General features: G+C 44.9%; 1 protein-coding gene across 4 annotated transcripts; it reads right to left on the bottom strand.

Moving 5' to 3' along the window:
- Positions 1–51,608: 51,608 nt before the first annotated feature.
- On the bottom strand, positions 51,609–268,192 carry LOC308676213 (dnaJ homolog subfamily B member 6-like). 4 transcript variants are annotated; one of them, XM_081341998.1, is made up of 10 exons: positions 268,057–268,192; positions 233,422–233,499; positions 226,437–226,546; positions 143,935–143,991; positions 139,563–139,673; positions 97,955–98,086; positions 95,267–95,408; positions 94,750–94,820; positions 82,455–82,612; positions 81,675–81,690 (listed from the first exon to the last, which is right to left on the bottom strand). In XM_081341998.1, exons 2-10 carry the CDS (start codon positions 233,484–233,486, stop codon positions 81,685–81,687), a joined length of 852 nt encoding a protein of 283 aa, XP_081198124.1. In that variant the 5' UTR covers positions 233,487–233,499; positions 268,057–268,192; the 3' UTR covers positions 81,675–81,684. The 4 variants fall into 4 exon arrangements, with proteins under 4 accessions (XP_081198126.1, XP_081198127.1, XP_081198124.1 ...); XM_081342000.1 differs by lacking the exons at positions 81,675–81,690; positions 82,455–82,612 and adding an exon at positions 51,609–51,787; XM_081342001.1 differs by lacking the exons at positions 81,675–81,690; positions 82,455–82,612 and adding an exon at positions 56,226–56,348.
- Positions 268,193–288,358: the final 20,166 nt, after the last annotated feature.

The following is a 288,358-nucleotide window of genomic DNA, read 5'->3' as shown; positions in this document are numbered from 1 at the left end:
CCCTTGCCTCTCCCTCGTTCCCACCGGGCTCCTCTCGCCAGGTACGTACTCACCCAGCCCTGAGCTCGCGGCCCCACACCCCACCACCACTGGCCACAATAACCACCTCCCTCCCAAGAACCATCCCTTCGCGACCCCGAACCCCAGACTCCTCGCCAACCCCCATAGTCTTCGGCACCGCCACAGTCCCGGCCCAGCAGGCCTGCTCCAACCGTCCGGGCTCCAGCCACACGTCACGAGGCACAGGGACCGGCAGCCGGTCCTCAGGACCGCCGGCAAAGCGTCCATGAGCCGCACTTCCCTGCCTCGGGCGAGGCCTCTCGCACGGGCTCCGAGCAGGCGCGCCCTCCGCCGAGGAGGGGTCTTCGGGGCAGGCCAGGGACAGGCGAGGGCCTGCGTGGTGGCGTCGCGCAGGCGCGCCTCTCCCGGTCCGCCGGGAGCCCGTGGAACAAGCTGGCGGCAAGCGGGGGCCTGCCCAGCAGTTCTGCGCAAGCACGCTGTCTTCAGCCTGCAGGGAGCGCACAGGATGGTCCGGCACAGGCACGGCTGCGCGGAGAGAAGCCGGACGTTTGGGCGGTGCTGCTCACATGGAAACGGTGAGGCCCGCACTCGCCGGCTGTGAGTCCCCTGCCGGGGCCGTGGGATGGGCGGAGAAAGCCTGTGGGTGGGGCATCCCCCTGCCAAATGTTGGGCCTGCGGGGCTCGACATGCCTCCCCCCTTACCAAGGCTCCTCCTGCAAGGGAAGAAGGAAAGGGTAAACAGTCATCACCCCAACCCGCCGCCTCGGACCATCCCCCACCCGGTTTGCTGGGGTGTTTACGATGGAAGGCCCGGACCAAGCAAGGAGCATGGACATCCCCTCCCGGCACCCACGAGGTCTCCTCCACAGGGTACCCCTTCCACAAAACAAAATACTGCACGTTACCCCTCCGCAGCCTCGAGTCTAGGACTTCTTGTACCTCGAACTGTTCGCCGTAAACCGGCCCAGGACCCCCCTCCCCCGCTGCTGTGTCAGCCGCTGCGGCGGGCTTCAACAGACTGCTATGGAAAACCGGGTGGATTTTACCCAGTAGCTTCGGCAGCCGGAGCTGCATCGTCACAGGATTGATCACCTGTATCACACGGAACAGCCCAAGGTATTTGGGGCCCAGTTTCTTACAGGGCACCTGCAGACGAAGGTACTTGGTCGACAAGTACACAAGGTCCCCCACTTTCGGGGTGTCAAACGGCCTTTGTTTTTTGTCCGCCTGCCCCTTATTCGTTGCCGTAGCCCGTTCCAACGCCTTCTTCGTTGCGCCCCAGGCTTCCTCTATTTGTCTCATCCATTCCTGGGGCTCACACGAAGGCCCATCACCCTGCTCACATTCAGTGATGGGGACGAAATCACACCCGGAGACCACTCTGAAGGGAGTGAACCCGGTGCTGCTGTGGACGGCGTTGTTGTACGCCACCTCGGCAAACGCCAGTAGATCCACCCAGTTCGTCTGCTGGTAGGACACGTAGCTCCTTAGGTACCGTTCGACAGCGGCGTTGGTGCGTTCCGCTGCTCCATTGGTGCTTGGATGATAGGCCGAGCTAAGGCCCTGGGACGATCCGATATAGCGGACGAACTCCCGCCAGAAACGGGCTGTGAACTGCACCCCTCGGTCCGATATTATGTGCCGGGGCACACCGTGCAAACGGTAGACATGCGTGACAAACAGCCAGGCCAACCGCCGGGCCGATAGTAACCCTTTGCAGGGAACGAAATGCGCCTGTTTTGAGAACAAGTCAACGACCGTCCAGATGACATTGTACCCCTTGCTCTCAGGCAGCTCAACGATGAAATCCATGGCTATGTCCTGCCAGGGCCGGGAGGGGTCGGCTACTTGCTGGAGAAGTCCCAACGGCTTCCCAACAAAGGCACAGACGTGGCACTTCCCCACATAGTCTTCGACAGCGCCCTTCATGTGCGGCCACCAAAACTGGCGGCGCACCAGATGCAGGGTCTTCACAAATACAAAATGTCCTGCCTGTTTGGCATCATGGCAATGATATAGTATCCACCCTCGCATGGACGAGGGCACGTACAGCTATGTCCCGTGCCAGGCTAGTCCGTCCCGTACTGTCAGGAGGTTTGGGTGGGCCCGAAACCACTCGTCCTCCTGGAGAGCATCCTGGAGGTCGTGACGCAGACTCTCCTCTGCCGCCTGGGCCATCTCCCCTCCACAGGCTTGCGCTCCCGCCGCCGCTGGCACGAGCGCCTGTACTACCTCCTCCCTCGTACTGTTGTATTGCGGCATGTGGGACAAAGCGTCCACCAGAAAGTTCCTTCCACCCGGGACATACCTCAACGTGAAACGAAAACGGCGGAAATACAGCGCCCAGCGGATGTGCTTGGGCGACAATCGACGGGGCGTTTGTAGGGCCTCCAGATTCATATGGTCCGTCCATACTTCAAACGGGTGGGTGGCCCCCTCCAGGTGATGCTGCCACGTCTCCAAAGCCCAGCGAACCGCGAAGGCCTCCTTCTCCCAGATCGCCCAGGCTCGTTCAGTGGGAGTTAGCTTCTTGGAGGCGTACGCGCACGGCTGGAGCACCCCTTTACTGTTTCGCTGGAGGAGGACGGCCCCAAGAGCAACGTCGCTCGCATCTGCCTGGACTACAAAGGCCAGGTCAGGGTCCGTATGCCGCAGTACAGGTTCCTTGGCAAACAGGGCTTTAAGTGCCTCAAAAGCCCATTGGCACGTTGTGGACCATGCCAGTTTAAGCCCCGGACATGGCTGTACCTCCAGCTGTCATGTGCGTAGGAGGTCTGTGAGCGGCAAGGCAATAGCCGCAAAACACGGGATAAACTGCCGGTAGAAGTTAGTGAACCCCAAAAAGCTTTGCAACTGATGACGGGTCCGTGGGGCCTGCCATTGCTGGATGGCCTCCACTTTCTTCGGGTCCATCTCCACTCCGGCTGCAGATATCCTGTACCCCAGGTAATCCAGCTGCATCCTGTGGAATTCGCACTTGGATAACTTGACAAACAGCTGCGCCTCCCGTAACCTGGCCAACACCTGCCGCACCAGAACCACATGGTCCTCCATCCCCGTCGTGTAGATGAGGATGTCATCAAGGTAGACCAAGACCCCGCAGTACAGAAAATCATGCAGGACTTGGTTGATCAGCTGCATGAAAACGGCGGGGGCTACCTGCAGGCCAAACGGCATTACCCGAAACTGGAAACTACCGAGGGGACAGTTAAACGCCGTTTTCCACTCGTCCCCAGCCCTGATCCTGACCCGGTAATAGGCCTCCCTCAGGTCCAGCTTCGTGAACACCCGACCCTTGGCCGGGTGTGCCAGCAGGTCCTTCATTAAGGGGAGGGGGTAGAGGTGTTCGACACACACCGCGTTGACCCCCCCGGTAGTCAACACAGATGAAGGGTTCCATCCTTCTTTTCATGGAACAGAATGGGCGCCGCCATCCTGGACCGCGCGGGCTGAATGAACCCCCTTTCCAGGTTCTCGTCGATGTATCTCCGGAGCTCTTGCATCTCCCTTGGGGACATGGCATGCATGCGGGGTTTGTGCAGCCTGGCACTGGGCTCCAATTTGATAGCGCAATCCGTGGGACGGTGGGGTGGCAACGTGTTACATTCTCACTCGTTGAACACGTCCATTAGGTCGGCGTATTCCTGAGGCACCTGGACCTCCTGGCCAGAACCGACCCCACAGTCCTTCTCCATTCCCCCCACGTTATCTGGCCCCATGAAGGCATGCTTCAGAGGGGGCTGGGGCCCCAACCCCAAACAGAGGTGTCAACAGCCCCCCTCCCACCAAATCATGGGATCCCACCTGTCCAACCATGTGAGCCCTAGGATAACTGCCTCTGTCATGGAGGGCACTACGACGAACTGCAGGGTTTCCCAATGTTCCCCCATCTCTAATCTGACCGGCTCTGTAACCCAAGAGAGACCCATCCACCTGCTGAAACCGAAGGGGGGTGGCCAGCCGTTTCACCGTAAGCCCTACCTCAGCCACCGCTGCCTGGCTTATGAGGCAGCAGGTACTTCCTGAGTCGACAAGGGCCTTGTACGCCCTCTTCCGCCCCGTCCATGGACTGACTAGCAGCACCGGAAACACAAAAGGGCACACCGGAACACTCACCATCGGGTCTTCCTCCTGCTCCTGTTCCTCGGAGCTCTCATCCTGCGCGGGCTGCACGGTCGCCGGAACAACCACCCGGTGGGGCCCCATCATCCTGGGCATCTCGCTTGATAGCTGGTGTGCGGCTCGTGACCGCTCTATGGTTTTCCTGGGGGTGGACCCCCACGCCGGAGAAGGAGCCGCCCTGGGCGGAGGCAGCAGGCATTCAGCTGCACGATGTCCTGGCTGTTCGCATTTGAAGCACCAAAGTGTAGCCCATGACAGCTGAGCAGGGGGGGTCTTGGATAAGCCACCACGGGCCTTTGCTCCTCCGGCCTTGCCCTCTCAGTAGGCCACCGAACGCCGGGTGTGACCTCAGGCCTTCCTCGAACGTCCTGTAGCCCGACGTCCAGCTTCACAGCCACCCAAAAGCACTCCTGCAACCGGGCTGGGACACCGTGCACCACACACGCCCGGCGTAGTGCTCCATCGAGCCCGGCCCTGAAATGGTGCACGAGGAGACACTCCGGCCATGAGCGCAGCTTTCCGGCCACCTTACGGAACTCTCCGACGTAGTCCACCGCCGGCCTGCCCCGCTGGCGTAGGGTCAACACGTCAGCCTCAGTACGGTGCACCCGGGAAATATCTTCAAACCGGGCTCGTAGAGCCTCCAAGAAGAGACCGACGTCCCCAAGTTCACGAGCGTGGTCGCTGTACAGGTCGGCAGCCCAGGCCGCAGCCTCTCCCTGCAAACAGGCCGTACCCACCACCACCATCGCCCACTGGGACATGTAGGCCTGGGCATACTGGTCCATATGGTTGATTATCTGGCCCAGGAACATCGCCACACGGTCAGGATGGCTGTCGTATGTCACCGTTAGGGGAGGCGGCCCCCACAACACACCAGGGCCCCAAGGCCCCATCTGTGAACCCAAGGTTCTGATACTCCCAGCCGGTCGCGTCGGTTGCTGGTTAGAACCCCCATCCGTTCCTGGCCAGGAACCCGGACCGTCCCGCGTTGTGGCCGCCGGGGGTTGGTCCTCTGGGGCCCTCATGTGGGACATGCCCAGGCTGGGCGGGCCTCGGAATCTCAGACTGGCCAACCGGAAACGAGACAGCCTGGACCGCACTGACTGGGTCTCCGCGAGGGACCACCATCCCGTGTCCTGTTCAGAGTCAGTGGCCGTCCAAGGCACGGGCTCATGGCCACCAACCTCCCCGAACCAATCCCTAAGGATGTCCATGGTTTGGCTGTCTGGGGCGGTGGAGTAACTCCACTCCTCTCCGTCATCGTCCGTCAGGCGCTGCTCCCTCCACTCCAGCAGAGCCCCACTCGGCCGAGCCGCTTGTCCCCAGTCGGGCTCTCTACGCCCCAGGGTGGAGCTCAGCCACCACTCCCCTCCGCGGCTTCCGGTCTCCTGAGGATCAACCGCGGACCCCTCCAGCGGCTGGGTCCTCACCTTCGGCCTTACGGTTGGTAGTGTTGTGATTTAGGGTCAGCCTGTGGGGTTGGCAGTTGGGTCGGACAATTCAGAGGAGGAGGAGGGGGGTGTTGGAGAGGTTGCTGAGGGTGTTGGAGAGCTTGCTGATGAGAGCCCTCAGCCAGGCCCCTCCCACCTGGTTACGACACAGGCCCAGCTGTGTGAGCCTGACAGCGTGGATGAAGATGACCCACAGCTGGCCCTGTTCAAGGACGCCCGACGCAGGAGGCAGTCAATCAGGAGTAAACAGAGAAAGGCAATGGGGCACCTCGGAAGGAGGCAGAGAGAAGCCACGCCCTGAACTGTTTAAAAGGGGAATGCGTGGGAGGGCTGGTTTGCTGAAGGCAACCGTTTGAATAGCTCCTGTTTCATGGTTCGTGTCTTGTTTTTGCTCTGTTTGCTTTTGTGTCCATAAATTTGGCAGGCTTAGTTCCAGCCTCTTGCCGTTTTGTAAAGGGGTTGTCCCTGCCTTATCTGCAGGGCCGGTAGTAGGCTGGTACAGAACAGGTTGGGCCTCCTCCCGCACCTCCACCACCTCAGGAGGCTTTACTGCAGCACCAGCCGCATCCTCCGTGGCAGCCGCTGGAGCGGCCCCTTGCGGCCCCTCTGCCATGTCCGACTCACACTGGAGGGCACACAGCAAAGAGACAACGCTGCTACCCGCATCCAACGCTCCTACATAGCCGGCCAAAGCACACACCCACAGCCCCGCCCAAACAAGCCAACATCCGCCCTCCCCCTATTTACACCCCGCCCTCCCCCATCAGCTTCCTTTGGCCCTTGCCTCTCCCTCGTTCCCACCGGGCTCCTCTCACCAGGTACGTACCCATCCAGCCTTGGTGGAGCAGTGGGCTAATGCCTCCTTAAGTAACACCAGCTGCCTGCAATTAGTGCAGGTTCGCATCCCACCAGGCTCAAGGTTGACTCAGCCTTCCATCCTTCGGAGGTAGGTAAAATGAGGACCCAGATTGTTGGGGGCAATTAAGCTGACTTTGTAATAATGCCACTTGGGGGTGTGTGTGAAAGCCCTAATAAGCAGGCATATACATAGAATGAAGGCTACTGCTAAGCTTGTAAGCCGCCCTGAGTTTTCGGAGAAGGGCGGGATATAAATGGAATTAAAATAAAAATAAAAAAAATAAAATAAATCTCGCGGCCCCACACCCCACCACCACTGGCCACAATAACCACCTCCCTCCCAAGAACCATCCCTTCGCGACCCCGAACCCCAGACTCCTCGCCAACCCCCATAGTCTCCGGCACCGCCACAGTCACAGCCCAGCAGGCCTGCTCCAACTGTCCGGGCTCCAGCCACACATCATGAGGCACAGGGACTGGCAGCCATTCCTCGTGACCGCCGGCAAAGCGTCCATGAGCCGCACTTCCCTGCCTCGGGCAAGGCCTCTCGCACGGGCTCCGAGCAGGCGTGCCCTCCGCCGAGGAGGGGTCTTCGGGGCAGGCCAGGGACAGGCGAGGGCCTGCACAGTGGTGTCGCGTAGGCGTGCCTCTCCCAGTCCACCAGGAGCCCGTGGAACAAGCTGGCAGTGAGCGGGGGCCTGCCTGGCAGTTCTGCGCAGGCACGCTGTCTTCGGCCTGCAGGGAGCGCACAGGATGGTCCGGCACAGGCACGGCCACGCAGAGAGAAGCCGGACGTTTGGGCGGTGCTTCTCCCATGGAAACGGCGAGGCCTGCACTCACTGGCTGTGAGTCCCTTGCCGGGGCCGCGAGACGGGCGGAGAAAGCCTGTGGGTGGGGCGTTCTGGCCGGCCGCCGTCCCCCTGCCGAATGTTGGGCCCGCAGGGCTCGACATCTTGACTAGGATTTTTGACTATTTGAATAAAAAGTATATTGTAGTTTTTCATCTATCATATTAAAAATGTCTTAGGTAGTCTTCTTCCAGTTTTCCATTTTACTGCTTTTATAGTCAATTGTCCCATCTACTATCGCATTAAAGTCTCCTACTAAACAAATATTTTGGTACTCCATTTCTATTATTTTTCTATGGAGGCTTTGGTAAAATTCTTCCTGGTTATTATTTAGTGCATAAATTGCTACTAACAATGTTAGTTTTTGGTGTAAATATATTTCTACCATCACAATTCTTCCTTCTTTATCTGAGTAAACCATTTTAGAATCTATTGTCTCTTTAATATATACAGCAACACCTCTTTTTTTCTGATGCGCTGATGCATAATAAAGTTTCCCAATTTTGGGGTATTCCATCAGTTTATGATGTTTTTTTATATGTGTCTCTTGCAAGTTATGTCTATATTTAGTTTCTGTAGTTTGCTAAAAAATATTTCTTTTTGATGGGGAATTTAGTCCATTTACATTCACTGAAAAAATTCCATTTTCTTTCTCCATTTCTGTTATTTATATTTAGGTCTAGTTGATCTCATGGTCCTCTTTTCTCTGGCAGTTCCTTCACTCTCTTGTTCAAATTTCTCTTTCTGTTCTCCTGTTTGTGTAGTTACTTCTTCAACTGTCTCTTCCGTTTGTTTCTGTTCCTTACTCTCCTCTTGCCATTGTTGCACCCCTTCATCTAAAACTGCTCAATTTCTTACTTCGAAGTCTTCTGCTTTGCAGATTGAATCCAGTCGATATCTTGTTTTATTCCAGTTCATTATAATGCCTTCTGGCATTAACCATCTAAAATTTATGCCTTTTGCAATCAGCTTTGTAGTTAAAAAGTGCTAATGTCTTCAAGTACTGTATCTCTTACTCTCTTAGGTATCTGCTTTAAGACCACAATTTCATTTTGTATTGTAATGGCTCATCTCTCACTTTTCTCAGTACTTCATCTCTTGTTGTTTTCTTTATGAATCTCACATGTACTTTTCTAGGTAGTTTATTTTTCCTTGCGTAGCTTTAATTCAGACATGTCAAACTCGCAACGTCACATGACGTCGCGCGACGTATCGGAACGTTTTCCCATTGCTGGCAATGGGATGGGGGCGGTTTCTCTGTGATGCTCCGGCCCGCGGGCCGGCAGTTTGACACCCCTGCTTTAATTCATTAGGAATATTTTGTCTATCTCCATTTGCATCTCTGCTCTGTCTGCTTTCAAAGCTTCTGCCAGAAGCTCAATGATCACAACTGCTATGTTTTCTTCTCTGTCTTCAGGGATGTTTTGAAATCTCAAGTAGTGTTCTGCCTTCTCCATTTCCAAGATCACGACCGCTCCTTCTAAATTTTGATTTGCTTGTTCTAATTTTTCATTTTCTTGCAATAGTATTTCCATTTTTTAATCAATATCATCTGATTTATTTTCCATTTTCTAAATTCTTTGTTCATTTTTAGCAATCATTTGATGGTGAACTTCAAATTGTGCCTTTATATCCAAAATTTCTTCGCTTAATTTCTCAAAATTGCTTTTTGTCTCTTCATAATTTCTTTGCATTGATTCTTGAATCAATTTTAGTGTAGTCTGCATTTCATTTGGGGCAGTGCTTATTTTCTCACCCTGCAACATTTTTTCAATAGATCCCTGAGTTGTTGGTCTAGGTGTTCCAACAGAGGGTCCAGAAGAAGTCTTCTTCATAAGTCTGGTAATGTTTGATGTACTCATTTTTCAGCCAACAATCTTAGAGTAAAATCCAAAATGTAAAAAGGAGCCAACTACTTTAGGCCAAATACATCTCCTCCAGTCGAGTCTCAGATGTAAAGCATTCGCTGTCCCCAAATAGTTCCTGTTTAGTTCTATCCAGGGTCAACAAATATAGTTATGAGAAATCTTCTCCATTGTAGACTCACGCCAAGGCACTTTACACCAGGTGTTGTCCAAGGTCAAATACTTCCAGATTCTTTTAGTATTTATTCTGTAATTTCTTCTTTCGCCACTTTTGTTGTTAGCTGCGAAGTCGTGTCAGACCCATCGCGACCCTATGGACAACGTTCCTCCAGGCCTTCCTGTCCTCTACCATCTTCTGGAGTCCATTTAAGCTCACGCCTACTGCTTCAGTGACTCCATCCAGCCACCTCATTCTCTGTCGTCCCCTTCTTCTATTGCCCTCAATCTTTCCCAGCATTAGGCTCTTCTCCACTGAGTCCTTCCTTCTCATTAGGTGGCCAAAGTATTTGAGTTTTAGCTTCAGGATCTGGCCTTCTAAAGAGCAGTCAGGGTTGATCTCCTCTAGGACTGACCGGTTTGATCGCCTTGCAGTCCACGGGACTCGCAGGAGTCTTCTCCAGCACCACAATTCAAAGGCCTCAATTCTTTGGCGCTCAGCCTTTTTTATGGTCCAACTTTCACTGCCATACATTGCAACTGGGAAGACCATAGCCTTGACTATTACGCACTTTTGTTGACAGGGTGATATCTCTGCTTTTTAGTGTGCTGTCTAGATTTGCCATGGCTTTCTTCCCGAGGAGCAAGCGTCTTTTAATTTCTTGGCTACAGTCCCCATCTGCAGTGATCTTGGAGCCCAGGAAAATAAAATCTGTCACTACCTCCATTTCTTCCCCATCTATTTGCCAGGAATTGAGAGGGCCGGATGCCATGATCTTGGTTTTCTTAATCTTTCTAGATCTTATCTTGTGGCAATGGAGGTGGTGTGCTCACTTCGCCACCCTCATTGAATCCGCAGATAACCGCCCGGCCGCCCTGTTTAGGGTGACCCGTTCCCTTTTAAATCAGGGGACGGGAGAGGACCCCTTGCAGGGACGGGCCGAGGAGTTTAGTGTGTATCTGGTGGATAAAATCGCTCAGATTCGGGCTGGCTTCGACTCCGACTGGGCAGTATCTGAAGAGGGGGAAACGATGGGTTTGGCCGATAATATCTGGGAAGAGTTTGATCCTGTGACTCCGGATGAAGTGAACAGGATCATGGGGAAATTAAGTGCCGCCACGTGTTTGTTGGACCCGTGTCCCTCCTGGCTGGTTTATGCGGCCCAGGAGGTTACACGAGGCTGGCTCCTGGCAGTTATAAATGCTTCCTTGAGTGAGGGGTGCTTCCCTGCCGCCTTGAAGGAGGCGGTGGTAAGGCCCCTCCTCAAGAAACCTGCCTTGGATCCAGCTATTTTAAACAACTTTCGTCCTGTCTCCAACCTTCGCTTCCTTGCGAAGGTTGTTGAGAGCGTGGTGGCACGGCAGCTCCCTTTGGTCCTGGAGGAAACTGAGTATCTAGATCCGTACCAATCAGGTTTCAGGCCCGGGTACAGCACGGAGACGGCATTGGTCGCACTGGTGGATGATCTCTGGCGGGCCCGAGACAGGGGTTATTCCTCTGTCCTGGTCCTTTTAGATCTCTCAGCGGCTTTTGATACCATCGACCATGGTATCTTGCTGCGACGTCTTGCGGGGTTGGGAGTGGGAGGCACCGTTTTACGATGGTTCTCCTCCCACCTCTCGGGCCGCTCGCAGACGGTGTTGACAGGAGGGCAGAGGTCAACCCCTAGGCTCCTTAATTGTGGGGTGCCTCAGGGGTCGGTGCTCTCGCCCCTCCTGTTCAACATCTATATGAAGCCGCTGGGTAAGATCATCCGTGGTTTTGGGGTGAGGTATCATCAATATGCCGATGATACCCAGCTCTTTATCTTCACCCCGAACCAAACCAGTGATGCCCTCGACGTGATGTCCCGTTGCCTGGAAGCGGTACGGATTTGGATGGGGAAGAACAGGCTCCAGCTCAACCCGGCCAAGACTGAGTGGCTTTACGTACCGGCATCTCGACTCGTCCAAGAGGTTCCATCTTTGGTTATGGGAGGAGAGGTGTTGCCTCCCGTTGATAGGGCACGCAATTTAGGCGTCCTCCTGGACTCACGACTCAGTTTTGAAGATCATATTGGAGTCGTGGCCAGGGGGGCATTTGCCCAGGTTCGCCTGGTGCACCAGTTGCGCCCCTATCTGGACCGAGATGCCCTACGTACGGTCACCCATGCACTTTTTACCTCTCGGATAGATTACTGCAATGCTCTCTACATGGGGCTGCCCTTGAAGACCACCCGGAGGCTTCAGCTGGTGCTGAATGCGGCCGCGCGGGTAGTGATGGGAGCATCCTGATACTCCCATATTACACCCCTCCTGCGTGAGCTGCATTGGTTACCAGTTGTCTTCTGGGCGAGATTTAAGGTGCTGGTACTTACCTTTAAAGCCCTACATGGCATGGGCCCGGGATACGTGCAGGACCGTCTGCTACCAGGGACGACTTCCCATCGCCCAGTGCGCTCACACAGAGAGGGCCTCCTCAGGGTGCCGTCGGCCAGACAATGTCGGCTGGCGACCCCCAGGGGGAGGGCCTTCTCTGTGGGAGCACCAGCCCTTTGGAGCCATCTTCCCCTTGAGCTTCGGATGGCCCCGGACCTCCGGTCCTTTCGCCGCGACCTCAAAACTTTTCTCTTCCATCAGGCTGACCTGGATTGATGATGGGTTTTTAAATATGTTTTAATTTTTAACTGTAGTTAATTTATTTTGGGGCTGTTATTTAATTCTTTTTTAATTTTTGTATTGTTGTTTTTATTGTTGTAAGCCGCCCTGAGTCCTTCGGGAGATAGGGCGGCATATAAGTCCCAAAAATAAATAAATAAATAAATAAATAAGTTTCAACCCAGGTTTTGCACTCTCCTTCTTCACCTGCAACAAGAGGCTCTTTAGTTCTTCTTCACTTTCTGCCATTAGAGTGGTATCATCTGCATATCTTAGGTTGTTGATATTTCTTCCGGCAATCTTAATTCCAACTTTTGATTCATCTAGCCCTGTCTTTCTCATGATGTGCTCTGCATATAAGTTAAATAGGCAGGGTGACAGTATACAGCAGACATGTCAAACACAAGGCCCCGGGGCCGGATCCAGCCCGCGAAGTGGTTTCATGTGGCCCGCAAAGCCATCCTGGAAACAGTGAGGGAACGCCCCCCCACTGCCTTGGCCCTGGCCCAGAGACCCTCCTTCTGCCAGAGACCCTCAGATCTGTCCCACTCATGCCCAGGCCCCCATAGGCACCCTTGATGCGAATGATGTAGACCTGGCCACACCCACCCAGTAGGTCATATGCACTCTAGCCACACCCACCCAGTAGGCCACACCCACCCTGGCTAAAATGAGTTTGACAAGCCTGGTATACAGCCTTGCCGGACTCCTTTCCCAATTTTGAACCAATCAGTGGTTTCGTGTCCAGTTTGTTATGATCCACACAATCAAAGGCTTTAGCATAGTCAATGAAGCAGAAGTAGATGTTTTTCTGGAACTCTCTAGCTTTCTCCATGATCCAGTGTATGTTAGCAATTTGATCTCTAGTTCCTCTGCCTCTTCGAAATCCTGCCTGTACTTCTGGTAGTTCTCGATCCACATACTGCTGGAGTCTAGCTTGTAGGATTTTAAGCATAACTTTACTAGCATGAGAAATGAGTGCAATGGTGCGATAGTTTGAACATTCTTTGGCACTGCCTTTCTTTGGAATTGGAATGTAAACTGATCTTTTCCAATCCTGTGGCCACTGTTGAGTTTTCCAAATTTGCTGGCAAATTGAGTGTAGCACTTTTACTGCATCGTCTTTTAAGATTTTGAATAGCTCAGCTGGAATACTGTCACCTCCACTAGCTTTGTTGTTGCTCAGCTTTTCTAAGGCCCACTTCACTTCACATTCTAGGATGTCTGGCTCGAGGTCAGTGACCACCTCATTGTAATTATCAGGGACGTTAAGCTCATTCTTGTATAGTTCTTCTATGTAATTTTGCCACCTCTTCTTAATCTCTTCTGCCTCTGTTAGGTCCCTGCCATTTTGGTCTTTTATCATGCCCATTTTTGCATTAAACGTTCCCTTCATCTCTCCAATTTTCTTGAAAAGATCTCTTGTCCTCCCTATTCTATTGTTTTCTTCTATTTCTTTGCACTGTTTGCACTGTTCATTTAAGAAGGCATTCTTATCTCTTCTAGCTATTCTCTGGAATTCTGCATTCAATTGGGCGTATCTTTCTTTTTCTCCCTTGCCTTTCGCTTCCCTCCTTTCCTCAGCTATTTGCAAAGCTTCCTCAGAAAACCATTTTGCTTTCTTGCATTTCTTTTTCTTTGGGATGGTTTTGGTTGCTACCTGTTGTACAATGTTGCGAACCTCTGTCCATAGTTCTTCAGGCACTCTGTCTATCAGATCTAATTCCTTAAATCTATTTGTCACCTCTACTGTATATTCAACAGGGATATGTTTTAATTCATACCTGAGTGGCCTAGTGCTTTTCCCTACTTTCTTCAGTTTAAGCCTAAACTTTACAATGAGAAGCTCATGGTCTGAGCCACAGTCAGCTCCTGGTCTTGTTTTTACTGACTGTATAGAGCTTCTCCATCTTTGGCTGCAGAGCATATAGTCAATCTGATTTCTGTGTTGACCATCTGGTGATGTCCATGTGTAAAGCCATCTCTTGGGTTGTTGGAAAAGAGTGTTTTCTATGACCATCGTATTCTCTTGACAAAATTCTATCAGCCTGTGCCCTGCTTCATTTTGTACTCCAAGGCCAAACTTGCCTGTTATTCTGGTTATCTTTTGGCTTCCTACTTTAGCATTCCAATCCCCCATGATGATAAGGACATCATTTTTTGGTGTTAGTTCTATAAGGTGCTGTAGGGCTTCATAGAACCGGTCAATTTTATCCTCTTCAGCACCGGTGGTTGGGGCATAGACTTGGACTACTGTGATATTGGTTTGCCTTGGATTCAAACTGAGATCATTCTGTCATTTTGAGGATTGTATCCCAGTATTGCTTTTCCTACTCTTTTATTGACTATGAAGGCTACTCCATTTCTTCTGAGGGATTCTTGCCTGCAGTAGTATACCTGATGGTCATCTGAATTAAATTCACCCATTCCTGCCCATTTTAGTTCGCTGATTCCTAAGATGTCGATGTTCAGTCTTGTCATCTCTTGTTTGACCACGTCCAGCTTTCCTTGATTCATGGATCTTACATTCCAGGTTCCTATGGAGAAAAAATCTTTAAGCATCGGACTTTCCTTTCACCACTAGATGTCCTCATACACTCACTTATCAATGTCTGATTTTAGAAAATTTTTACAAAGTTTTTCTTTTAAAATTCTTTATAGGTTATTTACCCTTGAGATTGATGTCAATGCTGCAAATATTGACATGTTTTTGCACTGACAATATAAGAGGCAGCCTTTTGTTTAAACTGCTTCGCTTTGAATCACAGAAGGGAGGGAAATGTCAAACGGCTATTTTGAGAAGGTAAGAAATAGTTGCGCACAGAAAGGGAAGTGAAACTTCATATGTAAAATTGGAAAATGTGATTAATGCCGTGTAAACAAGGGTGGGAATTGTGTGCGATACGATGGGATTAGGGGAGATGTCAGATTCTGGCATCCATCCATGAGTGCCGATGCTGCGTTTCATTATTAAGACTTTTTAGATAAACAATGACTGAATTTTGTTTCAACTGTCTCATTAATCGGAACCATGACAGTTATATCTAGAATATTTTCACCTCCGTAGATTAAGTGGTCAGTCATTCTTTGAATCAATCTGAGTTCAATTTTTAAAAGGTTATTTTTGTATTCTCTCAGACTCATAATGGTGGCTAGGAGACCCCTCTTTCCCTCCTTGGAGCGGCAGCTGCGGCCGGGGGGACTGTGATGGCTGATGATGGACTTAATATCTTGAACAGTCAGTGGATCCGGTTGTGTTTGCTTTCCTTTTTTGTGGGACGGTGTCAACGGCCGAGACATTAGGGCGGCTCGGGGTTTGACCGTGGCCGCAGTTTTACACCTGGAATTGCTCATGGGCATTATTCCACGACGCGGCGGCCCTTTCCCCTCCTGAAGCATGTCCCTGGAACATCTCCGCCAATTACCATTTTACCACCTTTGGTTTGGTGTGGCCGGATATGGACATGGTTTATATGCTCCTTCTCCCATGACCTCCTTTAATCAGTCTGGAACGGACCCGAGAATTGACCGTGGTGAGAGGGCGGTTGTTTTTGACCATCAACCCACCCCACTGATGTGAGAGATCAGTTGGGGTGGGTCTATCCCGGCAGTCCACGATCACTCCACCCCGGATTTGACACCCCAACTGTTGTGAGAGGACAGTTGAAGTTCTTTTATCTGGTTGCCAGCTCGGGTGAGAGCGGGGCCGGTATGGTGGATCTGAGATATTTTCTGGACTGAATACTATTTTAACATCATTTAGTATCAATTGACCATTCTGCTGCTCAAATCTGCCCTTGCGGACATTGCTAGTACATGGTTCGGCTGTGTTATTCTAACGAGGACTTGTATTTATTTATTTTATTTATTATATTTTTATACCGCCCTTCTCCCGAAGGACTCAGGGCGGTGTACAAGGCAATAAATATAAAAACGGAATACAAAAGTTAAAAAACGATTAAATATTATGCCCAAGTTTAAAACAGTAATTAAAAACATATTAAAACCCCAACCCTAACCCATCAAACCAGGTCAGATTGCTCAAATAAATAAGTTTTTAGATCGCGCCGGAAGGAGCGAAGGTCGGGGGCCATCAGGAGCTCAACCGGCAAGCGGTTCCACAGGTCTGGCGCGCCCACAGAGAACGCCCTCCCCCTGGGGGCCACCAATCGACATTCTTTGATCGGAGCCACCCTGAGGAGGCCCTCTCTGTGGGAGCGCACTGGACGGAGGGAAGTTGACGCCGGCCGCAGGTGTTGCCATAGGTAATCCGGACCCATGCCATGTAGGGCTTTGTAAGTCATTACCAACACCTTGAATCTCACCCGGAGGACAACCAGCAGCCAATGCAGCTCGCGGAGCAGCTCCCCCTTCCTGGGTATGACCTGCCGCTCTTTCTTCTATCTCCCTTAAGGACGGGCCCAATTGTTGGGATCCCGAGAGGTGGTTGGGCATGGACAGGGACCGTTGGCTTAAACGTATTAAGAGGCCCCTGGTATGTTTTTTAGCCGATTGTTTTACGGGGTTAGGGAGGGGGCGGAATGGGAGGGTTGGGAGGGATATGGGATGTATTTTTTCAACTGGCTGTCGGTCCAGGCTGGAGATGGTTCCCGGCGAGATGGGGTTGGGGTTGGGGACCTCCGGTTTCCCCAGCAGTGGGGTGGGGTTTCAAATCCCCACGGCAATTGGGAATGGCAGCAGGTGTCTACACGGAGGGCCATATCAATTTCGGGGATCACGCCCCCGCTGTCTTCAAGCGGTGGTGTGCTCCGACCCTCCGGTTGATACCCGTTTATCCGGGGGTGAGGGGGATCAGGTCCCTGAGCTCAGGCTGGTGTACTTTAATGCCAGATCCATTGTGAACAAAGCTCTCCTCATCTGTGATTTGATCGAGGAGGAACACGCGGATCTGGCATGCATTACGGAAACCTGGTTGGGCTCGGAGGGAGGTCTCCCTCTGACTGAGCCCTGCCCTCCAGGTTTCTGTGTGCTTCACCAGCCGCGGGCTCAGGGCAGGGGCGAGGGTGTGGCGGTGGTTATTCGGGAGACCTTGTGTCCGCGGGAGACCACTGTTGTACAGGTGGGCGGGAGTGAGTCACTCCTCCTGAGGTGTGGCCCTGGGGCTCAGTTGGGCTTGTTGCTTACATACCTGGCGCCCAGCTGTGTGGCAACGGCCCTGCCCAGGCTTCTCAACGCCCTCTCAGGGTTGGTGGTTGAGTTTCCCAGACTCATGGTTCTGGGCGACTTTAACCTTCCTTCTCTGGGGGGGTCGTCAGAGTTGGCTCGGGAGTTCATGGCTTCCATGACGGCCATGGACCTGACCCAAATAATCCAGGGCCCGACTCATGGGGGGTCACACTCTCGACCTAGTTTTTCTATCTGGACAGTGGCTTGATGATCTCGGAGGGGGCTCGCCAACGATTACTCCCCTGTCATGGTCTGATCATCATCTCCTACGGTTGGTCTTTCGGTTTGTCGCACTGTTTTACAATGGTTTTCCTCCTACCTCCTGGGCCGCTCGCAGTCGGTGTTGACGGGAGGGCAGAGGTCGGCTCCGAGGTCTCTTGTTTGTGGAGCTCCTCAGGGGTCGGTCCTCTCCCCCCCGACTGTTCAACATCTATATGAAGCCGCTGGGCGAGCTCATTCGTGGTTTCGGGGTGGGGTATCATCAGTACGCTGATGATACCCAACTTTTTCTCTCCACCCCAAACCAACCCAGCGATGCCCTTTATGTGATGTCTCGTTGCCTAGAGGCGGTCCGGGTTTGGATGGGGAGAAACAGGCTTCGACTCAATCCCGCCAAGACTGAGTGGCTGTGCATACCGGCATCTCGGATGAACCAGTTTTGTCCATCTTTAACTATGGGGGATGAGGTGTTACCCCCCGTTGATAGGGCTCGCAACCTGGGCATCCTGCTGGATTCACGGCTCACTTTGGAAGATCATATAGGAGCCGTGACCAGGGGGGCTTTTGCCCAGGTTCGCCTGGTGCGCCATTTGCGGCCCTATCTGGACCGAGATGCCCTACGCACAGTCACTCATGCGCTCGTGACCTCCTGGTTAGACTACTGCAATGCTCTCTACATGGGACCACTCAGAGGCTTCAGCTGGTGCAGAATGCGGCCGCACGAGTTGTGATGGGAGTTTCCCAACACTCCCATGTAACACCTCTCCTCCACGAGCTGCATTGGCTTCCGGTTGCCCTCCGGGTGAGATTCAAGGTGCTGGTGATGACCTATAAAGCCCTAAATGGCATGGGTCCGGGTTATCTTAGGGAGCACCTGCGTGCTGTGTGCTCCCACAGGGAGGGCCTCCTTAGGGTGCCACCGGTCAGTGAGTGCCGGCGGGTTATCCCTAGGGGGAGGGCATTCTCTGTGGGCGCGCCTGCCCTGTGGAACGACCTGCCTGTGGAACTCCAGACCGCCCCCGACCTTCATTTGTTTCGCCGGGACCTAAAAACCTGGTTGTTTGATTTAGCTGGCCTGGACTGAGGGGCTTTAAATTTTTAAATTTTAAATTACATTTTAAATTTGGGCTAATGTTATTTAATTCTATTTTAATTTTAACTGTATTTTAACTTGTGTACTGTTTTAACTGTTTTTAACTTTGCCCTGTAAACCGCCCTGAGTCCTTCGGGAATAGGGTGGTATAGAAATCTAATAAATAAATAAATAAATAAATAAATAAATAAATAAATAAATAAATAAATAAATAAATAATAAATAATAAATACCTTCCCCTTTTGTAGTTGCTCACCACCTTTTCTAGACCAAGATTTATAATTATTAGAATAAAATGTATATTGAGATTTTCCTGGGTTCATTTCTCTCCAAATATCTTTTACACCAATTTCCTCTATCATATTAAAAAAAAAGTCTTAGGTAATCTTTTTCTTCCTTGTTTCCCTGATTTACTGCTTTTGTAATCTAATGTCCCATCTACTATTGCATTGAAGACCCTAATTAAGCATATATTTTGATATTCCATTTCTACTATTTTTCTGTGAAGGTTTTGATAAAATTCTTCTTGTTTGTTATTTGGTGCATATATTGTTATCAAAAGTGATTTAAAAATATTTCTACCATTAGTATTCTTCCTTCTTCATCTGCATAAATCATTTTATAATCTATTGTCTCTTTAACATATATAGCTACTCTTCTTTTTTTGTTGAGCTGATGTATAATACATTTTTCCAAGTTTTGGATTTTCCAAAAATTTATGATGTTTTTTTTATGTGTGTCTCTTGCAAACAAATTATATCAATGTTTAATTTCTGTAGTTGTTTGAAAATTATTTTTCTTTTTGATGGGGAATTCAGTCCATTTATATTCACTGAAAAGATTCCATTTTCCTTCTCCATTTTGATTTACTTATATTTAGGTCTTGTTTTTTTTCTTGTTATTTTTCCATATCTTCCACAAACAAGTCAACAAATATACCGCAATACATAGATACATACACGTACATTTGGGTGCTGCTCGTCCATTTCCCCTTTCACTGTATCCACCCTCCTTCTCTCTCTTTCCTCTTCTCTACTTTCTTTCTCCCTTTCTCCTTTCTTTCCTACTTCCCTCTTCTTCCTCTCCTCTCCTCTTTCCCTCACCACTCCCCTCCTGTTTCTCCCTTCTCCTCCTCTTTTCCTCTAACCTTCCTACTTCCTTCCCCCTCCTCTACTCTCTTCCCTCTCTCCTCTCCTTTCTTCCCATTCCTCTTCTGATACAATTCAGGGGTAATGTCCGAGCAGCTCCTCTCTTTAGATTTTCAATATCTATATTAGGTATGATAACATTAATTTTCTATTACATCAATATTTCATCCCCATACTGCTAAGCTTTTAAGCCGCCCTGAGTCTTCGGAGAAGGGCGGGATATAAATGGAATTAAAATAAAAAAAATTCTATAAATCTGACCTTCTCGGTATATACTTCTATAAATTTTTATACTACCTCCAGTTATGCAATACTGTGTCACCTGGGTCTCCCTCATCTCATTTTTCTTCCATCTAAATTAGTGTTAGCCATCTTTTAAGCATATTCTCTTTTTCACCCACTCATAAAATTTTCCCCAAATTTCATAATACTCTGACTCTGTCTTATCTTTAATTATCATTGTTAATCTATTCATTTCTGCACATTCCATTATTTTCCTGATCACCTCTTCTTCTGGAGGAGCTTTCAGTGCCTTCCAGTTTTGTGCAAACATAATCCTCGCTGCAGTGGTTATATGAATAATCAAATATGTGTTCTCTTTACTATATTTCTCTGGTAAAATACCCAACAGGAATATTTCTGGTCTTAGTTCTATACGTTGTTGTATCATCTTTTCTATCCATGATCTGATTATGTTCCAATAGGTTTTAGCTTCTGCACATGTCCACCACATATGATAGAGCCTGGTATTTGATGGCATTTCCAACATTTCATAGATCTGTCCTTAAACATTTTAGCTAGTCTTTCTGGAGACATATGCCATCTGTAGATGATCTTGTACATATTTTCTTTAGACGCTGTCGCCATTGTCAGTTTATAGTTTCTTTCCCACAATTGCTGCCATCTATCTAATTCAATTGTATATCCAAAATTTCTTGACCATTTTATCATTGACTCCTTAACTTGCTCCTCCTCTAATTCCCTATATAATAAGTAGCTATACATTTTTTAAATCCATTTTTCTTCAGTTCCCATAAGTATTTCATCTAACTCTGTTCTCCCCAAATTTGTTGTTGTTGTTAGCTGCGAAGTCGTGTCCGACTCATCGCGACCCTATGGACAACGTTCCTCCAGGCCTTCCTGTCCTCTACCATCTTCTGGAGTCCATTTAAGCTCACGCCTACTGCTTCAGTGACTCCATCCAGCTACCTCATTGTCTGTCGTCCCCTTCTTCTATTGCCCTCAATCTTTCCCAGCATTAGGCTCTTCTCCAGTGAGTCCTTCCTTCTCATTAGGTGGCCAAAGTATTTGAGTTTTAGCTTCAGGATCTGGCCTTCTAAAGAGCAGTCAGGGTTGATCTCCTCTAGGACTGACCGGTTTGATCGCCTTGCAGTCCAAGGGACTTGCAGGAGTCTTCTCCAGCACCATAGTTCAAAGGCCTCAATTCTTTGGCACTCAGCCTTTTTTATGGTCCAGCTTTCACTGCCATACATTGCAATCTCCCCAAATTAAAACCATCTATTTTAGCATCTTTTTCATATCTAGATTGTATTTGCATTCTCATGTACCAATCCATCTTTATTCCTTGTTCCTCTAATTGTTGTTTGGTTTTCAACTTCCCCATATCTGTTAGTAGGTCTTTATATCTTATAATGTTTCCCATGTTAAACATACTGGGGTGTATTAACGCTTCCATCATTGAGAGCCAATCTGGAATCCTCAAGTAATGCTTCCTCTTTATTTTCTCCCAAACCATCAATAAAGAATTCCTGATATGATGTCTTTGGAAATAGCTGTGTATTCTATTTTTCCCATACCATATGAACGCATGCCATCCCAACTGTAAATCATGTCCCTCTAATGTCAATAATCTAGTATTCCTCAGTAAAATCCATTCTCTCATCCATGACATTACTGCAGCCTGGTAATATAATTCCCAATTGGGTAAGCTAAACCCACCTCTGAGTCTTGCATCCTGTAACATTTTTAAATTAATCCTTGCCTTTTTCCCCTGCCAAATATATTTCAAAATTAGTTTATTTAGCCCCTCAAAATATTTCTTTTCCAATCTTATTGGTATTGTTGAAAACAAAAACAACAATCGTGGTAATATATTCATTTTGATTATTGTAATCCTACCCATTAATGATAGTTGTACCTTTTTCCATTTATACAAATCTACTTCAATTTGTCTTTTCAATTTATAATAGTTATCTTCTTTAATTGTTATACATCTTGCTGTCAGGTGAATCCCCAGATATTTTACCCTCTTTACAATCTGTATCTCTAACTTTCCCATCAATTGGTTTTTTTTGTTTTTCAGTAATATTTTTCACTAACATTTTTGTTTTATCTTTATTAATCTTCAAACCTGCTACCTCACCATATTTTTCTATTTGTTCTAATAATACAGGTCCTGTCTCTAGTGGCTTCTCCAAGATAAATACTAGATCATCTGCGAAAGCTTGTAGCTTATATTCTTCTCTCTTAACTTTCATACCTTTTATATCCTTATTCTGTCTTACAGTTCTAGTTAGTATCTCTAGTGTCAATACAAACAATAATGGGGATAAAGGGCATCCCTGCCTTGTTCCCTTCATAATGTTAATCTTTTCAGTCATATCTCCATTAATCATTATTTTGGCTATTTGCTTATTGTAGATTGCTTTAATTACATTTATAAATTTCTCCCCAAAATCCATAATCTGTAGTTGTCTTATCATGAATTGCCAATTCACATTATTGAATGCTTTCTGCGCATCCAAAAACATCAATGCCATCTGTTTTTCGGGATGTGTTTCATAGTATTCTAATGTGTTTAATATAATTCACATACTGTCTCTAATCTGTCCTTTGGGCAGGAACCCATTTTGATCCAAATGTATAAATTCATTTAGAAACTTTTTAAGTCTTTTGGCCTTGATTGATGCAAATATTTTATAGTCCACATTCAGCAAGGAAATCGGTCTATAGTTCTTTATTTTCTGTATTTCCGTTTCTTCCTTTGGTATCAGGTTAATAAGTGCTTCCGACCACGAATCTGGTATCCTAGCTTCAGAGAGGAGTTCATTATAGAGTTCCAGCATTACATTGCCTAACAGTTCCTGCAATGTTCTATATAGTTCTGCTGGTAGCCCATCTGGTCCTGGTGTTTTGCCATTCTTTTGTTTTTTAATTGCTTCTGTTAATTCCATCATTATTATTTTCTCTTCTAGTAGCTTTTTAAATTTCTCTGGTACTTTAGGTACCTCTGTTTTTTCCAAGAATTGTTTTATCCTATCATCTGAAACTACTTGTTGCTTATATAAATTCTCATAATATTCCCAAGCTATTTTTTTCTTTTCTTCATTCCGGTGTTGTAAAGTCCCCTCGGCATCTTCCAGTTGTTTAATTTGTTATGTACTGGGCTTTTGGAATATCACCACGTGCGTTGCTGGAGAACTAACGGTTCTCCAGCAACCCAGACAGGTCGTCTCCGGTCCTGCAATTGGTCAACTTTGGGCGGCAAACATGGGTTCAATCTGATTGGTTGCTACCAGAGGGTCTGGCTATATATTGAGGCAGGGTGACTCCAAATCTTCAGTACAGTTTCAGCTTAAATAAAGAATGAGTTTTTCTGTACTCAACTGCGTGTCTTCATTCCTGCTCATCAGAGCCCATGACATAATAGTGGTGACTTCACCGCCTAAGGGCTGAAGTCACGAGGGGACAGCATTACTCTCTGGAGGGAAGAGGCATCTTCCCCCCCCCCCCGCCGGCTAGTAAAGCTACACTAGCGGCCGAGTGCTCAGAGAACACGTTCCCTGAGCCTAAGAAGCAGGATCCAACAACGCAGGAATTGAGGAAAGATGCCGAAGGTCGGCAAACTCAGAGAGTTCAACATTAAACATCCAGAAGATTGGCCGTCTTACCTCTCACAAGTGGAGAACTATCTATGAGCAAACCAGATTGCAGAGGAAGGCCTAAATGCTGCGACGTTGCTGTGCGTGTGTGGGTTATATATTGAGGCAGGGTGACTCCAAATCCTCAGTACAGTTTCAGCTTAAATAAAGAATGAGTTTTTCTGTACTCAACTGTGTGCCTTCATTCCTGCTCATCAGAGCCCACGACATAATAGTGGCGACGAAGGTAGGATCCTGCTTCACCGCCTAAGGGCTGAAGTCACGAGGGGACGGCATTACTCGCTGGAGGGAAGAGGCATCTTCCCCCCCCCCGCCGGCTAGTAAAGCTACACTAGCGGCCGAGTGCTCAGAGAACGCGTTCCCTGAGCCTAAGAAGCAGGATCCAACAATGCAGGAATTGAGGAAAGATGCCGAAGATCGGCAAACTCAGAGAGTTCGACATTAAACATCCAGAAGATTGGCTGTCTTACCTCTCACAAGTGGAGAACTATCTACGAGCAAACCAGATTGCAGAAGAAGGCCTAAAAGCTGCAACGTTGCTGTGCGTGTGTGGGCCAGAGACTTTCGATCTAGCAGAAAATCTTTTCGCGCCAACGCCCATTGAAGCAGTATCGTTTGCTGACCTTAAGAAGAAGCTGACCGGGCATTTCCAGCCAAAAATGTCAGAGATGGCATGGCGTTTTAAATTCGACCAACGAGTGCAGCTTCTGGGTGAGACAGCATCAGAGTTTATCAAAGGCCTAAGGCAGGCCGCACGTCTCTGCAAGTTTTCAAATTTAGAGGAGCGTCCGAGAGACCAACTCATCTGTGGCCTGAGAGACAGAACCCTGCAGCAGAGATTGTTTGCCAGACCAAATCTCACATTCGTCAAAGCACAAGATGAGGTCATGGCTGACGAAGCAGCCGGAGGTGCAGTACAAACAGTGCAGCCCACCAAAACTCCAAAGATAGAAGTTTCTGTCCACCACGAGGTCGCCAAATGCAATGGAGAATCGTCAGAAGACGAAGAACCCGAAATAAACAAGCTCCAGAGACAGCAAAGTGCGCAAAACCGCGGCAACTAGCAGAGAGAGAACGATTACAAGGCAGTTCTCTTACCTAGATGTAAGGGGTGTGGAGGCAACCACTCCTGCGCAAATTGCAGATTCTGTTTGGCCATGTGTAGAGCTTGCGGAAGGACCGGCCACATCGCGGTGGTGTGCAGAGCTCGCCAGAGAGACAGGCCACCCAACCACCAGTCGGAGGAACCGACTAGGAAAGGTACTGGGGCCCTGGGTCCAGTTAGTGTGGGGTTCTTCAGGAGCCGGAGAAGCGTTTGTCGCACCGGGGCTTGTCGTCCCCTTAAGCCTAAACTTAAGCTCTTGGTAGAGCTACAAGGTTGTTGTTGTTAGCTGCGAAGTCGTGTCTGACCCATCGCGACCCTATGGACAACATTCCTCCAGGCCTTCCTGTCCTCTACCATCTTCTGGAGTCCATTTAAGCTCGCGCCTACTGCTTCAGTGACTCCATCCAGCCACCTCATTCTCTGTCGTCCCCTTCTTCTATTGCCCTCGATCTTTCCCAGCATTAGGCTCTTCTCCAGTGAGTCCTTCCTTCTCATTAGGTGGCCAAAGTACTTGAGTTTTAGCTTCAGAATCTGGCCTTCTAAAGAGCAGTCAGGATTGATATCCTCTAGGACTGACCGGTTTGATCGCCTTGCAGTCCAAGGGACTCGCAGGAGTCTTCTCCAGCACCACAGTTCAAGGCCTCAATTCTTTGGCGCTCAGCCTTTCTTATGGTCCAACTTTCACTGCCATACATTGCAACTGGGAAGACCATAGCCTTGACTATACACACTTTTGTTGACAGGGTGATGTCTCTGCTTTTTAGTGTGCTGTCTAGATTTGCCATGGCTTTCCTCTCCAGGAGCAAGCGTCTTTTAATTTCTTGGCTACAGTCCCCGTCTGCAGTGATCTTGGAGCCCAGGAAAATAAAATCTGTCACTACCTCCATTTCTTCCCCATCTATTTGCCAGGAATTGAGAGGGCCAGATGCCATGATCTTGGTTTTCTTAATGTTAAGTTTCAACCCAGTTTTTGCACTCTCCTTCTTCACCTGCAACAAGAGGCTCTTTAGTTCTTCTTCACTTTCTGCCATTAGAGTGGTATCATCTGCGTATCTTAGGTTGTTGATATTTCTTCCGGCAATCTTAATTCCAACTTTTGATTCATCTAGCCCTGCCTTTCTCATGATGTGCTCTGCATATAAGTTAAATAGGCAGGGCGACAGTATACAGCCTTGCCGGACTCCTTTCCCAATTTTGAACCAATCAGTGGTTCCGTGTCCAGTTCTCACTGTTGCTTCTTGACCCGCATATAGGTTTCTCAAGAGACAAATAAGATGGTCTGGTACTCCCATCTCTTTAAGAACTTGCCACAGTTTGTTATGATCCACACAATCAAAGGCTTTAGCATAGTCAATGAAGCAGAAGTAGATGTTTTTCTGGAACTCCCTAGCTTTCTCCATGATCCAGCGTATGTTGGCAATTTGATCTCTAGTTCCTCTGCCTCTTCGAAATCCTGCCTGTACTTCTGGTAGTTCTCGATCCACATACTGCTGAAGTCTAGCTTGTAGGATTTTAAGCATGACTTTACTAGCATGAGAAATGAGTGCAATGGTGCGATAGTTTGAACATTCTTTGGCACTGCCTTTCTTTGGAATTGGAATGTAAACTGATCTTTTCCAATCCTGTGGCCACTGTTGAGTTTTCCAAATTTGCTGGCAAATTGAGTGTAGCACTTTTACTGCATTGTCTTTTAAGATTTTGAATAGCTCAGCTGGAATACTGTCACTTCCACTAGCTTTGTTGTTGCTCAGCTTTTCTAAGGCCCACTTCACTTCACATTCTAGGATGTCTGGCTCGAGGTCAGTGACCACCTCATTGTGATTATCAGGGACGTTAAGCTCATTCTTGTATAGTTCTTCTGTGTAATTTTGCCACCTCTTCTTAATATCTTCTGCCTCTGTTAGGTCCCTGCCATTTTGGTCCTTTATCATGCCCATTTTTGCATTAAACATTCCCTTCGTTTCTCCAATTTTCTTGAAAAGATCTCTGGTCCTCCCTATTCTATTGTTTTCTTCTATTTCTTTGCACTGTTCATTTAAGAAGGCATTCTTATCTCTTCTAGCTATTCTCTGGAATTCTGCATTCAATTGGGCGTATCTTTCTTTTTCTCCCTTGCCTTTCGCTTCCCTCCTTCCCTCAGCTATTTGCAAAGCTTCCTCAGACAGCCATTTTGCTTTCTTGCATTTCTTTTTCTTTGGGATGGTTTTGGTTGCTACCTCTTGTACAATGTCGCGAACCTCTGTCCATAGTTCTTCAGGCACTCTGTCTATCAGATCTAATTCCTTAAATCTATTTGTCACCTCTACTGTATATTCAACAGGGATATGATTTAATTCATACCTGAGTGGCCTAGTGCTTTTCCCTACTTTCTTCAGTTTAAGCCTAAACTTTGCAACGAGAAGCTCATGGTCTGAGCCACAGTCAGCTCCTGGTCTTGTTTTTACTGACTGTATAGAGCTTCTCCATCTTTGGCTGCAGAGCATATAGTCAATCTGATTTCTGTGTTGACCGTCTGGTGATGTCCATGTGTAGAGCCGTCTCTTGGGTTGTTGGAAAAGAGTGTTTGCTATGACCATCGCATTCTCTTGACAGAATTCTATCAGCCTGTGCCCTGCTTCATTTTGTACTCCAAGGCCAAACTTGCCTGTTATTCCAGTTATCTTTTGGCTTCCTACTTTAGCATTCCAATCCCCCATGATGATAAGAACATCATTTTTTGGTGTTAGTTCTATAAGGTGCTGTAGGGCTTCATAGAACCGGTCAATTTTATCCTCTTCAGCACTGGTGGTTGGGGCATAGACTTGGACTACTGTGATATTGAATGGTTTGCCTTGGATTCGAACTGAGATCATTCTGTCATTTTGAGGATTGTATCCCAGTATTGCTTTTCCTACTCTTTTATTGACTATGAAGGCTACTCCATTTCTTCTGAAGGATTCTTGCCCACAGTAGTATACCTGATGGTCATCTGAATTAAATTCACCCATTCCTGTCCATTTTAGTTCTCTGATACCTAAGATGTCAATGTTCAGTCTTGTCATCTCTTGTTTGACCACGTCCAGCTTTCCTTGATTCATGGATCTTACATTCCAGGTTCCTATGGAGAAAAAATCTTTACAGCATCGGACTTTCCTTTCACCACCAGACACATCCACAGCTGAGCGTCCTTTCGGCTTTGGCCCAGTCGCTTCATTCTTTCTGGCGCTACTAGTACTAGCCCTCTGCTCTTCCCCAGTAGCATATTGGACGCCTTCCGACCTGAGGGGCTCATCTTCCAGCGTCATATCGTTTTGCCTTTTGGTACTGTCCATAGGGTTTTCATGGCAAAGATACTGGAGTGGGTTGCCATTTCCTTCTCCAGTGGATCACGTTTTGTCAGAACTCTCTGCTATGACCTGTCCGTCTTGGGTGGCCCTGCACGGCATAGCTCATAGCTTCATTGAATTACGCAAGCCCCTTCGCCACGACAAGGCAGTAATCCATGAAGCTACAAGGAATTCCATGCAAAATGGAATTGGACTCCGGCTCGGCGGTCTCAATCATCTCGCATGACACATTCAACTTTCAGGAGCCTTGGTGGAGCAGTGGGCTAATGCCTCCTTAAGTAACACCAGCTGCCTGCAATTAGTGCAGGTTCGCATCCCACCAGGCTCAAGGTTGACTCAGCCTTCCATCCTTCCGAGGTAGGTAAAATGAGGACCCAAATTGTTGGGGGCAATTAAGCTGACTTTGTAATAATGCCGCTTGGGGGTGTGTGAAAGCCCTAATAAGCAGGCATATACATAGAATGAAGGCTACTGCTAAGCTTGTAACCTGCCCTGAGTCTTCGGAGAAGGGTGGGATATAAATGGAATTAAAATAAAAAAATAAAAATAAAACTTTGTGTGTAGACGCAGCAACCAGTGGGCTAAACTAAGACCCTCAGATATTATTTTAACAGATTTTCAGAATGCTCAGGTTAAAGTTAAGGGTGAAGCCACCTTATTGTTGAAATTTAAAGGGATTTTGGGGCACCTGGATGTCAAAGTAGTAGAGGGCCAAAGAACAAGTCTTATAGGACTTGATTAGTTTGATGCTTTGGGCATTCAAATAACAGGCATTAACTGGACACAGACAGCAGACCTCATGGCTGTTTGTGAGGAATTTGTGGAAGCTTTCGAGTCAAAACTGGGAACTTATATTGGGTCACCAATTTCCTTTAAATTAGATCCTAATGTTGTACCGATTAGGGTCAAGCCTCGCATAGTTCCTTTCGCCTTAAAACACAAAATCAATTCTGAAATCGATAAGTTAGTAGAGCAGGGTGTATTACAGCCTGTTGATGGGGGGAGTGGGAAAGTCCTATTGTCACCCCACTAAAGCCCAACGGGGAGGTTTGCATTTGCGCAGACTACAAATGCACATTAAATAAAGCCTTAAATCAACATGCATACCCGGTCCCGATAGTCAGCCATATTCTAGCCTCTTTGCAAGGGGGAAGCATTTTTGCTAAACTTGATTTAGCACAGGCGTATCAGCAACTGCCGGTAGACAAGGCCACAGTCGTGGCTCAAACAATATTAATTCATAGAGGGGCATTCAAAGTCAAACGCTTGCAGTTTGGAGTCAGCGTTGCACCGGGTATTTTCCAAGGGATTATGGAACACACACTTATAGGTATACAGGGTGTCTGTCCTTATTTTGATGATGTTCTCATTGCCGGGGAATCCCCAGAAGTATTGGCCAATAGGCTCAGGGCTGTGTTACAAAGGCTCCACGATGTGGGCCTCAAGTTAAAGAAAAACAAATGTAGTATGGGGGTTTCATCAACGGAATTCTTGGGGTTCCGTATCAATGCTAGTGGGATTCACCCCGCTGAGTCAAAAGTTAAGGCCATCAAAATGGCTCCTAGGCCAAAATCAAAAGCAGAGCTGCAAGCATTTTTGGGCCTCCTGAATTTTTATCACACATTTCTACCTCATAAGGCTGCCACAGGCTACTTGATAAAAAAGCCCCTTGGAAATGGACTGACTTACATGAAAAAGGTTTCCAGGATCTTAAGGTCCTTCTTTCAGAAAAGTCCACTGTAACTCATTACATTGAGTCTAAACCTGTATGTCTTGCATGTGATGCATCTCCCTATGGGGTGGGGGCAGTCTTAAGCCACATTGAGAAGAATGGAAAACAAGTTCCTATTGCATTATATTCTAGAACCTTATCTGCTGCTGAGCGTAATTATGCACAAATTATGCACAAATTGCCATAGTGGCTGGAGTCAAAAAATTTCATGATTATTTATATGGCAGGGATTTCACTGTCTACACTGACTACAAACCCCTTTTGGGCCTATTCACAACACATAAGCAAACTCCCAACATACTATCTCCAAGAATGCTGAGATGGTCTATATTTTTGTCTGCATACAAATTTAAGTTAATTCACAAACCTGGGAAGGAAATGGGTCATGCAGATGGCCTCAGCAGACTACCCCTGCCACTAATGAGGACCCAGATTGTTGGGGACAATTAAGCTGACTTTGTAATAATGCCACTTGGGGTGTGTGTGTGAAAGCCCTAATAAGCAGGCATATACATAGAATGAAGGCTACTGCTAAGCTTGTAAGCCGCCCTGAGTCTTCGGAGAAGGGCGGGATATAAATGGAATTAAAATAATAATAATAAAAAATAATGGATTCTGATCCAGCTCCTGCTGCTAAAATATTGTCCATTCAGGACTTGCCTGAGTTTCTCCTCCATGCTGGGGATATTGCTGCTGAGACTGCCACAGATAAAATTCTGAGGAGAGTACGGATGAAAGCCTTAGCTGGAAGCTACCTTTGGTGGCCTGGCCTGGATAAGGCTGTGGAGGATCAGGTCCATGGTTGCTATACCTGCCAGAGGTCTAGGCCTGAAATGCCTCAGGCCCCAGTTCATAGGTGGGAGGAAACACATACCCCCTGGTCCAGGATTCATATAGACTATGCTGGGCCTTTTCAAGGACAGCTTTTTATGGTAGTAGTGAATAGCCACTCAAAATGGCTGGAACTAGTTCCAGTCCCTAATATGACTACTGCTAGGACCATCCAGGTGCTGAGAAAACTCTTTGCAACACATGGGTTGCCTGATGTTTTGGTTTCTGATAATGGGGCTCAATTCACTGCTGCTAAGTTTCAGGCTTTTCTCAGAGCTAACCTCATCAGACATGCTACGTCTGCACCATTTCACCCCTCTTTGAATGGACAAGCCGAATGCATGGTGAGGACAACAAAGAAGGCACTCAAGCGCATCATCACAGGTGACTGGCATCATAGACTGGCAGATTTCTTGCTCTGTCAACACTCTACACCCTGCACAGCTACAGGTAAAAGTCCTGCTGAGCTTCGTTGGGGAAGGTGCTTAATTACTAAACTGGACAGGTTGCATCCAGACAGAGTGGCATCCGAAGCCTCTAAACCAAAACCCCCGAGGGGGCTGCAAATAAGTGATTGGGTTTGGGCCAGGAACTATGGGCCTGGAAATTTGTGGGTTCCTGGTCAGGTGATCAAAGAATCCGGACCCCTATCTTGTAAAGTGGGGTTGGAGGGAGGGCGACTGGTCAGAAGACACACTGACCAACTTAGGAAAAGGTTTCCAGAACGGTCACTACATGAGGACTATGACACAAGTCCCTCCCGAGGTCCTCAAGCTGGCGCCCAAGCCAGCTCACACCAGAACCACCAGGGTTTTCCTTTCTCAGTGGAACTTGATTCCAAGGAGGAACATGGCAGCTCAGAAGTGCAACATGGGACCCCTGACCAGGCGAATCAGCCGAATCTCAGCAACCGCTGTGCCTACTCTGCTAAACAGTCTGACTCTGGGGTGGGCCAACCTGGAGAGGCCAGCCAGAGCAATTCAACTCCCCTGGACACCGGAGCACAAGGGGACATGGGTCTACCCAGCCCACCGGGTAAGCTGGTAGACCACAAAGTGACTGGAACTCCAAGGCGTTCCTCCAGACCACACAAACCCCCAGCATATCTTACAGACTATGTTGTAAAATAAAGTGATATGTAATGTTGTGACATTGTACCACTACCTACAGAGATTGGGGGTAAATTGTAACTGCTGTCAAGCATGTTTACTCAGACGTTGTTTTATCTCTTTGTAGTTATACTGCATTGACAAGCTATTTTATCTATTGTTTAATCTCATTGTAGTCCATTTTACAAGGCACGTCCGTAAAGGTCGCGTAATGTCATTCTAACTACCTTGGCTTAACAAAGTATTACATTTATTATTGTTTTATTATTATTTTAGTATTTTGGTTGTTGGGAGTGATTAATAAGCCTTTACTATTGTCAAGGGTATTATAGCCTGACCTTAGGAGGGAGGGGTGTTATGTACTGGGCTTTTGGAATATCACCATGTGCGTTGCTGGAGAACTAACGGTTCTCCAGCAACCCAGACAGGACGTCTCCGGTCCTGCAATTGGTCAACTTTGGACGGCAAACATGGGTTCAATCTGATTGGTTGCTATCAGAGGGTCTGGCTATATATTGAGGCAGGGTGACTCCAAATCCTCAGTACAGTTTCAGCTTAAATAAAGAATGAGTTTTTCTGTACTCAACTGCGTGTCTTCATTCCTGCTCATCAGAGCCCACGACATAATATAATCCATCTCTTCTCTTTCTCCTTTTTAATTTTATATGTCAACCATCTCCCTGGTTTGTTTGCATGCTCAATAAAGGTTTGTTTAGCTGCCTTTATTTTCCTTGCCACTTCTTCATTTTCTATTAAGTTCATTTTATGCTTGTTCAACTCCATTAAATTTTTTATCTTTTTGTTTTGTGTATCTTTCTGTAATTCTTTCTCAAGAGTCTTATATTCTTCCTCCAGTTTTTCCCTAATTTGTCTTTTCTGTTTATTCTTTTTCCCCATATAAGATATAGCAAGTCCTCTTATGTACGCTTTCGCCGTAAGCCAGACATTTTGAAGTGAGGTATCTTCTGTTTTGTTTTCCTTGAAGAAGAAAGTCATTTCTTTTTCCATATATTGCTGGAAGTCTTTTTCATTCAATACAGTTTGATTTAATGTCCATCTTGTTCTTGTTTTTTGTCCTTTCCATATAATTGTGACTGGGTTGTGGTCCGTCCATGTGTTTGTTTCTATGTTTATATTTTGTGTACTTGTAAATAAGTCTATTGATGTCCATATCATATCTATTCTTGACCAGGACAGGTGTCTGTTAGAATAGAATGTATATTGCTTCTTTTCCGGATATTTTTCTCTCCAAACATCTAATAAATTTAATTCGTCCACCATATTATGAAAAGATTTTGGAAGTGTTCTCCTTAGGGTCTTGGTTTTTTTTGTCGTATTATAATCCAGCACGGCCTTTATGATAGCATTGAAATCTCCAATCATACATATGCTTTCAAATTCCAATTCTATTATTTTCTGGTGTAATTTTGAATAGAAATTTTCTTGGTTTTCATTTGGGGCGTAAATCGCTACCAATAAAGTTTTTTTACAATTCATAATTACTTCCACCATTAAAATTCGCCCTTCTTCATCTGAATATATCAATGTAGTTTGTATTGTTTTTTGAATATATAATACCACACCTCTTTTACTCTGATCTGCAAATGAGGTATATAATTCTCCCAATTTTGGATATTCTAGTAGATTTTTACGTTGTTTCTTAATATGAACTTCTTGTAAGCAAATTATGTCCATTTTTAATTTCCCCAATTTATTTAGTGTTCTTTTTCTTTTTATAGCCGAATTTAGTCCATTTACGTTTATTGAAATTGCTTTTATGTCTTCTTCCATGATTATTTATTTGAAGTTTTAGTTGCTCTCGTTATTCTCATCTCTCTTTGCTCTTTTCCCTCTTTTGCTCTTGTCCCTTCTCTCAACACCCTTTCCTCCTGTTCTATGCTATACTTACTGTGTTGCTTCTCTGTCTCGTCTCCTTGCTGTCTGATTACTCTTTCCCCTCTCAGCCTTTCTTCTTCTTGCTGCACAAAGTATTGATCATAGAAAAGTTCTGCTTTCTCTAATGTGTCCAGTCTATGTCTCTGTTCTTGCCAATTTATCATTACTCCTTCTGGTATTAACCATCTAAAATTTATCCCTTTTTAATTAAGCATTTTGTCAGAAATTGATACTCCATTCTCAGGTCTCTCATTCTTCTTGGGATCTGTTTTAACATCACTATCTCTTCCTTTGTATTTTATTTTAACATTTCTCAGCTTCTGTAGTATATCTGCCCTTAATGCTTTTTTAGTAAATCTTATATGCACCTCCCCTTCATGGATTACTGCCTTGTCGTGGCGAAGGGGCTTGCGTAATTCAATGAAGCTATGAGCTATGCCATGCAGGGCCACCCAAGACGGAAAGGTCATAGCAGAGAGTTCTGACAAAACGTGATCTACTGGAGAAGGAAATGGCAACCCACTCCAGTATCTTTGCCATGAAAACCCTATGGACAGTACCAAAAGGCAAAACGATATGACGCTGGAAGATGAGCCCCTCAGGTCGGAAGGCGTCCAATATGCTACTGGGGAAGAGCAGAGGGCTAGTACTAGTAGCGCCAGAAAGAATGAAGCGACTGGGCCAAAGCTGAAAGGATGCTCAGCTGTGGATGTGTCTGGTGGTGAAAGGAAAGTCCGATGCTGTAAAGATTTTTTCTCCATAGGAACCTGGAATGTAAGATCCATGAATCAAGGAAAGCTGGACGTGGTCAAACAAGAGATGACAAGACTGCACATCGACATCTTAGGTATCAGCGAATTAAAATGGACAGGAATGGGTGAATTTAATTCAAAGGACCATCAGGTATACTACTGCGGGCAAGAATCCCTCAGAAGAAATGGAGTAGCCTTCATAGTCAATAAAAGAGTAGGAAAAGCAATACTGGGATACAATCCTCAAAATGACAGAATGATCTCAGTTCAAATCCAAGGTAAACCATTCAATATCACAGTAGTCCAAGTCTATGCCCCAACCACCAGTGCTGAAGAGGATGAAATTGACCGGTTCTATGAAGCCCTACAGCACCTTATAGAACTAACACCAAAAAATGATGTCCTTATCATCATGGGGGATTCGAATGCTAAAGTAGGAAGCCAAAAGATAACCAGAATAACAGGCAAGTTTGGCCTTGGAATACAAAATGAAGCAGGGCACAGGCTGATAGAATTTTGTCAAGAGAATACGATGGTCATAGCAAACACTCTTTTCCAACAACCCAAGAGATGGCTCTACACATGGACATCACCAGACGGTCAACACAGAAATCAGATTGACTATATGCTCTGCAGCCAAAGATGGAGAAGCTCTATACAGTCAGTAAAAACAAGACCAGGAGCTGACTGTGGCTCAGACCATGAGCTTCTCGTTGCAAAGTTTAGGCTTAAACTGAAGAAAGTAGGGAAAAGCACTAGGCCACTCAGGTATGAATTAAATCATATCCCTGTTGAATATACAGTAGAGGTGACAAATAGATTTAAGGAATTAGATCTGATAGACAGAGTGCCTGAAGAACTATGGACAGAGGTTCGCAACATTGTACAACAGGTAGCAACCAAAACCATCCCAAAGAAAAAGAAATGCAAGAAAGCAAAATGGTTGTCTGAGGAAGCTTTGCAAATAGCTGAGGAAAGGAGGGAAGTGAAAGGCAAGGGAGAAAAAGAAAGATATGCCCAATTGAATGCAGAATTCCAGAGAATAGCTAGAAGAGATAAGAATGCCTTCTTAAATGAACAGTGTAAAGAAATAGAAGAAAATAATAGAATAGGGAGGACCAGAGATCTTTTCAAGAAAATTGGAGAGATGAAGGGAACGTTTAATGCAAAAATGGGCATGATAAAGGACCAAAATGGTAGGGACCTAACAGAGGCAGAAGAGATTAAGAAGAGATGGCAAAATTACACAGAAGAACTATACAATAATGAGCTTAACATCCCTGATAATCACAATGAGGTGGTCACTGACCTCGATCCAGACATCCTAGAATTGGAAGTGAAGTTGGCCTTAGAAAAACTGAGCAACAGCAAAGCTAGTGGAGGTGACAGTATTCCAGCTGAGCTATTCAAAATCTTAAAAGATGATGCAGTAAAAGTACTACACTCAATTTGCCAGCAAATTTGGAAAACTCAACAGTAGCCACAGGATTGGAAAAGATCAGTTTACATTCCAATTCCAAAGAAAGGCAGTGCCAAAGAATCTTCAAACTATCGCACCATTGCACTCATTTCTCATGCTAGTAAAGTCATGCTTAAAATCCTACAAGCTAGACTCCAGCAGTATGTGGATCGAGAACTACCAGAAGTGCAGGCAGGATTTCGAAGAGGCAGAGGAACTAGAGATCAAATTGCCAACATACGCTGGATCATGGAGAAAGCTAGAGAGTTCCAGAAAAACATCTACTTCTGCTTCATTGACTATGCTAAAGCCTTTGATTGTGTGGATCATAACAAACTGTGGCAAGTTCTTAAAGAGATGGACGTACCAGACCATCTTATTTGTCTCTTGAGAAACCTATATGTGGGCATGGAACCACTGATTGGTTCAAAATTGGGAAAGGAGTTCGGCAAGGCTGTATACTGTCACCCTGCCTATTTAACTTATATGCAGAGCACATCATGAGAAAGGCAGGGCTAGATGAATCAAAAGTTGGAATTAAGATTGCCGGAAGAAATATCAACAACCTAAGATATGCAGATGATACCACTCTAATGGCAGAAAGTGAAGAAGAACTAAAGAGCCTCTTGTTGCGGGTGAAGAAGGAGAGTGCAAAACCTGGGTTGAACCTTAACATTAAGAAAACCAAGATCATGGCGTCCGGCCCTCTCAATTCCTGGCAAATAGATGGGGAAGAAATGGAGGTAGTGACAGATTTTATTTTCCTGGGCTCCAAGATCACTGCAGATGGGGACTGTTGCCAAGAAACTAAAAGACGCTTGCTCCTGGGGAGGAAAGCCATGGCAAATCTAGACAGCACACTAAAAAGCAGAGACATCACCCTGTCAACAAAAGTGTGTATAGTCAAGGCTATGGTCTTCCCAGTTGCAATGTATGGCAGTGAAAGCTGGACCATAAGAAAGGCTGAGCGCCAAAGAATTGAGGCCTTTGAACTCTGGTGCTGGAGAAGACTCCTGCGAGTCCCTTGGAGTGCAAGGCGATCAAACCGGTCAGTCCTAGAGGAGATCAACCCTGACTGCTCTTTAGAAGGCCAGATCCTGAAGCTAAAACTCAAATACTTTGGCCACCTAATGAGAAGGAAAGACTCAGTGGAGAAGAGCCTAATGCTGGGAAAGATTGATGGCAAAAGAAGTAGGGGACGACAGAGAATGAGGTGGCTGGATGGAGTCACTGAAGCAGTAGGCGTGAGCTTAAATGGACTCCAGAAGATGGTAGAGGACAGGAAGGCCTGGAGGAACGTTGTCCATAGGGTCGCGATGGGTCAGACATGACTTCGCAGCTAACAACAACAATATGCACCTCTCTGGGGAGAGTATTTCTCGTTGCATGTCTAGTATGTATTCTAAATATCTCATCTATATCATTAATTATCTTTTCCTTGCTTTCCTCCAATGCTTCTGCTAATATTCCCGCCATTACATCTGCTAGGTTCTCTCCCTTTTCTTCTTCAACATTTTGGAATCTTAAATAATAATCAGCTCTATCCATCTCTAAAGTGATGATTATTTTTTCCTGATTCCTGTCTGTTAATGTAAGTCGGTTATCAATCTCCTCTAGTCTCTTATCTGTTAATTCAATTCTTTCTTCAGTTTGTTGCAATCTTTGTTCATTTTTCTCCATCAGTTCTTTGACCTCTTTTAGGTCCTCTTCTAGTTTACCAATCGCTTCTTTGAAGTCTGTGTGTAGAGCCAGTATCATATTTTTCAATTCCATGTTAGATCTATCTTGCTGTGTTGTATTGTCCAGTGATTTCTGTGCCACCGGACTCTGTGATATTAGGGCAGCTGTTGCTGGGTGTGTTGTAGTCTTCTTCATTTTCTCCAGTAGTTTGTAATCCAAATGTCGATGGGGTATTATAATCCAAATGTGCTCCAAAAAAAAAAAGAATACGAAAAGTTTCAGCGACAAGAAAAGGTAAGAACAAAGGGAAAAGGAAAGAAAAAGAGCAGGAAAAAGCCAAATATCCTTATATCTAAAAAAAGAAAAAGTAAAAAAGAAATTAATCCATATAGGTTACGCTCTTTGTTCATTTCAGAATCTCCGTGCCTTAGTCCAAAAGAAGAGAAAATAAAAAATATGGAGACTTCCAGGTGGCGCTTCAGCGGTGTGGATGGTCGGGATCGACCACCAGCCTTCCGATTTTGTTAAAGCCGCGGAGCAGCCGACGATCAGCTGTTCCGCACCTCGAAAACCCTTCTCCTCGGGTGAAGAGGGGAAGGGGAGACTCTGGGTAGGGGTAGAGCTCCCCTAGAGCCCCAGAATGTTTATTCTGGGGCTTGAAGGGTGAGAGCTCCCCTGAAGCCTGGAAATACTCCGGATCGGAGGACTTTTCTGCTTTTAAGCAGAACAAGATGCTGAATCCACTCCTGCTGGATTTGATTGTTATCTTGAGTAATTGATGCAGGCGGAGCGGATGCGGGAGCAATATAAACAGCAAGTATAAGACTTTAACTCTGGAACCTCAACTTTTTTCCTGTTTGAACGATCGTTTTTAAAAAGAAGGGGAAGATGGCGCCTGAGTGATTCTTTGTAACAAGAATTGAAAGCGTCTGGCTGGTGTTTTTTTTTCTCAAAGTGAAAGTGATTGTTTGGATATTGAGGAGGAATATGCAAAGTGGATTCTCAAAACTTTAAAAGATTTTGTTAAACTTTGGAGCTGTTTAAAAGTGATTATCAGACTTCGATATTTAACAGTTAAATTACAATAGCAAGTGGGGCGGAAAAGTGAAAGTGTGTAACGAAAGTTAATTAGGTGTTAAAATGGCTTCCAAACCGCCTAGAATCCCCGTTCCTAAAAGTCCGGGGGCATCGCCTGTTCAGCAATCTGGAATTCAATCTTTGATGTTACCTTCTGCAGCTGCTGCACCTGTATTGACTTTAAAAGACCTACAAGATTCTTTAAAAGATGCTTTAAAACTTCAGTCTGAAAAAATATCTGAGCAGGTGGCAGAACTTATTGAAGAAAAAAATAAGGAAATACGGGAGGATATTTTGATGGCGTTTCAGGGGCTCTCAGGTTGTATTGAGAGTCTGGATGAACGTGTGGAAGAAGTGAAACAAAATAATCTGATGCTGGAGGCTAAAATGTGTGAAGTTGAAAATAAAATGGATAAAATTGATGATGAAGTGGTGATGACACAATATAGAGACATGGAGTTTGCCCTGAGAATAAGAGGTTTAAAAGAAAATCCACAGGAAAATCTGGAGGAGATGTTGGTGGATGCTCTGGCGCCTATTTTGGGAATTCAACCGGAAGATTTTTTTGTGGAGATAGATAAAGTATTTCGTGTTAATTCTTGGATTGCTAGGCAAAGGAAACTGCCAAGAGATGTGGTTGTATATTTTACAAATAGAAAGATCAGAAATGAGATCATTCAAGCTTTTTACAATAATAGATTTAAAGTGGCTAATCAAGAGATTTTGATTCTGAAAGAGATTCCCCCAAGAATTTTGAGAAAAAGGAAAGATTTTGTTTTTCTGGCAGATGAATTAAAAAAACAACAGCTTCAGTTCAGATGGGAGATACCAATGGGGATTGTGGTGAATTATGTTGGAGTAAGATATTGTCTTAATACAGTCCTGAAGGCATGTGATTTTTATTCTAATGTATTGAAAGCAGGTTCACTGCCATCTTCAGAAGTTAAAGAAGGGAAAGAAGAAGTTAAAGGAAAGGAAAGAAGAAGGAGAGCAACAGGTACAAGAAGTACAGCAAATTTCAGAAACTGTGCAACCCCTGGTTTTATTAGAAGAATCTAAGACTCAAAGAGTGACACAGGCTGCATCTAGACATAAGGAACAACAACAACAACAGAAACAGTCTTCTATAACTGCAAGTCAGGAATCTACTTCTAGTGAAGCAGTGGGAGGAGCTAGGCCAAAGAGGCAGATGCTTATGGATCTGCAAGAAACGCTCCGAAAGCTTCAAGTCGCAAAAGATGGCAACAAAGTTTCTAACCTGGAATGTTAATGGATTAAATTCACCACAAAAGAGAAAGAAAGTATTTCAGTATTTGAAACAATTTAAAAATGATGTTATATGTTTGCAAGAAACGCATATTTGCGCATCTGATCAAAAATATTTGATAAATTCTAGACTGGGTATACAATTTATTGCATCTGCTCAAGAGAAGAAAAATGGAGTGGTTATCTATGTAAAGAAAGACTTAACAGCTAATTTAATTGAAGCAGATAAACAAGGAAGATATATTATAATTGAACTATTAATAGAAGGGAAGAAAACACTTTTAATTGGAGTATATGCACCTAATCAACAGCAAGGAGAATTTTATAAACTGTTACATAATAAAATAATTCAATGGGATTATAAATCGTGTATTTTAATGGGAGATTGGAATGGAGTGTTGGATACTCAGAAAGATAAAAAAGGATCTTTTAAAAATACTCCAAGCCATGCTAGATTGCCAAAATCTTTTTTTGATTTTAAAGATGACTTGGAATTGCGAGATGTCTGGAGAGAACGAAATTTGGAAGAAAAGAATTTTACTTTTTTTTCTGATAGACATCAATCTTTTTCTAGGATTGATTTTATATTAACTACTAATGATTTTTTTCTAGGATTAAGAAGATTAAGATATGCCCAAGAACTCTATCAGATCATAGTCCAGTTTGGATGGAATTGGATAAGGGCATGGGGGAAAGAAGATCATGGAGATTAAATGAAAATTTGTTTAGATATGAAGAAAATGTGGTAGAATGTAAAAAGCATATGCGAGAATTTTTTATTATGAATATGCATAAGGGTACTCCCATTGAAATGGTTTGGGATGCAAGTAAAGCTTATATGAGAGGAGTACTAATATATTTGAATAATAAACATAGATATAGTTTGGAATATAAGCGTAAATAATTTACGATATGCCAAACATAATACTTTTAATAATGCTAATAAGCCGGGTAGGTGGTTAGCTTATTTATTAAGGAAAAAACAAAGATCACGTAATATTGATAAGAGGAGGAAAGAAGTAATTAACTTGCTAAGAGGACAGTTTGATATGTTAATGGCAGATCAAGTGGCAACTAATTTACGATATGCCAAACATAATACTTTTAATAATGCTAATAAGCCAGGTAGATGGTTAGCTTATTTGTTAAGGAAAAATAAAAGTCATGTTACTTAGACAAGATAGAATATAAGGGTAAAGAGGTGTTTCAGCAAAATCTTATTAAAAAAGCTTTTGTTTAATTTTATTCTAAATTATATGCTAGGAATATAAAGCAAGGTTTAGATATGAATAGTTACTTACAGGATGTGAATATCCCAATACTTACACAAGAGCAACAGGAAGGGATGAATCAATTGATAAGTGCTGAAGAAATTATTTTAGCAATTAAACAATTAAAAGTGGGTAAGGCACCCGGTACAGATGGTTTATCAGGTATTTATTTTAAAAATTTACAATCAGAAATGGTGGAGCCTTTAAAAGAATTATTTAGAACAATTCAATCTGGAGGAGAAGTGCCTCCATCGTGGAAAACAGCATTTATAACTTTGATCCCGAAGGAAGATCAAGATCTTGTTCAACTTAAAAATTATAGGCCTATATCGCTTTTAAATAATGATTATAAAATATTTGCAAAGATTTTAACAAATAGATTAATGAAGGTTATGCAGCAAATGATTCATAGTGACCAAACAGGATTTATAAGTGGTAGACAAATGAAAAATAATGTGAGACATATTGTAAATTTATTAGAATTTTTGGAAAGAAATAATCAAGTCCCCGCAGCGCTGATCTTTTTGGATGCCGAAAAGGCCTTTGATCAATTGAATTGGCAATTTTCATTTAAAGTTTTGGAGAAGATGAAGTTTGGTGATAAGTTTTTACAACCTATTAGGGCAATATATCAAAAACAAACAGCTCAAATAATAATTAATGGTAGTTTAACAGAAGCTTGTAAAATTGAAAAGGGTACAAGACAGGGTTGTCCGCTGTCACCATTATTGTTTGTTTTAACATTGGAAATATTGTTGATCAAGATACGTGATTCAAAGAAAATAAAGGGAATTAAAATTAAAGATCAAGATTATAGATTGAAAGCGTTTGCGGATGACTTGGTAATTACATTAAGTCAACCAACTCAATCGGTTATAGATTTAATGGAAATAATTTTACAATATGGACAACTTTCTGGATTTAAGGTAAATAGGCAAAAAACTAAAATATTGTCTAAAAATATGACTAAAGAACAAAAGGAAGTTTTAGGAAAACTAACGGGATTTGAAATAGTTAAGAAGATCAAATACTTGGGGGTATATCTTTCAGCTTCAAATGCGAAATTATATAAAAATAATTATGAATTGTTATGGTTAAAAATACAAAAAGAATTAGATAGTTGGAAAAAATTACAATTGTCCTTATTGGGAAGAATTGTAGCTGTGAAAATGAAAGTTTTACCTAAATTCTTATTTTTGTTTCAAATGATACCTATACTTAAAACAGACTCAAATTTGGAGGAATGGCAGAGAGGTATTAATAAATTTATTTGGGCAGGGAAGAGACCGAGAGTTAAACTTAAGATAATGCAAGATGTATGTGAAAGAGGTGGTCTTAAAATGCCCAATTTTAAATTATACTATGAGGCTGCGGCATTATCATCAATTAGTAATTGGTTTAATTTAACACAAGGGAGATTACTGAATATTGAAGGATATGATTGGTTATATGGTTGGCATGCTTATTTATTGTATGATAAAAAAGTGGATAATGTTGGGACTTCCGGTGGCTGCGCGGCGCCGGAGACAGCCTTCCCGGGCTGCCCGCGGCTCAGCTGAGTAATTTTCACCCGAAACAGCGCCGATCAGCTGTTCGGGTGAATTTGAAGCCCCCTCCTCGGGACAAGAGGAGGGGGTGAGGCCCCAGGTAGGGGTCGAGTTCTCCGGGGCCGCCTGAGCTTGTAGCTTGGGCGGCTGAAGGATTGAACTCCCCCGTAGCCTGGGTCACTCCCAGCTGGTCAGCGTCTCTGCTCCGGATTTCTTGGAGCAGAGCCAGGCGTTTGCGACCACCCCTGCCTGAAGGAAGGACTATGGAATAAAAGGAGCAGGCAGAGCGGTACAAGAGGAAAAGGTGAAGAGGATTATTATATTTTACTCTCGAGCTTGATGGACTTTTTAAACTTAAAGTGAAAGTGCGTCACAAGTGAAAGTAAAAGATGGCGGCTAAACCTCCCCCAAAAACTCTTCGGAGTGGTGGAACCTCTCCGGTGCAACAATCATCATTGCAGGCGTTGCATCCTCCTGATGTATTGACACCGAAGCATTTACAAGATGCTCTTGAAAAACATGCCCAGGTAATTTTGGAATCAATGGGTGATAAATTTGCACAGATGGAGGAGAAATTGGAGAAATTGGAGGAGAGAATGGAAGAGAGGATGGAACAGAAGTTCAGTGTGATGAAGGTAGACATTTTGTCTTCAGTGCATAAAGTGGCTGAATGTGTGGAAGATCTGGATGAAAAAGTGGAAGATTTGACTCAAAAGAATGCTATATTAGAAGCAAAAGTATTGGAGAATGAAGATTTAAGAGACAAAATGGACAGAGAATTGAGTCTTGCTCAATATTACCAGATGCAGTTTGCTGTTAGAATCAGAGGCTTAAAAGAGAATATTAAGGAAGATTTAAAGCAGCTGATTTCTGAGGCTCTGGAAGTGGTATTGAATCAGCCAGCATCTGAAATAAAGGGAGGCATGGATAAAGTGTTTCGTGTGAATTCATGGATTGCTAGACAGAGAAAGCTGCCTAGAGATGTGGTGGTTTATTTTGCAAAGAGGGAAATTAGAGATGAAGTTATACAAGCTGCCTATGATTCTAAAGTGGTGATTGCTGATCAAGAAGTTTTGGTTCTAAAAGAAATCCCTCCAAAGATTTTAAGGAGGAGGAAGGATTTTACATTTCTTGTGCAAGAGCTCAAGCAACGAGATATAAGGTTCAGATGGGAGATTCCAGTTGGGTTGATGGTGATGCATGAAGGTAAAAGGTACCGTCTGGTTACTGTGATGCAGGCGCGTGATTTTTACAATAACGTTTTAAAAGCAACCTCATTATCACTTCTGGAAGCTGCAAAGGGATCTGGAGAAGGAGAACATCAAAAGGCTGAAGATGGACAGACAGAGGAGAACGGTGCTGGAGGAGATCAAGCTACAACTTCTTTGGATGATCCTAGAGAGCAGAGGGTGACGCGTGCTGCTTTAAAACGATCAAAAAAAACAAAAGAACAAGATCAGCAGAAGTCTATGGAACTTCCACAACGTACTTACAGCCAAGCAGTGGGAGGAGCACGGCCTAAAGAAGATAGTCCTATCAAAGCAGTGCTCCAAGAGCTTTGGGATGATATGCATGGCAACTAAATTTTTAACTTGGAACGTTAATGGACTAAATTCACCACAGAAGAGGAAGAAAGTTTTTCAATATTTAAAACAATTCAAGATAGATGTTATATGTTTGCAAGAAACGCATATTAGGGTTGTGGATCAAAAGTATTTATCGAACTCAAGGCTGGGTACGCAATTTGCTGCTTCTGCAATGAATAAGAAAAATGGAGTGGTTGTTTATGTTAAAAGTGCCTTAACAGCAGACTTAATTGAAGCAGATAAGCATGGAAGATACGTTATGATAGAGCTGCTGCTAGAAGGTAAAAAGACGCTTTTAGTTGGATTATATGCTCCTAATCAACAACAAGCTGACTTTTTTAGTTTACTTCATACAAAGCTTACCCAGTTGGATTATAAATCTTTTATTTTTATGGGGGATTGGAATGGTGTTTTGGATGTACAGATGGACAAGGCTGGAGCTTTTAAGCGCGTCCCAAGTCATGCTAGACTGCCTAAATCCTTTTTTGAAATGAAGGATGACTTGGAACTGCGAGATATTTGGCGTGAGAGACATTTGCAGGAAAAGGACTATACTTTTTTTTCTGACAGACATCAATCTTTTTCTAGGATTGATTTTATTTTGTTGACTAATGATTTTTTTTTAAGGACTAAGAAGGTGAAGATTTGTGCAAGAACTATTTCTGATCACAGCCCAGTTTGGCTAGAGATTGATAAGGAGAATAGAGATAGGCGCTCGTGGCGCGTAAATGAGAATTTGTTTAGAAATCAGAGAAATGTGGAAGAATGCAAACAGCGGATGAAGGATTTTTTTGAAATTAATATGAATAAGGGCACCTCTATGGACATGGTTTGGGATGCTAGTAAGGCCTATATGAGAGGGGTGTTGATATATATGAATAATAAACATAGACGTGCTGTGGAAGCTAGGAGGAAAGAACTGGAGAATGAAATAAAGGAAAAAGAAAAGGCTTTGATTTTGAATTCAGAGGATGTGAAGATTAAGGAGGCTATTAAACTGTTAAGAGGACAATTTGATAAATTAATGGCTGACCAAGTGGCAACCAATTTGCGGTTTGCCAGGCATAATACCTTTTGCAACGCCAACAAACCAGGTAGATGGTTAGCTTATAGATTGAGGAAAAAGCAAAGGGCTTCTAATATAGACAAAATTGAGCATAAAGGAAGGGTTGTGTTTCAACAGGACCTTATTAAGGATGCTTTTGTGGATTTTTATTCTAAATTATATGCTAAGGAGAAGATTAATGAAAAAGACATTGATATATATTTGGAGAATGCTAGCATCCCGGTTCTTACGCAAGCACAAAAAGAGGGGATTAATCAATTAATTACAGAAGAAGAAATTTTTACAGCAATTAAGGAATTGAAGATGGATAAAGCACCAGGTACGGATGGTTTGTCTGCGGCTTATTATAAAAATTTACAATTGGAGATGATGAAACCGTTAAAGGAACTGTTCCAGACAATCCAGAGGGGGGGAAAGGTGCCACCGTCTTGGAGAACAGCTTTTATTTCCTTGATTCCGAAGGAAGACCAAGATGCTACTCAAGTTAAAAATTATAGACCGATATCGCTTTTAAATACAGATTACAAGATATTTGCTAAGGTGTTGGCTAATAGACTGATGAGGGTTCTGCAACAGGTGATTCATGGGGACCAAACGGGGTTTATTAGTGGTAGGCAAATGAAAAATAATGTGAGGCATATAGTTGATGTGTTAGAGTTTTTGGAAAGGAACAACCAGATCCCTGCGGCGCTAATCTTTCTAGATGCTGAAAAAGCTTTTGATCAATTGAATTGGCAGTTTTTGATGAGAGTTTTAGACAAAATGGATTTTGGGGAAAATTTTTTACAACCGATTAGGGCATTATATCAAAAACAAGCTGCCCGAATTATAGTTAATAATAGTCTGACAGAAGCATGTAATATTGAGAAGGGCACAAGGCAAGGGTGTCCGTTATCGCCCTTGTTATTTGTATTAACATTAGAGATATTATTGGTTAAAATACGGAATTCGGAAAAAATTAAGGGTATACAAATTAGAGATCAGGATTATAGATTGAGAGCATTTGCAGATGATCTGGTTGTTACAGTGACCCAGCCAGAGAACTCTGTTGTGGACCTGATGGAGATAATAACACAATACGGGAAGGTTTCTGGATTTAAAGTTAATATACAGAAAACCAAAATTCTGGCTAAAAATATGACAGTTTCGCAAAAGGCTCTCTTAGAAGGATTAACTGGATTTGAGATTGTTAAAAGGGTAAAATATTTGGGGGTGCTTTTGTCACCCTCTAATACAAAGTTATATAAAAATAATTATGAAAAACTGTGGGGGAAAATTCAAAAAGAATTGGAGAGTTGGGAAAAATTGCAATTGTCCTTGTTGGGACGGATCGCAGCAGTGAAAATGAACGTCCTGCCTAAATTTCTATTTTTATTTCAAATGATACCGATTCTTAAGAAAGATTCTAATTTGGAGGAATGGCAGCGAGGTATCAATAAATTTGTTTGGGCAGGGAAAAGGCCACGAGTTAAACTTAAGATTATGCAGGATACTCGTGAGAGAGGTGGTCTTAAAATGCCCAATCTTAAACTATATTATGAAGCTGCTGCATTAGTAGGAATAAGTGATTGGATTAATTTGACACAAGAGAGATTATTAAATCTTGAGGGCCACGATTTGTTGTTTGGCTGGCATGCATATTTGTTGTATGACAAGAAGGTAGACAATGTGTTTAGAGTGCATATTCTAAGACAGGCATTGTTGAGAGTTTGGAAGAAGTATAGACATAAGCTAGATTGTAAAATACCACTGTGGGCAATTCCAAAACACGCAATAGAAAATATACATGCTGGTTTCAAACATGATGTGACTACGTACAAGGAGATTCTGAGCTTGGAAAGAAATGTCTGGAGTTTGAAATCATATAGCCTCTTGCGAGAAGAGAAGGTTGTTCAAAATTGGTTTCAATATACTCAGCTACGGGCCAGGTGGAAAGAAGACCAGAAAATTGGTTTTACAATGACTGATGAAAATTTGATAAAACAAATTAGAAATCAGGGTCCCGCACATATCAAACGGATATATCTTGCATTGATAGAAATTGACTCAGAAACAGAGCTTGTTAAAGATTGTATGATTAAATGGGCCCAAAATATTCAAGAAGTAGTTACAATGGATACATGGGAAAGGATTTGGGTGAGGAACGTAAAATTTACACAAGCTCAAAATCTAAGAGAGAATTTTTACAAAATGTTTTATAGATGGCATCTAGATCCTAAAAAGCTTGCAAGTATGTATCCGAATTATCAGCCTAAATTCCTGATGGGGAATTACTTAGGGTTTTAATATTTATATATATATTTTATTGTTTTTATTGTGGGCAATAATTTAATTCTTTTTTAACTTTTGTACTTTTGTAGTTTTAAGATATGCCCTGTTCACCGCCCTGAGTCCTTCGGGAGAAGGGCGGTATAAAAATTTAATTAAATAAATAAATAAATGTTGGAGGTGCGGTGACGAAGACGCAACATATTTTCACATATGGTGGACTTGTAAAAAGGTTAAGGCTTTTTGGATAAAAGTCTGGTGGAGCATGCAGAAGATTTTTAAACAGAGGATAAAGTTTTGTCCGCAACTTTTTTTGTTGGGAATAATTACAGATGCTACAGTTGTGGACACTAAGTTGATGTTGAATTTAATTACGGCAGCAAGACTCTTAATAGGTCAGTATTGGAAGAAGGAGGAACTGCCGACTATAGGAGAATGGACTTTAAAGGTTTCTGACCTGGCAGAGATGGCAAAGATATCGGCCTATTTGAAAGATCATTCGCAAGAACGTTATATTATGGAGTGGAGAAAATGGATTGAGTATATCCAGAACAAATATGGGACTAAAAAGTTTCATGTAGCATTTGAATAAGTCTTCCCTTCTTTTCTCTTTTTTTTTCCTCTTTTTTTTATATATTTTATATTAATAGTGTTTGTAGTTATCCTATATGAGCTAGAGAGTGATAGATTTTAGAGTTTACGGTTGTTAGCATATGGTTGTTTATGATTCTTTTTTTTTTGTTTTTTATACCTTGTACTTAGCTCTGGGAAGTCGGGGGGGAGGGGGGGAGGGGTAAGGAGGGAGGGATAGGGGAGGGGTAGGGGGATTTGTTAAAGATAAAATGTATGATAAAACTTTTCAATAAAAAAAAAGTGGATAATGTTTTTAAGACACATATATTAAGATATGCCCTGTTGCGAGTTTGGAAAAAATATCGTTATAAGTTGAATTTTAAAATTCCAATTTGGGCAATACCTAAACATGCGATAGAAAATATAAATGTGGGATTTAAGCATGATGTGATTTCATATAAAGAAATTCTTAGATTGGAAAGAAATGTATGCAATTAAAGTCATTTAATATTTTAAAAGAAGAAAAGATAGTACAAATTTGGTTTCAGTATGGGCAGTTACAAGCTAGATGGAAACAGGATCAGAAAATTGGTATTTCCATAGTAGATGAAAATTTGGTTAAACAAATTAGAGATCAAAGTCCTGCACATATAAGAAGGATATATAATGCACTGATAGAAATAGATTCAGAAACGGAACTTGTTAAAGATTGTATGATAAAATGGGCCCAGAATATTCAAGAACCAATAACGATGGATACTTGGGAAACAATCTGGGTCAGAAATGTAAAATTTACACAGGTACAAAATTTAAGAGAGAATTTTTATAAGATGTTTTATAGATGGCATTTAGATCCTAAGAAATTGGCATCTATGTATCCAAATTATCAGCCTAAATGCTGGAGCTGTGGTTGTGATGATGCAACATATTATAATATATGGTGGACTTGTAAAAAAGTTAAAGCTTTTTGGATTAAAATTTGGTGGAATATGCAGAAGATATTTAAGAAAAAGATAAAGTTTTCTCCACAATTATTTTTGCTGGGTATTACTATAGACTGTACTGCTATAGATACTAAATTGATGTTGTATTTAATAACGGCAGCAAGACTTTTGGTAGCGCAATATTGGAAGAAGGAGGATTTGCCTACTATAGAAGAATGGACTTTAAAAGTTTCGAACCTGGCAGAAATGGCAAAAATTTCAGCATATTTGAAAGACCATTCGCAACAAAGATATATCTTGGAATGGAGAAGATGGATTGATTATATTCAGAATAAATATGGGACCAAAAAGTTTCATTTAGCATTTGAATAAGTATTAGATTTATAAGATTTATTATTATTTAGTTACTTTTAAAGTTAAAGTTCGATAGGATTTAAAGTGTTATTATAGTTAGTTAGCATATTATAGTTTAAGATTGTTAGGGTTAATACCCTGTATTACACTCTGGGAAGTCGGGGGGGAGGGGGAGAGAAGAGAAATTGGGTGGGGGTGGGGGAGTTGTGGGTCTTATGTTTATAATGTATCTGTAAAACTTTTTAATAAAAAAAATATGGTCTCCAAAGTAAAAAACAATCCACCATTCCGCAAACTAAAAAACAGACTCTGTAAACTTCTTATCCGTGAGTCCAGCAGCTGTCATTCAAGGTCACTTACTCTCCCTTATTTTTTTCCTAAGCTTCAAGAGTATTCTCAGCCGAGATACTTGATTCATTGCCTTCTTTTGCCTTCCATTGTTATCTGCCACTGAAGTTCCAGAAGAGGAGCAGTTTAAAAATCTGCTCCCCCCCACTTCTCCATGGCTTCAAATTCTTCGTATTTCCCCCCCCCACACACACACACACAGTTTCCAGCATTGAAGGTTTCTCAATCGTCTCACCCAGGCAGTCCTCCAAACCTACTTTCAAGATCTTCCAAGTGGCTGGTCCGGGAAGCTTCTGTCGGCTCTCCAGGAGGTTGCGATCCCTCCTGTACTGCCAAAACTGCTTCCTTTCTTCACCATCCCTACAGGATGGCTCTGATCTGTCTGAAACTCAGACAGATCCCCCAAACAGCTGAAAAGCGACAATCCTTCGGGAGTTTCCAAAGGATGTGTCATCCCGCCACTGCGCTTTAGGTCTTGTTGATCTTGTAATCCTCTGCTCTCTTACTGTTCCCTCATCTTCTTGATTCATTTTCTCTTTTTCTTCTTCCACTTGTGTAGTTGTTTCCTCTATTGTTTGTTCTGTCTGTTTCTGGCTTTTTCCATCCTCTTGTTGATATTGTGTTCTTTCTCCCAGAAATGCTCTATATCTTTCATCAAAATTCTTTGCCTTCCACACTGAATCCAATCGATATCTTGTATTATCCCAATTGATTAGAATCCCTTCTGGCATCAGCCATCTAAAATTTACTCCTTTTGCAATGAGCTTTGTAGTCAAGAAATGATATTGTCTTTGAGCATCCCTTATTCTCTTGGGAATCTGTTTCAACAGTACTATTTCTTTATCTTTGTATTGTAATGTGTCAGCTGACTCTTCTTAACATCTCATCCCTTATTGTTTTCTTCATAAATTTTACATGGACTTCTCTGGGCAATTTGTGTTTCCTTGTGTAACTTGAATTCATTCTAAATATTTCAGACATTTCTTGCTGCATCTCCGATCTTTCCATTTCTAGGGCCTCTGCTAATAGATTAAAAATCACTTCTGCTATATTTTCCTCTTTATCTTTGGGTATGTTCTGGAATCTCAAATATTCTACCACTTTCTCCATTTCCAAGGCAGCAACCTCCCCTTCTAAGTTTTGATTTGCTTGTTCTAATCTTTCATTCTCTGTTATTAGTGCTTCAATTTTTCCCCCAGTCTCTTCTGATTGATCTTCCTCCTTCTGAATTCTTTGTTCATTTTTAAGAATCATTTGTTGATGCGCCTCAAATTGTGTCTTTATACCAAGCATTTGTTAATTAGGCTTATCAAAATTGCTTTTTGTTTCTTGATGATTCTTCTGCATCATTTCTTGCATTAGTTGTAGAGTTGCGTGCATCTCTTTTTGGAAATTGTTTGCCTTCTCTCATTGTAACATTACTTCAATAGATCCCTGACTTAGTGGACTACATGTTCCAGAAGAGGGTGCAGAAGCAGTTTTTTTTTGTAATTTTAGTAGGATTTGGTGTGCTCATTGTTCAAGCAAGCAAGTTTTGTAAATCCACAGGGAGAAAAGAAAAAAAGAAAAGAAAGAAAAAAACAAAACAAAAAAACAAGCCAACTGCTTTAGGCTATAATCCAGTTTTAGAAAAAGTCCCACTACTTTAGGCTATAATCCAACTGTAAAAAGAGCTAAACGTTTTAGGCTATAATCCAAGTTTAAAAAGGAGCCAACTGCTTTAGGTTATAATCCAGGTTTAAAAGAGAGCCAACTGCTTTAGGCTATAATCCAAGTTTTAAAAAGGGCCAACTGCTTTAAGCTATAATCCAACATTAAAAAAGAACCAACTGCACAAGTCTAATCCAGATATTTCTGTCAGTTCAAAGATGTAAGAAAAAACCCTCTGTCTCAAATAGTTTTTATAATAGTTATGTCTAGAGTTAAAAGATGTAGTTATAAAAAAAACTTTGTTTTTTTTGTAGTCACAGAATGTTCTTTGTTTACCACAGGTGTTGTTTCAAGGTCATCACTCTTCTGATTCTTTCTGTATTATTGTAGTATCTTCCTTCACCACTAGATGTCCTCATTGATTGTAATATCTCTATCTAGTAATAAAACTTTATTTAAAGTATGCTTTCACAATAAAGTAAAAAAATCTTCCCAAATCAAAATTTAGCCAAAATTTTTTTTCCAATCAGTGTCAAATCTTTTCTGCATATTTTTTATATTCCTTAATTATGTTTCCCCATTTCAGAATTCTCGACGCTTTTAACTGTCTTCTTCCTGAGTCTTCCTGGGGTTTTTACTTTTAAAAATTGTCCAATTCAGGGACTTATATTTTAAAAGTGTATAGGGAAGAGAAATAAAGAATAATCTCACAAAGATCGCACACGTTGTTGGCAATCAGCTGTTCAGCAGCGCTGCCAAAGCTCTTTGCTTCTTCCCCAACTGTCTATGGCTTGGGGCCTATACCATTTCAGTCAAATGGTTGTCCAGTCTCTTAAAAACTTCCAGTGTTGGAACATTCACAACTTCTGGAGGCAGGTTGTTTCATTGATTAATTGTTCTGTCAGGAAATTTCTCCTTAGTTCTAGGTTGCTTCTCTATCTTTTTTTTAATATAAATATTTTGTTAATTTTCTATTTTTACAAACAAGTGCTTAATAGACGTGTTGACTGGGTCCATTAATAATTCCGTGGTACATACTGTATAAGCTTCTTCAAACTAAAACCAATATTACACCATCCAATACCTCCTCTCTTCTTCTGATAATAAACATTTTTCCACATTAAGCAAATACAATTCTTATTATTATTAATACATATACAGTTGAATATCAGCATTTATTACAGTTTTCTAATAATATCAATGATATCAGTTTAAAATATCTTTTCTAACCAAAACATATCTTAATTGCATTTGCACTCAATATCCATTTATTCAGTCAGTATCCTATTTTCGCTTTTTTTCAGTTTTAATTTGCCATTCATATGCAAAATATTCCAATCATTTATAGTTTCAAAACAAGTTATATTTGGGTAACCAAAAGCTTCCCTTATTCAAAATTCTTAGCATTTTCTTACTTCCCTTTTCATGCCCAAATACGATATTCTGATTACCAATCTTATCTATCTAGTTATAATATTTCTATTTCTACCAATCTATTCTTAACCATATTCAAACATCAAATTGATAATAATATCCCCTCTAATACGTCAAAGCTTCTGTTTTCTTCAGTCTTACTCTAGCTTTCTTCCTTTGCCAACTAACTTTCCAACTCAGTGGATTTGGATCATCAAATAATTCTTCCTCTATTTTTGTGCATATTATTTGTAGCAAAAGAAACAATTTAGTTAAAGTAAATTATATTCATTAAACAGCCTCCCTCCTTCTCCAATTCCCCACAGTTCTGGTAACAGCTCTATCTTCCATTCCATCAGTTTTCCTTCCTTATCCTCCAGTATGCTCTGAAATCTTGGTTGATAATATGTCTTTTCCATTTCCAATATTATCGTTATGTCTTCTAAGTCTTCATTTGTCTGAGTCTGGTGATTAGTTTTTTCCTTTGGGTACTTTGCTAGTTCCTTCTCTGTGGTTATTTTCTGGGTTTGTAGATTTAAATTAGAAAATTGTTCTTTTATCTCTTTTGTGTTATTTTTAATCTCATCATGAGCTAAGGCAATTGTTTCTTGTATTTCAACATGGAGAGAATTTCTTCCTGTGATTCATCGGTATTTTCTTGGTGGTATGTCAAACTGAGGCTTCTAGAGACAGACATTAAGGATGGTTTTTTACCATTTAGAGCTAAATATGGAACATCCATTTTATTTTTTGTAAATGGCCTTTATAAAAATCTGTTTGAAAACTTAGGAAGTTTCAGTTAATTATTATTGGAGCTCCAGATTATCCAACTAATTTATCAATCCTTTCTTAAACCTCCCCTAAGCAAATATAAGTAAAATTCTAATTTTTCTGTCCAATGAGAAATATATCCTTTCTGTCCAGGGAGAAGAAAGAACCATTAAAAGTTGTTTGTCTGTAAAGATTTATAATCCAAAATGTTCCATCATATCAGGCAATAGTGTATATTTCTTCTACAGGAAAATAGTTCCACAATACAGTTCTGAAAGTCAGTATTTGTATTCGTAGTTCAGACAGGCCAATTTTAGAATAGTTTATTGTCTCTGCCACACAGATAAGCAGCCCCCAAGCCTTTTCTTTCTCAGCTGCAATCTTCAAAGGTAAAAGCTTATCTAAATCTGGGCTTCGAGCCAGGTTTCTTTTAGGCATAATAAGTTGTAGTGTCATAAATTCACCACTACACATCATTGATGCAGTTTTCTAGTTTGTTTGTTTTTTAAATCCAAAACTTATATTGCACACTTTTCAAGTCTCTCTTTAAAAAAAATGTCTTAAAAGCACTTTATAATATAAATCCGGGGGCTTCCGGTTTTGTGCAGTTAGCGCAGCAGCTGAGGGATCACGGGGCTCCGCGCCCTATGGCTGATTTCTCTCTGTTTGGGGACCCTAAATGGGCCAAAACCCACCCTGGAGAGGTGGCAAAGAAGGAAGGAAGCCCAGCCGAGCCTGGAGAGACAGCGGTCGATCTGGACATCTGGGGAAAACTCTCCAGAAATCAACAGAAGAAAGGCTAGCATCATTCATGAGTCACTCTAGCCCAAGCTACATGCAGCAGAAGCCAAAAAGCACTAAACTAAGCAATCATAAACTGCATGATTGAACTGGGTAAGAATATTGATTCTCTATCTTCTACCTGACTGATTTCCTGAAAAAAAGAAAAAACCCCAGAAGTAAAAATCCTCTGAAAGTGAGGGGGTGTGTATCTTTGCTCCACCCTCCTCTAAACGGAAGTGGTGAATTAAATTTATTGGGAATAAAAATACACAGAAATAAAATTAATATAAGATTTAAACTTGGAAAAGGTGAAATCGATGGAATTTATTAAGAGTTTCCTGGAAAAAGATTATTGACAGAGATAAATGGCTTATTTGTTTTGAAAATTGAAATATGGACTGGTGCTGACATCTAGTGGTCGATGGAAATACTGCCTTAAATATACAGCCCAGAAAAAAACTTGTTATTGTGACCTTCAAAGCTTTAACCAAAGAAAGAACAGCTGTAACAAAAGAAAAGAAAACATCGTGGATTATCTCTACAGGTGAAACTCAAAAAATTAGAATATCGTGCAAAAGTTCATTTATTTCAGTAATGCAACTTAAAAGGGGAAACTAATATATGAAATAGACTCATTACATGCAAAGCAAGATAGTTCAAGCCGTGATTTGTCATAATTGTGATGATTATGGTGTACAACTCATGAAAACCCCAAATCCACAATCTCAGAAAATTAGAATATTACATGCAATCAATAAAACAAGGAGTGTACACAGAACAATATTAGACCTCTGAAAAGTATAAGCATGCATACGTACTCAGTACTTGGTTTGGGCCCCTTTTGCAGCAATTACTGCCTCAATGCGGTGTGGCATGGAAGCTATCAGCCTGTGGCACTGCTGAGGTGTTATGGAAGACCAGGATGCTTCAATAGCGGCCTTCAGCTCTTCTGCATTGTTCGGTCTCATGTCTCTCATCTTTCTCTTGGCAATGCCCCATAGATTCTCTATGGGGTTCAGGTCAGGCGAGTTTGCTGGCCAATCAAGCACAGTAATCCCACGGTCATTGAACCAGGTTTTGGTGCTTTTGGCAGTGTGGGCAGATGCCAAGTTCTGCTGGAAAATGAAGTCAGCATCCCCATAAAGCTCGTCTGCGGAAGGAAGCATGAAGTGCTCCAAAATCTCCTGGTACATGGCTGTGTTGACCCTGGACTTAATGAAGCACAGTGGACCAACACCAGCAGATGACATGGCTCCCCAAATCAACACAGTCTGTGGAAACTTCACACTGGACTTCAAGGATCTTGCAGTGTGTGCCTCTCCATTCTTCCTCCAGACTCTGGGTCCTTGCTTTCCAAATGAGATGCAAAAGTTGCTCTCATCAGAAAAGAGGACTTTGGACCACTGAGCAACAGACCAGGTCTGTTTTTCTTTAGCCCAGGTAAGACGCTTCTGACATTGTTTGTTGTTCAGGAGCGGCTTGACAAGAGGAATACGACATTTGAAGCCCATGTCCAGGATCCGTCTGTGTGTGGTGGCTCTTGATGCACTGACTCCAGCCTCAGTCCACTCCTTGTAAAAGTCCCCAACACTTTTGAATGGCCTTTTCCTGACAATCCTCTCCAGGCTGCGGTCATCCCTGCTGCTTGTGCACCTTTTCCTTCCACACTTTTCCCTTCCACATAACTTTCTATTAATGTGCTTTGATACAGCACTTGGGGAACATCCAATTACCTTTTGAGGCTTTCCCTCCTTATGGAGGGTGTCAATGATGGTTTTCTGCACAACTGTCAGGTCAGCAGTCTTCCCCATGATTGTGATTCCTACTGAACCAGACTGAGAGACCATTTAAAGGCTCAGGAACCCTTTGCAGGTGTTATGGCTTAATTAGCTGATTAAGAGTGGGACACTTTGAGCCTAGAATATTGCACCTTTTCACAATATTCTAATTTTCTGAGATTGTGGATTTGGGCTTTTCATGAGCTGTATGCCATAATCATCACATTTTTGGGCATTATGGGGCATCAGAGGTCTGCAGAAAGAATATATGAAGAAAAAATAAATACTTTCCAGGAGGAAATGTATGTTCTGTTACAACAAATACAAATGACATTAATTTCAAACCATGAGGAAATTAAAAATGAATTTGAAAATTTAAATGAATGCATTCTTAATTTAACATCACAACAAATGAAGGATCAGAAAACAAAAAAGGAGAGAGATCATATAAAGCAGACAACTGAATATAAACTAGTGGAAAGAAACTTTGAGATGGAATTTAATAATGGAAGGATTCAGATGGACAAAAGCTTCCAGGAAATACTGGACACGGAAATGACAACCTATAGGTCAAGAATTCAAGAATTCGAGAAAAAAGGTGATGGGAGAAACCAAGAGAGAAAGAAAGAAAAAGATCTCTGAGGAATATTTTCACAAAAACTCTTTGACTTAGCTTTTGTTCTGACAACAACATTTGCAAAACCATGGGAAGATCTTGGGATTCAACAGAACATACTGACTAGGAAAAATGTTTGGTAAAAAAAAGGGCTAAAGCCAGAATTAAGAAATTAGATGATGGGATTCGTTTGATGGAATCTTTAAAGATTAAACACTTGTTTGAATACGGTTAAAGAAATAAAATTTTGAATACAAATGAATCTCAGCTTAGGAGGGATAGACTTCTTAAGCAATACAGTATTTTTTTGCCTATGATATGAGAAATATAAAAATGTGTGGGAAGATTTATATGAGGGAAATGTATTAAATATTTAAATATAATGGATTTTGAAGATTTGAATATGTTTTTTTTAAAATGAAACATTGATTATTAGGGTATTTAGTTTAAGAGGGATATGCTTTTTTAGATAGTATATTATTCTTGTCCTTTCTTCTTTCTATTCCAAGATATGAAAAATGTAAGTGTTGGGATGGTTCATATGAGGAAAAAGATTTTAATATATAAGTGTAATTAACTCTAAGAAAATTTTAACAAGTAAAAATGCTTTCTTTTGAATATTGTGGGGAAAATAAATTTAAATGAGAACTCTAAAACAGGATCTATGACAAGGTGATCTAGATGATTAATTAGAAAACAAGCTTAATAATGAAGTGGAGGATGTTCGTAGACATTTGTTATTTTTCAAAATATTACCAAGAAATGTTCTAATTTAAGGTTGATAAAAGAGAATATTATTGGAAGAAGAAAAAATCAAGGAAAATTACTATGTGGAATATGGAACTATAAAAATTAAATGTTATTATTTGTAAATAGAAACCTAGACAACACACTGTTTACCAAATATTAATGGTGATATGTAAAAAAACAATAATATATATAGTCTTAGTCTTGTAGTTTTCTCCATTTTCCACAAGGGAATGAGGCAGAAAGTGCTTTGGGCAGTTTTTCAGGAAGAGATCTTAAAATCATAAAGAGAGGATCAGGTCTCACCCAGTTTCATCCATGTTGCTGTAATGTTGCTTGTTGGTGCTTATTGTCTTCCGTTGTCAGCAGGTTAGGACTGGCTACGCGAATGTAGCCAGTCTTTCCCCTGCCGGTTTGGAGGGCTTCCTTGGATCAAACGGGAAAGCTGCCACCCCTCCATGATCAACGAGGGTCCCCTCCTTGCTTGTCGCCTCTACGGGGCAACTTTCGACCCTTTCCAAGGTCCCCCAGCAGGGTGAAATCGAACATGAAAGACGGAGCCACATCTTCCTGCGTTTGTTCTACTGCAACATCAAAACCAGAACTAGGTTGCTTCTCTCTTTCATTAGTTTCCATCCATTGCTTCTTGTCCTGCCTTCAGGTGCTTTGGAGAATAGCTTGACTCCTTCTTCTTTGTGGCAACCCCTGAGATAGTGGAACACTGCTATCATGTCACTCCTAGTCCTTCTCTTCATTAAACTAGACATACCCAATTCCTCATATGTTTTAGCCTCCAGTCCCTTAATCATCTTTGTTGCTCTTCTCTGTACTCTTTTTAGAGTCTCAACATCTTTTTTACATCCATGTAAAAAAGGATGTTTTACATGGTAAAAAGGATGTTGAGACTCTTTATGCAGCCATGCTGGTTTATTTTGAGAGCTGTTTTTCTTCTTCACTGGTATTGTGCTAGACTAGGCTTTTATAAGGGACGCGGTGGCTCAGTGGGTTAAGACGCTGAGTTTGTCGATCAGATGGTCGGCAGTTTGGCGGGTCGAATCCCGAGTGCCACGTAACACAGTGAGCACCTGTTACTCGTACCAGCTTCTGCCAACCTAGCAGTTCGAAAGCACATAAAAATGCAAGTAGAAAAATAGGGAACACTACGGTGGGAAGGTAACAGTGTTCCGTACGCCTTTGGCATCTAGTCATGCTGGCCACATGACCACGGAGACTTCCTCGGACAAGCGCTGGCTCTTCGGCTTTGAAACGGAGATGAGCACCAGCCCCTAGAGTTGGAAACAACTAGCACCCATGTGCGGGGGAACCTTTACCTTTAGGCTTTTATAATCTCACTTTTCAAAATTTCCCAAGCTTCTTGAGTTGTTTTCCCCTTTAGGATGCTCATCCATGGAATCCTTCCCAAGCTGTCTCTAAGTTTATTGAAATTAGCTTTCTTAAAGTCCAAGACTCTAGTTTGACTGTGTTCTATTGCTTGTGCTTCCATAATGTTGAATTCCAATATTGCATGATCACTTCCCCCCAAGGTTCCTGTGGCTTCTATAATTTCATCTCTGTTAGTGAGAATTAAGTCCAATATGGCTGATCCCCTAGTTCCCTTCTCTACTTTGGCTGATCCCTAGTTCCCTTCTCTACTTTTTGGGAGAGAAAGTTGTCTGCTAGGTTTGACAGGAATCTGTTTGATCTTCCACTTGGTGAAGAGTTTGTTTCCAAGTTGATGTCAGGGTAATTAAAGTCCCCCATTGCTGTTGTGATGTGCTTCCTACATACCTTAGTTAACTGACTAGCAAAAACTTCATCTATTTATCTGGTTGGTTGGGTGGCCTATAGTATACACCTATGGCAATGTCATTTTCCCCCTTTTATATTGACCCAAATGCATTCAAAACAGTTTTCATCATTATTGTGCTCTATTTCTGTAGAGATGTAGTTATTTCTTATATAGAGAGCAACTCCACCTCCTCTTTTAAGTTTAAGTTTAAGTTTATTATATTTGTATACCGCCCTTCTCCCGAAGGACTCAGGGCGGTGAACAGGGCACATATAAAATACAAAGTACAAAAGTTAAAAGAGAATTAAATAGAAGCCCGAGCTAAAACAATAAATAATAATATAAAAAACCCGCAATAAAAACCCCAACACATCCCCCATCAGGCCAGGACGGCTTGTTCAAATAAATAGGTCTTCAGATCGCGTCGGAAGGAGCGAAGGTCAGGCGCCGTCCGGAGCTCAACCAGCAACTGATTCCATAAGTCCAGTGCGCCCACAGAGAAGGCCCTCCCCTGGGGGCCACCAGACGACATTCTCTGACCGGTGGCACCCTGAGGAGGCCCTCTCTGTGGGAACGCACAGGGCAGAGGGAAGTTGACGCCGGCAGCAGGTGATCCCCGAGGTACTTCGGACCCATGCCATGTAGGGCCTTGAAAACCATTACCAAAACCTTGAATCTCACTCGGAAGACAACTGGTAGCCAATGCAGCTCGCGGAGCAGAGGTGTAACATGGGAGTATCAGGAAACTCCCAAGACAACTCTCGCGGCTGCATTCTGTACCAGTTGGAGCCTCCGAGTGGTCTTCAAGGGAAGCCCCATGTAGAGAGCGTTGCAGTAGTCCAGACGAGAGGTCACGAGCGCATGAGTGACCGTACACAGGGCATCCCGGTCTAGATAGGGCCGCAACTGGCGCACCAGGCGAACCTGGGCGAAGGCCCCCCTAGTCACAGCCACTATATGGTCTTCCAAAGTAAGCCGCGAATCTAGGAGAAGTTGCGAGCCCTATCTACGGGGGGTAAAAGCTCACCCCCCATGGAAAGAGGTGGAATATTCTGAATATCCCGGGATGCCGGTATGCACAGCCACTCAGTCTTGTCGGGGTTGAGTTGAAGTCTGTTCCTCCCCATCCAGACCCGAACTGCTTCCAGGCAACGGGACATCACGTCGAGGGCATCACTGGGGTGGTTTGGGGTCAAAATGAAAAGCTGGGTATCATCAGCATACTGATGATACCCAACTCCAAAACCACGAATGATCTCACCCAGCGGTTTCATGTAGATGTTGAATAGGAGAGGCGAGAGGACCGACCCCTGAGGAACTCCACAAACGAGAGACCTCGAGGTCCACCTCTGCCCCACTGCCAACACCGACTGCAAACGTCCCAGGAGATAGGAGGAGAACCACTGAAGAACTGTGCCTCCCACTCCCAATCCCCTGAGACGCCGCAGCAGGATACCATGGTCGATGGTATCGAAAGCCGCTGAGAGGAATGTCCCCTGTCCCGGGCCCTCCAGAGATCATTCACCAGAGCGACCAATGCCGTCTCCGTGCTGTACCCAGGCCTGAAACCCGATTGGCACGGGTCTAGATAATCCTCTTCATCCAGGACCAGAGGGAGCTGATGCGCCACCACACTCTCAACAACCTTCGCAAGGAAGCGAAGGTTGGAGACCGGACGAAAGTTATTTAACACAGCTGGGTCCAAGGCAGGCTTCTTGAGGAGAGGTCTCAAGATGGCGGGGAAACTACCCTCACTCAAAGAGGCAGATATAACCGCCTGGAACCAGCCTCGTGTCCCCTCCCGGCCTGCATAAACCAGCTAGGAAGGGCACGGGTCCAATAAACATGTGGTGGAGCTCAACCTCCCCATAATCCTGTCCACTTCCTCCAGGGTCACAGAATCAAACTCCTCCCAGATAACATTAACAAGACCGCCCGTGTCCTGATCGTCAGACTCTGCCCAGTTGGAGTCCAGACCGGTCCGAATCCGAGTGATTTTGTCCGACAGATGTTGACTAACCTCCTCGGCACGACCCTGCAAGGGTTTCTCCCTCACCTCCTGATTAAGGAGGGAGCGGGTCACCCTAAACAGGGCGGCCAGGCGGTTATCTGTGGACGCGATAAGGGCAGAGAAGTAATTAGACCTCGCCGCCCTTATCGCTGCGAGATAAGACCTAATATAGGTTCTTAGTTGCAATCGGTCGGATTCGGATCGGCTGGACCTACAACAGCTCTCTAGGCCCCGTCTCCGACGCTTCATCTCCTGAAGCTCCACGGAGAACCATGGAGCTCGCTGGGATCTGCGCCGGGTCAGGGGCCGCAAGGGTACCACTCGGTCAAGTGCCTCCGTGGCTGCCCTTTCCCAGGCTTCCACTAAGGCATCCGCCGAGTTGTGAGCAACGGAGGCAGGTGGGGACCCCAGCGCTGCCTGGAACCTATCAGGATCCATTAAGCACCTGGGGCGGTACCATCTAGTTGGCTCCATACACCCACGGCGGGGGGTGGCAAAATGGAAGACCAGCCACAGGAGATGATGATCGGTCCATGACAGGGGCATAACAATTGGGGAGCCCCCACCAAGATCATCTAACCACCGTCCAGATAAGAAAACCAAGTCAAGGGTGTGGCCTCCCACATGAGTCGGTCCAAGAATTACTTGCGTCAGGTCCATGGCCCTCATGGAAGCCATGAACTCCCGAGCTAACTCAGATGATCCTCCTAGGGATGGTAGATTGAAGTCACCCAAAACTATAAGTTTGGGGAACTCAATCACCAACCCCGAGAGGATGTCGAGTAGCTCAGGCAGGGCTGCCGCTGCGCGACTAGGCGAAAGGTACACCAGCAGCAAGCCCAACTGCGCCCCAGGACCACATCTCAAAAAGAGACTCACACCCGACTATCTGGGGAACGGTGGTCTCCCGCGGACACAAGGTCTCCCTAATAACTACCGCCACTCCCCCGCCCCTACCTTGAGCCCGAGGCCGGTGTAGCACCCGGAAACCTGGTGGGCAAAGATCAACCAAAGGACCACCACCCTCTGGGCCCAACCAAGTCTCCGTGATGCAAGCCAGGTCCGCATGCTCACCCTCAACTAAATCCCGGATAAGGGGAGCCTTATTAACAACGGACCTGGCATTCAGGTACACCAGCCGGAGCTCAGGTGGCTGCACATCCTCGCTCCCGGGACCTCGGGGAAGAAGCAGAGGGTCGGAGTGCCTCACCGCTTGTAAATAGCGGAGATGCCCTCCCCGGTATCGATGCGGCCCTCTGTTCGTACACCTGCTACCATTCCCCAGCGTCGTGGGAATTGGTAGTCCCACGACCCGCTCCAGAGCCCCGGAGGCGACTGACCCCCGCTCTCCCCCCACGCGATCAATCCCGGACCTGGCCTGAGCAACGGTTGATGGACCACCCCCCATTTCCAAACAACCATAACACACTCCCGCCCCCCTCCCTAACCCCACAAAAAATTTTACTAAAAAATTAACCAGGGGCCTCTTATTAAATTTATACAGGAGGCCCCTGCCCCTGCCCAGCCATCTCTCAGGGTCCCAATAATCGGGCCCTTCATCGAGGTTGGAGGTGGAAAGAAAGGCGGGTCGCACCCAGGAGAGGGGGGCACCCCTGAGGGCGAACAAGTCCGTGCTGGTGTAACAAAGATGCATGAGTGTCCGAGAAAATCCAGGAGAGGCAGTCCCATAATTAATAATTCAGTTAGGAGGATCAAATCAGAGGATAAACGGGTATCTGGACCATCACCCAGCTTCACTGCCACTCAAGCTGGGTGAACCCCCAGAACAGGCCAACCCCCATCCTCTCACAACGGGTCGCAACTCTGTTCCCGGGGGTGGTCCAGAATATACACTCTGGGTAGGGCATACCCCATAGAGCTCTCACCTCTATGGGGCTGCAGATGTAAGTCCAAGCCACTCTCTCACCGTGGCTTGTACCCAGGTCCATCTGAGTCCTATGGGGAGAGGGAGGCAGGCAGGAGAGTTTGTCAAGCAGGCAGATGTATATATCCGGGGCAAAAAACTGGATAGGCCATAGAATGGTAAACTCCTGTCTGCTAATGGCCAGCCACTCCAATTGCCACCACAGACCCTCCGCCGCACCACCATTCCAGGCGTTGTTCCCGGCCGCAGCTCCATAGGCCCCCAATCCACTGGTTGGGGTCTTCCAGAGAGCGGCCTCCCAAAGTGCGGCACCTCCGGGTTCTCTAGGCTCTTCCAGGTCGCCGAGGATGCCAGGCCTCCCAAAACAGAAGGAGCAGATGAGGAACCGGAGCAAACAGAGGGCCACACCGTCGCCAGAACCGCTGCCAGAACCGCTGCCGCTGCCAAGAAGACGCCGCCGCTGCAAACGCCGCTGCCGCTGTCGCCGAAGACACCGCTGCCACCGCCAGCCTGAAAACAGCTCAAAAAACGCCACCACCGCCGGCGAAACATGCCGAAAGGCCCGGAAAACGCCACCACCGACCGCCGAAAGCGGCCCGAACACGGCCCGAAGACGACGACGACGAAAACGGCCCGAAAACACCGCCGCCACCGAAGACGACCCGCGAGCGTCCCTGCCGCCGCCGAAAACGGCCCGAAGACGCCACCGCTGAAAGCGGCCCGAAACGGCCCAAAACAGCACGAAAACGCCGACACCGGCCGCAAACGGCCCGGGAACGGCCCGAAGACGCCGCAGACGGCACCACCGGGAACAGCCGAGAAGAGCAGACAGCAAACGGACAGCAAACAGCAGACCAGCAGACAGGCAGACCGACAGGGATGTTCTGTATCAATTAACTCACTGTCCTTGTTGTTCACTTTAAATATTTCTCCAGAAAATCTGTGAATTTATTGCCAAGTAACTCAGTCCCTTTCTTGGATGGATGCAAACCATCTCTTTTGTACAGTTTTTAATTGGACCAGCTGCAGACATCATGGCTAATGCAACCAAAGCCTTCCCCTTTACACCACTCTTTTAGCCACACATTGAACTCCAATATATGCTGGCCTTTTCCATTTTGTTCCTTATACACTGGTAAAACCTCTGAAAAAGTAAGCCTACAGCCTATCCCAGTGATGACGAACCTTTTAGAGACCGAGTGCCCAAAACCCGTCCCTGCCCCCTGCTCCCACTCTTCACCCCACCCTTTCCCCTGCCCCGCCCCACCCTGCTCACCCACAGGGACACCCACCACCTCCATGGCCCACCACAGGTCACCCAGGCAGCCCAGCAGCGCCATGGCGGCTTTGCCCTCTGCCCACATCATCATCTGAGCACGATGGTCCATGAGGGCGGAGTCTTGTACCCGCTGCCCGGCTGCCATGTCCTTGGCTGCACTGCTGTGCGCAGGCCGCACCCAGGGTGACTCTCTTCCAGGGGGCTGCTGGTGAGGAGGGGGCTGCGGGGGGAGGCGGGGCTGGGGCAACGGCATGCATGCCCACAGAGAGGGCTCTGAGTGCCGTCTCTGGCACACGTGCCATAGGTTCGCCACCACTGGCCTATCCTGCTAAGTTCCTGCCCCAAGCTCTGGAAATCATTCTGTGCAGAGTGTACATATTTTTGGGACAGATCATTAATGCCAAGATCTTACAATAGCATTGTCTGCATGGCCTTGAAAATGGTCACCCGAGCCCCCATCCTAGGAAGAATCAGGTAATCTAGAACAGGGTTACCAGGCAACACTCTGAAGATGCAATAAGGGTGGAGAAATAATGCTGTTTTGCTGCTCTTAGCACCACAAGGTGGGCCTTAATAGTGGCTCTAAGTTGTGTCCGGTTGGAGTCATCCTTCGTTTTCCTCTAGCAGTGCTCTATGTTTTTATTTGTTGCAAGCTGCATTGAGCAATCCATTTCAAGGAAGGGAAAAAAGTGGTATGTACATTTTATTAGTAAAATAAAAAAAATAGTGAAATACTCTATTTGCTTTGTTTATTGAACTTTTCTGACCTTGAGGAAGTTAACAGTTATGCATGTCAACCTTCAAACAAGCATATCATATGAAGGCTTAGTAAAACAAGGCTTTATAGGAAGGGAGAGACTTTTTTAACTTCTAATATGGTTACTTAGCTCAATCCACAGAAAACTCTCACAGTTGCCCAGAGACTGCTACATACTCATTTGTTTGCAGAACAATAGAAAGTATGATCAATGTTGCATTATGATAAAGCAATCAAGAAATGCAATATTTTGCAATCTATTGTCTTCCAAATATGTTAACTTACAATTTCCCCCACTGGTTATGGTAGATGATAGATAGATAGATAAATTTATTACGGTTCAAGACCAGTACAAAAGTAACTTAACCAAGCAGGATCCAAAAGTACAATTAACAGTTTAGTAGCCTAATTCATAATGTCCTTCTGTTAACAAGGCTGGATAGGACATACCTTTATGGCTAAGGCATGCAATTTATCTATTAATGCACATATGGCATTATGCCAAGGTTGTTTTTTTGTAAGGTTATGCACATACAGTCATAACTGACAAAGAAGAGAAATGCAAATTAATAGCAAGGAAAGAGAATCCATAAGAAGTGACCTGTTAAATGAGGTTGCGATTGGTTAAACTGATCTAGTATTTGGTGTTCATAGAGTGGCCAAACAAATGCATTTTAGAAGCTTACATATATGGCCAGGAAAATGCCAACCTTTTTCGTTGTCACTTCCTAACAGCTGATATATAAAGCATGTTGCCTCCGATTCCCTGCAAACTCTTTTTTCAACCCTAGAATTTTTGAAATTCTCTTGCATCAACTGGGGATAAGGATGTTTAGTAATTTAAAGGTCCATGGGCTTCTAAGCAGGATAAATCTATGAGATAATGAAGAGAACCTCAAGTAGATTCCGAAAATAACACCTATCAGAAGCGTTCTGGTTCAGGTCTACTTTGGTCCTGTCATTATGACGTGGAAAAGGAGATAATGTTAAACTTCACTGGTGTATAATCTTCTAGGTGACTCTTAACCCTTTTCACAACCTGCAGCTTCTCCATGAACCACAGGGAGAGTCGGGAATGGTGGGCCAAGTGAGGCTGCACAGGCACGAGCCTTGGCTGCCCTTAGGTTCCAGGTTGTTCCAAAGGCTTCGACAGGGTCATGAACCAAAACCCCTTGGATATCCCCCAGTTCCCTCTCGAACCCATTAGGGTCCATCAGTTGCTGGGGGCAGACCAACTGAATGGGTCTGGCCTCCCTGTGAAGGGGCAGAGAGTCTCAGGGACACCAGGGCGTGATCTAACCATTACAAGGGAGATAATCTCAAATCCCCTACCAAGTCACTTTGCCATTGCTCTGACAAGAAAATCATATTGGGTGTGTGACTACTGTCCTGAGTTTGACCCGTTATGATTTTGGATAGGCCTATGGCCACCATGATGGTCATGAACTCCTGGGCTGCTTCCAAGGCCGAACACAAGGATGGCAGGTTGAAGTCTCCCAGAACCATAAGTCTGAGAAACTCCACTGCCAGCCCTGAGATGGCCTCCAGCAGCTCAGGCAGGGAGGTTGCCACACAGCAGGGAGGCTGGTATACTAGCAACAATCCCAACTGATCACATGATTCCAGCTTCAGAAACGGTCTCATAACTAGAAACCTGGGGAGTAAGGCCTCTGAAGGCCAAAGAGACTCTGATGACCACTGCAACTCCACTTCCCCTGTCCGCAATAAGATCTTGACTAAGGGGAGCCTTATTATTGACCAACCTGGCGTTCACTAGCAGCAGCTGAAGCTCTAGGCCTCCAAGGATATGCTGTCCAGGAACTGTGTCAACTTTGAAAATGAGTGTGGCTGCAGCCATTTTCCCCACTCATTTTTGGTTGACACATGATAAATACCCTCACAAGCCCTGAGGGGATACTTAACCTGATTTTTGCTTCCCCTGCGGGAGACTCTTTCTTTCTGGAGAGGAGCTGTCAACTTTGAAAATGAGCGTGGCTGCAGCCATTTTCCCTACTCATTTTCAGTTGACACATAGCAGAGGGAGGCGGATTTACCAGGTGCTTCGCTAGACTAAACAGACTTTCTCCTGTGGGAACCAAGGTCATCGGGTGCTCCTGGGACTGCAGGCTGGGTGTTTTGTGAAAAGACCTCCAAGAAGTTGTATTGGGGAATGTAGTAGCTTACATAGCTTTAGGGGTGGGATATCTTAACTTTGTATTGGGGATTGTTACGTGTCTATTCAGACTTGGTTTCACTGTCATGGTTCTGATTAATGAGACAGTTCAAACAAAATTCAGGCATTTGTTTAATCTAAAAAGTCTTAATGAAATGCAGCAGCGGCACTCATGGATGGATGCCAGAATCTGAAATCTCCACCCCTAAGCCCATCGTATCATACACAATTCCCACCCTTATTTACATGTCATTAATCACATTATCCAATTAGTTTTACATATGAAGTTTAACTTCCCTTTCTGTGCACGGCTATTTCTTATCTTCTCAAAATAGCCGTTTGACATTTCCCTCCCTTCTGTGATTCAAAGTGAAGCAGTTTAAACAAAAGGCTGTCTCTTATATTGTCAGTGCAAAAACATGTCAATGTTTGCATCATTGACATCCGGCCCCCCTTACAAAAAGGACAGATCCTGTAATGTAAACGAACACAAGTTAGGAGCTGGCTTTTGGTTTGTTGGGGTGTTTCTCATAAAACTTTTTGATAAGTCTGTCAGCTTTTACATCACTAGATTTCAGCCAATTGGCTTCAGACAATGGGTATCCCTTCCATTGTACCAGGTACTGCAATTTTCCCTTAAAGATTCAAAGAGTCAAGAATACGTTTCACTTCATAATGGGTCTGACCCGCTATTACGAGGGGTCCAGGTACCTACTTAGGGGGAGGTCTTAAAGTGGAGGCCCGAAAAGGTTTCAGTAAGCTACAATGGAAAACCGGGTGAATTTTCCCTCAAAGTCTGGGGAGTTTCAATTTTACTGTGACCGGGTTGATGATTCTCACAATTGGGAAAGGTCCCAATTTCTTCCTGGGTAATTTGAGATGTAAATATTTAGTTGACAGATAAACCTTTTCCCCCACTTGGAATGTTCTTTGGGGAGCCCTCTTTTTATCAGCTTGTTTTTAATAAGTCTCAGAAGTCTTTTTTAACACCGTTTTCGTGTTTCTCCAAACCTCTTCCCACCCTCTCACCCACTGATAAAGTGTCTGGGAAGCGGAGGGCACCTGAGGGTAGTCAGGCATCAGGCTGAACTCTTTTCCTGTGGCTACCCTGAAAGGTGTGTAGCCAGTGCTGCTATGAACAGAATTATTGTAGGCCACCTTGGCGAAAGGGAGGAGGTCAGTCCAGTTTGTCTGTTGGTAGGATACATAGCATCTGAGGTATTGGTCCACCATTTTAATAGGGAATTCTGCAGCCCCATTGGTAGCTGGATGAAAAGCAGATGATAAGCCTTGGGATGATCCAATTAATTGAAGGAAATTCCTCCAAACTTTCGCTGTGAACTATACTCCTCTATCTGAAATTATTCGCTTAGGGGCACCATGCAGTCGGTAGATATGTTTCAGGAACAATTTAATCAGTCGTTGTGCAGATGGGAGTCCTTTGCAGGCGATAAAGGGAGCCTGCTTCAAAAACAGATCTATCATGGTCCAGATGACAGTATTTCCTCTACTGTTGGGTAGGTCTACAATAAAGTCCATGTTGTGATTCAGGGTCAGCCTGTGGGTTCGGCAGTTGGGTCAGACGAATCAGAGGAGGAGGGGGGTGTTGAAGACCTTGCTGAGGGGGTTGAAGATCTTGCTGATGATAGCCCTCAGGCAGGCCCCTCCCACTTGGTCACCATGGAGACCCAGCTGTGTGAGCCTGACAGTGTGGATGAAGATGACCCACAGCTGGCCCTGTTCAAGGACGCCCGACGCAGGAGGCAGTCAAGTAGGAGTAAACCGAGGAAGGCTGCGGGGCTTCTCGGAAGGAGGCAGAGAGAGGCCACGCCCTGAACTCTTTATAAAGGGAATGTTTGGGGAGGGCTGGTTTGCTGAAAGCAACCGCTCAGATAGTGTTTCAAAGCTCCTGAATCTTGGTTCGTGTCTTGTTTGTTTTTTGTAGTAATAAATTTGGCAGACGTCATTCCAGCCTCTTGCCGTTTATAAAGGGGTTGCCTTTTCTGCAGGGCCGGTAGCAGGCTGGTACAGAACAGTCCATAGCTATTTCTTCCCATGGTTGGGAAGGGTCTGCTACCGACTGCAGTAGCCCAGGGGTTTTCCCTGGAATTATTTTCATGGTGGCACATATGGTAGAACTCTTGACATAGTTTTCCATATCTCGTTTTAGCCCCGGCCACCAAAATTGCCAGCGGATGAGGTGTAGAGTTTTTAAATATCCGAAGTGTCCAACCTGTTTTACAGCATGGCTGTGTCTGAGAGCATTGAGACGGAGGGTTTCAGGTAGATACAATTTTCTCCCCATGTATGCCAAACCATCCCTGCATGTTAGGGAGGTTTGATTATCATTGAACCATTGATCGGTAAGGAGCTCTCTTTTTACCTTCTTTACTCCCAGGTCATCGGGTTTAGGGGTTCTGCGAAGTGTGAGTTGTGCTGCAGGTTATTCTGACCTCGGCTCGGCTTCAGGTAGGAGAGGCTTCTTATAGCGGGCGAGCTGAACATCTAATTTCACCACTGCCTGGTACCATTCATGCAACTGGTCAGGCACAGCTCGGTAGATACATGCCTGAGAAAGGTGGTCGTCTAACCCTTCTCTAAAAAGATGAATTATGGATTGCTCAGGCCATCTCTCTATCCGACCGGCCATCTTTCGAAACTCCCGCACGTACTCCAGGGCAGGCCAGCCAGCTTGTTTTATCTTGTGGATTTGCTCTTCTGCTTTGAGGGCAATGGATGGGTCCTCAAATCTTTCCCTCAGCCCTAGGAGGAAAAGGAGGGGGTCCTCCAAGTCAGGTGCTTGCTCATTATAAATTGTTCCAACCATTCGGATTCTTCTCCTTCTAGGGTGGATGCAAGCACATCGACCATAGCACCTGGGCCCAGGTAGAGATAGGTCCAGCGATTCAAGTGAGAGCGTACTTGGTTGAGGAAGAAAATCAGTTTCTCTGGGTCCCCATCGAAGCTTGCTCTGAAGGGTGGGCTCATCATTGGTTGCTGGGGCCCCCACTGCTGTTGTTGTGTCTCCAGTTGCTGCTGGCCCCATCCTGGCTGCAGATTTAATGGCTGCCAGGGCCCCCACTGCTGCTGGCCCCACTGTTCCTGCTGTATGTTCAGGGGTTGCATGTTCGGGCCCTGCTGCTGCCACCCTTGCTGTTGTTTTCCTCCCACCAGCTTCTGATCTCCAGGCTTCGGCACCACCCCCAGCTGTTGCAAGGCCTCTATTAGCTGTGGCAAGCTCAGAGGTTGTTGGCCTTTCACTTGTGGGGGTTCCCCAACCTCCCATTGCTGCAGAGGCCCCAAACTGGGGTCCTCTGTCCCTGTGGGTCTGGAGGGATTGGCAGGGGACTCCTGGGGCTGGCAGGCTGTCTGGTCTGCAGACAGGATGTTCCACTCACCCAAATTCTCAGTAGCAGATGGCCTGGAATCTCTCCACCATTCTGCTTCTGGGGCCTCTACCAGCGTAGTCTGGCCTCTGTAGTCTCCACTGGAGTGGTTCCAGCCTGATGACCAGATACGCACACTTAGCTGCTGAGGGTTGGAGATCTGCCCAAACTCATCTTCCCACAGCAAGCTATCTATTACTCGGTCTTCAGAAGTTTCGCCAGCAGCCAGTCTTTCTCTTTCCATCCTGAGGATTCTTCCCTGAATCTTTGCCAGCTTATCTCTCTTACCGGAGACAGCGGTGGGGGCTCAGGACTCCCCTTTGAAAGAAAGTAGATTCTGGCATGATGTCATGGTTCCGATTAATGAGACAGTTCAAACAAAATTCAGGCATTTTTTATCTAAAAAGTCTTAATAATGAAACGCAGCATCAGCACTCATGGATGGATGCCAGAATCTGAAATCTCCTCCCCTAAGCCCATCATATCATACACAATTCACACCCTTATTTACACATCATTAATCACATTATTCAATTAGTTTTACATATGAAGTTTCACTTCCCTTTCTGTGCGCGGCTATTTCTTATCTTCTCAAAATAGCCGTTTGACATTTCCCTCCCTTCTGTGATTCAAAGCGAAGCAGTTTAAACAAAAGGCTGTCTCTTATATTGTCAGTGCAAAAACATGTCAATGTTTGCAGCATTGACATCCACTTTTGTCAAGTTTCCGACGGATGAGCTCTTCAAAGGACTCTGAGGCATTATTTACCTTAAAAGTCTTTTATTAGAGCCCTATAATATCGGCAATGCTTGCTGGAAGCTGGAATCTGAATTCCCCTCCCCTTAGGACAATAATATTAAACACAATTCTCCTTTCATTGCTGTCATTAATCACATTCTACAATTAGTTTGAAGAGTCAGTTTTCCCTTCTGTTAGACAACCCGCCAAATTCTTATCTTCTCTTATTTCAAAACAGCCTTAAGAGACATTCTTCCTCCTCTCCCCAGCATCAACTGATTCTACCTCTAAAAGTAACATACAAGTTTTAAATATGAAATAGCTGCTTCTTCATCTTTTGTCAAAGCAAGAACCTCTGATGTTAGCAGCATTGACATCCGCCCCCCCTTACAAAAAGGACAGATTCTGTAAACAAAAAACACAAACTAGAAGCTGGCTATTGGTTTGTTGGGGTGTTTCTCATAAAACCTTTTGATAAGTCTGTCAGCTTTCACATCGATAGATTTCACCCAAGTGGCTTCAGATAATGGGTATCCCTTCCATTGTACTACGTACTGCAATTTTCCCTAAAAGATTCTAGAGTCAAGAATACGTTTCACTTCATAATGGCATGGGTCCGGGTTATTTACGGGAGTACCTTTTGCCGGCGTTAACTTCCCATCGCCCTGTGCGCTCTCACAGAGAGGGCCTCCTCAGGGTGCCGTCGGTCAGGGAATGTCGACTGGCGGCCCCCAGGGGGAGAGCATTCTCTGTGGGCGCGCCTGCCCTCTGGAACCAGCTCCCTGTTGAGCTTCAGATGGCTCCCGACCTTCGCTCCTTTCGCCACGACCTGAAGACTTGGCTATTTGAGCTTGCCGGCCTGGACTGAGGGTTTGGGATTTTAGATTTTAAATTTTAAAAACTTTAAATTTTAGTATGTCTTTATTGTTTAGGGCTATTTAATTTAATCTCATTTTAATTTTTATACATTATGTGTTGTTTATAGTTTTAATTGCCCTGTACACTGCCCCGAGTCCTTCGGAGAGGGGCGGTATATAAATCCAAATAAATAAATAAATAAATAAATAAATAAATAAATAAATAAATAAATAAATAAATAAATAAATAAATAAATAAATAATGGGTCTGACTTGCTACTACAAGGGGTCCGGGTGCCTTCTTAGGGGGAGGTCTTAAAGTGGAGGCCCGAAAAGGTTTCAGTAAGCTACAATGGAAAACCGGGTGAATTTTCCCCAAAGGACTGGGGAGTTTCAATTCTACTGTGACCGGGTTAATGATTTTCACAATGGGGAAAGGCCCCAAGAATTTCAGTCCTAATTTCTTGTTGGGTAGTTTAAGGCGTAAGTATTTGGTCCACAAATAAACCTTTCCCCCAACTTGGAATGTCCTTTGGGGAGCTCTCTTTTTACCAGCCTGCTTTTTATAGGTCTCAAAAGTCTTTTTTAAGGCCATCTCTGTGTTTTTCCAAACTTCTCCCCAACCCCTCACACATTGATCAAGTGTCTGGGAAGCGGAGGGTAACTGAGGGTATTCCGGTATGGGGTTGAATTCTTTCCCTGTGGCTACCCGGAAAGGAGTGTACCCGGTGCTGCTGTGTCCTGAATTATTATAAGCCACCTCTGCGAAAGGGAGGAGGTCAGTCCAGTTTGTTTGTTGGTAAGAAACGTAGCATCTAAGATACTGTTCCACCATTCTATTGGCGGATTCTGTGGCTCCATTAGTAGCCGGGTGAAAAGCAGTTGATAGGCCTTGAGATGATCCAATTAATTTAAGAAAATTCCTCCAAAATTTCACTGTGCACTGCACCCCTCTGTCTGAAATTATTCACTTAGGGGCACCATGTAGCTGGTAGATATGTTTTAGGAACAACATAGTCAGGCGTTGGGCTGATGGGAGTCCTTTGCAGGCGATAAAATGAGCCTGTTTTGAAAACAGGTCTATCACAGTCCAGATGACAGTATTTCCTCTACTGTCAGGTAGGTCTACAATAAAGTCCATAGTTATTTCTTCCCATGGTTGAGAAGGGTCGGCCACCGTTTGCAGTAACCCAGGGGTTTTCCCTGGGATTCTTTTCATGGTGGCACATACAGTACTGCTCCTGACATAGTTTTCCATGTCTCGTTTTAATCCTGGCCACCAAAATTGCCGGCGAATGAGATGTAGAGTTTTTAGATATCCATAGTGTCCAGCCTGTTTGACATCATGGCTGTGTTTGAAAGCGGTAAGATGGAGAGCTTCAGGCAATTACAATTTCCCCCCCTTGTAAGCCAGACCATCCCTACGTGTTAGGGATGTCTGATTGTCTTTGAACCATTGATCGGTGAGGAGTTCTCGTTTTATTTTCTTTATCCCGGGGTCATCAGGATTAGGGGTCCTGTGAGGTGTGAGTTCGGCCACAGTTTGTGGACTGGAGATAATTGCCTTGTTAACTTCTTCTCGTTCACTTTTGTACTGGGGCAATCCCGATAGTGCATCAGCTAGGAAGTTTTTTCTTCCTGGTATGTACTTTAGAGCAGACATGTCAAACACAAGGCCTGGGGCCCAGATGAGGCCCACGAAGTGGTTTCATGTGGCCCGTGAACCCATCCTGGAAACAGTGAGGAAACGGCCCCCACTGCCTTGGCCCTAGCCCAGGCTGGCCGGGAGCCAATGTACAATTTCATGGTGGCCATCTATGCTGAAACGCATTCAGTCTTACTTCACAAGGCCGTCTGGAAACATCGAGGTACCAGCCCCTTCCACGTCAATCCCGCCCCCTGGGCCCACACTGGGGAGGTATCACCCTTTGTGAGGAATGACGAAATGCACCATTGCCTGGAAGTGGCCAGCACATGGCCCTGCCTACTTCGGGCAGGCTAGGGGCTGGGCAGCATTGCGCTTCTCTTTAGATTCATGCCACCCGGCTCAGCTTCTGCGCACTGTGAGGAGAGCACCCCGCTGCCTGCCAAAACCAGGCAGGCTGGGGGCTGGGCAGCATTGTGCAAGTAACATTGACTTTCATGCTGCTCATGGCATCCCCTCCCCCAGAGCCCACCAAGCTGGATATGTGAACCGTGCCTTGTTTATTATGCCTCCCTTCAGGCAAGCGGTGGCACAAGTGGTTGCACGCCACCCAGCCAGCGACCTGGTCCAGGAACTGCAGAAGGCCACCCAGGACGATCCCTGCCTGCAGGACCAACAAGCCCTGCTAACAAAAAGGGATGGACTGGCGTGGAAGGGTGATAAGTTATATGTCCCACAGGCAATGAGGATAAGGGCATTGCAAAGATGCCATGATGTAAAGCAGGCAGGACACTTCGGATTCCTCAAGACCCTGCACCTAGCAAGATGCCAATTCTGGTGGCCCCAGATGAAGACGGATATTGAAGCCTACGTACGGGGCTGCCCTGTGTGTGCCACTGCAAAGCCTCGTACCAGGAGGCCACCAGGGCTGCTACAGAAAGTGATGGATCCAACCCAACCATGGGAGGAGATAGCGATGGACTTTGTTATGGAACTGCCAGAGAGCTGTGGTTACATGGTGATCTGGACGGTAGTCAACCTTTTCTCCAAGCAGGCCCATTTTGTACGATGTAAGGGGTTACCGTCTGCGTGGAAACTTGCTAAGATGTTCATCGTGCAGGTATACCACCTGCACAGGGTGCCCCGGTGGATAATCTCGGATCAGGGGGTGCAATTTACAGCCCGCTTCTGGCGTGAGTTCATCCGTTCCATCGGGTCATCTCAGGGACTCAGCTCGGCGTACCACCTCAGTACCAACGGAGCAGCAGAACGGGCCAACGCGATGGTGGAGCGATATCTACGGTGCTACGTCTCCTATCAGCAGAACAACTGGGCTGACATGCTACCATTCGCAGAAGTGGCATACAATAATGCAGTGCACAGCAGTACCGGTTTTACCCCCTTCCAGGTGGTACATGGTCTGGACTTCATCCCGATCCCTGAGTGTTCACAGTGAGACCCCTCCCCCTGTCAGCCCCAGGACTGGATAGCCCACATTAGGGGGGGTTGGGGGGACGTGAAGAGGGTCTTAGTACAAGTGGAGGAGGCTGCAAAGGTGCAGGCAGACAAGAAAAGGACTCTCCAAAAACCTTTTCAGGTGTGGGACATGGTATATTTATCAACCAAGTACCTCCGCTTGCAGGTGCCATGCAAAATGCTGGGACTGAAATACCTAGGGCCATTCCGGATCACACAGATCGTCAACCCAGTAGCCGTACGGCTACAGCTAGCCAGGTTCCTGGGGAAGATACATCCAGTCTTCCATTCTAGCCTGCTGAAATCAGTAGAGGGGACCTCCTTGAGGTCTGTAACAAAAGTCCCAGGGCCCGTTACAGGGGACCATTACGAGGTGCAGGAGATACTGGACTCCCGGCTCCAGCAGGGCCGGTTGCAGTACCTGGTGCGGTAGAAGGGATACCCTGTCACAGAGGCCTCATGAGTCGGGGAAGCAGACATTCAGGCTCCTCGACTGGTGAGGAGGTTCCGCTCTGAAGGGTGGGCTCATCATTGGTTGCTGGGGCCCCCATTGCTGCTGGCCCCACCCTGGTTGTTGGTTCAATGGCTGCCGGGGCCACCACTGCTGCTGGGCCCATCCTGATTGTTGATTCAATGGCTGCCGGGGCCCCCACTGCTGCTGTGGTGCCTCAATCAATTGCGGGCCCCTCAGTGGTTTCTTGGCGCTCGGGGGTGGTGACCAGCCTCCATGGAGTTGTCGTCCTCCAACTAGCTGTTGCTCTCCAGGCTTCTGCATCACGCCAAGCTGTTGCAAGGCCTCTATTAGCTGATTTAGTCCCAGAGGTTGTTGCCCCTCCTTCTGTGGGGGTTGCCATACTCCCCACTGCTGCGGGGGTCCTAGCTTCTCTTCCTCTGTGGGACTGGAGGCCCTAGCAGGGAACTCCAGGGGTTGGAGGGCTGTTAGCTCTGTGAAAGGGGGGCTGGGGGCTTCTCTCAGCAGGAGCTGTTCTGCGCTCCTCACTTCTAGCTCTTAAAACCTTTCTGCTAGATAGTCAATTGATTGGCTATGGGCTGCAGAGGGTATTTCCACTCACCCAAGTATTCAATCTCAGATGGCCTGGCAGCTCCCTACCAGTCTGGGGAATGCGATGTGCAGGAGTCGTCTCTTTGTTGTTGCTCCACTTCCTCTGCCTTTGAAGCCCTTGGGGATGGCAAGGCCGCTTCAGGGCATCTGGAGTCTCTGCTGGGCTTAATCCACTCTGATGGCCAGACCAATTCTCCTGGTTGTTTGGGTCTAGCTCCCAGCTGGGAGGATTGCTGAAACTCTTTTCCTACCGGCTTCATCGCTGGTCCTTCCCCCCCGTGGGGTGGCTGCTGGTGCCAGGGAGCTGGCTTCAGCCAATTTTCCCTCGTCCATGATGGAATCTTCCCCAAGTCTTTGTCAGCCTGTCTCGCAAACTTGGAAACAGCGACGGGAGGTCAGGAACCCCTAGTTAGTTTGTAAAGTTGGCGGATTCCAGCTTGATGTCAAGTTTCCGACGGATGAGCTCTTCAAAGGACTCTGAGGCATTATTTACCTTAAAAGTCTTTTATTAGAGCCCTATAACATCGGCAATGCTTGCTGGAAGCTGGAATCTGAATTCCCCTCCCCTTAAAGGTAAAGGTAAAGGTTCCCCCGCACATGCGTGCTAGTCGTTTCTGACTCTAGGGGCCGGTGCTCATCTCTGTTTCAAAGCCGAAGAGCCAGCGCTTGTCCGAGGATGTCTCCGTGGTCATGTGGCCAGCATGACTAGATGCCAAAGGCACACAGAACGCTGTTACCTTCCCACCGTAGTGGTCCCTATTTTTCTACTTGCATTTTTACGTGCTTTCGAACTGCTAGGTTGGCAGAAGCTGGGACAAGTAACAGGTGCTCAATCTGTTACGCGGCACTCAGGATTCGACCCGCCAAACTGCTGACCTTCTGATCGACTAGCTCAGCGTCCTAACCCACTGAGCCACCGCGTTCCTCCCCTCCCCTTAGCACAATAATAATAAACACAATTCTCCTCCTTTCATTGCTGTCATTAATCACATTCTCCAATTAGTTTGAAGGGTCAGTTTTCCCTTCTGTTAGACAACCCGCCAAATTCTTATCTTCTCTTATTTCAAAACAGCCTTGAGAGACATTCTTCCTCCTCCCCCCAGCATCAACTGATTCTAGCTGTAAAAGTAACACACAAGTTTTAAATATGAAATAGCTGCTTCTTCATCTTTTGTCAAAGCAAGAACATCCGATGTTAGCAGCATTGACAGATACTTTGTATCAATAAACATGTTCTTTGAGGAACTTGCAAGCCTGAGAGTTCTGCTTTATTTGTCTCTGTCTGTCGGAACCTTGACATTGGGAATGAGATCAGGGGTCAGAACATGCTACCAATATTGTACAACGGGGCTGTCTTTACCTGTAATGACCTGTCTTCTGGCTCTCATGCCCATTACCACTCTGATGAATTGTCCTGCCCTACATCCCCCAAGGCAATCATTTCCCCTCCTCCCAAGTTCCATTCCCAATTGTAAATTGAGGACTACCTGTACTAAATTATAATATACATTAAGTATATTACCATAGTATTTATACAGGGGGGGGTTATTGTTGGGAAATGCCCAGGCAGGGAGGGAGGAGGAATCAAGCAGGGAGTTAGTCTGATCTCTTGTGGCTGCACAATTCAAGGCTAACTCCTTGTTTGATTCCTCCTCTTTGCCCGTCTGGTCATTTCCCAGTAGTTATATAGTAAGAGCCCCTCACCTGGCTTTGTGGCTCAGCATTGAGTGAATGTAGTAACATTAGCAGAGAATTCTAATGCATCTGAAGTGCAAGAAACTGCCATGCAGAGAAACAGAGGGTTTTTATTTAACCATTTTACTGGTGATGGTGATGGCTGCAGTATTAGTGGGGTTGCTCTTGACAATGGAAAGGGGGGTTTAAGACCTCTCGACGCCATCTTGCCACAGCCCTGTTGCCATGGCCACCTTGGCACCACCATCTCAGCGCGGAACAAATTGTCATGGTAAACTTGCCATGGGACAACTCGCTGTGCCCCCTTCAGCATTTCCCTTCATGGGAAGCAGCCTGTTGTGATTCAGCGTCAGCCTGTGGTTTCGGCAGCTGAGTCGGACAATTCTGAAGAGGAGGAGGAGGAGGGGTTTGGAAAGCCTTTGGTTGCAGAGGAAAGTTCTGATGCACCGCAGAGCTCTCAGCCAGGCCCCTCCCGTCTTGTTCCTCCTCAGACCCAGCTGTGTGAGCCTGAAACATTGGAAGAAGACGATCCACAGCTGGCTTTGTTCAGGGACGCTCAAAGCAGGAGGCAGACAAGCAGAAGTGAACAAAGAAAAGCAATGAGGCACCACGGGAGAAGGCAAAGAGAAGCCACGCCTTGAGACTGCTGTTTAAAAGGGGAATGTGTGGGAGGTGCTGGTTGCCGAAGGTAACCGTTTGAAGAGTTTCTGATATAGTCTCGGTCTGTATTTGTTTAACTCTGTTTTGAACTGTTTCGTTTAGTTTTTGCAAATAAATTTGGTTGGCTTAATTCCAGCCTATTGAATATAAAAAAGGGGTTGTCCCTGACATTCCAACAGGGCCGGTCGTAGGCTGGAACAGAACACAGCCATTGACCATGGTGTCATGACAGGTTGTGTCTCCAGACCCAGGTCTGGTCTCCCATGGGCATGGCCAATCGGTCAGGTTGGAGTGCATCTGTTCTGCATGACTGCGGTGTTGTCACTACCCACGCACAAGAAGCGCATCCCACCTGCTGCCCTGTCTCGGCGTTGCGCTGCCCATGTGTGAGAGGCATATTCCGTCCATTTGTTTTTCTCTGCAAGGGCGGAAGGCCTCCCTGGCAGGCAGCAGGCAAGCTGAATCTTCTGCATATTCCACCAAATTTTAATCCAAAAAGCTTTAACTTTTTTACAAGTCCACCATATATGATAATATGTTGCATCCTCACAACCACACCTCCAACATTTGGGCTGGCAGTTCGGATACATACTTGCTAATTTTTTAGGATCTAAATGCCATCTATAAAACATTTTATAAAAATTCTCTTAAATTTTGAGCCTGTGTAAATTTTACATTTCTGACCCATATCTTTTCCCAAGTATTCATTGTTATAACCTCCTGAAAATTCTGGGCGCACTTTATCATACAATCTTTAACAAGTTCCGTTTCTGAGTCAATTTCTATCAGTGCATTATATATCCTTCTTATATGTGCTTGACCTTGATCTCTAATTTGTTTTACCAAATTTCCATCAGTTATCGAAATACCTCTCCGCCTTCAGAGGAAGGCGGCAGCCTGCAAACGGGCCGCGGCAGCTTTCCGAACAAGCGGCGCCGCTGCCCGTTCCAAGAGGTGCACACGCACCTCTCCGAACGAGCGGAGGTGCGCGCGCACCTCTCCAAACCTTTGGAGAGGTGCGCGCGCACATCCGCGCGAACAGGCAACGGCGCTTCTCTTTGGGAAAGCTGCCGCGGCACGTTTGCAGGTTGCCAAAGGCGGCAGCTCTGCAAACGGGCTGCGGCAGCTTTCCCAATGAGCGGCGCCACTGCCTGTTTGGGCGGAGGTGCGCGCACACCTCCGCCCATTCGGAGAGGTGCGCACCCACCTCTCCAAATGGGCGGTGCCACTCTCCATTTGGAGAGGTGCGCGCGCACCACTGCCCGTTCGAAGAGGTGCACGCGCACCGGGCGGCTGGGAGCCGCAGGAGACGGCTCAAAGAGCCGCATGCGGCTCCAGAGCCGCGGGTTGCCGACCCGTGACTTAATGTAATAACCAAGTCATCCGCAAACGCTCTCAATCTATAATCTTGATCTCTTATTTTAATTCCTTTAATTTTATTTGAATCTCGTATCTTAATAATATTTCCAATGTTAAAACATACAACAAAGGTGACAACGGACACCCCTGTCTTGTACCCTTTTCAATATTACATGTTTCTGTCAAACTACCATTATTATTTGAGCTGTTTGCTTCTGATATATTGCCCTAATAGGTTGTAAAAATTATCCCCAAACTCCATTTTCTCCAGTACTTTAAATAAAAATTGCCAGTCCAATTGATCAAAAGCTTTTTCTGCATCAAAAAAATCAGCACTGCAGAGACCTGGTTATTTCTTTCCAAAAATTCCAATAAATCTACAATATGTCTCACATTATTCTTCATTTGTCTACCACTTATAAATCCTGTTTGGTCACTATGAATCATTTGCTGCATCACCTTCATTAATCTATTTGCTAAAATTTTTGCAAATATCTTATAATCAGTATTTAAAAGCAATATTGGCCTATAATTTTTGGTTTGGGTAAGATCTTGATCTTCCTTCGGAATCAGCGATATAAAAGCTGTTTTCCATGATGGAGGCACTTCTCCTCCAGATTGAATTGTTCTAAATAATTCTTTTAAAGATTCCACCATTTCTAACTGTAAATCTTTATAGTAAACGGCAGTCAAGCCATCTGTTCCTGGTGCTTTCCCCACCTTTAATTGTTTAATTGCTAAAATAATTTCTTCATCATTTATCAGTTGATTCATCCCTTCCCTTTGCTCTTGTGTAAGAACAGGGATATTAACTTCTTGTAAATATCTATCTATATCTACATCTTGAATCTTATCCCTAACGTATAACTTAGAATAAAATTCAACAAAGGCCTTTTTAATAAGATTCTGCTGAAACACCTCTTTACCCTTGTAATCTATTCTATCTATATTACATGACCTTTGTTTCTTCCTTAACAAGTAAGCTAACCATCTACCCGGCTTATTAGCATTACAAAAAGTATTATGTTTAACATACCGTAAATTGGTTGCCACTTGATCTGCCATCAACATATTAAACTGACCTCTTAACAAAATAATTGCCTCTTTAATCTTATCAGATGGATTCAAAATTAGAGCCTTCTCTTTCCTCTTAATTTCCTCCTCTAACTCTTTTCGCTTATATTCCAGTTTACGCCTATGTTTATTATTCAAATATATTAACACTCCTCTCATATAAGCTTTGCTTGCATCCCAAACCATTTCAATAGAAGTACCCTTATGCATATTTATATTAAAAAATTCTTTCATCTGTTTTTTACATTCTTCCACATTTTCTTGATATCTGAACAAATTTTAATTCAGTCTCCCAGACCTCCTATCTCCACTCTCTTTTTCCAGTTCCAGTCATACTGGACTATGATCTGATAGAGTTCTTGGACATATCTTAATCTTCTTAATCCTAGAAAAAAAATCATTAGTAGTTAATACAAAATCAATCCTAGAAAAGGATTGGTGTCTATCGGAAAAAAGGTAAAATCTTTTTCTTCCAAATTTCTTTCTCTCCAAACATCTCTCAATTCCAAGTCATCTTTCATCTCAAAAAAAGATTTAGGCAATCTAGCATGATTTGGTATACTTCTGAAAAGACTTTTTTTGTCTTTTTGTGCATCCAGGACACCATTCCAATCTCCCATCAAAATACACGATTTATAATCCCATTGAATTATCTTGCTATGTAAAAGTTTATAAAATTCTCCTTGCTGTTGATTAGGAGCATATAATCCAACCAAAAGTATTTTCTTGCCTTCTATTAACAATTCAATTATAACATATCTTCCTTGTTTGTCTGTTTCAATTAAATTAGCTGTTAAATTCTTCTTCACGTAAATAACTACTCCATTTTTCTTATCTGGAGCAGACGCACTAAACTGTGTACCCAATCTAAAGTTTATCAAATATTTTTGATCAGCTGCTCGAATGTGTGTTTTCTGTAAACAAATAACATCATTTTTAAATTGTTTCAAATACTGAAATACTTTCTTTCTCTTGTGCGGGGAATTTAATCCATTAACATTCCAGGTTACAAACTTTGTCGCCATCTTTTGCGACCTGAAGCTTTCGGAGCGCAAAAGTAGGTTCTTGAGATATGATTGTAGCTTTCTGTTGTTCTTGTTCTTGTCTCATTCGTATTATTGCAGCCCGTGTCATTCTTTGTTCTCTAACCTCTTCTGATGGCATCTGGGACTGCTCAACTTCTGAAATTTGCTGAGATTCTTTATCCTTCTGCAAAGTAACTCCTTCAGCTCCTGGTATACTCTCCACTCGAGTCTGACGCTCTCCTTCGTCCTTCCTTCCTTTAAATTCTGAAGATGGCGGAGAACCTGCCTTCAATATGTTAGAATAAAAATCTCATGCCTTCAAAACTGTATTAAGACGATATCTCGTGCCAGCATAATTCACCACCAAGCCTACTGGAATCTCCCATCTAAACTGAAGCTGCCATTTCTTTAATTCATCTGCCAAAAAAGCAAATTCTTTTCTTCTCCTTAAAATTCTTGGAGGAATCTCTTTCAGAATTAAAACTTCTTGCTCAGCAACTTTAAATCTATTGTTATAAAAGGCTTGGATAATCACATTTCTGATTGATCTCTTTGTAAAGTAAACCACCACATCTCTTTGGGAAAGCTGCCGCGGCACATTTGCAGGCTGCCGAAGGCGGCAGCTCTGCAAACGGGCCGCGGCAGCTTTCCGAACAAGCGGTGCTGCTGCGTGTTCTGAGAGGTGCGCGCGCACCTCTCCGCATGAGCGGAGATGCGCGCGCACCTCCGTGCGAACGGGCAGCGGCGCCGCTCTTTGGGAAAGCTGCCGCGGCACGTTTGCAGGCTACCGAAGGCGGCAGCTCTGCAAACGGGCTGCGGCAGCTTTCCGAACAAGCTGCGCCGCTGCCACTGGGAACCGGTTCCATCACACACAAAAAAAAGTGCCAACCGCGGGCGTCCGTGCATGCGCAAGAAAAAACATTTTGCACATGCGCAAAACGTTTTTTGTGCATGCGCGTGCATGGACACACGCACGCGGCTCCCACTTTTTTGTGTGTGTGATGGAACCGGTTCCCAGTGGCTCTTTTCCTTTTTCAGGTTGCCGACCCCTGCATTAAGTCAACTGACTTACTCAGTTGTAGATTTGATGGAGATAATAATGTTTCTGGATTTAAGATAAATACGCAAAAAACTAAAATATTGTCTAAAAATATGACCATAGAACAAAAGGCAAGCAAACTCTATTTAACTTGTCATATATTTAGCAATATATAAAAGAAATGGCTAAATTTGCCGTGCTTTATTTTTTTCCTCTTCTGTTCAATCATTTCCCATTCTTGGAGACTGCCTGGACAAGTCCATGCAGTTTTCTTGGCAAGGCTTTTGAGAAGTGGTTTGCCATTGCCTCAAAGGGGCTATGAGAAAGTAAGTGGACCCAAACTCAACCAGCTGGCTTTATGCCTAAGGCAGGACTACAAGTCTCCAGGGACTAGAACCCTGTTTCTAGCCTGATACCTTAACCACTGCATGAAACTGGCTCTTACCATGCTCTATACTAAGGAAAAAACAAATAGGACATGATACAGACTATGTCGGAACTTAGTTCTTTAACACAGGAGCAAATAAGCCAATACTTTATTTTGGCTTAAGTCATATTTATTTAGTCATCAGCTTTCAAGTAAAATTACTTTGAAATGCTTTCTCAGTCCCAATTATTTTCAATCATCCTACATGAATACCTGAATTGCCTTTATATCCCTAATTATTGCTCCAAAAGTTTAAAAGAATTATACTTGCCCAAGTGTTTCATGTGAAGTACTAGTAAGAAGCCTCCTGCAAAACCAACAATCTGATGTTTCTGACACCTTCCCAAACCACAGAGGGCTGAGAGGTTTTGCACAATTTACTAATTTTGCTTCCTCTGGAAGAAGTGGTATTCTTCAGGGAACTTTCATAATTTGAAACAATAATGTATCCCCAGTGAATGTGGAACTCTTCCTTGATCTAGCAGACATTGTACAGACTGCAGATGTCATGTTGTCTGAAAACCCATATTTTTGCTGAACCCAGATACCAGCTGATAAGCAACCAAGTCTTAGCTTGCACCATCTGTCCTCAACACATTCTCACCCTTGAAACATTTTGCAGGATCAGGAAAAACAGTTAAGAACCGCAAACTCATTTCTTTATAACTTGTGCAATTTGCAAGACTAGTCTATTCAGGTTATCTAGAGAGGCCAGAAAACTTACTATTTTGTCCTACTTGAGAGCATCCATTTATTGTACATCCAGCTGTACTCTTTCAGGAATGAGTAAGAGACTCATCTCCTGATTTCCCTGGCGCCTGACAGTTTGGCCAAATTCATGTTCATATTTACTTTTGCACTATATTTTAATTGTTTTATTATTGTTCACTGCCCTGAGTCACTTATCTGAAATGGGCAGCTATAGTAAGTAAATACAGGGGTCTCAACCCAAGTCAGCCTTTTGGAAGGCACTGAATATCTAGCAATTTCCCCAAGCATTTGGGTCAGATGGTAGATGAATTCTGCTGTTATAGATGTGCTTTTGTCTGTTAGTGGGGTTTTATGTTGGGTTTTTTTTTCTGTGTGAGACACTTGTGTGGGATAGGTGGCTACTTCCATCCATCCATCAATCAATCAAATACAGGTAGTCCTCGACTTAAGACCACAACTGAGCTCAACATTTCCATTGCTAAGCAAGACAGTTGTTAAGTGAGTTTTGCCCCATTTTATGACTTTTCTTGCCATGACTTTTAAGTGAATCACTGCAGTTATGTTAGTAGCACAGCTGTTAAGTGAATCTGGCTTCACCATTGACTTTGCTTGTCAGAAAGTCGCAAAAGGTGATCACATGACCCTATGACATTGCAATAGTCATAAATACATGCCAGTTGCCAAGTGCCTGAATTTTGATCATTTGACCATGGGGAAGCTGCAAGGGTCATGTGAAAAATGGTCATAAGTCACTTTTTTCAGTGCCATTGTAACTTTGGTCACTAAACAAATGGTTGTAAGTTGAGGACTATCTGTCTTCAGCAGTTTCCAACTGTCATGATAGTTTCAGATTACAAGAAAAAGTGGAAAAAAGGAAACACAAAAATGAAAGGTGCCGTAAAAGGTTCTAATAAGAATTTCTACTCATTTAAGACGTCTGTTCAACACCTGTAAAGCTACCAGATTTGGCCTGCAAAAATCCAGACAAGTAGATGACAGCAAAGGACCAGTTTTTCTATATAGTATTTCTTTGCTTCTACCATGTTTCCCTGAAAATAAGACCCAATCTGTGATGACCCAGGGCACAGCACAGAGGCAAAACAGTCAACTGGCAGTTCAAACTGCCCTTTATTTTCTCCAATATTCCCCAAGTGCTCCCACATTTCTGGCAAGCCACAGAACAAAGTAAGACACACACACCTTCAGCAGCCTCTGGCTGCAAGTAGTTTCACAAGTTTTTAACTCTTCAGACAGGGAGAGTGTGTGTATGGAACAAGCCATCCTCCTTCAGATTTCAACTCACACACAGATTAGAACAGTAACAGCGTCTCCTTAAGTCTCAGTCTCCAGGTGTGCCTTGTGGAGAGGGACGGGGCGCTCTCCTCCCGAGTAGTTGAGCCTGCCTGTGTTGTTCCCTCCTTCTCTTCACTCTCTGTGCTCTAGGATCAGGAGGGGGTGGCCCTTGTTCATTGCCTGAGCTCTGTTTCTCATGTTCATCCTGTCCCAATCCTGAAAGGCCATGGCCTGCCTCGGCCTGCCCTTCCCCACATTCCTCTGAAGCCACAGACACCTCTCCCTCGACCTCCATAGGCTCCAGTTCCAGCTCATTTTCCTCAGCAGATTCAGGCTCCAGCAGAGGCATGACACAACCAGAAAATAAGCCCTAGTATTTTTTTAGCGTGCACCTAATATAAGCCCTACCCCAAAATAAGGCCCAGTTAAGAGCACTTGCAACCGGCCGGCCACCCACTCTGTCCCACCGTCTGGTTGCTCATGGCTGCAATGGGGCAGGGGGCTGCGCAGTGCGCCAGTGCCAGCACAAGGTGAGGCGAGGCAGGTGGCAGGTGGGTGGAGCTGCCCCAAGTGCCCTGTACCCGCGCACCTCAGGGCCCCCGCAGCCAGCCCACCCCATCTGCTTTGTCTCACGGCGGCACTAGCAGCAGCCCCGTTGAGCAGGAACCCGCGTGGCCACCCACCCACTCCGTCCCACTGTCTGGCTGCTTGCAGCCACAACAGGGCAGGTAGCAACATAGCACACCAGTGCTGCTGCCACAAGGTGAAGCGAGGCAGGTGGCCTGGGTGCGGGGGCCCTGAGGTGCGTGGGTGTGGGGTACAGCTCCACCCCCCCACCTGCCTCACCTCACCTCGTGGTAGCAGCAATCGCGTGCTGCATGGCCTCCTGCCCCATTGCAGCTGTGAGCAACCAGATGGGATGGAGTGGGCGGGAGACTGTGTGGCGCATCCGGCGGGGGCCAGCCCAGCGGTAGCAGCGCTCCCACTCACCTGCATTGCATGGGCTTTGTAGCCACAGAGTGCACCAGCCAAGGGCTCAGCCGGCTGCAGCTGTCGGACACCTTCAGCCCACACATGTTCACCACCTCCCATACATGGAAAAATAAGACATTCCTTGAAAATAAGCCCTAATGGGTCTTTTGGACCAAAAATAAATATAAGACCCGGTCTTATTTTCAGGGAAACAGAGTATCTAGCAATTGTCCAGACTTCTGGAGCTGAAGTCTAATAGTTTGAACTATCCTTAATTAAAAGCAACATGAATATTTCGTAGGATATTACTCTGCTTGGGAACAACTGCGATAAATATATTAAATCAAGGGGTTTTTTATCATAATCTTATATAACATGATACATTTTATTAAACTCATTAATAGTTTTAAAATTAGTAAAATTATTTTACAGATGAAGAAACTGAAGTTAAACATCTTGTTTAGTTACAAAACATAAAAGAGTTTAAGGAAAGCTGCAAATAAGTCAGCTAACATAAATACTCCAGACATACAGTACATTTGAGCACAATAGCTCAAAACATACACAAAGGCCAAATGTGAATGCAACAATTCTCAACAATGAAAGATTTTTCTATTATACTACTAGCAGAAACAGTCTATGCTCTTCCTTTAAAAAAACACTTTTTAAAAAGATGTTTAGTAATAACTTGTGGGAAATCAATCCCAAGTTACAAAGAGAGAATTCAATCTAGCAACTGGGCAGAAGACAGGTTAATGCAACTCACTCAATATAAAAACTGCACTTTGTTCACAATTTAGACAAAGGAATAGTAGAACTGAGTATCAGAACTAAATGTAGCAAGCTCTACAGGTGAAACTCGAAAAATTAGAATATCGTGCAAAAGTTCATTTATTTCAGTAATGCAACTTAAAAGGGGAAACTAATATATGAGATAGACTCATTACATGCAAAGCAAGATAGTTCAAGCCATGATTTGTCATAATTGTGATGATTATGGTGTACAGCTCATGAAAACCCCAAATCCACAATCTCAGAAAATTAGAATATTACATGCAATCAATAAAACAAGGAGTGTACATAGAACAATATTGGACCTCTGAAAAGTATAAGCATGCATATGTACTCAGTACTTGGTTTGGGCCCCTTCTGCAGCAATTACTGCCTCAATGCGGCGTGGCATGGAAGCTATCAGCCTGTGGCACTGCTGAGGTGTTATGGAAGACCAGGATGCTTCAATAGCGGCCTTCAGCTCTTCTGCATTGTTCGGTCTCATGTCTCTCATCTTTCTCTTGGCAATGCCCCATAGATTCTCTATGGGGTTCAGGTCAGGCGAGTTTGCTGGCCAATCAAGCACAGTAATCCCACGGTCATTGAACCAGGTTTTGGTGCTTTTGGCAGTGTGGGCAGGTGCCAAGTCCTGCTGGAAAATGAAGTCAGCATCCCCATAAAGCTCATCTGCGGAAGGAAGCATGAAGTGCTCCAAAATCTCCTGGTAGACGGCTGCGTTGACCCTGGACTTAATGAAGCACAGTGGACCAACACCAGCAGATGACATGGCTCCCCAAATCAACACAGACTGTGGAAACTTCACAATGGACTTCAAGCGTCTTGCAGTGTGTGCCTCTCCATTCTTCCTCCAGACTCTGGGTCCTTGGTTTCCAAATGAGATGCAAAAGTTGCTCTCATCAGAAAAGAGGACTTTGGACCACTGAGCAACAGACCAGGCCTGTTTTTCTTTAGCCCAGGTAAGACGCTTCTGATGTTGTTTGTTGATCAGGAGCGGCTTGACAAGAGGAATACGACATTTGAAGCCCATGTCCAGGATCCGTCTGTGTGTGGTGGCTCTTGATGCACTGACTCCAGCCTCAGTCCACTCCTTGTGAAAGTCCCCAACACTTTTGAATGGCCTTTTCCTGACAATCCTCTCCAGGCTGCGGTCATCCCTGCTGCTTGTGCACTTTTTTCTTCCACACTTTTCCCTTCCACATAACTTTCTATTAATGTGCTTTGATACAGCACTTTGGGAACATCCAACTTCTTTTGCAATTACCTTTTGAGGCTTTCCCTCCTTATGGAGGGTGTCAATGATGGTTTTCTGCACAACTGTCAGGTCAGCAGTCTTCCCCATGATTGTGATTCCTACTGAACCAGACTGAGACCATTTAAAGGCTCAGGAACCCTTTGTAGGTGTTATGGCTTAATTAGCTGATTAGAGTGGGACACTTTGAGCCTAGAATATTGCACCTTTTCACAATATTCTAATTTTCTGAGATTGTGGATTTGGGGTTTTCATGAGCTGTAAGCCATAATCATCACAATTATGACAAATCACGGCTTGAACTATCTTGCTTTGCATGTAATGAGTCTATCTCATATATTAGTTTCCCCTTTTATGTTGCATTACTGAAATAAATGAACTTTTGCACGATATTCTAATTTTTCGAGTTTCACCTGTACATCTTGCTAAAGTTGATCTCTGCAGCTTTTCTGAAACTTCTATTGAAAATCTCAGTAATACTCTTAACAAATATTCAGTAATAGCCAGCTTAAAACTCAATTTCAAATCAGGTTCCTAACACCCAAAACCTATACTGTAGAAATCTGTTGCGCACTTACCTCCAAAAAAAAGAATTTAGAGGATAGGCAACATGATACCTGTAAATACTATTGTTAGTATTTTTTAGTTTTCTGAGACTTCATTATAGCAATATGCCTGCTAAAAGCTTCCTATTTTGTAAACAAATGTCTCATTTCTTAAAGGGAAGACTGTTTTCTAAAATAAAGTCAGTTTCTTATGGAATTCCTTAGGAAATGGGCAAGCCCTATAAAGTTGCCTGGGTGGCTTAACAAAATGTAAATATGGGAAAACTAAAGTCCTTTTGCTGTTATCCATTGCTTCAGATAAAATGAAAAGCAAATGAATATTCATCCAAAATTCAATAGTACTTTAAAAATTGTTTTTAAGACCACTGTGTTAAAACTGTATTTAAATACAGTACAGGTAGTCCTTGACTTATGACCACAACAGGGACCAGAATTTCTGTTGCTAAGCAAGGTGGTTTTTAAGTTAGTTGCGCCCAATTTTTTGACCTTTTTTACCAGTTGTTGAGCAAATCACTGCAGATGTTAAGTGAATCATGCAATCCTTAAACGAATCCAGCTTCCCTCATTGACTTTGCTTGTTGGAAGCCAGCTGGGAAGGTCACATCAATGGTGATCACATGACCCCAAGACACTGCAAACATTGTAAATATGTGCCAGTTGCCAAGTGCCCAAATTTTGATCACGTGACCAAGGGGATGCTGTGACAGTCATCACTTTTTTCAAGGCCACTGCAATTTTATCATTCATTCATTCATTTGTAAAATTTATTGGCTGCTTATCTTACCACAGGGTAACTCTGGGCAGCTTACAATATTTGAACAGTTGCTAAACAAACAGTTGTAAGTTGAGGACTACCTGTAATGAATCTATATTTAAGAATGCTATCAGTCCTAAAAATTAATTTTACCACTGACATGTTAAAGTTATTCTCTTATCCTATTTAAAGAAATTACATTTGTGTTAGTTCAGAATGTTGTTTCTGACACTTAAGCGGCATCCAGTTTTTGTATAAAGAATGTTTGCAAAGGAAAAGCTCACAGGAAGAAAGAGCTAAAAGCAAAACATAGTATCCTTCAAGTTACATACTGTACAGTGCATTCAGAAAGTATTCAGACAGACCCCCTTCACTTTTGTCAATTTTGTTTTGCTCCAGCCTGATTCTACAGTTGTTGAAATTCATTTTTTCTTAATAATCTACACTCAGTACCCCATAATGACAAAGTGAAAACAGAATTTTAGAAATGTCTGTAAATTTATTAAAAAGAAAAAACTGAAATATCACATTGGCATAAGTATTTAGACCCTTTGTAACAACACTTGAAATTTAGCTCAGGAGCCTCCCATTTCTCTTAATTGTTGCTGACATATTTCTACACCTTGGAGTCAACCTGTGGTAAATTAAATTGATTGGACATGATTTGGAAAGGCACACACCTCTCTATAGAAGGCCTCACAGCTGACAATGCATACTGTAGCACAGCAAAAGCCATGAGGTCAAAGGAACTGCCTACAGAGCTCAGAGACAGGATTATTACAAGGCACAGATCTGGGGAAGGCTACACTATAATTTCTGCTGCACTGAAGGTTCCTAAGAGCACAATGGCCTCCATAATTCTCAAATGGAAGACGTTTGGCACAACCAGGACTCTTCCAAGGGCTGGTCGCCCGGTCAAACTGAGCAATCAGGGGAGAATGGTCTTAGTAAGAAAGATGACCAAGACCCTGATGTTCACTCTGACTGAGCTCCAGAGATCCTGTGTGGAGATGAGAGATGAGAGTTCCAGAAGGACAACCATCATTGCAGCCCTCCACCAATCTGGGCTTTATGGCAGAGTGGCTAGAGCTAGACAGAAGCCTCTCCTCAGTGCAAAACACACAAAAGTCCGCTTCGAGTTTGCAAAAAAACACCTGAAGGACTCTCAGACTGTGAAGAACAAGATTCTCTTGTCTGATGAAACCAAGATTGAACTTTTTGGCCTCAATTCTAAATGTTATGTCTGAAGGAAACCAGGCACCGCTCATCACATAACATCCCAACAGTGATGCATGGTGGTGGCAGCATCATGTTCTGGGGTTGCTTTTCAGCAGCAGCGACTGGGAGACTGGTCAGGGTTGAGGGAAAGCTGAATGGAGCAAAGTACATGGATATCCTCAATGAAACCTGTTCCACAGCACTCAAGACCTCAGACTGGGCTGAAGGTTCAATTTCCAACATGACAACAATCCTTAAGCACACAGCCAAGTCAACACAGGAGTGGCAAAGGGACAACTCTGTGAATGTTCTAGAGTGGCCCAGCCAGAGCCCTGACTTGAACCCTATTGAACATCTCTGGAGGGACCTGAAAATGGCTGTCGGCCGACAGTCGCCATCCTACCTGACTGAGCTTAAGAGGATTTGCAAGGAAGAATGGCAGAAAATTCCCCAATCCAGGTGTGCAAAGCTTGTCGCGTCATACCCCAGACTCGAGGCTGTAATTGCTGCCAAAGATGCTTCAACCAAGTACTGAGTGAAGGGTCTGAATACTTATGCCAATGTTATATTTCAGGTTTTTTAAAATAACTTTACAGACATTTCAGGCCCGGGTACAGCACGGAGACGGCATTGGTCGCGCTGGTGAATGATCTCTGGAGGGCTCGGGACAGGGGACATTCCTCTGTTCTAGTCCTATTAGACCTCTCAGCGGCTTTCGATACCATCGACCATGGTATCCTGCTGCGGCGTCTCAGGGGATTATGAGTGGGAGGCACGGTCTTACAGTGGTTCTCCTCCTATCTCCAGGGACGTTCGCTGTCGGTGTTGACAGGAGGGCAGAGGTCGACCGCGAGGTCTCTCGTTTGTGGAGTTCCTCAGGGGTCGGTCCTCTCGCCTCTCCTGTTCAACATCTACATGAAACCGCTGGGTGAGATCATTCGTGGCTTTGGAGTTGGGTATCATCAGTACGCCGATGATACCCAGCTTTTCCTTTCGACCCCAAACCACCCCAGTGATGCCCTCAACGTGATGTCCCGTTGCCTGGAGGCGGTTCGGGTCTGGATGGGGAGGAACAGACTTCAACTCAACCCCGACAAGACTGAGTGGCTTTGCATACCTTCATCCCGGGTTTATTCGGACATTCCACCTCTTGCTATGGGGGGTGAACTATTACCCCCTGTAGATAGGGCTCGCAACTTGGGAGTCCTCCTAGATTCACGGCTCACTTTGGAAGACCATATAGGAGCTGTGACTAGGGGGGCTTTCGCCCAGGTTCGCCTGGTGCGCCAGTTGCGGCCCTATCTAAGCCGGGATGATTTATGCACGGTCACTCACGCGCTCGTGACCTCTCGTCTGGACTACTGCAACGCTCTCTACATGGGGCTGCCCTTGAGGACCACCCGGAGGCTCCAACTGGTACAGAATGCAGCCGCGAGAGTTGTGTTGGGAGTCTCCCGATACTCCCACGTTACACCTCTGCTCCGTGAGCTGCATTGGTTACCAGTTGTCTTCCGGGTGAGATTCAAGGTACTAGTAATGGTGTTTAAAGCCCTACATGGCAGGGGTCCGGAGTACCTTAGGGAACACCTGCTGCCGGCATCAACTTCCCTCCGCCCTGTGCGTTCCCACAGAGAGGGCCTCCTCAGGGTGCCACCGGTCAGAGAATGTCGATTGGTGGCCCCCAGGGGGAGATCTTTCTCTGTGGGCGCCCCGGAGCTATGGAACCAATTACCGGTTGAGCTCCGGACAGCGCCCGATCTTCGCTCCTTTCGCCGTGATCTGAAAACATACCTGTTCGAACAAGCCGGCCTGGCCTGAGGGGGGATTGGTGGGGTATTTTATTATTATTATTGGGGTTTTATTATGTATCAACTGTTTTTATGGGCATGTATTTAATTACCTTTTAATTTTTGTAACTCTGTGTTTTATTCTTGCCCTGTACACCGCCCTGAGTCCTTCGGGAGAAGGGCGGTATAGAAATATTAATAAATTAAATTAAATTAAATTTCTAAAATTCTGTTTTCACTTTGTCTTTATGGGGTAGTGAGTGTAGATTAATGAGAAAAAAATTGAATTTCAACAACTGTAGAATCAGGCTGCAGCAATAACAAAATTGACAAAAGTGAAGGGAGTCTGAATACATACTGAATGCACTGTATAACTGTACCTTTCATTTTCACCTAATAATCCCAGATAGGCTGTAGAATTTAAGAAGAACTCTAGCAACTGTTTGGGAGTGGGCAAGGATATAGAAATTAAAATCATCAAGATTATTAGGTTCTATAGACAGAGGTCATCAGGCTTGGGTAGATTTGTGTGATCTTTTTTTAAGGGATTCATTCCCTATGAAGTCTGTGTCACTGTGATTTTGAAATAGCCTGAACCGAAGACTAACAGAAAGTTCACTTGGTTTTGTTAGGAATGCCTTTTACAACTAGCTAAGACTGCTGTATTAGCTACAAGTCTTAGATTGCACTGAAAAGAGGCAACTGCAGCAGGCTGAATTTGAAGAACATTCAAAAATTTCAGATACTATAAAATGTAGCAGCCTGGTTGTTTCTGGAGGCCAGATAGTCACAGAAAATAGGAGGAGGAAGACGCATTAGGGATGTTTGCTACCATGAATTTCAACAACTGTAGAATCAGGCAAAATTGACAAAAGTAAAGGGGGTCTGAATACTTTCTGAATGCAGTGTAGGCACACATACAGTAAAACTATTACCCAAAAATGAATGCACCACAATCAGCATTTATTCATTTTTAACCTTTTAGCAAAAATGACAAAATACCTAAGCTGAGTAGTTTTAACTTGTTAGCTTAGGCTTAAACATTATACATTTATGTCAAAGTGTACTAAATTGCCAGCAATCATGCAAACTAGAAAGCACTTAATTTGCTTAAACCAGAAATGCACCATCAGTAACATATTAACATTTTTCACTATTAAATGCTGAACGCTTGTAATTAAATTTGCCTCAGAAATGTAAACTTCACAGTAAAGTATTAATTGGCTCACGTCAACACCTTTAAAAAAAAGCAAAAAACAAGATTCATGCTAACATTAGTGTACAATTCATCCCTAACACTAAAGTAGGGTGTTCATCGAGAATCATTTTCAATATAAAGCAAAGTGCATATAGAAATCTATAACAATTTTAAGGACAAAAAGTGGTCCTATTCATCTGGTCCTGGCAATTAAATGCAAAAAGTCTGACATATGAGCTCTGATGAGCCATTTATAAATACTTCAGATTACAGATAGTATAATGAAAGAGTTCGTCTGAAATCTTCATATATGTTCCTGTTAATCCGCAAAGGGTGCTTTTTTATAGCTTAAAATTTCTGTTAAATGCATGTGATGAATTACTTGTTATCCAAGGGTAGCAGCTGCTCCTTACCATTTATTGTTAAAGACTTTAACAGGCCATCTTCTTCAACTTCTACTCTTTCTTGTCCATTCTCAACAATTCTGCAGGACAAAAATTCATGGAAGTGCATGTGTGTTGGTTTTTGTTTTTTAAACAGTAGTAAGATAACACAAGAATTTCTTGTCCATAAAGTGATTCACCACAAGACCTCACTGCAGCAAACTAAACTGGAAAACTTCATTTTATCCACAGGTTTGAAGCAATTAATTCTCTAGTTGTCAAAATCCTTGCAAAATTATGAACTACCTTTTTAACTATGATTCTGAGTCATTTCAGACACACCACATATTTTACTTTATGAAGCGTATCTTGGGCACTTCAGCCACAGGAATGCCAACTTTAGACTTATCCCCAGGACAAAAAATGATACATAACAACATAAAAACGAGTCAAACAAAGAGTTACTATTTGTGTAGTTTTGTTTTCTTTTGAATGGAAAAAAGGGTATTAACAACTTGCTAATAAATTTAAATTTAAATCACTGTACCTCTTTGTAGTGATCTTTCTGCCATTAACTATTTTAGTTGAAGTTGATACAGATTTGAAATTACCCATTCCACTACCACCAAATGATGTGGAGGAGAAAGAAGTAAGGCCTCCATGGCCAAGGGAACCAAATGAAGTACAACCTGTTAAGAAAAAGTGACAGAATGTATTTGGCCCAGGTAAAGGAACCACATTAATTCAAGAACTCAACAGCAGCTTCCCACCTATATTTTTGTTTTAGATTAATGGAGAGACTAATGTTTGGAACTATCGGGCCATTTATTTAAGATCATATTTGTTCACTAATGTTGAGGAATATTAAATAATAAATGTTCAAAATACAGTCAAAATAACAAATAAGACCTTCATAAGGTCTTACCTTGCGGCGATGAGGACTGCAAAGGCTAATTATTTCGCTGCCCTCATCGCGTCCGCAGATAATTGCCCGGCCGCCCTGTTTAGGGTGACTCGCTCCCTTCTTAACCAGGAGGCGAGGGAGGATCCCTTGCAGGGTTGGGCCGAGGAGTTTAGTCATCATCTGACGGACAAAATCGCTCAGATACGGACCGGTTTGGACTCGGACTGGGCAGAGTCTGACGTGGAGGAATCGGACGGTCTTGAGCATGTTATCTGGACTGAGTTCGATCCTGTTTCCCCTGATGATGTGGACAGGATTATGGGGAGGCTGAGCTCCACCACCTGTTTATTGGACCCGTGCCCCTCCTGGCTGGTTTTTGCGGCCCGGGAGGAGACACGAGGCTGGTTCCAGGCAGTAATAACTGCTTCCCTGAAGGAGGGTATCTTCCCCGCCGCCTTGAAGGAGGAGGTGGTGAGATCCCTCCTCAAGAAGCCTGCCCTGGACCCGGCTGTTTTAAACAACTATCGTCCGGTCTCCAACCTTCGCTTTTTAGCGAAGGTTGTTGAGAGTGTGGTGGCGCATCAGCTTCCCCTGTTCCTGGAGGAAACTGATTATCTGGACCCGTACCAATCGGGTTTCAGGCCCGGGCACAGCACAGAGACGGCATTGGTCGCGCTGGTGAATGATCTCTGGCGGGCTCGGGAGAGGGGTTGTTCCTCTGTCCTAGTCCTACTAGACCTCTCAGCGGCTTTTGATACCATCGACCATGGTATCCTACTGCGGCGTCTCAGGGGGTTGGGAGTGGGAGGCACCGTTTTACGGTGGTTCTCCTTCTATCTCCTGGGCCGCTCGCAGTCAGTGTTGATGGGAGGGCAAGGAGGCGTCTCGTTTGTGGAGTCCCTCAGGGGTCGGTTCTCTCTCCCCTCCTGTTCAACATCGTCTCAATCCTGCCAAGACTGAGTGGCTGTGCATACCGGCATCTCGGGTTAACCAGACTATTCCATCTTTAACGATGGGGGGTGAGGTGTTACCCCCCCCCCCGTTGATAGGGCTCACAACTTGGGTGTCCTCCTGGATTCGCGGCTCAGTTTTGAAGACCATATAGGAGCCGTGACCAGGGGGGATTTTGCCCAGGTTCGCCTGGTGCGCCAGTTGCAACCCTATCTGGACCGAGATGCCCTACGCACAATCACTCATGCGCTCATGACCTCCCGTTTAGACTACTGCAACGCTCTCTACATGGGGCTGCCCTTGAGGACCACTCGGAGGCTTCAGCTGGTGCAAAATGCAGCCGCGCGAGTTTTGATGGGGGTTTCCCGTTACTCCCATGTAACACCTCTGCTCTGCGAGCTGCATTGGCTTCCGGTTGCCCTCCGGGTGAGATTCAAGGTGCTGGTGATGACCTATAAAGCCCTAAATGGCTTGGGTCCAGGATATCTGAGGGAACACCTGCTGCCGGCATCAAGTTCCCTTCGTCCTGTGCGCTCCCACAGGGAGGGCCTTCTCAGGGTGCCGCCGGTAAAAGAATGCCAGCGGATAACACCCAGGGGGAGGGCTTTCTCTGTGGGGGCGCCTGCCCTTTGGAACCAGCTGCCCGTGGAGCTTAGGACTACCCCCGACCTTCGATCATTTTGCCGAGACCTGAAAACCTGGCTCTTCGAGCTTTCCGGCCCAGGCTGAGTTTTAATTGGGGTTTTAACTGGGGTTTTATATTTTTTCAGGGATTTAGTTTAATCTTTTTAAATTGCTCTTAATTTTTGTATTGATGTTTTATATACCCTGTAAACCGCCCTGAGTCCTACGGGAAAGGGCAGTATATAAATTCAATAAAATTCAAATTAAAATTCAAAATTCAAATAATAGTGGTTTACACCAAACACAACTACATCTATCCTCACTGCTCAAATATAGATCTACAAACAGTAATCAGGAGAACGCTATTTTGTAAAAATGAAAATTATGTGACTAGTTTAGTTTATGTTGTACATAATTTGAAGGGCTAGAAAAGTGGGGAACCTATGGAAATCCAAATATTGCTAATTCCCATGCTTGACAGAGCTGCCAAATGGTATAAATCAGTAATACTCTGGAGCACCAAAGGCTGTTCAAACTTTAAATAAATGTAGAAAGATCAAATTATTGGGCCCACCTAAGCAATTCTTGCTCTTTTAGTTGTCGATTCCTATAATTCTAGCTTGCATACATGGTGTCCAAGGCAGACTCACATTTTGCAGGTCTGCAGTTTAAACCTTGTGTATAAATATGTGAAGTTTTATTCCTTTGATAATTGTCAACATTTTAATATCTACATTGTAATTAAGTTCATCCTACCAGTATCAAAGGAAGAAAAACCGCTCCCAAAGGCAGGAAAAGCACTGAAGGCAGAGAAAAATGAACCACCACCTCTGCTTCTGTTTCCACGTGACCCTCTTCTATTACCAAAAAAGTCATCAAAAGGATCTTCTGCAAATAAAGTTTAAAAGGGTTTAGGATTAACACATGAATTTCCGTATTAATTAAACACAAAGGTTTAAAAATGGACATTTAAATATTAAGATGTATCTCCAGCATAATTTATTTCAATCTTTGATTTGAGAGTATTGTTGTCACATATTTGTTAGTACTACATTATACCCCTGTACGTAAAAGTATTATTCATAGTTTTCAATAGGTCCTTTACCAAAGTCACCCAACTGTCTTCTTCCTTAAGATAGTACTAGAACTCATGTTCTCGTGGTTTCTAGCCTGGAGCCTTTAACCACTGCACTACCCTGGCTCTCTTCAAGAAGTCCTAGTCCCAAGAAAATATGCCCTGAACTTCAGCCTTTAAGTGTAATTTTCTAATATAAGAAAAAAAATACAACCTGTGGAAAAGTTAAGTAACTTGTGTTTCACTGCCAACTTAACTACAGTATATCCTTTTGTAGGTGTAGGAACTTGGGAACTTGAACAAAAGTAATTAAGAGTAAAAGTAATTAAGAATCTAAATCTTTTATCATATTACCCTGGTTAGTGAGGTTTTAACCAGACATATATTAAAAAAATCCTGCATGAAGGTATTAGAAACGCTAAATGGAACAATAAAAATACTCTCATTGCTTATGTGGTCTATGTGTTTGTTTACAGAAAAGGGATTTTGCTTTTGTAACAGGTCTTATGGTATATAATGCGTAGAAATTTAATGTTACCTGAAAGCAAAGTGTAAGTTATTAATCAAAATATTTCATCTTCATTAGTCTTAAAATCAAAGTTTACCATTTTATCACGTTATCCAGAACCTGAAAAATATGTATAAATGAATATATGCAAAAAATTACAATAAAAGGCACTTAAAATAATGTGATCTTCAACATTACATTGAAGAATGACTGTGTCACAGAACTATATAATCAGTCTAGTCTAAGATCCTACAGAACCCAAAGTACCATAATCTAGGTCAGGGGTCCCCAACTAGCAGACTGCAGCCTGTTCGAAACCAGGCCATGGGAGAAAAGGGCAAGCATGCGCACGTGAAGCTCCATTTGTGCGAGCGTTGGGCAAGATCGTGCAGGTCCACACTTGAGAGCAGAGGGTGCTTGCACTGGTGCATGAAGCTCCATTCCCACGAGTGGAGCTTCGTGCATGAGCACAAGTACCCTGTTTGCATGAAGCTGAATTTGTGTGAGTGGAGGGAGCTTGCGCACGAAGCTCCATTCCCACGAGTGGAGCTTTGTGCGTGAGCGGAAGCACCATCCGCTCACTCACGAAGCTCCATTTGTGTGAGGGGAGGGTGCACACGTGCGTTCGCCTGCCACTCACACACACACCCATGGTCGGCTGGGCCAGGCTGCCAAGCTGGAAAGGTTGGGGACCGCTGATCTAGGTGGAGATAATTCAACATGTATGTTTATTTGAAAAACTTTGAAAAAAACAATTTGTTCAATATTTATTTATTTATTTATTATTTAAACTTGTATACCGCCCTATTCCCGTAGGACTCAGGGCGGTTTACAGGGAAAAATTAAAAATACATACATACAAAGTTAAAATCAATTAAAACTAAAATTAAATTAAGTCCCTGAATTTAAACTAAAACCCCATTAATAAATAATTAAAACCCCTCAGTCTGGGCCAGACAGCTCAAAAAACCAAGTTTCGAAATCCCGGCGAAATGAGCGAAGGTCGGGGGCAGTCCTAAGCTCCGTGGGAAGATGGTTCCAAAGGGCCGGCGCACCCACAGAGAATGCCCTTCCCCTGGGGATAACCCGCCGGCATTCCTTGACCGGCGGTACCCTAAGAAGGCCCTCCCTGTGGGAGCGCACGGGACGATGGGAAGTTGATGCCGGCAGCAGGTGTTCCCTTAGATAATCCGGACCCAAGCCATTGAGAGCTTTATAGGTCATTACCAGCACCTTGAATTTCACCCGGAGGGCAACCGGAAGCCAATGCAGCTCACGGAGAAGAGGTGTTACACGGGAGTATCGGGAAACTCCCATAACAACTCGCGCAGCTGCATTCTGCACCAGTTGAAGCCTCCGAGTGGTCCTCAAGGGCAGCCCCATGTAGAGAGTGTTGCAGTAGTCTAGCCAGGAGGTCACGAGCGCATGGGTGACTGTGCGTAGGGCATCTCGGTCCAGATAGGGCCGCAACTGGTGCACCAGACGAAGCTGGGCAAAAGCCCCCCTGGTCACGGCTCCTATATGATCTTCAAAATTGAGTCGTGAATCCAAGAGGATGCCCAAGTTGCGAGCCCTATCGACGGGGGGTAACACCTCACCCCCCATCGTTAGTGGTGGAACAACCTGGTTTATCCGAGATGCCGGTATGTACAGCCACTCAGTCTTGGCAGGATTGAGACGAAGCCTGTTTCTCCCCATCCAAACCCGGACCGCTTCCAGGCAACGGGACATCACGTCGAGTGCATCACTGGGTTGGTTCGGGGTGGAGAGAAAAAGTTGGGTATCATCAGCGTACTGATGATACCCCACCCCGAAACCACGAATGAGCTCGCCCAGGGGTTTCATGTAGATTTTGAACAGGAGGGGAGAGAGAACCGACCCCTGAGGGACTCCACAAACAAGAGACCTCGGGGCGGACCTCTGCCCTCCCGTCAACACCGACTGCGAGCGGCCCAGGAGGTAGGAGGAGAACCACCGTAGAACAGTGCCTCCCACTCCTAACCCCCTGAGGCGCCGCAGTAGGATACCATGGTCGATGGTATCGAAAGCCGCTGAGAGATCTAAAAGGACTAGGACAGAGGAACATCCCCTGTCCCGAGCCCACCAGAGATCATTCACCAGTGCGACCAATGCCGTCTCCGTGCTCCGTGCTGAAACCCGATTGGTACGGGTCAAGATAATCCGTTTCCTCCAGGAACAGAGGGAACTGATGCGCCACCACACTCTCAACAACCTTCGCCAAAAAGCGAAGGTTGGAGACCGGACGATAGTTATTTAAAACAGCCGGATCCAAGGCAGGCTTCTTGAGGAGGGGCCTCACCACCGCCTCCTTCAAAGCAGTGGGAAAGGTACCCTCCTTCAAGGAAGCAGATATTACTGCTTGGAACCAGCCTCGTGTCTCCTCCCGAGCCGCATAGACCAGCCAGGAGGGGCACGGGTCCAGTAAACAGGTGGTGGAACTCAGTCTCCTCATGATCCTGTCCACGTCATCGGGGGAAACAGGGTCGAACTCAGTCCAGGTAACATGCTCAAGACCGCTTGATTCCTCCATTCCAGACTCTGCCCAGTCAGAGTCCAAACCGGTCCGGATCTGAGCGATTTTATCCACCAGATGATGACTAAACTCCTCAGCCCGTCCCTGTAAGGGTTCCTCCCTCGTCTCCCGATTAAGGAGAGAGCGAGTCACCCTAAACAGGGCGGCTGGACGATTATCTGCGGATGCGATGAGGGCAGCGAAGTAATTAGACTTCGCCGTCCTCATCGCAGCGAGGTAAGACCTTGTAAAGGCTCTTAGTCGCAATCGGTCAGATTCAGACCGGGTGGACCTCCAACCGCTCTCTAGACCCCGTCTCCGATGCTTCATCTCCCGGAGCTCCACGGAAAACCATGGGGCCTAACGGGATCTGTGCCGAGTCTGGGGTCGCAAGGGTACAACACGGTCGAGTGCCTCAGTGGCCGCCCTTTCCCAGGCATCCACCAAGGCATCGACCGGGCTGTGAGTGAGGGAGACAGGTAAGGACCCAAGCGCCATCTGGAACCGTTCTGGGTCAATTAGGCGCCTGGGACGGAACCACCTGGTCGGTTCCACAGCCCAGCAGCGGGGGGGTGGCACAATGGAAGACCAGCCGCAGGAGATAATGATCGGACCATGACAGGGGGACAGCAGTTGGCGAGCCCCCTCCCAAATCATCCAACCATTGTCCAGATAGAAAGATCAGGTCAAGGGTGTGACCCGCCCCATGAGTCGGGCCCTGAATTACTTGGGTCATGTCCATGGCCGTCATGGAAGCCATGAACTCCCGAGCTAACTCTGACGAGCCTCCCAGGGAAGGCAGGTTGAAGTCACCCAGATCTATAAGTCTGGGAAACTCCACTGCCAACCCTGAGAGGGTGTCGAGTAGCTCAGGCAGGGCCGTTGCCACACAGCTGGGCGCCAGGTATGTAAGCAACAGGCCCAACTGAGCCCAAGGGCCACATCTCATGAGAAGGGACTCACTCCCGCCTATCTGGACAATGGTGGTCTCCCGCGGACATAAGGTCTCCCGTACGACCACCGCCACCCCACCGCCCCTGCCCTGAGCCCAAGGCTGGTGCAGCACACAGAAACCTGGAGGGCAAAGTTCAACCAGAGGGACACCACCCTCTGGGCCCAACCAGGTCTCTGTAATGCATGCCAAATACACGTGTTCCTCCTCGATCAATTCCCGGACGAGGGGAGCCTTGTTCACAACGGATCTGGCATTAAAATACACCAGTCTGAGCTCAGGGTCCTGATCCCCCTCACCCCCGGATACAAGGGTACTAACCGGAGGGTCGGAACACGCCACCACTCGGAGACAGCGGGGGCGCGGTCCCGGATATTGATACGGCCCTCCGTGTAACCGCCTGCTGCCATTCCCAATCGTCGTGGGGATTTTTAACCCCACCCCCATACCAACGGAACCAAAAGCCCACGCCCCCAACCCCATCTCACCGGGAACTATTATAGGCCCAGACTGATAGCCGGTTGATGAAGCCCACCCCAATTCCCTCCCCACCCTCCCATTCCCACCACTCCCTAACCCTTTAAAACAACCGGCTAAAAAACATACAAGGGGCCTCTTAATGCATTTCCACCAGAGGCCCCTATTTAAGCCCAGCCACCTCTCGGGGTCCCAACAATTGGGCCCGTCCTTGAGGGAAGTAAGGGACATGGCGACAGGTCGTATCCAGGAGGGAGGAGCCCCCCTGAGAGCATACAATTAGTGCAGGTTCGCATCCCACCAGGCTCAAGGTTGACTCAGCCTTCCATCCTTCCGAGGTAGGTAAATGAGGACCCAGATTGTTGGGGGCAATTAAGCTGACTTTGTAATAATGCCGCTTGGGGTGTGTGTGAAAGCCCTAACAAGCAGGCATATACATAGAATGAAGGCTACTGCTAAGCTTGTAAGCCGCCCTGAGTCTTCGGAGAAGGGCGGGGTATAAATGGAATTAAAATAAAAAAATAAAATAAAATACAAGTCCGTGCCAGAATATTGTATACGAACCATAATAACAGCTGCGTAGGGCAATAAATCAATGAGCAGATAGATAACTAAAGTGATGTTATAAGCCAGGATGTGCATCTTAGCCCCCAGCCCAGTTCAACTCGGCTCTCACCCGAGTCGACCAGGTGGAGCAACCGCAGCCGCTCTCTCACCGCCGCTGAGGAAAGCCCACCAAGGTGGACTAAGTCCAGGGTACCAGAGAAAACCATCCCACTGACCTCTCACATCAGTGGGTGGTTGATGAACAATCCAGCCGCCCTCTCACCACGGTGTGATCCGGTACCATATCAACTGGCAGAAGGAAGTCTTCGGGGTAGGGACAATGTTCATATTCTGCCCTACTCCCGCCAACCGGGCATTAAGAAGGCAGTCCATCGTGCCCAGGATAGTATATGTCAGCTAATCCAAGAAACTCAAGCCAGGGCCTCCCCAACCAAGCAGAACATCAGGGCCATGTCATGGAAGGTCCACACGCCATCAAGCCACCATCAAGCCACCATCTTCAACGGAAAACGCCCGACAGCAGGCCAGACAGCAAGGGCACATCCAAGCCGGCATTTGGCCCAACAGGCCGTCTGAAGCGGAGAAGGGGGGCTTCACGCCACTAAAAAGGGTGCCTGCCCCCTGATCATATCTCCGTAGAGCCAAAGCGTCTAGCAACTGTCCCAGCTGCAAAGTCATTTTCCAGCCGATCTTCGGGCCGAGAGGGCTCCCAAAAAGGAGGAGTCCCAATGCAGCCAGGTACAGCACAGCAACTGCCATCGATGGAAGCGGCAGCAGTCCAAACGACATGGCCACGTGTCTTTGGGCCGAAAAGCCCTCCAAAAGGAGAAGGGAGCCCACCTGCTGTACACAAAAAATGGCAGCACTCCCTGCCGCACGACCACACCTCGGCCGGTCCTCGGGCCGATCTTCGAGCCGGAAGGCCTTCCGAAGAAAGAAGGAAGCCCCCCTGATGAATCTGGAGGCGACAACACTCCAAATGGGGCGGATACACCTCGGGCGATCTTCGGGCTGGGAGGCCTTCCGAGAGAAAAGGGAGCCTACCAGCTGATTTCTCGAAACAGCGACGCCACAACCGGCACTCCACGCCTCGGCCGATCTTCGGGCCAGCGGGATCATGAAAGGACAAAAAGAGCCTTCACGCCGCTCAAAAGCGGGCCCCCGACTGCTGGCAGCCCCTCCAACCTCTCCATCGGGTCGCCACCACAGTTGTGCCTCCCCCAAAGCTCATTTGAAGCCCCTCGCAGGGAGCACGGAACTCAAGCAACAGCCATCGCCATCTTGAGCCAAAAAAAAAATATATCACTTCAACAAAAGGACTCCAGGCACCCCCAGACTAACCACTTCCAAGTTTCCATATTGCCAGGCCTGCTACTTTGTAAAACATCTGGAATTTTTAAAAAAGGCTGAGGAACAACAAGATATTCTTCTGCTGTTACGTAAGACTGAGTTGAAACCCTTCAGTTGAATTGTAAGTAGAGTTCAATATATCCTTAATTTTTAGCTGTTTATTTTTAATTTAGAATCTATATGAAGATCAGACCATCTGAGACATATTTGTAGGGCATTATACTTATGTTGTTGGTTCAGTCACTAAGTCATGTCTGACTCTTTGCAATCCCATGGACATCAGTCCACCCTGTCCTCCACTGTCTCCCAGAGTTTGCCCAAATTCATGTTCATTGCATCAATAACACTATCTAACCATCTCATCCTCTGCCATCCCCTTCGCCTTTTGCTTTCAGTCTTTCCCAACATCAGGGTCTTTTCCAATGAGTCCTCTCTTCTCGTTTGGTGGCCGAAGTATTTTAGCTTCAGCTTCAGTATCTGTCCTTCCAAAGAACATTCAGAGTTGATTTCCTTTAGGATTGGCTGATTTGTTCTTGCAGTCCAAGGGACTCTCAAGAGTCTTCTCCAACACCACAATTCAAAAGCATCAATTCTTCAGCGCTCAGCCTTCCTTATGGTCCAAATCTCACAGCCATACATTACTACTGGGAAAACCATAGCTTTGACTATACAGACCTTTGTCAGCAAGGTGATGTCTCTGCTTTTTAATATGCTGCCTAGGTTTGCCATAGCTTTCCTCCAAAGGAGCATGTGTCTTTTAATTTCATGGCTGCAGTCGCCATCTGCAGTGATCTTGGCGCACAAGAGAATAAAATCTGTCACTGCTTCCATTTCTTCCCCTTCCATTTGCCAGGAAGTGAGGGGACCAGATGCCAAAATCATAGTTTTTTTAATGTTGTGTTTCAAGACAATATTTGCACTGGGTCTAGGATCCTTCAGCTCCCACCCTTGGCCACGCCTCCTTCTCCTACCTTCTCCCGCCTCAGCCCATTTGCCTCCAGCATTCCTCATCAGCTGGCCTGCCCCTGGCCAGTCTCCCTGGCGAATGGGCCCCTTTGTCCCGGGCCTTTGGCTGCACAAGACAGATAGCCACCAGCCAATTGGGTGGGTGGCAGGCAGCAGCCATGGTGCTGCAGGGGGGCAGCGTACAATGGGTGATCGCAGGGGCTGTGTCATGGGGCAGCAGGCGAATGGCAGGGCTGGCGTGGCTCCTGCCATTGTGTGTGTGTGGGGGAAGCCTGGCGTGGGGCAGGAAGGAGGCAAACGGTGCTGGTGCAACTCCTGCCATTGTTGGGGGGGGGAAATCTGGCATGGGGCAGCAGGCCAACTCCCCATTCAGTGTGAGGCCAGAGTCCAGGAGCAGAGGCAATGGAGTGGAGGGTGGAAGAAAACATGGAAGCCAGTGCTCTGCAGGCTTTTTTTTTTAAGCTGCCAGAGGCTCCGGGCAGAGAGGGCAACAGGTAGGAGAAGGAGGCATGGCCAAGGTTCCCATTCTGCATTTGCACTTTCCTCTTTCACACTCAAGAGGCTCTTTAGTTCCTCTTCACTTTCTAGCATTAGAGTGGTATCATCTGGCTATCTGAGGTTGTTGATATTTCTCCCGGCAATCTTAATTCCAGATTGTGATTCATCCAGCCCGACATTTCACATGATGTACTCTGCATATAAGTTAAATAATCAGGGTGACAATATGCAGCCATGTCATACTTCTTTCCCTATTTTGAACCAATCAGTTGTTCCATGTCCAGTTCTAACTGTTGCTTCTTGGCCCGCATACAGGTTTCTCAAGAGACAGGTATTCTCTATTTCTTCTGCCTCTTCGAAACCCAGCTTGTACTTCTGGTAGTTCTTGGTTCACAAATTGCTGAAGCTTAGGATTGTAGGATTTTGAGCAGGACCTTGCTAGCGTGTGTAATGAGTGCAATTATATGGTAGTTTGAACATTCTTTGGCATTGCCCTTCTTTGGGATTGGAATGTAAACTGACCTTTTCCAACCCAGTGGCCATTGTTGAGTTTTCCAAATTTGCTGGCATATTGAGTGCAGCGCTTTAACAGCAACAGCAACATCTTTTAGCATTTTAAATAGCTCGGCTGGAATACCGTTACCACCTCTAGCTTCATTGTTGGTAATGCTTCTTAAAGGTCCACTTGACTTTGCACTACAGGATGTCTGGCTCGAGGTCAGCAATCATACCATTGTGGTTATCAGGAAACATTATGATCTTTCTTGTATTGTTCTTCTGGGTATTCTTGCCACCTGTTCTTAAACTCTTCTGCTTCTATTAGGTCTCTACCATTTTTGTCCTTTATCATGCCCATCTTTGCATGAAACATTCCCTTGATATGTTATGACCCAGGGTTGGCGAGCAAGCAACACGTTCTAGGCAGAGGCTTGTCAGCGTTTATTCCACCACCATCCCCCAGAATCCCCATAATCCTTCAATTCCTGTTCCGTTCCCAAAGTCTCTGCACTCAATTTACACCTACAGTCCAAGAGCAAGGCTCAAACACACACAAATGCACATACTCCGTGCAACTTCCTAGCAATGGAAGTCCAAGGGAGCAGCAACACTACGGGAGCAAGGTAGGATCTCAACCTCAGCAAAGTTCATGATGGATGACTTGGAACTTTGCGGCATGCAGAGTCCACTGGGAACGCAGCAAAAACCTGGAACAGAGCCGCGTTGCCATTAGCCCGCAGACATCAAGGCAAAGAATCAAACACAAGTCCACAACAGCAAGGATTGTGGAGCAAAGTTCTTCTCGGAGCCGTGGACAGTGTTGCCACAAAATACAATACTCATTCCCGACAAAAGCCCCTCCTCACGGCATCTCCTTAAATGCTACTCTCCAGGTGATTCTCATGAAGAGGGGCGGGTCGCCCTCCTCCCAAGTAGTCGGGTCACCCTGCACTGACTCTGCCTCCTCTCCATTCTCCATGCTCAGGGAATGGGCGGGGGAGGCCTTTGCTCAACTTCTGAGCTCTGTCACTCCTCTGCTCTGCTGTCTGCCCTTTCCATCTCCTCCCCCCTTCCTCAGTCAGCCTGCACCCTCTCTTCCTCTCTGCCTACTCTTCTGAGGCCTGAGGGACCCGGAACTGCCTCGTCCTTGTCCTCAGGTCATTCCTCATGGGCCATAGGGACTGTGCTATCCCCCTCCATTGGCCCCAGCTCCATCTCCTCCTCCTCAGCCCTGGGTTCCGATGGGGCCATGACATGATATTTCCAATTTTCTTGAAGAGATCTCTAGTCTTTCCCATTCTATTGTTTTCCTCTATTTCTTTGCATTGTTCATTTAAGAAAGCCTTATCTCTCCTTGCCGTTCTCTGGAAACCTGCATTCAGTTGGGTATATCTTTCCCTTTCTCCTTTGCCTTTTGCTTTCCTTCTTTCCTCAGCTATTTGTAAGGCCTCATCAGATAGCCACTTCACTTTCTTGCATTTCTTTTTCTTTGGGATGGTTTTAGTTGCTGCCTCCTGTCCATAGTTCATCTATCTATCTATCTATCTATCTATCTATCTATCTATCTATCTATCTATCTATCTATCTATCTATCTATCTATCTATCTATCTATCTATCTATCTATCTATCTATCATTTATTGGCTGCCCATCATGAAAGGTAAAAATATGGATAGATAGATGATAAATTAATAACCACAAACACAATGATCCAATTACAGATCGGGAGGGCACAGGCAGAGGGAGGTGGGATCTGTTGTTAATCAATCAACCACCTCCACTGTGATGCTCCCCCATTGCGGCCACAAGCTAACTGGCAGAGCTAAGTCTTTAGGCCCTTATGAAAGGTCAGGAGGGTTGGGGCTGACCTCACATGGGGGGGGCACATGAAGGCCTTTACAGGTGATTACCAACACCTTGAATTGCACCAGGAAGCAGACCGGCAGCCAATGCAACTCATGGAGCAGTGTTGTTACATGGACCTAATCCCTTAAATCTATTCATCACTGGCACTGTATACTCATAAGGGATATGATTTAGGTCACACTGAATGCCCTAGTGCAGCAGACCCCAACCTTTGTGATTTGGCAGCCTGGCCGGGGGGGGAGAGGGGAATCGGGGCACGTGAGTGGTGGGCCGGTGCGTGTGCAGCTCAACTTGAGTGAGCAGCAGGCTGGCATGTGCGCACATAGTTCAACTTGTGCAAGTTGCGCTGAGCATGCATGTGCACATGCTCCGGCCTACCACTCACCCAAATTAAGCTGTGTGTGTGTGCATGCTGGCCTGTTGCTCGGGGCCCCCAATTCCAATTAGGCCATGGTCCAGTAGTGGACCGCGGCCTGGGGACCGCTGGCCTAGTGGCTTTCCCTACTTGCAGGTAGTACAGATAGTCCTCGACTTACAACAGTTCGCTTAATGACTGTTTGAAGTTACAATGGCACTGAAAAAAGTGCCCCCCAAGCCACAGCTGAGCAAGACACCTACCTGCCCGCCTGGCAGCGCTCTTCCTCCTGCCCGAGGTTTTCATTGTTGTAAGCATTTCTGTTGAGGATTGGCAGTGGGGGTGGTGGGGGTGTTTGGTTTTTATTCCTCCCCTCTGCTGGGTGGTTGCAGCAGGTTTTGGTCATTTCACATGACCCTGGGACACTGTGATTGTTATAAATATGAATCAGTTGCCAAGCATCTGAATGTAAATCACAAGACCTTAGGGATGCTGCAACATTCCAGCTGATCGGCGCTTCTTCTGGGCTCAGCAGAAGCGCCAGGATCAGCGCCGAGCTCCAGCTGGAGCCTGGCGCTGATCCTGGTGCTTCCGCTGAGCCCTGACAGCCCTGCAGCTCCAGCCATCTCTTGCTCAGGCTTGTGTGATGCTGCCACCGGTTCAGCTCATTCCCTTCCCCCACTACAGGTGCCAATTACCACAGGTGGTACCCGTACCACTGGCTGAAAAGCCCTGGTATAGAGCTTCACCATCTTTGGCTGCAAAGTACATAATCAATTGGATTTAGATATTGACCATCTGATGATGTCCATGTGTAGAGTCACCTCTTGGGTTGTTGGAAAAGAATGTTTGCCACAATCAGCATGTTCTCCTGACAAAACTGTTAGCCTTTGCCCTGCTTCATTTTGTACTCCAAGGCCAAACTTTCCTTTTATTGCAGTTACCTCTTGACTTCCTACTTTAGCATTCTAATTCCCTATGAAGAAAAGGACATCATTTTGTGTTAGTTCTAGAAGGTGTTGTAGGTCTTCATAGAACCAGTCAATGTCAGCCTCTTCAGCATCAGTGGTTGGGGCATAGACTTGGATTACTCTGATGTTGAATGGTTTGCCTTGGATTTGGAGATCATTCTGTTGTTTTTGAAATTGTACCCCAGAACAGTACTGTCTTTCCCACTCTTTTATTGACTACAAGAGCTATTCCATTTCTTCTAAGGGATTCTTGTCCAGAGTAGTAGATAAAACAGTCATGTGAATCAAATTCATCCATTCCCATCCACTTTAGTTCACTGATTTCTAAGATGTTGATGTTCAATGTTGCCATCTCATGTTTGACTGCATCCAGCTTACCTTGATTCATAGGTCTTACATTCCAGGTTCCTATGCAATATTGTACTTTACAGCAGTGGACTTTCCTTTCACCACCAGACACATCCACAGCTGAGTGTCCATTCAGCTTTGGCCCAGCCGCTTCACTCTTTCTGGCACTACTTTTAATTGCCCTCTGCTCTTCCCCAGTAGCATATTGGACACCTTCTGACCTGAAGGGCTCATCTTCCAGCATTATATCTTTTAGCCTTTTGGTACTGTCCATAGTGTTTTTTAGTAAGGATACTGGATTGGGTTGCCATTTCCTTCTCCAGAGGACCATGTTTTGTGAGAACTCTCCACTATGACCTGTCTGTCTTGAGTGGCCCTGCATGGCTTAGCTCATAGTTTATTTGAGCTGTGCAAGTCCCTTCGCCGGAACAAGGCAGTGATCCATGTGTCATGGTTCCGATTAATGAGACAGTTCAAACAAAATTCAGGATTTTTTTATCTAAAAAGTCTTAATAAAGAAACACAGCATCGGCACTCATGGATGGATGCCAGAATCTGAAATCTCCTCCCCTAAGCCCATCGTATCATACACAATTCCCACCCTTATTTACACATCATAAATCACATTATCCAATTAGTTTTACATATGAAGTTTCACTTCCCTTTCTATTTCTTATCTTCTCAAAATAGCCGTTTGACATTTCATTCCCTTCCGTAATTCAAAGCGAAGCAGTTTAAACAAAAGGCTGCTTCTTATATTGCCAGTGAAAAAACATGTCAATGTTTGCAGCATTGACATCCACCCCCCCTTACAAAAAGAACAGATCCTGTAATGTAAAAAAACACAAGTTAGGAGCTGGCTTTTGGTTTCTTGGGGTGTTTCTCATAAAACCTTTTGTTAAGTCTGTCAGCTTTCACATCACTAGATTTCACCCAAATGGCTTCAGACAATGGGTATCCCTTCCATTGTACTAGGTACTGCAATTTTCCCTAAAAGATGCTAGAGTCAAGAATACGTTTCACTTCATAATGGGTCTGACCTGCTACTAAGAGGGGTCCAGGTGCCTTCTTAGGGGGAGGTCTTAAACTGGAGGCCTGAAAAGGTTTCAGTAAGCTACAATGGAAAACCGGGTGAATTTTTCCCAAAGGTCCCTTCTCTAAAAGGTCCCAATTTCTTCCTGGGTAATTTGAGATGTAAATATTTAGTTGACAGATAAACCTTTTCCCCAACTTGGAATGTTCTTTGGGGAGCCCTCTTTTTATCAGCCTGTTTTTAATAAGTCTCAGAAGTCTTTTTTAACACCGTTTTCGTGTTTCTCCAAACCTCTTCCCACCCTCTCACCCACTGATCAAGTGTCTGGGAAGCGGAGGGCACCCATCCTCTGTGGAGCTTCAGTTGGCGGACAGATGGTCGTACGTTTTCCTGCAAAATGTCCTGATAAACTCTGGAATTCATTTTCCCATCAATGACAACAATCCGTCCAGGCCCTGAGGCAGCAAAGCAGCCCCAAACCATGATGCTCCCTCCCCCATGTTTTACAGTGGGGATGAAGTTTTGATGTTGGTGTGCTGTGCCTTTTTTTCTCCACACATAGTGTTGTGTGTTTTTCCCAAACAACTCAATTTTGGTTTCATCTGTCCACAGTATATTTTGCCAGTAGTGCTGTGGAACATCCAGGTGCTCTTTTGCAAACTTCAAACGTGCTGCAATATTTTTTTTGGACAGCAATGGCTTCCTCCGTGGTGTCCTCCCATGTACTCCATTCTTGTTTAATGTTTTCCTTATTGTAGATGTGTCAACAAAAATGTTAGCATGTGCCAGAGATTTCTGTAGGTCTTTAGCTGACACTCTAGGATTCTTCTTTACCTCATTAAGCATTATGCGCTGTGCTCTTGCAGTCATTTTTACAGGACAACCACACCTAGGGAGAGTAGCAACAGTGCTAAACTTTCTCCATTTGTAGACAGTCTGTCTTACCGTGGACACATGAACATCAAGGCTTTTGGAGATACTTTTGTATTCCTTTCCAGCTTCATGCAAGTCAACAATTCTTGATCGTAGGTCTTCTGAGAGCTCTTTTCTGCGAGGCATGGTTCACATCAGACAGTGCTTCTTGAGACCAGTAAACCCAAAACAGGTGTTTTTAAAGGGCAGGACAGCTGTCAGCAACACATCCAATATCATCACACTGGTTGGAGTCAAGGTTGGCTCACTCCTGGCTCCAATTAGCTCTTGGAGAAGTCATTAGGCTAGGGGTTCACATACTTTTTCCACCCTGCACTGTGAATGTTTCCATCTTATGTTCAATTAAAACATGACAACAGCTAATGTTTGTGTAGTATTATTTTAAACAGACTGTGTTTTTCTATTGTTGTGATTTACATGACGTTTAGAGCGCATTTTATGGCCAATTCATGCAAAACTCCACGTAATCCTAAAGGGTTCACATACTTTTTCTTGCAACTGTACATGCCTGAGAAAGGTGGTCGTCTAACCCTTCTCTAAAAAGATGAATTATGGATTGCTCAGGCCATCTCTCTATCCGACTGGCCATGTTTCGAAACTCCTGCACGTACTTTAGGGCAGGCCGGCCAGCTTGTTTTATCTTGTGGATTTGCTCTTCCTCTCTGAGGGCGACGGATGGGTCCTCAAATCTTTCCCTTAGCCCTAGGAGGAAAAGGAGGGGGTCCTCCAATTCAGGGGCCTGCTCGTTATATAAATTGTTCAACCATTCTGATGCTTCTCCCTCTAGGCTGGATGCAATCACATCGACCATGGCACCTGGGTCCGGGCAGAGATGAGCCCAGCGATTCAAGTGAGAGTGTACTTGGTTGAGGAAGAAAATCAGTTTCTCTGGGTCCCCATCGAAGCTTGCTCTGAAGGGTGGGCTCATCATTGGTTGCTGAGGCCCCCACTGCTGTTGTTGTGTCTCCAGTTGCTGCTGGCCCCATCCAGGCTGTTGATTTAACGGCTGCCAGGGCCCCCACTGCTGCTGCCCCCACTGTTCCTGCTGTATGTCCAGGGGTTGCACGTTCGGGCCCTGCTGCTGCCACCCTTGCTGTTGTTTTCCTCCCACCAGCTTCTGATCTCCAGGCTTCGACACCACCCCCAGCTGTTGCAAGGCCTCTATTAGCTGTGGCAAGCTCAGAGGTTGTTGGCCTTTCACTTGTGGGGGTTCCCCAACCTCCCATTGCTGCAGAGGCCCCAAGCTGCGGTCCTCTGTCTCTGTGGGTCTGGAGGGCTTGGCAGAGGACTCCTGGGGCTGGCAGGCTGTCTGGTCTGCAGACAGGATGTTCCACTCACCCAAATTCTCAGTGGCAGATGGCCTGGAATCTCTCCACCATTCTGCTTCTGGGGCCTCTGGCAGCGCAGCCTCAAGGCCTCTGTAGTCTCCACTGGAGTGGTTCCAGCCTGATGACCAGATACGCACACTTAGCTGCTGAGGGTTGGAGATCTGCCCAAACTCATCTTCCCACAGCAAGCTATCTATTACTCGGTCTTCAGAAGTTTCGCCAGCAGCCAGGCTTTCTCTTTCCATCCTGAGGATTCTTCCCTGAATCTTTCCCAGCTTATCTCTCTTACCGGAGACAGCGGTGGGGGCTCAGGACTCCCCTTTGAAAGAAAGTAGATTCTGGCATGATGTCATGGTTCCGATTAATGAGACAGTTCAAACAAAATTCAGGCATTTTTATCTAAAAAGTCTTAATAAAGAAACGCAGCATCGGCACTCATGGATGGATGCCAGAATCTGAAATCTCCTCCCCTAAGCCCATCGTATCATACACAATTCCCACCCTTGTTTACACATCATAAATCACATTATCCAATTAGTTTTACATATGAAGTTTCACTTCCCTTTCTGTGTGCGGCTATTTCTTATCTTCTCAAAATAGCCGCTTTGTCAATGCTGCAAACACTGACATGTTTTTGCACTGACAATATAAGAGACAGCCTGTTATTTTAATTGCTTCATTTGGGAGGGAGGAATCACTCGGAAGTTGTGATAAGTTTGCAAAAGTCCGCGTACAGAATGGGAAGTGAAACCTCATATGTAAAACTAATTGGATAATGTGATTTATGATGTGTAGATAAGGGCGGGGATTGTGTGTGTGTTATGATGGGTTTGGGGGGAGGAGATTTCAGATTCTGGCATCCCTCCATGAGTGCTGATGTTTTGTTTCATTACTAAGACTTTTTAGATAAATAATATGCCTGCAATTTGTTTGATTTGTCTCATTCATCAGAACCATGACATCATGCCAGAATATCCTTTCTTTCAAAGGTGGGTCCTGAACCCCCGCCGGTGTCTCCGGTAAGAGAGATAAACTGGCAAAAATTCAGGGAAGAATCCTCAAGATGGCAAGAGAAGGCCTGATTGCTGGCGAAACTTCTTTTTTATTGAAAAGTTTTACAATTTTTAAATACAATATTCCACCAAATGTTAATCCAAAAGGCTTTAACCTTTTTACAAGTCCACCATATATGAAAATATGTTGCATCCTCACAACCACACCTCCAACATTTGGGCTGGCAGTTCGGATACATGCTTGCTAATTTTTTAGGGTCTAAGTGCCACCTATAAAACATTTTATAAAAATTCTCTCTTAAGTTTTGGGCCTGTGTAAATTTAACATTTCTAACCCAAATCCTTTCCCAAGTATCCATTGTTATAACTTCTTGAAAATTCTGGGCCCACTTTATCATACAATCTTTAACAAGTTCTGTTTCTGAGTCAATTTCTATCAATGCATTATATATCCTTTTAATATGTGCTTGACCTTGATCTCTAATTTGTTTTACCAAATTTTCATCAGTCATCGAAAAGCCAGCTTTCTGGTCCTCTTTCCATCTTGCCTGTAATTGCCCATACTGGAACCAAGTTTGTACAATCTTTTCTTCTTTTAAAATATTATATGGCTTTAATTGCCATACATTCCTTTCTAGACTTAAAATTTCCTTATATGTAGTCTCATCCTGTTTGAATCCCACATTTATATTTTCTATTGCATGTTTAGGTATTGCCCAAATTGGTATCTTATAATTTAACTTATATCTATACTTTTTCCAAACTCGCAACAGAGCATACCTTAAAATATGTATTTTAAACACATTATCCACTTTCTTATCATACAATAAATATGCATGCCAACCAAATAACAAATCATGACCCTCAAGATTTAATAATCTCCCTTGTGTTAAATTAAACCAGTCACTTATCGATGACAAGGCAGCAGCCTCATAATATAATTTAAAATTAGGCATTTTAAGACCACCTCTTTCACGCGTATCTTGCATTATCTTAAATTTAACTCGTGGCTTTTTCCCTGCCCAGACAAATTTATTAATTCCTTTTTGCCATTCCTCCAAATTTAAATCCTTTTTAAGTATAGGTATCATTTGAAACAAAAACAAAAATTTTGGCAAAACATTCATCTTCACTGCTGCAATTCTTCCCAATAAAGACAATTGTAATTTTTTCCAACTATCTAATTCTTTTTGTATTTTTCCCCATAACATTTCATAATTATTTTTATATAACTTCACATTTGAGGCTGACAGATATATCCCCAAATATTGAATCTTTTTAACTATTTCAAATCCCGTTAGCTCTTCTAGAGCAGCCTTTTGTGGTACAGTCATGTTCTTAGACAATATTTTAGTTTTTTGTGTGTTTATCTTAAATCCAGAAACTTTCCCATATAACATTATTATCTCCATCAATTCTACAACTGAATAATCCGGCTGAGTTACTGTAATAACCAGGTCGTCCGCAAACGCCCTCAATCTGTAATCCTGATCTCTTATTTGAATTCCCCTAATTTTATTTGAATCTCGTATTTTAATCAGTAATATTTCCAATGTTAAAACAAACAATAAAGGTGACAGCGGACACCCCTGTCTTGTACCCTTTTCAATATTGCATGATTCTGTCAAACTGTTATTTACTATTATACGAGCTGTTTGCTTCTGATATATTGCCCTAATAGGTTGTAAAAAAATTTCCCCAAATTCCATCTTCTCTAATACTTTCATCAAAAATTGCCAGTCCAATTGATCAAAAGCTTTTTCAGCATCCGAAAAGATCTACGCTGCGGGGATCTGATTATTTCTTTCCAAGAATTCCAATAGATCTACAATATGTCTCACATTATTCTTCATTTGTCTGCCACTTATAAATCCAGTTTGATCACTATGAATCACTTGTTGCATTACCTTCATTAATCTGTTGGCTAAAGGTTTTGCAAATATCTTATAGTCAGTATTTAAAAGCGATATTGGTCTGTAGTTTTTGGCTTGGGTAGCATCCTGATCTTCCTTCGGGATCAACGAAATAAAGGCAGTTTTCCACGATGGAGACACCCCTCCTCCCAATTGAATTGTCTTAAACAATTCTCTTAAAGGTTCCACCATTTCTAACTGTAAATTTTTATAATAAACGGCAGTCAAACCGTCAGTTCCCGGTGCTTTACCCACTTTTAATTGTTTAATCGCTAGAAAAATTTCTTCGTCAGTTATCAATTGGTTCATCCCTTCCTTTTGTTCTTGCGTAAGAACAGGAATATTAGCTGTCATCAAATATCCATCTATATCTACATCTCTAATCTTATCTCTAGCATACAACTTAGAGTAAAAATCAACAAAAGTCTTTTTAATAAGATTCTGCTGATACACTACTTTACCCTTATGTTCTATTCTATCTATATTGCAAGCTCTTTGCTTCTTCCTTAACAAGTAAGCTAACCATCTACCCGATTTATTAGCATTACAAAAAGTGTTGTGTCTAGCATACCGTAGGTTAGTTGCCACTTGATCTGCCATTAACATATCAAACTGACCCCTTAGTAAAGTAATTACCTCTTTGATCTTCCCATCAGATGGATTCAGAATTAAAGCCTTTTCTTTTTCCTTAATTTCATCCTCTAATTCTTTCCTCCTAAATTCCAATTTACGTCTATGTTTATTGTTCAAATATATTAATACACCTCTCATATAAGCTTTACTTGCATCCCAAACCATCTCAATAGAAGTACCTTTATGCATATTAATTTTAAAAAATTCTTTCATCTGCTTTTTACACTCTTCCACATTTTCCTGGTATCTAAACAAATTTTCATTTAAACACCAAGACCGTCTGTCTCCATTATCTTTCTCTATCTCCAACCATACTGGACTATAATTAGATATAGTTCTTGGACAAATCTTGATCTTCTTAATCCTAGAAAAAAATCATTAGTAATTAATACAAAGTCAATCCTGGAGAAAGATTGATGCCTGTCGGAGAAAAAAGTAAAGTCTTTTTCTTGCAAGTTCCTTTCTCTCCAAACATCTCTCAATTCCAAGTCATCCTTCATCTGAAAAAAGGATTTAGGCAATTTATCTTATCAGGCGCAGAAGCAATAAACTGTGTGCCGAACCTAAAGTTTACCAAGTACTTTTGATCAGCCGCTCGAATATGTGTTTCCTGTAAGCAAATAACATCATTTTTAAATTACTTTAGATATTGAAATACTTTCTTTCTCTTATGTGGTGAATTTAGACCATTAACATTCCAGGTTAGAAGCTTTGTCGCCATCTTTTGCGACCTGAAGCTTTTGGAGCGCCTCTTCCAACATCACCTGCACTCTCTTTGGCTTCGCTCCTCCCACTGCTTCACTGTAAGTAAGTTTTTGAGATGCAATCATAACTCTCTGCTGTTCTTGCTCTTGTCTCATTCGTCTAGCTGCAGCGCGTGTCATTCTTTGGTCTCTGACCTCCTACGTTGGCACTGAAATCTGATCCACTCCTGTAGCTTTCTGGAATTCTCCAACTTTCAACTGCGTAACTCCTTCAGCACCTTGTATACTCTCACTTTGTGGTTGACGCTCTCCTTCGCCATTCTTCCTTTTAGATTCCAGAAGTGGTATGGGGCCTGCCTTCAAAATATTGGCATAAAAATCACGTGCCTGTAAAACTGTGAGAAGACGGTATCTCGTGCCTGCGTGCATCACCAACATACCTACTGGGATCTCCCATCTGAACTGGATATCCCGTCTTCTTAATTCTTCTGCCAGAAAAGCAAATTCTTTCCTTCTCCTTAAAATTCTTGGAGGGATCTCTTTCAAAATTAAAACTTCTTGCTCTGCAACTGTAAATTTATTATTATAAAAGGCTTGAATAACCTAATTTCTAATTGCTCTCTTTGTAAAATAAACCACCACATCTCTAGGTAGCTTCCTTTGTCTTGCAATCCAGGAATTAACACGAAATATTTTATCTATATCCACCATAATATCTTCTGCTGAGCGCCCCAGAACCTGTTCAAGAGCTTCTGAAACTACTTTTTTCAAATTTTCCTTAGGGTCTTCCTTCAACCCTCTAATTCTCACAGCAAACTCCATCTCTCTATGCTGGACCAATAATAAATCGTCATCAATCTTTTCCATCACTGTTTCAGCATCCATCATTTTGGCATCTAATCTCATATTATTTTGACTAAGTTCTTCCACTTTCTCATCCAGACGTTCAATACAAACAGCCATGCCTTGAAATGCAAGTAAGATGTCTGCCCTTATTTCTGTATTCTTCTCCTCAATAAGCTCAGCTAATTGCTGAGATTGCTTTTTCAAAGCCTCTTGCAAAACATCCTGCAGATCTTTTATTGTCAAGGCTGGTGCGGGTGCAGGTGCCGGAGGGGGGGCATTAAAGCCTGTAATGAAAATTGCTGAACTGGCGAAGCCCCCGCGCTTCTAGGAACTTTAGTTGACTTGGCAGCCATTTTCACCCACTTAATTCTATTGCGCACTTTTACTTTCCGCTCCACTTAAAAGTCTCCACAAAGTTTACTGAGTTAAAGTTCAAATACTTGCTCTGACAGCATTCTCCTACACAGCTCTGCCTGCATCCAAGTAATCCAAAATTCACTCTCGCTGGCAGGGATGGTTGCAGTGTCCTGCTCTGCTCCAAAGCCTTGGAGCAGAGGCGTCCCGGAGTCCGGAGCAAACTCAGGCTTCGGGGGCGCTCAACCCTTCAACCACCAGAGTTTCAATTCTGGCGGTCTGGGGGAGCTCTACCCCTGCCTGGGCGCTCACCCCCTCCTCTTCTCCCGAGGAGCGGGCTTCCAAGCCGCCAAACAGCTGATCGGCGCTGTTTTAGGCGGCTCTACGGAGACAGCGGGGCTGACAGCCGAAACAGCTGCCATCAACGGAGCCTTGCCACCAGGAAGTCCTGGCGAAACTTCTGAAGAGGAAATAATAGTTTTCTGTGGGAAGATGAATTTGGGCTGATCTCCAAACCTCAGGAGATAACTGAGCTTATCTCGTTGTCAAGCTGGAACCACTCCAATAGAGAATACGGAGGCCAGACTGTGCGGCAAGAGGCCCCAGAAGCAGAATGGGGAGGAGATGTCAGATCTTCAGCCACTGAGAATCTGGGCAAGTGGAAAATCCTGTCTGCAGATCAGACTGCCTGCCAGACCCAGGAGTCTTCTGCCAAGCCCGCCAGACCCATAGAGACAGAGGACCCCAGCCTGGGGCCTCTGCAGCAATGAGAGGTTGGGAAGCCCCCACAAGTGAAAGGCTAACAACCTCTGAGCTTGCCCCAGCTAATAGAAGCATTGCAACAGCTGGGTGTGGTGCAGGAGCTGGTGGGAGGAAAACAGCAAGGGTGGCAGCAGGAGGACCCAAACGTGCAACCCCTGAACGTACAACAGGACCAGTGGGGCCAGCAGCAGTGGGGACCCTGGCAGCCATTAAATCAGCAACCACAGTGGGGCCAGCCGCAACTGGAGACACAACAGCAGTGGGGCCCCCGCAACCATTTAACCAACAACCAGGGTGGGGCCAGCAGCAATGGGGGCCCCAGCAACCAATAATGAGCCCACCCTTCAGAGCAATCTTTGATGGGGACCCAGAGAAACTGATTTTCTTCCTCAACCACGTATGCTCTCATTTGAATAGCTGGGCCCATCTCTACCCGGACCCAGGTGCTATAGTCGATGTGAGTGCGTCCAGCCTAGAGGGAGAAGCATCCAAATGGTTGAACAATTTATATAACGAGCAGGCCCCTGAATTGGAGGACCCCCTCCTTTTCCTCCTAGGGCTGAGGGAAAGGTTTGAGGACCCATCTATCACCCTCAGAGCAGAAGAGCAAATCCATAAGATAAAGCAAGCTGGCTGGCCTGCCCTGGAGTACGTGCGGGAGTTTCGAAAGCTGGCCGGTCGGATAGAGAGATGGCCTGAACAATCCATAATTCAACTTTTTAGAAAGAGGTTCTCTGGCATGTATCTACCGAGCTGTACCTCACTAACTGCATGAATGGTACCAGGCAGCAGTGAAATTAGATGTTCAGCTCGCCCGCTATAAGAAGCCTCTCCTACCTCAACCCGAGCCAAGGTCAGAACAACCTGAATGACACTCACCCCCACGAAGATCTCCAACTACTGTGAGGGCTGAAAGACACAAGCCACCAGTAGACCCGGCAATTAAGTGTTTCCGATTTGGACAGCAGGGACATTGAGCAGCGAAATGCCCAGTCCCCTTCCCCCAAGAGCAGAACAGACTAGGACCAGCAGTGAGAAAGAAAACTGCACAGTGGCTAAAGGGAGAGAAATCCAACCGGATGACACAGGAACCTGTTGTCCAGGTCACATCCCCCACACAGGAGGCCGCCAGAACTCAGACTGGATCCACCGCAGTTCTACCCTCTTTCGACAGCGACGACGAAGGGGAGAACGACCCGATGGCCCTTCCCCCAGGTCTGACAGTCCGGATGTGGTTGGGATGGAAACTGGTTGTGGAAGGCCCGTACGAGGTCCGGGGCGTGTATGTATGTATGTATGTATGTGTTCTGTACCAGCCTGCTACCGGCCTTGCAGAAAAGGCAACCCCTTTACAGACGGCAAGAGGCTGGAATACGTCTGCCAAATTTATTACAAAAACAAACAAGACACGAACCAAGATACCGGAGCTTTGAAACACTATCTGAGCGGTTGCTTTCAGCAAACCAGCCCTCCCCAAACATTCCCTTTATAAAGAGTTCAGGGCGTGGCCTCTCTCTGCCTCCTTCCGAGAAGCCCCACAGCCTTCCTCGGTTTACTCCTACTTGACTGCCTCCTGCGTCGGGCGTCCTTGAACAGGGCCAGCTGTGGGTCATCTTCATCCACACTGTCAGGCTCACACAGCTGGGTCTCCATGGTGACCAAGTGGGAGGGGCCTGCCTGAGGGCTATCATCAGCAAGATCTTCAACCCCCTCAGCAAGGTCTTCAACACCCCCCTCCTCCTCTGATTCGTCTGACCCAACTGCCGAACCCACAGGGTGACCCTGAATCACAACACTATCCCGCACCGCAGGGCCCTTCCCCCGGGTCTGCCGATCCGGATGCGGTCGGGATGGAAATTGTTCATGAAAAGCGGTCACTAACGCAGGGGCATGAACGGCGGTCGCGTCTTCCCAGGTGAAGTCCTCTGGTCCGTAACCTTTCCATTCAATCAGGTACTGGAAACGACCTTTCAGCCAACGGGAATCCCTGATGCTGGCGACCTCGTACTCGGGGCTGCTGCGTCCATCACGAGGTCCTGATGGGGGAGGTTCCGCTCGGCGGAGTGGACAGGCCGGTTGCTCGGGGACCAACAGAGACCGATGAAAGACTGGGTGCACGCGCAGGGAACGTGGCAGAGTTAAGCGATAGGCGACCGGATTGATGACAGCCTCGACTGGGAACGGTCCCAAATATCGGTGATCTAACTTTCTCACCGGCCGTGTTGACGGTAGGTTCCTGGTGGACAACCAGACCCGATCTCCCACTGATAGTGGAGGCGTATCCCGTCTTGACCGATCAGCAAATCTTTTGTAATCGGCCTTGGCCTTCTCTAACTGACGTCGCACCAATCGATGGATCGCCTGTAACTCTGCCATGAAGTCGTTCGCTGCCGGCTCCGGTGACTCCACGGGAGAAAGGGGGAAAAACCGGGGGTGATATCCCACATTGGCCAAGAACGGTGTCATCTGTGTGGAGGTATGCTGCAAATTGTTAAATGCAAACTCAGCTATGGCCAGATAGTCCACCCAATTGTTTTGCTGCAGATTGACGTAGCAGCGCAGATATTGTTCCAGGATACCAATGACCTTCTCGGTTCCCCCGTCAGTTTGAGGATGATGCGCGGACGAGAGGCAAATCTTGATATCCAACGCATGCATCAACTCCTGCCAGAAGCGGGCTGTAAACTGGGCCCCCCTATCAGAGACGACTCTATCAGGGAGGCCGTGCAGCCGAAACACCTGATGAATGAACATACGACTAGTGGCGCGGGCTGACGGTAAGCCGCGACAGGGGATGAAGTGCGCCATCTTGGTCAGCATGTCCACCACCACATACACTGTCGTAAAACCAGAGGATGGGGGTAAATCCGTCAGAAAGTCCATGGACACAGCCCCCCAGGTTCTTTTGGGTGTTGGCAAAGGCTGCAGTAATCCAGGCGGGGCCCCTGTCGCTGACTTGGCCTGCCTGCATGGGATGCAGGAGGTAACATAGGACTGGACGTCGTGTCGGACTCGGGGCCACCAGAAGGTACGGGAGACCAGGTTCAGGGTCTTGAACAGGCCAAAATGCCCCGCCGCCGGGTTATCGTGACACTGGCTAAGGATGAGTCCCCTGAGTGGCCCTCCTGGAACATAGAGCCGGTCACGATAATACAAGAGTCCATCCGTGACCATCCAAGGAGAATCTGGCCCCACCTCCTCCTTCCGCTGAGCCACCCACACCTCCTGCTGCTGTGCCTCCCGGATCCGAGCCCGTATATCAACCGGCTCCCGCACCGCAGCAAAAGACTCGACGGGGATCACTGTCCTGGGCAGAAGCTTGTCTTCCACTCGGGAATATTCGGGCTTCCTGGACAGAGCATCCGCTCTTTGATTGTGCCCGCTAGGTATGTACCGAACCCGGAAGTCAAACCTCGCAAAGAAAAGAGACCACCGGATCTGGTGTTGGTTCAAATTCCGAGCGGTCTGCAGGCTTTCCAAATTCTTATGGTCCGTCCGGACCTCGATTTGATGCCGCGCTCCCTCCAGATGATGCCTCCAGGCCTCGAACGCCGCTTTGATGGCCAGCAGCTCCTTCTCCCAGATTGTATAATTGCGCTCCGAAGGGTTCAGTTTTCGTGAATGGTACACGCAAGGGAAGAGGGTACCGCTGGGCGTCGTTGCCTGGAGTAACACCGCCCCAATGGCAATGTCAGAGGCGTCCGCCTCCACGACAAACGGCCGTTGCGGGTCAGGATGCTTCAAGATGGGCTCCTTCATGAAGGCTTCCTTCAAAATCTGGAAACGCTGTTGTTCTGGAGCGTTCCACTGGACCCGAGTCTTCTTCTGCAGGAGCCGGGTGAGGGGGGCTGTCAAGGCAGCAAACCCAGGGATGAAAGTTCGGTAATAGTTGGCGAACCCAAGAAGTCGCTGAACATCCTTCACGCGACGTGGGGGTTGCCAACTCTGCAAAGACTCAACCTTACTCGGCTCCATGGCGATGCCCTCAGGAGAAATGCGGTGACCCAGGAAATCGATGGTCACTCGGTAGAACTGGCACTTCTCCAACTTGGCAAACAGCCGATGTTCTCGGAGTCGCTGCAGGACCTGATGGAGATGCTGATGGTGCACCTCACGCGACGGGGAGTAGATCAGGATGTCATCCAAGTAGATCACGACAAACTGATCCAACAAATCCCGGAAAATGTCATTCATGAAATGCTGAAACACGGCGGGGGCATTGGTCAGGCCAAACGGCATCACCGTGTACTCAAAATGTCCATAGCGAGTACCAAACGCCGTCTTCCACTCATCACCCGGCCGAACCCTGACGAGGTTGTAAGCTCCACGCAGGTCCAGTTTCGTGAAGATCTTAGCCTCCCGGAGTTGGTCCAAGAGTTCGGGGATGAGGGGCAGCGGGTAACGATTGCGCACCGTGATGGCGTTAAGATTCCTATAATCGCAGCAAAGCCGTAATTCGCCCGACTTCTTCTTGACGAAGAGCACGGGTGCAGACACTGGCGAGGATGAGGGCCAGATGAAACCGCAAGCCAAATTCTTCTCCAGAAAGTCCCGCAATGCAGCCAACTCGGGGTCCGACATGGAGTACAAATGCCCCACTGGGAGAGGCGCATCAGGGACTAAATCAATGGGGCAGTCATAGGGCCTGTGCGGGGGTAATTGATCTGCCTCTGTCTCGCTGAACACATCAGCAAAGTCGGACAGTTCAGGAGGCAAGAAAACCCCTGGGGAACCCTCCACCTGGCCGGCACAGATATGGCGGGAGTGGTCCACACACTGCAAGCTTGGGAAGGTGATCAAGTTCTGTGACCAATAGATCTGTGGGTCATGCGCCCGGAGCCACGCCAGTCCCAGGACCACGGGGAAATGCAGATCTGAGGTGATATAGAACTGGATGGCCTCCACATGGGAACTGATGGCCATACATAATGGTTGCGTGGCGGCCGTAATAGGCCCAGACAGGAGCACTCGAGCATCGATAGTCTCCACTAACATGGGCGGATCCACTGGGCACTGGGGAACAGCCCATTTGGCCACAAATGCTGAGTCCATAAAATTTGTGGTGGCCCCAGAGTCAATTAAGGCATGGACTGGAATCCCCTCTGGCTTGCCAGGAAGGATCAGACGTGCCTCCAAAATCAAATGCCGTGGAGGTCCACAGGCAGCATCGGAAAGACGTCGCTCAGTGTTGTTGTGGGACGCCCGATCTATCACACCGTCTAGATCGGGCTCGGGGCGTTTCCCGACAGAAAAGTAGGGGACTTTCTCGGGGCAGGCTCGGTCACTGATGCCCGCTGTCGCTTCTTTGGGCAAAAAGCAGCCAAATGCCCAGGGTCCCCACAGTAAAAACACAACCCCCCCGATCGTCGTCTGTTCATTTCAGTCACCGATAGACGAGACCTGGCGGCACCCAGCTCCATTGGCTCCTCCCTTTGAACTGGGGGCTCACGCACAACAGGGGCTGCAGGGGTCTGTGGGGTGGCACGGCGACTCCTTCGCTGCTGCAACCGAGCATCAAACCACAGGCAGAGATGGATCAGCCCATTCAGGTCTGAGGGAATATCCACACGGGCCAGCTCATCCAACATCTCCTCCGACAATCCATCCTGGAAGGCATCCACAAGCGCAGCCTCATTCCAGGCGGAATCCTGGCTAAGCAGCCAAAAATCGCTGATATAGCCCTGATATAACCCCACAAAGTTGACCCTGCCTCAGAGCTTTCAGGCGTCGAGTAGCAGTCTGCGTCTTAATAGGGTCCTCATACATCAGACGCACATGATCACAAAACCCCACAAAGTTGTCCAACAATGGGCTAGGTTGAGCCAGCAGAGGCGTGCCCCAACGAGCTGCATCACCTAAAAGAAGGCTTAACACAAACCCCACCTTATCCCGGTCAGTGGGGAAATCAGCTGCTCTCACGCTGATAAAGAGCTGGCATTGTCCCAGGAAAGCAGGAAACAGTTCTGGAGTGCCAGTAAATTTATCCGGCATTGCAACTTGGCATTTTCTCCTGGGTGGGGGTGATGGTGGGGGTGCAGCATGAACCTGAGCTTGCAGTTGAGCCACCTGAGCTGCCAGCAAAGTGAGTTGCTGGGTGAGCTGGGCATTCTCAGCACGTAGCTGCTCCATAATATTAGTAAGGGGTGGGAGGCTGAAAGCAAACTGTTCTGTACCAGCCTGCTACCGGCCTTGCAGAAAAGGCAACCCCTTTACAGACGGCAAGAGGCTGGAATACGTCTGCCAAATTTATTACAAAAACAAACAAGACACGAACCAAGATACCGGAGCTTTGAAACACTATCTGAGCGGTTGCTTTCAGCAAACCAGCCCTCCCCAAACATTCCCTTTATAAAGAGTTCAGGGCGTGGCCTCTCTCTGCCTCCTTCCGAGAAGCCCCACAGCCTTCCTCGGTTTACACCTACTTGACTGCCTCCTGCGTCGGGCGTCCTTGAACAGGGCCAGCTGTGGGTCATCTTCATCCACACAGTCAGGCTCACACAGCTGGGTCTCCATGGTGACCAAGTGGGAGGGGCCTGCCTGAGGGCTATCATCAGCAAGATCTTCAACCCCCTCAGCAAGGTCTTCAACACCCCCCTCCTCCTCTGATTCGTCTGACCCAACTGCCGAACCCACAGGCTGACCCTGAATCACAACAGTATGTATGTATGTATGTATGTATTTATTTATTTATTATTTGGATTTATATACCGCACCTCTCCCGAAGGACTCGGGGCGGTGTACAGGGCAATTAAAACACTATATACAACACATAATATACAAAAAATAAAATAAATTAAACCAAGTAGCCCTAAACAATAAAACACATTCTAAAATGTAAAATGTAAAATTTAAAATCTAAAATCCCAGTCCCTCAGTCCAGGCCGGCAAGTTCAAATAGCCAAGTCTTCAGGTCGCGGCGAAAAGAGCAAAGGTCGGGAGCCATCCGGAGCTCAACAGGGAGCTGATTCCAGAGGGCAGGCGCGCCCACAGAGAATGGTCTCTCCCTGGGGGCCGCCGGTCGCCATTCCCTGACCGACGGCACCCTGAGGAGGCCCTCTCTGTGGGAGCGCACAGGACGATGGGAAGTTAACGCCGGCAAAAAGTACTCCCGTAAATAATCTGGGCCCATGCCATTTAGGGCTTTATAGGTCATCACCAGCACCTTGAATCTCACCCGGAAGACAACTGGAAGCCAATGCAGCTCGTGGAGCAGAGGTGTTACATGGGAGTATCGGGAGACCCCCATCACAACTCGCGCGGCCGCATTCTACACCAGCTGGAGCCTCCCAGTGGTATTCAAGGTCAGCCCCATGTAGAGAGCGTTGCAGTAGTCTATCCGAGAGGTCATGAGTGCATGAGTGACTGTGCGTAGGGCATCTCGGTCCAAATACGGCCGCAACTGGCGCACCAGGCGAACCTGGGCAAAAGCCCCCCTGGTCACAGCTCCTATATGATCTTCTAAACTGAGCTGTGAGTCAAGGAGGACACCCAAGTTGCGAGCCCTATCTACGGGGGGTAACAGCTCACCCCCTATAGATAAAGATGGAATAGAATGGACAACCCGAGATGCCGGTATGCACAGCCACTCGGTCTTGTCGGGATTTAGTCAAAGCCTGTTCCTCCCCATCCAGACCCTCACCACCTCCAGGCACCGGGTCATCACGGCAAGGGCATCACTGGGTTGATTTGGGGTGGAAATAAAAAGTTGGGTATCATCAGCATACTGATGATACCCCACCCCAAAACCATGAATGATCTCACCCAGCGGCTTCATATAGATGTTGAACAGAAGGGGCGAGAGGACCGACCCCTGAGGGACTCCACAAACGAGAGGCCTCGAGGCCGACCTTTGCCCCCCTGCAAACGACCCAGGAGGTAGGAGGAGAACCACTGTAAGACAGTGCCACCCACTCCCAACCCCCTGAGGCGCCGCAGTAGGATACCATGGTCGATGGTATCAAAAGCCACTGAGACGTCTAATAGGACTAGGACAGAGGAGCAACCCCTGTCCCGAGCCCGCCAGAGATCATTCACCAGTGCGACCAATGCCGTCTCCGTGCTGTACCCGGGCCTGAAGCCCGATTGGTAGGGGTCCAGATAATCCGCTTCCTCCAGGAACAGAGGAAGCTGATGTGCCACCAGACTCTCAACAACCTTCGCTAAAAAGCGAAGGTTGGAGACCGGACGGTAGTTGTTCAAAATAGCCGGGTCCAGGGCAGGCTTCTTGAGGAGGGGCCTCACCACCGCCTCCTTCAAGGCAGCAGGGAAGCTACCCTCTCTCAAAGAAGCAGTTATTACCGCCTGGAGCCAGCCTCATGTCCCCTCCTGAGCTGCATAAACCAGCCAGGAGGGGCACGGGTCCAATAAACACGTGGTGGAACTCAGCCTCCCCATGATCCTGTCCACTTATTCCAGAGTCACAGGATCAAATTCTTCCCAAGTAATGTTACCAAGACCACTCGATTCCCCATCGTCAGACTCTGCCCAGTCGGAGTCCAAGCCGGCCCGAATCCGAGCGATTTTATCCGCCAGATATTGACTAAACTCCTTGGCACAACCCTGCAGGGGCTCCTCCCTCACCTCCTGATTCAGGAGGGAGCAAGTCACCCCAAACAGGGCGGCCGGGCGATTATCTGTGGACGCGATGAGGGCAGCGAAGTAATTAGACTTCGCTGCCTCCATCGCTGCAAGACAAGACCTCGTGAAGGTTCTTAACTGCAATCGATCAGACTCAGACCGGCAGGACCTCCAACAGCTCTCTAGGCTCCGTCTCTGACGCTTCACCTCCCGGAGCTCCACGGAGAACCATGGTGCTTGCCGGGATCTGCACCGGGTCAGGGGCCGCATGGGAACAACGCGGTCGAGTGCCTCCGTGGCCGCCCTTTCCCAGGCTTCCACTAAGGCATCGACCGGGCTGTGAGCGAAGGTCGCAGGCACAGATCTAAGTGCCTCCTGGAACCGTTCACGGTCCATTAGGCGCCTGGGACGTAAACACCTGGTCGGTTCCGTAACCCCGCGACAGGGGGGGGTGAAACAGAAGGCCAGCTGCAGGAGGTGATGATCGGTCCATGACAGGGGTGTATGGAGGAGGCATCCACCCATGAGAAATCCTCGGGCCCCTATCCCTTCCATTCGATTAGGTATTGGAAGCGCCCCTTTAGCCAACGGGAGTTTCGGATGCTGGCCACCTCGTACTCCGGTGAACCGTCTCCCGCGAGCGTGGTTACTGGAACAGGAGCTGTCAAGCGTCGGAGGGAACCCGATGAAGCCTCAGGGACCAGAAGGGACCGGTGGCAGACAGGGTGAATCCGCATGGACCATGGCAAAGTTAAACGATAAGCCACCAGGCTGATGACCGTCTCGACGGGGAATGGGCCGATGAACCGATGATCCAATTTCTTCACCGGGCAGTCGGTCAGGAGGTGTTTTGTGGATAACCACACCCGGTCTCCCACTGCCAGAGGTGGCGTCGCCCATCGGGAGCGGTCAGTGAACCGTTTGTAATCCTCCTTGGCCCAGATTAGCTGCCGACGTACCAACTGTTGAACCGCTTGCAACTCCGACAGAAAGTCCTGGGTCTCAGGAACAGGAGAATCCAATGGGGCCAGGGGGAAGAGCCGTGGATGGTACCCCACGTTGGCGTAGAACGGGGTCATCTGGGTAGAGGTATGTTGGGAGTTGTTGAAAACAAACTCCGCCAGGGAGAGGTAATTGGCCCAGTTATCCTGCTGTTGGTTTACAAAGCAGCGCAGATACTGCCCCAGGATGCCGATTACCTTCTCTGTCCCCCCGTCGGTCTCTGGATGGTGCGCCAACGACAGGCACACCTGATCCTCCAACGTGGCCATCAGGCTCCTCCAGAATTGGGCCATAAATTGTACACCACGGTCCGAAACCACCCTGTCCGGTAAGCCGTGGAGGCGGAAGATATGCTGGAGAAACAAGCGGGCGGTGGTGCGGGCCATTGGCAGCCCACGACACGGAATAAAATGTGCCATTTTCGTCAGCATATCTACCACCACCAGCATGGTGGTGAACCCAGCGGACGGCGGCAGGTCCGTCAGGAAGTCCATAGAGTTCGTTCCCCATGGCGTCTCCGGTATCGGCAGCGGCTGGAGGAGGCCGGGAGGTGCACCCATTGCGGCCTTTGCTTGTCGGCACGGCAAGCAGGACGTCACGTACGTGTGCACGTCGTGCTGTACCCGAGGCCATCAAAAGGTCGGCGTCACTAGGTGGAGGGTCTTAAAGAATGCGAAGTGCCCCGCCGCAGGGTTGTCGTGGCACAGAGTCATGATGAGGGCTCAGAGCGGCCCCGTGGGCACGTACAACCACTCCCAATGCTTGAGTAAGCCCTCCTCCAAAGTCCACGGGGATGCAGGACCAACCTCGGCTCGCCTTTGCTGTGACCAATCATCCAGGCATTGCGCCTCTCGCACCTGAGCTCGTAAGTCCACCGGCTCCTGGACTGCGGCTAAGGACTCTGCGGGCAGTACCGTCCGCGGGGGAAGTGGATCCTCGGTGCGGAGGTATTCAGGCTTTCTGGACAGCGCATCCGCCCTCCGGTTGTGACCACTGGGAATATAGGTCACGTGGAAGTTGAACCGGGAGAAAAACAGGGACCACCGGATCTGCTGCTGGTTCAACTTCCGGGCGGTCTTTAAATGCTCTAGGTTCCGATGGTCCGTCCGAACCTCCACCGTGTGCTGGGCCCCTTCGAGGTGATGCCGCCAGGGCTCGAATGCAGCCTTGATGGCCAGCAACTCTTTTTCCCAGATGGTGTAATTGCGCTTGGAAGGATTGAGTTTGCACGAATAATAAGCGCAGGGAAAAAGAGTGCCGCCATCCACTGGAGCCTGCAGTAATACTGCCCCGATGGCCACATCTGATGGGTCCGTCTCCACCACGAAGGGACGACGCGGTTCTGGGTGTCTCAGGATGGGCTTGGTGGTGAATGCCTGTTTCAAAGCCTGGAATGCCTGTTGCTGTGGGGGACCCCACTAGAACAGGACCTTCTTGCGGAGGAGCTGGGTCAGCAGAGCCGTTAGGGACGCATAGCCCGGGATGAAGGTGTGGTAGTAGTTGGCGAACCCCAGAAGGCGCTGAACCTCCTTCACCCAGTGAGGGGGTTCCCAACTACACAAGGCCTCCACCTTGCGAGGGTCCATGGCGATGCCTTCGGGAGAGATGATGTGGCCCAGGAACTCTATGGAAGTCTGGAAGAATTGGCACTTTTCCACCTTCGCATAGAGCTGATTCTCCCAAAGGCGTTTCAGAACGAGGCGTACTTGCTGGAGGTGGCTTTCCCTGGACCGGGAGTATATCAAAATATCGTCCAGGTAGACCACCACGAACCGGTCCAGCATGTCCCGGAACACCTCGTTCATGAAGTGTTGGAAGACCGCGGGGGCGTTGGTCAACCCGAACGGCATTACGGTGTACTCGAAGTGGCCGTATCGGGTGCCAAACGCCGTCTTCCATTCGTCGCCCTCACGCACTCGCACCAGGTTGTAGGCCCCACGCAGGTCGAGCTTCGTGAAGATGGTCGCCTCACGCAGCCTCTCCATGAGCTCCGGGCTCAGCGGCAGGGGATATCAATTACTCACTGTGATGGTGTTCAGCTGGCGGTAATCGCAGCACAGGTGCAGATCCCCCATCTTCTTCTTGACGAAAAGAACTGGGGCCAAGAGAGGAGAGGACGAGGGCCGGATGAATCCCCTGCCTAGGTTCTTCTCCAGGAAGTCCCGCAAGGCGGCCAACTCAGGCTCCGACATGGGATACAGGCGTCCCACTGGCAGCGGCATGTCGGGCAGGAGGTCCACAGGGCAGTCGTACGGCCGATGTGGGGGCAGACGGTCCGCCTCTTTTTTGCTGAATATGTCGGTGAAATCTGCTAGGTCAGAAGGCAAGGAGGTGGCAGGGGTGGAAACTTCCTGGCTGGCACAGGTGTGGCGGATGTGGTCCACACGTTGTAAGCTCGGGAAGGAGATGGCATTCCGTGACCACGCCACCTGAGGATCATGAGTCCGAAGCCAGGGCATCCCCAGGACCAGAGGGAAATTGAGCTGAGAGGTTACATAGAATTGGATCGCTTCTTCATGCGATCCAATGACCAGACGCAGGGGATGAGTGGCAAATTTGATGGGTCCTGCCACCAGCTCCCGTCCATCGATGGTTTCCACCCTCAACAGGGGGCTCTACTGGACACAAGGGGATGTTACACTGGGACGCAAAGGCCCGGTCCATAAAGTTTGTGGTGGCCCCTGAGTCCACCAGTGCATGCGCCGGAATACCCCCTTGTCGGTTCGACACGAAAACCTGGGTAGCCAAGATCAAATGCCTAGGGAGGCCAGAGTCCACATCTGCCACGTTGGATGGCGAACTGGTACATGCCCGGCCTAGGGTTTCCCTTAGACCGGGCCTGCCCCATTTCCTGATTTGTTTATCCGAGTTCGGGGCTCGGGGCCAGGCTTCAATGCCCCACTTTTCTTTTGTGGACAGGAGGTAGCGAAGTGTCCAGGTGCACCACAATACAAGCACAACCCCCCCTGGCATCTGCGAGTCTTTTCCTGGGCCGTCAAGAGAGGTCGAGCTGCTCCCAGCTCCATCGGTTCTTCTGCCGTAGCTACAAAGCTTGGGACGACTCGGGGTGCCACCAGTACAGGGCGAGAAGCAAGAGACAGGGTCGGTGCAGGCAGTGGCTGTGGGGCCATCCATTGACTTTTCCGATGCTGCAGGCGTGCGTCAATCCGGAGACACTGAACCACCAAGGTGTCGAAGGCTGGGGGGAACTCGACTTTGGCCAATTCATCCTGCAGTTCTTCCAACAGGCCATCTTGGAAGGCATCCATTAATGCTGCCTCATTCCAGGTGGAGTCTTGAGACAGCAGTTGGAATTCTGCGATGTAATCCTGCAGGGGGCGCCTCCCCTGTTTAATGTCCCTGAGGCGCCTCGCCACGGTCTGTGCCTTAATGGGGTCTTCGTACATTTGCTGCAGGTGGCGCCAGAACCCCTGGCAGTCAGTCAGAAGGGGACTATTCTGGGCTAATAAGGGCATGGCCCATTGAGCAGCAGAGCCAGAGAGAAGACTGATGATGAACCCCACCCTAGTTCGATCATCTGGGAAGTCTTCCGCTCTTAGGGCCATATACAGTTGGCACTGCCCCATGAACGCTGAGAACATGTCCGGCTGCTCAGTGAACTTATCTGGCATGGCTACTGGACATTTGAGACGTGGCTGGGGAGGGGCAGGCACATTCAACTGAGCCACTTGAACAGCAAGCTGTGTGACTTGCTCGCGTAGCAGCTGGTTCTCAGCTAGCAACTGCTGTTGTTGTTGGGGGTCCATGTTGATTTAAAGGTGGCTTGTTATGAGGTGGTGGACAAGTTTGTTCTGTCCTCTCCCACTGAGTAGCCTCAAAGAGGCTCAAAAGTCCAACAGAAGCCAAACATAAGCTGAACAAATGAAAACTGGACTTCTAACAGTTAACTCTCTCCAAAGTTTATATCAGACAGCAATGTTGTAATTACCGGGCAATGTTCCCAGGTTCTTGGCAGACGGCCAGTAGCTTCAGAGCCTAGATACGGACAAGCAGACACGCTACAAAACTCAAACACCAACAAATTGTCCACCACACCTGTCCTGCGCAGCCACACCCCTTTTATACTCTGTAGGGTGTGGCCCTACGTCTCCCGGCCACGCCTCTTGGGACGTTGCAACAATTGCTGCTGTTGTTGACGACGTATTCTACGTCTCTCTCTTGCATCCAAAAGGGGCTCTTCCTCGGTGCTGCCGGCCTCTGCCTGCTGTTCTGCTTCCCCCTCTGTTTGGCTGGGGTCCATAGGCACGTCAGCCACAGTCAGTTCTTGCTGACTCACCAAGGGAGTCGGCCCCTCCGGCACGCCGCTCGTGCCAGCTTCCTCCTCCTCCAACTCATCCTCCGAGTCGGTATGCCACGATACAGCACCCTCCGGGGCCGGGGTCACAACACAAACAGCTCCAAAGCTTCCTAGGGTTTGCCAATTTCCACCGTCAATTCATTCCCTCTTTTGCCGAGATTTCTCTACCCCTTACAGAACAACTCAAAACGGGCAAGGGAGGAGGAAAACCGCGACCTGGCCAGCCACTAGCATGGACTATGAGTTGTCAGAAAGCTTTTGAGAATTTAAAAAGACTATTTGCGACTGAACCAGTTCTAAAGCACCCCTGCCCCGGGGAGACGTTTGTAATTCAAGCAGATGCCAGCGATGTAGCAGTCGGAGCTGTATTACTACAAAAGAATAAAAGTGGAGTCCTACAACCTTGTGCCATGTGTAGGCTCACTTTTTCAGAGGTCTTACCAGTGTATAAGGAGCAAAATGGAAAAGGCCAGCGTATAGCAGAATTTAATATGTGGCTAAAGGAGTGGTGTAAAGGAGAAGGCTTTGGTTATATTAGTCACGATATCTGTAGCTGGTCCAATGAAAAAATGTACAAAAGAGATGGTCTGCATCCATCCAAGAAAGGGACTGAGTTACTTGGCAATAAATTCACAGCTTTTCTGAAGGAATATTTAAACTAAACAACGGGGACACTGTCCCCGGCAATCTAAGAAAATAGGGGAACTTAGGCACCACACAAGTTATGTAGCAAGTAAACACAGGGTCAGTCATAAAGGACTCAAATGTCTGTACACCAATGCGCAGAGTATGAACAGTAAGCAGGGTGAACTAGAAATTCAGGTAAATGAGGGCGGATATGATATTGTTGCCATTACAGAAACATGGTGGGACGAAACCCACAAATGGAACACACAGCTAGAGGGATTTAAATTATTTAAAAGAAATAGACTAAACAAAAGAGGAGGTGGAGTTGCTCTCTATATAAGAAATAACTTTATCTCTACAGAAATAGAGCACAACAATGATGAAAACTGTAAACCTGAATGTATTTGGGTCAATATAAAAGGGGGAAAAATGACATTGCCATAGGTGTATACTATAGGCCGCCCAACCAAACAGAGGAAATAGATGAACTTTTTGCTAGTCAGTTAACTAAGGTATGTAGGAAGCGCATCACAATAGTAATGGGGGACTTTAATTACCCTGATATCAACTGGGAGACAAATTCTGCACCAAGTGGAAGATCTAACAGATTCCTGACAAACCTAGCAGGCAACTTTCTCTCCCAAAAAGTAGAGAAGGGAACTAGGGGATTAGCCATATTGGATTTAATTCTCACTAACAGAGATGAAATGATAGAAAGTGTCGAAGCCACAGGAACCTTGGGGGGAAGTGATCATGCAATATTGGAATTCAACATTCTGGAAGCACAAGCAATAGAACACAGCCAAACTAGACTCTTGGACTTTAAAAGAGCTAATTTCAAAAAACTTAGAGAGACCTTGGGAAGAATTCCATGGATGAGAATCCTAAAGGGGAAAACAACTCAAGAAGCTTGGGAAATTTTGAAAAGTGAGATAATAAAGGCCCAGTCCAGAACAATACCAACAAAGAAGAAAAATAACAGCTCTCAAAAGAAACCATCATGGCTGCATAAAGAACTCTCTGATAAATTGAAAGATAAAAAGGACAAGTATATAAGAAGTGGAAAGAGGGGCACATAACTAAGGCAGAATATCAGCAAATAGCCCGTGCCTGCAAAGATGAAGTGAGGGAAGCTAAGGCTCAAAATGAACTAAGGCTTGCGACCAAAGTCAAAAATAACAAAAAAAGCTTCTTTAAACATAGAAAAACAAGAAAAAAGTAAAGGAAATGATTGGTCCATTAGTGGGGGAAAGTGGCAAGAAGGTGACAAGCAACAGGGAGAAAGCAGAAATATTTAACTCGTTTTTTCCATCTGTCTTTACACAAAGGGAAAAAACAGTCCAACCTACCAAAACCAGTGCCATAAAAAACAGAATAGAAACGCAAGTTAAGATAGGCAAGAAAATGGTAAGTGAGCACCTGTCCAGCCTAGACGAGTTCAAATCACCAGGACCAGATGGATTACACCCCAAAGTTCTCAAGGAACTGGCAGATGTGATCTCAGAACCACTGAACTATATTTTTCAAAGATCCTGGAGCACTGGGGAACTACCAGAGGACTGGAAGAGAGCTGATGTAGTTCCCATCTTCAAAAAAGGGAAAAAATAGATCCAGAAAACTACAGACCTATCAGCCTGACCTCGATACCTGGGAAGATTCTGGAAAAGATAATCAAACAACAAATCAGCGAACACCTTGATGCAAACAAAGTCATCACTAAAAGTCAACATGGGTTTGTCAAAAACAGATCATGCCAGACAAATCTTATTACATTCTTTGATAAACTGACAAAATTAGTGGACCAGAAGAATACCGCGGATATAATTTACTTGGACTTCAGTAAGGCATTTGATAAAGTAGATCACAACCTACTACTTGATAAGATAGAAAAATGTGGGTTAGATAGCATCACCACCAGATGGATTCATAGCTGGCTGACAGGCCGTACTCAGCGTGTGGTCCTCAATGGAACTGCATCTACATGGAAGGAAGTGTGTAGTGGGGCACCACAGTGCTCTGTTCTGGGCCCAGTGCTCTTCAACATCTTCATCAACGATTTGGATGAGGGGATAGATGAGGAACTCATCAAATTTGCAGACGACACCAAGCTGGCAGGAATAGCCAATACTCCAGAAGATAGGCTTAAAATACAGGAGGATCTGGACAGACTCGAACACTGGGCGCTATCTAACAAAATGAAATTCAATGGTGAAAAAAGTAAGGTTCTACATTTAGGCAGGAAAAACCAAATGCACAGGTATAGTATAGGTGGTACCTTGCTCGATAGTAGTAACTGTGAGAGAGATCTCGGAGTCCTAGTGGACAATCACTTCAATATGAGCCAGCAGTGTGTTGCAGCTGCCAAAAAGCCAACACAGTGCTAGGCTGCATTAACAGAGGGATAGAATCAAGATCACGTGAAGTACTAATACCACTTTACAATGCCTTGGTAAGGCCACACCTGGAATACTGCATCCAGTTTTGGTCACCACGATGTTGAGACTCTAGAAAGGGTACAGAGAAGAGCAACAAATATGATTGGGGGACTGGAGGCTAAAACATACAGGGAACGGTTGCTGGAATTGGGTATGTGTAGTTTAACAAAGAGAAGGGTGAGAGGTGACATGATAGCATTGCTCCAATATCTCAGGGGCTGCCACAAAGAAGAGGGAGCCAACCTATTCTCCAAAGCACCTGAAAGCAGGACAAGAAGCAACGGATGGAAACTAGTCAAGGAGGGAACCAACCTAGAACTAAGGAGAAACTTCCTTACAGTTAGAACAATTAACCAGTGCAACAACCTGCCTCCAGAAGTGGTGAATGCTCCAACACTGGAAGTTTTTAAGAAGAGACTGGACAGCCATTTGCCTGAAATGGTATAGGGTTTCCTGCCTAAGCAGGGGGTTGGACTAGATGACCTCCAAGGTGCCTTCCAAATAATAATAATAATAATAATAATAATAATAATAATAATAATAATAATTATTATTATTATTATTATTATTATTATTATTATTATTATTATTATTATTATTATTATTATTATTATTATTATTATTATTATTATTATTATTATTAAAAGTCCAGTTTACAAATTATGAGTTCTGTGTAGCTATTACATCATCAAACGTATAATCGTGCTTAATATTTTTCTATGCCTATGTATCAAAGTAAAAAAAGATAAGGAAGTAGTGAGGATTCACACACAACATATCTCTGTAGGAATGGAACCTACATTGCCTCAAAGTATGAACAACAAATTGAGTACCAAGTACAGGTGAAACTCGAAAAATTAGAATATCGTGGAAAAGTTCATTTATTTCAGTAATGCAACTTAAAAGGGGAAACTAATATATGAGATAGACTCATTACATGGAAAGCAAGATAGTTCAAGCCGTGATTTGTCATAATTGTGATGATTATGGCTTACAGCTCATGAAAACCCCAAATCCACAATCTCAGAAAATTAGAATATTACATGCAATCAATAAAACAAGGAGTGTACATAGAACAATATCGGACCTCTGAAAAGTATAAGCATGCATATGTACTCAGTACTTGGTTTGGGCCCCTTTTGCAGCAATGACTGCCTCAATGCGACGTGGCATGGAAGCTATCAGCCTGTGGCACTGCTGAGGTGTTATGGAAGACCAGAATGCTTCAATAGCGGCCTTCAGCTCTTCTGCATTGTTCGGTCTCATGTCTCTCATTTTTCTCTTGGCAATGCTGCATAGATTCTCTGTGGGGTTCAGGTCAGGCGAGTTTGCTGGCCAATCAAGCACAGTAATCCCACGGTCATTGAACCAGGTTTTGGTGCTTTTGGCAGTGTGGGCAGGTGCCAAGTCCTGCTGGAAAATGAAGTCAGCATTCCCATAAAGCTTGTCTGCGGAAGGAAGCATGAAGTGCTCCAAAATCTCCTGGTAGACGGCTGCGTTGACCCTGGACTTAATGAAGCACAGTGGACCAACACCAGCAGATGACATGGCTCCCCAAATCAACACAGACTGTGGAAACTTCACACCGGACTTCAAGCATCTTGCAGTGTGTGCCTCTCCATTCTTCCTCCAGACTCTGGGTCCTTGGTTTCCAAATGAGATGCAAAAGTTGCTCTCATCAGAAAAGAGGACTTTGGACCACTGAGCAACAGACCAGGTCTGTTTTTCTTTAGCCCAGGTAAGACGCTTCTGACGTTGTTTGTTGATCAGGAGCAGCTTGACAAGAGGAATACGACATTTGAAGCCCATGTCCAGGATCCGTCTGTGTGTGGTGGCTCTTGATGCACTGACTCCAGCCTCAGTCCACTCCTTGTGAAAGTCCCCAACACTTTTGAATGACCTTTTCCTGACAATCCTCTCCAGGCTGCGGTCATCCCTGCTGCTTGTGCACCTTTTTCTTCCACACTTTTCCCTTCCACATAACTTTCTATTAATGTGCTTTGATACAGCACTTTGGGAACATCCAACTTCTTTTGCAATTACCTTTTGAGGCTTTCCGTCCTTATGGAGGGTGTCAATGATGGTTTTCTGCACAACTGTCAGGTCAGCAGTCTTCCCCATGATTGTGATTCCTACTGAACCAGACTGAGAGACCATTTAAAGGCTCAGGAACCCTTTGTAGGTGTTATGGCTTAATTAGCTGATTAGAGTGGGACACTTTGAGCCTAGAATATTGCACCTTTTCACAATATTCTAATTTTCTGAGATTGTGGATTTGGGGTTTTCATGAGCTGTACGCCATATTCGTCACAATATCATGGCTTGAACTATCTTGCTTTGCATGTAATGAGTCTATCTCATATATTAGTTTCCCCTTTTAAGTTGTATTACTGAAATAAATGAACTTTTTCACGATATTCTGATTTTTCGAGTTTCACCTGTATAAAGGAATGTACACCTGAATGTAATTTACTATTCATATCAAACAGAGTCAAAAAGTTAAACTTATTCCAAATATGTTCACACTGGAAGGCATTAGAACTTGTATCTAAAATCTTAAAATATACTGCTCAAAAAAATAAAGGGAACACTTGAACAACACAATGTACTGTATTTAATAGTAGGATGTCTTATTTTCTGTTCCCTAATCATTTCCAAGGACACCATTAAAACTAATTTGGAAATATTTTTAAAGGATTACACAGATATATACTACAGCCGATTGCACAACTCTTCAGCACTCCAAAGTATCAAATTAAAGAAACCAAATCAGTTTTTGAACATATGAAGAGGAGCTTTTTGCCAACATACATAGAAAACCAGAGGATTAGAAGCAGCAGTTATGAGGATTCCTACAAAAAAAGTAAAATTTTCAATATTTTACATATTCAGACTCCCCAAAATTTAAACGTTAAATACTCACCAAAGAAATCAAAAGAGAATGGGTCTCTTCCACCAAAGAACTCCCTGAAGACATCCTCTGGATTCCGGAATGTAAAACCATATTCAAATGGACCGTCAAAATGACATCCACCTACAAAGAGAGTATTCAATATTACATTTTTCAGAATATCAAAATATTCATTATATAATTTAGCAAGAGCACCATCATTTCAATGATTAATTAGTATTGTACTGTATTTCTTGGATTTTTGTCTTTTTATAAAGTTCAGGATAGCATTTGATCCTCTTATTTTCCTTTCTCAAAATCCTTGCTACATTAGAGATAATAGAAAGATGATAGGAACTACAGAAATAAGGATCTGAATTAGATTTATTTATTTATTTATTTATTATATTTTATTTGTATACCGCCCTTCTCCCGAAGGACTCAGGGCGGTGTACAGGGCAATAAATACCAAAAATACAAAATACAAAAGTTAAAAACAAATTAAACAATTGTGCCCGAATACAATAAATTAATTAAAACAGTAATTAAAACCCCAAACCCATCAGGCCAGGCCGGCTTGTTCAAATAAATAAGTTTTTAGATCACGTCGGAAGGAGCGCAGGTCGGGAGCCATCCGGAGCTCAACCGGTAAACGGTTCCAAAGATCTGGCGCGCCCACAGAGAATGCCCTCCCCCTGGGGGCCATCAATCGTCATTCTCTGACCGGTGGCACCCTGAGGAAGCCCTCTCTGTGGGAGCGCACTGGGCAGAGGGAAGTTGACGCCGTCCGCAGGTGCTCCCTTAGGTACTACGGACCCATGCCATGTAGGGCTTTATAGGTCATTACCAGCACCTTGAATCTCACCCGGAAGGCAACTGGAAGCCAATGCAGCTCACGGAGCAAAGGTGTAACATGGGAGTATCGGGAGACCCCCAACACAACTCGCGCGGCTGCATTCTGCACCAGTTGGAGCCTCCGAGTGGTCCTCAAGGGCAGCCCCATGTAGAGAGCATTGCAGTAGTCTAACCGAGAGGTCACGAGCGCATGAGTGACTGTACGCAAGGCATCCCGGTCTAGATAGGGCCGCAACTGGCACACCAGGCGAACCTGGGCGAAGGCCCCCCTAGTCACAGTTACTATGTGATCTTCTAAGGAAAGCTGTGAATCTAGGAGGACTCCCAAGTTGCGAGCCCTATCTACGGGGGTAATAACTCACCCCCCATAGTAAGAGATGATAACATTATATTTCGGAGTCGCCCTTACAATCTACCCCAATCAGTCCCACATATGCAGATCTTAACCGGATCATTTTGTTTAAATACTGTGCTACGTTGAATGTTATTTTCAAGTTCTGGCCGGACATAAGGTAAGTTATTTTGATATGGGGATCCCAATGGGTCATTCGTTTGGTATATAGACCAAGATACCTGTCTCTCACCCTCTTATGCAGACAACAGTCAAATAGGATGTGAGCCAGGTCCTCTACTTCTGCTGCTCCGCAAATGCAGAGACGCTCATTGTACGGTATAGCATGAAATCTCCCATATCTGACCATTGTATCAAGCTGTTCGAATCTCGCTCTCGTAAATATCTCCCTAAGATGTTTTGGGAGTTGTAACTTCAAATAACTGTCCACTTGAAAAGTACATTTGTATTTACTCAGCCATTTCAAGTTACCCACCTTACTAAGGATAGCTATATCAGTTTGTGCTTCTATATCCTTAATTCTTTGGGCAACTCTTTTTTTAGATTGTTCTCCTGTTACGCAAGAAACAGGAAGGCCACAGCTTCTTACAAAATTTGTTAGTTTGGTGATCCAGGAGATTTGTGATTGCAGTTTTATTTGCTCTAGTAGGCATAATTTGGGGAGTCTATCAGTCTCCATTTCATTAACTTTGCACCAGTAGTTATAAGCTCTAATTTTAGATAATGCCTGAATTGTATGAATTCCCAATTCAGATCTAACTGCTGCAGCAGATGTTCTTGGATCTACACCCAAAATACATCTCAGATGCTGGGACTGTGTTTGTTCTAAAGCTGTCGTTGAATAAAGACCCCAAATTTCTGCTCCATACAAGAGCATTGTCGTAACCTTAGCCTTATAAACTTTGAGTAGTGGAGCTAGGGACCCTAGGTAACTATGGTTCTTTAGTTTGAGCAATAAATTCAAATGGGCTTTTGCTCTAAATGTACTTCGTTGATGATGGCAGGCCCAAGATCCAGTCTTGGAAAAAGTTACTCCCAAATATACAAAGGTATTAACCTGCTCAATTGGTTCACCATCTAATTGCCACTTATGTCTCTGATGGTTTCTTCCAAACACCATTATTTTCGATTTGGATTTGCTAATAATTAGGGAGTGTACCATGGTATCCTTCATTAACCCTGGCAAGTCATTGATGTATAAATTAAATAATAATGGGGCCAGGATACACCCTTGCCTTATCCCTTTATTTGTGTGAATCCTGTTAGTCAGGGCCCCATTAACCCCATACCGCACCCTCAAACAGGTACTTGTGTAAAGGGCTTTAATCAAAGCCAGGAGTCTGGGTTCTATTTTAAGAGATGTCAATTTACTCCATAGTACATCTCTATTTACCATATCAAATGCTGCTGTAAGGTCTATAAAAGCAGCAAACAGGGGTCTCCTCTTATAGGCATATTTGGCAATTAGATGGTTCAAAACAAAGCAGTTATCAATAGTAGATCTGTTCTGTCTAAAACCTGCTTGTTCTTCTGTGAGGATGTTGTTTTCCTCTACCCAGATTTCAATTCTGTTCAAAAGGTACATAGTAAGAGATGGAATAATCTGAATTTCCCGAGATGCCGGCACACACAGCCACTCAGTCTTGTCAGGGTTGAGCCGAAGCCTGTTCCTCCCCATCCAGACCCGAACCGCCTCCAGGCAACGGGACATCATGTCGAGGGCATCACTGGGGTGGTTTGGTGTCGAAATAAAAAGCTGGGTATCATCAGCATACTGATGATAACCAACTCCAAAACCACGAATGATCTCAAACAGAGGCTTCATATAGATGTTGAACAGGAGAGGCGAGAGGACCGACCCCTGAGGAACTCCACAAACGAGAGGCCTCGAGGTCGACCTCTGTCCCCCTGCCAACACCGACTGCGAACGTCCCAGGAGGTAGGAGGAGAACCACTGAAGGACCGTGCCTCCCACTCCCAAACCCCTGAGACGCCGCAGTAGGATACCATGGTCAATGGTATCAAAAGCCGCTGAGAGGTCTAATAGGACTAGGACAGAGGAACAACCCCTGTCCCGAGCCCTCCAGAGATCATTCACCAGAGCGACCAATGCCGTCTCCGTGCTGTGCCCGGGCCTGAAACCCGATTGGTACGGGTCCAGATAGTCAGCTTCCTCCAGGAACAAAGGGAGCTGATGCGCCACCACACTCTCTACAACCTTCGCAACAAAGCGAAGGTTGGAGACCGGATGGAAGTTGTTTAATACAGCTGGGTCCAAGGCAGGCTTCTTGAAGAGAGGTCTCACCACCGCCTCCTTCAAGGCGGCGGGGAAACTACCCTCACTCAAGGAAGCAGTTATCACCGCCTGGAGCCAGCCTCGTGTCCCATCCCAAGCCGCATAAACCAGCCAGGAGGGGCACGGGTCCAATAAACACGTAGCGGAGCTCAGCTTCCCCATGATCCTGTCCACATCCTCCAGAGTCACAGGATCGAACTCCTCCCAGATAACATCAACAAGACTGCCCATGTCCTGATCATCAGACTCTGCCCAGTCGGAGTCCAAACCGGTCTGAATCCGAGCGATTTTGTCCGACAGACAAAATTAAGCACCTAGGGCGGAACCATCTCGTTGGTTCAACAACCCCACGACGGGGAGTGGCAAAACGGAAGACCAACCACAGGAGATGATGATCGGTCCATGACAGGGGCATGTTAGTTAGTAACTGTTAGTTACAGTTGAAGTAGACTACTGAAATCAATTAAACTTGATGCACATTTATCAGAATCCTGATTTTTCTAAGCCTGGAACTATATTTAGATCTCCAACGTCCTACTCAAATCAGTACAAGCCTATTAAAATGCATTTATAGCTCTATTCCACAATCATTTACTTTTTTAAAATTTTTATTGAATATTTTTTACAGAGTAAAACAATAAAAATTTTAAAAAGAAGAGTAGAGATAAGTGATAAGTAAATTAGAAATAAATAAAATAAATAAAAAGGAAAATGAAAAGATGAAAAGAAGCAGCTTCCAATCTTCTTCACAGCAGTTATAAATCCATTTATATTTTATCTTCTCTAAAGTTATATCATGGCTCTCTTCTTTCCATATTCTACCCTAATAATAAAATCCATAAATAGTTCCAAAAACAATTACATTAGAGTAATAGGAACAGCAGTAGTAAATCTGTACATACCTCTGCCTCCGTTTAATCCTTCTTTTCCATATTTGTCATAGCGATCCCGCTTTTTAGCTGCAAAGAATTGGAAGCAGTTGAAATGCAAATATACAAATCCAAGGAAATTGTCTTGATGAACTCACATTTGCTATTTGATCTGTTTTAGTGGATTTCCTTCCAAGGACAGCAACCCTATTCAGCAAACTTCCCTGTCTTTTAAAACAGGGCTTTTCAACCTTTTTACCAATTGTACCACTTTTAGGATAAGGCAATATTCGAGTACCACCAGTCGCCTAGCAAGGGGTCAAAAACTTGATGACTAAAAAAAAGGAACAAAGTGATAAACTACAGGCAGTCCTTGACTTACAACAGTACACTTAGTGTCTGTTCAAAGTTATAATGGCACTGAAAAATGTGACTTATGACCATTTTAACACTTATGACCATTGCAGCATCCCCTGGGTCATGTGATTTACATTCGGATGCTTGGCAACTGATTCATATTTCTGATGGTCACAGTGTCCCAGGGCCATGTGATCCCCTTCTGCAACCTTTTGACAAACAAAGTCAATGGCTGGGGGGCACTTTGGGGGGGGCTGTGGGGGGATCCAGGGGACTCCAGTGGAGGGGGGGATTGGGTGGGCACCAGGGCATGGTCCACCAGAGGAGCCTCACCGTCCCTCTTTGGCTGCGAGGGGGACTCCCAGAGGGTGGTGCGGGCTGCCCGGAGCCCTGGGCAGCGAAGGGCAAATGCCCAGCCCAGCCCTCAAGCTCCCAGAGCACCAGGACCCTGCAGCTCAACCCAGTAGCCTCCTTGCCTTGTCATCAAATGCCACTTTTGCTAGTAGTTTGTGACCACTTAAAACATTGAGAAAAACCACACTCAGTTTATCCTGTGCTTGCATTTAGTGCACAGACAACAGTACAGCAAAACTGTCAAAATTGTGGCTGTGATAGTTGATCAGAGCTCCTCCATTTTTTATGTGCAACAGCTTTAGCGTTTAGGAACAGATAAACCTATATGCAGGTCAAGAAGCAACAGTGAGAACTGGACACGGAACCACTGATTGGTTCAAAATTGGGAAAGGAGTCCAGCAAGGCTGTATACTGTCGCCCTGCTTATTAACTTATATGCAGAGCACATGATGAGAAAAGCAGGGCTAGATGAATCAAAAGTTGGAATTAAGATTGCCGGGAGAAATATCAACAACCTAAGATATGCAGATGATACCACTCTAATGGCAGAAAGTGAAGAACTAAAGAGCCTCTTGTTGCGGGTGAAGAAGGAGAGTGCAAAAGTTGGGTTGAAACTTAACATTAAGAAAACCAAGACCATGGCATCCGGCCCTCTCAATTCCTGGCAAATAGATGGGGAAGAAATGGAGGTAGTGACAGATTTTATTTTCCTGGGCTCCAAGATCACTGCAGATGGGGATTGTAGCCAAGAAATTAAAAGACGCTTGCTCCTGGGGAGGAAAGTCATGGCAAATCTAGACAACACGCTAAAAAGCAGGGACATCACCCTGCCAACAAAAGTGCATATAGTCAAGGCTATGGTCTTCCCAGTTGCAATGTATGGCAGTGAAAGTTGGACCATAAGAAAGGCTGAGCACCAAAGAACTGAGGCCTTTGAACTATGGTGCTGGAGAAGACTCCTGCGAGTCCCTTGGACTGCAAGGCGATCAAACTGGTCAGTCCTAGAGGAGATCAACCCTGACTGCTCTTTAGAAGGCCAGATCCTGAAGTTGAAATTTAAATACTTTGGCCACCTAATGAGAAGGAAGGACTCACTGGAGAAGAGCCTAATGCTGGGAAAGATTGAGGGCAATAGAAGAAGGGGACAACAGAAAATGAGGTGGCTGGATGGACTCCAGAGCTTAAATGGACTCCAGAAGATGGTAGAGGACAGGAAGGCCTGGAGTAACGTTGTCCATGGGGTTGCAATGGGTCAGACACGACTTCGCAGCTAACAACAACAACAAAAAAAGAGGCTCTCTTGTAGGGATCCTGCCTTGGTCTAATTCAGACTGGAAATATAGCAAAGGAAAATATTTTTCCCCATTCTGCTTTGTCCCGTTTTCCCCACTGGAAATGGCTGTTAGCAACACACAAGGAGGGGATACTTTCCTAAGAGCTCACAATTCAAGAATATCAATGTTAACTTGGATTGCCAACAAAGTTCTGTCTGTGACAAAACAAAACACAAAATTGCTTTCTCCTTTGAACTGGGGCATTTCCAAATGAATTGCTCCTTCCTTCCTTCCTTCCTTCCTTCCTTCCTTCCTTCCTTCCTTCCTTCCTTCCTTCCTTCCTTCTTCTTCCTTCCTTCCATCCATCCATCCATCCCAGCCTACATGAGTCTTTGTTATGCTCACAAGGAAACCCCTCTTCCAAGAAACAGGCAGGAACCGCAAGAAAAAAACAACCCCTTTTATTCTCACAGGCTTCACATTTTGACCCCTCCCCCCGTTGTTGCCTCTGCGTTGCTCTCAGCTCACCTCTCCCAGACTGGTGCATGGGTTTGTGTGTGTGCGCACGGGTGGGAGTCTCACCCCTTGCAACCCCACGTCCTCAATAGAGACGTTCTGTGATGGCAGGCTGCAAACTTATGAAAGCTGGGTTTTTTTGAGTACTTGTTTCTTTTTCTCAATGTGCCACTGATTGTATTGCGCCCAGCCCCAATCAGCTCCCGCCCCCAGCCTCGTGAAAGGCTGCAAAAAGCTTCCATCGCAGCTTCTGTTCTCTCTCCTGTTTTTTACTCCCCAATTTCACAGCATACAGCTGCAAGGAGTGAGACACACACACACACACCATGCACACACACAAACACGTGCACGGGTCTGGGAGACGTGAGCTGAGAGCCACGCAGAGGCCCTTCAGGCACAAAGGGAAACAACGGGGGGAGGGGGCAAAATGGAAAACCTCCTGCCTTGAGCCTCAGACAGCTAAAAAAAAATAAACCTGAGGAGCACTCAGAAGGCAGTCCCTTTCCCAGCTCCCTCCTTCCTTCCTTCCATTTCCTTCCTCTGCGCTCAGGAAGAGATTATGGGAGGGGGAGAGATTGCCAATGCTGCCGGTGGCCATGCTGCCACCAGCCGTAGCTATCCCAGAGGCAGGGGCAGTCCCGGTGAAAGGGAAGCTTGGTGGCTGTGAGGCTAGGTCAGCAATCAGGCATGGTGCTGATCTACTGGTGGGGCCCGTCAAAGCTGGAACGCGCTCAGCCTTAGATCCACAGGGAGCCCTGGAGCCAGCGAGGGGCCCCTATTATCTGTACCCTGCCCCCTGGGTGTGCACAGAGAAGGCAGCAAGCATGCAAGCGCTGGCATCCTGAGGGAAAGGGAAGCGCTTCTCTTGCCTTTTTCTTTCTCAGTGGTCAGCAGGGATGCCAGGCACTTGCCGCCGCCTCTTCGCGTGCCCAGGGGGTCAGGGGGGCAGCCCCTTGCTGGCCCTTTCCTGCCAAAACCTCCTTTTATATCCTCCTCTCTCCCCCCCTCCTCCTCCTTTTGTCTTCAGGGCACATCCAGCTTCCAAAGTCCCGATCAGCTGATTGATCAGTCAATCCAAAATGTTAATAAACCTCAAACCTGAATATTTAATAAAGCAAAAGTGAGGTTTCGGCTTTCTTAAGAGAATATCTATGTGTGCACAATTATTGGACAACTATTACTGTGCAGAATTATGCAACTAAATGAAAAATGAAAATTTATTGGATCTTCCGGGGCTGAGGTCACAGCAGACAAGCGGGTCCTGGAATATCTCTTCGGATCGCAGCTTGTTTTCCCGATACTGTGCGGCTCTACATAGCCATCGCCAGCTGGGGATCAGCAGGCGAAGAAGAGAGGACGCTCGGCAATTGCAGGGAACTTGCAAAATCCCTGCTTAGCAGTGAGAAATCCTCCCGTGGTGCCGGTATTGAGAGAAGGCACCTGAAGAATGGCTGCCCTGGAGCTGTGACTCAGCAATTTAGAAGGAAGCTACTGACGTTTCAGGCAGAGTTAAGAGTGAATATCAAAAGAGAATGAGAATCCTCCCCTTCGTTTGTTGATCGTTTGAGAGGTGAGCAGCGTAAAGTATTATCCAGCCTTAATTGATTAAAGCCGCAGACAACAATACAGGCTTTTAACAATAGCCGCCTTAGAGAGACTCACAGGCTGATTTGAGGATTCCAGTTACTTCTTTGGTGTTCTTCTTCGATGGACAGACGCTTTCTTTAAATTTTGATAAGTGTTTTTTTTTCTCCTTTTGAAATATCTGGGATCTGGATGGTGACTTGTTAATTTGTTAATGCATAACAGCCTGGAGACCCCCTTTTCTATTTGATCTGGCATCGGTTTTTTTTTCTTTCTGCTTCTTTCTTGGAGGTTTAACATCGTAACATTTGTCAGCAGAGAAGAGAAGAGGAACTGAACTGAACTGAATTGGACTGCCACGCTCCCTTGAAGAATAAGGAATTTAAATATACTGAACTGGGTTACATCCCCCTTTTTTTGAATATTGGCTTATTCATATTATTACTTATTATCTTTCTTTTTTGCCATTGATAGGGCCTATTTACTATATTCTCTGTATATTTTTCTTTTTATGCCTTATATAATAACAACATATTTAACCCCTACTTTAATAAACTTAGAGAAGAAATTAGGTGATTAGGATAATATTGAGAGTACGAGGTGCTTGGGGAGGAGTCTTGGAGATTGAGTAAGTGTAGGCTATTTTGGAAGAGCACCAAAGAATAATAGAAATGGCGACCATAACAACTTTTGCCAAGAAGAAGACCATAGTGCCTGTGCCCACACAATCCCCGTCAACTACACCCCTGACAGCTTGCAAATTTCCAGATGAGACAGTGACAGGGAATAAAGACGCTTTATCTATACAGGGAGTTCAGGATATGTTTAAGTCACTTCAAGACTTAATGTTGAAAAATCAGGAGACTACAGCTATAGGATTTGAGGAGTTAAAGAGGGAAATGAAGGCTGAGATGGGTAACCAGATGGAAGGTTTAAAGGGAGAAATAAGGAGTATACATAGGAAGCTCCAGGAAATGCAGACAATGGTAGTGAGTCAAGAGGAACGGATCCAGGTGGTAGAAACGAGAATGGATAAGACAGATGTCAAAGTGGAAAGTATGGAACACCGGCTGGTGATAGCTAATAAACGCCTGGAGGATGAAATAATTGCCCTTGAATTAGATAAATCTGCCTTCTTCCTACGTTTACAAAACATTGAAGAGGACCGAGAGGAGCAGTTGGAAACTATTGTGACAGAGATTTTGGCTGGAGTGCTTGAGGTGAACCCACAAGAGATGTTGAGGGATATAGATGACGTATTTCGGGTTTACACTAGTTATGCACGTCGAAACAAACTCCCGAGAGAGATACATGTCCGACTGAATAAAACATCAGTGCGGGAGCAGGTCCTAAGGAAAGCAAGAGAGAAGACTATATCCTTTAAAGGAAGATCAGTAATTATTCTTAAGCAGCTACCAAGAAGAGTGAGAGACCAGAGGAAAAAATATGATTTCCTAACAAGTCAGTTTAGGAAATTTGACATTCGCTACCGATGGCTGATTCCAGAAGGATTGGCTTTTATGTGGCAGGACAAGAGATATCGTATTGATAACTTACAGGATGCCCATGTATTTTTTGAATCTCAGTTCAATCAGGAGAGTGAGGAGGAGTTAGAAGGCAAAAGCCAGGAAGAAGTTCAATTAGATTCCAAGGGGAGAAGTGGAGGATTAAAAGAAAAGAAGAGTATAGATAAGGAAGATGCTGGGGAATTGGGAGGCTCGGGCCCTCAAATGGAGACACGGTTAGCAAAAAAAATAAAGAATACAGCGAAGCAGTGACATTCAGGAAGAGGTTCGCCTTTTTTCTGTCAATATTAACGGTCTTAATGCTCCTACTAAGAGGAAAAAAACTTGGTCCAAACTCTGTAAATTAAAATATGATATAATTTGTATCCAGGAAGTCCATATCACTAAAAGTCAACAGAATGTACTAGCGTGTCCAAAATTGGGGGAAGTCTTTGTGTCCCTGGCAGAACAAAAGAAAAGGGGAGTAGTGATTTACGTCCGGCGAAATATTGAGGCCCACTGGGTGTATTCAGATACAGAAGGTAGAGTAGTGATGGTAGAACTTCGATTGGCTCAGAAGAAGATCTTATTGGTAAATGTGTATGCACCAAAATGTAATCAGTGTGCCTTTTTTCAAGGTTTATATAAAGTAATAGCAGGGTTAGAATACGAGCATATATGCATCGTAGGAGACTTCAATGCAATAGTAGACGTTGATAAAGACTATACCCCGGGGCAATGTTTACTTAAAGGGGTAAAAAGAACATTACCTAAGGTGTGGGATCAAGTGAGGGAGGAATTAGGTATATGTGATACATGGCGAGATTTTCACAGGGAAGAGAGGCAATATACTTATTTCTCTCCCAGGCATCATACATGGACCCGAATTGATATGATATGGGCATCCCATGAATTGAAAGAGATGGTTAGGGAAATAGAGATTACGACTAATGACTGGGCAGATCACAGCCCGTTAGTTTTGGTTTGGAAAGGAGAAAAGAAGAGGTATAGATGGACAATGAGAGCAGCTCTTTTAAAAGAAGAACAATTCAAAAACTTGTTGAACCAGGAAATGGGATACTTTTTTGAGGAGAACAGAAGGGAAGATACACAAATTCAAATTATATGGGACACTGCGAAAGCAGTGATTCGAGGGATAGCAATTAAGTATTCGGCATATAAGTGGAAGAAAGAGAGGGTTAAGAGATTGGAGTTGATGGGAATGTTGACAGAGGCCGAGGAGGCTCTTCAGAAAGACCCATCCTCAGTAATAGCGAGGGAGAGGAAAGATATTATGCGACACGAGATTTCCCTCCTGGATCAACATGAATTAGCAGAGAAAATTCAAAGGAATAAACAATCTTTTTTTGAACATGCCAACAAGGCTGGAAAATGGTTGTCCTATAGGCTTAGGAAGCGAGCAATCACGAGAAAAATAGAATGGTTACAGGATGGGATGAGAAATATGGTGGAATCAAATGATCAAAAGAAAAAGGTGATTCAGGAATTTTTTACTGCATTGTATAAGAAAGACCCAATTTTAGAAGAAAGGATTGGAAGTTACTTAGAAAGGGTGGATTTACAGGAGGTTCCTGAGAATGTAAAACAAATTTTGAATTCAGAGATCTCAGAAGGGGAAATAAAGGAGGCAATTAGGAAACAATTGAATGGGAAAACCCCGGGAACGGATGGACTCCTGGCGGAATTATATAAAGAGATGTTGGAAATGTTTAGTGGCCATTTAAAAGATTTATTTAATGAGGTTTTGAGTAAAGGGAAAATACCCCAGTCATGGACAGATGCTTATATATCTTTGATCCCAAAGGAAGATTCAGATCATACCTTGGTTAAAAATTATAGACCCATTTCGCTATTGAATGCAGATTATAAAATTTTTTCCTCAATTCTGGCAGGCAGGCTTAAAGTTTTCTTAAGAGAATTTATACATCCAGATCAGAATGGTTTTCTTCCAAATCGGCAAATAAGAGATAATTTGAGAATAGTAATGAATACGTTGGAATATTATGAGATGCACCCTAGCAAACAGTTGGCAATGATGTTTCTTGACGCTCAGAAAGCATTTGACATGGTTAGTTGGGAATTTTTAATATGTCAGATGATTAAAATGGGATTTGGACCAAATTTTGTAAGAGCTATACAAACAATTTACACTACGCAATCTGCCCGAGTATTATTCAATGGTGAAATGACTGGGAAAATTGATATACAAAAAGGTACGAGACAGGGATGCCCCCTTTCACCTCTACTGTTTATTTTGACTTTAGAACCACTATTGGTCATAATTAGGCAAAATAATAATATTAAAGGATTAAAAATAAATGATCAGCAATATAAGCTTCAAGCTTTTGCTGATGACTTAGTTTTTATTTTGGAAGACCCATTGGAATCAGGCCCTAAATTATTGGAGGAAATTAGTGCCTTTGGAGAAGTAGCAGGTTTAAAGATTAATCGAGATTAAACTAAATTTTTGGTAAAGAATATTGGAACTGAATCCAAGGTACAATTACAAGAGGTGATGGGGATCCAAATAGTTAAAAAAGTTAAATATTTAGGTATTTGGCTATCTTCAAGGTGTCCATCTATAAAGGAATTAAATTATCAAAAATTGATGACTGAGATGGAGAAGAAATTAGACAGCTGGAAAAACATTCAACTCTCAATCCTAGGACGAATCGCAGTGATTAAGACTCATATTTTGCCAAAGTGGTTATACCTATTCCAAACTGCTCCTGCAAAACTAGATAAGAATTTTTTTTAAAAACTAGAACAGATAGTTGGTAGATTCATATGGAATAATCGAAAGCCGCGTATTAAAAGAAGAACGCTGCAGGAGCACAAAACAAGGGGAGGACTGGGGCTCCCACATTGGGAGCCGTATTACCATGCCTCTGCCTTGGCTTGGATTAGGGACTGGGTTGTGTTATCTAGAAGGAGGGTGTTAACTATTGAAGGATATAACTTAACACAGGGATGGCATGCCTATCTCTGGCCAAGGAAGGATAGTCAATATAAAGTTTTCTCTAATCATTATATTAGGGATGTATTGATAAACTCTTGGCGTATGGTGAGAGGGTGGATCTATACAAAGATACCTGGCTGGTTTACTCCTTTGGAAGCTGTAACTTATTCAACGTTACACAATCCAGACAGAAACTATAGGTATAAAGATCTCATAGATCTGAGAGGCAATCTTAAATCCAGGGAGGAGTTACATTCTGGGGGTATAGAGTTGGATTGGTGGTCGTATTCTCAAATGAGCTCAAGGTTTAATAGGGATAAGCAGGAATTTGGAATCAATATAATCCCACAAGAATTAGACAAGATTTTATGGGGAAGTGATGCTAAATTTTTATCTAAGACCTATAATCTACTTTTGTTCCATGGGATGGAAGGGGGAACAATAAATGACGTAATGAATGCCTGGGGGAGAAATATTGGTCGCACTATAGAATTAGAAGAGTGGGAACAAATTTGGAAGAAAAATATAAAATTAACGTTAGCAACAGCATTTAAAGAAAATATGTACAAAATGTTGTATAGATGGTACTTAGCTCCCGCACGAATTTCAAAAATGTTTCCCAATGCAAATGACAAATGTTGGAAATGTGATTCTGCCAGGGGCACTTTCTACCATCAATGGTGGACTTGTCCAAAGGTTAGGCGTTACTGGACCAATATAAAAAATTGGTTATTTCAAATAACAGGATATGATCTTCAATTGGACCCAGCTATTTTCCTCTTGGGGATGAAGCCACAAGAAGTACCAAAAAATGTTTGGTATCTAGTAATACATATTACAACAGCGGCGCGTATGATTTATGCGCAATATTGGAAGATGATGGAAATCCCAACAGACTATCAAGTAATAGAGAAAGTATTACTATGCGCAGAGTCAGATCGAATGACATATATTCTCAAAGGGAAAAGTGAATCACTTTTCAATAAAAGTTGGGACTCCTGGTATTCATGGTTACAAAATAGAATATTTAATCTCAACGGGGGAAATACCAGATGATTGTGTATTTTTATTTGAGGTATAGAATCTGGAGATATATACAATTATAGATTTCTAATATTTGGTAATTAAAGGTTACTTAGCCTGGGATGCACGAGAAAAAGAAATTAGGGGTAGTATTACACTCCCCGGTCCTGTCTAATGTTGTTGTTTTTGTTTTTTTGGTGTCTAGGATGTCTTGGTGTTTTTCTATTTGATGCACTTTTCAGTACTTTGTAATAATGTTCTTGTTTTTTTTATTTAAAATTTGTTTAATGAAATTTTTTAAAAAATATAAAAAAAATGAAAATTTATTTGTATCTGTTAAAGTGAAAATAATAAACAAACTGTCAAGTTCAGAAAAAACTCCATGCTGTTTCAGGTTTTCTTTCTTTCCTTGACTTGTCAACAGAGACAGGAGGGGGAGAATGGAATGTGGGTTGTATCTGCAGCTGTAGAGATTATTTTGGAAACTGAACGTTCTTTCTCATAATAATTTTCTGATGCTTAATTGGGTAATGTGACCTGCACTGTCAGGGTGGGAGACGGAGTTGTTATGCTTTGCTGTGCTTTGAATATAATGCTTTCGTGGCAATTTAATCAGAGCTTGACTTGGAGATCATTTCCTAATAAAGTCTGGAATTAGCGATTGCAATGTCTCAGGTGTGTCTGCTTTGTTGGGATCATCAGCCAGAGTGGTGACATTCAGTCAGGTCTCATTAAACTTCAAATTCTACTAAGGGGTCCTGAGCCCCTACACCCCATCTGGTCACCTCCAGAAGGGCAGTGAAGACTCAGGGGAAGATGCCTGGATGGAAGAGGAGGAAGGTTTCAAAATGGGAAGGACTAGTGGACTGGAGGCATTTTGCAGTAGGCAGCAGTCAGTTGAGCAGCCATGGAAGAGATGGTGTGACCTGGAATGGCGGGCAGAGGAGCTGGCTGGGAGCTGGGAGAAGATGCCCCAGGCAAGGTCCAGCCAACTCCTGACAGCCATGCTTAGCATGTCATCTCGATCAACTGCAGAGACCAGCCACTTAACCTGGACCTTTCCCCTTTGCAGAGGAGTGAGTACCAGAACAGTGGCCTGCACTCAGAGCCCAGTAGCCCCCATCGCTAAAAACAACCTTTGACGGGGACCCCAGAGAAGCTGGCCTTCTTCCTGAACCAGTTGTGGTCACACCTGGACTGTTTCAGGCAGATGTATCCTGATGACAAGCCCTGTATGGATGTTATTGTGGTGAACCTTGAGGGAGAAGCCGCGGAATGGGTGGCCGCCCTATACGACGAGAGAGCTCCCGAGCTGGGAGACCTGGACGCATTCTTGGGAGAATTCAGGGTTTGTTTTGACGACAACAGGCAAACCCGACATGCCGAGACTGAGGTCTGAACCATCAGGCAGGGGAGCAGAACTGTAGCAGAGTACATGAGAGTGTTCAGGAGGATCGCGGGGAGACTAAGACACTGGCCCAAAGGACTCCTAACCTAGTACTTCCGAGAAGTTGACTGGATTGATAAAACTAATTAAAAAGATTATGACACCGATGGAAAACTACTTAAAGGGGATAGATAAAATGGATATTATATACCTATCTAAAATAATATAAAACCATACCTAACATCTTTTCCTGAAGAACCCAGTTTTGAGCTTCAAAGATCTGCAGGAACAATGACTCAAGACAATACAAACACATTCCAGGAGAAAATATACACAATGCTGTGACAGATTCAAACGATAATTGTTTCAAACTATAATGAGATTAGAAATCAGTTTGACAATATAAACGAACATATATCTAACTTAAACCTACAACTAAATGACACTCAAAAAATGACAACAAAGAATGAACAAACAAATCAGACAACAGAATATAAATTAAATGAAAGCGACTTAAAATAGAAAAGCTACAAATGAAGAAAACTACAGGTGAAACTCAAAAAATTAGAATATCGTGCAAAAGTTCATTTATTTCAGTAATGCAACTTAAAAGGGGAAACTAATATATGAGATAGACTCATTACATGCAAAGCAAAATAGTTCAAGCCGTGATTTGTCATAATTGCGATGATTATGGCGTACAGCTCATGAAAACCCCAAATTCACAATCTCAGAAAACTAGAATATTACATGCAATCAATAAAACAAGGAGTGTACATAGAACAATATCGGACCTTTGAAAAGTATAAGCATGCATATGTACTCAGTACTTGGTTTGGGCCCCTTTTGCAGCAATTACTGCCTCAATGCAGCCTGGCATGGAAGCTATCAGCCTGTGGCACTGCTGAGGTGTTATGGAAGACCAGGATGCTTCAATAGCGGTCTTCAGCTCTTCTGCATTGTTCGGTCTCATGTCTCTCATTTTTCTCTTGGCAATGCTGCATAGATTCTCTGTGGGGTTCAGGTCAGGCGAGTTTGCTGGCCAATCAAGCACAGTAATCCCACGGTCATTGAACCAGGTTTTGGTGCTTTTGGCAGTGTGGGCAGGTGCCAAGTCCTGCTGGAAAATGAAGTCAGCATTCCCATAAAGCTTGTTTGCGGAAGGAAGCATGAAGTGCTCCAAAATCTCCTGGTAGACGGCTGCGTTGACCCTGGACTTAATGAAGCACAGTGGACCAACACCAGCAGATGACATGGCTCCCCAAATCAACACAGACTGTGGAAACTTCACACCGGACTTCAAGCATCTTGCAGTGTGTGCCTCTCCATTCTTCCTCCAGACTCTGGGTCCTTGGTTTCCAAATGAGATGCAAAAGTTGCTCTCATCAGAAAAGAGGACTTTGGACCACTGAGCAACAGACCAGGTCTGTTTTTCTTTAGCCCAGGTAAGACGCTTCTGACGTTGTTTGTTGATCAGGAGCAGCTTGACAAGAGGAATACGACATTTGAAGCCCATGTCCAGGATCCGTCTGTGTGTGGTGGCTCTTGATGCACTGACTCCAGCCTCAGTCCACTCCTTGTGAAAGTCCCCAACACTTTTGAATGACCTTTTCCTGACAATCCTCTCCAGGCTGCGGTCATCCCTGCTGCTTGTGCACCTTTTTCTTCCACACTTTTCCCTTCCACATAACTTTCTATTAATGTGCTTTGATACAGCACTTTAGGAACATCCAACTTCTTTTGCAATTACCTTTTGAGGCTTTCCGTCCTTATGGAGGGTGTCAATGGTGGTTTTCTGCACAACTGTCAGGTCAGCAGTCTTCCCCATGATTGTGATTCCTACTGAACCAGACTGAGAGACTTTGAGCCTAGAATATTGCACCTTTTCACAATATTCTAATTTTCTGAGATTGTGGATTTGGGGTTCTCATGAGCTGTAAGCCATAATCGTCACAATTATGACAAATCACGGCTTGAACTATCTTGCTTTGCATGTAATGAGTCTATCTCATATATTAGTTTCCCCTTTTAAGTTGCATTACTGAAATAAATGAACTTTTGCACGATATTCTAATTTTTCGAGTTTCACCTGTACAATTTAACACAAAAAACAAAATATCTGCAAAACCTTACTATAATAAAGAAAACAAAAAAGATTCTTGATTCTCCAGGACTTCAAAACAAATTTGAGGATAAAAAAAGAACAAATAAAATGGATTAAAGAATTCTCAGAAGAATCATCCAAACGTGGGAGAAAAAAACCTGATACCTTACTTGATTTGTCTTTTTTGTCTCCAATAACACTTACAAAAATACAACCTGGCAAGCGAAACTTACTGATTTGGAAAGCGACTTGGCAAAAGAAGATCAAAGTTGGGAGTCAAGAGACGTGATTCATCTTATCAGATGGGATATTATTGAATATGGTGTGTGTGTGTGTGTGTGTGTATTCCTTGATAAGATTAAAAATGCGAATCCCAGGCATATTAAAATTAACAAACTATAAGCGAACACTGGGATGAAATAAGAAAAATTAAAACAGTTTTTATTGCTAAAAGATCAAGCTTTCGTTGGCTAACTGCCAACGTCGTCAGGATGGAAATGCTGGGGTGGGGAGATAGCGTTTATACTGTTGGTGTCTGCACTCTGCTCTTGGAGCGCGTCACCAGTCTGTTTGTTGAGGTCAGCCGTATTTCTTTGAGTTGTCGCACATCCGTGTTGTGATTCAGGGTCAGCCTGTGGGTTGGGCAGTTGGGTCGGACGACTCAGAGGAGGAGGGGGGTGTTGAAGACCTTGCTGAGGGGGTTGAAGATCTTGCTGATGATAGCCCTCAGCCAGGCCCCTCCCACTTGGTCACCACGGAGACCCAGCTGTGTGAGCCTGACAGTGTGGATGAAGATGACCCACAGCTGGCCCTGTTCAAGGACGCCTGACTCAGGAGGCAGTCAATTAGGAGTAAACAGAGGAAGGCAATGGGGCTTCTCGGAAGGAGGCAGAGAGAAGCCACGCCCTGAACTCTATATAAGGGGAATGTGTGGGGAGTGCTGGTTTGCTGAAGGCAACCGCTCGGATAGTGTTTCAAAGCTCCTGTTTCTTGGTTCGTGTCTTGTTTGTTTTTGTAGTAATAAATTTGGCAGGCGTAATTCCAGCCTCTTGCCGTTTGTAAAGGGGTTGCCTTTTCTGCAGGGCCGGTAGCAGGCTGGTACAGAACAATCTGTTTTTGGGGGATGTAGTTGTCTCTGGGTTTCTGTTGTCAAAAGTGGATTGCTGATAGTTCCATGTGTTGTAGCCATAGCTCTAGTCATTGCCCGTGTTGTTATACCACAGGTTCTAAATAGTTGTTGCTCTTCTTCCGTGTTCTACAACGCAGGGTGGTTGTGTGTTTGTGCAATCTTGATTTTGATACAATGAGGTGCTCTGTGAATGCTTGTGCTGTTTGCCTTCATATCGTGTACGTCGTTCCTCTTCCCAATTCCTTAGTGCCTGGTATGCAGCGGGGAGGTCTATGTGCCGGTTGATAGAGGAGTGGTTTGAAAACCAAGCTTCCTTAAACAAGCGGCCGCCTTTAGAGTTGTCACTGGCAATTGCCTCGGTCCCTGTTAAAGATGTGGTTGTGTGTAGCCATGTGTGCCCACACCTGTGAATGTTGTTCTTGTCTTCTAATAGCCAGCTTGTGTTCATGCACCCTAGTCCTCAGTCGTTTTGCCATCTCCCCAATGTAATTGCAATTGCAATTCTGGCATGACATCTTGTACACAACCGAGGATTTTTCTTCATTGGGGAGTGGATCTTTAGGGTGCATGACACAAGCTTGTAAAGTCCAATCAGGTCTGTGGGCAACACCGACCTTGTGAGGGGCTAGTATGCACGCTGTGGCATCGGATACACCGTGGATATAAGGCAGTGTTATCCGTGATGTTAATGAGTTTTCACATTGATGGCGGGTACGTTCACCTGGCCTGCTGTGTTGTCTAATGAAGTTAGGTGGGTACCCGTTGTTTCTGCAGACACGATAAAGGTGGCGTCTTTCTTCCCTTTTTGCCTTATTCGTGCTGCAATGCGTGTCTATATGTCTAAAGAGGGTCCTGGTACAGCTGGCTTTATGGGTTGTGGGGTGATTACTTTCGTAATGAAGTATCCTGTCTGTATGGGTGGATTTACGGTAGACCGATGTGTGTAACAAGCCGTCAGGCTGACGTCTAACCAGCACATCTAAAAAGGCCAAAGCCCCATTGGTCTCTTCTTCCGCAGTGAAGCGGATATCAGGATAGATGGAATTGAGCTTCCTCATCAGCCTGTCCTTGTCCTGCCTTTTGATGATCACAAAGATGTCGTCCACGTATCTCACTCAAAACTTGGGGCGATACGTGGACATCACCCGGGTCTCTAACTGTTGCAGGACTGCCTCTGCAATGACACCAGAGATGGGGGACCCCATAGGGGTACCCTTCACCTGTTCATAAATGGTGCCTTGAAGCGTAAAAAACGTTTTCAGGCATAGGGACATGAGCTGAAGCAGATCTTCGTTGCTAAGTGAATCTTGATGTTACCCCGCTCCCTGCTGTTGCAAGCGACCCCCAATTACAGCAAGTGCTAAATCTTGTGGAATTGAGGTGAATAGGGAGGTGACATCATAGGAAACCATGATCTCCCCCTCCTCTATGCTGACAGATCTAATTTTCTCTAAAAATTCACTAGAGGAGTTCACAGTGGTATCATTGTTCATTACTAGATATCTTAACCTGCCATATAGCCATTTGGCTAGCCCCGAGGTTGGAGTTCCCCTAAATGACACAACAGGTCTTAGGGGAGCTCCTACCTTATGGATCTTGGGGAGTCCATAAAATCTGGCAGTAGGCGCGTCTTTGGGGCGCATAGTTCTTAAAGCCTCCTCCCCTATTTCCCCTTGGCCTTTTAATCTCTCCAGTACCTTGGAAATTTGGTTCCTGAGGGTTGTCATAGGGTCTTTTTTGACAGTCTGGTAGGCGCTGGTGTCATTGAGCAGTGTAAGGGCTTTGTGGATATAATTGGGTCAGTCCATTACGACCGTTGCTCTGCCTTTGTCAGCTGGGAGGATGACGATGGATGTGTCATCCTGTAATTGCTTTAGGGCTTCTTTTTCAGTAACTGATAATGTTTGGCATTAGATGATAAATTGTGCACCAAACCATTGTTAGAACCAGGGCTGCTTATTGCGCGCAGGGGCTGCATTTTGCGATGCAGGACCTCAGTCCTGAGTTGCTTGGTCTTTTCTGTAGCTTCGCTAATTTGGCAAGCGAGAAGCTGGTAATGCTGGTGTGCAAGGATTTGTTGGCAATGTTCCTGGTATTCACGGGCTGCCGTCATAGTGTGGATCTTTCTATGATTATCGTTAATCAATGCACATGTAGTATGGCGTTGGAATCAACGAATGGCAAGTTGGCACTCCATGGAATCCACAAGCGGTTTCTTCCAGAGCGACCTCGGAGGTAGATCGTTACGTAGGCAGTCGTGTAGAAAGGCTAGTTTGCGATAAACGCAAGTAATCTTTCGTGTGAGTCTCTGCCACCTCCTGGCTGTGAGCAATACAGCTCTCGGGTAGTATTCCTTGACAAGATTAAAAATGTGAATCCCAGGCATATTAAAATTAACAAACTAAGTGAACACTGGGATGAAATAAGAAAAACTAAAACAGTTTTCATTGCTAAAAGATCAAGCTTTCGTTGGCTAACATGACAATATTATATATATTGTCATGCCTCCGTCCTAGCCTGACTCTGAGGAAGACATGGAGTTCTCTGTTGAGGCGCAGGAGGGGGTGTCTGTGGCTTCGGAGGACTGTAGGGAAAAGCAGGCTGAGGCAGGCCAGGGCCCCTCAGGTTTGGAACAGGGAAGACAGAGTGCAGACGAGGAGCAAGCCCCCTCCCCGATCCTAGAGCAAGGAGAGCAGAGAGGAGGAGAGAACAACGGAGGCAGGCTCAATTGCTCGGGAGAAGAGTGTCCCGCCCCACTCCACAAGGCACACCTGGGGATTAAGATTTTATTAATTAAAATTCGAGAGTCCTCTATGATAAAGGGAATCAAAATAAAACAGAATGATTATAGACTGAGAGCTTTTGCTGATGACTTGGTTGTGACAGTATCCAAACCGTTACAGTCGGTTATAGACTTGATGGAAATTATAACTCAGTATGGTAAGGTTTTTGGGTTTAAGGTGAATAGTAATAAGACTAAGATATTATCCAAGAACTTATCTATGAGTGAAAGGGATATGTTATCTAAATTAACAGGTTTTGAAATAGTGAAGAAGGTTAAATATTTAGGAGTATATATTGCAGCCTCAAATGTAAAATTGTATAAGAATAATTATGAAACACTATGGTTGAAGATACAAAGGGACTTAAATAATTGGAAAAAATTACAATTATCATTACTGGGAAGAATTGCAGTTGTTAAAATGAATGTTCTACCAAAGTTTCTCTTTTTGTTTCAAATGATACCTATATTGAAAAAGGATGCCAACCTTGATCAATGGCAGAAGGGTATTAACAAATTTATCTGGGCGGGGAAAAAACCAAGAGTTAAATTTAAGATTTTACAAGATGCCAGGGAAAGAGGGGGACTCAAGGCGCCGAATTTGAAATTGTACTATGATGCGGTTGCCTTGACCTGGATTAGTGATTGGCTTAATTTAACCAACAAGAGAATACTTCATCTTGAGGGATGGGATTTGGTATATGGATGGCATGCATATTTGCTTTACGATAAGAAGGTGGACAGGGCTTTTAAATCCCACATTCTTAGAAGTGCTTTATTGCGTGTCTGGAAAAAGTATTATTATAAGTTAAATTATAAAATACCAATTTGGGGAATTCCTGGACACGCGATAGAGGGCGTATCTATGGGAGTGAGTATGGATATGGTTTCCTACAAGGAATTACTTAGATTGCAAGGGAATGTTTGGCAACTTAAATCATTAGAGGAGTTAAGACAAGAAAATATAAGTTACTCTTGGTTTCAATATACCCAATTGAAAGCTAGGTGGAAGTTAGATCAAAAGGTTGGCATCACAATTACAGATCAAAATTTAGTAAAACAAATTAGAGATTTAAATTGCGCACATATAAAGAGGATATATAATGCTTTAATTGAATTGGATTCGGAAACGGAATTGGTTAAAGACTGTATGATAAAGTGGGCACAAAATATTCAGGAACCAATCTCGTTGGACACCTGGGAGATAATTTGGGTCAGAAATGTTAAATTTACTCAGGCTCAAAACTTAAGAGAAAATTTTTATAAAATGTTTTATAGATGGCATCTGGATCCCAAGAAGTTGTCCAACATGTATCCTAATTTACAGTCTAAATGTTGGAGATGTGGTAGTTCAGAAGCTACCTATTTTCACATGTGGTGGACTTGTAGAAACATAAAAGCTTTTTGGATCAAAATTTGGTGGAACATTCAAAAGATTTTTAAGAGAAAGATAAAGTTTTCTCCGCAATTATTTTTATTGGGTATTGTTGTAGATTGTGATGTTAAAGAAACTAATTTGATGTTGAATATGATAACAGCAGCACGGTTACTGGTGGGACAATATTGGAAGAAGGATAGTTTGCCCACTATAGAAGAATGGGTGTTTAAAGTTTCGAATCTTGCAGAAATGTCTAAGATTTCTGCTTATTTGAAAGATCATTCACAGGAAAGATATATTTCAGTTTGGAGGAGATGGATAAATTATATTCAGAACAAATATGGGACTAAAAAGTTCCATTTAGCTTATGAGTAGATTTTAGTGGGATATTGTTATTGGTACTTTGTTTGTAGTTATGTTAAAGGGGAGTTAAAGCACATTATGAATTTGGTTAATTGTATATTATGCATAATTTTTATTTAGAATATGATTATTGTAACTATAATCCTGTATTTAGCTCTGGGAAGTGGGGGGGGGAGTGGGGGGGTTTGGGGTGGGAGGGATTTGGGGATATATTGTAAAATTTTGTTTTTGTAAAACTCTTTAATAAAAAAAAAGAGAAGTTCGGGCAGGGCTGCTGCTGCGCGACTAGGCGAAAGGTACACCAGCAGCAAGCCCAACTGAGCTCTAGGGCCACATCTCAGGAGGAGGGACTCACACCCGACTATTTGGACAACGGTGGCCTCCCGCGGACATAAGGTCTCCCTCACAACTACCGCCACTCCTCCACCCCTACCCTGAGCTCGAGGCTGGTGCAGCACCCGGAAAACTGATGGACAAAGATCAACCAGAGGGACACCGCCCTCTGGGCCCAACCAGGTCTCCGTGATGCTCCCCCTCGATCAAATCACATATAAGGGGAGCCTTATTAGCTACGGACCTGGCATTAAGATACACAAGCCTGAGCTCAGGTGGCTGCTCATCCCCGCTCCCGGAACCATAGGCTGAAACCAGGGGGTCGGAGCGCATCACCGCTCGAAGACAGCCGGGACGCACTCCCAGATATTGATACGGCCCCCTGTTCATACACCTGCTGCCATTCCCAACCGCCGTGGGAATAGACAAACCCACACCCCGCTCCGGGGTCCTGGAGGCATCCAACCCAAGCCTCGGCACGGCGCGATCAATCCCAGGCCTGGTCTGAGTAACGGTTGGTGGAACCCCCCCAGTCTCCAACCAAACCTTTTGAGAACCCTCCCCCCTCCCTAACCCCACAAAAAATTGAGCTAAAAAGTGCACCAGGGGCCTCTTATTAAATTTGTGACGGAGGCTCCTGTCCTTGCCCAACCATCTCTCAGGGTCCCAATAATTGGGCCCGTCATCAAGAGGATAGGTTAAAATGAAGGCGGGTCGCGCCCAGGAAGGGGGGGCACCCCTGAGCGCAAATAAGTCCGTGCTTGAATAAGATAAAACCATTATTCGGGTAGATCCAGCCAGGCAGTCCCATAGTCACTCCAAAAGATGTAAAATAAAAGGTCAACAATGTCCAGTCCACCAGCTCCCTGCCACTTGAGCTGGCCAGGTGACATCCAAGACAGATCGGGCATCTCCCTCTCACAGAGGGCCCAAACCTATCCGGAAGTGGACAGGATACCGACCCGAATAAAGCATATCTCCCTAGATCTCTCACCTCTAGGGAGATAGGAGATGGTAAAGGGTGGTATAGTTGATGGCATAGCTGAGCCACCCTCTCACAGCGGCTCAGCTCCAAGACCTTCTGAGTCCAATGGGTCCGGTGGGTTCGTGGGGGGAAGAGAGGAATTTGAGCAACAATTGCCCAACATAACCTGGCGATGACAAACGTTCCAATCGCAGAAATCTTCTCAAAAGCCAGGAAAGCGAAGGAAGGCTGAAACAGCAAATGGACCCAAATTTGATGGCTCACAGGCCCAATTTCCATCGTTCTTTGGGCAGTGCCAGTTGTATATGAGCCTTCGATCTGAGGACTTCCCCAGTGACCGGGATAAGGTGGGGTTTGTGACAAACCTTTTGACAGGAACAGCGGCACATTGGGCAAAACTCCTGCTAACCCAGCCCAATCAGCTGCTGGACAATTATGTAGAGTTTTGCCGGCAGCTAAAGGCCATGTTTGAGGACACTGTTAGGGCCCAGACTGCAAACCGGCGGGTGGGAGAGTTGTGGCACGGGCATGAATCACTGGCAGACATCGCTGTGTTTCTCCCTCTCTCTCTCTCTCTCTCTCTCTCACACACACACACACACACACACACACACACACACCCCTAGGCTAGGTATGTCGATGACACTTTCGTCACCATGAAACGACAGGACAGCACTAGGTTCATGGAAGAGCTAAATTCAGTCTACCCGGACATTCAATTTACAGCAGAGGAAGAGGCCAATGGCATCTTGGCATTCCTATATGTACTGGTCAGCCACCAAACCAACGGCACCCTCCACATGACTGTCCATCGCAAAATGACACATACAGATAGGATGCTACACTATGACAGCAATCATCCAGTGTCACATAAGACCAGCTGCATCTGAACGCTGTTTAGGAGATTGGACACCCACTGCAGCATGATGAAAGCAAAAATCAAAGAACGAACCTACCTCTACCGCAGGGGTTTTGAACCAGTGGTATGGGTACCACCTGTGGTACATTGGCACCTGGCAGGTGGTATGCGACCATCCTAGAACAGTGGTAGCGGGGGAGGGGAATGAGCTGAACCGGTGGCAGCACTGCACAAGCCTGAGCGAGAGATGGCTGGAGCTGCAGGTCTGTCAGGGCTCAACGGAAGCGCCAGGATCAGTGCCGCTTTCCAGCTGATTGGCACTTTTTCGGGGCTGTCAGGGGGCAGTGGAAGTGACAGAATCAGCGCCAGGCTCCAGCTGGAGCTCAGCGCTGATCCTGGCGCTTCTGCTGAGCACAAAAGAAGCGCCAATCAGCTGGAATGTTGCAGCATCTCCAGGGTCTTGTGATTTACATTCAGATGCTTGGCAACTTATTCATATTTATGACGATCACAGTGTCCCAGGGTCATGTGAAGTGACCAAAACCTGCTGCAACCACCCAGCAGATGGGAGAATAAAAACCAAACTCCCCCCCCCCCGCTGCCAATCCTCAACAGAAATGCTCACAACAATGAAAACCTCAGACAGGACGAAGAGCGCCACTGGGCAGGCAGGTGTCTTTCTCGACTGTGGCTTGGGGGGCACTTTTTTCAGTGCCATTGTAACTTTGAACAGTCACTAAGCTAATTGTTGTAAGTCGGGGACTACCTGTACTTTATTACTTTTTTCCTTTTTTTTGGTCATCAAGTTTTTGACACCTTGCTAGGCGACTGGTGGTACTCGGATGTTGGCATATACTAAAAGTGGTACAATGGGTGAAAAAGTTGAAAAGCGCTGCTCTACCGCACATGCAGGCGCAATGGCTATCTGATGGACTTCATCCGAAAATGCAGCAGGCGCCAGAGGCCCCATAGAACACAAAATAGACTAACAACTACAGTTTGGACAGCACTCCTGTACATCAGTGGCGTATCAGAGGCAACAGCACGGATACTGGCACCTTACGTCAATGTGGCACACAAGCCGAATCAGACGTTGTGTGCCAAAATAATGCGCCCTAAGGAACCGCTGCCCAAAGATGAAAGATCATAAGTAGTCTACAGGGTCAGATGCAATAACTGCCACTGCAATTACACCGGAGAAACCGCAAAGCGACTGAAGACCAGGATCCACGAGCACAAGTTGGCTGTCAGACGGCGCGAACAGCACTCGCAGGTGTGGACACATTTAGCTGACAGCAACCTCATGTTCTACTTCACGGGAGCAGAGGCCATTGCCCAGGACACTTCGAAGGGTGGCTGTTTGTTCAAAGAGGCCTGGCTATCAAATGAATATTGGATCAATCGACATATAGATCTATTGCCAGCCTACCAGACACTAAAAGAACATGAACAGCAATGGAAAAACTCACAACGAATACAAATACTGCCCATACACTGCAAGAGCACAGCGCATAATGCTTAATGAGGTAAAGAAGAATCCTAGAGTGTCAGCTAAAGACCTACAGAAATCTCTGGCACATGCTAACATTTGTGTTGATACATCTACAATAAGGAAAACATTAAACAAGAATGGAATACATGGGAGGACATCACGGAGGAAGCCATTGCTGTCCAAAAAAAATATTGCAGCACGTTTGAAGTTTGCAAAAGAGCACCTGGATGTTCCATAGCACTACTGGCAAAATATACTGTGGACAGATGAAACCAAAATTGAGTTGTTTGGGAAAAACACACAACACTATGTGTGGAGAAAAAAAGGCACAGCACACCAACATCAAAACCTCATCCCCACTGTAAAACAAGGCGGAGGGAGCATCATAGTTTGGGGCTGCTTTGCTGCCTCAGGGCCTGGACGGATTGTTGTCATTGATGGGAAAATGAATTCCAGAGTTTATCAGGACATTTTGCAGGAAAACGTACGACCATCTGTCCGCCAACTGAAGCTCTGCAGAGGATGGGTGATGCAACAGGACAATGACCCAAAGCATACAAGTAATTCAACAAAACAATGGCTTCAACAGAACAGAATACGCCTTCTGGAGTGGCCCAGTCAGAGTCCTGACCTCAACCCGATTGAAATGCTGTGGCATGACCTTCACACCAGACATCCCAAGAATATTACTACACTGAAAGTTTGGTGAAGAGGAGTGGTCCAAAATTACTCCAGATCGTTGTGCAGGTCTGATCTGCAACTACAGGAAATGTTTGGTTGAGGTTATTGCTGCCAAAGGAGGGTCAACCAGTTATTAAGTCCAAAGGTTCACATACTTTTTCCACCCTGCACTGTGAATGTTTCCATCTTATCTTCAATTAAAACATGACAACAGCTAATGTTTGTGTAGTATTTTAAGCAGACTGTGTTTTTCTATTGTTGTGACTTACATGACGTTTAGAGCGCATTTTATGGCCAATTCATGCAAAACTCCACGTAATCCCAAAGGGTTCACATACTTTTTCTTGCAACTGTATGACCATTGCAACATCCCCCGGGTCATGTGATTTACATTCAGATGTTTGGCAACTGATTCATATTTCTGATGGTCACAGTGTCCCAGGGCCATGTGATCCCCGTTTGCAACCTTTTATTTTATTTATTTATTTTATTTTATTGCATTTATATACCGCCCTTTCCCTGAGGACTCAGGGCGGTTTACAGGGAGTTAAAAATCAAACATACAAAAGTTAAAAGCCAAGTTAAAAAATATTAAATCAACCCTGTGCTATTAAAAACCCCAATTAAAATAAGCAAAAGGTTGGGGGGCACTTGTGGGGGGGCGGGGGGTTGTGGGGGGATCCAGGGGACTCCAGTGGAGGGGGGGACTGCGGTGGACACCAGGGCATGGTCCACCAGAGCCTCACCGTCCCTCTTGGGCCATGAGGGGAACTCCCAGAGGGTGGTGCGGGCTGCCTGGAGCCCTGGCCAGCGAAGGGCAAGTGCCCAGCCAAGCCCTTGAGCTCCCAGAGCACCAGGACCCTGCAGCTCAACCCAGTCCAGCCCCACTTTCCTGAGGGGCTGCTGGCTGCGCTTACCTCCTCCTCCAGGCTGCTGCTGCTGTGCTCACTCTCCTTGGCCAGGTTGTTCATGGTGGGTGCAGGAGGGCAAAGTGCATGGGTCAGAGGGACACCCACTCCCTCTCCATGTGAGGAGACCCAGCTTTGCAACCAAAGCATCCTTCACAATAGGATGGGAGACCACCAGGTTAGGCCAGGAGGGGGCAAGGGGATGGCAAAAGGGCAGCAGGGCTGCTGGTGGCCAAGTGCTAAGGCAGGACTTCCCTCAGAGCCTCCCTTCCTCTCATTATAACCTACCTTCCTTCCTTCCTTCCTTCCTTCCTTCCTTCCTTCCTTCCTTCCTTCCTTCCTTCCTTCCTGTTCTGTCCTAGCCTACGTGAGTCCTTGTTATGCTCACAAGGAGAAACCCCTCTTCCAAGAAACAGGGAGGAACCGCAAGAAAAAAACCAACCCCTTTTATTCTCACAGGCTTCACATTTTGACCCCTCTCCCAGACCTGCGCACATGTTTGTGTGTGTTTGTGTGCACGGGCGGGCGGGGGCCAGACCACAATCCAATAATAATGATCTGGAAAGGAATTAAGAAGAAACCTGTTGTTGTTGTTAGCTGCGAAGTCGTGTCCGACCCATTGCGACCCTATGGACAACATTCCTCCAGGCCTTTCTGTCCTCTACCATCTTCTGGAGTCCATTTAAGCTCACGCCTACTGCTTCAGTGACTCCATCCAGCCACCTCATTCTCTGTCGTCCCCTTCTTCTATTGCCCTCGATCTTTCCCAGCATTAGGCTTTTCTCCAGTGAGTCCTTCCTTCTCATTAGGTGGCCAAAGTATTTGAGTTTTAGCTTCAGGATCTGGCCTTCTAAAGAGCAGTCAGGATTGATCTCCTCTAGGACTGACCGGTTTGATCGCCTTGCAGTCCAAGGGACTCGCAGGAGTCTTCTCCAGCACCATAGTTCAAAGGCCTCAATTCTTTGGCGCTCAGCCTTTCTTATGGTCCAACTTTCACTGCCATACATTGCAACTGGGAAGACCATAGCCTTGACTATACGCACTTTTGTTGACAGGGTGATGTCTCTGCTTTTTAGTGTGCTGTCTAGATTTGTCATGGCTTTCCTCCCCAGGAGCAAGCGTCTTTTAATTTCTTGGCTACAGTCCCCATCTGCAGTGATCTTGGAGCCCAGGAAAATAAAATCTGTCACTACCTCCATTTCTTCCCCATCTATTTGCCAGGAATTGAGAGGGCCAGATGCCATGATCTTGGTTTTCTTAATGTTAAGTTTCAACCCAAGTTTTGCACTCTCCTTCTTCACCCGCAACAAGAGGCTCTTTAGTTCTTCTTCACTTTCTGCCATTAGAGTGGTATCATCTGCGTATCTTAGGTTGTTGATATTTCTTCCGGCAATCTTAATTCCAACTTTTGATTCATCTAGCCCTGCCTTTCTCATGATGTGCTCTGCATATAAGTTAAATAGGCAGGGCGACAGTATACAGCCTTGCCGGACTCCTTTCCCAATTTTGAACCAATCAGTGGTTCCGTGTCCAGTTCTCACTGTTGCTTCTTGGCCCGCATATAGGTTTCTCAAGAGACAAATAAGATGGTCTGGTACTCCCATCTCTTTAAGAACTTGCCACAGTTTGTTATGATCCACACAATCAAAGGCTTTAGCATAGTCAATGAAGCAGAAGTAGATGTTTTTCTGGAACTCCCTAGCTTTCTCCATGATCCAGCGTATGTTGGCAATTTGATCTCTAGTTCCTCTGCCTCTTCGAAATCCTGCCTGTACTTCTGGTAGTTCTCGATCCACATACTGCTGAAGTCTAGCTTGTAGGATTTTAAGCATGACTTTACTAGCATGAGAAATGAGTGCAATGGTGCGATAGTTTGAACATTCTTTGGCACTGCCTTTCTTTGGAATTGGAATGTAAACTGATCTTTTCCAATCCTGTGGCCACTGTTGAGTTTTCCAAATTTGCTGGCAAATTGAGTGTAGCACTTTTACTGCATCGTCTTTTAAGATTTTGAATAGCTCAGCTGGAATACTGTCACCTCCACTAGCTTTGTTGTTGCTCAGCTTTTCTAAGGCCCACTTCACTTCACATTCTAGGATGTCTGGCTCGAGGTCAGTGACCACCTCATTGTGATTATCAGGGACATTAAGCTCATTCTTGTATAGTTCTTCTGTGTAATTTTGCCACCTCTTCTTAATCTCTTCTGCCTCTGTTAGGTCCCTGCCATTTTGGTCCTTTATCATGCCCATTTTTGCATTAAACGTTCCCTTCATCTCTCCAATTTTCTTGAAAAGATCTCTGGTCCTCCCTATTCTATTGTTTTCTTCTATTTCTTTGCACTGTTCATTTAAGAAGGCATTCTTATCTCTTCTAGCTATTCTCTGGAATTCTGCATTCAATTGGGCATATCTATGTTTTTCTCCCTTGCCTTTCGCTTCCCTCCTTTCCTTAGCTATTTGCAAAGCTTCCTCAGACAGCCATTTTGCTTTCTTGCATTTCTTTTTCTTTGGGATGGTTTTGGTTGCTACCTGTTGTACAATGTCGCGAACCTCTGTCCATAGTTCTTCAGGCACTCTGTCTATCAGATCTAATTCCTTAAATCTATTTGTCACCTCTACTGTATATTCAACAGGGATATGATTTAATTCATACCTGAGTGGCCTAGTGCTTTTCCCTACTTTCTTCAGTTTAAGCTTAAACTTTGCAAGGAGAAGCTCATGGTCTGAGCCACAGTCAGCTCCTGGTCTTGTTTTTACTGACTGTATAGAGCTTCTCCATCTTTGGCTGCAGAGCATATAGTCAATCTGATTTCTGTGATGACCGTCTGGTGATGTCCATGTGTAGAGCCGTCTCTTGGGTTGTTGGAAAAGAGTGTTTGCTATGACCATCGTATTCTCTTGACAAAATTCTATCAGCCTGTGCCCTGCTTCATTTTGTACTCCAAGGCCAAACTTGCCTGTTATTCCGGTTATCTTTTGGCTTCCTACTTTAGCATTCCAATCCCCCATGATGATAAGGACATCATTTTTTGGTGTTAGTTCTATAAGGTGCTGTAGGGCTTCATAGAACCGGTCAATTTCATCCTCTTCAGCACTGGTGGTTGGGGCATAGACTTGGACTACTGTGATATTGAATGGTTTGCCTTGGATTCAAACTGAGATCATTCTGTCATTTTGAGGATTGTATCCCAGTATTGATTTTCCTACTCTTTTATTGACTATGAAGGCTACTCCATTTCTTCTGAGGGATTCTTGCCCGCAGTAGTATACCTGGTGGTCATCTGAATTAAATTCACCCATTCCTGTCCATTTTAGTTCGCTGATACCTAAGATGTCGATGTTCAGTCTTGTCATCTCTTGTTTGACCACGTCCAGCTTTCCTTGATTCATGGATCTTACATTCCAGGTTCCTATGGAGAAAAAATCTTTACAGCATCGGACTTTCCTTTCACCACCAGACACATCCACAGCTGAGCGTCCTTTCGGCTTTGGCCCAGTCGCTTCATTCTTTCTGGCGCTACTAGTACTAGCCCTCTGCTCTTCCCCAGTAGCATATTGGACGCCTTCCGACCTGAGGGGCTCATCTTCTGGAAGAGAAGAAACCTAGATGATCTCTAAACAAATCGATATAGAAGGACAAAGAATTCCTACAACTAGTCATAAAAGAAATGGAATTTTTCTTTAAAATAAACAAGAAGGAAGAAACATCACTTCAAAATATTTGGGACACTGCCAAAGCATATTTTAGAGGCCTGGCCATAACCTCTACTGCTAAGAAGAACAAAGAAAAGAAACAACTACAATTAAAGTTGAGGGAGGAACTTAGAAAATTAGAATTAGAATTACAAATAGATCCAGATAAAGTAATACACAAGAAACAAATGGAAATAATAAAGCACAAATTAAACTTAGCTGAGGTGGAATTAATGGCTCAACAGATTAAATGGGTTAAACAGAATTTCTTTGAAAACGCTAACAAGCCAGGAAGATGGCTAGCATATAGATTGAGAAAGGAAAAATAAAAGAAAATAATAAAGAAACTCCAGGATACAAAAGGAGAAATACAGTTTCAAAACAATGCAATGAAAAAAATTGTTAAAGAATATTATGAGACACTTTACATGCCACAGGAAATCTCTAAGGAAAAAATAGAGCAGTATTTAATAAAAGAAAATTTAACGAAAATTCCCCAGAATATCTGAAATATATTGAACGAACCAATATCAATGATGGAGACTATAGAATAAAAAGGCAAAAAAGGACAAGACTACAGGGCCAGACGGACTACCTACAGAATACTACACTGCGTTACAAGACGTGCTTACTCCGATCTTGAAAGAACTTTGTAATGAAACTCTCCTGAAAACCAAAATACCAAAGACATGGACTGAAGCTAGTATCACTTTAATACCTAAAGAAGATACAGATTTGACACATATAAAAAATTACAGACCAATTTCATTACTAAATGTAGACTATAAAATTTTTGCTTTGATAATGGCAGAAAGAATTAAGAAATTCTTGATTGAATTTATACTCACAGATCAAAATGGCTTTCTGCCTAAAAGACAGATAAAAAATAATGTAAGAACAATCGTGGATGCTCTAGTACTATGAAGCTCATCCACGCAAACAGATCGCTTTGATATTTCTTGATGCACAAAAGGCGTTTGATAACTTAAATTGGCAATTTATGTTTCAGCAACTTGTGAAAATGGATTTTGGGGAAAACTTTATGAATGCAATTCATGCAATTTATGATAAACAGACTGCTTGAATAATCGTAAATGGAGACTACACAGAAAACTTTAATATTAAAAAGGGCACAAGACAAGGATGTCCTTTATCCCCATTGCTATTTATATTAACCTTGGAAGTATTGAACAGAAATATTAGACAAGACTCAGAGATTAAAGGACTGGAGATAAAGAGTGAAAAATATAAATTGCAGGCATTCGCGGCTGACTTGGTCTTTATATTGGAAGAACCTCTGGAAACAAGCACAAAACTGTTGGCCACAATAGAACAATATGGTGAGGTTGCAGGCCTGATAATAAATAGAGAAAAGACTAAAGTTTTGACAAAGAACTTAACAGAAAAACAGAAAACGCAACTTGCAAGAAAAACAAATCTTCAAATACAGGTGAAACTCAAAAAATTAGAATATCGTGCAAAAGTTCATTTAAGCCATAAACATCACAATTATGACAAATCACGGCTTGAACTATCTTGCTTTGCATGTAATGAGTCTATCTCATATATTAGTTTCCCCTTTTAAGTTGCATTACTGAAATAAATGAACTTTTGCACGATATTCTAATTTTTCGAGTTTCACCTGTAGTTAAAAAAGTTAAGTACTTGGGAATTTACTTAACAGCAAGATGTATAACAGTAAAAGAGGACAACTATACAAAATTATTAAAACAAATAAAACTGGACTTAGAAAAGTGGAAAAGTCTCCCAACTGTCAATACTGGGGAGAATAGCTACAATTAAAATGAATATCTTAGCAAAAATACAGGTGAAACACAAGCAGATGCGATACAATTAGGAGCAATACGACTGGCTGAGGGATGGGTGGGTAGACCTGTTACACACCGATAAGCAGAGCGTTGAAACAGTTAGCTATATAAGCAAATCTTCCAGCCACCGGCTTTTACTCTGACGACGTTGGAGAGGACTGATGAAAGCTTAGTATTAAACAGTTTGTTTTTTATATTTATCCCGGAGTTCAGTGACTTTGTCGTACTTTTGATATGAATATACCTGGGATTCGAGTTTTTAAAATAATTAGAGACATATATATACTGTATATATATATATATGGATATAAAGAGGCTCTAGAGAAAGATTATTAGATGGTGTATTATAGGATTAAATATTGTTGGAATATAGCCAAAAGAATAAAGCTTGTAAAGGGGCCCTATAGTAAAAGGAATAAGATATACAAGTAGTATAATACTTTTAGAATATATGAAATGTTAAAACATTGAGAGGATGTATTTAAATGAAAAGTTTGGATATTTAAAGTTAATGAATTTTGAGAAAACTATGACTGATGAGAGTGGTTTCAATACCGAGGGGAAATTAAGCTTTAATAAGAATCTTGAAAACAGGACATATAATGATTTAATAAGATGACTTTTATAAATACAATGGAAATAAGCTGATTAAAAATATGTGATATCTTGATGTTATTATATGCATAAATACTAAAAAAAGTTTATATTCAACTTGGTTTGTACTGAAAATATTAAGAATTATATTTGTTTAATGTAGACAAAAGGAGAATATTACAGGAAAGAGGATCAAGAAATATATTATCAACATATTAATTGTAGAAATTATCGTTTTAAATATATGAACCCAGACAACACACTATTCACGAAACACTAAAGATTGTTATTGTAAAAAATTAATAAAATATATTTTTAAAAAAATAAAAAAGAACTTGGCGAAGGGGTTTATTCAGGCAGTGAAATCTCAAGTGGTTGCACAAGTGCTCTTTAAAGAAAAGAAAGATGGGTCGCTGAGATTGTGTGATTTCCGTGGGCTTAATGGAGTGTGCATAGAGAACATGTACCCCTCTCTCTCATGAAGGAATGCTAGGGCCGTGGTGGCGATCCTATGGCACATGTGCCACAGGTGGCACGCAGAGCACTCTCTGTGGGCACGTGCGCCATCACCCCAGTCCTAGGCATTCAGCTGGGTTTTATAAAACCTTTTCACTTTAAGCCTCTGTCGCCATGTGGAGAAAAAAAGGTTTGATCAATCAATTTCAACTTTTTGTGGGGAAAAAGAAGATCTCGCAAATTTGGAATTGATTGATTGAACTTTTTAGTCCCACCCCGTCTGCCGTTACCACCAGAGCCACTCCCACCCAATGGGCCACACCCACCCAATGGGCCACGCCCCCCAGCACCCAACGATACATAAGTGGGTTTGGGGTTGCAGTTTGGGCACTTGATCTGTAAAAGGTTCGCCATCACTGTGCTAGGGCATTTAGCCAAAGGAAAAATATTTACAAAGTTAGACCTGAGGGAGGCATAATATCAAGAGAGAATCAAGGATGGCGACAAGTGGAAGACTGCCTTCAACTGCCCCTTTGGGAGCTACCAATTTAGAGTGATGCCTTTTGGACTGCAGGGGGCCCCTGCCGTGTTTATGCAACTCATAAACGAGGTGCTACATAAGCATTTATATAAGGGGTTTTTAGTGTACCTGGATGACATTCTTATTTACACTGAGACCATGGACGAACATGTCAAACTCGTGCAACAGGTGCTGAAAAAGTTGTTGGATGCTAAACTGTATGCTAAACTGTCAAAATGCAAGTTTCAGAAAACCAGCCTAGACTACTTGGGCTACAGTGTCTTGTGGGAGGGCGTTGAGATGGATCCAGCAAAAGTGAAATCCATCTTGGAGTGGCAAGCCCCTTACACCCACAAGCAGCTACGAAGTTTCCTAGGGTTTCCAAATTTCTACAGACAGTTCATCCCCTCCTTCACCAAGATTGCTTTACCAATTACAGAGCTTTTCAAAACAGGAAAGGGAGGGGAAAAGCCCCAAACGAATCAGCCCTTGAACTGGACAAATGAATGCCAAGCGGCATTTGAAAACCTAAAGAGGCTGTTCGTGGCTGAGCCAGTCTTGAAACACCCAGACCCAGAGGAACCATTTGTAATCCAGGCAGATGCCAGCAATGTAGCTGTGGGGGCAGTCCTCCTCCAGCGAAATAAGGAGGGAAACTTACATCCATACGCATACACATCTCACAAACTGAATGAAACAGAACAGCGGTGGCCTGTATGGGAGAAAGAGGCCTTTGCAGTATGATGGGTGTTATTGAAATGAAGGCAATTCCTGGAGGGAAATAAAGCCCCATTTGAAGTGTGGACTGACCATAAAAATTTGGAAGCCCTGAAGACTCCCCACAAGCTCTCTCCCAAGCAAGTACAATCGGCGCAGTACTTCAAAAGATTTGATTTTGAGTTGAAATACATTCCAGGGGGTAAGAACTTCCTTGCTGACGCCCTGTCCCGCATGCTCCAGTATAAAAGCGCTCGGGGGGAGGTGGTGAGTTCCATAGTTCCCAATAGCCAGCCAGCGGCCCAAGCTACAACCAGGTGGCAAGAGAAGAATAGGAGCTCACCTCCCGATGCATTTGCCCAACAACTGAAGCAAGAGCTACAGGCCACCTGGTTTGTGGCTCATCAAAGAGATTTAACCATGAGGGAAGTTTTGGCATGGAAGGGGGACAAGCTATATGTCCCAGACAGCCTACAACTGCAAATCCTGCAATTTAATTTAATTTAATTTAATAATATTTGTATACCGCCCTTCTCCCTAAGGACTCAGGGCGGTTCACAGGGCAGAATAAAATACTAAATACAAACATTAAAAAGAGATTAAATGATTGCCCGAGTTAAAACAATTGGAATAAAATTCTAAAACACCAAGTTAAAATTAAGACACCAAAAATAAAAAACCCCACCAATCCCCATCAGGCTAGGCCGGCTTGAACAAACAGAAACGTCTTGAGATCGCGACGAAAGGAGCGAAGATCGGGCGCCATCCGGAGCTCTACCGGTAGCTGATTCCACAGCTCCGGGGCGCCCACAGAGAAGGATCTCCCCCTGGGGGCCACCAATCGACATTCTCTGATCGGTGGCACCCTGAGGAGGCCCTCTCTGTGGGAACGCACAGGGCGCAGGGAGCTTGATGCCGGCAGCAGATGTTCCCTAAGGTACTCCGGCCCCATGCCATGGAGGGCTTTGAACACCGTTACCAGTACCTTGAATCTCACCCGGAAGACAACTGGCAACCAATGCAGCTCACGGAGCAGAGGTGTAACGTGGGAGTATCGGGAGACTCCCAACACAACTCTCGCGGCTGCATTCTGTACCAGCTGGAGCTTCCGGGTGGTCCTCAAGGGCAGCCCCATGTAGAGAGCGTTGCAGTAGTCCAGACGAGAGGACACGAGCGCATGAGTGACCGTGCACAAATCATCCCGGCTGAGATAGGGCCGCAACTGGCGCACCAGGCGAACCTGGGCGAAGGCCCCCCTAGTCACAGCTCCTATATGGTCTTCCAAGGTGAGCCGTGAATCTAGGAGGACTCCCAAGTTGCGAGCCCTATCTACGGGGGGTAATAGTTCACCCCCCATAGCCAGAGGTGGAATGTCCGAATAAACCCGGGATGAAGGTATGCAAAGCCACTCAGTCTTGTCGGGGTTGAGTTGAAGTCTGTTCCTCCCCATCCAGACCCGAACCGCCTCCAGGCAACGGGACATCACGTTGAGGGCATCACTGGGGTGGTTTGGGGTCGAAAGGAAAAGTTGGGTATCATCAGCGTACTGATGATACCCAACTCCAAAGCCACGAATGATCTCACCCAGCGGTTTCATGTAGATGTTGAACAGGAGAGGCGAGAGGACCGACCCCTGAGGAACTCCACAAATGAGAGACCTCGCGGTCGACCTCTGCCCCCCTGCCAACACCGACTGCGAACGTCCCTGGAGATAGGAGGAGAACCACTGTAAGACTGTGCCTCCCACTCCCAATCCCCTGAGACGCCGCAGCAAGATACCATGGTCGATGGTATCGAAAGCCGCCGAGAGGTCTAATAGGACTAGAACAGAGGAATATCCCCTGTCCCGAGCCCTCCAGAGATCATTCACCAGCGCGACCAATGCCGTCTCCGTGCTGTGCCCGGGCCTGAAGCCCGATTGGTACGGGTCCAGATAATCCGCTTCATCCAGGACCAGAGGGAGCTGATGCGCCACCACACTCTCAACAGCCTTCGCAAGAAAGCGAAGGTTGGAGACAGGACGAAAGTTGTTCAATACAGCTGGGTCCAAGGCAGGCTTCTTGAGGAGAGGCCTCACCACCGCCTCTTTCAAGACGGCGGGGAAGCTACCCTCACTCAGAGAAGCCGATATAACTGCCTGGAACCAGCTGCGTGTCCTCTCCCGGGCTGCATAGACCAGCCAGGAAGGGCACGGGTCCAATAAACATGTGGTGGTGCTCAGCCTCCCCATGATCCTGTCCACTTCCTCCAGAGTTACAGAATCAAACTCCTCCCAGGTGATATCGACAAGACCGCCCGTGTCCTGATCGTCAGACTCTGCCCAGTCAGAGTCCAGACCGGTCCGAATCCGAGCGATTTTGTCCGACAGATGTTGGTTAAACTCCTCGGCACGACCCTGCAAGGGATCCTCCCTCACCTCCTGATTTAGGAGGGAGCGAGTCACCCTAAACAGGGCGGCCGGGCGATTATCTGCGGACGCGATAAGGGTGGCGAAGTGGTTAGACCTCGCCTCCCTTATCGCAGCGAGATAAGACCTAATGTAGGCTCTTAGTCGCAATCGGTCGGATTCTGATCGGCTGGACCTCCAACCACTCTCTAGGCCCCGTCTCCGACGCTTCATCTCCCGGAGCTCCGCAGAGAACCATGGAGCTCGACGGGATCTGCACCGGGTCAGGGGCCGCAGGGGTACAACCCGGTCAAGAGCCTCAGTGGCCGTCCTTTCCCAGGCTTCCACTAAGGCATCTGCCGAGCTGTGAGCAAGGGAGGCAGGTGGGGACCCCAGCGCTGCCTGGAACCTCTGGGGATCCATTAAGCGTCTGGGGCGGTACCATTTAATTGGTTCCAAACACCCACGGCGGGGGGTGGCAAAACGGAAGACCAGCCGCAGGAGATGATGATCGGTCCATGACAGGGGCATAATAATTGGAGAGCCCCCACCAAGATCATCTAACCACCGTCCAGATAAGAAAACTAGGTCAAGGGTGTGGCCTCCCTCATGAGTCGGTCCCGAAATTACTTGCGTCAGGTCCATGGCCGTCATGGAAGCCATGAACTCCCGAGCCAACTCAGATGATCCTCCCAGCGATGGTAGATTGAAGTCCCCCAAAACTATAAGTTTCGGGAACTCAACCACCAGCCCAGAGAGGACATCGAGCAGCTCAGGCAGGGCTGCTGCTGCGTGACTAGGTGAAAGGTACACCAGCAGCAAGCCCAACTGCGCACCAGGGCCGCATCTCAGAAAGAGAGACTCACACCCGACTATCTGAGGAACAGTGGCCTCCCGCGGACATAAGGTCTCCCTCATAACAACAGCCACACCCCCACCCCTACCCTGAGCTCGAGGCCGGTGTAGCACCCGGAAACCTGGTAGGCAAAGGTCAACCAGAGGAATCCCGCCCTCTGGGCCCAACCAAGTCTCCGTGATGCAAGCCAGGTCCGCCTGCTCACCCTCGACCAGATCACGGACGAGAGGAGCCTTATTAGAGACAGACCTGGCGTTCAAATACACCAGCCGGAGCTCAGGGGGCTGCACACCCTCACTCCCGGGACCTTGGGGTAGAGCCAGAGGGTCGGAGTGCCCCACCGCTTGTAAGCAGCGGAGAGGCCTTCCCTGAGATCGATACGGCCCTCTGCTCCTACATCTGCTGCCATTCCCTGACGTCGTGGGAATAGGTAGCCCCACAACCAGCCCTGGAGCCCCGGAGGTAACCGACCCCCGCTCCTCCCCCCTGCGATCTACATCGGCACTAGCCAGAACAGCGGTTGTTGGATAGCCCCCCTTGTCCAAACAACCAAAAGAACCCTCCCGCCTCCCTAACCCCCTAAAAAATTTTGACAGAAAAATAATCAGGGGCCTAATAATCAATGTAGCCATGATGCTAAGCAAGCGGGCCATTTTGGATTTCTAAAGACTTTGCACCTTGCTAATTGTCAGTTCTGGTGGCCAAAGATGAAAAAAGACATTGAAAGCTATGTGAGGAGCTGTGTGGTTTGTGCAGCCAGTAAGAGACTACTAGGGAAGGGTCCAGGACTGTTGCAGCAGGTGGCTAATCCAAACACACCCTGGGAGGAGGTAGCCATGGACTTTATAGTGGAGCTACCAGAGAGTGGGGGAAACACTGTGATTTGGACTGTGATAGTCCTGTTTTCCAAGCAAGCCCACTTCATCGCATGTGCTGGACTACCTTCAGCCCAGAAGCTAGCGAAGATGTTTTTGCAGCACATCTACTGGCTGAATGGGGCGCCTAAGCACATCATTTCAGATTGTGGGGTCCAGTTTACTTTTTTTAAAAGAAAATTTTATTGATTTTCTAGTTTTACATTTAAATATTTGAAAAGCAATGTGGCGGCTGTGTTGTTCAATAATTCAATAACATACAAATATCTTTAGTACAGATCTCAAACTATTACATTAAATGTTTCCTCTCTTTTCCCCTTGGTATTTACTGTCTCATATTTAAATTAATACAACTCTTATTATATCAATTAAATAAAAAATAACTTTATTTTATAACTTTAATTATTTATCAATAATTTTTAGTTTATACAAATCCTAGTTATTTTAAAATTCAATCTTTTTAGACAATGTCCTGATTAGTTTTTCCCATTTTTTAATTTCCCATTAATATTTAAATTTAACGTTTAGTATTTATAATTTCCAAATTTAAAATGACCCCAATTACCTTTATAACAATTCATCACAAGATCTAATGTTCAGGATACATATCTTATCTATTTGCATTCTCACCATCTACATCAACTAATTAATAATACAATATAATCTTATTTTCTAGTAATTTCCAAACATCTTAAATTTAGTAACCCTAATTTCTCTTATTTCAACATTTAATACTTCCTCTGTTTTTCTCTTTATATCTACTATCTCATATTTAAGCTAATAATTTTTATTATTACTGCTAAGTAAGAACATATTTATTACATTCATTGACAGGTTTTTAGCTTATATATATCTTAATTACCTTTACATTTGACCTTCATAAGCAAATCAATGTACAAATTTAACTGTTAATATTTATACTTCTAAGTTTTAAATGACCAAAGTTTTTTTCTCAACTCATAACAATATCTAATATTCAAAGTACACATATTACCTATTTGAGTATATTCTATTTTAATTCTCATGAATAAGTCAAAGCACTAGTTTTCTTCAGTCTTATTCTAGCTTTCTTTCTTTGCCAAATCGTCTTCCATGTCCGTGCTTTTGAGTCATCAAACAAATCTCCCTGTATTGTTATATTGTTTGACGTAGAAAAAAAAATCTAGTCGCCATTTTTTTGAGAGGACTAACAAATCATCTATTTTTCCATCTCGACGTAGTTGTCCTGAACTGTTTATCTTCTCTTCAGTCTGTTCTTTTTTTATAATAAGCTTTTTATTTTTTTTCCTCTACATACATATGTTAGTTTTTCAAACAGCATGTGATCTGGGTTCATAAAACGCTAATACATAATAAAGTCCTACTCTTTGGTTCTCTCTTCTAGCCATTTGTAGAATAGATTCCAGCTTTGGTAGTATTCTGTTCCTTCTTTGTCTTTCAGCCTCATAGTTAATCTGTCCATCTCCGCGCATTCCAGTATTTTTTTTATTACTTCTTCTTCTGAAGGTATTCGTTCATTCTTCCAACATTGCGCATAGCTTATTCTTGCTGCGGTTATAATATGTAGAACCAAATATAAATTTTGCTTATTAATCTTTTCTGGTACTACACCTAATAAAAAAATTCAGGATTAAATACTACATGTTCTCCTAATATTTTTTCTAGCCAAGCATGTATTTTTTTTCCAATAAGCCTTTACTTTCACATGTCCACCAGATATGATAATACGTACCTAAATTATGTTTACATTTCCAACATTTACCTGATACATTTTTAAACATTTTTGCTAATCTTGCTGGAGGCAAGTGCCATCTATAAAACATTTTATACAGATTTTCTTTATATGTAGTTGACATTGTCAATTTATAATTTCTCTCCCATAATTTTTGCCATTTTTCTAATTCTATATTGTAACCAAAGTTTTTCACCCACCTTATCATTGTCTCTTTAGTTTGTTCACTTTCCATCTCTAAGATTAACAAAAAATTATACATTTTCTTAATTTCTCATCAGAAGTTAATATCTTATCAAATACAGTTTGTTCTTTACAGAATCCATACAGTTTCATATCTTTTTCATATCTATTTTGTATTTGTAAGTGTACCCACCATGACATGTTGATGCCCTGATTTTCCAGCTCTTGTTTCGATTTTAATGTCCCATCAATATTTAAAATATCTCTATACGTCCAAGTTTTTTCAAAATCTAACAAATTTGTGTGTGAAAAAGCTTCAATTGTTGATAACCACCCTGGAATTTTTACATATATTTTCATTTTAATTTTTTCCCATACTGTTATCAAAGCATTTCTAATACAGTGATTTTGAAAATACTTATGGATTTTGCTTTTCCCATACCACAAAAAAGCGTGCCTCCCCAATTGTAAGTCATGTCCCTCCAAATATAATAACCTTTTATTCCTAAGCATTATCCATTCTTTCACCCATGTTAATACAGATGCTTGATAATACAAAGCCCACTCAGGTAGGCCAAAGCCTCCATTTTTCTTAGTATCTTGCAAGGTTTTCATCTTTATTCTAGCTTTCTTTCCTTGCCATACAAACTTCAAAATTAATGAATTCAACTCTTGAAAAAAAAAATCCCAAGTTTTATCGGAATTGTTTCAAATAAAAATAAAATCTTAGGCAATATATTCATTTTAACTGTAGCAATTCTTCCTAATAATGACAGTTTTAAATTCTTCCACTTTTCCAAGTCTAGCTTTGTTTTTCAATAACCTTGTATAATTATCTTCTTTTATTGTTGAGCACTTAGCTGATAAATATATACCCAAATATTTTACCTTTTTCACTATCTGTACCTCTGTTACTTCTGACATTCGGCTTTTTTGTTTATCCATAAGGTTCTTAACTATTATCTTGGTTTTTTCTTTATTTATTTTTAGTCCCGCTATTTCTCCATATTGTTCTATTTTCCCCCACAATTTTGGGATCATCTCCAAGGGTTCTTCCAAAATAAATACTAAATCATCAGCAAATGCTTGTGGTTTATATGTTTCACCCTTTATCTCCAACCCTCTAATTTTTGTATCTTGTCTTATATTTCGATTTAAAACTTCCAAAGTGAAAATGAATAACAGAGGGGATAGAGGGCATCCTTGCCTTGTGCCTTTCCTTATTTCAAAGCTCTCAGTACAATCTCCATTCACAATCACTTTGGCTGTTTATTATATATTGTTTTTACCATATTTATAAAATTCTATCCAAAGTCCATTGTTTGTAATTGATGAATCGTAAATTGCCATGAAAGATTATCAAATGCCTTTTGAGCGTCTAAAAATAATTTATTTTTATTTTTTTATTTTAATCCCATTTATATCCCGCCCTTCTCCGAAGACTCAGGGCGGCTTACAATCTTAAATTTTATTTATTTATTTATTATGGGACTTATATGCCGCCCTATCTCCCAGAGGACTCAGGGCGGCTAACAGCAATAAAAAACAACAGGACCGGCCACTTTAGGCCCAGGTTCCTCGCCGCCCGACACATCTCCGGCGGCCTCAGAAACGTTGCAGCCGCCGCGGATCAGGCCCGGCGCACCGACATTTCCCGCGGCCTCGGCAAGTTGTTACGGCACCGGGAATTCCCGATGCCCAGCCGAGGCCGTGCGGCAAGCAACAGCCTCCTCAGGGCTCAGCCAGCCAGGACTCACGCTCCCGCATTCTCTAGCTCAGCCGCAGGCCGCGGCCATCTTCTCCGGAGGTAAAAAAAAAAGGCAATAGCCTTCATTCTATGTATATGCCTGCTTATTAGGGCTTTCACCCCCCCCAGCAGCATTATTACAAAGTCAGCTTATTGCCCCCAACAACCTGGGTCCTCATTTTACCTACCTCGGAAGGATGGAAGGCTGAGTCAACCTTGAGCCTGGTGGGATGCGAACCTGCAATAATTGCAGGCAGCTGGTGTTACTTAAGGAGGCATTAGCCCACTGCTCCACCAAGGCTCAAATAATGCCATTTGTTTCCCTGGATGTAGCTCATAGTATTCCAATACATTTATTATCACTCTTAAGTTATTTTTAATTTGTCTCTTTGGTAAAAAGCCATTTTGATCGGGGTGTATAAATTCAACCAAGTATTTTTTCAATAATCCACATTGAGCAATGAAATCGGTCTATAGTTCTTAATCTGGGTCAAATCCAAATCTTCTTTTGGTATTAAAGTAATATTTGCTTCAATCCACGTCATTGGCATTTTAGCTTCTAATAAAAGTCCATTACAAACATCTTTCAACGGTTCACTTAATATCTCTTGTAAGTTCTTATATAACTCTGCCGGACGTCCATCTGGACCAGGGTTTTTCCCATTTTTTTGTCTCTTTATGGCCTCTGTTATTTCCATCATTGTAACTCCTTCGTCTAACATATTTTTAAATGTCTCTGAAATCTTTGGAAGATTACTTTCTTCCAAGTATTTTACAGTTTTCTCCCTTGAAGTCTCCTCCTTATCATACAGTTCCTTATAAAATTCTTTAACTATCTTTTTTATTTCTTCATTTTTATATTGTAAATAACCTTTCCCATCAAGTAAGTTATGTATCATTTTTTTCCTTTCTGTTTTTTAAGTTTATAAGCTAGCCATCTTCCTGGCTTGTTGGCATTTCCAAAACAATTTTGCTTCGCTCTTTTTATCTGTTCTGCCACTTTTTCCGAGACTAACAAATTAAATTTATGTTTTATTATGTCCATTTCTCTTTTTAAAGTCTTTTTTTGTGGATTTCTTTGCAGTTCTAATCCTAGCTTTCCAAATTCTTCTTTTAATAATACATATTGCTGTTTTCTCTGTTTATTTTTCCTTGCCATAAATGTTAGTTATACCTCTGAAATACTCTTTAGCTGTGTCCCATAGATTTTGTGCTGTATCTTCTTTTTCATTTTCTTTGAAGAATTCCATTTCTTTTTTGTTAACTCTATAAATGTCACTGTGTGTTTGTTTAGTTTTGCCAGCTTCGCTCATTTCTATCTGTACATTTTCCCCTGCTCTCTGCACCTGTGTTACTATCTTATCATGTAACCATAGTGACTCTCATATGTCCAGCTATGTTATGGTTTCAGACTGTTTTGTGCGCATGCCTAGAAAAAGTTTCTCACAGTTACTTCTTACTTTTTCTCTTCTGCCTGATGAGAGAATGTAGTCAGTTTAGGTCTTTTGTTTTCTCATTAAAGGTTTTACTATAGAACAGGGGTGTCAAACTCAATTTCATTGAGGGCCGCATCAGCATTGTGGTTGCCCTCAGGGGGCCGGGTGGGTATGGCCAGGGTGGGTGTGGCCTACTGGGTGGGCGTGGCTAGAGTGCGTATGGCCTACTGAGTGGACGTGGCCAGCTCTACATCATTCGCATCAAGGGTGCCTATGGGGGCCTGGGCAGGAGTGGGACAGATCTGAGGGTCTCTGGCAGAAGGAGGGTCTCTGGGCCAGGGCCAAGGCAGTGGGGGCCGTTCCCTCACTGTTTCCAGGGTGGCTTTGCGGGCCACATAAAACCACTTCGCGGGCCGGATCTGGGCCCCGGGCCTTGTGTTTGACATGTCTGCTATAGAATATTTAATTTAATTTAATTTAATAATTTGATTTCTATACCGCCCTTCTCCCGAAGGACTCAGGGCGGTGAACAGGGCAATACACAGTAAAAATCGAATACAAAAATTAAAAAGCCATTAAACATCATGCCCATAAAATCAATCCATATTAAAATTAAAACTAGTTTTAAAAACCCAACCCCATCCCGTCAGACCAGGCCAGCTTGTTCAAAAAAGAATGTTTTGAGATCGCGCCGGAAGGAGCGAAGGTCGGGGGCCATCCGGAGCTCAACCGGTAAGCGGTTCCAAAGGTCTGGCGCGCCCACAGAGAACGCTCTCCCCCTGGGGGTCACCAATCGGCATTCTTTGATCGGCGGCACCCTGAGGAGGCCCTCTCTGTGGGAGCGCACTGGACGGAGGGAAGTTGACGCCAGCCGCGTCAACTTGGATGACTTGGATTTCTTTTCTTTGATATTCACCAGGCAAATGAACCACGGTCCATCCTCCTCTGGTCAGAATGTTAATTGTTCCGCGACAATAAATTCTTTTTCTTTTAATATGGAACGATTTAAAGTCCATCTTGGCCCTTTTTATATTCCTTTCCAGGTCATTTTCAAGGGATTATGCCTGTTTCTATTTCAATGTCCTGAACATTCATTCTCATATCAGCAGTCATCCAAATCATATCAATCCTTGACCAGGATTTTTGGCTATTTGAATAAAAATATATTGCAATTTTTGTGGATTAACTTCCCTCCAAACATCTTGAATTCCAATTTCCTCCACCATATCAAAAAACGTCTTAGGTAATCTTCCTCTTCCATTTTTCCCTGTTTTGTTACTTTTATAGTTAATTTTTCCATCTATTATTGCATTGAAATCTCCTAGTAGGCAAACATTTTGATACTCCATTTCTATTATTTTTCTATGTAAGTTTTTGTAAAAATTTTCTTGATTATTATTCGGTGCATAAATTGCCACTAATAATACATGCTTTTGATGCAGATAAATTTCTACCATTAAAATTCTTCCTTCATCTGAATATTTTTATTTATATATTTATTTTATTTTAATTCCATTTATATCCCGCCCTTCTCCGAAGACTCAGGGCGGCTTACAAGCTTAGCAGTAGCCTTCATTCTATGTATATGCCTGCTTATTAGGGCTTTCACACACACCCCAAGCGGCATTATTACAAAGTCAGCTTAATTGCCCCCAACAATCTGGGTCCTCATTTTACCTACCTCGGAAGGATGGAAGGCTGAGTCAACCTTGAGCCTGGTGGGATGCGAACCTGCACTAATTGCAGGCAGCTGGTGTTACTTAAGGAGGCATTAACCCACTGCTCCACCAAGAATATACCATTTTAGAATCTATTGTCTCTTTAATATATAAAGCGACTCCTCTTTTTTCTGTTGTGTTGATGCATAATAAAGTTTTCCAATTTTTGGACATTCCAATAATTTATGATGCTGTACTTTTATGTGTGTTTCTTGCAAATAAATTATATCCAAATTCAATTTCCGTAATTTCCTAAAAATCTTATTTCTTTTAATTGGAGAATTCAGTCCATTTATGTTTACTGAGAAGATTCCATTTTCTTTATCCATTTCTATTTATTTATATTTTGGTCTAGTAGATCTAGTAGTCCTTTGTTCTCTGGCAAGTCCTTCATCCTCGCCCTTTTGGTCATCTTCCTCTTTCTGTTCTTCTGTTTGTGCAGTTGCTCCTTGAGTCCTCTCTTCTGTTTGTTTCTGCTCCTTACTCTTCCCTTGACTTAGTTTCACTCCCTCATCTAAAATTGACCTATTCCTCACTTCAAAATCTTCTGCTTTCCAAATTGAGTCCAGTCTATACCTTGTATTGTTCCAGTTTATTAAGATACCTTCCGGCATCAACCATCTAAAATTTATGCCATTGGCAATCAGTTTCGTGGTCAAAAAATTGTACTGTCTTCGTGCATCTCTAACTCTCTTAGGCAGTGCTTTTTTTGTAAAAGAAAAAGGTGCCGGAACAAACACATGTTATACAATTCGCCTTGCCTACCCTACAAGGTTCCATCCAAAAAAGGTGCCGGAACTCCGTTCTGAGCGTTCTATGAGAAAAAAGCCCTGCTCTTAGGTATGTGCTTTAAGACCACAATTTCTTTATTTTTATATTGTATTGGTTCATCTCTAACTTTCCGTAGTACTTCATCTCTTGTTGTCTTCTTTGTAAACTGCACATGTACTTCTCTTGGCAGCTTATTTCTTCTTGCATAGCTTGAATTGAAGCGAAATATGTCATGTAACTCAAGCTGAATTTCTCCTCGATCTGCCTTGAAAATCTCCTCCAGGATGTCAATAATCACCTCCGCTATGTTTTCTTCTCTATCCTCAGGAATGTTTTGAAATCTTAAATAATGTTCTGCTTTATCCATCTCTAAAGTCTTGATTGCATTCTCTAATTTTTCATTTTCTTTTAGTAACATTTCTATCTTTTTATCATTCTCATCTGTTTTTTCGTCAATTTTGTGTATCTTGTTGATTTTTTATTATTTGATTTTGAGTTTCAAATTTTCCCTTTATGTCCAAAATTTCTTCATTTAATTTCTCCAGTTTACTTTGTGTACTTCTGTGATTTTCTTGCATTTCTAGATGGTTCCTCTCCAAAGTCTCTTGATTCTTTAACATAAGATCTTGAAGAAATTTTAATGAAGTCTGTGTTTCACTTTGAGCAGTGCTTATCTTTTCATGTTGCAACATTGCTTCAATAGATCCCTGTGTTGTAGGACTGGATTGTCCTACTGAGGGTGCTGAAGAAGTTTTCTTCATGGGTCTAGTAATATTCGATGAAGTCATTTTACAGCTTACAATCTAAAGCCAAAACAACATCTGTTTTAATTTAGCCAAATTCAATAGAAGTAGCTTCTGGGTGGCAAGGCTCCGCCGCCGGCAGCCATTTAGGCTGTCAGCCCCGTCGTCTCTGTGGAGCCGCCGAAAACAGCGCCGATCAGCTATTTTGACGACTCGGAAGCCCGCTCCTTGGGAGAAGAGGAGGGGGTGAGCGCCCAGGCAGGGGTAGAGCTCTCCCGGGCTCCCAGAGTTGAAACTCTGGTGGCTGAAGGATTGAGCCCCCCCCCCCGAAGCCTGAGTTTGCTCCGGACCTCGGGACGCCTCTGCTCCAGGGCTTTGGAGCAGAGCAGGGCGTAGCAACCATCCCTGCCAACAAGAGTGAACCTCAGATAACTTGGATGCAGGCAGAGCGGTACAGGAGAATCAGGTGAAAGCAAGTTTATGATCTTTAACTCGGTGGACTTTGTGGAGTTTGATAAAAGTGAAAGTGCGTAACAGGCAATAGTGGGTGAAAATGGCTGCCAAATCCTCTAAAGTTCCTAAAAGCGCAGGGGCTTCTCCGGTGCAGCAATCTTCGCTACAAGCTTTAATGCCCCCCCCTGCACCTGCACCTGCACCTGTACCAACTTTTACAGTGAAAGATCTGCAGGATGTTTTGCAAGATGCTTTGAAAAAGCAATCTCAACAATTAGCTGAACTTATGGAGGAGAAGCTTACAGAAATGAGGGCAGACATTTTACTTGCATTTCAAGGTATGGCTGTATGTCTAGAGCGTCTGGACGAGAGAGTGGAAGATCTCAGCCAAAATAATATCAGATTAGATGCAAAAATGACAGAGACTGAAAATGTGGTGGATAAGATTGACGACGATTTGACCTTGGTGCAGTACAGGGAGATGGAGTTCGCTGTGAGAATTAGAGGTTTAAAAGAGGATTCTAAGGAAAATTTGAAAAAAATAGTTTCAGAGGCTTTTGAAGGTGTTTTGGAGCGACCAGCAGAAGGAATTATGGATGATATAGACAAAATCTTTCGTGTTAATTCGTGGATTGCAAGACAAAGGAAACTACCCAGAGATGTGGTGGTTTACTTTACAAAGAGAGCAATTAGAAATGAGGTTCTTCAAGCTTTTTAGAATAATAAATTTGCAATTGCTGAACAAGAAGTTTTAATTTTAAAAGAGATCCCTCCAAGAATTTTAAGGAGAAGGAAGGAATTTGCTTTTCTGGCACAAGAATTAAGAAGACGGGATATTCAGTTTAGATGGGAGATACCAGTGGTCATGGTGGTGATGTATGCAGGCATGAGACATCGTCTTCTTACAGTGTTGCAGGCATGTGATTTTTATACTAATGTTTTAAAAGCACTCCCCATACCACTTTTGGAACCTAAAAAGAAGAATGGTGAGGGAGAGTGTCAACCACAAAGTGAGAATGTACAAGGTGCTGAAGGAGTTACGCAGATGAAAGATGGAGAATTCCAGAAAGTTACAGGAGTGGATCAAATTTCAGTAACATCGGAGGAGGTTAGAGACCAGAGAATGACACGTGCTGCTGCCAGATGAATGAGACGAGAGCAAGAACAAGAACAGCAGAGAGTTATGATGGCACCTCCAAAACTTACTTACAGTGAAGCAGTGGGAGGAGCGCGACCTAAGAGAGTGCAGGTGATTTTGGAAGAAGCGCTCCAAAAGCTTCAGGTCGCGAAAGATGGCGACAAAGTTTCTGACCTGGAATGTTAATGGTTTAAATTCACCACAGAAGAGAAAGAAAGTATTTCAATACTTAAAACAATTTAAGAATGATGTTATTTGTCTACAAGAAACACATATTAGAGCCACGGATCAAAAGTATTTGTTAAACTCAAGGTTGGGCACACAGTTTATTGCTTCTGCAACTGATAAGAAAAATGGAGTGGTTATTTATGTTAAGAATACTTTGACAGCGGCTTTAATTGAAGCAGATAAACAAGGAAGATACGTTATCATTGAACTGTTAATAGAAGGCAAGAAAACGCTTTTGGTTGGATTATATGCTCCTAATCAACAACAAGGAGATTTCTACAGTTTATTACACAGCAAGATTATTCAGTGGGATTATAAATCTTGTATTTTGATGGGAGACTGGAGCGGTGTTTTGGACGTACAAATGGACAAGGGTTTTTTTAAAAAAGCACCCCAAGTCATGCTAAACTGCCTAAATCTTTTTTTGAGATGAAGGACGACTTGGAATTGCGAGACATTTGGAGAGAAAGGAATTTACAAGAAAAGGACTATACTTTTTTCTCCGATAGGCATCAATCTTTCTCCAGGATTGACTTTTTATTAATTACTAATGATTTTTTCTCTAGGATTAAGAAGATCAAGATTTGTCCAAGAACTATGTCTGATCATAGTCCAGTATGGTTAGAGATAGAAAAAGATAATAGGGATAGACGGTCCTGGCGCTTGAATGAAAATTTGTTTAGATATCAGGAAAATGTGGAAGAGTGTAAAAAACAGATGAAGGAATTTTTTAAAATTAATATGGATAAAGGTACTTCTATTGAGATGGTTTGGGATGCTAGTAAAGCTTACATGAGAGGTGTATTAATATATTTGAACAATAAATATAGACGTAACTTGGAATTTAGGAGGAAAGAATTAGAGCAGGGGTGTCAAACTCAATTTCATTGAGAGCCGCATCAGCATTGCGGTTGCCCTCAGGGGGCCGGATGGGTATGGCCTGGGTGGGCGTGGCCTACTGGGTGGGTGTGGCTAGAGTGCGTATGGCCTACTGGGTGGGCGTGGCCAGCTCTACATCGTTCGCATCAAGGGTGCCTATGGGGGCCTGGGCAGGAGTGGGACAGATCTGAGGGTCTTTGGCAGAAGGAGGGTCTCTGGGCCAGGGCCAAGGCAGTGGGGGCCGTTCCCTCACTGTTTCCAGGATGGCTTCGCGGGCCACATGAAACCACTTCACGGGCCGGATCCGGCCCCCGGGCCTTGTGTTTGACATGTCTGAATTAGAGGATGAAATTAAGGAAAAAGAAAAGGCTTTAAATTTGAATCCATCTGATGGGAAGATTAAAGAGGTAATTACTTTATTAAGGGGTCAGTTTGATAAGTTAATGGCAGATCAAGTGGCAACTAATTTACGGTATGCTAGACATAATATTTTTTGTAATGCTAATAAACCAGGTAGATGGTTAGCTTATTTGTTAAGGAAGAAGCAAAGGGCTTCTAATATAGATAGAATAGAGCATAAGGGTAAGGTAGTATACCAGCAGAGTCTCATCAAAAAGACTTTTGTTGATTTTTACTCTAAGTTGTATGCTAGCGATAAGATTAGAGATGCAGATATAGATAATTATTTGGAAAGAGCTAATATTCCTGTTCTTACGCAAGAACAAAAGGAAGGGATGAATCAATTGATAACTGATGAAGAATTTTTTTTAGCAATCAAACAACTGAAAGTGGGCAAAGCGCCGGGTACGGATGGATTGACTGCTGTGTATTATAAAAATTTACAGTTAGAGATGGTGAAGCCTTTAAGGGAATTGTTCCAGACAATTCAAATGGAAGGAGGGGTACCTCCGTCTTGGAAGACTGCTTTTATTTCTTTGATCCTGAAGGAAGATCAGGATCTCCCTCAAGCAAAAAATTATAGGCCAATATCACTTTTGAATACGGACTACAAGATATTTGCCAAAGTTTTAGCTAACAGATTAATGAGGGTAATACAACAAGTAATTCATGGTGATCAAACTGGGTTTATAAGTGGTAGACAAATGAAGAACAATGTGAGACATATTGTGGACTTGTTGGAATTTTTGGAAAGAAACAATCAGATCCCTGCAGCGTTGATCTTCTTGGATGCTGAAAAAGCCTTTGATCAATTGGATTGGCAATTTCTGATGAAAGTATTACAGAAAATAGAATTTGGGGATAAATTTTTACAACCAATCAGGGCAATATATCAAAAGCAAACAGCCCGCATAATAGTTAATAATAGTCTGACTGAAGTATGTAATATTGAAAAAGGTACAAGGCAGGGGTGCCCGTTGTCACCTCTATTATTTGTTTTAACATTGGAAATTTTACTGATTAAAATACGTGATTCGGATAAAATTAAGGGAATTCAAATTAGAGACCAGGATTATAGATTGAGGGCGTTCGCAGATGATCTGGTTGTTACAGTGACTCAGCCTGATTATTCAGTTGTAGAATTGATGGAGATAATAACGCAATATGGGAAAGTTTCTGGATTTAAGGTCAACATACAAAAAACTAAAATGTTGTCTAAAAACATGACAGTATCACAAAAGGCTGTTTTAGAAGAGCTAACGGGATTTGAAATAGTTAAAAGGGTTAAATATTTGGGGATATATTTGTCACCCTCAAATGTGAAGTTATATAAAAATAATTATGAAAAGTTATGGGGAAAAGTACAAAAAGAATTAGATAGTTGGAAAAAATTACAATTATCTTTATTGGGAAGAATTGCAGCAGTGAAAATGAATGTTTTGCCAAAATTTTTATTTTTATTTCAAATGATACCTATACTTAAAAAGGATTTAAATTTGGAGGAATGGCAAAAAGGAATTAATAAATTTGTCTGGGCAGGGAAAAAGCCACGAGTTAAATTTAAGATAATGCAAGATACGCGTGAAAGAGGTGGTCTTAAAATGCCTAATTTTAAATTATATTATGAAGCTGCTGCTTTGTCAGCGATAAGTGACTGGTTTAATTTAACACAAGTGAGATTATTAAATCTTGAGGGTCATGATTTGTTATTTGGATGGCATGCATATTTATTGTATGATAAGAAGGTGGATAATGTGTTTAAAATACATATTTTAAGGTATGCTCTGTGGCGAGTTTGGAAAAAGTACAGACACAAGTTAAATTATAAGATACCTATTTGGGCAATACCTAAACACGCAATAGAAAATATAAATGTTGGATTTAAACATGATGTGACTACATATAAGGAAATTTTAAGTTTTGAGAAGAATGTATGGCAATTGAAGTCATATAACATTTTAAAAGAAGAAAAGATTGTACAAACCTGGTTCCAGTATGGGCAATTACAAGCTAGGTGGAAAGAGGACCAGAAAACTGGTTTTAAAATGATTGATGAAAATTTGGTAAAGCAAATTAGAGATCAAGGTCAAGCACATATAAGAAGGATATATCTTGCATTGATAGAAATTGATTCAGAGACGGAACTTGTTAAAGATTGTATGATAAAGTGGGCTCAGAATTTTCAAGAAGTTATTACAATGGGAAAAGATCTGGGTGAGAAATGTAAAATTTACACAGGCCCAAAATTTAAGAGAGAACTTTTATAAAATGTTTTATAGGTGGCACTTAGATCCTAAAAAATTAGCAAGTATGTATCCGAATTGCCAGCCCAAATGTTGGAGGTGTGGTTGTGAGGATGCAACGTATTTTCATATATGGTGGACTTGTAAAAGGGTTAAAGCTTTTTGGATTAAAATCTGGTGGAATATGCAAAAAATATTCAAGAAAAGGATAAAGTTTTGTCCGCAATTGTTTTTATTGGGTATTATCACAGATGCTACTGTTGTGGACACTAAGCTGATGTTGAATTTAATTACGGCAGCGAGACTTTTAGTAGCGCAATATTGGAAGAAGGAAGAACTGCCGACTATAGAAGAATGGACTTTAAAAGTTTCCAATCTGGTGGAAATGGCAAAGATTTCAGCATATTTGAAAGACCAATCGCAACAGAGATATATTGTGGAGTGGAGAAGATGGATTGATTATATCCAGAATAAATATGGGACTAAAAGTTTCACTTAGCATTTGAATAAGTAGTGGATTTATATGATGTATAACTAGCTTGTAGTTATTTTATTAAGAGTTAAAGTGTGATAGAATTTAATATTTTATTGTCGTTTGCATATAATAGATTATGTTTGTTTGTATTTTTATACCCTTTATTTAGCTCTGGGAAGTCGGGGGGGAGGGGAGGGGAGAGTTGGGGAGGTTTGGGGAGAGGGGAGGGGGATGGGAGGGGTTTTGTTTTTAAAAATGTACTGTAAAACTTTTCAATAAAAAAATAGAAGTAGCTTTGAATCTCAATCTCACAACAAGGCAGTCTTATCACTTGCAGGTGTCTTTTGTCAAAGTTAACTTCAGTGAACAACAGTATATCAGAAATTTCGTTCTTCTTTCACCACTAGATGTCCTCCTTGGCTTATTTATCAATGTCCGATATTTTTAACAATAGAGCCTTGGTGGAGCAGTGGGCTAATGCCTCCTTAAGTAACACCAGCTGCCTGCAATTAGTGCAGGTTCGCATCCCACCAGGCTCAAGGTTGACTCAGCCTTCCATCCTTCCGAGGTAGGTAAAATGAGGACCCAGATTGTTGGGGGCAATTAAGCTGACTTTGTAATAATGCCGCTTGGGCTGTGTGTGAAAGCCCTAATAAGCAGGCATATACATAGAATGAAGGCTACTGCTAAGCTTGTAAGCCGCCCTGAGTCTTCGGAGAAGGGCGGGATATAAATGTAATTAAAATAAATAAAAATAAAATAATAAAATAAAATACTAGGCAAGGTACATCGTGTTCCATTGTAGCCTGCTGAAGCCGTTTCGAGACTCCACACTGAGGCCAGTGGGGACAGCAGCCCTTGGTCCAATAATGGTGTGTGTGTGTGTGTGTGTGTGTGTGTGTGTGTGTGTGTGTGTGTAGATACACTATGAAGTCCAATGGATTCTGGATTCCAGAATCTAAAAAGGGAAGTTACAATATCTGATTCAATGGAAGGGCTATCCACTGACAGGTTTAAAGTCTACATGTTCTCCCAATATCTTTTCTAACCAGGTATGTATCTTTTTCCAATAGTTCTTTGCTTTGTCACATGTCCACCAAGCATGATAATATGTGCCCGAATTATGTTTACACTTCCAAAATTTAACTGACATATTTTAAAACATTTTTGCTAATCTTGCTGGTGGCAAGTGCCATCTATAAAACATTTTATATAAATTTTTCTTTATAAGAAGTTGACATTGTCAGTTTATAATTTCTTTCCCATAACTTTTGCCATTTTTCTAATTCTATATTATACCCAAAACTTTTTGCCCATCTTTTGTTTCTTTAACTTGTTCACTTTCCATTTCCAGAATTAACAAAAAATTATACATTTTCTTAGTTTCTTGTCTGAGGTTAACAAAATCATATCAAATACAGTTTGTTCTTTATAAAAACCATATAATTTAACATCTTTTTCATATCTACTTTGCATTTGTAAATATGCCCACCACGACAAGTTGATACCCTGATTTTCCAGTTCTTGCTTTGATTTTAAAAACCCTTCAGCATTTAGAATATCTCTATATGTCCAATTTTTTTCAAAATCTACCACGTTTGGATGTACAAATGCTTCCATAGTTGACAGCCACCCTGGAATTTTCAGATATATTTTACTTTTAATTTTTTCCCATCCTATTAACAATGCATTCCTTATATAGTGATTTTGGAAATACTTATGAACTCTGTTTTTCCCATACCATAGAAAAGCATGCCACTCCAATTGTAAATCATGCCCCTCCAAATATAACAACCTTTTATTTCTAAGAGTTATCCATTCTTTCACCCATGTTAAGACAGATGTTTGATAATACAGAGCCCACTCCGGAAGCCCAAAACCTCCATTTTCCTTGGCATCTTGTAAGGTTTTCATCTTAATTCTAGCTTTCTTTCCTTGCCAAACAAATTTCAAAATTAGTGAATTTAAATCTTGGAAGAATTTTTTCTCAAGTTTTATCAGAATTGTTTGAAATAAAAATAGAATTTTCAGCAATGCATCCATTTTCACTGTAGCAATTCTTCCTAGTATTGACAATTGCAAATTTTTCCACCTTTCCAAGTCCAGTTTTGATTCAATAATTTTATGTAGTTATCTTCTTTTATTGTTGAACATCTTGCCGACAAATGTATGCCCAAATATTTGTCCTTTTTCACTATCTGTAACTCTGTTTTTTCTGACTTTTTGTTGTTATTTGTGAGATTCTTAACTATTACTTTGGTTTTTTCTTTATTTTTAATCCTGCCATTTCTCCATACTGTTCTCTTTCCAAATAATTTAGGAATCATCTCCAAAGGTTCTTCTAAGATAAAAACTAAATCATCAGCAAATGCTTGTAGTTTATATTTTTCACCTTTTATCTCCAGTCCTTTAATTTCTTTATCTTGTCTCATATTTCTATTTAAAACTTCCAGAGTGAAAATGAATAACAATAGAGATAGTGGACATCCTTGCCTTGTGCCTTTTCTTATTTTAATGATAATGAAGTTGGAAGGGACCATGGAGGTCATTTAGTCCAACCCCCTGCTCAGGCAAGAAACCCTACCATTTCAGACAAATGGCTGTCCAGTCTCTTCTTAAAAATGTCTAGTGTTGGAGCATTCACAGCTTCTGGAGGCAGGTTGTTCCACTGGTTAATTGTTCTAACTGTCAGGAAGTTTCTTCTTAGTTCTAGGTAGCTTCTCTCCTTGACTAGTTTCCATCCATTGCTTCTTGTCCTGCTTTCAGGTGCTTTGGGAAATAGCTTGGCTCCCTCTAATCATCTTTGTTGCTCTTCTCTGTATTCTTTCTAGAGTCTCAACATCTTTTTTACATCGTGGTGACCAAAACTGGATGCAGTATTCCAAGTGTGGCTTTACCAAGGCATTGTAAAGTGGTACTAATACTTCATGTGATCTCGATTCTATCCCTCTGTTAATGCAGCCTAATGCTGTGTTGGCTTTTTTGGCAGCTGCAGCACACGGTTGGCTCATATTTAAGTGACTGTCCACTAGGACTCCGAGATACCTCTCACAGTTACTACTATTGAGCAAGGTACCACCTATACTATACCTGCGTCATGGTTCCGATTAATGAGACAGATCAAACAACATTCAGGCATTGTTTTTCTTAAAAGTCTATAATAATGAGAACGAAGCATCGGCACTCATGGATGGATGCCAGAATCTGAATTCTCCTCCCCTGAACACATCGTATCATACACAATTCCCTTCCTTAATTACACATCATGAATCACATTCTCCAATTAGTTCAACATGCAAACTTTCACTTCCTTTCTGTAGCATACTATTTCTTATCTTATCAAAACAACCAGGTCAACCCCACCCCCCTCAGCTTCATTGGTTCAAAGCAAAACAGTTTCAGGGAAAAGGCTGCCTCTTATATTGTCAGAGCAAAAACATCCAATGTTTGCAGCGTTGACATCCGCCCCCCCTTACAAAAAGGATAGATCCTGTAATGTAAACAAAAGCATATGTCAGGGATGATCTCTTGGTTTATTGGGGTTTTTTTCATGAAAGTTTTTGATGAGTCGGTCAGCCTTCACATCGCTAGATTTCACCCAAGTAGGTTCAGATAGCGAATACCCCTTCCATTGTACTAAATACTGCAATTTCCCTTTAAAGATTCTAGAGTCAGGAATGCCTTTCACTTCAGTGTCTCTGACCCGCTAGTACGAGGGGCCTGGGTGCCTTCTTAGGGGGAGGTCTTAAGGTGCAGTGCCGAAAAGGTTTCAGCAAGCTGCAATGGAAGACAGGGTAAACTTTCCTTAAAAGCCTAGGGAGATTTAATTCTACTGTGACGGGGTTGAAGATCCTTACAATGGGGAAAGGCCCCAAGAATTTCGGTCCTAATTTCTTGCTGGGTAATTTGAGGGGTAAATATTTACTTGACAGATAAACCTTTTCCCGAACTTGGAATGTTCTTTGGGGAGCCCTCTTTTTATCAGCCTGTTTTTTATAAGTCTCAGAAGTCTTTTTTAATACTGTTTTCGTGTTTCTCCAAACTTCTTCCCACCCCCTCACCCATTGATCAAGTGTCTGGGAAGTGGAGGGCACCTGAGGGTATTCAGGCATTGGGCTGAACTCTTTTCCTGTGGTTACTCTAAAAGGTGTGTAGCCAGTGCTGCTGTGAACACAATTATTGTAAGCCACCTTGGCGAAAGGGAGGAGGTCAGTCCAGTTTGTCTGTTGGTACGAAACATGGCATCTGAGATACTGCTCCACCATTCTGTTAGCAGATTCTGCAGCCCCACTGATAGCTGGATGAAAAGCAGATGGTAAACCTTGAGATGATCCAATTGATTTAAGAAAACACCTCGAAAATTTCGCTGTGAACTGCACTCGTCTATCCGAAATTATTCGCTTAGGGGTGCTATGCAGACAGTAGATGTGTTTCAGGAACAATTTAGTCAGTCGTTGGGCAGATGGGAGTCCTTTGCAGGTGATAAAATGAGCCTGCTTTTAAAACAGGTCTATCACAGTCCAGATGACAGTATTTCCTCTATTTTTGGGTAGGTCTATAATAAAGTCCATAGCTATTTCTTCCCATGGTTGAGAAGGGTCTGCCACCAGCTGCAGTAACCCAGGGGTTTTCCCTGGAATTCTCTTCATGGTGGCACATACGGTACAACTCCTGACATAGTTTTCTACATCTCGTTTTAGCCCTGGCCACCAAAATTGCCGGCGGATGAGGTGTAGAGTTTTTAAATATCCGAAGTGTCCAGCCTGTTTTACATCATGGCTGTGTCTGAGAGCATTGAGACGAAGGGCTTCAGGTATACTATTGTCCCCCCATGTATGCCAAACCATCCCTGCATGTTAGGGAGGTTTGATTATCTTTGAACCATTGATCGGTAAGGAGCTCTCGTTTTATCTTCTTCACTCCCAGGTCATCAGGATTAGGGGTTCTGCGAGTGTGAGTTGTGCAGCAGGTTGTGAACTGGGGATAATTGCCTCATTAACCTCTTTGCATTCACTTTTGTACTGGGGCAATCTCCTAGCATCAGCTAGGAAGTTTTTTTTCCCCGGTATGTACTTTAGAGTGAAGTTGAAATGGTTAAAGTACTGTGCCCACCGCACTTGCTTTGGGGACAATTTGCGGGGAGTTTTTAGTGCCTCTAAATTTCTGTGATCTGTCCATACTTCAAAAGGCACCTTGCTCCCTTCTAAATAGTGTCACCAGTTTAATAGCCCCCACCTAATTGTTAAGGCCTCCTTCTCCCAGACTGTCCATCTCCTTTCACTTTCAGTGAACTTTTTGGAGGTGTAGGCGCAGGGTTGTAGGACTCTACTTTTGTTCTTTTGCAGTAGTACAGCTCCGACTGCAACGTCGCTGGATTATGAAGGGCTCCCCTGGGCATGGATGTTTTAGGACTGGCTCAGCAGCAAATAGTCTTTTTAAATTCTCAAAAGCTGTTTGACAACTCATCGTCCAAGAAAGTGGTTGGCCTGGTCACGGCTTCTCTCCTCCTTCGCATTGAGTAGTTCTGTAAGGGGTAGGGCAAGCTCAGTAAAAAAGGGGATGAATTGGCGATAAAAGTTAGCAAAACCTAAAAAACTCTGAAGCTGTTTGCAAGTCTTTGGGGGCTGCCATTCAATTATAGTTCTCACTTTGGCTGGGTCCATTTCTATGCCCTCGTTGGAAATTCTGTAGCCAAGATAATGTAATTGGGTCTGGTGAAATTCACATTACGACAATTTGGCATATAGCTTGGCCTTCAAGAGTTTCTTTAGCATTTCTCTCACTACCTTTATATGATCAGTCATATTTGTGCTGTAGATCAAGATGTCATCAAGATACACCAGAACACCTTTGTATAAGTGGTCATGTAGGACCTCATTAATCAGCTGCTTGAATACAGATGGGGCCCCCTGCAGTCCGAATGGTATAACTTTGAATTGGTAGCTTCCCAAGGGACAATTAAAGGCAGTTTTCCACTCATCTCCCTCTTTTATTCTCACTCGGTAGTATGCCTCTCTCAGGTCCAATTTTGTGAAAATACTGCCCTTAGCTAGGTGGGTTAACAAGTCTTTCAGGAGGGGGAGGGGCTATTTGTTCTCCACACTCACCGCGTTAAGGTTTTTATAGTCTACGCAGACGAAGAGACCCATCTTTTTTTCTTTGAACAACACAGGGGTTTCCACAGTAGACTTGGCTCGTTCAATGAACCCCCTCGCTAGGTTTTTATCCACGTATTGTTGCATCTCCTCCATTTCGAGGGGGGACATGGCATACATTCTCGGTCATGGGAGTTTGGCTCCTGGCAACAGTTCAATAGAACAATCATTGGGTCTGTGAGGGGCAGAGTGTCGCATTCTTTCTCACTAAATGCCCCCAACAGGTCCCGGTACTCACTGGGGATGGTTGGTTCACCTGGCGGCGGTGAGGCAGTCATGTGCGCTTGTTCAGTTGGTGGCCTAAATTGTCCTGCCACATCTGTTGAATCAGTGGGAGGATTAGGCCCTATAGGTAGTCTCACAGTTCTCATTCCTTTCTCCCACCAGATAAACGGCTTCCATTTGTCCAACAAGGCTAATCCTAAAATCACAGCCTCTGTCATTTTTGGGGCCACCAGGAAGCGAATAAACTCCCAGTGCTCACCTATTTCTAGGTGTAGGGGCTCCGTTAATTGTGTGACTAAAATCCCTCCCATCAGGGAGCCATCAGCTTGCTCGAACCTCACAGGTTTGGAGAGCAATTTTGGTCATATGCCCAGTTTCATGGCAAATGGCAAGCTAATGATGCATCAGGAGCATTCAGAATCAACTAGCACTTTTAAGTCTACCTGTGCCCCTGACTCAGGGATTATGAGTTTGGCAGGCAGTGAGAAAGGTGGGACATGTCGACTCACCATCAGGTCTTTCTCTCATTCGCTGTCGCTGTCAAAAGAGGGTAGAGCGGGGACGGATCCAGCCTAAGTCCTGGCATCCTCCTGTGTGGGGGATTATGAGCTTGGCAGGTAGTGAAAAAGGTGGGATGTGTCGGCTCACCATCGGGTTGTTTTCTCCTTTGTTGTCGCTGTTGAAAGAGGGTAGAACAGGGGCGGATCCAGCTTGAGTCCTGGCGTCCTCCCGTGTGGGGTATGTGACCTGGGCAAGAGGGTCCTGCGTCATCCAGTTGGATTTCTCTCCCGTTAGCTGCTGTGCAGGTTTCTTTCTTGGTGCTGCACCTGGTCTATTCTGCGATTGGGAGTAGGGGACTGGGCAAGTCGCTGCTCGATATCCCTGCTGTCCACACCGGAAACACTTGATTGACGGGCCTGCAGGTGACCTGGGTCTTTCAGCCATCACAGTAGTTGGAGATTTTCGTGGGGGTGATTGCCATTCGGGTTGTTCTGGCCTCGGTTCGGCTTCAGGTGGGAGAAGCTTCTTATAGCGGGCGAGCTGAACATCTAATCTTACCGCTGCCCGGTACCATTCTTGCAGCTGGTCAGGTACAGCTCAGTAGATGCAGGCCTGAGAAAGGTGGTCTTCTAACCCTTCCCTGAAATGATGAATTATAGATTGCTCAGGCCATTTCTCTATTCGACCGGCTATCTTGCGGAACTCCCACACGTACTCCATGGCAGGCCAGCCAGCTTATTTTATCTTGTGGATTTGTTCTTCTGCTTTGAGGGCTATGGATGGGTCCTCAAATCATTCTCTCAGTCCTAGGAGGAAGAGGTGGGAGTCCTCCAATTCAGCAGCTTGCTCATTATATAAATGTTTAACCATTCGGATGCTTCTCCCTCTAGGCTGGATGCAATCACATCAACTATAGCACCTGAATCCGGGTAGAGATAGGCCCAGCGATTCAAGTGAGAGCGTACTTGGTTGAGGAAAAAAATCAGTTTCTCTGGGTCCCCATCGAAGGTTGCACTGAAAGGTGGGGCCACCATTGGTTGCTGTTGTACCCCTAGTTGTTCCTGGCCCCATCCTGGTTGTTGATTCAATGGCTTCCGGGGCCCCCACTGCAGCTGTTGAACCCCCAGTTGCTGGCAACCCCATTGGTGCTGCTGTATGCCCAGGGGTTGCATGTTTGGGCCCTGCTGCTGCCCTCCTTGCTGTGGTTGTCTAAGGGGAAGCTGCTGGGTCTCCCTCATTAGTGGGCTCCTCAGTGGTTGCTGTATGTTTGGGGGCGGCGACCAATCTGCTTGCTGTGGTCGTCCTCCGACCAGCTTCTGATCTCCAGGCTTCTGCACCACCCCAAGCTGTTGCAAGGCCTCTATTAGCTGTGTCAAGCTCAGAGGTTGTTGGCCTTCCACTTGCAGGGGATCCCAAACCTCCCATTGCTGCAGAGGCCCCAAGCTGGGGCTCTCTGTCTCTGTGGGTCTGGAGGGCCTGGCAGGGGACTCCTGGGGCTGGAAGGCTGTCTGGTCTGCAGACAGGATTTTCCACTCACCCAAATTCTCAGTGGCAGACGATCTGGTAGCTTCCCACCCTTCTGCTTTTCAAGTCTCTGGCAGGGCAGTCTTGAGGCATCTGAAGTCTCCGCTGCAATGGTTCCAGCCTGACGACCAGATAAGCTCTCCTAACTGCTTGTGTTCTCCCCAAAATTGGGACACCTGCACAAAGTCATCTTCCCACAGCATGCTGTCTGATACTTCCTCCTCAGTAGCTGCCAGGTCACTGTCTCCAAGCAGTTTCTCTTTTCCCATGATAAAGATTTTTCCCTGAATCTTTGCCAGCTTCTCTCAAGGCTAGAGACAGCGGCTGGGGCTCAGGACTCCCAGGTTGTTTGAAAAGAAAGTAGATTCTGACATGATGTTATGGTTCCGATTAATGAGACAGTTCAAAGAACATTCAGGCATTGTTTTTCTTAAAAGTTTATAATAATGAGAATGAATTCTCCTCCCCTGAACACATCGTATCATACACAATTCCCTCAATTGTACGTCATGAATCACATTCTCCAATTAGTTTAACATGCAAAGTTCAACTTCCTTTGTGTAGCGTGCTATTTCTTATCTTCCGGCTCTCCACGTGCGGCTGCGCTCTCGGCTTTCATTCTCTCTGCACTGAGAGCCAGGGAGAAACTGCAAGAGCTGGGTGGCGGATCTGCACTGGATGGTGGAGGCAGCTGCCAGCACGAGTCCAGGTAAGCCTCTGGAGTGATCTTTCAGCGGCCCGATCCGAGTGTCGGAGGCCTGCAAAATGCTTCTGCTGCCCACATCTAGGGCTACAGAGTAATTTCACGCTCCCCCTCAGCAATTTGGGCAGCAGAAGCATTTTGCAAGCCTCCGATGTCCGGATCGGGCCGCTGGAGCATCGTAAAATTGCCCCACAGCCTTGGATGTGAGCTCCAGAGGCTTCGAAAACACTTCTGCTGCCCAGATCGGCCGTGGGGGGGAGCAAAATCGCTCTGCAGCCCTAGATCTGGGCAGCAGAAGCATTTTGCAGGCCTCCGACACCCGGATCAGGCTGCTGGAGCATCATAAAATCACCCCACGGCCATGGATGTGAGCTCCAGAGGCTTTGAAAATGCTTCTGCTACCCAGATCGGCCGTGGGGGGGAGCGAAATTGTTCTGCAGCCCTAGATCTGGGTGGCAGAAGCAGCAGAGAGAGAGATTGAGCCAGGAGGGAAGCAAAAGTGTGGGGAAAAGAAAGCATTGCAAAGTAAGCAAACTTACAAAAAGGGGATCTCTCTCTCTGTCTCTCTCTCACACACACATTTCCTCCACCCCCTTTAATATGTCTTTCCCACCCCCTTTAATATCATGTCTTCCTCCACTCCCTTTAATATCGTCTTCCCCCACCCCCTTTAATATGTCTTCCTCCACCCCCTTTAATATGTCTTCCCCCACCCCCTTTAATATCAGTGAGGCTCCTCCAGTGGACCATGACCCGGCACTCGCCCCAGTCCCATCCCCCCTCCGCTGGAGACCCTCAGATCCGCCCCAGTCCTGCCCAGCTCTGCACAAGTGCCCCTGACGCAAGTGAAGTTGAGCTGGCCACACCCACCCAGTAGGCCACACCCATGGCAGCCATGGCCACCCAGTGGGCCACGCCTGTCCGGCACCCAATGATAAATAAGTGGGGTTTGGGTTGTAGTTTGGGCACTCAGTCTCTAAATGTTTCCCCATCACTGCTCTAAAGTATGCTTTAGCTGTATCCCATACATTTTGTAATGTTGTATCTTCTTTATTTTCTTTAAACAGAAGCTCTATTTCTTTTTTTGCTAGTTCTATAAATTCTCTTTCTTTTAACATAGACTGATTTAAAGTCCATCTTGGTCTTTTTTGTATTCCTCTTCATATCACTTTTAATGGATTATGGTCTGCCCATGTACCTATTTCTATCTCAATTCCCTGTATATTCATACTCAATTCAGATATCATCCAAATCATATCAATTCTTGACCAGTATTTTTGGCTGTTTGAATAAAAGCCGGTTAATTTCCCTCCAAATGTCTTGTATTCCAATTTCGTCTGTCATATCAAAAAATGTCTTAGGTAATCTTCCGGTTTTCCCTGTTTTACTGCTTTTATAGTCAATTGTTCCATCTACTATCGCATTAAAATATCCTAAAATATTTTAGTACTTCATTTCTGTTATTTTTCTATGTAAGCTTTGATAGAATTCTTCTTGATTATTGTTTGGTGCATAGATTGCTACTAACAATGTTTGCTTTTGGTGTAAATATATTTATACCACTGCAATTCTTCCTACTTCATCTGAGTACACCATTTTAGAATCTATTGTCTCTTTGATATATACAGCGACACCTCTTTTTTTCTGATGTGCTGATGCATAGCAGTTTCCCAATTTTTGGATATTCCAATAATTTATGATGTTGCTTTTTTATATGTGTCTCTTGCAAACAAATTATATCTATATTCAATTTCTGTAATTTCCTAAAAGTTTTGTTTCTTTTGGATGGGGAGTTTAGTCAATTTACATTCACTGAAAAAATTACATTTTCTTTCTCCATTTCCATTATTTGTATTTAGGTCTAGTCGCTCTTGTAATCCTGTGTTCTCTGGCAGTTCCTTCACCTTCACCCTCTTGTTCATCTTTCTCTTTCTGTTCTCCTATTTTTATGGTTGCTCCTTGGGCCATCTCTTCCGTTTGTTTCTGTTCCTTGCTCTCTTGTTGTTGTTGCACTCCTTCATCTAGAATTGCTCGATTCCTTGCTTCGAAGTCCTCTGCTTTCCAGATTGAATCCAGTCAATATCTTGTGTTGTTCCAGTTTATTAAGATGCCTTCCGGCATTAACCATCTAAAGTTTATGACTTTTGCAATCAGCTTTGTAGTTAAGAAATGGTAGTGCCTTCGAGTGTCTCTTACTCTCTTTGGTATCTGTTTTAAAACCACAATTTCTTTATTTTTATATTGTAGTGGCTCATCTCTCACTTTTCTCAATACTTCATCTCTGGTTGTTTTCTTTATAAATCTTACATGTACTTTTCTTGGTAGTTTATTTTTCCTTGCGTAACTTGAATTCATTCAAAATATTTCATCTATCTCTATTTGCATCTCTGCTCTGTCTGCATTCAAAACCTCTGCCAGAAGCCCAATAATCACAACTGCTATGTCTTCTTATCTGAGCTCAGGGATGTTTTGAAATCTCAAATAATGTTCCAGCTTATCTATTTCTAAAATTGCCATTGCCCCCTCTAAATTTTGATTAGCTTGTTCTAATTTTTCATTTTCTTGCATTAACATTTCCATTTTATCAGTGTCCTCTGATTTATTTTCCATTTTCTGAATTCTTTGTTCATTTTTAATAATCATTTGATGTTGAGCTTCAGATTGTGTGTTTATATCCAAAACTTCTTCACTTAATTTTTCTAATTTACTTTGTGTCTCTTCGTGGGTTTTTTTGCATCATCTCTTGAATCAATTTTAGTGAAGTCTGCATTTCATTTGGGGCAGTGCTTATTTTCTCACACTGCAACATTGTTTCAATAGATCCCTCGGTTGTTGGGCTGGCTTGTCCAACAGAGGGTACAGAAGAGGTCTTCTTCATAAGTCTAGTAATATTAGATGTACTCATATTAGAGCCAACAGTCTTAGAATAAAATCCAGAATGCAAAAGAGAGCCAGCTTTTGGCCAAATCCACCGCCTCCAGTCGAGTCTCCGATACAAAGCGCTCACTTTCTCCAAACAATTTCTGTTTAGTTATCTTATAGCCCACGTCAACAAATGTAGCTATGAGGAGTGTTCTCCCTTGTAATCTCATGCCAAGGCACTTTGTTTTCTGCAGGTGTACTTTATTCAAGGTCAGATATTTCCAAAAGGGTTTTTCCAGTGTTTCTTTGTACTGTCGTTTCTTCTTTCGCCACTAGATATCCTCATATGCTCATTTATTAATGTCTGATATTCTTTTTTTATTATTAAAGAGTTTTACAAAAACAAAATTTTACAATATATCCCCAAATCCCCCCCCACCCCAAACCCGCCCACTTCCCCCCCCCACTTCCCAGAGCTAAATACAGGATTATAGTTATAATAATCATATTCTAAATAAAAATTATACATAATATACAATTAACCAAATTCATAATGTGCTTTAACTCCCCTTTAACATAAATACATACAGAGTACCAACACTAAGATCAATAACAATATCCCTCTAAAATCTACTCATAAGCTAAATGGAACTTTTTAGTCCCATATTTATTCTGAATATAATCTATCCATCTCCTCCAAACTGAAATACCGTATATACTTGAGTATAAGCCGAATTTGTCAGCCCACTTTTTGGGCTGAAAAAATCCACTTCGGCTTATACTCCAGTGAACAAAAAAAAAGAACTTACCGAGGACTTGCGCGCGGCCGAGCTACTTTGCCTGACGCTGCTGGGGTCGCGTTTCGGCCGGGGCCTTGCAGGATCCGGCCCGGGCGCCTCTGCTCGCCCTCAGCAGCACCTGGCCCAGAATCACATGCGAAACAAGCCCGGCAGAGGAGCCGGAGCAGCTCCGCTGCTGGGGGCGCGTCTCGGCCGGGCCTTGCAGGATCTGGGCCGGGCGCCTCTGCTCGCCGCTCCGGCTCCTCTGCCGGGCTTGTTTCGCGTGCGAGCTACTTTGCCGGCCGCTGCTGAGGGAAGATCTCTGGAGAGGAGCATAAGGTGAGCTGCTGCATTTCCCAGCCTCGGCTTATACTCGAGTCACTAACTTTTTCAATTTTTGGGGGGTAAAATTAGGGGTCTCGGCTTATATTCGAGTCGGCTTGTACTCAAGTATATACGGTATATCTTTCCTGTGAATGATCTTTCAAATAAGCAGAAATCTTAGACATTTCTGCAAGATTCGAAACTTTAAACACCCATTCTTCTATCGTAGGCAAACTATCCTTCTTCCAATATTGTCCCACCAGTAACCGTGCTGCTGTTATCATATTCAACATCAAATTGGTTTCTTTAACATCACAATCTACAACAATACCCAATAAAAACAATTGCGGAGAAAACTTTATCTTTCTCTTAAAAATCTTTTGAATGTTCCACCAAATTTTAATCCAAAAAGCTTTTATATTTCTACAAGTCCACCACATATGAGAATAGGTGGCTTCTAAACTACCACATCTCCAACATTTAGACTGTAAGTTAGGATACATGTTAGACAACTTCTTGGGATCCAGATGCCATCTATAAAACATTTTATAAAAATTTTCTCTTAAGTTTTGAGCCTGAGTAAATTTAACATTTCTGACCCAAATTATCTCCCAAGTGTCCAGCGAAATCGGTTCCTGAATATTTTGTGCCCACTTTATCATACAATCTTTAACTAATTCCGTTTCCGAATCCAATTCAATTAAAGCATTATATATCCTCTTTATATGTGCACAATTTAAGTCTCTAATTTGTTTTACTAAATTTTGATCTATAATTGTGATGCCAACCTTTTGATCTAACTTCCACCTAGCTTTCAATTGGGTATATTGAAACCAAGAGTAACTTATGTTTTCTTGTCTTAACTCATCTAATGATTTAAGTTGCCAATCAGTCCCTTCCAATCTAAGTAATTCCTTATAAGAAACCATATCCAAACTCACTCCCATAGATACGCCCTCTATCGCGTGTCCAGGAATTCCCCAAATCGGTATTTTATAATTTAACTTATAATAATACTTTTTCCAGACATGCAATAAAGCACTTCTAAGAATATGGGATTTAAAAGCCCTATCCACCTTCTTATCGTAAAGCAAATATGCATGCCATCCATATACCAAATCCCAACCCTCAAGATGAAGTATTCTCTTATTAGTTAAATTAAGCCAATCACTAAACCACGTCAAGGCAACAGCATCATAATACAATTTCAAATTCGGCGCCTTAAGTCCCCCTCTTTCCCTAGCATCTTGTAAAATCTTAAATTTAACTCTTGGTTTTTTCCCCCGCCCAAATAAATTTATTAATACCCTTCTGCCATTGATCAAGGTTGGCATCCTTTTTCAATATAGGTATCATTTGAAACAAAAAGAGAAACTTTGGCAGAACATTCATTTTAACAACTGCAATTCTTCCCAACAAAGATAATTGTAATTTTTTCCAATTATTTAAATCCCTTTGTACCTTCAACCATAGTGTTTCATAATTATTCTTATACAATTTTACATTTGAAGCTGCAATATATACTCCTAAATATTTAACCTTTTTCACTATTTCAAAACCTGTTAAGTTAGATAACATATCCCTTTCACTCATAAATTCTTAGATAATATCTTAGTCTTATTACTATTCACCTTGAACCCAGAAACCTTACCGTACTGAGTTATAATTTCCATCAAATCTATAACCAACTGTAACGGTTGAGATACTGTCACAACCAAGTCATCAGCAAAAGCTCTCAATCTATAATCATTCTGTTTTATTTTAATTCCCTTTATCATAGAGGACTCTCGAATTTTAATTAATAAAATCTCTAATGTTAAAACAAACAATAATGGTGATAGGGGGCATCCCTGTCTTGCACCTTTTTCAATTTTAAAGGTCTCTGTTAGCCCCCCATTAACTATAATTTGTGCAGTTTGTTGTTGATATATAGCTTTAATAGTATGTAAAAAACCTTCTCCAAAATTCATCTCAACAACTCTCAATAAAAATTGCCAATTCAATTGGTCAAAGGCTTTCTCTGCATCCAAAAATATCAATGCTGCGGAGACTTGGTTGTTCTTATCCAAATATTCAAGCAAGTTTACAATTTGTCTTACATTATATTTCATATACCTCCCAGATATAAATCCTGATTGATCACTATGAATCATTTGTTTCAAAACTTGCATTAATCTATTAGCCAATACTTTAGCAAAAATCTTATAATCTGTATTCAAAAGCGATATAGGTCTATAATTTTTAGGTTGAGTAAGGTCTTGATCCTCCTTTGGAATCAATGATACAAAAGCTGTCCTCCATGATGGAGGAACTGCAACTCCAGTCTGAATTTCATTAGACAAAATCTTTAAGGGTTCAATCATTTCGACCAACAACATTTTATAGTAAATTGCTGTTAATCCATCTGTTCCCGGAGCCTTGCCCAATTTCAACTGTTTAATAGCTAAAGAAATTTCTTCTGATGTAATTGGGCAATTCATCTCAAGTTGTTGTTCTTTTGAGAGTCTCGGAAAATAAGCTCCCTGTAAATACTTGTCTATATCTAAAGCTTGTATATTTTCTTTAGAATATAATTTCGAATAAAAATCTAAAAAACTCCTCTTAATCAAATTTTGTTGGTAGACTTCTTTTCCTTTATATTCTATTTTATCTATAGTACGTGATTTCTTTTTCTTCCTTAATTGGTAAGCCAACCATCTTCCAGGCTTATTAGCGTTACAAAAAGTATTATGTTTAGCATAGCGCAAATTAGTTGCTACTTGATCAGCCAGTAGCATGTTAAATTGTTCTTTCAGTAAATGTATTGAAATCCTTAAATTATTATCCAATGGATTCAAAATAAGCTTTTTCTCTTTAGATTTAATCTCTTCCTCAAGATCTAAACATTTTTGCATTTGCTTACGCCTGTAGGCGTTGTTCATATAAATCAAAACCCCTCTCATATAAGCTTTACTAGCATCCCAAACCATTTCCATCGATGTACCTTTATGCATATTTGTAACAAAAAATTCTTTCATGTGTTCTCTACATTTCTGCAAGAACAAGTCATTTGTAAATAAATTCTCATTCAGCCTCCAGGATCGTCTACTACCATCTTCAGCAAAAAACTCCAACCAAACAGGACTATGATCAGACATTGTCCTAGGGAAAATCTTAACGTTCTTAACCGAAGAAAAAAGATCAGTAGTAATCAAAATAAAGTCAATCCTAGAGAAAAATTTATGTCTATCCGAAAAAAAGGTAAAATCTCTGTCTCTCATATTCCTTTCCCGCCATACATCTCTTAATTCCAGATCCTCCTTCAAATCAAAAAAAGCTTTAGCCAATTTCGAATTAAAAAAGTTTTTGGAGGATCCCTTCTTGTCTTCAGATGGGACCAAAACTCCATTCCAGTCCCCCATCATGATAACAGATTTATAATCCAATTCGATTAGTCTCTGATGTAAAAATTTGAAGAATTTTTGCTGTTGTTGATTTGGAGCATATAATCCAATAAGAAGAACTTTCTTTCCTTGTAATATTAATTCAATACTAACATATCTCCCTTGTTTATCCGATTCAATCAATCTTGCCGAAAAATCTTTTCTTAAATAAATGACCACTCCAGCCTTCTTGTCCGGAGCAAAAGATGCAAAATGTGTTCCCAATCGGGAATTAATCAGATACTTTTGGTCTTTTAATGCAATATGTGTCTCTTGTAAGCAAACAATGTCATTTTTATGTTGTTTCAGATAAAAAAATACTTTCTTTCTTTTCTGTGGTGAATTTAAGCCATTAACATTCCATGTCAGGAACTTCACCATCTCTGGTGACCATGAGCCTTTGGAACATAACTTGAAGATCAGCTGTTGCTCTCTTCGGACGTGCTCCTCCCACAGGCTCTGAGACAGCCGCATCTTGCGTAGTTGGACCAGATACAAACTTCTGTTTTTGCTCTTTTTCCATACGCTTATATGCAGCCCTTGTCATCCTCTGTTCTTTTGGGTCTTCCTTTAATGCCAAACTCTGCTCCATAACCTCCGCCTGCCGTATCTCCCCAAGAGGCAATGACATTGCCCCTTCACTCAATTGTTTATCTTCTTGTCTTGCTTCTGTTCTTTTGATTTGAGGAGACGGTGGTGAACCTGCTTTCAGGACCTTAGTGTAGAAATCTTTTGCTTTTAAAATTGTATCCAATCTGTATCTGGTCCCTGCGTAATTTACCACAATTCCATTAGGTATTTCCCATCTGAACTGGATTTGTCGCTTCTTAAGCTCATCGGACAGAAAGGCAAAATCTTTCCTTTTTCTAAGAATTTTTGGAGGTATCTCCTTTAAAATCATAATGTCTTGACCTGCAATTTGAAATCTTTCCCGATAAAAGGCCTGGATAATAGAATTTCTGGTTGATCTCCTGGAAAAATAAATCACTACATCTCTAGGCAAATTTTTTTGCCTAGCAATCCAGGAGTTAACCCTAAATGTCTTATCCATTTCTTTAAGTAGTTCTTCAGGTTCACATTTCAAAACAGGAGCCACTGCTTGTGATACTTCCCATTCCAAATCTTCTTTAGGATTCTCTTTAAGGCCTCTGATACGCAATGCAAACTCCATGTTCTTATATTGTGATATAATAACTTCGTCCTCTGTTCTGTCAATCTTAGCTTCTGCTCTATCAATCTTCTGTTCAGCATCAATGATTTTATTTTCCAAATTCTCCACATACTCCATAACTGAGTCCACATGAACATCCAGGTGTTCTATATGTGCAGCCAAACCCTGGAGTGCAAGCACTATATCTTCCCTCATCTGGTTGTTTTGGTTAACAAATTCTTCCCTTGTTTCCTTTATTTCTTGCTGCAAAACTTGTGTTGACTGCATCACAACTCGCTGAATGTCTGTCAGTGTAAATGCAGGAGGTGGGGGGGAGGGTGGTTGTACTGTAGGTTTCATCGAAGTCTGCCCTACAGCTTGTGGTAAAGGTGAAGAAATAACATTCTTAGAAATTGGAGGCCCTCCCCCACGTCTCACAGCCATCTCTTAGGTTTCGATTTCCTCTTTCACCCAGCAGAATCAAAGTTCAGAAAAAAAGGGGGGGGGAAAGGGAAAGGAAGGAAAAAATAAAAGTTCTCCCAAAGTTCCTTAAGCTTCAATAAGAAAAAAGGGAACAAGCTTCCAAATAAACAAAATCCGGTACTGGGTAAAGTCAGTTGCAAATTGTATCTCTTGCTATGTAGCAAAATATAACAGTTTTCCAACGCAGTCACTTCACACAGGAAAGAAACATTCCAGCGCCATTTTTACTCCATTTCAAACTTAAAACTTGAAGAAGATAATGAATCTGAGTTAAAGTTAAAATCCAACTTGAAAATTCAGATCTTCCTGCTTTGCTCTGCCTGCTTCTCAAAGAAACAAAATACTCACAGTCCCATCTAAGCAGCAGGTGCAGTTGTCGCGTCTGGTTCCGCTCCTTTTGGAGCGAAAACGTCCTGAGAGCGGAGAGAGCCTGGGCTCCGAGGGGCCTCACCCTGTTATCCCCCAAACTACTTGAGAGAATCGCAGGGGAGCTCTACCTCTACCCAGGCAAGCTCGCCTCTCCCTCTTCTCCCGAGGGAGAAGCTCCAGCGCCGCATGACAGCTGATTTTCGCTGCCTCCGAGCGCTTTCACGCTTCCCAGGATCGGGCGGCTTCAAAACACCGCCATTCGGCGCGGCAGCGCTACCGGAAGTCCAATGTCTGATATTCTTTAAGAATCTTCCCCTTTGTAGTTACTTGCCGCTTTTAAATTAATCCTTCTGGGGGTCTTTACTTTTTAGCTCTACCCCGTCAGGGAATCAACATTTTGTAATCTACAAGGAGAAGGAAAAAGGCACTGGCTCACCCAGTCTCAGCACGCTGTTGACAGTCAGCTGTTTAGCGAAGCGCTGCGGCTCCTCGGTCTCCCTCCGGCTGGGGATGACTTGGGCTGCCTCGGTTCACCCAGCAGCCTTTCCTCCACCCTTTCAGAGGATTTCTTCAATCCGCTCCGATCGACCACCACCTGATCCAAACTCCTGGAGTGTCCTTCCTTCTTCGTTGCCCCTCCAGGGCAACTTTCTGACCCTTTAAGGGTTGCTGGACAAAGCGAATTTGGACTTGGAAGCCAGAGCGCCGGCTTCTTCCATCTGTCTTATTGGCGCTGTTAGGAAATGTTGTGCAGAGGTCTCCTTGTGTTACCAAGGGTTTGCACAGACAAGGAAGGGTACTGAGAGCAGTAAGAGTCACACAGTAACCACAAGAGTACACTGAGTTGTGAAAGCAAAACGTACTTTACTTTTGAGGTGGTGTAAAAACAAAAATGCACGGTCAAAAAGAAAACAGTCCAGGTCATACACAATAGTAACAGTCCAAGGAGTATTCCAAATACAAAGTCTTCTTACCGGTCCAGAGGTCAAATACACAGTTCAGGTTTATCACAGTAGTAAACCAACAGTACAGCAAAACAATAATAGTAGAGAGAGCAGTGAATTCAGAGAGAAAGAAGCTACGTTCCTAGCTCCCTCTTATGGCCATGAGAACACTTAAACACCCATTGGCCAATTAACATCTTAAAGTCACAACATCATCATGGCTTATATATTTCCAACCCAATATGTAGGCTATCATCATATGCCTAACATTCTCCCCTTTGGGTAGGATAATATATAACATTTACAATCTTATGCACATTCTTTCACAATTAGCATTGTGTTTCACAGCACTTTGGACCTTCGTAAAATGGTCTGCGATATTTACATCAGATGGGCATTACATCAATGTGTTAATTTATCCTTAACACATTGTCTTACATTTAGATAACGAAGATCTGTATGTTTAGATCTTGTTCTTACTGAAGCATTGTTTGCCATCTTTATCGCAGCTTGATTGTCCTCATACACAATAAATGGATCATTTACATTTAAACCCATATCCAACAGTAATTGTTTGTACACTAGCAGTTCTGTACATAACACTGATAGACATGAAAATTCAGCCTCCATTGTAGACAGGCTTATGTGCTTTTGCCTGATAGACTTCCATCCAATCAAAGAATCACCCAACATTATAGCCAATCCTGAAGTAGATTTACAAGTGCTTGTATCAGAGGCAAAACTCGCATCTGCATATGCTGTAAGGATTAACTCACGATTTGGCTCTAAATATAACGAGTAGTGAATAGACTGCTTCAAATACCTCAATACCCTTTTAGCTGCTTGCCAGTGTATCACAGTTGGTTCATTATTGTACCTGGCTAATTGGTTGACACTATAAGAGATATCAGGTCTAGTCCAATTACTCAGATACATAAGACTACCTATTAAAGATTGGTACGTAGTCTTATCAAATACAGGACTCTCAACATAAGTGTCCTTGAAATCCATAGCCATCGGAGTTTTTGCTGGTTTACATAGTTCCATATTGTATCTCTTTAATAACTGAGATATTTTACTGGCTTGCGAAACCTTAAAACCCCTATTCATTTTCAGAATATCTAACCCCAAATAGTGGCTTATTTCCCCAAGGTTCCTAATTGTAAATTTGTTTTGCAAACCTTGAAATAATGGTTCGTGCTTCTGTTTTCATTATGATTGCAATATCATCTGTGAATAATAGAAGAAAAGATAACACTCCATTGTGTTCTCTTCTAAACAAACAAGGATCAGCATCACTGGCTATAAAACCTATTGCATTCAACTCATTGACTATACATTTATTCCACTCATAACCAGATTGTTTCAATCCATAGAGGCTTTTCCTTATTTTCCAACAATCATGGTCTCTATTATTAGTCAATCCTGGTGGTATTCTTAAATAAATAGTATGTTGCAATGGAGCATGTAAATAAGCAGTTTCCACATCTACATGGCTAACCATATATTGGTTTTTAGCCGCCCACACTAAAGCTGCTCTTAAAGTAGTTGCCCTCAGACTGGGTGCAAACACCTCATCATAATCCTCAGTAGTTTGGGCAAAACCTTGTGCAACCAAACGTGCCTTATGGGTAACAGTCCCATCAACACCCTTCTTAATTTTATAAACCCATTTACATCCTATAGCTTGCTCACCAGGTGGCAGCTTTGCTTTCTCATAGACTTTAAGATCCTGCAAAGACTTCAACTCCCTGTTCATTGCAGCTTTCCATGATGCCTGTTCCTTTTCAGGATACATCCTGATCTCATCATAGTTAGAAGGCTCTAAATCAACTTGGCATATTATACTGGCTTCATAGCGATCAGGTGGACGTCTGATGCGTTGAACGCCTAGGAAGTACAGGGCTTTGTACTGATATTTCCTCTGTTTCCTCTTTTATCTCCCCTATCGCATCTTCATCTTTTGCAGATGCAGAAGATGTCTTATCATCTCTAGGTATTTTATCATGGGAGTCCTCAAATACTAGAGGATCTGTGTTAACTGTTTCTTGTTCTAATCTATCCCAACCAACGTGCTCATGGAATTTGGCACTAGCACTACTATATGCATTGGTGGTGCCTTGTTCCCAGAAACGATAGGATCTATGATTAGATTCATAACCCACAAAGTATAATTGCCTAGCCCTATGTTGGCCTATACTCCTGAGTTGTGCAGGAATGTGGACCCATGCTGGGGTGCCAAACGTGTGCAGATAATCCAGGTTTGGTTTTCTACCATGCTATATTGTGTATGGTACGTTACCGGTAGAAGAATTAACTACTATATTCAGAATATGGTTTGCACATTTTGCTGCCTCCCCCCACAGTCTATCTGTTAAGCCAGAATCTTTTAACATGGTTCTTATCATGGCTTGTAACGTTTGCCCACGTCTCTCAACAAATGCATTATGTTGAGGCCTATAAGGGGCTGAACGTTTATGCTCAATGCCAGCTGATTCTAGCATATCAACAAAGCGTTTGTTTGTAAATTCAGTGTCATTATCAGTTATTATGCACTGAACTTTTCGCTTTGTTTTCCTCTCTGAAAATTTAAGCCAGTTAGAAAAATGTTGGAAAGTGTCTGCCTTTGACTTAAGCAGATAACAAAAACCATAACGAGAGTAATGGTCAAGGATACTTAAAATATAACATGATCCTCCTAAACTAGGCTTCATGGGTCCAATTAAATCTGCAAATACAACTTCCAAAGGTACAGTTGTTTTGAAGCCGTTTAACCTGTTTGCAGGAGTTGCCTTACTCTTTTCCTGATTACAGGCATTGCAATTCAAATACTTACTACATGGCTTCAGTTTAATTCCTTGTACTAACTCAACTGTTTTACGTAGTGAGTTAAAGTTTACATGCCCTAACCGCCTATGCAGTAAATGTATACATTCATCATGTGGCTTCTTGTTCTCACATATCGAGTTAGCTTTTACTGTACTAACCTGGTTACTTGTGAGAACGAATAAACCGTTTTTCAAATTAGCAGTTACACAGGTTCCATTCCTTTCAATAGTGCATTGCTCCCCTCTGAATGTTACCACAAACCCAACTTTAACCAATTCCCTTAGAGATAACAGGTTGAATCTTAGTTTAGGTATATATAACATAGGTAACTGTTCATCAATGTATGGACAATAGGAATTACCTTCACCAGAGGCCTTCATCTTCCAACCATTTGCCAGTGAAACATATTGGTTGCTGTTTTTCATATTAACAAACCTCTCTTTAACTTTGGTGATACATTGTGAAGCCCCACTATCAACCACCCATAGATCATTATTTCTGGATGTTGGTTCACCAGAAAAAGCCAAACCAATGCCCTTCTTTGCTTTCCCACCGCTATTCATATTCTGTTTTCTACCCTTTCTACAGAATTTGGCTATATGCCCTCTAGCCCCACAAGAATAAAATTTCTTGACGTTGTAAGCAGTGGTAAATTGCTGCTCCTCTAGTGGCTGTGTCTCTCTCAGCTGGTCTCTGTCACGCCTTCTTCTGGACTCTTCCAGCAGTCTCCCAGTAATGTTAGCCAAAGTCAGTTCCTCTCTGGTTAGAACTTCCAAAGAAGAAACATACTCGTCATAACTTTCATCCAAAGAGGACAGAATAATATAGACCTGATGCAACTCTGAAAAAATCAGCTCTTTTTCATGAAGCTCTTGAAAAGGTGCCTTCATGTAGTTTAAATGGGTCAACATATCTCCATTCTTCTGCAGACGAATCCTAAACAGCTTACGTGTAAAGGTGTATATGTGCACCCACACTGTCTCGAACATAAAGCCTTCGCAAAATGTTCCAACACTTAGCAGCAGACTCCTCACCACGAATATGGACAAGCTGCTGGTCATTCAGTGTTAGTCCACTAATGCAAAGTGCCTTTTCGTTGTTACGTTTAAAGTTGTCTTATCTTTTTTGCATCGTCCTCGTCATCTGGATCCCAGGCAGTAGTATCTGGTGGGTTATTAACTACAGTCCATAGTCCTTCCTTGCGCAAAAGCAAGCTACATTTTGTGGACCAGGAAACATAGTTTGTCCCATCCAACCGGGTTATCCAGGAGATGCCTGACAACTGTTCTTGTGCCATTTTACACCAAATAGCTAACACAAACTCAGCTATGTTACTGTGTGTACTTACTCTCAGTACAGGCCTGGGCCCATAACCAGTGTTAGGTATTGTTGTGCAGAGGTCTCCTTGTGTTACCAAGGGTTTGCACAGACAAGGAAGGGTACTGAGAGCAGTAAGAGTCACACAGTAACCACAAGAGTACACTGAGTTGTGAAAGCAAAAAGTACTTTACTTTTGAGGTGGTGTAAAAACAAAAATGCACGGTCAAAAAGAAAACAGTCCAGGTCATACACAATCATAACAGTCCAAGGAGTATTCCAAATACAAAGTCTTCTTACCGGTCCAGAGGTCAAATACACAGTTCAGGTTTATCACAGTAGTAAACCAACAGTACAGCAAAACAATAATAGTAGAGAGAGCAGTGAATTCAGAGAGAAAGAAGCTACGTTCCTAGCTCCCTCTTATGGCCATGAGAACACTTAAACACCCATTGGCCAATTAACATCTTAAAGTCACAACATCATCATGGCTTATATATTTCCAACCCAATATGTAGGCTATCATCATATGCCTAACATTCTCCCCTTTGGGTAGGATAATATATAACATTTACAATCTTATGCACATTCTTTCACAATTAGCATTGTGTTTCACAGCACTTTGGACCTTCGTAAAATGGTCTGCGATATTTACATCAGATGGGCAATACTCTAGCTGTATTAATTTATCCTTAACACATTGTCTTACATGTAGATAACGAAGATCTGTATGTTTAGATCTTGTTCTTACTGAAGCATTGTTTGCCATCTTTATCGCAGCTTGATTGTCCTCATACACAATAAATGGATCATTTACATTTAAATCCATATCCAACAGTAATTGTTTGTACACTAGCAGTTCTGTACATAACACTGATAGACATGAAAATTCAGCCTCCATTGTAGACAGGCTTATGTGCTTTTGCCTGATAGACTTCCATCCAATCAAAGAATCACCCAACATTATAGCCAATCCTAAGCTCCCTCTTATGGCCATGAGAACACTTAAACACCCATTGGCCAATTAACATCTTAAAGTCACAACATCATCATGGCTTATATATTTCCAACCCAATATGTAGGCTATCATCATATGCCTAACAGGCGCCCAAAACCGGAACTGTTTCAGATTCTTTCTTTCCTTGACTTGCCAACAGAGACAAAAGGGGGAGAATGGAATGTGGGTTATATCTGCAGCTGTAGAGATTGATTTGGAAACTGAAGGTTCTTTCTCATAATAATTGTCTGATGCTTCCTTTCTTCTGCTGTGAAAGTGATACAAATTTAATTCCTAACTTAGGGTAGTTTAATAGATCCTGATCTTGAGTCTTTATATGTGTTTCTTGTAGAATTGTTATATCTAAATTTTTCTTACTGAGCTTATTCAAAATTATATTTCTCTTAGCTGGGGAGTTTAGTCCATTAACATTTAATGATAATACTATTAATATTTCTATATTACTGCCTCTGTTTTGATCTTGTTGCCCTTGTCCGTCTATCTTCCTTAACTTCTTTGTGTCTACACTCATCATTGTTGTCATGGTGCATTCTCATTTTTTCTCTTCTCTCTGTTTCCTGTTCTTTGCCTTGTGATTCCTGTGTCTTTCTATTATAGCTCTCTGTATTGTTCCCTTCTCTTAACTCTCTTTCTTCTAGTTCATCTTCATTGCCTAGATGCTACTGGAAAAACTCTTCTGCTTTATCAATTGAATCTAACCTATATCTCTTTTCTTGCCAGGTCACCACAATCCCTTCTGGCATCAGCCACCTAAAATTAATATTTTGTCTTATTAATTTTGATGTAATATGTTGGTAGGGCCTTCTCAGATCTCTTACCCTCCTAGGGACTTGTTTGAGGACAATTAGTTGTTTACCTCTATATTCTATTGGGTCGTCCCTTGTTCTGTGCAAAATCTCATCCCTAATTGACTTCTTCACAAATCTGATATGTACCTCCTTGGGTAAGTTATTTCTTCTCGCGTAATTTGTGTGAATACTATATATTTCATCAATCTCATTTGCCATCTCATCTTTCCCTGTCCCTAGGGCCCTTGCTAGCAAGTCCGTCATCATTTCTGGGAGGTCCTCCCCCTTCTCTTCCTTCACGTTTTGGAAACGTAAATAGTGGTCTGCTTTCTCAGTTTCAAGCAGTATAATGGTTTTTTCTAACTCTTTATTTGCTTGCAAAAGTTTTTCATTCATTTCATCTACTCTTCTTTCCTCCTTATTCATTCTCTCCTCCATTTCTAATAATTTCTGTTCATTTTTCAATATTTGCTGTTGAAAACATTCAAATTTTCCGTCCATTGCTCCCTTCCTCTCTTTGAGTTCTCCAGTATCATTCCTTATTTCACCTATTTCTCTTTTTAAATCCTCATGATTTCTCAACATAACCTCTTGCATGTATTGTAATATTGCTTGTATGTCTTTAAGTGAGCTTGCTCTCTCCTGTGGCATCATCTCCTCTATAGATCCTTGCCCTGCTGGGCTTAATTCTGCTGATGAGGCTTGGGTCATCTGCCTTCTTCCAGTCCCAACTCTTGTGAGATTTGGGATGCTTGTCATCTTTCTAAATGACGTCAGCCAACCCTCCCACTTATACACAATCTTTGTCTTTCCCTCCACCACACCTGGGGAATTTATCGTTCTTCCAAGGTTATAATCACTAGTGCCTTATATCTTAACAATGCTACATTTTGTTGCTAACACAATATCCAACCTATTACACCTATTACACTAAAACATAATAATCATTATTAATCAATTTCAAATATCTATATTCCAAACAGTCCTAACTTTTCTATATAGAAACATGTAACAATAATATAACCAATATTATACAATTCTTTAACAATAAAAACCAGGTTTCACAGTCAGTTCAGTTATGAATATTATTATATACAAGGGGAGAAATAGATTTTCTCTCCCTCCTTAAACATTCAACTTTTTGTTCCTAATTAGTCTCCTCCAAATCAATCATACCATAGGTTATATTCAATTAATTCTTATTGATCTATATTCTCAAAACAATTACCATTTATCCTTTTTGTTTTAGAAACTTTTTGAAACAAATAGTTCACTTCTTAAGTTATGAGTATCACTCTTCCCTCCTTTGATGTTAATTGGTCATTAGTTTTTCTTCAAGATGTCTGCTCTCTCAGCTCAGTCCGCACTGTCACTCTTCAGGTTTATTTTGTTTTTTTGTTAAACTCCTTCTTGGTTTTACTGCAAGAGCCAGAAAGAGAAACCACCCTTGATCTCTAGTCCTTACAGCCTGTGAGCCTGTTGCTTTAAGGTCAGATCTCTTTTCCCCCGTCTCCTTCTCGCCGTTATCTGACAGGGGAGATGAATTCCCCTTTCACTCTGGGTCCTCTCCTCTTATCTTCTCTTCTGTGAAATTCTCCGGAAAGATTTCACCATCCGGAACACTTACAAGAGTTCGCTGAGTGTTTCTTCTGCCAGGTTAGATGAATCGCTGTCCCGCTGGCTCACTGCTATTTTTGACAGCTGTCATTTCTTCACGGCCGCCATAATGGGCCGTCTCCTTCACCTGGCTCTCTATTAGGCTTTCCTGCTTTCTTCAGCTTGAACCGCCATCCTGAGCTGCTCAGCTGGGCGCCTCTGCTTCTAATCTCCCTCCGAGAGATCTGGAGCTTTTTAAAAGACCCACCGGGAACAGAGAAAAAGCTGTGAGATCGGCACACTCATTCAGAGCAGCGTCTCAACACAGCCATTCTGTTTGACAGCTGGCTCCACCTCCATATATGATATATGTTAAAGAAAGAATCCCAACAAGACAAATTTATCGAGATGAGGAAGGTAGAATATTGATTATTGAAATTTCCTTGAACAAAAAAAAGGTCTCCCTGGTAGGAATTTATGCCCCCAATGAAAAACAAAGACAATTTTATAAGAAATTGCATAAGGTTATTGCTGACCAAATTATAGTAGACCTAGATAGATGGAAAAACTTGCAGCTCTCTTTGATGGGAAGAATAGCGACAATCAAGATGAATATACTGCCCAAATTACTCTTTTTATTCCAATGTGTACCAATTAAATTAGGTAAGGATTTTTTTGAAAATTTAAATAGAGTTACATCTAAATTTATCTGGCAAGGTAAAAAACCGAGAATCAAGTTAAAATTATTACAGGATGCAAAGGAAAGAGGAGGGTTCGGCCTCCCAGATTGGGAAAAATATTATCAAGCAGCAATAGCGGTATGGATAAAGGATTGGATACATTTAAGGAATAGAAGACTACTAGCCTTAGAAGGTCATGACATGCAAATTGGGTGGCATGCTATCATGTGGGATGGAAAATATAGGGCTCATCAGTATTTTCAGAATCATCATATTAGACGGGCACTATTAGATGTGTGGATAAAAATTAAAAAAAATTAACTATATAGAAATTCCCAATTGGCTATCTATATTAGAGATTTTTATGCACCCCAAATTTATAAATCTAGGAAGTGTAATTACATATAAAGATCTCTTAGATGAAAATGGAGACCTGAAAACAAGAAAAAGATTATCAGAAGATGGTGTAGAGTTGGAATGGTGGGCATACTTACAAATACAGTCACGATACAGAAAAGATAAAAAAGAACCTGAGATAAAATTAGAGCATACACAATTAGATAAAATTCTTCTAGGAAGAGAAAATCGAATGATAAAAAAGATATACCAATATTTATTAGAACAGGATTTATTAGAAGAACAGGTAAAAGAAACAATGTTAACCTGGAGTAAAAATTTTGGTTATAATATTGACTTAGATAATTGGCAACTACTATGGGATAGAAATAGGAGGTTAATGCTAGCCACCTCCTATAAAGAGAATTTGTACAAGATGCTTTATAGATGGCATCTTCCCCCTACAAGGTTAGCAAAAATAGATAAAAAAATCTCACCAATATGCTGGAAATGCAGAAGGCTTCCAGGGACTTATTATCATATGTGGTGGGAATGTTCAGAAGCGAAAATTTTTTGGCAGTGGATTAAAAATTGGTTGGAAGAAATATTACAACAAAAAATTGATTTAAAACCAGAAATATTTTTATTAGGGATTATTAACGATAATCTCAGTAAAGCATCTCTCTACTTATTAGTACATATCTTAACCACAGAAAGATTGGCATATGCCCAAAAATGGAAAAGAAAGGAAACACACACTGAAGAAGTAATAATAGATAAAATTTTATTCTGCGCTGAAATGGACAGGTTAACCCTAGAGATCAAAAATAAGAACGAAACTGTCAGAATCCATTTATATCACATTCATAAATGTATGTTTAAAACATTATCCCCCCCCAATATGGATTCTGCCATCTCCCGAGGAAGGAGGAGCATATGTGGATTCAGCCTGCCTTAGGTTATTTCAAAGACCAAGGAAACCTTTTGAACTGGGGGGATCAAAAGGGAGGGTTAGAGAAGAAGGTATCTGGCTTGTGTTTTCTTTTAATTCTGGAGAGGAAGAAGGCAATAACCATAAAGATTCGAAGTTCCTTTTTTCCCCACAAAAGGGATGACACGAAGTAGAAGGATGGGGGCTGACTAAATGGGGTTGAGGGAAGGGGGGGTTGAACCGGGTACCCTTTATAAAATTTCAATTTGTAAAACAATACTAAGTCCTGTCTTGTATTCCCACAACCAAGCATGTCCTAGTAAAGATTCCTTTTGGACTAGAACTGACTCCAAGAGTTTTTGTCTTCCTAAGACGTGGTTTGGGGTGGGTCCTGACAGAAACGGAGTATTATGAAATTTGGCAAAATTTGTACAATTGGTTAGAGTTAAGGAGGATCGCTGAGATGAACATTGTTTGATTGGTTGATAATGTAAGGATTTTTTTATTAGCATCTATATAATGAACATAACTGAAAGATACGTATATATAACATTGGTATTCTTGAATTGTGAGCTCTTAGGAAAGTATCCCCTCCTTGTGTGTTGCTAACAGCCATTTCCATTGGGGAAAACAGGACAAAGCAGAGTGGGGAAAAATATTTTCCTTTGCTATATTTCCAGTCTGAATTAAACCAAGGCAGGATCCCTACAAGAGAGCCTTTTTAAGGACTATGTATTAATAGAAAAGCAACTAAGCTACCTCTGTTCCTAAACGCTAAAGCTCTTGCACATAAAAAATGGAGCAGCTCTGATCAACTATCACAGCCACCATTTTGACAGTTTTGCTGTACTGTTGTCTGTGCACTAAATGCAAGCACAGGATAAACTGAGGGAAGGGGAAAAAAAGAAAAGGGAAGAAGGAAGGAAGGAAAGAAGAAAGGAAGGAAGTGTTGTGATTCCTCGCCAGCCAGTGGATCTGGCAGCTGAGTCTGAGGAATCAGGTGAGGAGGAGGGGCCTGGAGTGACATTAAAAGTCAGAGGAAGGCTCTGAGGAGCTCCAAGACTTACAGTTGAACGAGGAGCCTGGCCCCTCTACTCATGCTCAGGCTGAGACACAGCTGTGCTGGGAGCCTGAGTTGGACAGTGATGAAGAACAGCTGGGACAAATCCTAGATGCACGATTGCGCAGGCAAGAGAAGCGAGTAGGACAGAGGAATACAATGGGGCAGCTCCAAAGGCAAAGGAGAAAGCATTAGGAAGCCACGCCTTGGCTGAATTATAAAACGGAAGGTGTGGGAGGTGCTGGTTGCCAAAGGCAACCGTTCATGTTGAGGATCGAGTTTCTGTGGACTGTGTTTGTTTGCCTTGGACATTGACTCAGGTTAATAAAAATTGACTCAGGTCAATAAAAGGGGTTGTTTTTTCCTTGCGGTTCCTCCCTGTTTCTTGAAGAGGGGTTTCTCATGGTGAGCATAACAAGGACTCACATAGGCTAGGACAGAACAGGAAGGAAGGAAGATTATAATGAGAGGAATGGAAGCTCTGAGGGAAGTCCTACCTTAGCACTTGGCCACCAGCAGCCCTGCTGCCCTTTTGCCATCCCCTTGCCCCCTCCTGGCCTAACCTGGTGGTCTCCCATCCTGTTGTGAAGGATGCTTTGGTTACAAAGCTGGGACTCCTCACATGGAGAGGGAGTGGTCCTCCCTCTGACCCATGCACTTTGCCCTCCTGCACCCACCATGAGCAACCTGGCCAAGGAGAGTGAGCACAGCAGCAGCAGCCTGGAGGAGGAGGTAAGCGCAGCCAGCGGCCCCTCAGGAACGTGGGGCTGGACTGGGTTGAGCTGCAGGGTCCTGGTGCTCTGGCAGCTTGATGGCCGGGCTGGGTGCTTGCCCTTCGCTGCCCAGGGCTCCGGGCAGCCCACACCACCCTCTGGGAGTCCCCCTCGCAGCCCAAGAGGGACAGTGAGGCTCCTCTGGTGGACCATGCCCTAGTGCTCACCCAATCCCCCCCTCCACTGGAGTCCCCTGGATCTCCCCACAGCCCCCCCCCCCGCCCCCCAAGTGCACCCCAGCCATTGACTTTGCTTGTCAAAAGGTTGCAAACAAGGATCACATGGCCCTGGCACACTGTGACCATCAGAAATATGAATCAGTTGCCAAGCATCCGAATGTAAATCACATGACCCGGGGGATGCTGCAATGGTCATAAATATTAAAAATGGTCATACGTTATAACTTTGAACAGACACTAAGTGAACTGTTGTAAGTCGAGGACTGCCTGTACTTTATCATTTTGTTCCTTTTTTGTCATCAGGTTTTTGACCCCTTGCTAGGCGACTGGTGGTACTCGAATACTGCCTTATCCTAAAAGTGGTACCATCGGTGAAAAGGTTGAAAAGCCCTGTCTTAAGTAAGACCAAATATGTAACAAAACTGACAACATCCTTCTCTGAATAATTTGACTTTTAGGTTATGCAGCAAAATATTCCTATTTCTTCTAAGATTCAGTTACAAGTTAGCAAAATGTGCAATGTGACAGGTTGAGGAAGGCTTTCCTAAATTTCTTCAAGACCTCTAGAGAGGAAAAAAGCTCCTAAACCTTTACCATCACGCCTCCCTTTAGCGTACTGCTCAAACTTAACAATGGTAATGAATGAGTGGTACTTATGACCAGTCCTTGAAGTTCTGGCGATCACAGCACCCTGCAGTCATGTGTTCTCGATGTGCAACCTTCCCTACTGTCTTCTCATAAGGAACATTAATGGGGAAGCCAGCAGGAAGTCGCTTAACAACCCTTGGTGATTTGCTTAACAACAGTAACTTGGGACTGCTGGAACTGCCATCACTAAGCAGCATAGTCACGTAATGCCACACTTTACAACCACATTGCTTAGCGATAGAAATTCCAGCCTCAATTACCATTGTTAATGAATGACTACCTGTAATCTTAATGTACACAACTCCCCTAAAAATCCAAACATCAAAATGAACACAAATGAACAGTGAAAACAATACAATGTTACAATAAATCCACCATTCCCAAAATTTCAATGTAAACTAAAAGGTTCTTCACACTCCACTGTACTCTGTCTGCACCTCCCAAGGGAGATTATAGTTTGGGAAACCCTAACTATAACTAATAAAGGACAGAGCATCTGCCAGAAACCTGAATTTACATATTGGTGGGGAGAGTGAAATCAAGACTAAGCTGCATATTGCCCCCATTTATATAATCTACATCTAAATATAAAATTATTCAAATCATATAAATTATCTTCCCCTTAAACACTATGCCTGCTCCCCACTCTTACCAGCACCTTCCTTTCCTTCCCTCCCCTCTCCACAGCTGCTGTGAACAATTATCCAGTGCAGCATCTCTCTATTTTTCCAAGGAAAGTCCAGAAGAACATTTTTACCGGGTCCAATCTTGCAGAACTTTTTCCTTGATATTATGGGGCCAAATATATATTCAATAGTTTTAGGCATGTTCTAACTTCCACAGGTCCTGGTGTGGAAATCTTTCATATTACTCACCATCTGACAGCACTTCATAAGCCTCAGCAACTTGCTTGAATTGTCTCTCAGCTTCCTCTTTATTATCTGGATTTTTGTCAGGGTGCCATTTTAATGCCAGTTTACGGTACCTGAAATCAAAGCCAAAGATACTTTATTAAAGAACAACACTGCATGAACAGAAAAACAAATTAGCCTGATGAACTAAGAATTTTTTAAACATTTTAAACATCAATAGATATACTGATTAGCAATGTTAATTTCCTAATACATGATAAATATAATTTGCCCATAAGATTGCTCAAACTTGAGAGATTTATCTTGCCCCACTTTGCAAGCTCCCAAAGAACTAAAGGATAAACCATCTGAATGCGCTGTACCGCAATATATAGAAGAGCACAATAGGAAATGGAAAAAACACAGTAGAGGCAATTCACAGGGGTACTAAATTCTATACATAAACACAATATGTGAAAAAATAAAAAAATATTAAATTGTTTAATTAAAAATCTCATCCAGATTATACTGTGAACTGTTTACCGGCTCCTATTCTGATAATTTTATCAATCTATAACTGAATCATAGGAAGGGGTGATTAGGAAATTAGTATTAGCAACCAATTTCTTAATTTAGATGTCACAGCCAACTGATCCATAAACTTGTCCCAATTCTCAGGACTAAGTTTTGTAAGATCAGTTTTTTATTCTTGATGTAAGTTTCTGACATAAGAAACTTTATCTGAAGGCATATTTTCTTGAATGTTTTAAATAACTTCTGCTTTAAACAATCTTTCTCAGCTAATAAAACATCTAGCTATGTGACCAATTTCAACTGCGAGATTTAATTCTGGGTAAACATATAAATAATCCCCTAAATCAGGGGTGTCAAACTGCCAGCCTGCAGGCCGGTTGCATCATGCGGAGGCCACACCCACCCCAACTCCGGCAATGCGAAAAAATTCGCGATATGTCGCGACATGTCATGTGACATGGTGAGTCTTGACACCCGTGACCTAAGTGGTAGTAAAGTAAGCATGAGGAAACTTTTTATAGGCTGAGAACTGCAATCACTTTTGTGTAGCTTAAGGCCTTCCTCAAAAAGTGGCTAATGCCAGGAATATAAGAAATACAGGTAGTCTTTGACTTACAACCATTCATTTAGTGACTGTTCAAAGTTACAATGGCACTGAAAAGTGACTTATGACCCCTTTTCACACTTATGACCATTGCAGCCTCCCCATGGTCACATGATCAAAATTTGGATGCTTGGCAACTGGTTAATATTTATGACGGTTGCAGTGTCATGTGATCACCTTTTGCAAACTTCTGACAAGCAAAGTCAATGGGGAAGCCAGATTCACTTAACAAGCATGTTACTACCGTAGTTTCCGGCATATAAGACTACTTTTTAACCCATGAAAATCTTCTCAAAAGTCAGGGGTCGTCTTATATGCCGGGTGCTGAAAATTTAGGGACAGGGCTGGCTGGAAAACCTGGAGCGGATCTCCCATTTAGTCTGCGCAGGGAAAGCGGGACCAATTGGAGAAGAAGCTGCAGTCTGTGATTTTTTACAGGCTGGGGTCTGGGCGTCTTTTCTTCTAAAGTTGAAGACCAGCTGTAGTATATCCCAACTTGAAAGGCAGGTGGGGAAGCCAGCAGCCAGAGCAGCGGCTTAGCTCTAAGGACACATTTGACTCAGGAACTGGGCGGGCTGGCTGGAAAACCTGGAGCAGATCTCCCATTTGGTCTTTTTTTTAAAAAAATCCCATTTATATCCTGCCCTTCTCCGAAGACTCAGGGTGGCTTACAATTTAAAGCACAAATCAATGTGCTTAGCAATAGCCTTCATTCTGTGTATATGCCTGTTTATTAGGGCTTTCACACACACACCCCCAGCAGCATTATTACAAAGTCAGCTTATTGCCCCCAACAATCTGGGTCCTCATTTTACCTACCTTGGAAGGATGGAAAGCTGAGTCAACCTTGAGCCTGGTGGGATGAGAACCTGCACTAATTGCAGGCAGCTTGTGTTACTTAAGGCTCTGCACAGGGAAAGCTTTAGAGTGAATTAGGAAAAGTGAAAAAGTGAATTAGGAAAATAGGGAATGGTTGCTGGAATCAGGGGCTGCCACAAAGAAGAGGGAGTCAAGCTATTCTCCAAAGCACCTGAAAGCAGGACAAGAAGTAATGGATGGAAACTAATCAAGGAGAGAAGCAACCTAGAACTAAGGAGAAACTTCCTGACAGTTAGAACAATTAACCAGTGGAACAACCTGCCTCCAGAAGTGGTGAATGCTCCAACACTGGAGGTTTTTAAGAAGAGACTGGACAGCCATTTGTCTGAAATGGTATAGGGTTTCCTGCCTGAACAGGGGGTTGGACTAGATTTTTTTTTTATTTTAATTCCATTTAAATCCCGCCCTTCTCCGAAGACTCAGGGCGGCTTACAAGCTTAGCAGTAGCCTTCATTCTATGTATATGCCTGCTTATTAGGGCTTTCACACACACCCCAAGCGGCATTATTACAAAGTCAGCTTAATTGCCCCCAACAATCTGGGTCCTCATTTTACCTACCTCGGAAGGATGGAAGGCTGAGTCAACCTTGAGCCTGGTGGGATGCGAACCTGCACTAATTGCAGGCAGCTGGTGTTACTTAAGGAGGCATTAACCCACTGCTCCACCAAGAATATACCATTTTAGAATCTATTGTCTCTTTAATATATAAAGCGACTCCTCTTTTTTCTGTTGTGTTGATGCATAATAAAGTTTTCCAATTTTTGGACATTCCAATAATTTATGATGCTGTACTTTTATGTGTGTTTCTTGCAAATAAATTATATCCAAATTCAATTTCCGTAATTTCCTAAAAATCTTATTTCTTTTAATTGGAGAATTCAGTCCATTTATGTTTACTGAGAAGATTCCATTTTCTTTATCCATTTCTATTTATTTATATTTTGGTCTAGTAGATCTAGTAGTCCTTTGTTCTCTGGCAAGTCCTTCATCCTCGCCCTTTTGGTCATCTTCCTCTTTCTGTTCTTCTGTTTGTGCAGTTGCTCCTTGAGTCCTCTCTTCTGTTTGTTTCTGCTCCTTACTCTTCCCTTGACTTAGTTTCACTCCCTCATCTAAAATTGACCTATTCCTCACTTCAAAATCTTCTGCTTTCCAAATTGAGTCCAGTCTATACCTTGTATTGTTCCAGTTTATTAAGATACCTTCCGGCATCAACCATCTAAAATTTATGCCATTGGCAATCAGTTTCGTGGTCAAAAAATTGTACTGTCTTCGTGCATCTCTAACTCTCTTAGGCAGTGCTTTTTTTGTAAAAGAAAAAGGTGCCGGAACAAACACATGTTATACAATTCGCCTTGCCTACCCTACAAGGTTCCATCCAAAAAAGGTGCCGGAACTCCGTTCTGAGCGTTCTATGAGAAAAAAGCCCTGCTCTTAGGTATGTGCTTTAAGACCACAATTTCTTTATTTTTATATTGTATTGGTTCATCTCTAACTTTCCGTAGTACTTCATCTCTTGTTGTCTTCTTTGTAAACTGCACATGTACTTCTCTTGGCAGCTTATTTCTTCTTGCATAGCTTGAATTGAAGCGAAATATGTCATGTAACTCAAGCTGAATTTCTCCTCGATCTGCCTTGAAAATCTCCTCCAGGATGTCAATAATCACCTCCGCTATGTTTTCTTCTCTATCCTCAGGAATGTTTTGAAATCTTAAATAATGTTCTGCTTTATCCATCTCTAAAGTCTTGATTGCATTCTCTAATTTTTCATTTTCTTTTAGTAACATTTCTATCTTTTTATCATTCTCATCTGTTTTTTCGTCAATTTTGTGTATCTTGTTGATTTTTTATTATTTGATTTTGAGTTTCAAATTTTCCCTTTATGTCCAAAATTTCTTCATTTAATTTCTCCAGTTTACTTTGTGTACTTCTGTGATTTTCTTGCATTTCTAGATGGTTCCTCTCCAAAGTCTCTTGATTCTTTAACATAAGATCTTGAAGAAATTTTAATGAAGTCTGTGTTTCACTTTGAGCAGTGCTTATCTTTTCATGTTGCAACATTGCTTCAATAGATCCCTGTGTTGTAGGACTGGATTGTCCTACTGAGGGTGCTGAAGAAGTTTTCTTCATGGGTCTAGTAATATTCGATGAAGTCATTTTACAGCTTACAATCTAAAGCCAAAACAACATCTGTTTTAATTTAGCCAAATTCAATAGAAGTAGCTTCTGGGTGGCAAGGCTCCGCCGCCGGCAGCCATTTAGGCTGTCAGCCCCGTCGTCTCTGTGGAGCCGCCGAAAACAGCGCCGATCAGCTATTTTGACGACTCGGAAGCCCGCTCCTTGGGAGAAGAGGAGGGGGTGAGCGCCCAGGCAGGGGTAGAGCTCTCCCGGGCTCCCAGAGTTGAAACTCTGGTGGCTGAAGGATTGAGCCCCCCCCCCGAAGCCTGAGTTTGCTCCGGACCTCGGGACGCCTCTGCTCCAGGGCTTTGGAGCAGAGCAGGGCATAGCAACCATCCCTGCCAACAAGAGTGAACCTCAGATAACTTGGATGCAGGCAGAGCGGTACAGGAGAATCAGGTGAAAGCAAGTTTATGATCTTTAACTCGGTGGACTTTGTGGAGTTTGATAAAAGTGAAAGTGCGTAACAGGCAATAGTGGGTGAAAATGGCTGCCAAATCCTCTAAAGTTCCTAAAAGCGCAGGGGCTTCTCCGGTGCAGCAATCTTCGCTACAAGCTTTAATGCCCCCCCCTGCACCTGCACCTGCACCTGCCCCCAACAACCTGGGTCCTCATTTTACCTACCTCGGAAGGATGGAAGGCTGAGTCAACCTTGAGCCTGGTGGGATGCGAACCTGCACTAATTGCAGGCAGCTGGTGTTACTTGAGGAGGCATTAGCCCACTGCTCCACCAAGGCTCTAGATGACCTCCAAGGTCGTCTTCTTCTTCTTCTTCTTCTTCTTCTTCTTCTTCTTCTTCTTATTATTATTATTATTATTATTATTATTATTATTATTATTACTATTACTATTACTATTATTATTACTATTATTATTATTATTATTTAATCCACTTGCACTGTTTTATGTTTACATGTTTGATGACAAACAGCCTTATGTTTATAAGTGACAGTTTTCCTAAGCACCTGCATGTCATAAGCATTTGAATTAAAAATACCATATTAAAATCAAATCTGATGTTTTTTAATTTTTATTTGGTGTGCGTTGGAAGAGGGGTAGTCTTATACGGCGAGTATAGCCCAAACCCTATAATTTAACAGGAAATGTAGGGGGTCGTCTTATACGCCCAGTCGTCTTATATGCCGGTAATACGGTAACTTAACTGCAGTGATTCACTTAACAACTGTGACAAGAAAGCTCATAAAATGAGGCAAAACTTAACAACTGTCTCACTTATCAACAATGGACTACCTGTATATAACCTGCCAGAGCTTTAAAAATGAGTACGTGCCCCTCCTCTAAAGATGGCTGCTACACGGTAAGGTTTTTTTTTCTCTTACCGACGATCTGCTGATTACACTACTAAAGCTAGTTCTTTGGCAGTGCTGCTCCCTGGTTTTGAATGGGAGCACTTAGGAGTGACCCAAGATGACTTTTGGACGATCGTAGACCCAGTGGGGAAGGGGAGGGTTGAAGATTCTAATTTCCTCTGGAAGCGATCAAAAAGTCACTGGGCGTATCCATCTTCCTGTCAAGCAGTTTCATTTCCTAAGATGCCTGAGTATTCATTTTCACTTTTTGAATTTTATTTTGCTTTTTGCTTGAAAAGGTGATTATTGGTTGAATGCTGATTTATTTCAAACCCTTGCTGGACTCTAATTGCTTTTTCTCTTTTTTCCTTTTGATATATGTTGTTCTGGATAACCTCTGTCCCTTCCGTATAGAAAGCACAGCAGCATTCAGAGTGGTGGTGAAGAACTATCAGACGCTCACCACTGGATTCTGTAGGTTTTGAATTTGCAAAATACCTGGTGTTTATTTCTCTTGATTTTTTTCTTATAACCTTGGATTGAAATATAGAGGAAAACATACTTTTGTTGTTGTTCTTTGTTCCATGACTAGGTTTCACAGATTAAAATGGCTGAACAGTATCTAAAACCTAAGAAAGGAGGGAGGGGAACTATGCAGCTTCTATCTCGATTCCTCCTTCAAAAGCTTGACCAAACTATAATGATTGTTCAAAAAATTGTAGGATCTGAAGCTTTATTTTTCGATAAAGATACACAAAAGGACTTTGATCCAGTTCCAGATCAAAGTGGTAATCTCACAGCTGGAGAACCAGTAAAGTAGATTTCACCTGTTGTTCCGAACTTTAAGTCTGTACATTTCCTCAACATCACGGCTTTGACTGGAAGGGGGAAAGAGAAATTCCTTTCCTCTATGAAGCCTGATGGAGACTAGATGGATTACAGTTAACTGGCAACTACATTTGCTTGCATTTTGATTGGAAGATAGACCTATTCTGGAGACTGAATTTACTATATTTAATTAAACAACAATTGACAAGAAATGACATTAAAAAACAAACATGGATAATTGACCCAGGATGATCTATTTATAATTTTTGGGATGATTTGTCAAAGATAAGATGCCGTGGTAAATTTTCTACAAGTGGATTACAATAACAGCTTGTTAACAGTGAGTTTTGAAAATTTAATTTTGTTGTTTCATTATTATTGTACTTCCTTTTAACTACTTTGTCATTAATATAACATATAGAAGACAGGTTAACAAGTTGCAAATAGATTTAGTAGTTTAAAAATTTTGGGAGGGCTTGTTTTGCAAGGGGTGGGAATTAATGTTGTAGTAATATATTAATCAGTATTCAACTAGAAGGTATAAAATGTGTGTATGTTTTTATGCACCTTTTTAATGCATTGATTGCATTGTGTTTTGTGTTTTTTCTTTTTGGATTTTTTGGAGTTTTGTATTTTTAATTTAGTTTTGAATAAAAACATATAAAAATGTGTACGTACGCTTTTTTAATGTCTTCTGGTGAGACATGTCTATGAACTCCTAGAACTTCATAATAATCCACCATGTTTTACTGTGTCCTGTAAAAGCAAGACATCATTTCAATACCCAAACACAAATTTCTCTTAAAAGGCATGATGAATACCCTGAAAATATGGATTGTTAAATGACTGTCCCACCAAAAAAACTCATTACAAGAAAACAGCCTTGTAGTCTAGGTGGCAAAAAAATCAGCATATTTTTGAATAACAAGTGTTTTTCAATAACATTTTGTCAGATAAGATAGTATCAGTCTTAATGAAAATAAGGTTAAACCAGACAACCTTTTTGCAATATATATTGTGCAAAGTCAGCCCCCCAGAGAAGGAAATATTAAAAGGGAAGAAAAATATATTTCCTCAAAGGATCTTAAAGAAGCAGAAAAGCATGCCCACTTTTTCTTAATAGCCACAAGTCTCCCTCCCCCAAGCAGAAACCAGCTCTATAGAAATGCAGATGTAAATAATCCAGGAAGGTTGGAGCTAGAAGATTAAGAAGGCAAAGAGACCTAAAATCTACATACCCCACCCAAACTCTAAGACAGGACATAATAGGATTAACTCACAGATGCCCAAGGGCACACCCAGACTCAGGTCAGAATACATGACACAGGAAATAGCCTCAAACAGGAACAGGAAACAACTCCAAACAAAAGGCTCAATACGGTATAAAAACCCACTCCTTACATGTGCTCAGCCCTTTTCCTTCCAGAGCCATCTTCCTGTCTGGCTCCCCTCTTCAATAAACTGCAACCTTCTTTCTAAAGCAGTCGCCATGTTGTTTATCCCCAGCTTGAACTGAACCATGATGAAGACTTTTCCTTCATCAAAGCTACAAAGATTGTCTTTTGCATTAGACAGGGACCATTTTTAGAGAGAAAAACAGAACTATTCCATCATATTCTTCTGAAAGAAAAGTTATTATAATAGGGGTGAGGTTTTTGGCTATTGGGCCTCTTCTACTACAGCTTCCAACTATATTTCCATCTTAAGGTTCATCCAAAATATAACAGTACAGTACTTGAATCCTGTTTTTTCTCATCCTAGACAAAAGTTTCACTCTTTTTATACCACTGACAAAAGGCTTCCAACAATGGTTGAGAGTTTGTATAACACTCAAAACATAGAATATGCTTGTATAATTATACAAGAATAACTATGAGACGTTATGGTTAAAAGTACAAAAGGATCTAGATAATTGGAAAAAACTGCAATTATCTTTGTTGGGGAAAATTGCAGCTGTTAAGATGAATGTTTTACCAAAGTTTCTCTTTCTGTTTCAAATGATACCTATTTTGAAAAAAGATGCCAATTTGGATGAGTGACAGAAGGGTATTAACAAATTTATCTGGGCGGGGAAAAAACCGAGAGTTAAACTTAAGATTATGCAAGACGCTCGGGAAAGAGGAGGACTCAAGGTGCCTAATTTGAAATTATATTATGACGCAGTGGTCTTAACATTGGTTAGTGATTGGCTTAATTTAACTAATAAAAGTATATTTTACCTTGAGGGATGGGATTTATTATATGGGTGGCATGCATATCTGATTTATGATAAAAAATTTGATAGGACTTTTAAATCCCACATTTTAAGAAGTGCGATATTGCGTGTTTGGAAAAAGTATTATTACAAGTTAAATTATAAAATACCAATTTGGGGGATTCCTGGATACGCAATAGAGGGGATATCTATGGGTGTGAATTTGGATGTGATTTCTTACAAGCAACTACTTAGATTGGAAGGGAGTGACTGGCAATTAAGGTCGCTAGCCGAGCTAAAACAAGAAAATATTGTACAATCCTGGTTTCAGTACACTCAATTGCAAGCCAGGTGGAAATTAGACCAGAAGGTTGGTTTGATGCTGATGGATGAAAATTTGGTAAAACAGATTAAAGATCAAACACGAGCGCACATAAAAAGAATTTATAATGCCTTAATAGAATTAGATTCGGAAACAGAATTGTCAAAGATTGCATGGTGAAATGGGCTCAAAGTATTCAAGAGCCGATCCCATTGGATGTGTGGGAGGTAATTTGGGTTAGAAATGTGAAATTTACTCAAGCCCAAAATTTAAGAGAAAACTTCTACAAAATGTTCTATAGAGCGGCTGGCAGGCCAGGTAGCCGGGTTGCTGCACGGATTCCCCCCCCCCCCGGTTGATTGTCGAGCTGGGCCTTGCCCTGCTTGCCTTCGGCCGGCGCCGGGAGAAGAAGGAAGGAAGGAAGGAAGGAAGGAAGGAAGGAAGGAAGGAAGGAAGGAAGGAAGGAAGGAAGGGAGGGATAATGGAGGGAGGGAGGGAAGGAGGAAAGGACAAAGGGAGGGAAGGAAGAAAGGAAGGAAAGAAGGAAGGGACAATGGGAGATAGGGAGGGAGGGAGGGAGAGAAATAGAGAGAGGGAGAGAAATAGAGAGAGGGAGAAAGAAATAGAGAAGGAGAGAAAGAGAGAGAGAGAAGGAGAGAGGGAGAGAGAAAAAGAAATAGAGGGAGAGAAAGAGAGAAGAGAAAGAGGGAGAGAGAAAGAGAGATGGAGAGAAATGGAGAGAGGGAGGGAGGAAGAAAGAGGGAGAGAGGGAGAGAGAGAGGGAGAGAAAGGGAGAGAGAGAGAGAGGGAGATAAAGAGGAAGAGAGAGAAGGAGAAAGAAAGAGGGTGGGAGAGAGAAACAGAGAGAGGGAGAGAGAGTGATTAAATTAGTAACATGGTTGTTAAGTGAATCTGGTTGCCCCACTTTGTCAGAAGGTTGCAAAAGGCGATCACATGACCCTGGAACAATGTGACCATCATAAATATGAATTGGTTGCCAAACATCCGAATGTAAATCACATGACCCTGGGGATGCTGCAATGGTCAGAAGTGTGAAAAACAGTCATAAGTCACTTTTTCCAGAGCCATCGTAACTTTGAACAGTCACTAAGCGAATTGTTGTAAGTCGAGGACTACCTGTACTTTATCATTTTTTACCTTTTTTTTGGTCAAGTTTTTGACACCTTCCTGGGCAACTGGTGGTACTCGGACATTGCCTTATCCTAAAAGTGGTACAATGGGTGAAAAGGTTGAAAAGCCCTGCATTAGAGGACTTAATGGCTCTGGTGTTTTGTTGGGCTTTTCAGATGGAGGTTGACACTAAGCTAGCTCTCTAAACAAATTAAATTCCATTGAGGGGTCCTGAGCCCCTACGCCCCACTGGAAGCCTCCAGGGGGGTGGTGAAGACTCGGGGGAAGATGCCTGAAACGGAGAAGCCGGCAGTAGCTGGCTTGGGATCGATCAGTGGAACTCCAGCTGGAGCTGAAGGCAGCTTTATAACCCCACTAGCCTCAACCCAACCCAAGCAGCGAGCTGAATGGAGGGAGCCAACCCTGGAGTGGATGGGGGTAGCGGCAGTGTTCAACTGGCCCGAGTTGGAGAGAGGAGTTGTGGAGAGCTGTGGAAGCTGAATTCTGGTTGTACTGCCCCCAGCCCAAAGGAGCCACGGGGATGGAGTGGTTGAAATGTGAAGCCTCGGAGGGAATGGCACCCAGGGAACACTACCTGCCAAGGTGCGGCAGCCAATCAGTGGAGCACCTGAGGCAGCAGTTCAGCAGCCTGGAGGTCCGTGGAGAAGGGTTGGTCTCACAGCTGGATGCCTGACCCTGAGGTGGTTCAGCCCCAATCCTGAGGCCGACGGTGATCCCTTCAACCCAGGACTCAGTAGGAGTGGCTGCTGCGATGACCGGGGGGCAGTTAGCCCACTGCCCAGGTTACCTTCCCCACTGGGACCCAGTCCAGGGCAGAGAGCCTACAGCCCGCCCCAGTACCTGAGTCACAGCTTGGGTGAGTGGGTTGGCAGCCCCTGCCGAGGCAAAGGTATAGCGTGCAGCCAGGGACATACCCTGACTACGGGGCATGGGTGCAATGGCTGGGACCCAGGCCACCTTCTCCCCCACGGCTGAGGGTGATGTTCAGTGGGAGCCCAGAAAAGCTGGTGTTTTTCCTAAATCAGGTCTGGAGGCACCTAGATCGGCATGATTACCCTGACAATGTGGCCCAGGTGGATGTTGTCATGGCTAACCTCGAAGGGGAAGCAGTAGAATGGGTGACCATCCTCCACGATGAAGGTGCCCCTGAGCTGGCAGATCAAGACGCCTTCCTCTGTGGCCTCAGAGCCCTGTTTGGGGACCCTGTGTAAACCCAACAGATAGAGCTGGAAGTCTGAAAGATCAAGCAGGGGACCAGACATGTAGTTGAGTACATCTGAGATGCTGGGTCTGGCCTGGCTAGGCAAGTGGAGACCCCGAATCTATTGGGAGAGAGCTGTGAGGTGGATGATCATGGGGAGGCGGGCCCTGAGCCTCCATGAAAGAGGAGAGCAGCCCAAGACGGTAGGGGGGTGAAGAGAACTCCTGAGTGCAGCAAGGGAGCATTGGAGGAAAGGGAGGGACTGCAATCCATCCTGAGGGAGTACCGAGACCTTCTGGAAGCGTTCAGTGAGAAGGAATGGAACAGCACCCCATGGACTGTGCCAAAGAGATCCTGCCTGGAGCAAAACTCCCCAAAGAGGTATTCCATGACTCCAAAGGAGATGAAGGAGCTGAGGGAGTACACTGATAAGAACTTAGCAAGGGGGTTTATTCAAGCCGCAAAATCTCGAGTCGCGGCCCCAATACTCGTCAAAGAAAAGATGGGTTACTTTTCAACCAGTGGTATGGGTACCACCTGTGGTACATTGGCACCTGGCAGGTAGTACACAACCATCCTAGAAAAGTGGTAGCGGGGGAGGGGAATGAGCTGAACCGGTGGCAGCACCACACAAGCCTGAGCAAGACAACTGGAGCTACAGAGCTGTCAGGGCTCAGCAGAAGCGCCAGGATCAGCGCCAGGCTCCGGCTGGAGCTCGGCACTGATCCTGGCGCTTCTGCTGAGCCCAGAAGAAGCACCGATTAGTTGGAATGTTGCAGCATCTCTGTTCTGTTCCCCCTCCCTCAAGGTACAAACAGCCGGACAAGCAGGTACGAAACAAAAGGGCTAATTCTTTATACTACAATATAATTGCTGTCCGATAAAGTCTTGGCAGCAAGCTACCCACAGTCAGCCAAAATAAGCTAGTTATCTCAAACGTTCGCTGACATGAGATAACTGCCAACAAGTAATTCCAAGAAAGTCCAGACAAACAAACCCAAAAGCAGAGATGAAGAAGCGTAGTCACGAAATCCAGACCAGGGTTCACACAAGTAGAGAAATCCGACAGACGTGACCAGAAGCTGTGGTGAATTAATTGTTCGTCACAAAGTTCTGAGATCAGCCACACCCCCTTTTGTAACTTGTGAGGTGTGGCTCAATGACTCAGCTACTCCCTGGCCCTCCTACTCATCCTACGTTGCTGCAAACGCTTGGCCCTGCGTCTTTCTCAAGGGTCTAGCCATGAGTCATCTTCACTAGACTGTATTTGCTGCAGCTGCTCGAGCTCCGTCCCAGCCTGGCTACTCCCAGGCTGCTCCTTCAGATGGAGACGGAGGCCTTGCCAGAGAGGAGGGTCCCGGAGAGGGAGGCCTTGCCAGTTCCTCCCCATCATCCTCAGAGTCCTCTTCCTCAATTAGGACAGGTGTGGGGGTCAGGGCCACAACAATCTCCAGGGTCTTGTGATTTACATTCAGATGCTTGGCAACTGATTCATATTTATGACGGTCAGTGTCCCAGGGTCATGTGAAGTGACCAAAACCTGCTGCAACCACCCAGCAGATGGGGGAATAAAAACCAAACACCACCCCACCCCACCCCCACTGCTAATCCGCAACAGAAATGCTCACAACAATGAAAACCTCGGACAGGAGGAACAGCACCACCTGGCGGGCAGGCAGGCATCTTGCTCGGCTGTGGCTTGGGGGGCACATTTTTCAGTGCCATTGTAACTTCAAACCATCACTAAGCGAACTGTTGTAAGTCGGGGACTACCTGTACTTCATCACTTTTTTCCTTTTTTGGGGGGGGTCAAATTTTTGACACCTTGATAGGCAACTGGTGGTACTCAGATGTTGCCATACCCTAAAAGTGGTACAATGGGTGAAAAGGTTGAAAAACCCTGAGTTAGATTGTGCATCGATTTTCACAGAATTAATGGAGTGTGCATGAAAAACATGTACCCCCTCCCCCTCATTAGGGACATGTTAGGCCACTTAGCCAAGGGGAAGATATTCACAAAACTAGACCTGAGGAAGGCGCACTACCGAGTGAGAATTAAGGAAGGCGATGAGTGGAAAATGGCCTTCAATTGCCCCCTGGGGAGTTACCAGTTTAAAGTGATGCCATTTGGAATACAGCCCCCCCCCGCAGTGTTCATGCTACTCATGAACAAGGTGCTGCATGAGCATCTTTACAAGGGGGTCTTAGTGTACCTTGACGACATCCTCATTTACACCGAGACCATGGACAAACATGTGAAGCTTGTGCGGCAAGTGCTAAAAAAGCTGTTGTACACTAAGCTGTATGCCAAGTTGTCTAAATGGGATTTTCACAAATCTAAACTGGACTACTTGGGCTACTGTGTGTCATGCGACAGAATAGAGATGGACCTGGGTGAGAGCCATCTTGGAGTGGCAAGCCCGTTGCACCTGCAAGCAGCTGCAAAGTTTTCTGGGGTTTGCAAACGTCTACAAGCAATTCATCCCTTTTATCAAGATTGCTCTGCCGATCACTGAGTTGTTGAAGACTGGGAAGCGGGGAGAGAAGCCTCGGTCAAATCAGCCCTTGAACTGGACAATGGAGTGCCAAGTGGCATTTCAAAAGTTAAAGGGGCTATTCACCACTGAGCCAGTGCTAAGGCACCCTAACCCAGAGGAACCTTTTGTGATTCAGGCAGATGCCAGTGATGTGGCTGTGGGAGCCGTCCTCCTCCAGCGCAACGAGGGGGGGGGACCTGCAGCCATGCGCATACACCTCCCGAAAGCTGAACGAAACAGAGATGGGTGTTGTGGGAGAAAGAGGCTTTTGCCGTGCGGTGGGCATTACTAACCTGGAGGCAATTCCTGGCAGGAAGCAAAATCTCCTTTGAAGTATGGACTGACCATAAAAATTTAGAAGCCTTAAAGGCTCCCCACAAACTTTTTCCCAAACAAGTCAGATGGGCACAGTATTTCAAAAAATTTCACTTTCAACTAAAATACATCCCAGGGGGAAAAAACGTCCTGACTGACACACTGTCCTACATGCCCCAATACAAGAGTTTGGTCATTCCTGATAGACAGCAAGCGACGCAAGCAACGACCAGATGGCAGGAGAAAAAAAGAAGCTCAAACCCCCCCCCCACTGATGATTTTGCACAGCAGCTGAAGCAGGAGCTGCAAACTGATGCATGGTTTGTGGCTCACCAGAAGGAGTTGACGCTGCAGACGGGTTTGGCGTGGAAGGGGGACAAATTGTATGTCCCAGACTGCCTGGGAGTGCAGGTCCTAAAACGCAGTCATGATGCTAAGCAAGCAGGCCACTTTGGGTTCCTGAAAACGCTACATCTAGCTAGTCGTCAGTTCTGGTGGCCAAAGATGAAAAAGGCCATTGAAAGCTATGTGGGGAGCTGTGCTGTCTGTGGGGCCAGCAAAATACTACCAGGGAAGAGTCCGGGACTGTTACAACAAGTGGCTAACCTAACCAGACCCTGGGATTATGTTGGAGGTGCCTGAGAGTGGGGGAAACACCATAATCTGGACCATAATAGACTTGTTTTCCAAGCAATCCCATTTCATCACCTGTGCTGGTCTTCCCTCAGCCCAGAAACTAGCAAAGATGATTTTGCAGCACATCTATCAGTTGCATGGAGTGCCTAAGCCAGTGATGGCGAAACTTTTAGAGACCGAGTGCCCAAACTGCAACCCAAACCCCACTTATTTATCGTCGGGTGCCGGGTGGGCGTGGCTGGCATTGGCATGGCCTACTGGGTGGGCGTGGCCAGCTCAACTTCACTTGCGTCAGGGGCACTTGTGCGGAGCTGGGCAGGACTAGGGCAGATCTGAGGGTCTCCAGCGGAGGTGGGGATGGGACCGGGGCAAGTGCCGGGTCATGGTCCACTGGAGGAGCCTCACTGATATTAAAGGGGGTGGGGGAAGTCATGATATTAAAGGGGGTGGGGGAAGACATGATATTAAAGGGGGTGGGGGAAAACATGATATTAAAGGGGGTGGAGGAAATGTCTGTGTGTGTGTGACAGAGAGAGAGAAAGATCCCCTTTTTGTAAGTTTGCTTACTTTGCAATGCTTTCCTTTCCCCACACTTTTGCTTCTCTGCTGGCTCAATCTCTCTTTCTCTCTGCCGCTTCTGCCGCCCAGATCTAGGGCTGCAGAGCGATTTCGCTCCCCCCCCCCACGGTCTAGTAGGAGATTTTAATGTGATAGTAGATGGAACAATTGATTATAAAAGCAAAAAAACAGGAAAAAACCGAAGATTACCTAGGACATTCTTTGATATGGCAGAGGAAATTGGAATACAAGATGCTGTGGAGGGAAATCAATCCACAAAAATTACAATATACCTTTTACTCAAACAGCCAAAAATCCTGGTCAAGAATTGATATGATTTGGATGACATCTGAATTGAGGATGAATATACAGGAAATTGAGAAAGAAATAGTCACATGGGCAGACCATAACCCTCTAAAAGTGACATGGAGAGGAATACAAAAAAAGACCAAGATGGACTTTAAATCAATCTACCGTATATACTTGAGTACAAGCCGACTCGAATATAAGCCGAGACCCCTAATTTTACCCCCCCAAAATTGAAAAAGTTAGTGACTCGAGTATAAGCCGAGGCTGGGAAATGCAGCAGCTCACCTTATGCTCCTCTCCAGAGATCTTCCCTCAGCAGCGGCCGGCAAAGTAGCTCGCACGCGAAACAAGCCCGGCAGAGGAGCCGGAGCGGCGAGCAGAGGCGCCCGGCCCAGATCCTGCAAGGCCCGGCCGAGACGCGCCCCCAGCAGCGGAGCTGCTCCGGCTCCTCTGCCGGGCTTGTTTCGCATGTGATTCCGGGCCAGGTGCTGCTGAGGGCGAGCAGAGGCGCCCGGGCCGGATCCTGCAAGGCCCCGGCCGAAACGCGACCCCAGCAGCGTCAGGCAAAGTAGCTCGGCCGCGCGCAAGTCCTCGGTAAGTTCTTTTTTTTGTTCACTGGAGTATAAGCCGAAGTGGATTTTTTCAGCCCAAAAAGTGGGCTGACAAATTCGGCTTATACTCAAGTATATACGGTATATTAAAAGAAAGAGAATTTATAGAACTAGCGAAAAAAGAAATGGAATTCTTCTTTAAAGAAAATAAAAAAGAAGATACATTACAAAATGTATGGGATAGAGCCAAAGCATACTTTAGAGGCATAGTTATAACATATATGGCAAAGAAAAATAAACAGAGAAGACAGCAATATGTACTATTAAAAGAAAAATTTGGAAAGTAAGAATCAGAATTACAAAAAAAATTCACAAAAAAAGACTTTGAAAAGAAAAATGGAAATAATAAAACATAAATTAAACCTGTTGGACTCAGAAAAAGTGGCAGAACCGATAAAGAGAGCAAAACAGAATATTTTTGAAAATGCCAATAAACCAGGAAGATGGTTAGCTTATAAACTTAAAAAACAGAAAGAGAAGAAAATGATACGTAACTTACTAGATGGGAAAGGCTATTTACAATTCAAAAATGAAGAAATAAAAAAGATAATTAAGGAATACTACAAGGAACTGTACGATAAAGAGGAAACTTCAAGAGAGAATTGCTCAATATCTAGAAGAAAATAATCTTCCAAAAATTCCAGAGACATTTAAAACTATGTTAGAAGAAAGGATTACAATGATGGAAATATCAGAGGCCATAAAAAGACAAAAAAATGGGAAAACACCGGGTCCAGATGAGCTTCTGGCGGAGTTATATAAAAATCTACAAGACATACTAAGTGAACCGCTGAAAGATGTTTGTAATGGACTTTTGTTAGAGGCTAAACTCCCAGCTACATGGATGGAAGCAAACATCACTATAATACCAAAAGAAGATTCAGATTTGACGCAGATCAAGAATTATAGACCAATTTCACTGCTTAATGTGGATTACAAAATTTTTACTTCAATAATGACAGAGATTGAAAAAATACTTACTTACCAGATCAAAACGGCTTCTTACCAAAGAGACAAATTAAAAACAACTTAAGAGTGATAATGGACATATTAGAATACTATGAACTACACCCAGGGAAACAATTGGCACTAATATTTTTAGACGCCCAAAAGGCATATGACAACGTTTCCTGGAAATTTATGACTCAGCAACTACAAATAATGGACTTTGGACAGAACTTTATAAATACGATAAAAACTATATAACAAACAGCCAAAGTGATTGTGAACGGAGACTGTACTGAGAGCTTTGAGATAAGAAAAGGCACAAGGCAAGGATGTCCACTATCCCCATTGTTATTTATTTTTACTTTGGAAGTTTTAAACAGAAATATTAGACAAGATACAGAAATTAAAGGGCTGGAGATAAAAGGTGAAACATATAAATTACAAGCATTGGCTGATAATCTAGTATTTATCCTAGAACAGGGCTTTTCAACCTTTTCACCCATTGTACCACTTTTAGGATAAAGCAATGTCCGAGTACCACCAGTCGCCCAGCAAGGTGTCAAAAGCGTGACCAAAAAAAAAGGGAAAAAATGATAAAGTACAGGTAGTCCTCGATTTACAACAATTCGCTTAGTGACTGTTCAAAGTTATGATGGCACTGAAAAAAGTGACTTATGACCATTTTTCATACTTATGACCGTTGCAGCATCCCCAGGGTCATGTGACTTACATTTGGATACTTGGCAACCGATTCATATTTATAATGTCACATTGTTCCAGGGTCATGTGATTGCCTTTTGCAACCTTCTGACAAGCAAAGTTAGTGGGGAAACCAGATTCACTTAACAACCATGTTACTAATTTAATTTCTCTCTCCCCCTCTCTCTTTCTGTCCCTCCCTCTCTCTCTCCTTCTCTCCCTTTCTCTCTCCCTCCCTTTCTCTTTCTCTCTCTATTTCTCTTTCCCTCTCCCTCTATTTCCCTCCCTCTTTCTCCTCTCTCCCTTTCCCTTTCTCCCTGTCTCTCTCCCTATTTCCCTCCCTTTCTCCTTCTCTATCCCTCTCTCTCCCTTTCTCTCCCTCTCTCCCTTTTTCTCTCCCCCTCCCTATTTCTTTCTCCTTCTCTTTCTCTTTCCCTTTCTCTCCCTACTTCTCTCTCCCTCCCTCTCCCATTGTCCCTTCCTTCTTTCCTTCCTTCCTTCCTTCCCTCTCTTTGTCCTTTCCTCCTTCCCTCCCTCCCTCCCGTTGTCATTTCCTTCCTTCCTTCCTTCCAAATCCATTTTTACCAAGAAACCTGATGCCCACTTAACTCTCCCAGGGCTGGTGGGCTGAACGGGGACCGGCCTCCCCCTCTCCGTGCTAGAGCGGCACTTGCCCCTGCGGCCGGCTTTCTCTTGCAGAAAGCAAGCTGAAACCGAGGAAGATTGCAGGAGCACGAGATCGGCGTTTCTGAGCAAACGCCGATTCGCAGTTCTGGCAATCTCACTCGCTCGCTTTCAGCTTGCTTTCTGCAAGCAATCGGGATTCGCAGGAGGCGGGATCGGCGTTTGCTCAGAAACGCCGATTCGCGGTTCTGGCAATCTCGCTCGCTCACTTTCAGTTTGCTTTCTCTAAGCAAGCCGGATGCGCAGGAAGCAAGATTGGCATTTCTGAGCAAACGCCGATTCACGGTTCTGGCAATCTCGCTCGTCCCGGAGCCTCCGCTGCTGGAAGCCTGCGACGGCGGCATAACGGGGTTTGCAAAAAGTGGGGCAGACGGCAGCAGCTGCTCACAGCGCTGGCCAAAAGCAAGCAGGGTAATGCCGCTATCAAGCCCCGGGCTCAACAATCAACTCGGTGGGTGTGGGGGGAGGAATCAGCGCAGCAAACCAGCTGATCGGCAGAGCAATGAGCGGCTGGCTTTGGTGTGTCTTCCCTGCACTGCGCTGTCAGCAGCTGAAATCCGGAGTCTCAGCCTCCCAGCTGATCGGCGGAGCAACGAGCAGTTGGAAGGCCAGGGTTGCTGCACGGATTCCCCCCCCCGCACAACCGGTTGATTGTCGAGCCTGGAGCTTCATAGCGGCCTTTCCCTGCTTGCTCTTCCCCGGCGCTGTGAGCAGCTGCTGCTGCCTGCCCAACTTTTTCCAAGCAGGCTTCCAGCAGCGGAGGCTTCGGGGCGAGCTTTGGTGCATCTTCCCTGCGGTGCGCTTTGTCAGAGGCTCAAATCCGGAGTCTCAGCCTCCCAGCTGATTGGTGGAGCAATGAGCATCTGGCAGGCCAGGTAGCTGGGTTGCTTCACGGATTCCCCCCCCAAACCCAGTTGATTGTCGAGCCCAGGGCTCGACAGCCGCTCCTGCTCAAAAGGCAGGGTTCGGCGGCCAGCAAGGCGCTTGTGCGGGGCTCTCCCGGGGATGGCGGGCCGAACAGGGACTGGCCTTGCCCTCTCTATGCTAGAGCAGCACCCGCGGAGGTGGCCAAGGGCAAGCAGGGCAAGGCCGCTCCTGCTCGAAAGGCAGGGTTTGGCAGGCTGGCGAGGCGCTCGCGCGGGGCTCTCCCACAGCTGGCGGGCGATGGGGGAGGAGTGGGTCGATCGCCTTACCGGTACCTGGGATTCCGACGCGCCTTCCCGGCCACGTGTGCCCCAAAGAAGCACCGATCAGAAGTCAATCCAGTTGCTGTACAAGTCCCTGGGGAGGGCAGGGTCTCACTCTGCGCCTGTGCGCACCCTCTGTAGGGTTCCTGCAGGCCACTGCCAAGCAGCATGCTTTCTGGCAGCAAGTGAGCTGGAAAGGAGCGGAGCACAGGGGTGGGGGTGGGGATGAGGTGGCAAGGGGGAGGCAGGGGGGAGGTAGGCAACGCCGTGTACCACCAGCCAGGTGCTCACGTACCACTAGTGGTACGCGTACCACCGGTTGAAAAGCCATGTCCTAGAACAGGGGTAGGCAACCTTGGCTCTTTTATGACTCATGGACTTCAACTCCCAGAATTCCTGAGTCAGCATAGCATAGCTGACTCAGGAATTCTGGGAGTTGAAGTCCATGAGTCATAAAAGAGCCGAGGTTGCCTACCCCTGTCCTAGAAGAACCTTTGGAGATGATTCCTAAATTATGGGGAAAGAAAGAACAGTATGGAGAAATGGCGGGATTAAAAATAGAGAAAAAAACCAAGGTAATAGTTAAGAATGTTACAGATAAACAGAAAAAACAAATGTCAGAAAAAACAGAGGTACAGATAGTGAAAAAGGTTAAATATTTGGGTATATATCTATCGGCCAAATGCTCAACAATAAAAGATATTTATATAAAATTATTGAAACAAATAAAACTGGACTTGGAAAGATGGAAGAATCTGCAATTGTCAATATTAGGAAGAATTGCTACAATGAAAATGAATGTATTGCCAAAGCTTCTATTTTTATTTCAAACAATTCCGATAAAACTTGAGAAAAAATTCTTCCAAGACCTAAACTCATTAATTTTGAATTTTGTCTGGCAAGGAAACAAAGCTAGAATTAAGATGAAAACGTTACGTTAAGGAAAATGGAGGTTTTGGGTTACTGGAGTGGGCTTTGTATTATTAAGCAACTGTTTTAACATGGGTGAAATAATGGATAACTCTTAGAAATTAAATATTTGGAGGGGCATGACTTACAATTGGGATGGCACGCTTTCTTATGGTATAGGAAAAACAGAGTTCATAAGTATTTCCAAAATCACTATATAAAAAATGCTTTAACAGTATGGGAAAAATTAAAACTAATGAAGGGATTTTATTGTGCTTATGATTTTAGTATAAGTTTGACATTAGCAGCTATTTTATATAGTAACCATTAGTAGCCATTTTATATTGATACTTGTATTGTTATTATGTAATCATTGTTTTATTTTGTAATCATTATTTTGTAGTCAGATGCTTTATGTATTTTGGAAAAGTAAAAGCCTCATGTTAAAGGGGAGGGGGAAACGGAGCTGTGGTGGAGCCTGGGTTGTTGTGTATGAGTCATCATCTAGGACAGGGGTCGGCAACCTGAAAAAGGAAAAGAGCCACAGGGAACCGGTTCCATCACACATAAAAAAAGTGGGAGCCGCGTGTGTGCGTCCATGCACGCGCATGCGCAAAAAACGTTTTGCGCATGCGCAAAATGGTTTTTTCTTGCGCATGCGCGGGCGCGCACGGTTGCCACTTTTTTTTATGTGTGATGGAACCGGTTCCCGGTTGCGCGACGGCGACAGCCCGTTTGCAGAGCTACCGCCTTCGGCAGCCTGCAAACGTGCCGCGACAGCTTTCTCAAAGAGCGGCGCCGCTGCCCGTTCGCACGGAGGTACGCGCGCACCTCTCCAAAGGTTTGGGGAGGTGCGTGCGCACCTACGGTCGTTCGGAGAGGTGCGCGCGCACCTCTCGGAATGGGCAGCGCCGCCGCTTGTTAACTCTATGTAAAGGTTAAAAAAAAATAATAAATTGTTTTTGATTTGTCTCTTTGGTAAAAAGCCATTTTGATCCAAGTGTATAAATTCAACCAAATACTTTTTCAGTCTCTCCGCCATTATTGAAGTAAAAATTCGGAAGATTACTATCTTTCAAGTATTTTACAGTTTTCTCTCTTGAAGTCTCCTTTTTATCAAAGAATTCCTTATAAAATTCTTTAACTATCTTTTTATTTCTTCATTTTTATATTGTAAATAACCTTTCCCATCCATTAAATTATGTATCTTTTTTTTTCTTTCAGTTTTTTAAGTTTATAGCCTAACCATCTTCCCGGCTTGTTGGCATTTTCAAAAAAGTTCTGCTTCGCTCTTTTTATCTGTTCTGCCATTTTTTCTGAATCTAACAAATTTATTTTTTGTTTTATCATATCCATATCTCGTTAAAGTCTTTTTTTGTGGATTCCTTTGCAATTCTGATTCTAACTTTCCAAATTCTTTTTTTAATAATATATATTGCTGTTTTCTCTGTTTATTTTTCCTTGCCATATACGATGTAGCTATACCTCTGAAGTATGCTTTAGCTGTATCCCATAGATTTTGTATCATAGTATCTTCTCTTATTTTCTTTAAAAGAGTTCCATTTCTTTTTTTGTTAACTCTATAAATTCTTTTTCCTTTAATATGGAACAATTTAAAGTCCATCTTAGCCTTTTTTGTGTTCCTTTCCAAGTCATTTTCAAAGGATTATGATCTGCCCATGTGCCTATTTCTATTTCAATGTCCTGCACATTCATACTCAAGTCAACAGTCATCCAAATCATATCAATTCTTGACCAAGATTTCTGACTATTTGAGTAAAAAGTATAATGTAATTTTTGTGGATTCACTTCCCTCCAAATATCTTGGATTCCAATTTCCTCCGCCATATCATAAAATGTCTTAGGTAATCTTCCTCTACCATTTGTCCTTGTTTTGTTACTTTTATAATCAATTTTCCCATCTGTTATTGCATTGAAATCTACTAATAAAAATATTTTGATACTCTATTTCTATTATTTTTCTATGTACGTTTTTATAAAATTTTTGTTATTCAGTGCATAAATTGCCACTAATAACATTTGCTTTTGATGCAGATAGATTTCTACCATTAAGATCCTTCCTTCTCCATCAGAATATACCATTTTTGAATTTATTGTCTCTTTTAATATATAGAGCTACTCCTCTTTTTTTGTGCTGATGCATAATAGTTTTCCAATTTTTGGATATTCCAATAATTTATAATGCTGTACTTTTATATGTGTTTCTTGCAAACAAATTATATCCAAATTAAATTTCTGTAATTTCCTAAAAATCTTATTTCTTTTAATTGGAGAGTTCAGTCCATTTGTTTACTGAGAAAATTCCACTTTCTTTATCCATTTCCGTTTACTTATATTTCGGTCTAACAGATCTAGTAGTCCTTTGTTCTCTGACAAGTCCTTCATCCTCCCCCTTTTGGGGGTCTTCCTCTTTCTGTTCATTTATTTGTGCAGTTGCTCCTTGGGTCTTCTCTTCTGTTGGTTTCTGCTCTTTACTCTCCCCTTGACCTCTTTTTGTTCCTTCATCCAAGATTGACCTATTCTTCTCTTCAAAGTCTTCTGCTTTCCAAATTGAATCAAGTCTATATCTTGTATTGTTCCAGTTTATTAAAATGCCTTCTGGCATCAGCCATCTAAAGTTTATGCCATTAGCCATCAACTTGGTAGTCAAAAAATGGTACTGTCTTCGTGAATCTCTGACTCTCTTAGGTATCTGTTTTAAAACCACAATTTCTTTATTTTTATATTGTATTGGTTCATCTCTTACTTTCCGTAATATTTCATCTCTTGTTGGCTTCCTTGTAAACCGTACATGTACTTCTCTTGGTAACTTATTTCTTCTTGCATAGCTTGAAGCGGAATATCCCATCTAATTCGAGCTGGATTTCCCCTCGATCCACTTTCAGAGCCTCCTCCAGGATGTCAATAATCACCTCTTCTATGTTTTCCTCTCTATCTTCAGGGATATTTTGGAACTGTCAGGACCCACCCCTTTTTGTCATTATCATCTGTTTTTTCTTCAATCCTGTGTATCTTCTGTTGATTTTTTACTATCATTTGATTTTGAGTTTCAAATTTTCCCTTTATATCCACAATTTCTTCATTTAACTTCTCCGATGTTGCTTGAGTGCTTCTATGATTCTCTTGCATCTCTAAATGGTTCCATTCCAAAGTCTTTTGATTCTTTAACATAAGATCCTGAACATTTTTTAAAGAAGTCTGTGTTTCACTTTGAGCTGTATTTATCTTTTCCCTTTGCAACATAGCTTCAATAGATCCCTGTGTTGTAGGACTGGATTGTCCTACTGAGGGTCCAGAAGCAGTTTTTTTCATAAGTCTGGTAATATTCGATGAAGTCATTTTGAAGTTTACAATCTTATAGCCAAAACAACATCTGTTTAAATTTGGTCAAATTCAATAAAAGCAACTCTCAGCCCCCGTCCGTCGAATCACCAGAAAGAATGAGTCCGGAACGAGAGCTGGTTCTCCTGAGCCACGTTTATTTGCTTCATAAACAGTCACTCGAAGACAGACGAAGTCAGCATTGATTCCACAGCACAATCAACGCTGCTAAATAGCTGGCAAGGCCGACACCCACCACCACGCCCTTAATTGCCTAATCACCCCCTCACCCTACTTAACCACCACTCCCCTTGGCCCCTGCCCTTTGGCACCTGCCCCCAGGTACGTATCCTCCCCATCCCCGTCCCACCACCATTGCAGCCAGTAAGCCACCCCCCAGCCCAGACCACCCCCCTTTTCCCCTCGGGCCCGCACACCCTCGCCACCCCCACAGGTCCCCAGACCGCCGCAAACTGCGCTGCTTGGGCCATTCGCTGTTGGTGCTTGCCGTGCAGTCCCTCGGCAGGCAAAGAGGCCGGCAGGGCTTTGGAGCGAGCTGTCTGCGGAGACGGGTTTCCAGAGGAACGCTGCGCTGGTGCGCGTCCTTGGCCCCTCCCCGTTCTGCCGGAAGGCCCTGCTGCCTCCTGGGCCGCCCTGGCGCTCTTCCTCGGCCCGCTGCATCGGCGCTGGGTGATGACGGCCGGCTGCACGTTTCCACGGCTGCTCCTCGGCCTGCCGGAAGGCCCCGGTGGCTGCTGGGGCATCGAGGGAAGCGCGGGTGGCTGCTGGGCCGTCCCGGCGGCCGCACTCTTCCCCGGCTCGTTGGAAGGCCGCAGACGCCGGCAGCTGGTAATGGGGCCCGGTGAGTCACTCCGCGGCCTCACCGGGTGTCGGGCGTGTCGAGCCCAACATGCCGCCCTCCCTACCAAGGGTCCTCCTGCAGGTGTAGAAGACAAAGACACACAGTCACTCACCCCGCATACACCGTCACCCCCCCCGTCCTCCTGGCCTGTTAGGGTGGGCGCGGTGGAACGCCCGAACTAGGCGTGGAGCGTGGACGTCTTTTCCCCGCACCCACGTTGCCTCCTCCACCGGGTACCCCTTCTACCGGAGAAGGTACTATATGGCACCCCTCCGCACCCTGGAATCCAGTACCTCCTGCACCTCGTACTGGTCGGCACGAACAGGCCCGGGACCCCCCTCCCCTGCTGCTGCAGTAGTCGCGGGAGCGGGCTTTAGCAGGCTACTGTGAAATACTGGGTGGATCTTACCCAGGAATTTCGGCAAACGCAGTCGCACTGTTACCGGGTTCACCACCTGCACCACCCGGAACGGCCCAAGGTACTTGGGTCCTAGTTTTCGGCAAGGGACCTGTAGCCGTAAATACATGGTCGACAAGTATACCAGGTCCCCCACCCGTGGGGTAACAAAGGGCCTTCGCTTCTTGTCTGCCTGTGCTTTGGCCGCAGCGGCAGACCGTTCCAAGGCTTCTTTCGCTGCCCCCCATGCGTCCTCGATCTGTCGCATCCACTCCCGTGGCGAGCATGGGGCCCCCTCCTCCTGGGCACATTCAGCGAAGAGGACAAAGTCGTGGCCGGTGACAACCCGGTATGGAGAGAAGCCAGTACTGCTATGAACCGCGTTATTGTACGCCACTTTGGCGAGCGCTATCAGGTCCACCCAGTTGGTGTGCTGATAAGAGACGTAGCTCCGTAGGTACCGTTCCACGGCGGCGTTGGCGCGTTCCGCGGCCCCATTGGTGCTGGGGTGGTAGGCCATACTCAGCCCCTGCGACGAGCCAATATGTCGCAGGAACTCCCTCCAAAACCGAGCCGTGAACTGCACCCCTCTGTCTGAGATCACACAGTGCGGCACCCCGTGCAACCGGTACACCTGTGTGATAAACATCCACGCCAGCCGACGGGCTGACGGCAACCCCTTGCAAGGAATAAAGTGTGCCTGTTTATTTATTTATTTATTTATTTTAATTCCATTTATATCCCGCCCTTCTCCGAAGACTCAGGGCGGCTTACAAGCTTAGCAGTAGCCTTCATTCTATGTATATGCCTGCTTATTAGGGCTTTCATACACCCCCCAAGCGGCATTATTACAAAGTCAGCTTAATTGCCCCCAACAGTTTGGAAAACAGGTTGACTACTGTCCAGATGACGGTGTGGCCCTTGCTCTCCGGAAGGTCCACGATGAAGTCCATGGCTATGTCTTGCCATGGCCGGGTAGGGTCAGCCACTTGCTGCAGTAACCCCAAAGGCTTTCCAACCTGGGGTTTTGTAGTAGCACAGACGTGGCAGCGCCGTACATACTCCTCAATGTCGTTCTTCATACGGGGCCACCAGAATTGTCGGCGCGCCAGATGTAGGGTCTTCACGAACCCGAAGTGTCCCGCCTGCCTGGCGTCGTGACAGCTGAAAAGGACTCGTGCCCGCACGGATTCGGGTACATACAACCGTGTCCCGTGCCATGCCAGGCCTTCCCGCATGGTCAAAAGTCCCGGATTGCTCCGCAGCCAAGCGCCCTCCTGCAGGGCCCTTTGGAGTGCCTGGCCCAAACCCTCCTCTGTCACCTGTCCAGCGCCCTCTGTTCCATCCCCCTCTTCTGTCAGTGCCGGGATGAGTGCCTGCACCACCTCCTCCCTCTTGCTGTCAAATTGCGGCATGCGGGATAAGGCATCCGCTAGAAAGTTCCGTCCCCCCGGCACATACTTCAACACAAACCGGAAGCGACGGAAGTACAACGCCCATCGGACGTGTTTGGGCGACAAGCGTCGAGGGGTCTGTAGGGCCTCCAAGTTTTTATGGTCCGTCCACACCTCGAATGGATGGGAGGCCCCTTCCAAATGGTGCCGCCAAGTCTCCAAGGCCCAACGTACCGCGAAAGCCTCCTTCTCCCACACCACCCAGGCCCGTTCGGTGGGGGTCAGCTTTTTGGAGGCATATGCGCACAGCTGCAGGACCCCGGAACGGTTCCGCTGGAGGAGGACGGCCCCAAGAGCAACATCGCTCGCATCCGCCTGCACTACGTAGGGCAAGTCGGGGTTTGGGTGCCGCAAAACGGGCTCCTTAGCGAAGAGGGACTTCAGTTCTTCGAAGGCTCGCTGACATGCCGTGGACCACTCCAATCTGAGCCCTGGCCGTGGGTGTACCTTCAGTGGTCGTGTTCGAAGGTCCGTTAACGGCAGGGCGATGGCCGCGAAACGTGGGATGAACTGTCTGTAGAAGTTGGCAAAGCCGAGGAAACTCTGTAACTGTCGACGGGTCCGTGGGGCCTGCCATTGTTGAATGGTGTGTACCTTCCTGGGGTCCATCTCCACTCCGGCTGCCGATATGCGATACCCAAGGTAGTCCAGCTGGGCCCTGTGGAACTCGCACTTGGACAGTTTAACGTAAAGCTGCGCTTCCCGCAGCTTTGTTAATACCTGCCGCACAAGAACGACATGCTCGTCCAAGGTGTCCGAGTAAATGAGGATGTCGTCCAAATACACTAAGACCCCTCGGTACAAGAATTCATGCAGGACCTGGTTGATCAACTGCATGAACACAGCTGGGGCCCCCTGCAAGCCGAACGGCATCACTCGGAACTGGAAACTGCCAAGGGGACAGTTGAATGCAGTCTTCCACTCGTCCCTGGCTCTGACCCTAACCCGGTAGTAGGCCTCCCTCAAGTCCAACTTGGTGAACACCCGGCCCTTCGCCAAATGGGCCAATAGGTCCTTCATCAGGGGAAGGGGATAGAGGTGCTCCACGCACACCGCGTTAACCCCCCGATAGTCCACACATAAACGAAGGCCCCCGTCCTTCTTCTCACTCGAGACCGTGCAGGCTGGATGAACCCCCTCTCCAGGTTCTTATCAATGTACCTCCGTAACTCCTGCATCTCTTTTGGTGACATGGCGTACATGCGGGGCTTGGGCAGTCTGGCACCGGGTTCGAACTCAATGGCACAATCCGTGGCCCGGTGGGGCGGCAACGAGTCGCATTCCCGCTCGTCGAAAACGTCCATCAGATCAGAGTAAACCCGGGGCACGTGCACCTTCGGGTCCTCCGCAGCCCCGCAAGCCTTCTCCCGCTCCCCCGTGTCATACGGGCCCAGAAAGGAATGGTGGAGAGGGGGCTCGGGGCCCAAGCCCAAACGGAGATGACGGCAACCCCCCTCCCACCAGATCGTGGGGCCCCATTTGTCCAACCAAGTGAGCCCCAGGATGATGGCCTCTGTCATGGAGGGCACCACGACAAAGCGCAAGGTCTCCCAATGGGCCCCCAATTCCAGCCGGACTGGTTCAGTAACATGGGTGATAGGAGCCCCACCCAGGAGTGACCCGTCCACTTGCTGGAAGCGAAGAGGGGTTACCAGGCGTCGTAACCGGATACCCACTGTGGCCGCGGTTGCCTGGTTGATAAGGCACCAGGTGCTCCCTGAGTTGATCAAAGCCCTTACCGCCCGTCTTTGCCCCGAAAGGGGGCTCACCAGCACCACTGGGAACACAAATGGACACACCAGGGCACTTACCATCGGGTCCTCCTCCTGCTCCAGGTCCTCGAAGTCTTCCGACAGCGTGGGTTGAGCGGCTGCTGGTCCGGTCGCCAAGGGAGGACTCGTCATCCGGCAAGTGTCATCGGCCGCCTGATAAGCAGTCCGGGACCGCTCTGTGGTCTTCCTAGCAGACAAGGTCCATGTCGGGGTAGCAGAGGGACCCATCCGAGCCGGCGGAAGCGGGCACTCAGCCGCCCGATGACCCGGCTGATCACACCGGAAACACCGGATGGCAGGCCGTGCTGGCTGCACGGAAGGGGGTTTAGCCACTGACAGGCCAGGCCGCTCCTCCAGCTTCGCTCTCTCGACAGGCCGCCCGGCCCCGGTCACCCCTTCAGGCCTTCCCCAAGTGTCCTGCAATCCAATGTCCAGCTCGACAGCCACCCGGAACCAATCCTGCAGACGGGCCGGCACCCCCCCCCCGCACCACGCAAAGCCCGGCCTTAAAGTGATGCACCAAAAGGCGTTCTGGCCAGGAGTGCAGCTTCCCGGCCACCTTCCGGAACTCCCCGACATAGCGCACCGCCGGCCTTCCTTGCTGGCGCAGGTCTAACACCTCGGCCTCGGCGCGGAGCACCCGCAAGATATCTTCAAAGCGGGCCCGTAGAGCCTCCAGGAAGAGCCCAAGGTCCCCGAGTTCACGGGCATGGTCACAGTATAGGTCGCCCGCCCAGGCCGCGGCCTCTCCCTGTAGGCACACTGTCACAGCCACGACCATCGCCCACTGGGACGTGTAGGCCGGTCCGTATTGGTCCATGTGGTTGATCACCTGGCCCAAAAACATTGCCAGGCGATCTGGATGCCCATCATAGACCGCGGTCAGGGGCGGCGAACCCCACACCGCTCCCGGTCCCCAAGCACCCGGCAGCAACCCCTGGACCTGGGGCCCCACGTCTGGCCGCAGCGGCTGCTGTCTTGGTCTTCCGCCTGGCCCGTCCCAGGGAGCCGTGCCACTCGGTGCCATCATTGCAGGAGCCGGGCCTCCGGGAAGAGGACCTCCGTGGGCTTCGTTTTGTCGGGGCGGGCCCTGGAACCGCGGGCTGTCCATACGGAAGCGGGGCGGGCTGGACCGCCATGTAGGGACACCTGGGAGGGACCACTGCCCCAGGTCTGACTCATCGGGAACAGACCAGAGACCAGGCTTCCGTCCCCTCACTTCCCCGAATCGGTCCCTGAGCACCTCCATGGTATGGCTACCTGGGGCGGTGGAGTAGCTCCATTCCTCTCCGCTGTCCTCCGTGTAACACCACTCCCTCCACTCTGTAGATGTTCCTTTAGGCCGGGCCGTCTGGCCCTGACCGGATCCTTTGCGTTCCCCAGCGGAGTGTGTCCACCATTCGCCGCTGTGGGCCCGATCCCCAGCCTCCTGGGAGCCCGGACCAGGGCCTTTGAGAGGGGGAGGCCTTTCCTTCCGCCGCACCGAGGGCAACGCCTCCTGCCCCACTTCTACTGACTCGAGCAGCCCAGCTGTAGCTCCAGCCTCCTCCTGCGTTACAGCCAGTGGTGCAGCATCCTGAGTGCCCTCCGCCATTGCAACCACCCCGAGAGTGCTCTCCGCCAAGAGAAAAGGAATGCTGACTTACTCTCAGCCCCCGTCCGTCGAATCACCAGAAAGAATGAGTCTGGAACGAGAGCTGGTTCTCCTGAGCCACGTTTATTTGCTTCATAAACAGTCACTCGAAGACAGACGAAGTCAGCGTTGATTCCACAGCACAATCAACGCTGCTAAATAGCCGGCAAGGCCGACACCCACCACCACGCCCTTAATTGCCTAATCACCCCCTCACCCTACTTAACCACCACTCCCCTTGGCCCCTGCCCTTTGGCACCCGCCCCAAGGTACATATCCTCCCCGTCCGCGTCCCACCACCATTGCAGCCGGTAAGCCACCCCCCAGCCCAGTCCACCCCCCTTTTCCCCTCGGGCCCGCACACCCTCGCCACCCCCCACAGGTCCCCAGACCGCCGCGAACTGCACTGCTTGGGCCATTCGCTGTTGGTGCTTGCCGTGCAGTCCCTCGGCAGGCAAAGAGGCCGGCAGGGCTTCGGAGCGAGCTGTCTGCGGAGACGGGTTTCCAGGGGAACGCTGCGCTGGTGCGTGTCCTTGGCCCCTCCCCATTCTGCCGGAAGGCCCTGCTGCCTCCTGGGCCGCCCTGGCGCTCTTCCTCGCCCCGCTGCATCGGCGCTGGGTGACGACGGCCGGCTGCACGTTTCCACGGCTGTTTCCCGGCCTGCCGGAAGGCCCCGGTGGGTGCTGGGGCATCGAGGGAAGCGCGGGTGGCTGCTGGGCCGTCCCAGCGGCCGCGCTCTTCCCCGGCTCGTTGGAAGGCCGCAGACGCCGGCAGCTGGTCACGGGGCCCGGTGAGTCACTCCGCGGCCTCACCGGGTGTCGGGCGTGTCGAGCCCGACAGCAACTTTAAGTTCCAGTCTCATAACAAAGTAGCCTTATCACCTGCAGCTGTTTTCTCAAGGTTAAATTTCAGTCAACAAAGAATATTGCAAAAATTTCGTTTTTTTTTTCACCACTAGATGTCCTCGGTTTATTTATCAATGTCCAGTATTTTTAACAAAGAGTCTCTTCCCCCTGTGTAATTACTCGCCGCTCGTAAATCTTCTGGGGGTTCTTTACATTCCAGCTCTTTCCAATCAGGGGCTCAACATTTATAGTCCTCTAAGAGAAGAAAAGTAAACATCTTGCTCACCCAGCTTCAGCACGCAGTTGAAATTCCGCTGTTTTATGATCTTTTGCTCCCTGTCGGAGACACCTATGGCTGAATATTTAAAACAGCCTTTCCCTTCGTTTCGTTTTCCAGAGGGTCCTACAGTTCACTCTGATCGGGTGCCCCCTGATCTGAGCTCCTGAAGTATCCCTCCTCCTTCATTGCCCCTCCAGGGCAACTTTCTGACCTTTTAAGGGTCGCTAGACGAAGAAAAACCAAGCTGGAAAGCCGAGCACTGACTTTCCCGACTTGTCCTGATGGCGCAGAGATGGACAGATTAACTATGAGACTAAAAGATAAAGAAGAAACAGAATATTACCAAAGCTGGAATTTATTCTACAAATGGTTAGAAGAGAGAACCAAAGAATAGGACTTGATTATGTATTAGCGTTTTATGAATCCAGATCGCACGCTGTTTGAAAAACTAACATATGTATGTAGAGGTTAAATAATAATAATAATAATAATAATAATAATAATAATAATAATAATAATAATAATAATAATAATAATAATAATAACGAAGAAGAAACAATATTACCCAATTTGGGATTTATCAATGGCTAGAGGAAAGAATGAAGGATTAGGAACAGAATATGTATTAGTGTTTTTAAAACCAGACAGCACGTTGGTTAAAAAATTAACATATGTAAGAGAAAATTAATAAAATCTTTATAAAAAAAACAAGCTGAGCACTCCCTTTAAGAGAGTGCTCCTAATCTCAGCTCGTTACCTATATAAAAGACACCTGGGAGCCAGAAATCTTGCTGGCTGATAGGGGATCAAATGCTTATTTCACTCATTAAAATGCAAATCAATTTATAACTTTTTTTGAAATACATTTTTCTGGATGTTTTTGTTGTTAATCTGTCAGTTAAAATAAACCTACCATTAAAATTATAGACTGATCATTTCTTTGTCAGTGGGAAAACCTACAAATTCAGCAGGGGATCAAATATTTTTTCCCCCTCACTGTAAGATGTAAGTATCTCGCTGTTTTGGAGAGAGAAGTTTGCTCAAAAAAATGTTCTTAGGAAGAGCAGACTGATACTGTTGGGCTTCCAAGACTTACAGTAGATCCACAGTTTAAATGCACTAAGTGCATGCTTGTACCCCATCATTAAGAGCACTTCCCTGAAGAAGCCAAGATACTGACTTTTTTTGTGAGATTGTCCTAAACAATACTGATTTGTAATTGTCCTCCATAAGGAAAGAACTGAAGCCTGGGGGGGGGGAGAGTAATTTTAACCAATGTGCTATAATATAAATCCATGCACCTGTTTCAACTTTAGATAATCCTGCCTTTGAATAACACACTTTTGATGTGCACTGCATTTAGTAAAGCTATGGAAAACCATGCCAAAGTATTTAAAGGATTTGACTTGCTTGATGTTCTGGCCATTTATCTTCCAGTTGTCAATTTAGGTCTTTTTGCAAAGATCATGACCTTAGTTTTACTACAGCTGATTTCAAAGGTTTCTTCAGAGCAATAACTAACCAGAGCATTCAGGGTTTCTCTAAGTCCAATTTGTGTTTGTGATAAAAGTACTGTACCATCTGCATACAAGGATGCAATATTTCTATTAGCTAATTTGGGGAGCTGAATTCATATGCCATTTTACCCTCTACCATTAAGTATATTCTTAGTAGCAAATGTTTTTATCAGGCAGTTTTAGTCTGACTCTTGGCAAGCAGAGGTACAAATACAGATGCTTGCAAAGCTTACATAATGAGTAAAGACAATTTAACATTTTATACTAACACCCCTGTAAAAGTGCATCAAATCTACATGCTTTAGCCATGTAATGATATTTAGTGATACTAGAATTATCAGTTTAGATCAGGGGTCCCCAACTACCAGGCTGCAGCCTACTAGCAGGCCGTGCTCAGTTCGAAACTGGGCCATGGGAGAAATGGGCAAGCACAAGCGTGAACCTCCACTTGCGTGAGCGGCGACCAAACACACATGCACACGAAGCTCCACTCTCACAAGCGGAGGGCACTCATGTGCGAAGCTTCATTTGCAAGACTGGAACTTTGTGCACAAGCACCCTCCGCTCACGTGAGTGGAGCTTTGCACACAAGTACAAGAGCCTGCCACTCGTTCAAGTGGAGCTTCGTGCACGAGTACTCTCTGCTCACACAAGTGGAGCTTCACGCGTGAGCGCAAGCACCCTCCACTCATGCACAAAGCTCCATTTGTGTGAGCGGAGGCTGTGCACACGCATTCACCTGCTACTTACACACACACAGTTGGGCCAAGCTGGAACTTTGTCTTGTGCCTTTTTGGATTCTACATGGTTTGGTCAATTCACCATTAATAATACATGCCTGTTTATTTATTTATTTATTTATTTATTTAATTTGTATACCGCCCTTCTCCCGAAGGACTCAGAGCGGTGAACAGGGCAATACATAATAAAAACAAGATACAAAAATTAAAAATTATTAAAAAGTAATTAAACAGCAATGCCCGTAATAAATTAGTACAGATTAAAAGTTAAGACCAATTTATAAAACCCAACCCCATCCCATCAGGCCAGGCCAGCTTGTTCAAAAAGGTGGGTTTTAAGATCGCGCCGGAAGGAGCGGAGATCAGGCGCCATCCGGAGCTCGACCGGAAGATGGTTCCATAAATCCGGCGCACCCACAGAGAACGCCCTCCCCCTGGGGGCCACCAGTCGGCATTCTTTGACTGGTGGCACCCTGAGGAGGCCCTCTCTGTGGGAGCGTACTGGGCGGAGGGAAGTTGACGCCGGCCGCAGGTGCTCCCCAAGGTATTCCGGACCCATGCCATGTAGGGCTTTGTAGGTCATTACTAACACCTTGAACCTCATCCAGAAGACAACTGGAAGCCAATGCAGCTCGCGGAGCAAAGGTGTGACATGGGAGTGTCGGGAAACTCCCAACACAACTCTCGCGGCTGCATTCTGTACCAGTTGGAGCCTCCGAGTGATCTTCAAAGGTAGCCCCATGTAGAGAGCGTTGCAGTAGTCAAGGTGAGAGGTCACGAGCGCATGAGTGAGTGTACGTAAGGCATCCCGGTCTAGATAGGGCCACAACTGGCGCACCAGATGGACCTGGGCGAAGGCCCCCCTAGTCACAGCTACTATATGGTCTTCTAGGGAAAGCTGTGAATCTAGGAGGACTCCCAAGTTGCGAGCCCTATCTACAGGAGGTAATAACTCACCCCCCATAGAGAGGGGTGGGATATCCTGAATATCCCGAGATGCCGGTACGCACAGCCACTCAGTCTTGTCAGGGTTGAGTCGAAGCCTGTTCCTCCCCATCCAGACCCGGACCGCCTCCAGGCAACAGGACATCACGTCGAGGGCATCACTGGGGTGGTTTGGGGTCGAAATGAAAAGCTGGGTATCATCAGCATACTGAAGATACCCAACTCCAAAGCCACGAATGATCTCACCCAGCGGTTTCATGTAGATGTTGAACAGGAGAGGCGAGAGGACCGACCCCTGAGGAACTCCACAAATGAGAGGCCTCGCGGTCGACCTCTGCCCCCCTGCCAACACCGACTGCGAGCGTCCCAGGAGATAGGAGGAGAACCACTGAAGGACTGTGCCTCCCACTCCCAAGGCGCCGCAGCAGGATACCATGGTCGATGGTATTGAAAGCCGCTGAGAGGTCTAATAGGACTAGGACAGAGGAATATCCCCTGTCCCGAGCCCTCCAGAGATCATTCACCAGCGCGACCAATGCCGTCTCCGTGCTGTACCTGGGCCTGAAGCCCAATTGGTACGGGTCTAGATAATCCACTTCATCCAGGACCAGAGGGAGCTGATGCGCCACCACACTCTCAACAACCTTCGCAAGAAAGCGAAGGTTGGAGACCGGACGAAAGTTATTTAACACAGCCGGGTCCAAGGCAGGCTTCTTGAGGAGAGGTCTCACCACCGCCTCTTTCAAGGCGGCGGGGAAACTACCCTCACTCAAAGAGGCAGATATAACCGCCTGGAACCAGCCTCGTGTCCCCTCCCGAGCTGCATAAACCAGCCAGGAAGGGCACGGGTCCAATAAACATGTGGTGGAGCTCAGCCTCCCCATAATCCTGTCCACTTACAGGATCGAACTTACAGGATCGAACTTACAGGATCGAACTCCTCCCAGGTAACATTGACAAGACCACCCGTGTCCTGATCGTCCGACTCTGCCCAGTCGGAGTCCAGACCGTCCGAATCTGAGCGATTTTGTCCGACAGATGTTGACTAAACTCCTCGGCACGCCCCTGCAAGGGTTCCTCACTCACCTCCTGATTAAGGAGGGAGCGGGTCACCCTAAACAGGGCGGCCGGGCGATTATCTGCGGACGCGATGAGGGCAGCGAAGTAGTTAGACCTCGCCACCCTCATCGCTGCGAGATAAGACCTAATATGGGTTCTTAGTCGCAATCGGTCGGATTCAGATCGGCTGGACCTCCAACCGCTCTCTAGGCCCCGTCTCCGACGCTTCATCTCCCGGAGCTCCGCGAAAAACCATGGAGCCCACTGGGATCTGCGCCGGGTCAGGGGCCGCAAGGGTACAACTCGGTCAACTGCCTCCGTGGCCGTCCTTTCCCAGGCTTCCACTAAGGCATCTGCCGAGCTGTGAGCAGAGGAGGCAGGTGGGGACCCCAGTGCTGCCTGGAACCTCTCAGGGTCCATTAAGCGTCTGGGGCGGAACCATCTAGTTGGCTCAGCACCCCCACGGTGGGGAGTGGCAAAACGGAAGACCAGCCGCAGGAGATAATGATCGGTCCGTGACAGGGGCATAACAATTGGAGAGCCCCCACCAAGATCATCTAACCACCGTCTAGATAGGAAAACCAAATCCAGGGTGTGACCTCCCACATGAGTCGGTCCATGAATTACTTGCGTCAGGTCCATGGCCGTCATGGAAGCCATGAACTCCCGAGCTAACTCAGATACTCCTCCCAGGGATGGTAGATTGAAGTCACCCAAAACCATAAGTTTGGGGAACTCAATCACCAGCCCCGAGAGGATATCGAGAAGCTCAGGCAGGGCTGCTGCTGCGCAACTAGGTGAAAGGTACACCAGCAGCAGGCCCAACTGCGCCCTAGGACCACACCTCAGTAAGAGAGATTCACACCCGACTATCTGAAGAACGGTGGCCTCCTGCGGACATTTATTTATTTATTTTATTTTAATCCCATTTATATCTCGCCCTTCTCCGAAGACTCAGGGCGGCTTACAATTTAAGCACAAACCAATGTGCTTAGCAATAGCCTTCATTCTATGTATATGCCTGCTTATTAGGGCTTTCACACACACCCCAAGCGGCATTATTACAAAGTCAGCTTATTGCCCCCAACAATCTGGGTCCTCATTTTACCTACCTCGGAAGGATGGAAGGCTGAGTCAACCTTGAGCCTGGTGGGATGTGAACCTGCACTAATTGCAGGCAGCTGGTGTTACTTAAGGAGGCATTAGCCCACTGCGCCACCAAGGCTCATAAGGTCTCCCTCATAACCACAGCCACTCCCCCACCCCTACCCTGAGTCCGAGGCCGTTGTAGCACCCGGAAGCCTGGTGGGCAAAGATCAACCAGGGGGATACCACCCTCTGGGCCCAACCAGGTCTCCGTGATGCAGGCCAGGTCCGCATGCTCACCCTCGACCAGATCCCGGACGAGAGGAGCCTTATTAACGACGGACCTGGCGTTCAGGTACACTAGCCGGAGCCCAGGTGGCTGCACATCCTCGCTCCCGGAGCCTTGGGGTGAAGACAGAGTGTTGGAGTGCTTCATCGCTTGTAAATAGCGGGGATGCCCTCCCGGACATCGATACGGCCCTCTGTTTCTACACCTGCTGCCATTCCCTAACGTCGTGGGAATAGGAAGTCCCACGGCCCGCTCCCGAGCTCCGGAGGCAGCAGACTCCAGCTCCTCCCCCCCGCGATCTGTCCCAGGCCTGGCCTGACCAGCGATTGGTGGATTACCCCCCATTTCCAACCAACCACAACCCTCCCCCCCAACCCTACAAAAAATTTAGCTAAAAAGGTAATCAGGGGCCTCTTATTAAATTTATACTGGAGGCCCCTGCCCCTGCCCAACCATCTCTCAGGGTCCTGGCAATCGGGCCCTTCATCAAGAGGAGGTGTAAAGAGTAAGGCGGGTCGGTCCCAGGATGGGGGGGCCCCCCTGAGGGCGAACAAAACCGTGCTCGGATAAGTCAGACGCATGGTGGTTGTTAAACAAGTCCGGCAAAAAGACAAGGCGGACCCAGATCGAAACGGGAGGATCTCAAAATAAATAAAAAGGAGAATGTCCAGAGTGCCAGCCCAGCTCCACTGCCACTAGAGCTGGGAAACCCCGGGACAGATCGAATCCCGCCCTCTCACGACGGTCAGAACCGGGGAGCAGCCTGGTACATACAACCGGGAAAAGCAATACCGCCTAGAGCTCTCACCTCTAGGAGGTAGCAGATGTACAGTCTCAACCACTCTCCCACAGTGGTTGTAACCCGGGCCTCCCAAAATCATAGGGGAGGGGAGGAGAGAGGAGGGAATTAGAGCAAAAGAGTCAGCGAAATACATCAGGGCTGATAAGCCTGTAGAGTCACAGAATGGTAGGAGAGCTCCGGTTACACAGTTCAATTTCATGTTGTAGAAGGACCAGATGATAGTCAGCCAGGAAGGGAAACCGAGACCATGGTAGTTCAACAGAACCACAAAACATGGTCTAGTCAGTTTCTGGCGGCGCAGAGGTTAAATTGTGCCTCATTAACGTCCGAGGCATCAGCATCCGCATTCCCCCACCAGGCCAGGTCACCATACCAGAGAGGCCGCGGTACTCCAACTCCCTTCGCCGCCAGCCATCTCAGACACCAACCAGGCGACATCTCCACCACTTCAACACTTCCACGCCAACGCTGCTCCAAGCCGCGATTCATAGTTAATCAGTCAACACACGGCTCCCCCAAGCAGCTGAAAGGCGCTCCGGAACACCGCCAAGCTCTAGAAAGTTGTCCCGGGCTCCGCAGGCTCCGGGAACGCCACCAGGCTCCGCAGACTCCATCAGGGGCCGACAGTCAGCTGGTCGGCGGAACGCAGGCCTCCGAGATCCTCCGCCCGGCTCCAACGAGTTGTTAATCAGGCTCTCAAAACTCCCCCGGCACCAACGGTCAGCTGGTCGGCGCCGCGTAGAGCAGCTGGTCGGCGCCGCGTAGAGCAGAGCTCCGCAGAATGTATCTAGGTCTTCCAGGCACTCCAGCAGCCTCCGTTAGAGTTCGCCGAGTCCGCCGAGCCCCCGCGGTCCGACAAACAGCTGGTCGCGCAGCACGGGGCACTGCTCAGCTCCTCCGCGTCCTCTAGGGCCTCCAAAAACTCTTCCGGGCTCAGATGGAAAACCTCGGAGACCTCGGAGAGTCCAGGGCTCGCGGGGCCAAAAGATAACAATACGGGCGTTGCCCACAACCACAGAAGCTCACCTCATCCTCGTCCCCCATCCCAAGTCCTTCACAGAGAGAATATTCCTGTGAGGCTCCCAAGGGTCACCACATTGCCGGAGCTCTGCACGGAGCTTAGCCGAGCACGTCCGCCATCTTGGGCATGCTCAGATGAAAAAATTAAGTGACTTTCTGAGTTGGATAGCCGTAGAAGTTGCTGTATTACAGTATCTTCTTTCACTTGTAGCAATTTTGGGTGTATCGGTTGATCTAAATTGCTGTCCAAAGTCCATTTTCTACAAGAGTCTAAACAAAAAGACCCAATTTAAATTGTCAAAGGCTTTTTCAGCATCTAAAATTATTAAGGCTGCCCAGGTCTTATGGTATTGCAAATATGCAGTTACATTCAAGCCCCGTCTAACCTTCTCTCTCAATTGTCTTTTCGGTAAAAAGCCAACTTGGTTTTCACATACAAAATTCTGCAGGATCTTCTTCAAACTTTCCCCCAATATTGCCATAAAAATGTTATAGTTTTTAATAAAGAAATTAGTCTATAAATTTTCATCAGTGTATCATCTTGTCCTTCTTTTGGAAGCAAAGCAATATTAGCTTTTCTCCACAATTGAGGGGTTTGGATCCCTAAGATCCCTTACCCTAAGCATGAATACTGTATATTATTTTGTTTATCTGTATCCACAACATTTTTTCCCTTGAGAGAGACCTTGTTGGATCCAGTCACTTATAGACCTTCGTGAGGCACTAGAGCAGTATTTTCCAACCATGGCATCTTATATCAACTTCAACTTCCAGAATTCCCCAGCTAGCAAACATTTCACAATTTATTAGTAACCAATTATATAAATCATTTCCAATTAACTCACCATAGGTTGTTATACTGGCATTTATTTTAATTATTTTTTGTGGCCATCATTTGCCAATGATCCCAATCCTCCAGGTCAGTGTTTTTCAACCTTGGCACCTTTAAAATGGGTGAACTTTAATCCCAGAATTTCCCAGCTAGCACATGCTGGCTGGGGAATTCTAGGAGTTGAAGTCTACCCATCTTAAAGGTGCCAAGGTTGAAAAAACACTGCTTTAGGGCAGGACTTTTCAACCGGTGGCACACTGGCACCTGGTACGTGGCCATGCCCAGCCTAGCCAAGTGTAGTGGAGGAGAGAACGAGCCAAAGCGGTGCAGCGCACGACTTGCCGTGAGTGTGTCCTCAGGAGCTGCAGGTGACTGTTTTGTCCTGCAGGCGGCATAGTGCAGGTAACATGGACACTCATGCCACTCGCGGCGTCCCCTACACCAGAGCCGGGTGTGTGAAGTAGGCGAGGGCCATTTGCTGGTCTCCTTCAGGGGATGGTGCCTTTCTTCATTCCTCGCGAGGGTGACCACTCCCCCGCTGCGTTTCTTGCCTGTTTTTCTCCCTCTCTCATCACAAATATCTTCCTGCCACTCTGCTCTTAAGGCTGTGCGGCTCTTGTCCAGGAATTTACAGTGGCCTTTCAAGCCACGGCCACCAGCCGCGCTGGCAGCCTCTCCCCCTCCCCTTGTCCCTTCCTGGGCACGGAGGAAGGAAGGAGGGAGATGGGAATGTGAAAGGGAGGCAGGGGAGGGAGGGAGGGAGGGGAGAATGAGAGGGAAAGAAGGAAGGATGGGACAATGGGAGGGAGGGATGGGACAATGAGACGGAAGGAAGGAAGGAAGGAAGGAAGGAAGGAAGGAAGGAAGGAAGGAAGGAAGGAAGGAAGGAAGGAAGATCGGAATGAGAAGCAGGGAGGCAGGGAAAAAGGGAGGGAGGGAAGAAGGAGGAAGATTGGAATGAGAGGGAGGGCGGGTCTGGGGGAAGTCCTGCCTTAGCACTTGGCCACCAGCAGCCCTGCTGCCCTTTCACCATCCCTTTGCCCCCTCCTTCTGGCCTATCCTGATGGTCTCCCATCCTATTGCTAAGGATGCTTTGATTACAAAGCCGGGCCTCCCTCTGACCCACGCACTTTGCCCTCCTGCACCCACCATGAGACTGGGCACATCAGCAGAAGTAGTCTTGATGAGGAGATAAGCACAGCCAGGCGCACCCACAGGGAAGTGGGTTCGGCTGCAGGCTCCTGGTGCTCTGGGAGCTCGAGGGCCAGGCTGGGTGGTTGCCCTCCGCTGCCCAGGAGTCCAGGCAGCCCACACGACTGTCCGGGAGTCCCCCGTGTGGCCCAAGAGGGATGGCGAAGCCTCCTCCAGTGGACCATGCCCTGGCGCCTACCCCAGTCCCACCCCCCTCCACCAGAGACCCATGGATCCCCCCACAGACCGGCCTGCACCCCCAAGGCCATTGACTTCACTTGTCAAAAAGTTGCTAAAGGTGATCATATGACTGTCATAAGTATAAATCAGTTGCCAAGCATCTGAATGTAAATCACATGACCCTGGGGATGCTGCAACAGTTATAAGTGTGAAAAATGGTCATAAGTCACTTTTTTCAATGCCGTTGTAACTTCAAACAGTCACTAAGCAAACTGTTGTAAGTCGAAGACTGCCTGTACTTTATCACTTTTTTCCTTTTTTTTTGGTCAACAAGTTTTTGATACCTGGTGAGTAATATTGCCATATCCTAAAAGTAGTACAATCTATGAAAAGGTTGAAAAGCCCTGCTCTAGGGGGTCTGTTCCACCTGCAGGCAGGCCTCTACAGTGCTTCTAAGGTGTCCCCGTTTCTGCCCAAGGTTAGGCGCTAAGAGGCAACCCCACGGACAAGGGGAGAGAGAGAGAGAACGGGGAGAAAAGGACCTGGAGCAACGGCAGCATCAGGGGAAAGAATGCAAACACCTCTCCACGTTTCTCCACCAACGCCAGCGGGGAACTGGGTGGGACATCGTCCCCGAATTGACCACCATCCCTCCCCTCCCCGGCGCCTTTTGGCCAATCAGGAGAGTACAACCCACAAAAACGGGCCCGGGTGGGGAGGGGAGCGCGAGACCCGAATTTCCCAGTGCCGCCGCCCGCTCTCCTCGCGCACTAAATTGGCGGCGACCCATAACTGCTTTTCTCACCCGAGCAGCTCCCACCGTCTCGGACTTCACCCGCTTGCTCCTCCTTTTCCGTTCCCGAACAGCGACCGCAGCAACCCTGTCTCCTCTCGGGACCTGCTCCCCTTCCTGGTTTGGAAGCACAAGTTATACAGCTTCTAAGCAGAGCCGCAAACAGGAAGTGCATCAGGCGCAGGGAGCGGAAGAAGCACTTTCCTTTTTGCCCTGTGTCTATAGAGCGAGAAAAAAAATTCAAGAGAGATATATAGCTGTGGACTTGAGGGACAAGCCTTTCAAACCCCTTTCCGGCGAAACCCAAGGGTCTCTATCTCAGGTAAAGAGAGCTCCCGAGGCAGCCGTTCCGGGACTGACGCGCCTTTCTCAACCTCAAAGTGTGCCCTGGCTGAGCGGCGAGCAGCACTCCGGACGGCACACGTTGCTGGTCAACTGAGACAGGCCTCCTTCGAGCCGGGGAGATGAGGGATACGGGGATACTTGAAAGTTCCTCTGCCCCTAGGATTCCACGCGCCACCGAAAAGAAGGGCTGAGGCGCACAAAAGGCCCGAGATAAGACCTCTACCGCTTAGCGGTGATACCCCGGTCAAAGCTGTAAGGAATCCTGGGATTTCTTCCTGGCTTTGGAAGAGCGACTCTCGCTTCCTCCTCGAGGGAGCTGGGGAAAAACAGCAACAAAGGAAAGATGAAAAACGAGTCTCTTTGGGTCCGGAAATTCGCTTTGAAATCGTGGCACGAGTCACTCTACATTAAGCAGCTCTATGTGACATTTCCGGGAGAGGGGAGGAAGGGAGGGAGGTACCTCCCGAAGGAAGCAGTTGGTCACAGCCGAAACATTCCGGAAGGTTCTAAAATAAATCGTCCGACTGTTTTGTTCCGCCCTGCCTCCTCTTGGGAGGGAAATGTTACAGGGTTATAACGTTATAGGGTAAGGATTTGCTGGTTGCTTATTATTTAGATACTTAAACTGTTGCGGAACAATTAACATCCCGACCAGAGGAGGATGGACCGTGGTCCATTTGCATGGTGAATATCAAAGAAAAGAAATCCAAGGCATGTTCTATTGTAAAACCTTTAATGAGAAAACAAAAGACCTAAACTGACTACATTCTCTCATCAGGCAGAAGAGAAAAGTAAAGAAGTAACTGAGAAACTTTTTCTAGGCATGCGCACAAAACAGTCTGAAACCATAACATAGCTGGACATATGAGAGTCACTATGGTTACATGATAAGATAGTAACACAGGTACAGAGAGCAGGGGAAAATGTACAGATAGAAATGAGCGAAGCTGGCAAAACTAAAAAACACGCAGTGACATCCCCTTTTGTCAGCAAAGCAGAAAATCAGATAAGGCACATCTTGCGCAGATACGCGTGTTGGGCTGTAGGAAGTGGTTTGTTCAGCATATCAGCAATTTGGTCATGTGTAGGCACATACTGCAATTTGACAAAACCTTGTTTAACTGCTTGTCTCATGTTTTGGTAACGGATGTCAATGTGTCTAGACCTGGAACCTGTAAAGCGATTCTCAGATATGTAAACCACACATTCGTTGTCCTCCATCACAGTGATTGGTCGAATCAGAGGTGTCCAGATATCTGTGACTAAGGCATCAAACCACGTTAGAGAATTACATGCATCAGAAACTTAATAAAGCCCATTGAATTTAGTTTGTCAGAAAGACATAAGTACCACATTAAACCAGACTGTTTCAGACCATAAAGACTTTTGTGTAGAAACCAAGTATCCCCTTCTTGCTGTCGGAAACCTGGAGGACCTTTCACATAAATTTCTTCATCTAGATCAGCATGTAGATAAGCCGTTTCAACGTCGAACTGGAAAACTTCTAAACCAAGGATAGTTGCAGTGGCTAAGGCGATTTTCACACTCTCAGTCCGCACTGTGGGTGAATAAGTATTTGTGTAGTCCTCAGGATAACGTTGAGCGAAATCCTGGGCTACAAGTCTGGCCTTGTACAACGACTCACCATTTGGCTTCTTTTTAATTCTGTAGACCCACTGAGTGCCAATAACTTTCTTGTTTACTGGAGGGCTTGCAGGCGTAAACACCTGAAGTTTCTTTACACTATCCATTTCAGCCTGCATTGCCTCAAACCATTTATCTTGCTCTGATTCAGGAAGATGTTTGATTTGTGTGAACGTCTCAGGAGGAAGTGTAACAATATTGACCATAGCGTAGGAACCAAAAATATGGAGATGTGAGAGGTCAGGCTTGTGTCCATATAACATGAAATAAGGGGTCTCATTTATCACACTACTCCAAGTGCGGTTGATGATATGATTAGCATATTTGATAGCTTCACCCCAGTATGGGAGACTGAGGTTAGCATCTTCAAGAAGGCAATGCATCATGGTTTGCAGAACCCCATTTCTGCATTCTGCCACTCCGTTTTGAGCCGGAGTGTAAGGAGCTGAGGTCTGGTGTAGTATCCCATTCTTACGCATCCAGTCCTGGAAACGCTGAGACATAAATTCAGCAACACGATCATTCTGAATTCTGGCGATGCTGACTTCGAATTGGGTATAGACAAGATTGGCAAAGTCTTTAAAGATCTGAAAGGTCTCAGATTTTTCTCTCATAGGAAATACATATCCATATCTAGAATAATTATCAACAATTGTCAAGAAATACCTTTTACCACCAAGTGTTGGTGCAAAAGGACCGACTACGTCAGTGTGTACCAAATCAAAAATGTGTGTTGACAGGTGTGTAGCGCGTTTTGGAATTGCTGCTGCTTTGGATTTGGCTTTCTTGCAGACAGCACAGTCCAAGAACACCTTACACCCCTTTAGATCCAAACCTCTAGCGAACTCTGGCATCTTCTTCAGAACACAGAAACTGGCATGACCCAATCTTCTGTGCCACTTATGGATACACCTGGAATGCAAAGGTTTACCTGTTAGTGAATTCTCAACATTAGCATGTTTATTAGGAACCATAGGCTTGCCGTGAGCAACCTGTGTCTTATTTGTCTTTTTGTTGGCTTTAGGAGCCTTTGGGGTAGCAACAGGATCTCTCACTGGGACATCTCTCACTGGACCTGTGCTCTCCCTTTTTGGAGCTTGTATACTTGCCTGCTCTTGCGGCTTAGACTTTGGCTTTATGTAATAAACACCACCAATCAACATTGTTTCAGGAACAATATCTCCATCTTTAACTACATAACTTGCTTTTTCGAGATGATGAACCTGGAATTTTGATACCCTAGACAAGTGACTCTGACTAAGCAAACTACTATTAGCTGATGGTACATAGTAAACATCAGGAATGGATGCACCGAGCTCTTCAATATAAACAGTTCCTTTTCCCATGACCTGAACAGGATGATTTGAAAAAGAATACAGTTCACGAAGTTCAAGTTCAGGCTCGTGCATCTCTGTGTACAGCTCTTTTCTGTAGGTAACATGTAATGCTGCTCCACTGTCCAAAGTCCAAAGTAGGCATCTGTCGTACTCTGGTTGAGGCTGTGGTTACAACCAATGTGGCAAGTGGAGCTTGGGGATCATGCCTGGGACCACGACCACGACCTTGTCGTCCGCCTCTACCTCTGTCTCCTCTGGAATCCGTTCCTCTGGGCTGGTACGTGACGGGCGCTGGAAATTGTTGGGGACAATCCCGGGTGGCATGTCCCACACGATTGCAGATATAGCATCTTGGCATCCTTGGAACGTAGGCCCTTCCACGGAAGGAACACCTCGCTGAAGCTTTTGATGCAGGTGGTTCCCTTAAGTGTGGCGCGGCTTGCATAAGCGCCTCTTCTTCGGTTAAAATTCTGCATACATGATCCACTGTGCATTGAGCAATAGGCACTTGATTAATCTTAGAAATAGCATCTTTCCATTCATAATTCAATGAGTTAATGATAATGCTGATCATTTGAAAGTCATCAATAGGATAGCCTTTTTCACCCAGTTCTTTTCTTATTCCTTTCATTTTAGTTAAGTGTTCTCCAATATGTTCACCAGGTTTTAATCTAGAACCATGGAACTCGGACAAAAGCAAACATGTAGACTCAATGGACATAGGCCGGTAACATGCTTCTAATTGAGTCCAAATCTGTTGGGCAGTTGCATCTTGTGAAAATGTGAGCTGCAATTCAGTGTCCATGGACATCAATAACGTTGTGCATGCTCTATTATTCAAGTCCCATATGTCAGGAGGCCATGGCTGGGCAGGAGGATTAAACACCATCACATGGGTACCTTCTCTATGAAGCAGAAGTCCAACTTCACTGACCCATGCCCTGTAATTCTGTCCTGACCGCTTCAATTTTGAATCACCAGCCAGTGGTACAATAGAGGGTGCCTGTTGAGGAACATGCAATTGGGGTACTGGCTGTGCAGGTTGTGCAAATGGGACTTGACCTGCAGGAGGCACTGGTTGTGCAGGCTGTGCCATCCGGACATAACCAGCAGGGGGCACCAGTGGCGCCTGTGCCAGGGCTTGCGGCAGTTGCATTGAAGCTGCTACAGGTACTGGTGCTGTGGGTGGCTGTACCTGAGCTGCAATACCACCCTGGCCAGCAGAAGGTGCTGGCGCTTGAGCTGCTACATTAAGAAGACCTGCAGTTAGCACTGGCCTTTGTATTTATTTATTTATTTATTTATTTATTTATTATTTAAACTTGTATACCGACCTATTCCCGTAGGACTCAGGGCGGTTTACAGGGAAAAATTAAAAATACATACATACAAAGTTAAAATCGATTAAAACTAAAATTAAATTAAGTCCCTGAATTTAAACTAAAACCCCATTAATAAATAATTAAAACCCCTCAGTCTGGGCCAGACAGCTCAAAAAGCCAAGTTTTCAAATCCCTGCGAAATGAGCGAAGGTCGGGGGCAGTCCTAAGCTCCGTGGGAAGATGGTTCCAAAGGGCCGGCGCACCCACAGAGAACGCCCTTCCCCTGGGGATAACCCGCCGGCATTCCTTGACCGGCGGTACCCTAAGAAGGCCCTCCCTGTGGGAGCGCATGGGACGATGGGAAGTTGATGCCGGCAGCAGGTGTTCCCTTAGATAATCCGGACCCAAGCCATTGAGAGCTTTATAGGTCATTACCAGCACCTTGAATTTCACCCGGAGGGCAACCGGAAGCCAATGCAGCTCACGGAGAAGAGGTGTTACACGGGAGTATCGGGAAACTCCCATAACAACTCGCGCAGCTGCATTCTGCACCAGTTGAAGCCTCCGAGTGGTCCTCAAGGGCAGCCCCATGTAGAGAGCGTTGCAGTAGTCTAGCCGGGAGGTCACGAGCGCATGGGTGACTTTGCGTAGGGCATCTCGGTCCAGATAGGGCAATTGGCAATTGGCGCACCAGATGAAGCTGGGCAAAAGCCCCCCTGGTCACGGCTACTATATGGTCTTCAAAATTGAGCCGTGAATCCAAGAGGACGCCCAAGTTGCGAGCCCTATCGACGGGGGGTAACACCTCACCCCCCATCATTAGTGGTGGAACAACCTGGTTTATCCGAGATGCCGGTATGTACAGCCACTCAGTCTTGGCAGGATTGAGACGAAGCTTGTTTCTCCCCATCCAAACCCGGACCGCTTCCAGGCAACGGGACATCACGTCGAGTGCATCACTGGGTTGGTTCAGGGTGGAGAGAAAAAGTTGGGTATCATCAGCGTACTGATGATACCCCACCCCGAAACCACGAATGAGCTCGCCCAGCGGTTTCATGTAGATGTTGAACAGGAGGGGAGAGAGAACCGACCCCTGAGGGACTCCACAAACGAGAGACCTCGGGGCGGACCTCTGCCCTCCCGTCAACACCGACTGCGAGCAGCCCAGGAGGTAGGAGGAGAACCACCGTAGAACAGTGCCTCCCACTCCTAGCCCCCTGAGACGCCGCAGTAGGATACCATGGTCGATGGTATCGAAAGCCGCTGAGAGATCTAAAAGGACTAGGACAGAGGAACATCCCCTGTCCCGAGCCCACCAGAGATCATTCACCAGTGCGACCAATGCCGTCTCCGTGCTCCGTGCTGAAACCCGATTGGTACGGGTCAAGATAATCCGTTTCCTCCAGGAACAGAGGGAACTGATGCGCCACCACACTCTCAACAACCTTCGCCAAAAAGCGAAGGTTGGAGACCGGACGATAGTTATTTAAAACAGCCGGATCCAAGGCAGGCTTCTTGAGGAGGGGCCTCACCACCGCCTCCTTCAAAGCAGTGGGAAAGGTACCCTCCTTCAAGGAAGCAGATATTACTGCTTGGAACCAGCCTCGTGTCTCCTCCCGAGCCGCATAGACCAGCCAGGAGGGGCACGGGTCCAGTAAACAGGTGGTGGAACTCAGTCTCCTCATGATCCTGTCCACGTCATCGGGGGAAACAGGGTCGAACTCAGTCCAGGTAACATGCTCAAGACCGCTTGATTCCTCCATTCCAGACTCTGCCCAGTCAGAGTCCAAACCGGTCCGGATCTGAGCGATTTTATCCACCAGATGATGACTAAACTCCTCAGCCCGTCCCTGTAAGGGTTCCTCCCTCGTCTCCCGATTAAGGAGAGAGCGAGTCACCCTAAACAGGGCGGCTGGACGATTATCTGCGGATGCGATGAGGGCAGCGAAGTAATTAGACTTCGCCGTCCTCATCGCAGCGAGGTAAGACCTTGTAAAGGCTCTTAGTCGCAATCGGTCAGATTCAGACCGGGTGGACCTCCAACCGCTCTCTAGACCCCGTCTCCGACGCTTCATCTCCCAGAGCTCCACAGAAAACCATGGGGCCCAACGGGATCTGTGCTGAGTCTGGGGTCGCAAGGGTACAACACGGTCGAGTGCCTCAGTGGCCGCCCTTTCCCAGGCATCCACCAAGGCATCGACCGGGCTGTGAGTGAGGGAGACAGGTAAGGACCCAAGCGCCATCTGGAACCGTTCTGGGTCCATTAGGCGCCTGGGACGGAACCACCTGGTCGGTTCCACAGCCCAGCAGCGGGGGGTGGCACAATGGAAGACCAGCCGCAGGAGATAATGATCGGACCATGACAGGGGGACAGCAGTTGGTGAGCCCCCTCCCAAATCATCCAACCATTGTCCAGATAGAAAGATCAGGTCAAGGGTGTGACCCGCCCCATGAGTCAGGCCCTGAATTACTTGGGTCATGTCCATGGCCGTCATGGAAGCCATGAACTCCCGAGCTAACTCTGACGACCCTCCCAGGGAAGGCAGGTTGAAGTCACCCAGAACTATAAATCTGGGAAACTCCACTGCCAACCCTGAGAGGGTGTCGAGCAGCTCAGGCAGGGCCGTTGCCACACAGCTGGGCACCAGGTATGTAAGCAACAGGCCCAACTGAGCCCGAGGGCCACATCTCATGAGAAGGGACTCACTCCCGCCTATCTGGACAATGGTGGTCTCCCGCGGAAGGAATTTGAGGAACCAGTGGAGGCTGCATGTGGGCTGAAGGCTGCTGTGCTCCATCTGAGACAGGAACCTGAATAGTAGCAGTATTAATAGGCATTCTAGCTGAAGCTCCCAATGAATGAGGAGGTGTGGCAGCTTGGAGCGATGCCTGATGAAGGGACATCTGTGAAAATGCATTCTGCATTCTTTGAAATGCATCTGGTAAAACAGATTCACCAGCAGATGGTGCTATAACATTAGATTCAGGCACCATTGTATCCTCGCGCGTCATTTGACACAGCAGGCAGTCAGGCTCCCATTCGTCTGACACAAGATTCCACTGTGGGTGTGCCTCTGTCGTTGAGGAAGAAGGCAAAATGGCGACCCCTCGTGGGTGTGGCTTTGCTTGTGAAGAGGGAGGCAAAATGGCTGATTCTGAAAACTGAATGCCAGCAGAGGCTCTCCCATGCTTTTTATACCATGCTGCACACAACTTTGCATTTTGCAGCTCTCGCTCAAAAACTTCAATTTGTTCATAATAACTTTGCAAAGCCTTCTCCTGCACAGTTTGCTCAGGGCTTGGAGGATAATACATCACTTCCTTCCCTAGTGAAGCCTTAGGTCTAGCACCAAATCTCTCATAATCAGCCTGATCCCCATGAGCATAGGTTACTACTGGGGCATCAGCTTGAGAGTCTGCAAAAACAGAAAACGGTGAAACTGACCTTGGCTCAGAGGCTGCTTCTCCAAGACGTGTAGCCGATGCCAACGGAGTCTGTAAACTTGAAGGGAGATATCTCTGTGAAACGGCTGCCTCCTCCTCAGCTGACTGATAACCGGCCTTCTTCTTTCTCCTTTTCCTTGGCATTTTTGCAGCAATTAATCACAGCCTCCTCAGTGCCGGACTAACTGCCTGGCTAATTGCCTATCAATAAATCTTGAAAAGAAAAACAAACCATCCTCGATACCAAATGTTGCAGAACAATTAACATCCCGACCAGAGGAGGATGGACCGTGGTTCATTTGCATGGTGAATATCAAAGAAAAGAAATCCAAGGGATGTTCTGTTGTAAAACCTTTAATAGAGAAAACAAAAGACCTAAACTGACAACATTCTCTCATCAGGCAGAAGAGAAAAGTAAAGAAGTAACTGTGAGAAACTTTTTCTAGGCATGCGCACAAAACAGTCTGAAACCATAACATAGCTGGACATATGAGAGTCACTATGGTTACATGATAAGATAGTAACACAGGTACAGAGAGCAGGGGAAAATGTACCGATAGAAATGAGTGAAGCTGGCAAAACTAAAAAACACGCAGTGACATAAACACAGGGCTTTTTTTAAAAAAAAAGGTGCCGGAACTCTCATCTTGGCGGGTGCAGGAGGCGGGGGGGCGGCACTGCTGCGGTCACGGGCGTGAGGGGTGTTGGCGGCGGGCTGTCCCCTGGGGCTGGAGCCGGCGCGGCTGGTGCAGTGGGAGCAGCGGGGCCGCTCTATACGGCGGGGCTGTGCGGGGCGGGAGGCAGTGCGGGCCAGGCAATGCAGGGCGGCCACTTAGGTGCGCAGGGTGAGGCGACGGTGGTGCAGGTCCAGCACCGGGTAGGCCACCAGCCTGGCTGACACGGGTGAGCACAAGGAAGGAGTGCACATGGACTCCGCAGAACCCACCTCCCACTCCTTTTCCTCTCTTACTTACCTAGTTGAGATGGTGTAGTTGGGCAGCAGGGAGGGATGCAAACTTCCTGCCAACTCACCTTTGCTGCAGACAACTTGCCGGTACAATGTTTGCCGGCCGGGTCTTTTGGCGCTCTCAGCAGCAATTCCTATTGGCTTTCAAGTAGCATAGCTTGTGGGAGGGAGGGAGTAGCATAGCTTGTGCAAAAGCTTTTTTTTGTGCAAAAAAAAGGTACTGGAACGCCATTCAGAGCGTTCAATGAGAAAAAAGCCCTGCTTTTATGTTTTAATCTTATGATTTTAAAAATATATTTTTTTCTTTTGTAAGTTGCCCCAAACCTAGCCATGTGGATTGCATACAAATATTATATAATCAGTAAATAAAGGTAGAACATATGTTAAATATACATCAAATGATAATATGCTTCTCTACAAAGTCAATTCTTGCTTAATGACAGACCAAGGAGTTAACTCAGAAAGGCAAGAGGAAAATCTAGAAGAGGTCTGTGCAACTTGTAGAAGGGAAAGGCCCACACTGATAAATTAAAAATCTTTGTGGTCTGCAAAGGAATACTGGTGGGCTAATCAACAATTTGGTGACTAGAGGAGCATATACAGTGTTGGAGCTCATGGTCATGGTAAGCCATGGAGACACTAGGCAACATGACTTTTAGGGCAGTGGTGGTGATTTTATTACTTTTTTTTTAAGCCTGTGCTCTGTCCAAGGGTGTTTGGCAGGCTGCATGTACAGGCCTGGTCTAGAATTTATTTTGGAGCATTCAACTATCTAGAGCAGGCATGTGAAACTCATTTTGTTTGAGGCAACTTCTTATAAAAGAATTGCCATTAATTTGTTTTAATAAAACAATTTAAATCAATTTTTCACTTGATTTCAAATTAAATGAATTATATTGGTTGACAATGAGATATTTTTTTCAGTACAATTGCCAAATACAATAAACTGGTTTTAGGTATATGTTACTGGAAGGAAAAAGCAATCCCTGCTGCGTTACTGATCCCAGAGAAGCATTTGCATGTATGCAGGTATCCTTAGGGTGCCATAGTTATGGATGAGAAATATTGGTTGCAAAGTTGGCATTTCTGGATGTAATACAGGTATTTTGGACTTATTTTTGTTTCTTTGCATGTTTGATATTTTTAAAAAGGCATATGCTACTGACTACGCTTATGCACATATGTAACATCTTTTGCTAGAATACATGACCACTGCTTTTCCAGAATGTGAAAAGTGAAAGACTGTGACTAAACAAAATTTTAATGTACAGATAATACCACCAGAAATTATTTTAGCCTTTTTAATAAATGTTGTTATTGATGTTAAGCTCACCATGGAAAACATCATATATTGTTATGTATATACTAGGTTAATTATTTAAAGGCTGAAGTGCAACATAACTAGATTCTAAATAATCTATTTTTCAAAACACACAACAGTCCAAACAGTAAAAGTAAAGTCCAAATTAAGAATATTTCATTCTTAAGAATTGTTTAATTTAAAGTGGTTTAGTTGTAATAGATGGTTAGATTCAAAATAGTTTTCAATAGTACAAAATAGTACAAAAGATACTATTTTTTTCTAGCATCAGCTAAATTAGACATATTACATTGAGAAAAATGTTTCTAATTTCTTTCCTGTTACCTTTATGAAATCATCATTGCAGAGATGTTAACATAGGAAATAGATTATTTTGTTATCTAATTTTACCTTCCAAAAGACAGAAGCAGATGAAAAATATGAGGTTCTTTCCTGTTGGCTTTTTTGAATTAGCTGCTTTAGATTCTAAAAGTTTAGTTCCTAAAGAAGTAATCCTGTAAATAATTTCAATGTCCTCCTCTAGTGCAGGGGTAGGCAACCTTGGCTCTTTTATGACTCATGGACTTCAACTCCCAGAATTCCTGAGCCAGCCTGGCTCAGCTTGGAAACCTCTCCTTTTCCCCTCAGCATGGCTGGCTCAGGATTTCTGGGAGTTGAAGTCCACGAGTCATAAAAAAGAGCCAAGATTGCCTAGCCCTGCAATAGGCTTAGGAAAACCAATAGAGGGAGCTTCTTTTTTTTTTCAAAAAGTGCTGGAACGCCGTTCTGAGCGTTCTATGAGGAAAAAAAGCCCTGCTTAAAGAACAGAATTACAGAGTTGGGACTTCAGAGGTCTTCTGGTTGAGCCCCCTGCTCAAGCAGGAAACCCTGTTATACTATTCTGAACAAATGGCTGTCCAGTCTCTTCTTGAAAACCTCCATTCTTGGAGCACCCACAAATTCTGAAGGCAAGCCGTTCCACTGGTTAATTGTTCTCACTGTCAGGAAATTTTTCCTTAGTTCTAGGTTGGTTCTCTCTTTGATTGGTTTCCATCCATTGCTTCTTGTTCTGCCTTCAGGTGCTTTGGAGACTAGATGTTGTGAGATTTAAAAACCCAAAATTTGATACTCACAACTCGAAGACAAGTCTGGTTAACAAAGGCAAAGATTTATTGAAAAGAAAATTGAAAATAAAAAAATAAAAGCGTTTGCAAACGCGGCCTCTTAGACCCTTCCCAAATTGGATTGGGTTCAAAGAGCGCACTGAACAAGTTTCAAACCAGGCATTTATACTTTCTTTCTTGATACATGCTACCCCTAAGTAACCTAAGTTAGTCTTTGAAGTCATTTACATTTCTAAAAGATCTTCTTTGAAGCTTTTACATCCAAAAGACTTATTGAAACAACTTCCTTACATCCGTCACTATCTTATCTTGTTTTACTTGCAACCTTGAGATGTTCCTATCTTCTTTGAAGCTTTTTTAACATTTCAAAAGAACTTTGTTGATTACCATTTGTGAGTCCTCTGCCTGAGCAGGAAATAAATAGCTTCACATCTTGGTGTTACATTTGATACAATTTATAAAAGAATAACCTTTATTTATTTTCCTTTAATTCCACCCTTTTTCTTTTCTTCCTGAATTATTCTTTTATACTTTTAGGAATTCATAATTCCCTAATTTTTCTTTAAATTCCTGGGGAAGCAAGTTGTTATATTCTGAGTCTTCTTTCCCCAACCCCTATTTTCCTACCTTCATTATTAACATTGTTTCTTTTTTCCCATTTTCAATTGAAGTTGTTATTAAAGTCATACTTTTCATTGTTCGTCTTATTAGTATTTGTATGAGAGGAATCAAACATGGTAAAAACATAATAGCCAAAAATCCTAATATTGCAAATTTTGCTAGTTCTTTCCAATTTGCATACCACCCTCCGAACCAGTTATTTACCCCATCTAAGGTCAATCCCTTCCAGGTTTGGACTGGGACATGAGCTAATTTTATCATCTTGTCTTTAATTTCCTTTACTACCTAACCTCACCCCTAGTTTCATTATGGGCTATATAACCTTGTCTGATTTGACTTAATGAGAACATCTCAAATGCATTTCCCCCTCCTTTATAAGCATACACCCACATCCTTGCAGTTACTGGTCCTATTGCTTTCGGGTCATAACATTCTACCCCTGTGCTGGTGTTGCAACGCTTATATTGTGTGTCAATCTGAATGCAGTCTGTTAAGTCAGTTTGTAAACATTCAGGAATCATAGTATGGTATATCATTGTTTTCTCAATTTTCCCTTCCCTTTTTGTCATTTTTACGCATTGCGTACATTGCTCTAATGGTTGGACAGGTTTTAAGAGTATAATAAGAACTCCCAAGTACCACCCAGTAACGTTCCAATACATCCTCTATGCTCTTAATATCACACTCTATCTTACACCGTGTACATAAAACGCAATCAATGTGAGGTGATCTCACGAGTGAATCGTTAAAGGAGCTTCCAAGCAAAGGCATCACGCAGAGATGCAATCATATTGGCTTTATTCAATGATAGATCAAAGAGAAAGAAATACTTGGCATGAAAGCATTCATGCCTGCATGTGAGAGAGAAATAAAAGAAAAGAAAACAAACTAGCATTACATGACTAAAATAGAGGTTAGGAGTAGAGATAGAACTGGAGAATAGAAGTAGAATTAGAACAAAGAACAGCCCCTCGTGCAGAGGTATTTATGGGGGGTCTTGGTCCCTCCCTGACCATAAAACTCTCTCACCAATGGGGCTGTGGGTCCGAGACCCTTGGCTCATCAGTGGAAGCAAAGAAGCCTCTTTGCCTCCATCTGATGATCCTTTTGGGGAACTGCCAATGGCTGGCACTAATCATCTAACAATTCCCCTTCTTGCCAGCCAATGACAGGGACCAGTGAATGTATGTAAGGGGTGAGCAGGTGTCATAGACATGCATAAAAACATTCAGAAGGCCAAACACAAACGCTTACACAGAAGGTTGTGCCGGTCAATGGGAACAGGTTTGGTGAACAGATCAGCTATCTGGTCAGCTGTGTTACAGTGCTCAACATGTATAAAACCCTCTTTCGCAAGCTGCCTGACATTTTTATAGCGTATGTCTATGTGGCGAGATCTAGAGCCTACTGCATAAGCGCCCGAGATTGCAATAGCGGCTGTGTTGTCCTCTAGAATTTGGATGGGCAGAGGGGGAGATGCCCAGATGCTTGTTATCAGCTCATTGAACCAAGTCAAATCATTGGCCGTGTCTGACAGGCTGGCAAATTCAGCCTCGGCCGTGGAGCAAGAAATAAATTTTTGCTGCCTAACATGCCAATGTATTGGGCAGCCATTTAGCAATATGAGGAAACCAGAAGTGCTCCGTCTAGTTTTGGTGTCGCCAGCCCAGTCTGCGTCTGAGTAAGCGGAGAGCTGGGCCGTCTTCCCCTTCTCTGGTTCTAGCATAAGGAGAGCATCAGCTGTGCCCTTTAGGTATCTAAGCACCCTTTTAACAGCAGTCCAGTGGAATTCCTTTGGGTGTTCCACGTGCCTGGACAATAGATTTACAGCTAAAGCTATGTCAGGTCTGCTCCAATTGCTGATGTATAGCAAGGAGCCAATCACAGATCTGTAAAGCGTGTTATCTGTGAACTCAGGACCGTCCTTATGGGTGTGGTTGTAAAAGTCGCTTTGCATTGGGCTATGCGTAGGATTAGATTCTGTCATTTTGCATTTGGCCAGTAATTCCTCTATCTTTTCTTTTTGAGATAGAGCGAACCCCCCCTTAGTGGCCAAAATATGCACACCCAAGTACTTGTCAACCCGCCCCAAAGACTTCAGAGTAAACTTTTCTTCCAGGGCCTTGGCAAATTCATCACACCTTTCCTTGTTAGGCCCTACATATAATAGGTCGTCCACATAAACTAACACCCGTTCTGTGGTTCCCTTGGAATTGCGTGTGAAAACACATTGATCTGCATGAGATTCTGAGAAACCAACTCGTTCTAAACTCTTTCTAAGACAGTCATACCATAATTTCCCTGACTGCTTAAGACCATATAACCCTTTGTGAAGCAACCATGTATTTCCCCCTTCTTGCTGGTAGCCAGGCGGAGCTCTCACGTAGATCTGCCGGTCCAAGTTGGCGTGGAGGTAAGCCGTCTGGATGTCAAATTGGAAGACTTCTTCTCCCAGAGCGGCTGCAGTCACGAGGGCGGCCTTGACGCTCTCTGCCCGGACGGTTGGAGAGTAAGTCTCCGAGTAGTCCTCCATGTAACGCTGAGCGAAGCCCTGGGCTACCAAACGGGCCTTATATAGGTAGAGGCCATTGGCAAGTGGTTTGGCCTTGTAAACCCACCTTGTGCCAATGACTTTCCTCTCTTTTGGAGGTTGCTGGGGGATGAAGACTTTGAGTTTCTTTAAGCTTTGCATCTCCTTCTCCATCGCGAGCTGCCATTTCTCCTGCTCTTCGATGGGCAGCTCCTGGATGTCAGAGAAGGATTTTGGGGTGACCACAACGCTGTTGACAGACGCGATGTGGCCAATGTCAATTCTCTTTGGCGGGACCCCTTTGTTGGACCGCTTTGACCTCCTTACCTTCTGCCACTCACCGCTCTTTTCTTCCGCGGGTCTCTGAGGTGTCGCTGGGGGTGAAGACGGCGTGTCTTCTTCCATGAGACTGGACGCATCTTCGTCTTGTTCCTCACTTTCGTCGGTGGCAGGATATGTGGTCGTCTCAGGTGATGTCGTGGTCGGTGTGCCTCTGCTGGGTCGGTTGGCATATGGGCTCAGATCATTTGAGTGGATCTGGGTCCAATTGGAATCCTCTTCGAAAGAGGCAGATTGGAAAGTGACAGGCCTGCCCCCTTCTCCCAGGAAACGATAGGCCTTGGAGCCAGGAGCATAGCCCAAGAACCTTAGTCTCTGGGAAACAGATCTCCCCTTCTTCCGCAGCTGCTTGGGGATGTGCACCCATGCATAGGAACCAAACACACGCAAATGTGCCAGATTTGGTTTCCTACCGTGAACCAGGAAATATGGGGTCTGGTTCACAACACTGCTCCAGGTGCGGTTTAAGGTGTAATTGGCATAATGGAGCGCCTCTCCCCAGTATGATTCTGCGACACCTGCGTCTGCAATCAGACTACGCATCATGGTTTGCAGGATTCCATTCCTTTTCTCAGCTACACCATTTTGCGAAGGGGTGAATGGTGCAGTTAGAAAATGGCGGATGCCCTTACGCCTTACCCAGTCCTGGAACTTCTGAGACATGAACTCAGCCCCGCGATCGCTCTGCAATTGTGCGATCTTGGTCTTGTACTGGGTCTCTACGAAGTTGTACAGTGACTTTATGGCGTCAAAGGCTTCAGATTTTTCTGTGAGAGTATACACGTGGCCGTATCTTGAAAAATCATCAACGGCAGTGAGAAAATACTTTTTCTTTCCTAGGGATGGTGTGAAAGGCCCAACTAGGTCAACATGTACTAGTTGGTATGGGTATTGAGTCTTACGTAATGACACCTTTGAGGTCGGGGCAGCCTTCCTCTTTGTTTTCTTGCAAATGGCACAGTCCAGAAATACGTCACAGTCCTTGAGCTGGACTCCCTCAGCAAATTCTCCCATCTTTTTAACTACAGGGAAGCTTGCATGTCCTAGCCTTCTGTGCATGAGGTGGACGCACTTATTGTGAATCGGCTTCCCCATTGACACCCTCTTGGCTCTAGTTGCTTTGAGTGGTGCTGTAGGTGCCTGCTGAGATTCAGGCTCCTTGCCCACACTGCCCTTGGAAAGCCTTGGGGCAGGCTGTGGTGGCTTGGGAGAAAAATATGGTAAACCGTTTATGATTGTAATATTTCCAATGACCCTCTGGTCCCTGGTGACATGACCTCCCCCCTTGCGAAATAAAACTTCCACTTTGTCATCGTCACACAATTTGGTAATGCTTAATAGGTTGTTGGCTATGGAGGGAGCGTGCAAGACACCTTCAACTTTCCCAAGACCAGGTACAGAAACAAACCCCTCACCAACAATTGAAGCAGTATCACCGTTTGCAACCTTGACAGATGAGTTAATTTTCTTTAACCTTTTAAAACCTTGACTCATATTAGTAATGTGAGAAGAAGCTCCAGAGTCCAGTAACCATAAGTCAGTGGAGCTATCAGCCTTTGTTCTGGGGGTGAGGGAACAAGTAGGCAGAAAATTTCCTTTGCCCCTGCCATGCCCCCTTCTTTGCCCCTTGCCCCTTACTTGATTGGGACCACGTTTAGGGGCTTGATGTTGATGGGGGCAGTCTTTCTTGAGGTGCTCCTCAGAGCCACAGATGAAACACTTAAGCAGAGCATTAATTTGCTCTGAGTTGTGGCGCCCCTTTCTGGCTTGCTGAGTGGTGACTCTGGCGTATTCTCCGGCATCTCGTCTCCTTCTATCCTCTTCGATCAGTCTTCCTGTGAGGTAGGACAGATTTATGTTTTCCCTCTTGACCGCTTCGAGTGAAACAATGAAATTGCTCCAACTCCTGTCTAGGGAAGCGAAAATGATCGCAACCATGCTCACATCATTTACAGGAAAGTCTCTGGATATCAATTCTGACCTGAGTGCCTTTAATTTTGCAAGATGTTCAGGCATGTTGGCACCAAACCTCAGTCTGGTTGTATAAAGCTCAGTTGTAAGTCTGGTGATGGAACCAATGGTATCGCTGTTGAATAAATTGTATAATAGGCGCCACACTTCATCAGCTCTGAGCCCCGATGGTATGCTGGAGAACAGGTTATTATCCAGAGAACTGAGCAGGGTCGAGTAAGCCTGCAAATGTCGCCACTCTTCTTGACGTCCCCATGGGGGAGGGGGTGGTTTCTGGACCATTTGTAGGGTCCCATTCTTTAAGAGATATAGCTGTATATCTTTACTCCAACTGCTATAATTTTCTCCTCCCAGTTGTAGCCTTTTAAAATCATTTGGAAGATTTGCAGCCGGAATATAGTCCTTATCAGACCCACTTTCAAAATTTTTTGAAATGTCCATTGACATAAATGGGAAAGGGAAAGGCGTTCCCACAGTGAAAGGGGTCCCTCTAGTGGTCGAGGAGGGAATCCTTTCTTGACTATTTAGTAACTCCAGATGGGCGTGCCCGGAAACCATGTGATCCGGGGGAGGGCGTTGTTCAGGATTTCTCCCTTCTTCCCATGAGGCATTGGGGGGGCGGAGCCCAGATTTGCCAGCTCGGAGTTGCTTCAATGAATCCTCCCGAGAATTGCAGCCACATGGACTTTCATCATTGCCTGTTTTGCCCTGAGGAGCCCATTGCTGGTCCTGAAGACCTGGAGAGAAGGTGGGAGGCCGCGGGGGTTGATTGTTGGGAGGCTGCAGGCTGGATTTCCCCCGGCAGTTGGGCCCTGGGGAGAGGATGGGAGGCCTTGGGGGTGGGGGTGGGCACCCCCGACGTCTGCTTGGCCCCCAGGGCCGTAGTCAGGACTTGGATGGCCGTTTTAATTGCATTTGTATTTGTATTAGTATCGGCTGGGCAGATCTCATCGCCATCATAGGACTTTAGGCTTTGTGGTGGGGAGAGCTCAGGAATTTGCATGCTGCCGTGGCCGGATGCCAGGAATTGCATGTCATTTCTGCTGTATGCCAGGGACTGCTGGCTATTCTGGCTGGATGCCAGGGACTGCTGGCTTTCCAGGCTTAAAAAGGTCTTGTCTTTGTTAGACCGTGTGGGGTTACAGGGGGCCGCCATCTTGTTTCCTGTTCCAGACCATGTGGGTGGAGCCATCTTGTTTCCGCTTGCCCCAGGAAGCTGTAGCTCACAGCTGGGCGGGGGGGTTCGCGCCAAAAGCCCTGGGGTCCCGGGGTCACTAAGGGTGGCGGGCGCCATATTTGGAGGCCTCGTGGCCGCTAGGAAAAGACTCACTGCGTGTTCGGAGGCTTCCTGCGCGGTTTCCTGGGCTGCCCCCCCCTCTCCTGCATTGCAAAGATCTCTTTAAGCAGCTCTTCACGTTCCTGTGCAGTCAGCTTACTCACGCGGCGTTTGGTCTCAGCCAGGTCCGTCTCTGCAGCATCTGAGCAGTCTTGGACAGTCTGCAAACCTTCTATGCTCTCCTCTGTGGCGTTCAGTTGTAAAGAGGCATGTGAAGGGGTCCTAGACGCTCTGCTGGATCCTCTGACGGGATGAAGGCCATTTGTGCTTTCATCTGCAGCTGAGGTTGCTTCAGGGGCTGGGGCTGTTGATCTTGATTGAAGACTTCTGGTCACAATCTTGGATCTCCGGCCATCCATTTCAGTTTCAAATCTAGGTATCTTACTGCTATCTGCAAGCTTGGAAGCTTTCCTTTAAACCATCCTCTCTGCTACCAACTTGTGAGGTGATCTCACGAGTGAATCGTTAAAGGAGCTTCCAAGCAAATGCATCACGCAGAGATGCAATCATATTGGCTTTATTCAATGATAGATCAAAGAGAAAGAAATACTTGGCATGAAAGCATTCATGCCTGCATGTGAGAGAGAAATAAAATAAAACAAAACAAGCTAGCATTACATGACTAAAACAAGAGAAGGACTAAGAGCTAGGAGTAGGGGAAGAACTGGAGAATAGAAAACTAGAAACTAGAACAAAGAACAGCCCCTCATGCAGATTTATTTATGGGGGGTCTTGGTCCCTCCCTGACCATAAAACTCTCTCGCCAATGGGGCTGTGGGTCCGAGACCCTTGGCTCATCAGTGGAAGCAAAGAAGCCTCTTTGCCTCCATCTGATGATCCTTTTGGGGAACTGCCAATGGCTGGCACTAATCATCTAACAATCAATACAATGGGGGTATTGGATTTTCTCAATCTTGGTTTTCTCCAGTTGAAGTGGAAGCATCTAAAAAAATGCAATGTTTAGTCCTTATGCCTCTTTACCCCTCCTTCTGTCAAGAGTCCGTTAGGTCCTTCGAAACTTTAACTTCAGTGGATCTCCTAGTTGAGATTCCACCTTCCACCTCTCTGGGGCTGGCATGGGCCCTTTCACTTGGGAGTAATGAGTCCAGCCTTTTTCAGCTGTCCGGATGGCTGTTTCAGTAGTTAACAAGACGATGTAAGGTCCCTCCCAAGTTGGATTTAGTTTTTCATCTCTCCAGGCTTTTATCAACACCCACTGCCCTGCTTTGTATTGGTGTACTGCAAAGTCCAAGGGTGGAGTTTGAGCAAGAATGCCTTTCTGTCGCAAGAGAGAAAAACGTCTGGACAGTTCAAGTACATATTTTCTTATTATTTTATCTTTCAGTTCAACTCGTGGCAATCCATCCTTCCCCATATAAGGTACTCCAAACATGAGTTCAAATGATGACAATCCAATATCTTTATGTGGTTGTGTTCGTATCCTTAATAAGGCCAAGGGGAGGCATTTATTCCAGGGTAAATTTGTTTCCTCCATTAATTTAATCAAAGTTTGTTTTAATTTTTGATTTGAACATTCTGAAATCCCAGAACTACTGGGGTGCCAAGCTGTGTGATAATCCCACTTAATTCCTACGGCCTCATTAATTAATTTTACTACCCTTGCCATAAAATGTGTCCCCTGGTCACTATCTATTACTTCAGGAAGACCATACCTGGGTATTATGTTTTCTAACAATATTCTGCCCGTGGTGTTAGCATTTGCATTGACACATGGAAAAGCTTCCACACATCAAGTTAAATGATCCACTATGAGAAGCAAAAACCTTATTTTTCCTGCTTTTGGTAATTCAGTATAGTCAATTTGAATTCTCTGAAAAGGTCGTATTGCCAACTCCCTTCCCCCCATTGGTTGTTTTCTTAGTGCTGCTTTATTTGTTTTTAGACAGACCATACATTTTCTAACCATTTGTAAGGCCAGGCTATATATTCATTTACATACATATTTTCTGTGTATCAAAGCCTGTGCCCCCCAGTGTGTCCCTTCATGTAACCTCTCGATCAGATTTCTCATGA

Source organism: Vipera berus (assembly GCF_964194415.1).
Source record: "Vipera berus genome assembly, chromosome: W".
Lineage (NCBI taxonomy): Eukaryota > Metazoa > Chordata > Lepidosauria > Squamata > Viperidae > Vipera > Vipera berus.
The sequence above is the reverse complement of the archived record's forward strand: the minus strand, read 5'-3'. Positions and strand labels throughout refer to the sequence as shown.

Excerpts from the sequence above, each read along its gene's own strand:
- LOC308676213 (XM_081341998.1), bottom strand. The coding sequence starts at position 233,486 with ATGGTGGATTATTATGAAGTTCTAGGAGTTCATAGACATGTCTCACCA. Across the intron at positions 226,547-233,421 it reads CCAGAAGACATTAAAAAAGC|GTACCGTAAACTGGCATTAA; the intron begins GTACGTACACAT and ends CTTTGATTTCAG. Across the intron at positions 98,087-139,562 it reads ATTCTCTTTTGATTTCTTTG|AAGATCCTTTTGATGACTTT; the intron begins GTGAGTATTTAA and ends CTTTATTTGCAG.